This window comes from Cervus elaphus, chromosome 8 (genome assembly GCF_910594005.1).
Source record: "Cervus elaphus chromosome 8, mCerEla1.1, whole genome shotgun sequence".
Lineage (NCBI taxonomy): Eukaryota > Metazoa > Chordata > Mammalia > Artiodactyla > Cervidae > Cervus > Cervus elaphus.
The window spans coordinates 43,356,460-43,644,817 of NC_057822.1; the positions used below are offsets into that span (position 1 = coordinate 43,356,460).

The window sequence follows — 288,358 nt, forward strand, 5'->3', positions numbered from 1 at the left end:
ACTTACTTTTCAGCAAAGACACCAAAGCAAAAACAAAAAAAAGAAAAAAAAAGGCATCTGAGGCTTACAGGCAGTGAGGATTTTCAGGGAAAAACTGTCAGAGAAGTGAGAAGTCCAGAGAAGTGAGGACCTACTTTGGTGCCATTTCTTACTTTGTAGAATTTGTTAACCCAAAGGTGATGACTATAGGAATGAGAAAGTGAACATAAAGCAGTGGCTGAGAGATGGGGAAGCTAAACAGAGCTTTGGGGTTGAGGGGTCAAAAACTAGAGTTCAATTGAAGAAAATGTTTTTTTCCAAGGATATGTGTGGTGGTGGTGGTTTAGTTGCTAAGTTGTGTCCAACTCTTGTGACCCCATGGACTGCAGCCTTCCAGGCTCCTCTGTCCATGGGATTCTCCAGGCAAGAATACTGGAATGGGTGGCCATTTCCTTCTCTAGGGTATCACTTATCAAAACTAACCATATGCTAGGCCTTAAAGCAAGTCTTAACAAATTGCAAAGCACAGAAGTTGTGTACAGAATATTCTCTGAGATTAATAAAGATATTCCTTGAGATAGCTATTAATAACAAAAATGTAAGTAGAAAATTACCATACATTTTAAAATTAAGGAATAAACTTCTAAATAATCCATGAGTTAAAGAAGAAATCCCAGTGAACATTGTAAAATATTTTTAGTTAAATAATAATGAAAATATGAAAGTTATATGTCAAGTTTTGTGAGAGGAAGATGAAGCTACATATGGAATGAAACCTTTTATAGATGATAAAGAATAAAAAGTTAAAAATCAGTGATCTCAGTATTAACTTCAAGAAGCTAGAAAAAGAAGAACAGATTAAACCCAAAGAAAGCAGAAGAAAGGAAATAGGATAAAAGCAGAAATAAAATAGCAAAAAACATACAACATAGAGAATCAAGAAATTAAAAAGTTGGTTTTTGAAATGATTGATAAAATCAATACAACTCTGATGAGACTGTTCAAGAAAAATAGAGAAAGTATAAACAAACAATATTAGGAATAAAAAGGCTGGCATCTAACTGATTTTACAGACATTAAACAGATAACAAAATAGTTATATACTTTATATCTGATACATAATAGTTTCAGAATAAGGCTTCCCTGGTAGCTCAGCTGGTAAAGAATCCACGGGCAATGCAGGAGACCCTGGTTTGATTCCTGGGTTGGGAAGTTCCCCTAGAGAAGGGAGAGGCTACCCACTCCAGTATTCTTGGGCTTCCCATGGTGGCTCAGATGGTAAAAAAATCCGCCTGCAATGCAGGAGACCTGGGTTGATTCCTGGGTTGGAGAGATTCCCTGGAGGAGGACATGGCAATCCACTCCAGTATTCTTCCCTGGAGAATCCCCATTGACAGAGGAGCTTGGCAGTCCATGAGGTTGCAAAGAGTTGGACATGACCGAGTGACTAAGCACAACACTGTTTCAGAATAACATTGCTAGCACTGTTGTTAGTACTAAATTCATTTAAGATTTGTGTTTTTTGTCTCTAGAATAGGTCCCATTTGCCGGGTACAATCAAATTATTGTCCTTTAAATAATTCTTTACTAATTGTTAGGTCATTAATTTCACACAGTTTAGGTTGAACTGATTTTTTTTTTTTTTGAACTGATTTTTTAAAGAGGAAAATATATGTTACTGACACTATGTCCCAACTTTGTAATTTTTACGAGATATAGTGACTTAAGTAAAATATTTTGTTTAGAAATGCTTCCCCTTGTTAAGTACATCTGTTTTTATCTGAGGAGGCTATTTTCCTTTTGATTTCCAAAAAAGAATTTACTCTGACATTAGTCAATATTTAACAGTTTTTTAAAAATAGTTTTGTTGCAATAAATACAATATACTTAAAATTTTGAAATCAGAAACAGAAAATAGGCTAGGTCCAAAAATCATTCCAAAGAGCATCTAAGTCATATTTTGACTCTAAAAAGCAAGTGGAAAAGAAGTCAAATTTTTCATTCTGTATTTTTTCCCCTTTGACTCAATTTTTCTTTTTCTTTCTTCCTTTTCTTAAAAAAAAACAAAAATTCTCTATCTTCTGACTTGTTTCTCCAGTGAGAAAATAAAAAGTGTGGCAATTACAGATTTCACCAGTTTCTAATTTTAGGCACTGTTTCTATTCATATCAAACATATAGTTTTATTGAAAAAGCCTCATATTCAGAGATAATAGGGAAATTATTAGAAAAACAGGAATAGTTGAAGTTATAAGCCTGTTGATCTGGCAATGGATGGGAAATCCTTCCACTTTGTGTTACTTTGTGTTACCTGAGGCAAAAGGTACCACCTTTTAACAAAGGCCATTTTCCCACGATTTCTTACTTTTACTTTTTATGCCTTTTCCAGCCCTTAAAAATGTTCCAACTACCAATGGCTTCCACAGATAGGGCTTGATTCCCTCAAATGGCAAAGAAGTTGTTTATCTCTCACCTCAGGAATTTATTCTTGGCTGGTTTGTCCATCAATTAACATAGCTGTGGAATTCTGCTTCACCCAGAGTATCCTGCTAGTGTAGGAAAACACTGTTGTGATTCTTTTTTGGAGAAGGGCAGGAGAGCTGGTGACAAAAAAGAATGGCCCAGGGCATGGGTGCAGAATAGGTTTGCAGGTAATGCTTCATTTTAATTTCTTCAAGAATTTTGTTTGAGAAACACTAAAAGATTGGTCAAAGTTCTTCCTGTTTCCTAGTCTTTCCTACAGTACTTTCAGACCAGCATTCTTTAGTTTAGTTTAAAAACTTGTTCTTCCTCCTTACACTAAACTTGGTCACTGGTTCTCTGGCTTCCCCAAGCCCTGCTGTCTTCTAGTGCTAAGTTGCTTCAGTCATGTCTGACTCTTTGCGACCTTATGGACAGCAGACTTCTAGGTTTCTCTGTCCAAGGGTTTCTCCAGGCAAGAATACTAGAGTTGGATGCCATTTCCTACTCCAGGAGATCTTCCCGACTCAGGTATCGAACCCTCGTCACTTTCCTCTCGTGCACTGTCAGGCATGTTCTTTACCCCTAGCGCCACCTAGGAAGCCCACTGTCCTCTAGAGTGGCTTTAATTTTTATAACACCCTAATCTTATATTCCTCTATCCCTTCATTTCTCAGAACACTTTAACCACTCACTTCAAAAACCACACCCTACTCCTTGTTATAACCAAGAATGTCTCACCTCTGAAATCTTAAGACACTCTATTATGGCCATAATACACCTGAGGAAGGCAAGGCCTCCTGGCAATAACTGTGGATTACTTTGTCTGTGATTCTCAAGCTGAGGAGTGAAGAAGAAAGGAACTAACTCCCAAGGCCATTCATCTGAATCCAGGAGGTTTGCTTAATTTGAAAACCTCCACAGGTGACTTCGGTGGGCGTCCTACAGGCAGCATTTCTCCTGCCCTCTCTACCTGATATAAATCACTGAAGGAACTGGAGTACAGGTCTCCTGTGTTCAAATACTGACACATCACTTATTTGTGTGAATTCAATCTCTCTTGCCTCTGTTTTTGCATCTATTAATATAAGATGAGGACAGTATTATCACTTACCTTATAGGATTAAGTGAAATAACAAACATATAGTACTTGGAAGAGGGTCTGCAGGTAAATAAATGTTAAGGATGATCATCATCATCAACATTTATATGCCAGTGATTTCCACATCTCTTATCTTCAGCCTGGGTTTCTCTCAGTGCTTCAAATTGTATCAGTTGCCTGCTAGACATGTTTTCCTGAGTGACTCTGTGCACTTCACACTTACATTTAAATCTTATCATTTTTTTTCTTTTTAAATCTGTTCCTCTTCTCAAAGGTTTTCTACAAATCTCAAAATGCATCATCACATCAAGTTACCCAAGTCAGAATCTATTGAAAAATAGTATAGATGAACCCATTTGTAAAGCAGAAACAGAGACACAGATGTAGAGATCAAACGTTTGGATACCAGGGAAAAAGGGGTGGTGGTGGAATGGATTGGGAGTCCGGGATTGACACATATACACTACTATGTATAAAATAGATAACTAATGAAAACCAACTTTATAGCACAGAGAACTCTACTCAATGCTCTGTGGTGACCTAAATGGGAAGGAACTCCAAAAAAGGGGGGATACATGTGTATGTAGAGCTGATTTACTTTGCTGTACGGCAGAAACTATCACAACATTGGAAAGCAACTACACTCCAAATACCCTGGAGGAGGGCATGGCAGCCCACTCCAGCATTCCTGCCTGGAAAATCCCATGGACAGAGGAGCCTGGCAGCCTATAGTCCACGGGGTCACAAAGAATTGGAGATGATTAAAGTGACTTAGCACGCATACTCCAATTAAAAAAAAAAAGGATCTAATCAATTTCCAAAACCTGTTGATTGTATCATATCCATTTCCATCTCTACTACCATTGATCTGATTTCCTGTCATTCTCTTTTTTTCTTCTCGACTACTGCTGCAGTTTCCTTATTTTCCTCTTATTTTGTCTATTTTTCATACTGTAAGCCGGTATTATTGCTTCCACTGATTAGAAACACTTTATGCCTCCCACACCCCTTCACTGCCAACCTTATGCCTTTCAGGATTAAGTCCAAATTTCTTAAAATGGTTTACTAGGCTTATTTTACTAGACTTATCGGCCCTTGCTTTCCTTTTTTGGTGTTTTCTTCTAGCTCCTTCTTTCCAAACCATGCTCCTACTATACAGAACTTGTAATGTTTGCTTCTTTATGTCCTGTCATTTGTCTAGGTTAGGGAAAACCTTTTACTTCCCTTCTTCCAGATCAAAATATGGTCTTTGGACTCCTGGAGGACCTGGGACTTTTATAGGAGGTCTGCAAGGTCAAGATGATTTTCATAATAATATTAAGACATTGCTTCCTTTTTCCACTGTGTGGAAATAGGCACTAAGTGCAAATGCAATGGTGTGTGAAACTGCTGGCATTTTAGCGTGAATCAAGACCGTGACACCAACTGTACGACCATTCATTGTATTCCTCTCTGTGATGCACTTAAAGTTTCACTTGAGAATGTCATTGATGAAACAGTAAATTACTTATGGTAGGCTAATTAATGGTGTCCCAAAGAAGTCTACTTCCTAATCCCTGAAACCTGTGAATATGTTAGTTCACTTGGAAAAAAAATATTTTGCTGATGTGATTTAAATTAAGGATCTTGAGATAGGGTGGGGATTATCTGGGTAGTTCAATGTAACCATAAGAGTTGTTAAAAGAGGGAAACAAAAGGGTCAGAGTTAGAGGAGATGTGATCACAGAAGCTAAGGAGACAGAGAGAGGGAGAGGGAGAAGGGGAGAGAGGAAGTGAGTTGTGAAAGACCCAGCTAGGCCCTGAAGATGGAGGAAGGGGCCATGAACTGAAGAAAGCAGGCAGTCTCTAAAAGTTAGAGAAGAAAATAAATTCTCCCCGGGACTTCCCTGGTGGTTCAGGGCTAGGATTCCATATTTCCACCGTATGAGGCATGGGTTCAGCCCTAGTAGGGGAATTAAGATCCCTCATCATGCCCAAAACAAACACCCCACAATTCTCCTCGAGAGCCTCCAGAAGATATTGACTCAGCAAAACCTTGAGTTTAGGATTTCTGACTTTCAGAACTATAAGATAAATAAACCTGTGTTGTAAGCCATGAAGTTTGTGGGAATTTCTTACAGCAGCAATAGGAAACTGAAACATTAATTTTGCTAAGTTTTAATACTTGAGATGGTGACTGCAGCCACGAAATAAAAAGACGCTTACTCCTTGGAAGAAAAGTTATGACCAACCTAGACAGCCTATTAAAAAGCAGAGACATTACTTTGTCAACAAAGCTCCATCTAGTCAAGGCTATGGTTTTTCCAGTAGTCATGTATGGATGTGAGAGTTGGACTATAAAGAAAGCTGAGCGCCGAAGAATTGATGCTTTTGAACTGTGGTGTTGGAGAAGACTCTTGAGAGTCCCTTGGACTGCAAGGAGATTCAGCCAGTCCATCCTAAAGGAAATCAGTCCTGAATATTCATTGGAAGGACTGATGCTGAAGCTGAAACTACAATACTTTGGCCACCTGTTGTGAAGAGCTGACTCATTGGAAAAGACCCTGATGCTGGGAAAGATTGAAGGCAGGAGAAGGGGACGACAGAGGATGAGATGGTTGGATGGCATCACCGACTCAATGGACATGAGTTTGGGTAAACTCCGGGAGTTGGTGATGGACAGGGAGGCCTGGCGTGTTGCAGTCCATGGGATTGCAATGAGTTGGACACAACTGAGAGACTGAACTGAACTGAACTGAATGCTTGAGTAATGTTTGAAAAATATTTTATGCAAAGAAAAGCAGTCTTTTCTGGTCCATAAGGTGACTATCTATAGGAAAAGCTCACAAGAGATTGAGTTATAAGTTTATTCAGCTGTTTAAAAAAAAGAACAGTATTTTTAGGTCAGAATGAATGACAGGTCAATAATGGTTATTCATTATTGGAATAACCAATGGAAATATAGCAGACATTTTCTCAAAAAATGAACAGATGAGCCTAACACTTAAAGAAAACAACTGACAATGACAAAATTTGACCTTTCACACAAAAATTAGCATTTTAGAAAAATTGTATTCATCACTGTGAATTTGACAGTCTCTCAGTATTTAAAGACTTTTTCTGATGTCTGTGAAAATAATATGATCTTTATATATTGTATAATGAAGTGTGTCAATATTTAAGAGACCTGTATAACTCAGTGAATCAATGTTTCTAAATTACCAATCCATCATGTTACAAAATTATGCATGGAAAAAAGACCTTCCTGAAGTGTAAGATAAACCAATGGATTTTTACTGCAACAGAGTATAAAAAGTTCATTGATACAGTTTCAAATTCTACATTTCTTTTTTTTTTTCTTTAAATTCTACATTTCAATTAAGAAACTATACCTGTCAAGTCTGGGTGTGCTATTAAAGGAAATATTACATTAAGCTACTAATATAGTCTTCTCCCTTCCCCCAATTACATGTCTGTATGAGCTTCGATTTATTTTTTACATATTTTAACCAACAGCAACCAGTATGGTAACAATTGAATGAAGTAGTATATGTAACTATCCTGCTGTCTTCTACCAATCAGGCATTAAGGAAGTTAAAGACACTTGCAAAAAAGAAATACATTGTGACTCTACTCACTAGTTATTTTTTGTTTTGGGGGAAATATGGCCATTTTCCATACAAATATGTTATTTATGCTAATATAAAAAGGATTTATTATTTTTCAATGAGTTAATACATAGTTTAAAATTTTCTATTTTAATTTTTAATATGGTAACTATCAATAGATACAACACACAAAGGAAAACTCTTTAGAGTCTTCAATCAATTTCAAAGTTTAAAGGAGTCCTGTGATCAAAACGTTTTAAGACCGCTGCTCTATGGAGATGGAAATGGCAACCCACTCCAGTATTCTTGCCTGGAAAATCCCATGGACTGAGGATCCTGGTAGGCTACAGTCCATGGGGTTGTCGAACACGACTGAGTGGCTTCACTTCAATGGCAGATCATGTGTCTTGTTACTTTAGGGCTATTTTAAGGATAGATTTTAAAATAGATAGCAGCAGTATTTTTGTTAGTCTTACTAATAGATATAGAAAAATATTGCTTTTAGGGGATCAAACCAAGACAGCATCATTCTGTGTGACATAACTAAAGGACTAAACAGTTTTAAATAACAACAACAAAAAAAAGACCGCTGCTCTAGCGTTTTCAACTTCCCCTCTGGATTTTAATTTAGATTTTAAAGTTTTATTAAAAAAATTTTTTTTTCAAATAAAAATCTGGTTTTTTTTTTTGAAGCTTTTTACGACGATCCTCATTGGATGTGAAAATCCTATGCACTCCCTTAATAATACACTATACTTCACTTATTAGCATTGTATTTTTTGCTTTATATAATAGTTTGAGAGATATAATTAACATATCATACAGCTCACCTATAGTTTTTCAGTATATTTATAGAGCTATACAATCATCACTCAATTTTAAAGCACTTTGATCACCCCCTGCAAAGAAACTTTGCCCTTTAATAGTCACTCCTCATTTCCCCCCAATTCTCCAGCCCTAGTAGAATTCACTGAAGCAGTAGCCTACTAATCTATTTTCTGTATCTATAGACTTACCTATTCTGGATATGTCATTTAAACAGCATCATACTTTGCAACTGGCTTCTTTCACTTAGCATAATGTTTTCAAGTTTCATCCATCTTGTATGAGCACTTCCTTCCTTCCCTTTTGTGCCTAATAACTTTTCTTTGTATTGCTATACCACTTTTGGTTATCCATTAGTCAGCTGATGCACATTTGAGTTGTTTTTCTTTTGCTACTATGACTGCTGTGCACATTTGTGTACATATTTTTGTGTGAACATATGTTTTCAATTCCTTGGGTGTATATCTATTAGAATTACTGGGTCATGGTAATTTTATACATAACAGTTTGAGGAAGGCAGGAATTTTTTCAAAGAAGTGTTTTCCAAAGCATTTTATGCTCCCATTAAGTACAGTAAAACAGTTCCATTTTCTTCAGAACTTATTTTTCTTTTTAATTATAGACATATATCCTAAAGGCTCTGAAACGTTATCTCATTGTGGTTTTAATTTGCATTTCCAAGATGGCTAATGATGTTGAGCATCTTTTCATGTCCATTCGTGTATCTTCTTTACAGAAATTTTTTTTTTTTTTTACAGAAATTTCTATTCAGATAGTTTGTCCATTGTTAAATTGGATTGTCTTTTAATTGTTGAATTATAATAGTTCTTTATGTATTCTAAATATTAGACCTTTATGAGATATATTATTTGCAAATATTTTCTCCTATTCCTTAGATTGTCTTTTGATGAGGTCCATATTATTTATTTTTCTTTGGTTGCTTGTGCCTGATTCAAAGTCAAGAAGATTTATACCTGTTTTCTCCAAAGTATTTTAAAGTTTAAGCTCTTATATTTAGGCCTTTGATTCATTTTAACTTTTCAAATGTTATGAGTTAGTAATCCAAATTCATTCTTTTACATGTGGATATCCAGTTGTCCAAGTAACTTCTTTTTTATTCTGTTCATTTATTCTGGAATCTCAATTCAATTCCGCTTATTCATATCCTTATGCTCTATGCTTTTGCTAGTAGGGCCACTAGTTTTGTTTTTTAAAACGAACTCATGGAAAGACCATTCATTAACTCAAAACAACCAAGTCAAGGGTGGGAATCAGCTTCTTCGCACTACCAGTTTAGGAGCTAAAGATGCTCCTAAAGTTTCAGGAGCATCTTTTTCATCAGCAGCCATCAAAATCCCGCCCAATGCGATTATGTTTTTGTTTTAAATTAAGGTCATTGTGTTTGGCCAGGGTTGGTTAACCGAAAATGTTGCCTCCAAGCTAAGAAACACTGGTATTCAGTCCAGTTTTTCTAGGGAGGTAGGTGAGCAAGGCCAAAAGTAGACAATAGAAGTACTTTGGCTCAGCCTTCAGAAACGCGCAAGGTGTCGGCGGGAGGAGGCTGGCTGTCAGTACGGTTCCAAACAGACTGGGCACCGGGAACTTTTCCTCAAGGGATGGGCTCGGGCCCGAGGCACAAGGCCTATCTCGGTGCTGCGGTCATTAATTCATCTGTGCGACCACAACTAAAGCTCGCGCTCACTCCTTCAGCCTCCCGGGAGCACCTCCGCCGCTCCCGCCACCCCCCGCCGCCCCCCGCCGCCTCCCGCTAGTTTTCCCGCGTCGCCTTTCCTCTTTTCTCTCTCCGTCCTCACTGCGCGTAGCGGAAGTGACGCAAGGCGTAGCGGAAGTCCCTCCAGCCGCGGTGTTGTGCTGTCGGGTAGAGAGACGGATTTGTAAACCCCGGAGCGAGGTTCTACCTACCCGAGGCCGCTGGTGTGCGGAGACCCCGGGGGAAGCCACCGTCACCATGTCTGACCAGGTACCGGGCTGGGAGCCATCCAGTGGCGGTGGCTGAGGCCTTACTCTGCAGGTCCGCCTGCTGCTTGGCTGGGGCCGGGGATGGAGGCGCGGGGGAGGGGAGCGCGGACTGGGGGAGGGGGCGGCCAGTGGGGACTGGGCTGGAGAGGGAGGGGAGTAGACTAGGGCAGGAGGCGCCCGGGCCTGCCGCGGGCCTCTGGGAGCCACCTACCCCTCTCCGGGCTGGCTCATCACCCCCTGTGCCCCAGCGCCTCTGGTCGCGGCCTCTCTCCAGTCGTCCCCGTTCTTTTCTCTGGGGCGGACCAGGTGCAGAGCCCAGCTTCCACTTTCCCAAGAGGGTCCCTGAGGATCTCGCCCGCCTGCCTCTCTGGAGGACTCACTGCAGAAGCAGGGCCCTAGGCCCCAGTTATGTAACGGGAGAGAATCCCTGCCCCGGAGGCTCTGTGGCCCTGAAAAGCGGGTGGACTCCACTCCTTGGTTCTTGGTCTTTAGATAGTCGCGGAGTGGGACGTGGGGGCGGAGGGAGGGAGACGTCTCGTGTTGCTAAGAACCTCGAAAGCTCCGCTTTCCATTCGGATTGCAGCTAGGCCGCCGCTGCTTTGCTCTGAGTGTTTCTCCGTGTGGGGGTGCAGAGCTGTCGCCTCTTTCCTTTTACTTTCCCATTTCTCACTCGGGATTGGTTCAGTAGCTCTCCAGTTGGAAGAGAGCACTCAGAATAACCAAGAAACAAAGTAGAACGAAACTGCTAGAGCTACAGAAAGCATTTCATCTGGGAGTTAACCTGAAGATGACTGATAACCTTTGAGGAAAAGGATAGGAAAACTTCGTGTGCTTGAAGCAGTTGCAGAACATTTGCAGAAAGCTTCGTGTTATAGCAGAGTGCTCCATCTCAGTGTTAATAGAAGGAATTTACTTGGGATTTGCATTCAATCAGGAGTGTTCGATTTTCCGTGGTGAGTTTTTTTCCTCATTCATTTCTAGTTAACCTTGTTTATGGCTGATGGGCTTCGCTGGTGGCTCAGCGGTAAAGAATCAGCCTGCCAGTGCAGGAGACGCGGGTTCGAGTCCTGGGTCGGGAAGATCCCCTGAAGGAGGAAATGGCAACCCACTGCAGTATTCTTGCCGGAGAAATCCCATGGATAGAGGAGCCTGGAGGGCTACAGTCCATGGGGTTGTAAAGTCCTACACGACTAAGCGACTAAACAACAACAAAATGTTTATGGCTAGTTCTTACTTTATAGGGTTTTTGTCTGGCCTTCGTTTTGTTTGCTTAGATGACTTGGACTTTTTAAAGTATTTTTGAACCGTTTTGCTTGTTTAGTGGTAGTTATCTAGAAAACTATTTCTCATTCAACTCCGCAGTGTACTTGAACTTTTAAATTTAACACACTATTCCCTTGGCTTTTAACCCAGTTCAGTTTTGTGCTGCTTGGTGAGAGCAAGAGAGGCTTTTGTGGGTTTGTATTGTTGCACAAAATGTACATTTATAAGGTTAAACCATAATCTAGATTAGTTTTGAGTGAATCTTCTTACTAACATTCTAGATTAACTCCCAAGTAGTTATGGGAATGGAGTTACAACTATCTCCCTAGGTAGTTGTTTACTTGATTTCCAGGGAGGAAAGAAAGGTGTAAATACTTTATTTCATCAGCCTTTTATTTTGATGCTCAGAAGTGGCTAGGAAGTATGTTGAAATTTACTATGTGGTCTGAGGAAAGAGCAGTGTACAGAAGGAAATATAAAGTAAATTGTAGAATTTATTGTTCCAGTTTAAATTCCAGCTATTTAAGAGAAACTTGAATAAAGGACCTAGGACACTAACAGGTGGCCAAAATTATTTTCACAATAATCCTGGGACATTGTCTTTTTCACTCTCATTCTTTCATGAGTGTTTGGTGGGGTTTTCTGAAGATTGACATGACCTGGGATATCACAACAGATTGAAACATAGAGGCAGATGTGGAAATCCAGCTGCTTTCCTATTAAGCCAGACATTGAAGAGATTTGCAAAAAATGCAAAACAGTGCCACTTTTCTTACTAATTTTGTTTAAAAAAATTTTTTTTAAGATTGATACTTTATTGCTGCTTTCAAGAAATTGTATTTTATATACACAGTACCATTTAATGAGGGTATCATCATATCTTTACAGGTGTTTCATATTGTTACTATTAAAATACTTTTCATAAGTAGCAGTGTGATTTCTTATCCTAAAATGAATTATATGTTTATAAAACATATTTCAGATAAACCTCAGTAGTTACAACCAACCTAACAAAAGCTTTATGGAGTTCTAAATGATTTTTAAGAGGAATCCTGAGACTGTAAAGTTTAAGAACTGTTGCTCTATGCTGATCAACCAATATCATTATTAATAATCAGGAGCCAGTACAATTTTAGTGTTGTAGTGCTAAGGATTTAAAGAGATAAGAAGCTGCATTCTTACCCTGATGAGGCTTATGAGTGAGAATCCCAAGTTACTCCTGCGCCATACCAGCAGTGTGAGACTGGACCACAGTCCCCAGAAGACAGTCTTAATATCAACCAAGTTGTTTTAGAATGATGTATATTCTGAGGCACCTCTCAGAGGGTTTTTTGTCTGTGCTGAAGATACTAGAATTGAGCAATAATTTCAGGTTAGAATAGGTGGATGTTAGAGTCATGCAAGACTTGAATTGCTGGGTTCTGCATTGATTAATGGAAAATGATTATTTTTGGAATTTGAGTGAAATAATTTCTCATAATTCTAACAATGCTGGTCCATTGTCCAGTGGACCAGTTTTGAATAATCCTGTAATACAGATTCTGAACCTGAGGATCATGAATCCTAAGGGCTGAAAATCCTCTGAAATTTTATGGCAATCTGTGAAGGTTTTTTTGCATGTGTGTTTGTTTAGGGAGAAAGGATCCATAGCTTTCATTAGGGGTACATGATCTCTCAAAAAGGTTAAGGACTAGCCTTTAACCAATAATAGAGATCCGATGGTGTGCTTACTTTTAGCCTGATTTCACCTACCAGCAAAACTGAGCACATAATTATATAGACCCAGATGCCAATGTCCGGAGAAGGCAATGGCACCCCACTCCAGTACTCTTGCCTGGAAAATCCCATGGACGAAGCAGCCTGGTAGGCTGCAGTCCATGGGGTCGCTAAGAGTCGGACACAACTGAGCAACTTCCCTTTCACTTCACTTTAATGCATTGGAGAAGGAAATGGCAACCCACTCCAGTGTTCTTGCCTGGAGAATCCCAGGGACGGAGGAGCCTGGTGGACTTCTCTCTCTGGGGTCGCACAGAGTCAGACATGACTGAAGCGACTTAGCAGCAGCAGCAGATGCCATTGTCAAACTGGTAAGGATAATTTGTACAAATATTTTTCCTTCTTTCTTCCCTGTATTCACATTTATAGTGTTTCTTTTCCACACTGAAATCATGAAAGACAGCATGGACTTCAGCTCTTCAGTTCAGGTCTGTTAATTTGTAGTAATTGGATGACTGGTTTGGTTCAAATGCTAACTGAATCTGTTGTATAGCAGGTTTACTCTCTCCATCCCAACCTCAGAGAGAGGAGGGGTGGAGAGGGAGACAGATACTGATTGATTGAGCTCCTTTTATCTTTAGTCAAGGATTTGGAAGCCTTATGTAATTCCTGCTATCTGTTGGTACCTAACAAACTACTTCAAAACTTAATGGCTTAAAACAATAGTCTTGTTTTGCTCATAAATCTCAATTTTGACAGGGCTCTGTGGTTTGGACTCATCACTGCTTCTTGATGCGTGGGGCCTCTGCTGGGATTACTCACGTGACTGTGGGCTGTAATGGATGGTTTCTTCATATAGTCTCAAGGCCTCTCTGAGTGGTCTTGTCATGTATTCTCTTCAGCACAGGGACCCCAGGATATTCAGACTTACAGCACCTCAGAACTCACAAGACAGTGTTGCAGAGAACCTTGGGTGGAAACCCCAAGCCTCCTAGAACCTAACTTTGGAAGTCACTTTTGCATTCTGTTTGTCAGGCAAATCACTAAGTTCAATCCAAATTCAAGGGAAAGGCATTTATTTATTTCAGTGGAGATATACATGACATGTTAGTTTCAGGTTATACAATGTAACGATTTGTGTATATTGTGAAATGATCCCTAGGATAGGTCTAGTTAACATCCATCAACACACAGAGTTACAAATTTTTCTTGTGTTAAGAGCTACTCTCAGCAACTTTCAAATACACAATACAGTATTATTAACTATGGTCACCAAGGAAAAGACACCTAGATTCCATTTCTTAATGGGAAGAGTAACAAAGAATTTGCAGTTATCTTTAATCTACCACATTAGTTGTATTTCTTTTGTTAGGATAGCATTATTCCCTGCAGCATTATTTATATCTCCCTGATTTAGTGTTTGCTGATCTTCCTGTTAGCCTGAGATGGCAGAAGAATGTGATAAACTAGGTGTATATTGAAGTTCATAATTATGTATATACTACTTAACCTCTTAGAATAAATATGTTACACTGATGCTCTGACTTGAGCATTTAGTTAATGATACATATCTTAAGTATTCCGTGCCCCAGGAGAGGAATGATATATTCTGTCTTCTCTGACAGATAGGTACATGAAGTGCTGCTAGTAGATGTTGCAAACATATTGATTATAATAAAACATTTCAATAAAATGTGAACATTATTTAATAGTATTTTTAAAACTGAGTATGATTATTACGGTTAGAGTACTTATGAGTGTTAGTGGGGTAGTTCAGATTTCAAAACTAAAGCAGCTGTCAAATATCTCTTGCTACTCATTAGCCTCCCCCCATACCAATTAGAATAATATTATATGTTATAGCTTTTATATATAGTGTTACAATTATTTAAGTGCCTTTCTCCATTACACTCTTTGCTTTCCAGGGTCAGGAATCAGGCTTTACTCACCCCTTTTTCCTGAAGTGCCAGCAGTGACTGAATACTTAGTAAAAGTTTTTAAAGAAATGAGTGGTAAGAGTCATTCATTTAACAAGTATTTATTGAATGTCAGTATGTTCCAGGCACCATTCTAAGCCCCAGAACTGGAAGGTTGTCTCAAAAATGTGAAACAGCAGGTATTTTCCTCCTCCTCTTTCAATTCCCTTTGTTTTGTTATTGACAAAGGATTGATTGTCATGCAGTAGTTTTCCTTTTATAATATTTGCATACCATCTTGGTCTTTACTTCTATTAGCAATAGAACTAGTAACTTTATCTCCAGAGTTGAATCATTTGCTTCTTCCAGGACATTGGGATTTTTATGGATAATAATAATCCCACCTGGTTTGCAGGATCTTAGTTCCCTGAATAAGGCAGTAGGGGATTGAGCCTGGGCCCGGGATAGTGGAAATGTCAAGTCCTAACCACTGGACCGCCAGGGAATTCCCACGGATAATTTTCTCAAGAGTCATGTTTGGTATCTCATTTTGGAATCTACTGAAATTGTGTGAGTGTTGTGTTTTTTTCTTTTTGGTAATTAATTCTCTGATACTCTACTTTAGAAAAGTCACGTGGGTAAGGTCACACAGATCCTATTACTGAGTACTTAGTCTTACAGTGTAAATTATTTTGAAATTCCTACAACATGATTTAAGTTTATTTAAAGGTGTGTTGTATTTGTTATACTTTTATACTTTGACCATTCTGTTTGTATTTGATTGCCTTTACTGAGCTAGTGAGAATCTGAAGGAAAAGACCTGAAGGAAGCTAGGGTGGAGTTCTGTTTGCTAGACCCACTGTTCTCAATAGCTAAGGTCAGATATTTTTAAAGGTTTTACTGATGATTAATACATACATGAAAAAATGTACATAAATGTACAGTTTGCTAAATTTTCACAAACTGATCACATCCATGCAGCCAGCACCCAGATTAAGAATGACTGTCCTGACTGTGTGTGTGTCTGAGGGTGTGTGTGTTATTTTCTGTCGTGTCCGACTGTTTGTGACCCTGTGGACTGTGGCCCACCAGGCTTCTCTATCCGTGGGATTTCACAGGCAAGAATAACGGAGTGGGTTGCCGTTTCCTCCCCTATACAGTACGTGCTTCTGTGTATGGCTTCTTCTGCTCAGCATTGTTTGGAAATTTGTCTGTATTATTGTGTGTAGTTTGTTAAATCTCATTACTATGTAGCATTCCATTGTGTGACTATACCACAATTTACTTAATCTCTTCTGCTTTTGATACATACTGAGGTGGTTTTCTAGGAAAAATAAGCCAAATGCTTCCTATTTAGACCACCTCCTATGTCAATTTGGATTGCTTCTGGACTAAATAACAGAAAATCTGATATATAGTAGGTTAAACAAGTATGTAGTTTGTTTTTCTAATGAAAGAAGTCCAGACATAAGTAGTTCAGGGATGGTAAGACAGTTCTACTATGTCCTCTTACTCCTTTCTCCTTAGCAGATGTCTTCACTGAAAAGATAGTCTCCTTTTGGGCAAGGTTACTTTGTTTCTTTGTTCCAGGCAGGAGAAAGGAATGGAGAAAAGGGAAAAAGTAGGCCATAAAGTATATACTAGGAAAAAATATGTCACTTTATATCTCCATGGCCAGCACCACATCACCTGGCCATGAGAGAAACTTAGAATTCCACCCCGCTCTGCCACCCACCGCCGGCAAATTTAGGAAGAAGGGGGACTTGGATATTGGATAGGTAATTAGCAATGTCTGCCATACCTCTACATTTGCATGCTATACTTCTGGATACAGTGGAGCCAGTTTGTTCTAGGCTTTGCATAGGTCCATGGTATGGCTGCAGAGAGTAAGGCTTATACAACCAGTGGGATTTTCAGTTACAATTTTTAGTTATTGAGAAGTTGCCTGTGTTTGTTGGGTGTTTAACTGCAATTGTAGGGTTGAATGTAAATTTACAGAAGTCCCAGTGTCTTGACAGGTTGACATAACCCTCCAAGTTGTGGAGCTAAGTCTGGACATTATTCCAAATGTCTAGTAATCTCTCCTTAAGTTTGCACATAGGTAGCATGAGCTGAAACTATATGAGTGTGTGCTTTTAGAGTTGTGGTAAATCTACTTAAGTATGAGGGAGATGACTTTATTGTAATTTGGGTTTTTATATCTTTTAATAATGGATATAATTATTAGAATCATCCAGTTTAATCCTTTGTTAAGCTTTCTTTATTAGGAAATAAAATGAAATAAACGGACATATAGTAAGAACTATAGTTAGAGAATTTTTGGAAACTTTGAAGGCATTTTAAGTGATTTATTATGGAAAAATTTAGTGTATATATAATTATACCCATATACCCATCTCTTGACCTATCTTGTTTCATCTACATGACCCCACACCATTTCATAACATCATTTTGAAACTAGTCCCAGACATTGTATTATTTCATCCACAGATATTTCAATATATATCTCTAACAGAGATTTACTTTATTTCTTTTGGCCATGCCATGTGAGATCTTAGTTTCTGGACCAGTGATCAAACCTGTGCCCCCTGCACTGGGAGCTTGGATTTTTAACCGCTGGACTGCCAGGGAAGTCACTCAGCATGTGACATTTTTTTCTTTTAACATAACCAGAATACTGTTGTTGCACCTTTAAAATTGAACAGATTTGCTAATGTCATCACTTAAGAGTAAATGCAGTCTTTATTTTTGGTTTTCCCCAGAGTTCCCCCCTCTTTCAGAAGAGTGAACGATCCTTGTGCAACTGGAAGGGTCAGTTTCAGGCTGGGAGTAGTTAAATGTGGTGCTCTTTCCCTGTGATTGAATTGTCAACATACGGATTATCATGGAGATTTTTAGCAAAATTTTTGTTCTTTTGACTTTGAAATGGCACAATAAAATTCTTTTCTTGAGTTTTGTGCGTTTGGAAACGAGGATTGTTGTGTTTTGCGTCCTTCCTGTCTTGTTCATCTTTTCAGATCCAGCATCTTCTATTTCTAGGTTGTTACATTTATATCTTAGTAAGAAGAGTTGATAGTGCCTGGTGTCTGATAAATTCTTTCCTACCATTCTAGTTACCATGATTCAATCTCTAGATGACACAGACGTGAAAATGTAGAGGTCTCCAGTTCTTGCCTTTGATCTCGTACGTTCCTTTCCTTTTCTTTACATTGCCAGTTTCTTCTGCTCTGGGGCTGTGTAACCTTCCCAGCCGAATCAGCCGGCCCTCTCTGGGATTCTCTTTTCTCTGATGACCTACTGTTCCAGGCCCAGTGCTGAATGCTTTCAGTGTTTTGTAACTGATGTGCCATACCATTCTGTATTGGCAGCTCCTTTTTTTTTAAGCAGGGGAGAGAAGGAAAGAAGGCATACAAAAGACACTGAGATCACTAGAGACAAACTTTGGCCTTTTTCTGTACAAGATTTCATTTTCCAGACTAGTTTGTTGAAGGAGAAAAGGCACATGAAAAGTTAGATGACTGCATTGGGCAAGCGTGAGGCTATTAAACAAGTGGGTGCAGATGGCATTGCTCTGGTGCTTCAGAGTTAGGAAGAGATTGCTAAAATGGAGTGACTAAGGAAAGTGGCAGTATTCTGGGAAATTTCAAATTCTAGTATTCACATATTCTTGTGAAATTGAAGTGAATTACCTCTTCTTCCCAACTGTGAATATAAAATGCTAAAAGGATTTTGTCTGTATTGACTGCTGTGTACGGTAGAAGTATGAAACATTAGTAAGATTTTGTGGTATGATACAGATGATAGTGCTGTTAACTTAATTCAGCCAGCGTTAAATAATTGCCTGGTGTCTGTCAGTATAGAGACCATAAAGGTGAAAAACGTGGACCTCCTCCTTGTAAACTTGTAGGAAAGCCAAGACATAGAAAACTGTCACAGAATATGTTAATTTAACAAGCACATTGAATATCTTTAAAATACTAGACACTGTACTTGACCAGAAATACAAAGAATAAGTCATGTTAGTAAGGAACTCAATCTTGTGGGAAACACAGATATGCAGACATGTGGTTATAATAAAGTAAGCAGTATGAGAACATTTAAGAGGGTGATCAGGGAAATGATTTTCTAGGAAGTGATGCTTGAGTGGTCTTAAAAGGGGAATGGGGAAAGAAAGGGCACGCCAGGCAGAGGTGAGTAGCATGCACAGGGTTAGTGGAGGTAAGGTGGAGGGTGCCACGTGTAAGAAATTGGAGGTAGTTCAGTGTGGCTGGAGCAGAGAATATCGTTAGCGAGAGAGGGAGGAGAACAAGGCTTGACTGCTGGGCAGGGAGCAGCGCGAGGAGGGAGAGTATGTGTCAGCTCAGGGGTTTGAACTTACTCCTGACGATTCTGGGCAGATCAGATCGCGTTTTAGAGAAATGGCTCTGGTTGTAGTTGGGAAGAATTAATTGGAGGGAGCTAGACTTGGGGCATCTGTTATGCCATTGTGGTATTGCTAATGAGCAACAGTGACTGCCTGAAATAAGGCAGTGGAATAGAGAAGGAGAGTCCCTAAGAGATACAGTTGTCAGAGTGGTGAATTATTAAGTGTGAGATTTAAGAGAGGAAGATAGCCAATGATGACTACTAAATTTCTGTTGTGTGCAGTTGAGTGTGTGTTAAACATTTATTGTAATTGGGAATCCGGGAGGAGTTGTAGTCTTTTTTGGGTTTTGGTTTTCAGGAAGAGGAGCTAGAAGTAATGCACTCAGTTTTGGACACTTAAAGTTGAACTACCCATGGAGACATCCAGAGTGGAGATAAATGTTCAAGCTCTTGGGTAAATTGAGTGAAACTCAGAAAAGTGGTCAGGTTATTGAGAATGGTTGTGAGTCGTTAGTATCTGAGAGAGAGCTGGAATTGTAGGTCACCCAGGAAGATGAAAAAAAAGAAGCCTAAAGACTTAGGACCCAGAAGAGCACCAGCATTTAAGGAAGTGGTCAAGATGAGGGGACAGTAGAATCTTAGAGGCCAAAGGTACAGAGTTTGAAGGAGTCATCAGTGTCTATTGTTTAAAGATAAGACTTTAGATTGTCCTTTGGGTTTAGCAGTAAGGAGTTGAACTGGTAACCTTGGTGAGAGAAGTATCAAGTGGAATGGTGGGGTATTATATAAACCTGATGGCAGTGAGTTGACAGTAAAAGTGGAAATAGCAAATGCTGAGTACTCTTACAAGAGATCTGAAGAAAAATGTGAGGACAACTTGAGATGATAGTAAAGGGAGATTGTTTTTAAATTGAGAATAAATGCCTTTTAAAGGATATGAATGCACTGCCAATAGGAGCATTAAAGGAAAATGTTAATCCCAGTTAGAGAGTTGAGGGGAGGTGTGGTTCCCAGAAGAGTTCTGTGCATACTGGACTTCAGATGATGTGTGGGGTGGATTTCTGTGAGACGCTCTCAAGAGAGGTTACGGTGAAGGGAGGATGTGTGTTACAGGTGAAGGAGACAAGGACGGCAAAGGGCTGAAGATGGAAGGAAGTTTATAGACACGTTCGGGGAACCGCACAGGGTCCAATTTAACCACATCCTTGGGTTGTAAAGAAAGTGGTGCGAGAAAAATGGGAGTCAAGGTTGTACTGGAGGAACTGAACGCTGTGTTGTGGACTTTGTTTCTGGGCCTTAAAGTACTGGGAGCTATTAATGCTTTCTGATAGGGGTAGTTATACAGTCAGAGTGGGGCTTCCCAGGTGGCGCTAGTGGTAAAGAACCTGCCTGGCGATATAGGAGACACAGGAGACGCAGGTTCGATGCTTGGGTCGGGAAGATTCCCTGGAGAAGGGAATGGCAGGCTGCTCCGGGATTCCTGCTTGGAGAATCCCATGGACAGAGGAGCCTGGCGGTCTACATACAATCCAAGGGGTCGTAAAGAGTCGGACATGACTGAGTGCAGGCAAACAAACATACAGTCAGAGGAGCTGTGCTTTGGAAAGTTCTGAAGCAGTGTGGAGGATGGACTGGAGGAGAGGGAAGAACTCTTTTGTTCCGAGTATCCTCTGTCTAGGAAACACTGGTGCACAGGCAGTCCCATCGTGCTGATGTAGCGCTGATCCTCCTGGAGGGGGATGTTTTCCTCCTTGTGGAAGCTCAGATAAAGCTTCGTAACACACCTTCTCTCAGTTAAAGAGGACGCAGGGCTTCTTTGCTCTTCATTCCTTTCACTGCGTGGAATGAATTGTCCTTGTCCTCTCTCAGTACTCAACGGAAGAAGGAATTGTTTGCTTTGAATATAAATTCAGAGAAATGTGGTTGTGAGACTGTTTGAAGACCGTCTTCTAGTTTTCAGGTGAAACACTGTCTCAATAAAGAAGGTTAATTTTGTCAGCTGCCATAATATGCAGTAGTCAGCAAATGTTGGAAGTACTGCAGAGTGATAAACAGGCGAGAATTCCCACTAATGAAGTCAGTTCTGTTATCTAAGCATTTCCCTGGACTCTAGCCTGTATCTTAAATTTAAAAACTACTTCTAGTTTAATGTATCTTATTAAAATATGAATGTTAAAGAATTTGTTAGTTTTCAGTTATTGGCATGAAATAAACAGGTAATGGCCCTGTTACTTCTGAAGTACAGAAGTATACAATATTTTGATTGTATGTTCTTAAGTATACAAAATTCTTATTGTATATTCTTAAGTAAGTTGGTTATATTCTTATCAAAGGGCTTCCCTGGGGCTTAGTGGTAAAGAATCCACCTGCCAACGCAGGAGACTCGGGTGTGATCCCTGGATGAGGAAGATCTGGAGAAGGAAATGGCAACCCACTGCAGTATTCTTGTGTGGAAAATCCCATGGGAAGAGGAACCTGGAGGGCCACAGTCCATGGGTTTGCAAAGAGTCAGACATGACTTAGCAGCTAAACGACAACAGTTCTTACCAAGAGTAGATTAACAGCTTGAAATTACTATGAAGAATAAAGAAGTATATATTTAAATAAGTGAATAATATGGTTGCCAAACTAAGGTAAAGTGCAAGTGCGTGGGAAAGCTACTTTTATCACACCATTGAGTGAAATTTACCAAGCTACCCTTTTACTAAAATGGCCTGCCTTTCTGACTGCTTCACGGCGAAGTTGTTTCCACTAGTTTATTCCAACTTCATTCTCTTACGGTATAATTTGTAAGAGGGTTATACTCTTTCCTTCTGTCTTCCAATTTTGTTTGCTCTTTCCTACTAATCCTTACCCTGAGTGGGCTTTTTTCTTGTTCCAGTTTAATTCTCCTAAGTTTTTTTTCACCCAAGCCCAATCTTTTGAAATTGGATACACTGTTTCAGATAGTCTAAAATAATAACTGATATAAAATGATTTGTTTTGACTCGAGTACATTAAGCCAGTACTTTGCTGTTTGATTTTCCTTCCTAAAAAGACTTTGCTTATGTTAATATGATTATATTTCTTAGTACAGTTTTGTAATTGGAGTAGTTAATTTCTCCCAATAGGTTGTAAGAAAATAATCTTGGATTCAAAATGTTTGGTCAAGGATTCCTGGAGGATGAGCTTTCTCTGACTGATAGTAGTCGACTGTAAGATAATGGTTTCCAGGTTGTTCCTTTGCCCATAAGCCTTAGTACCACCTGGTAATTAGTCAGAAGTGCATATTACAGCCCTGCCGGAGACCTGCTGAATAAAAAGCTGGGTATGAGACCCAGCCGCCTTTTAACAAGTCCTTCCGGTGATTCTGATGCATGGTGAAGTTTTAGAACCCTTACTGTAGGATTATAATAAAAGAGACTTCTTTCTTGATTTTTAGTGAACTGTTGTTTGAGAGAATAATTGACTTAGAACCTTTTTTGCTTGGTTGGCAGAGAAAATAAATGCTTGCTGTATTTTTAGGTGCAAATTTTGTACCCTAAGTCGAAGTAATGGATACATAATTAAAATAGCACATAGAAACTTTTATGTTTATGTGTACTTTCAGGAAGCAAAACCTTCAACCGAGGACTTGGGGGATAAGAAGGAAGGAGAATATATTAAACTCAAAGTCATTGGACAGGTGAGTTTCATTATTTTTCTCCTTTGACTCTGGAATGTGTGAATGATTTCTGAAAACAGAAAAAATGATTCAACTAAGGCAAGGTATTGAAAAGTGGAGCTTCATTTACTGTATGTGCATTTGTTAGAGGTAGGAGAGGGTGATACTGTATTTTTAAATTGCTCCACTAGGCAACTTATTACTTTAATTTCTTCTAACAGGACTTTTTCTTGTGTAGCATGCTTCAGTGGCAAACACAGTGACCACTATTAAGTGATGACGCTAGAGGCCTTACACAAAAGGGCCTCTCAGGCCTTTTCCTGACCCCTTTCTCTCTCTTGGCACCTTATTTCTCCAGACTCTGATCTTTACCTTATTGACCCTTTTTGAGATGCTAATAGATAATAAAGGTTAGCTGGAAATTAGTGGAGGAATGAAGCTTCATAGTTGTTTTTTTAAGGGACAGAAGAACTATACTCTCACCATGGAAGTGTGAGAGTGCCATCTTCCCACATTCCCTGAAACATGGGATACTATTATACCAACCTTTCAGTTTTAGGCCAGTGTGATAATATTGCTTTGAATATTCATTATAATTTTTGTGTGGCTGTGTTTTCAATTCTCTATATATGTAGGAGTGGAGTTGTTGGGTGTAATATAGTAGTAACTTTGTTTTAACTTTTTGAGGAGCCTTCAAACAGCTTTTAGCAGTGGCTGCACTATTTTATACATTATTCTTAACAACAATAAATGAAGGTTTGTTATTTTACATTTTACCCAGTCTTTGTTGTTCTTTTTTTTTCTTTTTTAAATGTATATAGTCATCCTAGTGAGTGTGAAGTGGTATCTCATTGTGTTTTTGATTTGTCTTTTCCTGATGGTTAATGATGGATATCTTTTCCTGTTCTTATTGACCATTTGCACATCTTTGGAGAAATGTGTCTATTCAGATCTTTTGTCCGTTTTTAGGTTGGATTATTTGTCTTTATTTTTGAGTTGTAATAACTTTTCACATGTATTTTGGATATTAGATCCTTATCAGGTAGATGGTTTGCAGATGTTTTCTCCCATCTTTGGGTTGTCTTTTCACTTTCTGGGTTGTGTCCTTTGCACAAACAGTTTTTTATTTCAGTGAATTGAATTTATCTTTTGAAAAAGTTTTTGGCTGTGCTGGGTCTTTGTTGTTTTGCACAGGCTGTCTCTAGTTGCCGTGAAGGGGGGCTTCTCTGTGTGGTGCGTGGGCTTCTCATTGCAGGGGCTTCTCTTGTTGTGGAGCATGGGCTCTGGGCACTCGGGCTCCGTAGTTCCTGGGCTCTAGAGCACAGACTCAATAGTTGTGGCACACAGGCTTGGTTGCTCCTTGGCATGTGGAATCTCCCCAGACCAGAGGTTGAACCCGTGTCTCCTGCATTGGCAGGCAGATTGTTAACCACTGGATCACCAAGGAAATCCCTATTTTTTTCTTTTTTTGCTGTGATTTTAGTGTCATGTATAAGGAACTATTACCTAAGTCAGGGTTACAAAAATTCACACCTATAGATTCTTTTTAAGTTTTTATGGTTTTAGCTCTTACATTAAGTTTTTGATCATTTTGAGTACTTCTTGCATGCTTTTAGTATGGGTTTGAAGGAGAGTCTAACTTCTTTTGAATATGGCTATCTGTTTTTCCCAGAACACTGGTTGAAAGTTCTGTTCTTTTCCCATTGAATTGCTTGGCATCTTTGTCAAAATCAGTTGACTGTAGATATATATGGATTTATTTCTGGACTCTCAATTTTATTCCATTGATTTATAGGCTTACTTCAGAAATATTGAGGATTTGGTTCCAGACCACTGCAATAAAGTGAATCACATGGATCTTTTGTTTCCCAGTGCATATGAAAGTTATGTTTACACTGTAATGTAGTTTAAGTGTATAATAGCGTTAAAATGTACACACCTTAATTAAAAAGTACTTTATTGCTGAAAAGTACTAACCATCATATGAGCCTCCAGTGAGCTTTTTTTGCTGGGGTAGGACTTGAAGTCTGAGAGAATTACCAAATTACCAATTACCAAAACGTGACACAGAGACCTGAAATGAGCAGACACCATTGGAAAAATGGTGCGGGCAGACTTGCTGAATGCAAGCTTGTTACAGACTTTCAATTTGTACAAAACGCAATACCTGCAAAATTCAATGAAGAGAGCACACAGACTTCCTTGGTGGTCCAATGGCTAAGACTCTGCTCCCAGTGCAAGGGCACAGGTTCGTTTCTGGTCAGGGAACTGGGGGTCCCGTATGCCGCAACTGAAGATCCTGTGTACCACAACAGACCTGGCATAGCCAAATTTAAAAAAAAAAAATAGAGTGTAGTAAAGTAGGTATGCTTGTGTATGTTTCTCCTATGCCATGGATTACCTTTTTAACAATTACTAATTTGTAGGAGTTCTTTATATTTACTTAATTTTTCTTGTCTGCTATATATGTTGTGAATATTTTCTTCAGAGTCTCTTAACTTATAGGTGATTTATGTTTTTATTAAGTTGGATTTATCAGTCTCCTTTTTTTTTTAATGGTTTCTAAGTTAAAATCTTGCTTTAAAGTAAGGATTTACTAATGTCAAGATTAGGAGAAAAGTCTTTCCCAAAGAAGAAGAGAAGATACTAAAAAATTTTTTTAATGTTAGCTCTTTATTTCATCTGGAAATGATTTTAGCTGATGGAGTGAGGTATTGCTCTAGAAATTTTGTCTGTTCCTGAAATTATCCACACGATGAGAATTTATTTTTATTTATTATTTTTTAAGAAAATTTGGCTATACCACACAGCATGCAGGGTCTTAGTTCCCCAACCAGGGATCAGACCCAGTCCTGGCAGTGAAAGTACCAAGTCCTAACCATTGGAGTGACTGTCAGGGAATTGCTTTTTTTTTTTTTAATAATTATAAACAAAACATGCAACTTCTGCTAATATGTATCTGTGAATGTGTTATGTAATCATTATAATTGGCTTTGACGTTTTTACAGTGTGCAAGTACCAATATTTTTTTCTGATGGTTGCCTGATAGTTTACTTGACAGTCTCGGTAGAAGAAAATTACCTGTGGTCCCATATTTCAATTTGAGTGACTCAGGTTATTCGTTTTACTCATGCAAGAGAAACCAGACTCTGTATGGTGACTTTTTATGGCAGAAGAATTGTCTCAGTCTGCTGTTTTACGGTATACATCACTCTTATAGCTTTGACCATCTTTAATGACACTTCAGTTATAGGGGGTACTATTTATTCTGAGTTGCCTTTGGGAGTTTGTGATAGTTTAGATTTTTATTTTGAAAATAGAATAGGTATGCAATTCTGAAGGAATGCATTTTTGACATACATACTTTTACTTACACTGCTAATTTTAATACCTAAAATAGATTATGTTTTGACGCTTACTCTTTGGAAGGAAAGTTATGACCAACCTAGACTGCATATTAAAAAGCAGAGACATTACTTTGTCAACAAAGGTCTGTCTAGTCAAGGCTATGGTTTTTCCAGTAGTCATGTATGGATGTGAGAGTTTGACTAGAAAGAAAGCTGAGCACCGGAGAATTGATGCTTTTGCCCTGTGGTATTGGAGAAGACTCTTGAGAGTCCCTTGGACTGCAAGGAGATCCAACTAGTCCATCCTAAAGGAAATCAATCCTGAGTGTTCATTGGAAGGACTGATGCTGAAGCTGAAACTCCAATACTTTGGCCACCTGATGCGAAGAGCTGACTCATTTGAAAAGACCCTGATTCTGGGAAAGATTGAGGGCAGGAGGAGAAGGGGACAACAGAGGATGAGATGGTTGGATGGCATCACAGACTCAATGGACATGGGTTTGGGTAGACTCTGGGAGTTGGTGATGGACAGGGAGGCTTGGCGTGCTGTGGTTCATGGGGTTGCAATGAGTCGGACACGACTGAGCAACTGAACTGGACTGAAACTTGCTTTGAAGTGGGTATAAAGCAACTTTGAGGATGATTATTTTATTATTTTTTTGGTATATGAAAATTTATTACTATCATGCTTTCATCATCAAAATTTATGATCTTGGTCTTTCCTTCCTGCCTTTGCATAAAGCCAAAAGAGAGGCATTGGCTACTTTGACAACCTTAAAGCGGACTCCATGAATGTCACCAACAGCATGACCTTTGCGACCAAATCCAGCAACCAGAACTTCATCATTTTCCTCAATAAAATTCAAGCAACCATCATTGGGTACAAAAGCAGTGATTTTTTTTTGCCATTCTTGATTAGCTGAACCCTGACACACTTCCTGATGGCAGAATTGGCTTCAGCTCCTACTTTTTCCAGCACAATTCCCTTGGCGTGAGAGGCGCCGCCAGAAGGGTTGGCTTTCGGGGCTGTGCCCAAATGGGCTTTCTTGTACTGTTTATCATGACACTTCTGGGCTCGTCGGTGGCTACGGAGCACCGTACGGAGTACCTGGCAGCACGAAGATGCGACACTTGCCCACCCGGCCGGTACCACTGGCCTGAGCGGAAGAGAGCAAGGATGATTATTTTAATAAAACCTGTTAGGAATGCTAAAAAGAATATTTTGGAGGGAAAATATAGGTGACAAGTTGTATGTTTTTGTGTGTAGTATACGTATAATTAAATAATTTGTTTCAGGCAAAGCAAGTAACTTACTCAAAGAGTGATAATTCTTTTCCTCTTATCTCCTTAGGATAGCAGTGAGATTCACTTCAAAGTGAAAATGACGACACATCTCAAGAAACTCAAAGAATCATACTGTCAAAGACAGGTCTGTATGTTGTGTTAAATTCAGTGCTTTATATATCATTAATTTTTCTTTTAAGAAAGCTTGTCGAAAGAAAAGTAATCTTTTGGGAATTCTCTGGTGGTCTAGTATTTAGGACTTTGCAAGGAGAAAAAGAGATCATTTAGGTGTTGGGATACGGAAAACAGGGGGCTACCCTGTTGGCTCAGACAGTAGAGTGTCCTGCAACGCAGGACACCTAGATTCTATCCCTGCAGGGTCAGGAAAACCCCTGGAGAAGGGACTGGCTACCCACTCCAGTGTTAGGATAAGTGAGCCGATAAACATTTGTTTTTTTGTTTTTTTTTGGGCTGTGCTGCATGGCCTGTGGGATCCTAATTCCTGGACCAAGGATCTAACCTATGCCCTTGGCAGTAAAAGTTCAGTGCTCACCACTGGACTGCCAGGGAATTCCCTGTTTGTTTTTGATGTTAGTTGTTAAGCTCAGTAATGTCTTATTAATTGAGGCTCAACTAGCTCACATTTGTAATAATATTGATGGGAACTAAAACTGGAAATGAACATGTATTAACTGCACTGTGCTAATAGGTACTTAGATACATTGTCATTTACTCTTGACAATAACTCCAAGGAAAATACGCAGTCTTTTACCTCATCTGTAGACGATGGAGTTGATTATTGAGGAGGAACAGTGCAGAAGTGAAAACTAAACTGATTCAGGATTGAAGTTGCTGTGCTGCGCTTGGTCACTCAGTCGTGTCTGACATGTGTGACCCCAGGGACATTAGCCCACCAGGCTCCTCTGTCCATGGAATTCTCCAGGCAAGAATACTGGAGTGGGTTGCCATGCCTTCCTCCAGGGGATCTTCCCAACCCAGGGATCAAACCCAGGTTTCCTGCATTGCAGGTGGATTCTTTACCAGCTGAGCTACCAGGGAAGCCCTAACGTGCTAGGGGAGATAATATAACATCCAGTTGGAATAATTTTTAACTTTCTCTTTTATGCTTCGGAGTTTACAGTCTTTAGAAAAAGTTTTTATACTCAGTTCACAAAAGCTTGATAATTTTTTTTCTTATATTTGCTGATATACATGCAGTGGGACACTTAATTTTATCTAAAGTATGGAATTCTTAACCAACAAGAGAGATTGAGTCATTTTTCCGTTTTAGTATTATAGACTTGCTTCTGTAGAAACTTTTTTGACTCCAATATAAGATACTTTCTGAAAGATCTTGTATTTAAAATCAAAGAATATTTTGTCCTTGTCAGTTATGTTTATTAGTTAATATAACCCTGGAAATAATTTAAAAGTAGAGAATTTCCTGGTGGTTCAGTGCTTAGGACTTTGCAGTTTGACTGCTGGGGCCCGGGTTCAATCCCTGGTCAGGGAACTAAGAAAAAGTTTAAAACAACCTACAGGGTAAGTTTGCATGGTCTTGTATATATAAGTTTAGTACATATTGGGAAGATAGTTTGAGTTTTTTATGATGTTTTTGGGATAGTATTTAAACATGGCAGAAATCTTAACACATTAGTTATTGAGCAGAACTTTCTGATACTTGTGGACTAAATAAATGATTCTTGATTTATACTTGTTAGTGAAGTTACGTCTCTTTAAATGAGCCATCTATTCTCTTTTAGCTATTTTTGTGGAATAAGTGATTAGAAAAATATATTTTAACACCTTTTGTGATACTTAGAGAGCTATAAATGCCATCACAGGTTTATTATAGTTTATCTGGCTTGCTGCTGTGCTTTATCAAATTTCTATTATTTAGTCTGTTTAAAACTAATTTTGCTTGTACAGTTGGTAGCTGGTACTCATCCCGTATCTGATTTTATTTTTATGTTAGCTCATAGGTTTGAGAGGAAACTATATAGAATAGTGGTTAAGAATGCACAGGGTTAGGAACAGATTTGGCCTTCAATTCTTGACTAGCTTGTGGATCCTCTCTATACCTTAGATTCTCTAGCTGTAAATGAAGATAAGGTGATAATACTTACCTTTTAGGGCTGTTGTGATGAAAAATTCATGATTATGTATATAAAATATTTGGTATCAGGAGTACCTAGCAAATAGTTTTTACTCAGTTAATGATAATGATGATAGAATTAGCTGTCTAGTTTTATGTTCTACACATTGTGTTGAAGCTTTCATATTTGCTTTTTGTGCATCAGAGTTTCTGTTATCTCTTCTAAAGTTTGTACTTGGACATTTTCTGTCTTTTTAGGGAGTTCCTATGAATTCACTCAGGTTTCTCTTTGAAGGTCAGAGAATTGCTGATAATCACACTCCAAAAGAAGTGAGTATAATTTCTCCTCTGAATTCAAGACATATTTTGAATTTTGCATTGAATAATGTGGTTCGCTGGTACCATTAAGCTGCCCTTTTCTTGAATATTCCCTGAGTTAAGTGATATATTATTTGTCAGAGAGAAAAACAGTCTTTTGGGTTGAATTTCCCTTTTAGTGCCTTCAAACTTGCCAGTAAAAAGAGTTGAAAAGTAGGGATTGAGTATTTAAATTGTTATAAGGCACATACTATGCATTTTTAAGGATGGACAGATGGTTCTCAAATTTGGCAGATTTTGGGTACATTTTCATGGTGATAGTGACCTTTAGAGTTCGATTTTGACTCTTGGCCCATTTTGAGCACTTAATAGAGAAGCTTAGTATATATTTTTGGCTCTGTCATTGTGGGTTATGTTTTTTAATGCCTCTGTGCCTTCATTTGTTTTATTGAATATATTGTTTTATTTCTCTTTATATATTCCACCCTCTCTACCCTCATTCTCACTCCCACCTCCAGATATCTGAAAGTAATAAAATGTGAGAAAAGGAGCGTGTGTGTATTTACATTTATGCAGATTCCCCTCCTCCAAATAAAAAATAATATTTCTGATAGTGGGAATGATATATGGTTATTATTAACTTTTTTATTTGAAAACATTTCAAACTTATTGAATCATGAGACTAGTATAATCTCCTGTATAACCTTTTTCATAGATTCTTCATTTATTAACATTGTTGCTGTGTTTGATTTATCATTCTCCCTGTATGTACAGATTATCACTACTGGTGGACCATTTGATGTTAATTTGCAGATTACATGGCTCTTTACCCCTCAATATTTCAGTGTTATTGTTCTCCTAAGAGTCACAGTTAAGTTATCTAATTTAGGTGATTTAACCTTGATACAATACTGTAATTGAATATACAATCAAAATAATCTGATTTTGCAGTTTGTCTCAGTAAGGTCCTTTATAGCTCACCTGCCTTTTATTTTTTAACTTAACCTGGGATCTCATCCAGGATATGCATTCTAACTGGTTATCATGCCTCTTAGCTTCCTTTTCATATGAAACAGTTAATCAGTCTTCGTTTTTCATTACACTGTTGTCGTTCAGTCGCTGAGTTGTGTCCAACTCTTTGTGGCCCCTGCACATAACAGCCTTGCAGCACACCAGTCTTCCCGGTCTTTCACCATCTCCTGGAGTTAGCTCAGACTCATGTCTATTGGGTTGGTGATGCCATCCAACTGCCTTGTCCTCTGAGGTCCCCTTTTCCTCCTGCCTTCAGTCTTTCCTGGAACCAGGGTCTTTTCCAGGGAACAGCTCTTCGCATCAGGTGGCCAAAGTGTCGGAGCTTCAGCTTCAACATCAGTCCTTCCAATGAATATTCAGGGTTGATTTCGTTAGGACTGACTGATTCAGTCCTAAATTTAATCCAAAATTTAAAAATTTTGACATTTTTAAAAAGAATTCAGGCCAACTGTATTTTAGATTGTCCTTCATGTAAAGTAATTAGCCTCCAATTAAAATAAATTAATTAAAAAAAAAGAATGTCCTTCAGTTGGGGTTTATCTGTTGTTTCCTCATGATTAGATTCAGGTTTGAACATTTGGTAGGAGCAACACTGAGTGAAGCTGTGAAATTCCAAGTGCATCATGTCAGGAATTATATGATGTCCATGTCTTACTATGGGTAATACTAATTTTGGTCACTTAGTTAAGATGGTAACCGCCAGATATTTTATCCATTGTATCATTTTATCCACTGTATCATTGTATCAATTTATCCAAGTTATTTTGTAATTAATAAGTAATTTGTGGGGAGATACTTTGTATGAGTGATGTTCTTTAGATATTAGCCAGTGGGAACGCCTTCAAGTTGGCATTTGTTCTTTTTGACATCCCTCCATCTTTTTAAAAAGTTTTTATTTTATGATGATTTTCAAATTACAGAAAAGTTGCAAGAATAGTGCAAAAAACTGTACTCTCTTCTACCTAGATTTATCAGTTTTTAACATTTTGCTACCTGTACTTCATTATTCGCCTCCCCCCATATGTGTGTGTATACATATCATCCGAACCATTTGGGAGTGGGTTGCATACACCATGGCCACTTACTAAATAGTGTGTATTTCTTAAGAACAAGTATTTTCTTTTACATAACCAAAGTACTGTTATTAAAATTCAGGACACTTAATACTGTTAGAATACTATTTTGTCATTTGTCCCAATTTTCCCTTATTATAATAAGTTTTCTCCCTCATCACAGGATCCAGTTCAGTATGAACACATGGTGACTCAAGTGGTAAAGAATCCGCCTGCAGTGTGGGAGACCTGGGTTCAATCTCTGGGTTGGGAAGATCCTCTGGAGAAGGGAACGACTACCCACTCCAGTATTCTTGCCTGGAGAATCCCACGGACAGGAAGGAGCCTGGTTGGCTATTGTCCATGGGGTTGCAGAGAGTCGGACACGACTGGGCGACTTTCATTTTCACTTTAATTATCTTTAACTTGGAACAGTTCTTCAGCCTGTCTTTGTCTTCATGACATTTACATTTTTGAAGAATACAAACCAGTTATTTTCCGGAAAGTCTGTCAATTTGGGCTCTTCTGTTAACTCATGACTAGATTTGGATCATGTGTGTTTGGCTGTATTACTATGTAAATGGTGATGTGTCTTTCTCAGGCTGTAATATCTGGAGTATCTGAAGTCCTTTATCACTGGGTTTAACAGTTACCATTTTTTTTTCCTGTGTAGTTAACCATTTTTCCTGTTGTAATTGAGTAATATGTGGGCACATACTTTGAAACTATGTGACTATCCTTTTGCTCATCAAACTTTCCCCTGTAGGTTTAGTATCTACCTACTTTCTTGAGTCCTTCCTTACTGTCTGGCACAAGATATTCCAAACTCATTTTATATTTTCCCTGTCTTAACTGGGCTAAGGCACAGGGATAGGGAGGCCTGGCATGTTGCAGTCCACAGGGTTGCAGAGTCAGACTCAGTGACTAAACAACAAAAGCTTGGCATAATCTCAGCAACACAGAAGGTTATTTAATACATCTTAGTGACACTTCCCTTACTGTCATTAAGAGATTTATCTTTTTAGAAGAATAATGGGGCAGTGGGAGAGAGTGGTATTTAGGGAGTGACCTCTTTGTACTGTTGTTTATTTACTGTTATCTGCTAATGTACTTCTTAAAGCTGATGGCTTCATATTCACCATAGTTTAAGGACATAGGCTGCCTTCCCAATTCAAAAGGTTCCTTGTAATGTTTGGAATTCTAGTCCTTGTAGTGTTTACCAGGCTGTGTGTGAGTTAAATTTTAATAGCATCTTTAATTAATAATTATTTTAACGTTCATATGTTTTATCACAGTCAAGATATCCATGACACCAGAACCAATTAATCACTTAAAAAAATTATAAATCCACTTATTTTTAGATTTCTTAGCATATTTTAATTTTCACATTTTGTAATTCTGCACAGAATTATTCTGTATAAAATACAGAACTTGTCTCATTAGAGATTACTTGAACTTTCCTTTGAACTGATATTTTTCATTTGCTTTTGTGAGTCACTGTAGTTCATTGGAAACAATGCTGATTTTTGTTTTCAGTCTGCCTGTTTCAGTGTTCTTTAACCCTGGCTGCACACCAGAATCAACAGATTTGCAGTTCTTTACAAGCCTCATTGAGGCTTCTGTGGGTTTCTATGCAACACCAGCCCCCTTCTGTACACTTTTATTTTTTAAATGAAGAATACTTGTAGTTAAAAATAAAAGTATTAAAAAACCAAACTACCACAGTATATAAAATGGAAAATACACTCTAGATATCTCTGCATTCCCATTTCTCAGAGGCAACCATTATTAATAATGTCTTTAAGAAAAACATTCCAGAATACTTCACGCATTTGAAAAAAAAATTGCGTATATTTTGCTTAATGTTCTGTAAAAGGCATTCTAAAGGGTCTCTCTTTTTTTTTTCTTTTTTGTAAGAATTGAGAATTGGCCTGAAAAATCAAGCCTATAGAATTGGAAGTGTCAAAAGTAGATGTATAATAACTCTTCATTGAGAGTGGTCACTATCAAAGAAAATAATAGTTAAATTCTAGAAGGAATTGTAGATAACAAAGCAAACTACTTAGAAATGAACCCTTAGACAGTATTTTTCTAGCCAAAACCTACATATATTTCAAGTGAAGTCAGGTTTTTTGAAAGAGAAGAAAGAGATTCTATCAAGTAATTACATCTGGAAGTAAAATGATTTTTAGAAAATATGGCATCGAACTATTACTTAAACTATTCTATACATGTTTCATTAGATTTAAAACTCCTTTAAGGTACTTTTCAGAAACACTTAAATTTTATCTGGTGAATAAACTGGGACGTGAAGTTGGCTCAGCAAAGAAACATGAATGACTTCATATTGACATAGTATCAGAAGAAAAGAATATACCTCTCTGTTCTTTGGATTAAAGGAAACAGGATTGTTAGTTTCAGAACAGGATAACTATGGATTATTTTTGTATCTTTTTTGCACAGTTGCCACATAATTGCAGCCAGTTAAAAAAAACAGTACTTTTATATTCTACTACTAACACTTTTCTTTCCTCTTACAGCTGGGAATGGAGGAAGAAGATGTGATTGAAGTTTATCAGGAACAAACAGGGGGTCATTCAACGGTTTAGATATTCTTTTTATTTTTTTTTCTTTCCCCTTAATCCTTTTTTATTTTTAAAAATAGTTCTTTTGTAATGTGGTGTTCAAAACAGAATTGAAAACTGGCACCCCATCTCTTTAAAACATCTGGTAATTTGAATTCTAGTGCCCATTATTCATTATTGTTTCTTTTCATTGTGCTGATTTGGTGAGCAAACCTCAGCCCCCTTCATATCACTCTCTCCTTTTTAAAAATTACATGTGTGCATAGAGAGCCCGCCTTTTCCAGGACTGTGCATTTGCAGGCTTGTGATAAATAAGATCAACTAATACAAGTGTTCCTAATGACTTTCCAATTGGCCCTGAAGTTCTAGCATGTGATTGCTTCACTCCTGGACTATGACTTTCAGTGGGAGATGGAAGTTTTTTGGAAAACAGAACTGTGGAAAAATGACCTTTCCTTAACTTGAAGCTACTTTTAAAATCTGAGGGTCTGGACCAAAAGAAGAGGAATATCCAGTTGGAGTCAAAATGACAGAGAATAATGACTAACTCCAAAGATGGCTTCACTGAAGAGAAAGCATTTTAAGATGAAAGAAAAATCTTGTCAGAAGATCCCAGAAAAGATCTAATTTTCATTAGCAGTTAAAGTTATTCATGCAGAAGTGTATACAACAGAACACTGCTCTTTTTGACTTTATTTGTACTTTTTGGCCTGGGATATGGGTTTTAAATGGACAGTGTCTGTACCAGCTTCATTAAAATAAACAAAATATTTGTAAAAACTGTACCCATGTTTATTTTATTTTTAGTTGTACAGAAAGAAAAAAGAAAATGCTTAAAACATAAGGTTTTTTTTTGCATCATACTGGAAATTATTGTTCATACATGGTACAGATTCTTTTTCTGGATTGTGCAGTGATGATCATGACTTTGAAGCACTGAAAGTTACTGAAGTGCCTTCAGAATTAAGGATTTAATTAAGGTCACAATACCTTCTTAAATACTCATTGTTTTTTTTTTTTAAAACTTGATATTCCTGTATGGTGCATTTATATGATACGGTTACCCAATATATTGAATAAATGGGCACACCAAAAATTCTTAATTGATGTTGATAATTTCAGTTTTTCCCTTAAAAATTTTCAAACTGTTCTCTGTAGTTAAGGTTGTTTATATTTTATTTCTTTATATCCTCTTTTCAACTGTAAAATTAAAATACTAAATTAGTTCCTTAATAGAGGGCTGAACTTTTTCTTTTAACTCCTTAATGAGTAGAATTCAGAATATATATGCACATATGTAATCCAATTTGGTATTATTCCAAATAGAATGTCATCTAGCTACTTTAGAAGAGCAAATAAAACCTATCTCTAATGCAAACTGTTACAGTTTGAATACCTTCTCAAATTTCCTGTTGAAAAGTAATTGGCTTGTCTTATAAATTCTTATTTTGACCCTACCTGAAAAATTATTTGTAATGTATATATATATAGTCTAGGTAAATTAGAACTTTTAGACGATTGTTTTAAATAGTAAATAGAAATAAGGCCCATTTCCAGAAAGTCCTCATTGAGTTGCATATTTCTGTCAGGCCTGAGAAACCTGAAAGGCTATTTGAGCTATCCAGAATGCGCATATGTGTAGTTTGGTATCTTAGGTTTGTTTGCATCTCTGAAACTTGGCATTTAGGTGGTGGAGCTTAGCTATGGGGGATACTTGATTTTAGTTTATTAGATTCTTCTAAATGCTGTGCATTCTGCTGTGGTTAACTGAAAAATGTGCTTATCTGGTTAGTAGTGTTGATAAACTAGGCCTTTAACAGCAGCAGTTTAATAGAATATTAGATTTGGAAGGCACCTCGAATAACATTTTGGTGTAGCCACTCTACCTGGTGCTTGACTGCAACTTCTGAAGTTTGTAAAAGGAGAGAAAATAAAATCAGGAGTGGTAATCTCCCCCGCAAGGATGTTCTCCTTGACTGTTCTTCCTTCTCTTGGTTGAATTGTCTGAGATGCTCCTTTCTCATCTAAGTATCATTGAATCAACTGAAGAATGAATGAATGTGCAAGTAGGGTCGACAAGTTTGAGAAAGACTGTGACATATTCACTACGATAGCCAGTGTGTTGGCCGTTTTATTTCTATGTTGCGTAAAGGAAGGAGTTGAAGCATCAAATTTAGGCGAATCCAATAGCACAGCAGTACAAACGCAGAGCTTGACTTCTGGTCTGTGGAAGTGCAGCTCCTGTAGAAAGCACCTTATAAGCATCAGTGTGAAATTTCCAGGGAATCGTCTGCAAGTATTCCGTTTTTAAATGCAGACTGAAGTATAGAGTAGGGCCAAAGGAAATTTGTGGGAAAATTTTGCTTCAGATAATTGCTTGTTTTAACATCATTTTATGTATCTTATTTATTAAAGTTCTTCATCTCCTTTAATGATTGTTCTGTAGTAGATACTTACTGTTATTAAAGATGTTAAAGATAAATTATCTAATCAGGACACTTGATAGAGCCAGTGTGATTTTTTTTTTCTTCTTCTTTTTTTTTTCATTTATTTTTATTAGTTGGAGGCTAATTACTTTACAATATTATAGTGGTTTTTGTCATACATTGACATGAATCAGCCATGGATTTACATGTATTCCCCATCCCGATCCGCACCCCCCCCCCCCCCCCCCCGCCCCCCGTGTGATTTTTAAAATGGGGAAATTATGTGAGTGGCTGGTTTTTCAAGGCACAGTTAGGAGCAAAACCTCAAGGCTGGTTAATTTTCAGGGCTCAAGAATACAGTGTTGTCCAATATAACTTTTTGTGATGAAAATGTTCTGTATCTGCTGTCCAATATTGTAGCCAGTAGCCACATTCAGTTATTGATCACTTGAAATGTGACTAGTGTGACTGGAGAACTGAATGTTTTATGTTTATATAGCTACATGTGGCTACTTGACAGTGGTGTGGATGGAGGTCCTAGAGTGAACTTAGCTGTACAGTGAGGTGAACCAGATGAAATGGAACTAATTGAGCTCAGTATGGCACTTCATTATAGAAGGAAGTTTCTCTTTTTCCATTACCATCTTCCAACTCTTTATTTTTCTTCTAGTCTTAAGGTCTTGGTATTTGTAGGAATTGAAAGTAAGAGTAGACCCATGGTCTGGAAATGTTGTGTGTCCACTGTAGGCCACTTGCTTCCTTATGGAGTTCTTTGTGGAAATGAAGATGTTTCTTCAAAGCATCTTTTTGCCTAAGAAACAATTCATATCCATGATCACAACACTGATAAAGCATCCTAGAATTTGTCTTTATAAGCTCGTTGAATAATTTTCACTAAGAATGTCAGTAATCATCATTAGACTTGGGGCTACTGACTTGCGTTTTAGTGGAAGGTCATGTTGTCTTCATTCGATAACTTTACATGTGAGGTTTCAAGGATCATGATCCTACTAGAAATGTTAAAAGGAAGGGTGTAACAGTTCTTACATTTGTATTCATGAAGGGACTCTATTGTCTTAGGGATGAAGAAACAGGCCAGAAAAGTTAAAGTATGCCTGGGTCAGTGTCACACAAGTGAAGATGAAATCAAGCCAGCTGGCATTAAGTTCTAACATTTGCTGGAATGAGGCTCTTTCACACCCTTCACATACCCCTTTAATTACTTATTCTTGGTGGAGAGAAGATGTTTCTTCAAAGCAACTTGGATTAGTGTTGCACAAGAGCTCAACTTCCCCTTGTATTTCTGGCCGGGTTTCTTTGTGGAAAATTGCAACTCTAATAGCTTTGCTTTTGGTTTCAATACTTATGAACCCAGTCCTACTGTTGTGATACGTGGAATGCATAATTTTGAAGCTGAATCAAGACTTCCCTTAATCTATTTTGTAATTCCCATAACAGCTGAGGAACATCCAGGAGAACAACTCAAGGTAAGGTGGAAAACCCTGAAATAGAGTTTTTCTGGCTTCCTTTTTTTTTCTTGTCCCCTGAAGAGTATTTATAAGCTTAGATTCAGCTTAAGTTGTAGAAAATAAATTTCAAGGGACTTGTTTACAGTTAAGATTGGAATCACATGGTTTTCTTTGCTGGACTTCTTTACCCTTCAGTTGTGATAGTTCTAAACGAGGATGACTTTGTTGCTTTCACTAAGGAGGGGAAATTTATGATAATAGCCATTATGGAGGACCTGGTTTTTAAGGAGTCAATAGAAGGCACATTACTAAAGAGATTCTATTGTCAGAAAGGTATAATAATCATTATTGTAAGAGAATAAAGGGGGGAAATGCTGCTGGCCTCGATGGTTGATTCTGAGCTATTTCTACTAAAAAGGCCTAACTCTCTGACCTCACCTACAAGTATTCCTTGTGCCTTGTTCACTTCAGCCATGCTAACTTTTCTTTTATTCTTTCGCCATGCTAGCCTCATTCTTTTCTTTGAACTTCTGTACTTGCTGTTTACCTCCTGGAATATTTTTCTTCCACATGTTTATGTGACTAACTCATTGTCATTCAGGTCTCACCCTTATATATCACCTCTGCTAAGGTTTTGCCCTGGCCAACCTGTCTAAACTAAACCTCCTGCAATCCTTCTAAAAATTTTTGAATAACATTTATTGACAACTTAAAAAACCTTTGTTTAGAGTCTGTCTCCCCACCCCCCCTCCCTAGAATGTAAATGCCATGGGAGAAGAGAGGTCTGTCTTTCTTAATCCTGAGTTCCCAGTGTCTAGAACAGTGTTTGGCACATAACAGGTACCCAGTAAATACATACTGAGAAAGACAGTGGTTCAGAATCAGGGGTGGGGGTGGAGTCTTTGGTCTAGTCTTGGTACTGCTCCTAGTTCACTGATAGCCCTGATCAGGGTCCTTCTCTCTGGGACTTGCTTTTCTCATCTGTGAAGCAGAGGGCTGAGCTAGATGATCTCTAAACCCTGTCTAGCTTCAATGACAGTTCTTTAAGCCATCAAAAAATTCTATCACCTTTTTAGCAGGAGAATCCCTATTTTTCAGTTTTTCCAAACCATGCTATGGGAAGTGGGAGAACTTCACGTGTCCAAAGGCAGCTCAAAGCTAGTACTAGAAGCAGGCAGTCAAACCCTTGAACAATCCCACTCTTGAAACTGTTGTCCAAATGTCAAATACCTGGCTTGCTCTTGGGCTTGTTTCATGGCTTCCTCCTGAGCCAACCTTGCCGCTTCCTCTTCCTTCTGCCATCTGGCCTCTGCTTCCCGCCGAGTCTTCTCTTCTGCTTCCTGTTTCTGCCGCTGGTACTCCAGCCGTTCTTCTTCAGCCATTTCCATCAGGCGCTTTTGCTCTTCTGCTAACTGCATTTCCAACTCCTTCAGCCTTTGCTTTTCTGCCTCTGCAGAACAGAAGAGCAGGTAGGCTTAGCAGGGGTCTCGTTATTTGAGAAAACAACTCTCTGATCTGACTGTCAAGTCTGATTCCCAGGGACTCCCAATGAGATGTTCTATGGCTTACCTGACAGCTGGTTGCCAGATCTTCTGTGGGTATTACCCTGCGTTCATTTACTAACTTAAGAGTCCTTTATCAAGTACCTACTGTGTGCAGTGCACTGTGCAGTTAACACAAGACTTTGGGGAAGAATCTTCCAGAACCTGGTATGCAGATGGGTTGGAGACAGGCGTCAGGGCAGGGGCTGGAGAACCTTGGTGCTTACTCAGCTGGTCTGACCACTCTACAGGGGCATCATCTGCTGAAGCACTTTCCTATTCCTCAAATATGAGGCTACAGAAAATCCATACATCACCTGAAAGGCTGCCGAGCAGCCATCCAGGTGTTTGTTTCCTGCTAGGGAAGGAGGCAAGGAGCACAGCTGTGTCTCCAATTTAGGCAGCTTCTGAGCAGTGCTGGAAGGGCAATGCAAGGGGCTGGGTCCCGCTCCAGGAGATCACTGATTGGGACCACAAGAGTCACTGCTACAAACAAGTCTTTCTAATTTTGATCTTCTATCTCAGCTCACTAGAGTCACACCTACTAATCACTTTGAAAAAAAAAAAAATCATCAGCCTACCCATTTAGAGTGCTTCACACTGAGACCTAGGATAGGAATAACTGGGGAGAATCAAATGAACACCCACAGGGGGATAAAAATATTTCTGTCCCAGATACAGGGAGTTGCAGAGAGCAGAGCACCTCTCACCAGCCCTCTCAGCTTCCTCCTGCTGCTTCTTCCTCTGCAGCTCCTGACATTTCCTCCGGAACTCCTCCTGTTGCTGCCGAGCTCGCTCCTGGGCCATCTGCAACTGGAGCCACTGCCTTCTCTCCTCCTCCTCCTGCCGCTGTCGTTCTTCCTCAAGTCTCTGTTTCCTGAGGCTGAGAAGACCCATGAACAGGTAAGGGAGACGGCAGGAACACTGCAGGGTCCTTACGGGACACGCCGTGCCTCTGGCGGGGGCTTTGCAGGCTATAGTCATGCAGCGACTCCTTTTCCAGTGGAAGCCTGACTGAACAGCAGAAGCCAGTGCACAACAGGACTGGAACTAGAAGCCTGAAACTTTCGACAGCCCTGTGCTCTGGGGCCGGGCCTTCCGTTCCCAGATCCTTATTTTCCATTCTTTTTTTTTTTTCTTTTGCCTTCATCTAGATTTATTTTATGTCTTTGGTTAAATATTGAAAACCAACTGATAGGCTATTCTTTTAACAGTGGCATTCTTTAAATTCCAGAAAAATATTTAATGTCAATTGTTAATATTAGTTCTAGTCATTAACTATATTAAATTTTGTTGAAAATAAAATACAATCTTTATACCACTAGACGCAATGGTTATTTTAGGTAAACTAATGAAGTTACTATTTACAGAGACTTTGCCCAGAAAACCTCCATTGCCCATTAGGTGAGACCTACTGATGGAGACCTCTGTCTCTGTCTCTCCATCATTTGAAAAAGCCAATTTAAAACACTTTCCAATTAAATCTTTGTAGTGTTGTCACTTTGATGGACACTTTTAGTTCCAAAAAACAAATTGGTGGTGCTGGTTTAGTCGCTGTGTCTGACTCTTGTGACACTATGGACTGTAGACCACCAGGCTCCTCCGTCCATGGGATTTTCCAGGCAAGAATGGCACTGGAGTGGGTTGCCATTTCCTTCTCCATCATTTTCCATTCTTATCAAATGGATTTTCAAGTTCCTGTTTCACTGGGTTGTTGGGAAGTTTAAATGAGCCCAGAAGCTTATCGAAGGGCCTTGTGCAATGCAGACAGTGTGGCAAGAGGCATAACAAATGTTTGCTGGAACAGATCTCAAAGCGTCCCGGGGAAGGTCCCATGAACATCTGCCTGGAGTAACCCTAACGGTTTAAGACACCTTATCTTATCTTTGGTCCAGACTGTCCGTGGGATAACTGAGGATAAAATGAGACATGCTGTTTTACCTTCAGGGCGTGAGCCTCTGGAGAAGACTCTTAAAAAGTCCCTTGGACAGCAAGGAAATGAAACTAGTCAATCCTAAAGGAAATCAACCCTGAATATTCTTTGGAAAGACTGATGCTGAAGTTGAAGCCCCAATACTTGGGCCATGTGATGCAAAGAGTGGACTCGTTGGAAAAGACCTTGATGCTGGGAAAGATTGAAGGCAGAAGGAGAAGGGGACCTCAGAGGACGAGATGGTTGGATGGTACCACCAACTCAGTGGACATGAGTTTGAGCAAGCTCTGGGAGATGGTGAAGGACAGGGAAGCCTGGCGTGTTGCAGTCCATGAGGTCGCAAAGAGTCGGACATGACTAAACAACTGAACAGCAACGATGAGCCTCAGAGCCAGCGTACACCCAGAGGAGGTCAGCCCCACTTGTCTCCTGCTTCCTATCACAGCCGTGACCACGGTCTCTCCACCCACCGGATCTCCTCCGCGCGGCGCTGCTGCTCCAGCTCCAGTTCCTCCTTCATCCTCTCTGCCCTCTCCAGCTGCTCCTGCTGGAGCCGCCGCTGCTCCTCCTGCTCCCTTCTCTTCCTCTCCACCTCCAGCCGTCTCATCTCAGCCCGTTCTGCTCGCAGCCTGTCCCGGGAAGCCTTCTCTTGTTCCCTCTTGATGAGGAAGGCCTGAGGAGCCAGCGTGTTGTCAGTGATCAGTGATTGCGGGTGACCTCCTCTTGGCAGCACACCCCCCTCCACTCCCACCACATGGCCTCTCATCAGAGATAAGGTGGCTTCCACACTCCGACCACAGTCGTACAAACTCCGCTACCTCTGGCCCGGGCTCTGGGCTCTGACTGACCAGGATCCACGTCTCTCTCTTACTTGCTTCAGAATTCAAGGGTAACAGCTTAATCTGTCTGATACTGTCTTCCTCTTGGCTGGCTGTTACCAGAATTAACTCAAACAGTGCAAGTGCCAACATAAGGCCTGCTGTGCTGTGCTGAGTCGCTTAGTCGTCAGCCTCTTGGCGACCCCATGGCCTGTAGTCAGCCAGGCTCCTCTGGCCATGGATTTCTCCAGGCAAGAACAGTGGAGTGGGTTGCCATGCCCTCCTCCAGGGGATCTTCCCAACCCAGGGATCAAACCCAGGTCTCCCACATTGTAGGCGGATTCTTTACCATCTGAGCCTCCAGGGAAGCCCAAGAGAACTGGAGTGGGTAGCCTATCCCTTCTCCAGGGGATCTTCCTGACCCAGGAGATTCTTTACCAGCTGAGCTACCATGTCTGCTACATGTGTCTAATAATTACCCAAGGAGCTTTTAAAGATTACTTGAGGCCAAAGCCCCACCCGGACCAATGAAATAAGAATACTTAGGTGGGAGGCCTTGGCAGGTTTTCAAAATTTTATTAAAAATTTTTTTTTTTTTTTTTTTGCTATGCAGCAGTATATGCAGCTATGGCTGGCAGTAGAAGCACAGAGTCCTAACCACTGGACTGCCAGGAAACTTCTCCTCCACCCCAACCACCTACTTAAAAATATATTATTTTTCTTGTTGGTTTTAAAAAACATCTTCCAGTGATGCTAATGTGAAGCCAGGGATCAGAACCACAGGTTCTAGCTAAAGGCTCCTTTAGGAGCAGTCTTAGGTGTAGATGTGTCAGACGCCTATTTAATCCTATGCAAATCTACTTTTCCAATGAAAGGTTCTCTCAGTTTCTGTGAAGAGTGTCTTAGATTTCTTGTTCTTCCTGATGCCTCCTCCTCAGTCAGAAGTGTGCCTCTGAGGGGAAGGCTGGATGGCTGCTCTCCCATGGGAGCTCTGTGTATCCACTATGGGGTGGGTACTTCCTTATCTTATTTAGCCTTTGCAGAGGCAGTGCAGTACTGTGTACTGGCAATAAATTTAGAAATTCTGAGTCTATAGCAGGCTCAGAAAAGTTATGCCCACAGCTTAAAATTTTCATCTGCTCTATGGAGTAGAATGCTGTAGCCTTGGCAGCTGGGAAGACAGAACTTAGAAAGGAAAAAGCTTCCTGAAATCCTTTTTGGAAGACCAGGGGCTACAAAATAAATACATAATAATTTAAAATAGTGCAAGAGCTCTGGAGCTCTTTTGGAGTCAAAAGATTTAAGTCTTGACTCTGCCACTTGATGGTTGCTCAACTTATGGCAGCAAACATCTCACCCTTTTAATCTTAGCTTGTAGGTGTATGAGATGGGGTGCATCATACCTGGGTCACAAGTGTGGCTGTAGAGATTAAATGAAATTCAGCAGAATTGTTCATATTTGCATGTAACTTCTGTGAGTTTAAACCATAGTGGTTTAGCTGTGGGTACATTTGCAGTGTTCAAAGAAAAGGCAGATAGATGTGTATGTAAGTTGTCTGTGGCCCAGCTTTGTGCCACAGTAAAGCAGATTAGGAATGGAGGAATTTTTACAGTGTTGGGGAGGCAAGCCATGCATAAACTCTGGGCCAAGTCAAGGATATGTGCTTGGCTCTGAGACCTGAATTCACCTTTCCTTTTAGCTGTGAGGCGTGTGCTTCTCACAGATGAGAGCTATGCCACCTTTCTGCTCATGAGGGGTGGCTACATGCCCTGGCAGTTCAGGAGCCTCACAGAATGCCTCATTTCAGAGGGACTCTGCCACCCTAGTGTCTTTTATCAGATCTGGCATCTTAAAGGGTAAGAAAAAAAAACAAAGTAAAATAAATAAAATCATTAGGCAGTTTAATATAATCCGGGGCAGTTTTCCCCACCTCTGCAGTTGTACCAGTGAGGACAGAGATCCCTCTGGCCAGAATATTGAAGCCTACCTTAGAAGGGTCCTTGTGGCTTCCCTCTCCTTCAGGTTCCGTGTTTGCGGGGACAGTTGCAGTCTGGGTGGGCGATGACCTTCCATCTATAGAAACTTGACTCTCAGGAGCCTCAACTTTGGAAGAGAGCCAAGGGTCCTCTACACCAGAACCTGAGCTGAAGACGCCTCCACCTGAGCGGTCTTTGGTTTCCTTAGAGTTAATGACATCAGGCCCACTCAGCTCCGCAGCTGTTTCCAGATTCCCTTCCTTCCACGTCCTTTTCCCTTTGGCTCTTGGTTTTTTCCCTTTGGCAATTAGCTCTGATTTCTTTTCAACTTTTGATTCCTTTGACTTTCCTAGGAGAGAACAATTGGGGATAGAGGCATAGCTAATAAACATGAACTCTGTATCCTTTCCAGTGACTTTAAAACTCCCATGTGCAATGGAATCATCTGTGTGCAGATACCTGAGCCCCGCCCTGATTTTGTAGGAATCTGCATTTTAGCTATCACTCCAAAGATTTTGAGAAGGGTAGTCCATAGACCCAGGTGGTGCTAGTGGTAAAGAACCCGCCTGCCAATGCAGGAGACATAAGAGACGTGGGTTGAATCACTGGGTCAGGAAGATCCCTTGGAGGAGGGCATGGCAACCCAAATCCCACGGACAGTAGGGTCTGGCCGGCTACAGTCCATAGGGTCACAAAAAGTCAGACATGGCTAAAGCGACTTAGCACAGCACAGCCCATAGACCACCCTTTGAGAACCTGCCTCAACTGTAATCAGCAGTCTTGCTACTACAAGAGTTCTGATTCGCCCTGACCTATGGTGGGGACAAGACTCTCTGGAGGGAAGAAGACCTATAGGCACAGCTGGAAAATCATGCCTCAAGAGTCTAGCTTGAGGTTGCAACTTTGTAACCTGGCACAGTTTAAAAGCCTTCCATATTCTATGGCTTCTTTCTAAATTCACCACTGGGGGCCACAAGTATTTCCTTTTCCAGTCCTGCCAATGCTACCCAAGTTACAGGCTACAGCAATGTAAACTCAGCAATACTTTAAAAAGCAGACCTCAAAAATAGATCTGGATAAGCAACAGAGTCCTACCGTATGGCACAGGGGGCTATATTCAATATCCTGTGATAAACCACAATGGAAAAGAATATTAAAAGTGTCTATATTGTATAAATGGGTCATTTTGCTGTAGACCAGAGATTGGCACAGCTACACTTCAGTTAAAAAAAAAATCTGGCCCAGGAGGCTGGCTATCCGGTGTCATTTGCTGCTATAACCTTTGATTTGTTCTGAGGGTCTTCATATGGCCAGGAAAGAATGGGTGTAGGTTTCAGGTTAAAGAAAGTCCTCAGGACACAACATTGTAAATCAAATTGTAAATCCAATAAAAATTAATTTAAAAAGAAAGAGGGTCCTCAGAAGCATAGGCACCTGAATTCCCTGTGAGGTGCAACACGGCGAACCAAGAGGAAACAGCGGTAGCTGGAGTAACCCTGCAGAGCATACTGCAAACTTCCCCTTCCCGAATGCTCCCATGGCCCAATTCTCAGCTTATGACTTATTTATTATTCATAGAGGCAGAGTTTGAGAGGCATGGGTTTGGAATCGAATGGCAGGTTCAGACCCTGGGTCCGCCACTTTTTACTGTTCGATGTTACTCAAATCAGCCAGCCTCGCCACATGATATAATAATGGTGCTTGCTTTAAGGATATGTGGGGATTTCATGACATCAAAAATGCAGAGCTGCTAATGAGAGAGTCAGTTCCTAGGCAGGTTGATAAGAAGTCTGGGGTCCCTGAGGAGGAGAAAGGGATCTGGGGCTCTCAAGGAGGAGACAGGGGCCTGGAATTCTCAAGGAGGAGGAAAGGACATGTTTTTTCCTACATTCCTTAGTAAGGACTATATAAAAATAATGTATCCTGCTTGAGGACATGTTTCTCCTTCCTGAAAACCTTCTGACTAATCCTGTTATCTTAAAATATATATTATGGGAGTGGGTCTAGTAAGATCTTTACAACCTTGAGACATTCTTTTGATTTATTATAATAACTAATTTAAAAAGTATAGAATTCCCTTCCTAAGACTAGCGAGTGGGGCACTCTCCATCCCCCTTCTGATGTCTATGTCAGCTTTCTTTGTCCCTTTTCATACTTCGATAAAATTCTGCTATACAAAAGCTCTTGAGTGGTCAAGCCTGGTCCCTGGTCCCGAAGCTAAATCTTTGGAGATCAAGAATCCGACACCATTCACTGTAAGCTATCACTAATACAGTTCGTGTTCATTTAGTAGGTGTTGGTATTATTATTATAATTTCCTTTCTTGTTAATTACAGGCCTCCAGGTTCCCCCAGTTTCCTCTATCCCTGTCTCCCAAGATACTGACATGAAGTAAGGCCGCAACACTGTCTTAGCTGTGGTCGTCAAGGAGACTCAGCACAGACAGTTTGTCCCGTAGGATCCATGCTGATTCTCCATAACACCTTCCGGCTCCCATTAGGTGTCTTCTCCTGGATGGTCCCTTACCAACAGCAGCCTCTGCTTCCTCACGGAATTTTCCTTCTTTCTCCCTCTTGGGTGCCTTGGACTTATCTGTCTTGGCCCTTTTCTTGCTCTTGGCTTTTTCAATCAACTCCATCTCCTAAAGGGGAAAAATTGAGGAAAGGGAACATGTTAAAGTAGAAAGCAAGAGGGAAAAAAAATCAAAAGGAGATTATTTGGGGCATTCCCTGGTAGTCCAGTGATTAGGACTCAGCACTTTTAATACCTGGTCAGGGAACTAAGATCCCAATGGCCAACAAACAAAAATAAAAAACAGAAGACAAGGGAGATTATGTTGAACAAGACAGAATGGCTTAGAATGGAATTTACATGGGTTCCAGATGAAGCAAATGAATGAGACAGAGAGTGTGGAGCCGGAGGAGAGCTCCTAAGATTTAGCCTTTGATATAATTTCAGGTATAATTTCATAGAAGGAAAGAGAAATAGAACGTACTTGATGATCTGCCCTTCTTTTAAAATAATTATAAAAAAATAATTTTGTTTAGTTATATCTTTTTGGCTGTGCTGGGTCTTTGTTACCACAAAGGCTTTTCTCTAGTTGCAGAGGGTGGGCTTCTCATGGGTGGCTTCTCTGGTTGCAGAGCTATGCTTCAGAGTGCAGGCTTCAGTAGTTGCAGTGCTCGGGCTTAGTTGCCCTGTGACATGTGGGATCTTCCTGGACTGGGATCCAACCCATATCCCCTGCATTGGCGGGAGGATTCTTAACCACTGGATCACCAGGGAAGTCCTGCCCCCTTTTTTGATGCTAAACCATCATCTACAGAGCTGGATCAAAGTGAAGCAGTTTTGACCTTTGGTGATTGCTGTTGCCACAATTAATGATTAAATAGTTTAAATCAAAGCCAGCTTTATTCACTGTTGCATCATTTGCTAGCTTTTGGGAAACTTCAAGCATATGACCATGGCTATGTCAGTTTTCACCTTTCCCCAAGGACTGGGACAGCATAGCGTTTCTTCCTAACAGGGGATGGCACAATCAGGCCATGACTACCCCCTCAGTACCTGTAATATTGTGACAAAATAAGAAATATATGTTTGGTCTTTGAACCTAGCCTCTGACACAGAGCTCTGAAAACCCTTGCACAAACATATCTCAGAGATAGTGTGGGTTTGGTTGTAGACCACTCCAACAGTGTGAATACTGGAAATAAAGCACGTCACATGGATATTTTGTTTCCCAGGGCATATAAAACTTATGTTTACTTATATAGTCTATTAAGTGTGCAGTAGCATTATGTCTAAAAAAACAGTGTGCATACCTGAATTTGAAAATGCTATATTGCAAAATAACTGTTAGCTATCATCTGAGGCTTCAACAAATTGTAATCTCTTTTTTCTTTCTTTTTTTAAAAAAATTAATTAATTTATTTTACTTTACAACAGTGTATTAGTTTTGCCATGGGGTACATGTGTTCCCCATCCTGAACCCCCCTCCTACCTCCCTCCCCATCCCATCTCATCCCTCTGGGTCATCCCAGTGCACCAGCCCCGAGCATCCTGTATCATGCATTGAACCTGGACTGGTGATTCGTTTCACATATGATAATTTACATGTTATCTTGTAAATGCCATTCTTCCATATCATTCCACCCTCACCCTCTCCCACAGGGTCCAAAAGACTGTTCAATACATCTGTGTCTCTTTTGCTGTCTTGCATACAAGGTTATTGTTACCATCTTTCTAAATTCCATATATATGCGTTAGTATACTGTATTGGTGTTTTTCTTTCTGGCTTACTTCACTCTATATAATAGGCTCCAGTTTCATCCACCTCATTAGAACTGATTCAAATGCATTCTTTTTAATGGCTGAGTAATATTCCATTGTGTATATGTACCACAGCTTCCTTATCCATTCGTCTGCTGATGGACATCTAGGTTGCCTCCATGTCCTGGCTATTATAAACAGTGCTGCGATGAACATTAGGGTACATGTGTCTCTTTCAATTCTGGTTTCCTCGGTGTGTATGCCTAGCAACAGGATTGCTGGGTCATATGGCAGTTGTATTTCCAGTTTTTTAAGGAATCTCCACACTGTTCTCCATAGTGGCTATACTAGTTTGCATTCCCACCAACAGTATAAGAGGGTTCCCTTTTCTCCACACCCTCTCCAGCATTTATTGTTTGTGGACTTTTGGATAGCAGCCATTCTGACTGGCGTGAAATAGTACCTCATTGTGGTTTTGATTTGCATTTCTCTGATAATGAGTGATGTTGAGCATCTTTTCATGTGTTTGTTAGCCATCTGTATGTCTTCTTTGGAGAAATGTCTGTTTAGTTCTTTGGCCCACTTTTTGATTGGGTGTTATTTTTTGGGAATTGAGCTGCAGGAATTGCTTGCATATTTTTGAGATAAATTCTTTGTCCGTTGCTTCGTTTGCTATTATTTTCTCCCATTCTGAAGGCTGTCTTTTCACCTTGCTTATGGTTTCCTTTGTTGTGCAGAAGCTTTTAATTTTAATTAGGTCCCATTTGTTTATTTTTGCTTTTATTTCCAATATTTTGGGAGGTGGGTCATAGAGGATCCTACTGTGGTTTATGTCGGAGAGTGTTTTGCCCATGTTTTCCTCTCGGAATTTTATGGTTTCTGGTCTTACATTTAGATCTTTAATCCATTTTGAGTTTATTTTTGTGTATGGTGTTAGAAAGTGTTCTAGTTTCATTCTTTTACAAGTGGTTGACCAGTGTTCCCAGCACCACTTGTTAAAGAGGTGGTCTTTTCTCCACTGTGTATTCTTGCCTCCTTTGTCAAAGATAATATGTCCATATGTGCGTGGATTTATTTCTGGGCTTTCTATTTTGTTCCATTGATCTATATTTCTGTCTTTGTGCCAGTACCACACTGTTTTGATGACTGTGGCTTTGTAGTAGAGACTGAAGTCAGGCAGGTTGATTCCTCCAGTTCCATTTTTCTTTCTCATGATTGTTTTGGCTATTCGAGGTTTTTTGTATTTCCATACAAATTGTGAAATTATTTGTTCTAGTTCTCTGAAAAATACCGTTGGTAGCTTGATAGGGATTGCACTGAATGTATAGATTGCTTTGGATAGTATACTCATTTTCACTATATTGATTCTTCCAATCCATGAACACAGTATCTTTCTCCATCTATTTGTGTCCTCTTTGATTTCTTTCACCAGTGTTTTATAGTTTTCTATATGTAGATCTTTTGTTTCTTTAGGTAGATATATTCCTAAGTATTTTATTCTTTTCATTGCAATGGTGAATGGAATTGTTTCCTTAATTTCTCTTTCTGTTTTCTCATTGTTGGTGTATAGGAATGAAAGGGATTTCTGTGTGTTAATTTTATATCCTGCAACTTTACTGTATTCATTGATTAGTTCTAGTAATTTTTTGGTGGAGTATTTAGGGTTTTCTGTGTAGAATATCATGTCATCTGCAAACAGTGAGTGTTTTACTTCTTCTTTTCCAATCTGGATTCCTTTTATTTCTTTTTCTGCTCTGATTGCTGTGGTCAAAACTTCCAAAACTATATTGAATAGTAGTGGTGAGAGTGGGCCGCTTGTCTTGTTCCTGACTTTAGGGGAAATGCTTTCAGTTTTTCACCATTGAGGATAATGTTTGCTGTGGGTTTGTCATATATAGCTTTTATTATGTTGAAGTATGTTCCTTCTATTCCTGCTTTCTGGAGGGTTTTTATCATAAATGGATGTTGAATTTTTTCAAAGGCTTTCTCTCCATCTATTGAGATAATCATATGGTTTTTATTTTTCAATCTGTTAATGTGGTGTATTACATTGATTGATTTGTGGATATTGAAGAATCCTTGCATCCCTGGGATAAAGCCCACTTGGTCATGATGTATGATCTTTTTAATATGTTGTCTTTTTCTTTTTTTGCCATGTCACAAGGCATGTGGGATCTTAGGTCCCCTACCAGGGATTAAACCTGGGCCGTAGCAGTAAAAGCGCTGAGTCCTAGCCACTGGACAACCAGGGAATTCTCCACAAATGTTCTTAATGGCCTTTAGGATGGTGAATACTTTTCAGAAGGTTCTCAATTGACTTTACCCAGATCCACCCAAGGAATCACTAAGTATGACAGCTATAGTCTTAAGAAGTGTATTTGTTAAAAAATAAGAATTGAAAGTCAAAATGACTCCTCGATATGTGGGCTGCAGAATGTTGTGTTAGCAGGCATGTAAACAACCCTAATCTTGTCCATCTCCATTAGAACTCTTGGCTGGCTAGTTGACTGTCAACGAGCAGGAATATTTTGAAAGGGATCTTTTTTTTTCTGAGCAGTAGGTCTCAACAGTGGGCTTAAAATACTCAGTAAAACACGTTGCTAACAGATAAGCTGTCATCCAGACTTTGTTGTTCTACATACAGAACACAGGCAGAATAGATTTAGCATAAATCTTAAGGGCCCTAGGATTTTTGGAATGGTAAGTGAGCATGGGCTTCAACTTCAAGTCACCAGCTGCATTAGCCCCTAACATGATGTCAGCCTGTCCTTTGAAGCTTTGATGCCAGGCATTGATGTCTCTCCAGCCTGAAAGTCCAAGATGGCATCTTCTTTCAACATAAGGCTGTTCATCGACATTGAAGATCTGTTGTTTAGAGTAGCCACCTTCGTTAATTATCTTAGCTAGAGCCTCTGCATAACTTGCTGCTTCACCTTGCACTTGAATATTATGGACATGGCTTCATGCCTTACACCTTATGAACCAACATTTGCTCACTTCAAATTCTTCTGCGGCTTCTTCACCTCTCTGAGCCTTCATAGAATTGAAGAAAGTTAAGACCTTGCTCTGGATTAGGGTTTGGCTTATGGGAATGTTGTGGGTGGTTTGATCTTCCATCCAGACCACTTAAACCTTCTCCATAGCAGCAATATGCCCATTTTGTTTTCTTACCATTCGTGTGTTCACTGGAGTAGCACTTTTAATTTCCTTCAAGAACTTTTCCTTTGCAATCACAACTTGGCTAACTGCTTGGTGCAAGAGGCTAAGCTTTTTTTGGCCCCTGTCAGCTTTCCATGTGGCTTCCTCATTAACCATTTGTAGCTTTTGATTTAAATTGGGAAACATGAGTTGTTGTTCGCTATTGTGAGACGCATGAGACGTTTCCTTTTACTTGAACACTTAGAGGCCCCTGCAGGGTTATCAACTGGCCTGATTTCATTGTTGTCGTGTCTCAGGGAATGAGGGCGGGGAAGAGGCTTCAGGAAAGGAACAGAGGGAATGGCTGGTTGGTGGACCAGTCAGAACACACATATTTTTTGATTAAATTCAACATCTCATATGGGTATGGTTCATGACACCCCAAAACAATTACAGTGGTAACATCAAATATCATTCACTGATCACACTTCAGTATCAATACAAATAACCTCAGATACACAGATGATACCACCCTTATGGCAGAAAGCGAAGAACTAAAGAGCCTCTTGATGAAAGTGAAAGAGGAGAGTGAAAAATTTGGCTTAAAACTCAACATTCAGAAAACTGAGATCATGGCATCCAGTCCCATCACTTCATGGTAAACAGATGGGGAAACAATGGAAACAGTGAGAGACTTTATTGTTTTGGGCTCCAGAATCACTGCAGATGGTGACTGCAGCCATGAAATTAAAAGACACTTGCTCCTTGGAAGAAGAGCTATGACCAACCTAGACAGCATATTAAAAAGCAGAGATATTGCTTTGCCAACAAAGGTCTGTCTAGTCAAAGCTATGGTTTTTCCAGGAGTCATATATGGATGTGAGAGTTGGACCATAAAAAAAGCTGAGTGCCAAAGGATTGATGGTTTTGAACTATGGTATTAGAGAAGACTCTTGAGAGTCCCTTGGACTGCAAGGAGATCCAACCAGTCCATCCTAAAGGCGATCAGTCCTTGGTGTTCATTGGAAGGACTGATGCTGAAGTTGAAGCTCCAATACTTTGGCCACCTGATGCGAAGAACTGACTCATTTGAAAAGATGCTGATGCTGGGAAAGATTCAGGGCAGGAGGAGAAGGGGATGACAGAGGCTGAGATAGTTGGATGGCATCACCGACTCAATGGACATGAGTATGAGCAAGCTTCGAGAGTTGGTGATGGACAGGGAGGCCTGGCATGCTGCTTCCAGTCCTTTGGGTCGCAAAGAGTTGGACACGACTGAGCAACTGAACTGAACTGATTACATATCACCAAAACAAACACAATAATAAGGAAAAAGCTTGAAATGTTTTGAGAATTGTCAAAATGTGACAGAGAGACATGAAATGAACCACTGCTGTTGGAAAAAATGGTGCTGATAGACTTGCTTGAACTTTCAATCTGTAAAATCACATCATCTGTGAAGTCAATAAAATGAAGCACAATAAAATGATAGACATGCCTGTAACTCCTGGAGCATAAACATGAAAGGACTGCCTTTTGTTATTCATGAACAAGCCTCTTCCAACAACACCTGAGATTATGTTAATACCATTATTTTGGAAAGCCCCTAAAAAGGGGCACTGGTTACCAGGAGAACCAATCACGTGATCAGAACATTGGACCTTTCAGTCCCTTGCCTCCCACTACCTTAGAGGAGGGGAGAAGGGTTAGAATTTGCATTAATCACCTTTTGCCAGTGACTTAATCAATCGTGCTTGTGTAATGAAGCCCCCATAAAAGCTCTAACCAAACGTGTTTGGACTGCTCCAGGGCTGGTGAACACATCTGTGTGGTAGGAGGGTGGCCCATCCCAAACTCCAAGGGGACAGGAGCACCTGTGCTTGGGACCCGTCAGGGCCTTGCCCTGTGTGTCTCTTCCTCACTGTTCACTTGGACCGCAAGTCCCCTACATATGACCTTCAAGTTGTGAGCCTCCAAAGACGTGGACATGCCTCTGCATGTCCAGTCACATGTTAGTTCACGTGTCTGGCGTACATTGTCACATGCGTGCATGCTCTGCAAATGGTGCTGTTTTGCGTACTTTACAAGTTGCCTAGAGCAGTACAGTATCTTTACTTCAAGACCAGAACGTTCACCCAGTGCCAGCCCTTGCATGCCAGCACTGTACTATTCTACTTTCCAAGTGTTAGTCACTCAGTCGTGTCTGACTCTTCAGGACCCCATGGACTGTAGCCTACCTGTCTCCTCTCTGTCCTTGGGGTTCTCCGGGGAAGTATACTGGAGTGGGTTGTCATTCCCTTCTCCAGGGGATCTTCCTGACCCAGGGATCGAACCCAGGTCTCCAGCACTGCAGGCCAATTTTAGGGAAGATTAAAAATGTTTTGTTTCTGTGTTTGTTATGTATTATTTGTGTGAAAAGTATTACAAACCTATTACAGTACAGTGCTATATAGCTGATTGTGTTAGCTGGGTACCTAGGCTAACTTTGTTGGACTTAATGAACAAATTGAACTGATGAACATGCTCTTGAACTCATTTGTATGTAGGGGACTTACTGTATCCTTTGAAGTATCTTTTGTAATAAATCAGTAGTAGTCATTAAATGTTTCCTGAGCTGTTCTAGCAAATTACTGAACCTGAGGATGGGTTGTAGGAACCCCCTATTTATAGCTTTTTGATCAGAAGTACAGGTGATAACCTGGGACTTGGTGGCTGAAGTGGAACAGGCGTGTGGGACTGAGCCCTTAACTTGTGGGGACTGTGCTAATTCCTAGTAGTTAGCATCAGAATAGAATTGTAGGACACCTTATTGGTGTCCAGAGAGCTGAAGAATTGGTTGATGTGGGAAAAGCCGTCACACATTTGATGTCAGAAGTGATATGAAAGTGTAGGAAAACTAAGCTTCCTTCCAGTACCTTTGTAGAAATTAGAAAAGTGTACCCCATGCTTCAGAAAGATGCACCCCATCACTGGGATGCAGGGCATGGTGAGTGAACCACAGAGTGGATTTGAGCTCTCACTGCCCCCCTTTGCAGGTGCCCTTGTCTAGTAAGCAGTCTGTACAACTGGACATGGCGACCCTGATGGGAGCACCTTCCAGGTGGGGTTTTGGGCCAAGCGCCTGCCGAGGTGTTTACACTCACGTTACTGATGTTGTTTGATGTCTGCTGGTTGAACAGCCTTGGCTCAGTCTTCCCTTCTTTTCCTCTTGGAAGAAAAGATGTGTCTGTAGGATCCAGCCCTTCTGGTGAGTCAGGCCCACATCCTGGAAGTCCTCTCTGCCGATGGTGCGCATTATAATCTTTGCCCCTTTGAAAAAGAGTAAAACGGCAGGACCAAACTATAAGAAAAACTCTGGTGTACACACCACTATATGTAAAATAAACAAGAGAATTTGCTGTATGTCACAGGAAACTATAGACGATACCTTGTTATAGCCTACAATGGAAAAGAACCAGAAAAATAAAGTTATGTATAATTGAATCATTTTGCTGTTCACGTGAAATTACATCACAGCCTTGTCGTGGCGAAGGGGCTTGCATGACTCAATGAAGCTATGAGCCATGCCATACAGGGCCACCCAAGACAGAGGGGTCATAGTGAAGGTTCTGATAAAATGTGGTCCGCAGGAGGAGGAAGTGGCAAGCCACTCCAGTATACTTGCCTAGAGAACCTCATGAACAGTTTGAAAAGGCAAGAATGACACCCAAGATTAGACCTCCAGATTGGAAGGGGTCCAATATGCTATGGGGGATAGCAGAGGGCAATTACTAATAGCTCCAGAAAGAATGAAGCGGCCGGGCCAAAGTGGAAACAATCCTCAGTTGTGGATGTGTCTAGTGTTGTAAAGAACAATATTGCATAGGAACCTGGAATGTTAGGTCTGTGAATCAAGGTAAACTGGAAGTGGTCAAGCAGCAGATGGTAAGATTGAACATCGACATCTTAGGACTCAGTGAACTATGATGGATGGGAATGGGTGAATGTAATTCAGATGACCATTATATCTACTACTGTGGGCAAGAATCCCTTAGAAGAAATAGCCTTCAGAGACAACAGTTCAGTTCATTTCAGTCGCTCAGTTGTGTCCGACTCTTTGCAACCCTATGAATCGCAGCATGCCAGGCCTTCCTGTCCATCACCAACTCCCGGAGTTTACTCAAACTCATGCCCATCGAGTTGGTGATGCCATCCAGCCATCTCATCCTCTGTCGTCTCCTTCTCCTCCTGCCCCCAATCTCTCCCAGCATCAGGGTCTTTTCCAATGAGTCAACTCTTCGCATGAGGTGGCCAAAGTATTGGAGTTTCAGCTTCAGTATCAGTCCTTCCAATGAACACCCAGGACTGATCTCCTTTAGGATGGACTGGTTGGATCTCCTTGCAGTCCAAGGGACTCTCAAGAGTCTTCTCCAACACCACAGTTCAAAAGCATCAATTTTTCGGTGCTCAGCTTTCTTCACAGTCCAACTCTCACATCCATACATGACCACTGGAAAAACCATAGCCTTGACCAGACGGAACTTTGTTGGCAAAGCAATATCTTTGCTTTTTAATATGCTATCTAGGTTGGTCATAACTTTCCTTCCAAGGAGTTAGCACCTTTTAATTTCATGGCTGCAATCACTGTCTCTAGTGATTTTGGAGCCCCCCAAAATAAAGTCTGACACTGTTTCCACTGTCTCCCCATCTATTTCCCATGAGGTGATGGGACCAGATGCCATGATCTTAGTCTTCTGAATGTTGAGCTTTCAGCCAACTTTTTCACTCTCCTCTTTCACTTTCATCAAGAGGCTTTTCAGTACCTCTTCACTCTCTGCCATAAGGGTGGTGTCATCTGCATATCTGACATTATTGATATTTCTCCCAGTAATCTTGATTCCAGCTTGTGCTTCTTCCAGCCCAGCGTTTCTCATGATGCACTCTGCATATACGTTAAATAAGCAGGGTGACAATATACAGCCTTGACGTACTTCTTTTCCTATTTGGAACCAGTCTGTTGTTCCATGTCCAGTTCTAACTGTTCCTTCCTGACCTGCACACAGAAGAGTTCAAAATGCAGTACTTGGAAAGAAAAAAAAAATGCAGTACTTGGGTATAACCTCACAAGTGACGGAACGAGCTTGGGTCGTTTCCAAGCAAACCATTCAACATCATTGTAAATCAACTATACTTCAATTGAAAAGAAAAAGAAAAAGAAAAACTAGCAAACAAGGAAGAGGGAAAATGAACAAACACTAATTGAACAACTGTATTCTGCCAGGCACTGCACTGTGGTGGGCATTGTACACACTTAGCCCTCTTTTTCTCAACACATCCCTGAATAAAGGCGATTAGAAAGCTTAGCCTTCACTTTTGGGGTTCTCTCAGGCTGAAGTTTCTTTTATCAGTGGCTTAGTTGAAGAAAAAGTGACCTTTAAGGAAGATTGTCATCAGAACATGAACCTGTGTATCCATGTTTTACACCCTCTGAATTCTATTCTTGATCAGATTCAGCCACCAAAGGTCACTGGTGTATGAGTGTGATCCTGTGTAGGACCACTGTCACGGGCCACGTGCCTGGAGGGCAGCTGACTTAATGTTCTCCAGGTAAAAATGTCACTATGGCAGAGCCGCATGGATTCAGCAATGGCTGAAGCAGCAGCTACTGTTGTCCCAGGCCTGGTCCTGAATATTTTATTTTTTAGCTAAATCAGTATTATATTTACTGTGCTGGGATAGCACAGAGCCTTACTATAGAAACTTGAGAAATACTTGTCGAATGAGGTAAATGGAATTTCCTATAAATATACGAGTCTTTAAATCATTCAATGTCACTCTATAAAAACCCATAGAAGTATCCTTTAGAATTTAGTGGTAGGAAAAGCTTTATTTCCCCTGAGGAATAAGCATGTTGCAAATGAGAACCACAAAACCTGATTGTGTTGCTCCTTTTTTGCTTTTTTTGCTTTCACATTCAGTCTGAAAGTCTGAAGTTTTCTATTTTTCAGTTTTCTCTCTTTTTTGAAAGTCTGAACTTTAGTCACTTATTGGAGATTGTTGATATTTTTTCTTTTCCTTCAGATTAAAAAAAAAGTTGTTTTTTTTTTTTTTTGTATTTAGTCTTTTTTAGTGTGTGTGGATAGGCAAGGTGGGGGGGGGCAGGTGTTGTTATTATAAGCAGTTTAAATCCATTTTGGAGAAGATGAAATACAAAAGTTAAAAACTGGAATTCTTCAGATAGCTGTCTCACCACCCAAGTGCTCGTCCTTCTTTATTCCTAGGGAACAGCCAGCCTTTTTTTTGACCCAGGAGGGAATCCTTATACCACGAGGCAGGTGAGGGAAGATTCACAAATCACTGAGGCTCATGGGAGGTCACAAGAGGCTGTCCTTCCAGCCGCTACTGCCAAACAAGGCTGAGGTCAAGTGACTAAGCCTGACTGGCTGAGCTGCTGGCTGATGAGCTCATAGCACATAGTCAGCATGTAGGAAGCGCTTAATACATCTTAGCAATTTATTAATGGTATTATTGATTTTACCCAGGGCTGAGTGAATGCTGAGAGGAGAAACCAAGGTTGAGTTGACAGACCTCTGCTTTCTGGGCATGGCCGCAGAGCTCAGACATGTGGAAAAATGGAGACAGTGGCTTCCACACGGTTTTGAGTTCAACTTTGCTTCTCACTCACCCAGCCAAAGAACAGGTTTAAGTAGAAAACACATCACAATATAATCCTTCCCCCAAATCTTTGTTTCTTAGCCAGTAATTTAATTCTGGCTGCCAGAGCCTGTGGTTGGTTACCTGAGAATCTTTATGTCGCTTAGAAAAAAACAGAAATGAAGTTCATTAAAAGCAAAGAAAAACAAAAAAAGTTGAGAAGGTCATGTTAGGATGGCTTTGAATACTTACGCCTTTTGGACAGTGTCTGCCTCAGGGGTCTGCATGTGCTCAGCCAGGGAAGCACAAAGAGGGTCAAGGGTCATATCCCTCGGCACTGAGTCTGCGAAGACAAAGAGCATCCTGAATCAGCAAAGGACGGCAGGCGGCGATCCCAGACACGAGAAAACGTCTACCTGCTGAGCGGTCAACAGCATGCCAGTTAGAGCAATACGGTATGTTATACCTAGGGAGTTCGTAAATGCCGCAGAAACTAGAGCTGACACGTGGCAAGTGACATCAAAATCAGTAAGCCCCATTGGGAGAGCGATGTGACAGTGCATATCAAGATCTAGAAAAATGTTCTTGTCTTTGATCAGGAATCTTACTCCTGGGTATTATCATAAGGAAATAATTTAAAAGAAGAAACAAGCTTTTTGTACAAAGTTGTTCATTACGACATCATCAATAATAAAAAATTAGAAACAGCCAAACAACGGGAAATTTTCAATGCATTATTTTGACATTTAAAATTATGGTTGAAAAGATAAATCAGCAGTATGGAAAATACGATATAACGACAAGTAACATAGTAAACTATAGAATTGTGTGTTAAAGCTCTGTAAAACATGTGTAGATGAATAAGAGCTGGAAGAGAAAACAGAAAGAGGAAATAATATGTTAAAGAGGTTTATGTGTGTTTAAATTTTTTCTTAAAACCCCAGCGTGGTTATAACCTTGAAAAGAAAATTGATTAAAAAATTGTTATATTTTGAGGAAGGCTTATGCAAGCTATACAGCTATTGCTGGGTTCTCTGAAGACCATATTGGGTAGTTTTTAGAATGAGAAGAGTCTCCAGACTGACTTCATATTAAACTAGGATACTTTTTATTTTAGTTACTTTAAACAGTTTTTAATTATGAAAGATATATTTCATTGAAGAAAATAGGAAAACACAAGTATAAATAAGAACCCTCCCCTCAACACATAATTATTAAAATGACTAAAAAGACTGACTGGACTGAGAATTAACAAAGATCCAGAGGAACTGGAATGCTCATTCTCTGTTGGTTAGAATGTAAAATGGTACAATCACTTAGGAAAACAGTTTGACCATTAAATGTTAAATATACCATATCATCATAATGGTCAAAACAGTTTGACCATTAAATGTTAAATATACCATATCATCCAACCATTATAATTCTAGGTATTTCACTCAAAAAGGATGAAAGCATATGTCCACATAAGTACTTACACACAAATGGTCATAACAACTTTATTTGCAATAGTCAAAAACTTGCAACAACCGACATACCCATCAATAGGTGAATGGATAAAATGCTAGTATATACATACAATGCAATGCTACTCAGTAGCAAATAGAAGGGAAGTACTGATACACTCAACAATATGGATGAATCTCAAAAGAATTATGTGGAGTAAAAACAACCAGACAAAGAATAGTATATATGGTATGCTTCCATTTATATAAATTCTAGAAAGTGAAAACCAGTCTATAGGGACAGAAAGCAGATTGGTTTGGAAATGAGAGAGACTGATGTTAGAGGCCGGAGGCAGAAGAATCGTTTGGGAAAGATGAAATGTTTGTCTTGATTGTGGTGTTTCATGAGTATAGACAGGTGTCAGAACTTACCTAGTAGATCTTGAGTTCTCATCACAAGAAAAAAAAAGTAACTATGTGTGCTAACTGATGTTAACTGTGGTAACCATTTTGCAATATGTATCACGTTGTTATATGGTACCTTTTAAACTAATTACAATGTTATATGTCAATTTTATCTCCAGAAAACTAGAAACTGCCCCTTCAAATCATAGCAATATTTAATGTTTCTATAGAAGAAAATTGATGGTTGAATAATTTTATATTCTATCAAATAATTATCATAATTAAAATCTAAGGAAAAGTGAAGTTTTAAGTTTAAGCTTAAAACTTAAAATCTTTATAGAAAAATAGCAATATTTAACATTTAAAGATAATTTATCTAATTGTACAATTTAAATAGGTGTAATTTATTATAAGGCTGTTTAAAAAGCTTAACAAAGTTAAGTTATATTAACAAAGTTAAGATATATTAATACAAATAAAGTGTTTAAAACAGTGCTGGCACTTGCTAAAAACGGGAACCAAGAAAAAAAAAGAATCCACCACCACCACCACAGCAAAACCCCCAAAACCTAAAAAACCCTGACTCATGATCCCTCTACCTACATACAACTACAGCAAATATTTTGGTGTATATACTTTCATGCATATATAGTAAATATACACTCATATTTTAATAAGTTAATGAAATAATACATGTAATTCAAATCTACTTTTATATTAGAATCTCCCATATCATTAAATATTCTAAAAATGATTTTAATACCACCATGGCATTGCATCATATGGATACCATAATTGACTTAACCAAATGTATAACTTTTAAAATTCAAGTTGTTTTGAATTTTTATAACTAAAATGTACTTTATATAGCATATGCTTATAAGGAATGTTTCTGTTTACCAAAGGACTTAATTCTCTGTCCACATCTATTACTATTGAAGAATGTACAGTCTTAAGGGTAAAATGTCTATTGCTGAATTGTTTCCCAGAAAATTTGTACCAATTTACATGCCAAAGAAATGGTCATTCATTCCTTCATTTATCCCATGTTAATTAAATACCTGCTACATGATGGTCATTATATTAGGTGCTGGGAATATAGTGGTGAGTAGGATGGATACACACCCTGGTCTCAGGAAGCTTAAATTTTAGTGGGGAAGATGGATACTAGCACAAAGTAAAACAAAGAAAAATGAAATAATTTAAAAAGTTAAAAAAAACTTTTTGAAAGGAAGACTCTAATATTCAATCCCCTCTCTCTTTGAGCAGTAGATTCTTGCATGAATTAATTGATTTTTCCTCAGTTTTGTTTATTTAAAGATATCATAACTTCAAAGAGCCTCTTGATGAAAGTGAAAGAGGAGAGTGAAAAAGTTGGCTTAAAACTCAACATTTAGAAAACTAAGATCATGGCATCCAGTCCCATCACTTCATGGCAAATAGATGGGGAAACAGTGGAAACAGTGAGAGACTTTATTGTTTTGGGCTCCAAAATCACTGCAAATGGTGACTGCATCCATTAAATTAGAAGTTACTTGCTCCTTGGAAGAAAAGCTATGATCAAAATAGCATATTAAAAAGCAAAGTTATTACTTTGCCAACAAAGGTCCGTGTAGTCAAAGCTATGGTTTTTTCAGTAGTCATGTATGCATGTGAGAGTTGGACCATAAAGAGAGCTGAGCGCTAAATAATTGATACTTTTGAACTGTGGTGTTGGAGAAGATTCTTGAGAGTCCCTTGGACTTCAAGGAGATCCAACCATTCCATCCTAAAGGAGATCAGCCCTGGGTGTTCATTGGAAGGACTGATGCTGAAGCTGAAACTCCTGTAGTTTGGCTACCTGATATGAAGAACTGACTCTTGGAAAAGACCCTGATGCTGGGAAAGATTGAAGGCAGGAGGAAAAGGGGATGGCAGAGGATGAGATGGTTGGATGGCATCACTGACTCAATGGACATGAGTTTGAGTAAGCTCTAAGAGCTGGTGATGGACAGGGAAGCTTGGTGTGCTGCAGTCCATGGGGTTGCAAAGAGTTGGACACAACTGAGCAACTGAACTGGTAACTTCAAAAAAAGATTTGAAAAGAAAAAATTTGCCTGTTATCCCACCTGCATTCTTCCCTTAATACTAGTAATAGTTCACTCATTTTTCAGTGTTCAGTGGTGTCCACACTGCCATGCAGAAGAACTTGGGTTCCTTTCTGCTATTCCCAAATATTAAGGATGGCATCTACTGTCTCATCAACCTCCAGACTTTGCAGTGGGGACAAAATTGTCAATGTATGAGGTTGCTGAAGAAACTGGAAAGGTTGATTGGGCTGGTAGCTGGAATTTATTTTGTCTTGGATAACATGTAAATATTAATAGAGAATGGGAACTGATTTAAGAATTTTTGTGATTAAGAAGAATTCTGTGAGGGTTTCTTTCCCTAACTTCGAGGGTTCAGTAAAATCTGTCTCATGGAACGGATTTCACTGCTCTTCACCAGTTTTGAAATTTGGGACAGAGCACTATATGACCAGCAGAGGGCGCGTTTGTATTGACCAAAAGCTGAGGTTTTTACAACTGGTGTGATTTCCTGGTTTTGATTAGACGCAGAAGGGCAGCCGAGAAGAGCTATCCCACGTCCAAGGTCAGGGGCGGCGGCTGGAGGAGCTACCCCACGTCCAAGGTCAGGGGCGGCGGCTGGAGGAGCTACCCCACGTCCAAGGTCAGGGGCGGCGGCTGCGCTTTGCTGGAGCAGCCGTGAAGAGATACCCCAGGTCCAAGGTAAGAGAAACCCAAGTAAGACGGTAGGCACTGAGAGGGTGTCAGAAGGCAGATAGACGGAAACCACAATCACAGACAACTAGCCAATCTGATCACATGGACCACAGCCTGTTTAACTCAATGAAACTAAGCCATGCCGTGTGGGGCCACCCAAAACGGACGGGTCATGGTGGAGAGGTCTGACAGAACGTGGTCCACTGGAGAAGGAAATGGCAAACCACTTCAGTATTCTTGCCTTGAGAACCCCATGACCAGCATGAAAAGGCAAAAAGATAGGACACTGAAAGATGAACTCCCCAGGTAGGTAGGTGCCCAATATGCTACTGGAGATCAGTGGAGAAATAACTCCAGAAAGAATGAAGGGATGCAGCCAAAGCAAAAGCAACACCCAGTTGTGGATGTGACTGGTGATAGAAGCAAGGTTTGATGCTGTAGAGCAATATTGCATAGGAACCTGGAATGTTAGGTCCATGAATCAAGGCAATTTGGAAGTGGTCAGACGAGATGGCAAGAGTGAACATCAACATTCTAGGAATCAGCGAAATAAGATGCACTGGAATGGGTGAATTTAACTCAGATGACCATTATATCTACTACTGTGGGCAGGAATCCTTTAGAAGAAATGGAGTAGCCATCATTGTCAACAAAAGAGTCCGAAATGCAGTACTTGGATGCAATCTCAAAAATGACAGAATGATCTCTGTTCATTTCCAAGGCAAACCATTCAATATCATGGTAATCCAAGTCTATGCCCCGACCAGTAACGCTGAAGAAGTTGAAATTGAACAGTTCTATGAAGACCTACAAGACCTTCTAGAACTAACATCCAAAAAAGATGTCCTTTTCATTATAGGGGACTGGAATGCAAAAGTAGGAAGTCAAGAAACACCTGGAGTAACAGGCAAATTTGACCTTGGAGTACAGAATGAAGCAGGGCAAAGGCTACTAGAGTTCTGCCAAGAGAACGCACTGGTCATAGCAAACACCCTCTTCCAACAACACAAGAGAAGACTCTACACATGGACATCACCAGATGGTCGACACCGAAATCAGATTGATTATATTCTTTGCAGCCAAAGATGGAGAAGCTCTATACAGTCAGCAAAAACATGACCAGGAGTTGACTGTGGCTCAGATCATGACCTCCTTATTGCCAAATTCAGACTGAAATTGAAGAAAGTGGAGAAAACCACTAGACCATTCAGGTATGACCTAAATCAAATCCCTTATGACTATACAGTGGAAGTGAGAAATAGATTTAAGGGACTAGATCTGACAGACAGAGTGCCTGTTGAACTATGGATGGAGGTTCATGACATTGTACAGGAGACAGGAATCAAGACCATCCCCAAGAAAAAGGAATGCAAAAAAGCAAAATGGCTGCCTGAGGAGGCCTTACAAATAGATGTGAAAACAAGGGAAGTGAAAAGCAAAGGAGAAAAGGAAAGATATACCCATTTGAATGCAGAGTTCCAAAGGATAGCAGGGAGAGATAACAAAGCCTTCCTCAGTGAACAATGCAAAGAAATAGAGGAAAACAATAGGATGGGAAAGACTAGAGATCTCTTCAAGATAATTAGAGATAGCAAGGGAACATTTCATGCTAAGATGGGCTCAATAAAGGACAAAAATGGTAGGGACCTAACAGAAGCAGAAGATATTAAGAAGAGGTGGCAAGAATACACAGAAGAACTGTACAAAAAAGATCTTCACTACCCAGATAAACATGATGGTGTGATCACTCACCTAGAGCCTGGAATGTGAAATCAAGTGGGCCTTAGGAAGCATCACTATGAACAAAGCTAGTGGAGGTGATGGAATTCCAGTTGAGCTATTTCAAATCCTGAAAGATGATGCTGTGAAAGTGCTGCACTCAATATACCAGCAAATTTGGAAGACTCGGTAGTGGCCATAGGACCGGAAAAGGTCAGTTTTCATTCCAATCCCAAAGAAAGGCAGTGCCAAAAAATACTCAAACTACTGCACAATTGCACTCATTTCACACGCTAGTGAAGTAATGCTCAAAATTCTCCAAGCCAGGCTTCAGCAACATGTGAACCGTGAACTTCCAGATGTTCAAGCTGGTTTTAGAAAAGGCAGAGGAACCAGAGATCAAATTGCCAACATCCACTGGATCATCGAAAAAGCAAGAGAGTTCCAGAAAAACATCTGTTTCTGTTTTATTGACTATGCCAAAACCTTTGACTGTGTTGATCACAATAAACTGTGGAAAACTCTGAAAGAGATGGGAATACCAGACCACCTGACCTGTCTCTTGAGAAAACTGTATGCAGGTCAGGAAGCAACAGTTAGAACTGGACATGGAACAACAGACTGGTTCCAAATAGGAAAAGGAGTGTGTCAAGGATATATATTGTCACCCTGCTTATTTAACCTATATGCAGAGTACATCATGAGAAACGCTGGGCTGGAGGAAGCACAAGCTGGAATTAAGATTGCCAGGAGAAATATCAACAACCTCAGATATGAAGATGACACCACCCTTATAAACAAAGCAAAGAAGAAGTAAAGAGCCTCTTGAAAGTGAAAGAGGAGAGTGAAAAAGTTGGCTGAAAGCTCAACATTCAGAAAACTAAGATCATGGCATCCAGTCCCATCACTTCATGGCAAATAGATAGGGAAACAGTGGAAACAGTGGCTGACTTTATTTTTCTGGGCTCTAAAATCACCGCAGATGGTGATTGCAGCCATGAAATTAAAAGATGCTTACTCCTTGGAAGGGAAGTTATGACCAACCTAAACAGCATATTAAAAGGCAGAGACATTACTTTGTCAGCAAAGGTCCATCTAGTCAAGGCTATGGTTTTTCCGGTGGTCATGTATGGATGTGAGAGTTGGACTGTGAAGAAAGCTGAGTGCCGAAGAATTGATGCTTTTGAACTGTGGTGTTGGAGAAGACTCTTGAGAGTCCCTTGGACTGCAAGGAGATCCAACCAGTCCATCCTAAAGGAGATTAGTTCATTGGAGGGACTGATGTTGAAGCTGAAACTCCAATACTTTGGCCACCTGATGCGAAGAGCTGACTCAGAAAAGATCCTGATGCTGGGAAAGTTTGAGGGCAGGAGGAGAAGGGGACGACAGAGGATGAGATGGTTGGATGGCATCACCGACTCAATGGACATGGGTTTGGGTGGACTCCAGGAGTTGGTGATGGACAGGGAGGCCTGGCTGCGGTTCATGGGGTCGCAAAGAGTCAAGACACGACTAAGTGACTGAACTGAACTGAACTGAAATCCTTTCGCTGGGATGTGGAGGGTGTTTTGTTTTGTTTCTCTAGTAAAACAACCTTACATTTAGGAAGTATTGGAATAAACCAAGTCATTACTTTGACTAAAAACCTACAATTTTAACTGTTTTTAAAAAAATCTAAAATAACAGAGCATAGAAAACTACTCTATAATGATTACCCATGTACTTACCACCTACCTTTGTGAAATCTTAACATTTTGCCATATTTGATGCACATTTTTTCTGAAGAGATAAAACAATTCAGATATCGTCTAAGACTGTATTGTATCACATAAAATCCTGTTTCCCTCACTTTTTCCCCAGAGGGGAGTCACTAAGTCATGTCCAACTCTTTGTGACCCCAAAGACTATAGCCTGCCAGGCTCCTCTGTCCGTGGGATTATCCTGGCAGGAATACTGGAGTCAGTTGCCATTTCCTTCTCCAGGGGGTCTTCCGGACCCAGTGATTGAACCCCCATCTCCTGCATTATAGGTGGATTCTTTACCACTGAACCACCATGGAAGCCCTTAAATTTGGTATTTATCAACTGACTGGGTTCAGAATATGCTACCCCCAAAACACTGCACCTTGGCATATTGACTACTTTAAGCTGAAGGAATCTGAGAAAGGGGAGTGCAAGTTATCAGGCCTGCTACTCGTGTTAAGAGGTAGGTTCTATGGGGTTGGCCAAAACGTTTGTTTGGGTTTTTTTGTAAGATGTTATGGAAAAACTCAAATGAACCTTTTGGCCAACTCAATACCTGGAGGAAGGGAGCACCCGTGTCTCTGAAGACAGAGGGACTCTGAGAGGAACACAAACAAGCCTTGGTCTCTTTCCCCCGCTTGATTACCCGGTGCACCTACCCCTTTGTCCTATCACATTTTCCCACAGCTTTCCACTCTTTATCAAACCTACTTAAAAAAATGCTCAGGCTTAACTATTTCTTCGGGTCCTTATTTCTTTATAAAACCTCCCGTGTGACATAAGTGAAGTGAGGTCGCTCAGTCGTGTCTGACTCTTTGTGACCCCATGGACTGTAGCCCACCAGGCTCCTTGGTCCATGGGATTTTCCAGGTGTGAATACTGGAGTGGATTGCCGTTTCCTTCTCCAGGGGATCTTCCCGACCCAGGGATCAAAGCCAGGTCTCCCGCATTTTAGGCAGACAACTTTACCGTCTGAGTTACCGGGGAAGCCCAAATAAAACCTCCCATGTGACATAAAGCTTAGATCAAATAAATATGTGTGCTTTTTTCTTATTAGTCTGTCTTTATCATTTTAGTTTGCAGGCCCAGCCAGGGCCTCAAAGAGAGTAGAAGAAAAGTTTTTCCTCTCCTACACAGGTCTCTCCCAGGTAGCTCAGTGGTAAAGAGTCTGCCTGCCACTGTAGGAGTCACAGGAGATGTGGGTTCAATCCCTGGGTTGAGAAGATTCCCTGGAGGAGGAAATGGCAACCCACTCCAGTATTCCTGCCTAGAGAATCCCATGGACAGAGGAACCTGGCGGGCGCCAGTCCATGGGGTGGCAAAGAGTTGGACATGCTGATTGCACACACTAATAGACCTAGATTTTAACAACCAGTAGAGCTACACTGGATAGTACTGGTGTATTGACTACAAGTGAGACCTAGGGACTGATTGACACACTCCTTATGTTTATTTTTATATCTTTACCACATATAAATGCACTTATAAACAACAGATGATGTTATTTTACATATTAAAACTTTGTATCAATAGTATTATATCACTTATGCAACCTGCTTTATTTTGCTTATCATTTTCTCTTTGATATTGTTATTGCTGTTTAGTCACTAAGTCATGTTCTACTGTTTTATGACCCCGTGGATTGTAGCCCACCAGGCTCCTCTGTCCATGGGATTTCCCAGGAAAGAATACTGGAATGTATTGCCATTTCCTTCTCCAGGGGATCTTCCCAAACCAGGGATTGAAGCTGGTTCTTCTGCTTGGCAGGTGGATTCTTTACTTCTGAGCTACCTGAGAAGTCCATGTTTTTGAGATTAGTCCCTGTTAATACACATAGTAAAGAAAGCTGAGCGCCAAAGAATATATGCTTTTGAACTGTGGTGTTGGAGAAGACTCTTGAGAGTCCCTTGGACATCAAGGAGATCCAACCAGTCCATCCTAGAGGAGATCAGTCCTGGGTGTTCATTGGAAAGACTGATGTTGAATCAGAAACTCCAATACTTTGGCCACCTGATGCGAAGAGCTGACTCATTTGAAAAGACCTTGATGCTGGGAAAGATTGATGGCAGGAGGAAAAGGGGACGACAGAGGATGAGATGGCTGGATGGCATCACCGACTCAATGGACGTGAGTTTGAGTGGACTCTAGGAGCTGGTGATGGACAGGGAGGCCTGGCGTGCTGCGATTCATGGGGTTGCAAAGAGTCAGACACGACTGAGTGACTGAACTGAACTGAACTGAATACACATAGTTTCCATACATTTATTTTAAGCTGCTGTACCTTATTCCATTGTATATGTGCGTGCTATGTCACTTCAGTTGTGTCTGATTCTGTGTGACCTTATGGACTCTAGCCTACCAGGCTCCTCTGTCCATGGGATTCTCCAGGCAAGATTACTGGAGTGGTTGCCATGCTCTTCTCCAGGGGATTTTCCCAGCCCAGGGGTTGAACCCGGATCTCTTATGTCTCCTGCATAGATAGGTGGGTTCTTTATTATTCATGTCTCCTTGGAAGCCCTATTCCATTGTATGATGTTACTTGCTCAGTTGTGTCCAACTCTTTGTGACCCCAGGCTCCTCTGTCCATGGAATTTTCCAGGCAAGAATACTGGTGTGGGTTGCCATTCCCTTCTTTAGGGGATCTTCCTGACCCAGGGATAGAAGCTCGGTCTCCTGCATTGCAGGCAGATTCTTTACTGTCTGAGCCACAAAGAAGCCCATTCCATTGTATAGACCTACTGCAATTTATTTATCCATTTTGCTGTTGATGGCTGTTTTATTTACAGTTTTTTTTTTTTTTTTTTTTGGTGATTACAAACAATGCTGCAATGAACCTTCTTGAGTGAGTAACTGTTATATATGAGTTTCTCTAAGGTATATCTAGGAATGGACTTGGATTGCAGAGTATACGCATCTTCATTTTATTCAGTTCAGTTCAGTCACTCAGTTGTGTCTGACTCTTTGTGACCCCATGGACTGAAGCATGCCAGGCTTCCCTGTCCATCACCAACTCCTGGAGCTTGCTCAAACTCATGTCCATCGAGTTGGTGATGCCATCCAACCATCTCATCCTCTGTCCATCCATTCAATTTATTGGGTATTATTGGGTATTTCCAAATTGCTCTGAGTTTCTAAAACTCCATACCTTTATCAATAGTGAGTATTTAGAGACTTAAAATCTTTTTGCTAATCTGATTTATATGAGATGATATCTCATTTTGTTTTAATTTGAATTTTCTTGATTAGCAAGTTTGACTAATAAATAAATGGTTACCTATTTAGGTTCCCCCCTAAAAAAAACAATAAACAAAAAAACCACAGCAACCCATTTTTCATTTGAGTTCATTGTCTTTTTCATTCTCTATTAGTAGCAGTTTTTGGTGCATTTGGGGTACTAATACTTTGTTGGTTAAATGCATTACAGATATTGTCTTCTGTATTTGTTTTTTAAACTGTAACTTGTCAAAAACTTTAATTCTAATATAATTGGGTTTGTCAATAATTTTCTTTTTGGTTTGTATTTTGAATCATGTGTAAGAAAATTTTCCCTTTCTTGAATTCATAAAGCTATTTTTGTATGTTTTCTTCTAAAGGCTTAAGAATTTTGCTTTTCACATTTAGATCCTGAACACATCTGATACTTTGTGAAGTAAGGGTTAAAAACTGGATAACCAGTTACCTCAAAATTATATAGTGAATAATAGTTTGTGCTTTCCCCACTGTTTTATAATACTTTTCCACATATTATTTCTATATATGGGTGCATTTATTTCTAGATTCTTTATTCTGTCTGTCCCTAAGTCAACATCATACAACCTTAAAGTAATTTTTGATATTTGACTGGGCAAACTCTTCCTCTTTGCTTTTCTTCAAAATTGTATTGGCTATTTTTGGCCCTTCTTTATGAATTTTGGGATCAACTTCCACCAGAAGTTGGGGATTTTTTAAAATGGAGTTTCATTGAATTAATAGATACATTTAGGGAGAACTGTCACCTTCAAATCTATGAATATTATATATAGCATTATGCAGAATGTTATATTTATTCAGGCCTGCTGCTGCTAAGTCGCTTCAGTCGTGTCCGACTCTGTGTGACCCCATAGACGGCAGCCCACCAGGCTCCCCTGTCCCTGGGATTCTCCAGGCAAGAACACTGGAGTGGGTTGCCATTTCTTTCTTCAATGCATGAAAGTGAAAAGTGAAAGTGAAATCACTCAGTCGTGTCTGACTCTTAGCGACCCCATGGACTGAAGCCTATCAGGCTCCTCCGTCCATGGGGTTTTCCAGGCAAAAGAGTACTGGAGTGGGGTGCCATTGCCTTCTCCCTATTCAGGCCTACTTTTAGCTAAGTTAATAAAATGTATAATTTCTTCATGGAAGTCTAATACTTTTTTTAGAATTATTGATTTATTGCTAGGATATATACATGCATGTATTCTATATACATAGGATATATACAATATTTTATAATAATTATATATGTATATTAATATAAAATACATACATACTCTATATGTCTTAAAATTACATTTATCCTGCCTTCATATATAATCAGTACCACTAGACAACTAAACAGTAGAAGGAACAAAAATTCTGGTAGGAGTTTCCCAAGTAATACATGAAGAAAGTATGGTAGGATTTCAGTATTACTGTTTCATAACCTCTAATGAATTACTGGGTCTGCAGCTGCTAGCATCGTGAAGAGACCAGCAAACATCATGCCTCCCAAGGGAAGAACAAGGACACAATACCCTCCTCCGTAAAGTCATCTTATCAAATGGAAGAACCAAACCTGAGTCTGATCCAGTCTCTAGAGCTAAGTACTCATTTACAGAAAATACAGAAGACAGAGAAACATGGAAAACTATACCATGAGAATACAACCAGCAAAATCTAGATTGTGGGAAACTCTGCAGGGAAAGTGACCCAATTTCCTAAAAGTGAACTAAACGAGGGAGCGGAAAAAATAAATGAGGAAAACCTATAAAGCCATATGTCAACCAAAAAAGTCATATTAACCACCCACAAACAAAATCAAAAACAATTATAATAATTTTGGGACAATTAGGATGTTGAAAAAATTGATTGGATATCCAATTATATTAAAGAATAGTTCTAATTTTCAGATACAACAGTGGTATTATGGTTATGTCAAAAGTCTTTTCTTGTCTTTCAGAGATATGCACTCACATGTATATATATAAAAATGGTATGAGCCTGGAACTGGTCTCAAATACTATGGAGGGGAAGAAGGGATTGGGAATATGGGCGAACAGTATTGGCCTGGAGATGGGTACATGAGACTCACTGTCCTGTCCATCTTTGTGTATGTTTGAGGTTTTCTGTAATAAGAATTATTTTTAAATTGCATTATAAACTGTACTTTATTTTGCAAACACTAATTTTTCCCACAATCGATTTTTGTATATTAATATATAGTTAGGGAAAGATTGAGGGCGGGAAGAGAAGAGGGTGACAGAAGATAAGATGGTGGGATGGCATCATCGACTCAGTGGACATAAGTTTGAGCAAACTCAGAGAGATATTGAAGGGCAGGGAGGCTTGATGTGCTGCAGGCCATGGGCCGCAAGGAGTCAGACACAACTGAAGACTGAACAACTATATTTAGTAATCTTGCTGAATTTTGTTTGTGTTTTAATAGCTTGTCTATAGAGGCCTTCAGATTTTTTACCTAAGTAGTACTATTGTCTGAGAATAATGGCAGTGTCATTTCCTCCTTTCCATCCTCTTCTGTTTCCTTTATTTTGCTTTCTCTACTGGTACAATGGTGAAAGAGAAGCAGTGATAGAGGGCGTCCTTATCCTGGTCTTGCCTCTAATGAGGCTGCTTCAGAAGTTCTACCATTCAAGTGTGGTGTAAACTACTCTTTAACAAAACCAGGTATTCCTCTTTCATTCCTACTTTGATCATTTAAAGTCATGAATGGGTGAATTTTATAAATTGATTTTTCCTTTTGCATCTATTGAGATGATCCTAAGTACAGACACAGATTTTTGAGTGTTAGACCATTTTTAGTTCCTGGGGTAAACTGAATTCAGTTGTGGTAGGTTTGGATACACATTTACGAGTGAGACTGGTCTATAAATTTTCTTTCTTATGCGGTTCTTGTCTCTAGTTTCAACTTCTTTTTGGTTTTGATGAATTTGGGTGTCAAGTTAGAAGTAAGCTTTACTTCCTGGGAGGTGAAGAGAATTTTCAGGATCAAGGGGCAACAGCTGTATTCTGGGATTCTGGGGGGTTTCCAACCTGGGCTGAGTGGAGTGAGCCAGAAACGGTCTTAAGGAGGCATCACTTCCCACTATAGAGGAGAACTCTGAAATCCTTTGCAGAAGGAAAAATAAAGTCCTTTGCAGAAAGAAAAATAGAGTGTGTAGGTCATCTAGGCTGCTGAGAGCTAGCAGACTATGCTGAACCCAGTGCCAGGCAGACTGCAGACCAAGGCAGAGCAATGCTGGAAGTGAGGAGCCGAGACCCGCGTTGCGAGGCGGCCCTTTTGCCGTGGGTACCACCTTCCAGGCCATGGATGCTGGCACAGGAGCAGTGCCTCACCTCCTGGGCACGTCCTTCTGGTCTCCCTATTTTGTCCCCAGCTTTAAGAGAAACTTTGCGTCACTGGCTGCTTCACTTCTTGGCACAGGTTGGGTAGTCATTATTCTTGTTCCTTTTGGAGCTGTTTATTCCTGGAGTTGGGAACTGCTCCTGAGGAAACGCCTTCAAAACCAAACTGAGTTGATCTAAACTAAACGAAGCACCTAGGGACGCTGAGTTGAGACAGACTCGGGTTACCTCAGTTTTCATTATTAGCCATGGTTTTACATGATTCTCTTGGCTTTTAGACCTCAAGTTCCTTTTACCTACAATAGAGATTCTAAATAATCTCCAAGTTTCATGCTGGCTTTAAAAAAAAAATGCTGCCGTAATTTTGTGGTGTTTCTCCAACCTTGTAATTATTCGCTAATCAGAAACACAAGGATGGCTTTTGCTGCTTTTAAAGAGCCAGGGGCTTGGAGTATAGAAACCTGGGTTCACGGCTCAGCTCCTTCATTTACCGGCTGTGTGACCGTGGGCTAGGTACCTAACCTCTCAACCTCATTTGCCTCCTCTGTGAAACAGGAATAAAGCACCTTATCTCATACAGGTTATGGTGAGGATAGAATGAGATAAAAGTACCAAAAGAAAAAAAAAGCACCTTGGAAAGGGATCTGCTTCAGAGTAAGTGTCAAACACTCCTTCCCTTCTCTCTACCCAAGTGACGATGTTCCGAAAGCTAGCCAAAAGATAAACTTTATAAATGGCAACGTTTATACTGTTTGGCTGGCATTTCCGGGTGTTGCCCATTTGCCTGCCTCCCACCTTCTCGAGTCTGAGTCAGCCTGTTGGGCAGATTTTGAGACCGTCTGGCTCTGAGGGTGTTCACCCAGGCCTGGGATCCGCAGGCGGTCCCGGCAGGGAGAGACATCACACGCCACCGCTGGGAGAAGACAAAACCGACACAGGAGGCCTGGAGCACGGACACTCAGGGGCGAGGCGAGCCTGCAGTCCCGGCCGGCAGGTGGGGACGCCGGTGGGCGGCGCTGCAGGGTCCGGGAGCCGCCGGTGGGCGGCAGGGCGGGGACCAGAGAAGCCGCCACCCACTGGGAGGCAGAGACAGCCGCTGCTGGGCCCTTCGGTCCTCTCCTCCCTCTCCCCGATTTGCCACACTTTTTTTTTTTCTCTTGAAAAACCTGCCTGAAGATTCTCTTCATTCCGATTTCTCCTGGGTGTGTGTGTGTGAAGCATTTCTTCTCCGTTTCCCCTTGACCTTTCTGCTTTCTCCCCGTCCACCTGCCGGCACTCCAGGGTCTGCAAACCTTCCTTTTGGTAGCTGTTGATCTCTACAGATGGAGTCTGCAGTCTTGCCTCTGCCCAGCTCTGTGAACAAGGACATGTTCCTTAACCTCGCTGTGCCTCAGTTTTCCCATCTGGCAAAATGAGAATAATAAGCACTCCTTCTTTACAGGATTGTTATGACAGTTAAATGAAGCAGTTTGCAGAAAATGCTTAGTCTGATGCCTGGCACACAGTGAGAGTGAACTGCTGCCCCTTTCTCACTGGCTTCATCACAAATGGATGAATGCATTCTGGGTTCAGTAAACTCCGTCCAGCATGTCTGGCATCACCTCCTCCAGGCAGCCCTCCCTGACCTGTCCCCGTCTATCCCATGCTGGTCTGCACCAGTTGTCCCCTCCTGTGCTCTCTTGGAGTGTTAATACATTGAAGACACAGATGGTCTGAACCATGTCTGGCTCCTCTATCAGAGTGGGTGTTCCATAAAGAGTGTGTCTTATCCAGTTACGGAGGGCCTGGCAATTAGCAGGGCATCAGCAAATGGTTGCTAAGTAAATGAAGGAAATTCCCATTTGTGTAGTGAGTGCCTGAAGATTCAAGAAGGCCCAAATCTGGGGTCTGAGCCTTAGAGCTTCTCAGTGGTAACAATGAGACTTCCGCTCTTCGCCTTAACAGAAACAATCCCAAGATCACCGAGTCACAGGAGATGAGCAGTGGAGATTGAAAGGTCAGCCTTGTTATTTCCTGATGAGGGAGGAAGTCAAAGCCTAGAAGCCAGCAGTTTCCTGGCTGCCTCACGCCAGTGCAGGAGGACCGTGGTGAAGCCAGTATTCCCATTCTTGACCTGCTGGGCTCTCCACTCACCGGCCGCTGTGGCTGAGCCTGGGCTCCTTGTGCGGCGCGGGAGCTGCTGGTCTCCTTCCAGACTCTCTCGGTCAGGGCCCACCTGAGGCTGACTGGGCGGCAGAGCTTTCTGTGTTGAATGGCGGTTGGCTTTCCCTGGGAGCGGGTGTGGTGGAAAGAGCTTGGGAAGGAGGTCCAGCCCCTGTCCTGGCTCTGCTGCTTATCACTTATCACCAGCCCCGGTGACTCACAGATGCAGAGAGGGTGAGGGTGGGACATGGAGCCTGAGAGATTATCCAGCCCCCCACCTTGGTTTAAGGGAAAGGAATCTACCGCCCAGAGAACTAATGTTCTCTAGGCTCTGGGGCCTAATCAAAGGCAGAACTGGTAACTGAACACATATCTTTCGAATCTGAAATTCATTCCTCAGTGAGGCTATTCCAGGGTTTCTGAAATAATAATGGGCACACGAAGCACTTGAAGACCCTGTTAAGGCACAGGTAGGCCTGGGAGGAGACCCCAGATTCTGCCCAGATTTCCAACAAGTCCCAGGTGGACTTTAATCCTAAAGGAAGTCAACCCTGAATATTCACTGGAAGGACTGATGCTGAAACTGAAGTTCCAATAATTTGGCCACCTGATTCGAAGATCCGACTCATTAGAAATGACCCTGATGCTGGGAAAGATTGAAGGTAGGAGGAGAAGGGGATGACAGAGGATGAGATGGTTGGATGGCTCAATGGACTCAATGGATGGATCACGGACTTGATGGACACGAGTTTGAGCAAGCTCCAGGAGATGGTGAAGGACAGGGAAGCCTGTTGTGCTGCAGTCCATTGGGTCGCAAAGACTCGGATAGGACTGAGTGACTGAACCACAGCAAGGTCTGGGAGGAGACTCCAAATTCTGCCCAGATTTCAAACAAGCCCCAGGTTCTAGCTAGAAAGGGTCTAGGCCAGTGATTCTCACAAAAACCAGGGCTAGACAGGCCAGCTCTACTATGATGTACTGCTTAGTGCACTAGCCATTAGTTAGGCCAGACTGCTGGGTCAATGAAGGCATGCCAGCTATAGGGCCCTTCACACGGGAGCCAGTGGGGCCAGGTCCCCCTCACCGGCTCGTCCTCATTGGTCACCCCTATTGGCTGCTTCTGGGTGCTCAGCGTGGATGCAGGTCCTGACTGGTGGCCGTGGGTAAGTGCAGCCCTTCTGGAGGACTTGGACCTTACTAACCCCTGCAGGCACTGTTTCTTCACAGCAAGTATGCCAAGCCCAAAGTTGAGTCTTCCCTGTAAGCTCTTAAGGGCAGGAACCTTGGTTTGTCATCTTTGAATCTCTCGAATGCTCAGGCACCCGTTCCTCCAGTCACTGGGCTGATGCGTCTATGGAACATCTGCTAGGCCTGGCTAAATCATGCACATCCTTGCCTTCAAGAAACACACCTAACACGTGGGCTATAACGTGATACTTAGCGGTTGCCCAATAAGTATGTTGGAGAAGGCAATGGCAACCCACTCCAGTGTTTTTGCCTGGAGAATCCCAGGGACAGAGGAGCCTGGTGGGCTGCCGTCTATGGGGTCGCGCAGAGTTGGACATGACTGAAGCGACTTAGCAGCAGCAGCAATAAGTATGTGTGAAATTGGATTAGACTTCAGTGCTCTGGGGGAAGTGGCAGCATCATCAAATGATAGAGAGGGCGATGGAGAGCGGCTGGTGTTGGCTGCTCCCTAATAAGGGGCTCATTTTCAAAGAAGGGAGTCTGGTTCCTTCGGCAGTTCCTACCGGGGCTGGTGGAAGCGAGAGCACTGAAGTCTCACTGAAGTCTCTGCACTTTTGAAAGTAATCAGGCAAATTCTCAAAAGCATCATAATTTTCAGCGTTCCCTTTGATGCTGTAAAGACCAATGGGAAACAGGGATACACAAGCTCCTCTTCTTAGGCCAGTCACAGAGCGGGTGGTTAAAACATGTATGGTGTCTGCAGCAGAGAGAGAAATGGAACTTCCCTGGTGGTCCAGGGACTGGGACCCTGAGATTCTAAAGCAGGGGCATGGGTTCGATCCCTGGTCGGGAAACTAGGATTCCACATGACGTGTGGCATGGCCAAAAAAAAAAAAGGAAGAGAGAAATGGCCCACCATGGTGACTCTGAGTCCATGAGGTAGGGAAGTGGTAGCATCTGCCAGACAGAGCCATCTACCCACCTTGGCAGAGATGCTAAGTCCCACCTAATGTCCATTCTGCCCTGTGTTTGGGTGGCAGACCCCCTCACATTTTAGCTTGACGCATGAACACACAGCAAGATATTTCATTTCCCAACCTCACTTGTAGCCAGGTGAGCCGGCGGGATAGGAGCAGAGGTGGAACAGGTGCAATTCCTGAATTAGGCTCTTACAAGGCAGCTGGGCCTTTCCCTCCCTTGCCCTGCAGGGTGAGGGGGAAGCTGAGCCAGCTCTGACCAGGCAGACAGGGGTGACAGCGAATGGAGTGCTAGAGAGATGAGAAGAGAGAGCCTGGGTCCTGGATCGCACTGTGGAGTGGAGATGTCCCACCCCCTGCCTGCCAGCTCGGACCCTGCCCTGAGAGAGAAATAAACCTCCCCTCTTGTTTGAAGTCACTTTATCTTCGTCTTTGTTAGAACCAACATCCTAACTACTGCACGTCTGTCTCTTCTGTGACAGAGCAATGATGCTCTGAGCCTTTTTTCCTGGTAGAATAGAAATGGTTGGTCTCTAAGGCTTTCTGCCAGATCTGCCTTTTGTCTCCCACCCTGTATTGTTTCAGGCTAGTCACTGGGGACCCCTGCACGGGTTCCCAGATCTGTCAAAGCTCCTGAGACTATTTTAAGGTCTGCCACATTCCGAGGGGTTCTGTCACTACTGCAACATGACCTCATTCAGACTGGGTCTGCTACCTGGCCCTGGACCTCAGCAGAAGAAGGACTCTCACAGAGGACTCAGTCAGTCCCTGAGAGTCAGCAACCCCAGCCTGCCTCCCTGCAAATGAGACAGATTTGGAAAGTAAATCATTATGTTACATCATGTTAAACCGAGAACAAGTCTTTCCTGATAGGGCTACTAAAATAAGGTATTTAAGAAGTAGACTAGTATCTAACCTTCAGTGAGTACTACTCTCTGTGTGCGGGCATTCTTGCAAGCACACTATGTGTATTAACTCCTGTATGTTACAACCACCCCTCAAAAGAAGTACTATTAGTACCCCCATTTTACAAATGAAGAGAAAAGATACCCAGAGAAGTTCAGTAACTTACTCAAGGCTGCACAGTTAGTAAGTGGTGGAACCAGGATTTGAACCCAGGGACTCAGATTTGATAATTGGTGCTCTTTTTTCTTTTGGCTGTACTGTGAGACTTGCAGGATCCTAGTTCCCTGACCAGGCCCATGGCCCACAGCCCACGGTTCCAACCGCTGGACCACCAGGGAATTCCCAACAGATGCTCTTGACCACTGTGATGCTGCCTAAACAGAGCCCTCCAATGTTCATACTCCCATTATGTCCAAAAGAACAGATTAAACTGAGTCATTGTCAATTTCAGAGAGAGAAATCCTTGAAGCAAGGCCCAAGATTGTAGTTCTCAAAGTGTGGGCCCTGGACCACTAGGCTCGAACTCACTGAGGAACTTAATAAAATTGTAAATGCTATGACCTCAGCCCAGATCTAGTGAGTCAGAAACTCTGGAGGTCCAGACATCTTTATTTTTACAAGTCTTCCAGGTGGTTCTGAGGCACACTGAAATTTGAGAGCAGTTGGCCTAGGAAATAAACAAGAATTGAGAGAAGAATGGAAATTTTGGACTTCCCTGGTGGTCCAGTGGATCAGATACTTCCTGCCTATGCAGGGGACACAGGTTCAATCCCTGGTCTGGGAAGATTCCACATGCAGAGGAGCGACTAAGCCCATGCACCACAACCTCTGAGCCCACGTTCTGCAATTCCTGAAGCCTGTATGCTCTAGGGCCCCAAAGTCACAACTGTTGCGTCCCTGTGCTACAACTACTGAAGGTCTTGCTTTGCTACAAGAGCAGCCACCGCAATGAGAAGCCTGTGCACCGTAACTAGAGAAAGTCCACGCACAGGGGTGAAGACTCAGTGCAGCCAAAAAGAAAAAAAAAAGAATGGAAGTTTTATTCCTTCCTTGGACTTTGGGGGTGAGAAAGAGAGGTAGAAAGAAACATTCCCTATTTAAAATAAGAGCTGTTTCCCAAGCCATCTCTGATTTGGGGGTTGCTGATTTGACCTGTCTTGTGAAAACTTGCATGCTGTGTTCTCAGCAAGTCCAAGACTCAGGGTATTCTCACTGGATGTGGCCCTGGCTCATTGCTTATAGTTAATCTTGCAGCTCACTACTTAATTTAGAGGAGAAAAAAATCCTGACAATTGTTGTAAGACCTATGAGGGGAAAACTGATCCTTAAATAGTTAAAAAAAAAATCCCTTGGCACTCCCTCCTTTTTTTCCCTTCAAAGATTTGAAATCCTTTTTGAACATTAGCATTTATCATTCGGGACAGGCAAATGCTTTCTTTAATTTTCTGTGGTGATATTTCACTGGGTTAAAGACTGTCTGGGTAACCTTTATAGAACTCAACCGGGGCCTGTCCCTCCCAGGAAATCTGTTTTGACTGACTTGGTCATTGCTTAGATTTGGCCATGTTCTGCGCTGCATAAAACCTTCACTGCACTTGGCCAAGACTTTGGAGCCTCATCAGTGTTCACAATCTGGATATTCAATTTACGATATGGAAGATCTGAAGACCGGAACACATTTCCCTGGCTATTGTTACTCAGCTTTTAAAACGGAGGTGGCAGGAGACATAGGTCAGCAGAAACCTTGCTTAAAAGTTTGAACACAGGGATCCGGCTACTGTAATATTTTATTGTCTGATATTCAGAAGCAATGAAAATTTTAAAAATGAGTATGAAAATTATAATGAATAGTAAATTTAATTTTGGGAGGGGAGTGTCATTTGAAAAAAAATAGTAAAAGATATAAACTAGAAAAAGATCAAGTTAGGGTGCAACCCTCAAATCCACGACTCGCACTTTTATCTCCAGTGAGCTCTATGGTCTCTCTCACCCTGTGGGGGTCCAGACAGGATAGAAAGAATCCTGCTGTCATTTCACAGACTGGTAAATGTGGCTGTGAGAGGGTACATGCTTATTCATTGAGATATCCAAGTTGAGAGTCATATTCATTAAAGGGCTATGGTACATGAATTACTTCATTTATCCCTCATGCAAACTTACGACGGCAGGGCAGTACGGTTGTTTTTTTTTTTTCCCCTGACGATTTTCCGGTCAAGCCATGCAGCATGTGGGATCTTAGATCCCAGACCAGAGATCAAACCCGCGCCCCCTGCAGTGGGAGCTGGGAGTCTTAACCACTGGACCTCCAGGGAAGTCCAAGCGCAGTCCTGTTTTCAGATGAAAACAGGATACTGAGGATACTGAGGTGGGGAGGTCAGGGCAGAAGTAGCCCATCTCCAGAGCCCAGGCTCTCCACTCATCTGCTCAGATCTGCTGCTGACCGGCTATCCAGAGAACCTTATGCGACTTACAGAAAGGTGTCTCGGGAGAAGGACCACGTAGGGGAAGGAGCCTCCTCTGGGTAGATGCACCCAGGGGTGGAGCGCCTGGGACCAGGGCACAGGCGGGATTTCAGCCCCCTCTGGCTCCCTCTAGGGATTCCTTGGAATCCCTAGGAATCTAGGGATTCCTCTAGGCTCAGACGGTAAAGCGTCTGCCCGCAATGAGGGAGACCCGGGTTTGATCCCTGAGTTGGGAAGATCCCCTGGAGAAGGAAATGGCAACCCACTCCAGTATTCTTGCCTAGAAAATTCCATGGATGGGGGAGCCTGGTGGGCTACAGTCTGTGGGGTCGCAAAGAGTCGGACACGACTGAGCGACTTCCCTTTCACCTTCTGGCTCCCTCTGCTGGACGCTTTTATACAGCAATCCACAAAAAGCAATTCTGTCTGGCGGACCCTGCATCCACTCTTCGAGAATGCAAGTGTTTCTCACACATCTGTTTACACTCCTGAGAGAAGCAATGAGGATAAAGACCACCTCTGTGGACCTGGGCCTAGCTAACTGAAGCATCCTGTAGCAAGCCCAGGTGCTCCCCCCTAGGGAAGAGCTTCGAGTTCAGGGTATCAGAATATGAGCTATGCCCCAAATCCTAGCTCTGGGCCCAATCTTTCCCAGAGTCATCATCATTATCAAATGCAGCATCGTTCTTGGAGGAAGTCACATTCAAACAGCTCTGGTCACCCAAAGTTCTGGGTGTCAGGGGCTGGGTCTCCAAAGATGCTGGTCTCCCTTTGTTGTAAGGTCGTCCCTCCAGACGGGGAATCTCAGGTCCCTCACCTGCACACCCAAGTGCTGGGGAAAGCAGGAGAAGCAGAGACAGATGTGCATGTGGGGTCTTTTTGTAATGCCCCAAAGTCTCCACTGCCTTCCATCAATCTGTAGGCACTGGCAGGAAATAAGTCTCTCAAGTCCATGGACATAAAAGCATGTTATTATCAGTTGGCTTTTGATGCATTAAGAGTGCATCAGAGTCTATACCCTGACTTCCAACCCATGACCTGACAGGAAATGGAATGGTCTTTCCTCATTAACATCTTTGAACAATGCACAGTTCATCCCACAATTCTCGTAATCAGATATGATAAAACCCAACCCAACTGTCTCTACCTTGAGCGTCTGGATGATTTTCTCTGAGGAGTTCTCCAGCCTCTTCATGATCATCCATCTCTTCTCCACTTGCCTGTTAGTTAACAACAACGAAAGATACATAAGACACAATAAATGCAAGCACTCCTAGGGTCCATGCCCTTTGCTACAAGGGAATCCAGTTTTCTTGGTGGTCTCTTCTCCTCCTTTGTCAGTTTATTTTAACTTAAGTGTCCAAGAAGTCTGCTGCCAGGGTGAATGGCCCTGAAGAGCCAGGTGGGCTTAGCAGTGACCTTGACCACTGTCTTCATCTGTCATTCTTTGGGGAAGGCTTGTCTACCTGTCCAAGCTGTGCGCCATGCCTGGCACACTTGGGGAAAAGAATGTCGCTGGTAAAGATCGACTTACAGAAGGCAGCGAGGTACCTGCAGGGACTCGAGGGAGTTCCAGTGTGACGCTGCAGAGATGGGGCAAAGCGGAAAGGTTGGGGAGAAGTCAGACCCTCAGTACCTTGGTCTTTATCTTAAAAACAGACGGAAGGACTGAGGGATTGAAGTGGGGGAGCAAAAGGGTCAGGCTTGCAGGGTTTCCAGGACTGGATTTCTTATCACATGAAACCCTTTCTTCTTTCTCTGAGTGATACAAGCTGCTTGCAATCCCACTACCCAGAAATCTCTATAATGATGGTGCTCCACACTGGCTGCATCTTAGAATTATCTGTGGAACTTACAAAAAAAAATATTCCTAGGTGGTGGTTGTTCAGTCTCCAAGTCGTGTCTGACTCTGCAACCCCATGGACTGCAACACGCCAGGCTTCCCTGTCCCTCACCATCTCCGGGAGTTTGCCCAAGTTCATGTCTATTGAGTTGGTGATGCCATCCAACCATCTCATCCTCTGTCGTCCCCTTCTCCTCCTGCCTTTAAACTGTCCCAGCATCAGGGTCTTTTCTAATGAGTTGGCTCTCCCCAGCAGGTGGCCAAAGTATTGGAGTTTCAGCTTCGGCATCAGTCCTTCCAATGAATATTCAGGACTCATTTCCTTTAGGATTGAAGATTCCTAGGCCCTAACCTCAAACGTTAAAATCAGACTTTCTGGAGCTGGGGCATCTTTAAGGCTTCTTGGGTGATTCCAATATGCAGCCAGGATTGAGAACCATTCTCTAGAGGGCAGGAAGAGCAGTTCTTGAGTTGCCAAGCAAATGTGGCAGATAGAGTCAGTGACTCAAATAAAGCCCCCAGTGTTCTGTAAGGCCAGCTCTTGGCCTCTGTCACCTGAATCTGCTTAATACACAGCTTCACTTCAGCCATAGGGAAGGAATCTGAAGGCCCTAGAAGCCTCCCCCCGGGGTTCAAGTTCCTCACCCTTTAGCTGACAGTCAGTTTTCCACTTTATCCTCAAATACCCAAGCTGCTTTGAGAAGAGACGATTATCTGCTAATTTGTTTTGACATCCTCTGCTTGCTTGGTGGCTTTTTACCCTGTGTTTGTGGCTGCTAAGATATTCTGACTAAGAAAACCTACAGCAGGTAAGTAACTTTCCTTCTTTTGCATGTGTCCTTTTGGAGACAAAGCAGATTTGGCCTGATGCAGTTAAAAAAGAAAAAAAATGCATCCCTGAATAAATGGAAAGGTTTTTTTTTTTAAAAAAAAAAAAACGATTACAGGAACCTGCCTCAGTCTTGTAAACTGATAAGTTAGAAGACTAGAAAAGAGATAAATTTTAAAAAATCCTGTTTATAAATCCTTTTAGTCTAACAGGAAATTGGATTAAGAGGGAAAAACAAGCTTCCTCTTTTGGAAGAATTTCAAAGCCCAGAAGAGTAAACCTTCAGTCTTAACAGCAAGCAGCTATGAGCTTTCAGGGGCAAGAAATACTCTTCTCCTTTCACATATGGAGAGGTGGAGACAGAATTGGGGATTTGAAAAGAATTTTCTGATGAGTCCCTGTTAGAAAAATAAATAGTTTTAATTCGAAATTCTTGGGGATTCCCTGGTGGTCCAGTGGTTAGGACTTCCTGTTTCTACTCTCAAGAGTGTGGGCTCAATCCTTGGTCTGGGAAGTAAGACCCCTCAAGTCATGTGGTGTGGCCTTAAGAAAAAAATTCTGCCTGTTGCTTAGAAAGGTGTCAAAAACCTATCATTTTTTATATATATGTACACACATGTGAAAAGACACATCTGAGGTCATTCATTACAGCATATTGGAAACAACTTACATGTCTCATCAATTGGGGATATATTAAGTAAATCATGGTCATTTACACAATGGAATACAATGCAACCAATAAAAAGCATCTCTTAATGAATTGAAGTAGAACTCCAAGATATATTAAGTAAAAAAAAAAAAGTAAGACTGTAAGCAATGTGTATAATACATAATCTGCTAAGTCACTTCAGTAGTGACCGACTCTTTGTGATCCTATGGATCAGGCTCCTCTGTCCATGGGATTCTCCTGACAAGAATACTGGAGTGGGTTGCCATTTCCTCCTCCAGTATAATATGTGAAAACATATATAAAATATGTCTCTACCCCAGGAAGGGTACACAGAAAACTAGCCAATAGTGGTGTCCGATGGGGAGGAAGCCCAGCTGGGAGACATACCCTTTTATAATTAAATATTTTAAACCTCCTGAATATATTTTGAATTCAAGATTTGAACTGAAAAAACTAAAACTAAATAAAATGCTGTCGCTTTTAATGAGTTAACAAAGGCAATGATCGAAACACAGGCAATAATGCTCGGTAAGTGAGCCAAACAAATCAGAGGACAGAAAATTCAGATCCCAGCTCGGTTATTCTGGCCAAGTCGTTCGCTCTTCATCTGTTCATCCAGCTTACGACTATATATTGAGTGTCTGTTGTGTGCAAGGGGCTGTGCTGGGCATTGGGGGCACGGAGCTGAAAAATCTGTGAGAAGCTCAGTAACTTGTTTCTCAGTAGAGAAACAAGAAATCTCACCGTTGCCAGGCAGTGTGATAAATGTAGTGATATGACAGGTTTCTGCAGGACCTCAGGGGAGGTGAAGCTAAATTAGGCTGGGGAGGTTTGTTTACCAGTGGACGTGGTGCTAAGTCCTGCGGGGAAGGGGAGGCGGGCAGTTCCTGCAGAGCAAGGAGGCTGTGCTGGCGCCGGCCGGGACTGTCGGCGTGGTTTCAGGGCCCAGACAGTGGGGACCAGACTCTGGCCAGCCAGATCTTGCATATTGCAGTCTGGAGTTTTTTTTTTTTTAAATTTCGTTTGCTCTATTTTTCTATTTATAAAAGAAATACATTTTTTGATGCCAGGATTTAACCGGAAGGCCAATGGGGACGTGGTAGGAAATTTCAAGCAAACCAGTGGCATGACTGAGCTGTATTTAGAAAGAGAGCTGGCAACAGCGTGGTATTCTAGGGCTGGGGAGGGGTGCGGGTGAGTGGGGATGGCAACAAACACTTGGTAAACACAAACTGCAGCGCTAAAACCAGACAAGAGAGACAGTTGCCCGAGGGGTTGGGGTGCAGGCCCTGGACTCAGACCTTGTGCACTGAAGCTCGGATCCTACATCTCAGGCCTTACAGACCATGTGGGGTGCTTACTTTCTGAGCCTCAGTTTCTGCAACAGGCAGGGGCTGGGCCAGGTGTCCTGAAGGTCCCAGCTGTTCTTGGAGAACCTTCCACTGGCCCCGCCCTCTCCCCTCACACCCAGCCCCCTATCTGAGCATGGTACTTCTAGGCCCATGGCAGGCTTCAGGAGAGAAATGCAGGGTGGATGGGGGAGCGGGAGCCAGAGGTGGGGCTCCAGTTGGCTTCGTGCTGTATGACCGATCACAGCCTCTCCATCTGTGAAATGGGAGTGATGATACATTTTGTAGAGAGTTCTTGAAAAGTTAAATTAGGAAAATATATTTGGAAATTCTTTGTAACATATCATTTAACACATGCATCTACATGACCAATTTCAATGCCTCATTGATGCTGGAAGGAAATCAAGGTCTCATTTGTGAGTTTCAACTGCAAGGTCGTACAACTTTTCTCATGCATTAAAAAGATCTCACATTCATTCTTCAATAAAGCAAATGGATTTATGAAAATCATAAGGTATCTTGCATTATTAAGATGAAAGTATTAAATCTCTGTTCCTCTTCCAGGTACTGAAAGCCTGAACAAAGATATACAATTAAATTCTTCTCAGGAACAGCACAGATAAACCTCATCAATAACAGGAATTGTGGGTTTAGTGGCTTTGAAAACTAGCTTCCTCTCCCGCCAGTTACATCACCCTTTGGTTCGCTCATCTCAGCAGTCCTCAGTTTCCTCATCTGCACAATGGTGAACTACACACTTCCCAGGAAGTGGGTGGGGGAAATTAAATAAAGTTTAATATGTGGGAGGCCTGCTCTTAGCAGGGATCAGTGAATATTTCTTTCTTTTTCCTTTGTGAATCAAAACCTTTATAGATGTGAACACTCTTTGAAAATTATTATTTCATCTAATTCTCGCCTGACCATTGAGAGGTAGGTAGGGAGGTTCCAGTATTATTATTTCCATGTTACTGAAGAGGCAGCTGAAGAGGAGTCTCACAAGCGTGACAAGGTTGCTCAGAGTCCGAGAACACCCAGGGCTTCCCAACCCCTGGTCAGATGCTTTAATATTGATGAGTCCACTTCTTTTTTTGGGGGAACTGTCACAGACTCAGTGCCCTGAATATTCTTGCTGGCAAAATTATTTTCAAGTGTCCTGCGGTCACTGCATCTGGAAAGCAGCTCGGGATTCCCCTGCAATTTGCAGGTTTCAGTGACTCTGGGCACCAGAATTTCCCTCCTCAGGGGCCCACTCCACCTCTGGACAACGTCTCGAGCCCAGCATTGTTTTGCTGTCACTTCTGCTTACTGAAATCCATGTTGTCTCTTCCCCACATGACCACAGGGTTCAGGGTGGTGACAGCCAGACTCTTCTTGGCGGGATGTACCCACACCTGCCTGCATAAGTAACACCCAAGTAACACCTGACTCCCAACTGGGGACAGGGGACAACTCAGGGTACCCCATTTCAGGCAGGTCCCTCTGTCGGGATTCAAGGGCGCCAAGCAATGACTGCCTGTATGATGGCTCTGAGGCGGAGGCTTATTTCTCATTCTTCATATCTTCTGGGCATGACATACATACCCTTTGACGTCAGTGTCGAATATAAGCATATTCAATCCTGTGTCTAGCATTAATTGGCATTATTGCTATTTTCTTCCCCACTGCCATGACCTAACCCTGATAATTTATTAAAATTCCCAGAAAAAAAAACTCTATCTTAATTTATTCATCAATTACCATTTCTTTTACAAAAATAGACTTAAAAAGAAAAAACATGGGCCAATTTTTATGTGAACCCAGATGTACTCTGGATTGATCATGTTTCCCCAAATCTAAGCCTGATACAGATTATCCTATAAAATGGGCTGGCAGCATTGCCTTCAGTGTTATAAAGAGGTTCTTGAATCTGAGGAGGATTCCATGTGTAATAGATGAAGGAGTCTCTCCTGTAGCAACCTGGGCCGACCTCTGCACAAAACTGCGCTGATACTATCCACGTCTTTGTTTATCTTCCTCTTAGACTGTAGACTCCTTGGAAGGCCGGGGATGGCGATGATTCATCTCGGCACTCTCAGTGCATAACGGTGTCTGATACACAGCGGATGCTCAATGTATCTTGTCTGAAGGGAAATGAGAGCTCATGTGGAGAGAAAGCTTTATGCTGACTCCACAGAACGCAGGAGAAACCGAGGGGAATGGCAGAGTCCCACAGAATCAGAAAATCTTCCTGCAAAAGACTGGATGAGTGCTTAGGGATGGAATTTTCTAGAAGGTGCTGTGTGGTATGCTTATCTAATTTGGTAGGCGCTGATTTTGATTGGATAGGACTCAGCTGAGGTCTGCAGGGAAGTTTTATAGCAAAGTGGTCAAAAACATGGGTCCCAGCATTTCCCTGGTGGTCCAGTAGTGAAGACCACACTTCCACTGCAGGGGGGACTAGCTTCTTCGTGACATGTGGTGTGCCCAAGAAAAAAACAAACAAAACATGGACTCCAGAGCAGGGCTGCCTGACCAACTGTATGACATCTGAGAAGTCACTTCACCTCTCAAGACCTTACTTTTCTCATCTGTAAAATGGGATAATGCTACCTAGTTCTTAGATTCGCTTTGTGAGTTAAATGAGTTCTTGCGTGTAAAACTTCTAACAGAGCCTAGCACAGAACAATTGTTCATTCATGTTAGCAATTGTGATTATTTATATCCCTTTCCATTTCCCTTTTCTGCTCCAATACTTTTATTTCTTACCCTCATTCCCCTGAAATGTGCACTGTTCCCTACATGCACCAGCCAAAAATGAATGAAATGCCCTGAGACTAGGCAGGAAGTGCAGAAATGAAAAGTATAGACTGAGTTGAACAGCCTGTGTGCCTTTCTTGATTTGAGCTCTCCATCCTTTGATGTACAATCCTGAGATTTGAGTCTTTCTACAAGGCAGCCCCTAAGAGTCTGGCAGCTGCCACATCAACAAGCAGAAGGTCTATCTAGGGAGAGCTGTTAACACTGAACATTTGCAAGAAAAGATGTAGTATTAGGGGCAAGGACTGGTTTGGGAGTCAGAAAGTCTGGAGTGTGCCCATCAGTCTCATGCAGAAGCAGACTGAGTTATAATTTCTATGAGTCTTGAAAAGGATAGACTAGAAAGTGGGCCTTGGGGATGACAGTGCCTTTCCTTCTATAATATGGTGCCAAAATTGCTGAATGAAAAAGTGTAACAGGAAAGCACTGTGGACACTAAATACACAGAAAAAAAACGGTAAAATCCCTCACTTGCAGCTTCTAGAGGCTCCGTAAATATGTTCTTGTCTTATTTACATAGAAGTTATTAATTTACCACATACGTTGCCTGGACAAGGATTTATCTGCTTTGTTGATGTATCTCAAAGGCCCAGAAAGTGCCAGACACACAGTAGGTAGTGGATGCTCATTATGAGTTGAATGAATGAATAGGGCTAATGGCGATATCTCATCCCAGGAAGCATCAACCGTAATTCTTCAAGCCCAAAGGGAAGAACTAAAGTGTTGCTAAGGAAAAGAAAAGCATAGTTTCATTAATATAAGTGTTTGGGGATGAATTGTGTTTCTCTGAAATTTGCATGTTGAAGTCCACCCTCAGTACTCTAGAATGTGACTGTGTTTGGAGATAGGATATTTAAAGAAGTAAAATGAAGTTGTTTGGGTGGGCCATAAGCCAATATGATTGGTGTCTTTAAACAAGAGGAGATTAGGACACTGACATGTATAGAGGAAAGATCACGTAAAGACACATAGAGAAGATGGCTATCTACCTATGAGCAATGAGAAGACCTCAGAATAAATCAACTCTGCTGACACCTTGAGCTTGGACTTTTGGCCTCCAGGATTGTGAGAAAATAAATTTCTGTTGTTTAAACCACTCAGACTGTGGTACATTGTTTTGGTGGCATACAATGAGTAATGAATCAAAGTAATTATTTTGAATACTTCTAGGAAAATCTTTAGTTTTGCTTCCCAGAACCATTCTCTTCTTCTACTTTTAAGTTTTCCTTTTGGAAACACTCCTCTCCTCCCCACTCTGAGTTCCTGTGGCTCTGGGCTGGGGAAATCAGTGTCTTCCGTTCCTCTGGCCGTGGTGGTTCATTGTACATGGCCACGTGACTCAAGCTGGGCCAGTGGTTTAGAAAACAGAAGTTTGTGGCTGTCCTGAAACCATGGGGAAAGAATCTATCTAAGAGGAAACAGGAAAGAAGAGCCCAGCCATGGAGAGACACAGATCTGGGGCAAATGCGTGACTCTGAATCAAAGCCCCACCTGGCAGAGCTGGGACTGGGACCACTCAGAGCAGCTGGAACCTAAGAACTCTGGACCAGTGAGGTTAGGAGGGTGACCCACATGAATTTGGAAGTCCCTGCCAGTCTACAGCACTGGAAAGCGCTCCCATCATGAGCCCCATGAGTGTTTGACGTCGTCACCTTTGTTTCTATCCTTCTTAGTCACCACTTCTTATCAAGGACCTGGGATCTTGTGTTTCAGGGTAGTATGAAGGATCTGAGATCCTTCCATGCCAAGACTTGCTTTGTTCCTGATCAATTTCTTTCACTCCAAGGTCATTTGTTTCTTGTTCATTCGCCTCTGAGGGGGGCAAATCATGGGGAGAAAGAGGCTCTTAAGCCAGAGGATTGTGGGATGAAAAGGGGACCCACTTTTGGGGCATTTAGGAAGCATCTTCCATGAGCCAGTTGCCTCCATGCCCAGATGCCAGGGCAGGGGGGCAGATTGCAGAGATGGACAAGTGCCATCCCCACCACAGGAACTCTCAGTACCCTTAGCTGAATTGAAGCTGAACTTGGGAAAGTAATGAACTCCTAGCGAGTGGAAAACAGGGTCAGACATCCAGAAGAGGATTGGCAGTTGCCTTCTAAATAGTTAACTCAAGAGTTAGCCTTCTCTGTGGTAGGATTATCAGCTCTACCCACTTAGCGGGGTAAAACAGTAACAATTACTTTAATGACTGTCAAGATAAAATGAGTTATATTTACCTGTTTTATGAGTGGTTCAAGGTTATCCTTTCTCCTCTCTTCCCTGTCCTCCACCAAGCAAACCAGACACCCAACTGATTTGTCCCCGATGGCTGCCTGTGATTACTGTCCTAATTTGTTCTATCTTTCTCTGCTACAAACTGCCTATTTTCTGTCCCTTATGATAAAGCAGGAACTCTGAGGGACTTCTGAAGCTGTTTTTTTGTACCATGCAGAAGCGTATTAACTGGAATTCCTGTGTGTGTGTCTATAAAACCCCTCGTCTTCTCAGTGTGAGATCACCTTCAGGAACGGCGTCATGTCGAGGTGCAGCTTGCGCGTGTAAAATTCTTTTCTGTTTGAACATATCAGCCCTTTATTTATACAACTTTGAGGCTCTCCTGTCTTCTGAGCTGCTGCCTCCAAGGACTGCTGGGCTCCCTGTGAAGAGAAGCAGAAAGCCCAGTGTTCATAGGAATGATATACAGTACGACAAGAACTAGTCCGAATCCCCAAATATTTATAGAAAGCAATTCTTCATCGTTGGAACACTAACAGTAACACCTATTTTTACCAGGGAAGACACAGGGGAGGCATATGTGTGGAGGATACCTTGAGACTGGTTATGAATTCACACCTGGGGTCGGCATGATGGGGAAGTGGGAAAAGGCACTTCACTGTATTGCCGGGTAGCAGTCACTTTATATAATCCTCCCAACGGCTCTGTGAGGCAGGTATTGCTATCCCCATTTTGCAGATGAGGAACTAGAGGCTCTTGGAGGTTAAGTAACTTGCCCAAAGTCACACAGCAGGTAAAGGCAGAGCTGAAATCATGCACTGCCCCGAACTTTTTTTTTTTTCTGAACTCCTTTTTTTGATGAGATCTTTTTGCTACTTCTACAGTCCATGAACATTTATGAAATCTGCCTTGCAGCAAACACAGCTATATCAAGACTCCAGTTTATCTCCAAATTTAAAATATATTTGATGTGTTAGAAAGAGTGATTTGAACAAATCTAGCAGAGAGGGAAGGACGAATGGGCTGATGGAGGCGTCCAGGGGGCTTTTCTGATCTCCTGTGGCCACAACATGCAAATGTTGTCACCCCACAGAGTATATCCTGAACTTGCTTGCCAGTCCATGCTTTGTACTGCAACCTAGGTGCTTTTTCTGGATGCAAACTGGACCACATCATTCTTCTGCTTAAGACCTTCACAGGCCCTTCCCTTCAGGATGAAGGCCAACCCGCTGAAAAGGTTTACATGCCTCTTCTTGCCTGGCCCTGGACTATCTTTCCTGTCTCATTCAGTCATTCAGCAAATACTTATTGTGTGCTTGTTCTATGCCCAGGAGAGCAAGAAGCAGACAGAAGCTTCACTCTCAGGAAAACTGCACATGCATTCCACTGAGAGGGATGAAATAACAAGCAAATAGGTGGAACATCAGTTACATCTGAAGGTTACTCGTGATATGGAGAAAAATAAAGCAGAGAGGGGAGGGAGGAGCAGCTGGGGAAGGTGATGGAGGTTGCAATTTTAAGTAGTCAAGGACTGCCCCCTCCCCCAACCCCCACAACACCTACAAGAAAGCAGTGTTTGAGCAAAACTCTGAAGGAGGCGAGGGAAGTTTTGGTGGGGCTCTCCATGGGAAGCATTGACCTCACCGTGGGAAGAGCAAGTTCGGAGGCCTGCCATCAGCTCTGAGCTTTCAGTTCCGGGAGCAAGGCTGCCCTTGTGCACCCCCTCTCTGGGGACCACACCCCTCCCTCTTAACTCCTCCCTGTCCTTTGGGTCTGGCTCATCTATGCCTCCCGTGACATCTTGAAGGACACAGCTCTCCCCACCACTGCCAGGGAGATGCTCATGCACTTGCAGCCACCTTTTCCTCCCCACCAGACTGGAAGCCCCCCGAGGGCAGGAAACGACGGCTGTCCTGTTCCGAGGCAGCTGCCGTGCCCTGCACAGGGTCAGGAAATGAATACACATTTGCGCCATACTGGCCAAACCAAACAAATATCGTCTATTAGCACATACATGTGGAATCTAGAAAAATAGTACAGGAGAACATTTTTTGCAAAGCAGAAATAGAGACACAGACATAGAGAACAACCGTATAGACACCAAGGGAGGAGGGGGTGGTGGTGAGATAAATTGGGATATTAAGATTTATATATATATATATACATACATAAATACACTATATATAAAATACATACATAGGGTTTCCCTTGTGGCTCAGATGGTAAAGAATCCGCCTGCAATGTGGGAGACCTGGGTTCGATCCCTGGGTTGGGAAGATCCCCTGGAGAAGGGAAAGGCTACCCACTCCAGTATTCTGGCCTGGAGAATGCCATGGACTGTGTACGTGGGGTCGCAGAGAGTCGGACTCGACTGAGCGACTTTCATTTCACTTCATGTATAAAATAGGTAACTAATGAGAACCTACCACAGGGGGAGAAAAAGAAGGTACAATCTGTAGGACATAAATTAACCTTAAAATGCATCCCAATATACATTAGGTGCAAACAAATATGGTTTGATTCCACTCATACAAGGTACCTAGAATAGACAAATTCATTGAGTCAGAAAGTACATTGGTAGATGCCAGGGGCTGGGCGTAGGGGCGTGGGGTGGAGGATAGGGAGTTAGGGTTTAATGGGTCAGAGTTTCAGTTTAGGAGAGGTGAAAATTTTGGGAGATGGATGATGGTGAGACCTCCACAACAATGTGAAAGTTCTTAGTGCCACTGAACTGTACAGTTAAATACAGTTAAAATAAGTATATTTTATATTATGTGACTTTTACCACCATAAAAAGCATGGAAAAAAAAAGTAATGATAACATTGTGCACAAGCTACATGTTATGGCCCAACTTGGTTGGGGAGGGCAGGAGAGACATCCAGGAAGCACGTGCTGACCTCGAGGACTATCCACTGGCTTCCTCATTCCCAGAGGAATGTGACGTGTTATTTTTCAGGGCTGATTTCCTGGGGTCACATACATTAGTGTGCCATGAGATCACCCTGGGTGTGGATTTGATCATTTCCATATTTTCTAGGAGACTAACTCTCGGATGGCTGTCTCTCTGGGCATAGTTCTCCCTCCCATCACATTTGTATTACTTTTAAGTATTAATGATGAATTAACAGTCAGCGAATCCTCATAAGCAGCCATAATTCCGATGAACATCCACACCCTGTTCCTTTGTTTTGAAAGGAGGCTAGAGATAAAGATTTTTCTGGACAAATACATACCCATTTTTTTTTTGGTCATCTCAGTTACATATCTGATTAGCTTCTCCAAGTGAGACTTCCCCTCCCTGTTTCTAGATCAAATGAAAGCATTTGGTCCAAACGAGAATCAAACAAAGGATTTGAAGCTTTCTAAGACCCTGATGCTGGGAGGGGTTGGGGGCAGGAGGAGAAGGGGACGACAGAGAATGAGATGGCTGGATGGCATCACCGACTCGATGGACATGAGTTTGACTAAACTCTGGGAGTTGGTGATGGACAGGGAGGCCTGGCATGCTGCGATTCATGGGGTCGCAAAGAGTCAGACACGACTGAGCAACTGAACTGAACTGAACTGAACTTCCAAAACCACGCATGAGTCACTGGGTGGAATAATAGAAATCAGACAATACTGGTTTTGAGGGAAGTTTCTCCATGATATTCAAGAGAAGATTTTGTGTTAGGTTGGAGGACAAAAGACACAGCCAAGACTCGATCCAATGGCTGGAATTATTTTAACTCCTTATGTGGTGCTCAGATTAAAGAGCAGGGAGCTGAGAGACTTTGAGATGTCTCTCCAGATCACTTAGCCTATAAATCACTTGATAAAACAATTTTCTTGACTGTATGGCGCATCTCCCTAAGGTTCAGGGGCCATCAATTCTAGCTTGATGGAATGTTTCCAGTGAGACTCTACAGTCGCTGGAATGTGCAGTACTGTTTTTTAAAATTTATTTATTGTTTGGCTGCACTGGGCCTTAGCTGCTGCATGCAGGCTGTCTCTGGTTTTGGAGAGCGGGGGCTCCTCTCCGGTTGGGGTGTAGGGGCTTCTCCTGTTGTGGAGCCCGGGCCCTAGGTGCGGGGGCTTCAGGAGTTGTGGTGCATGGGCTTAGCTGCTTCACAACACGTGGAATCTTCCTGGACCAGAGATCAACCCTGTGTTCCTTATATTGGAAGGCAGATTCTTATTCACTGTGCCATGAGGGAAGTCCACGCAGTACTGTTCTTGCTGATTACGTTCAAGTATTCTAACAAACACATGATAGAGAAAGGGGGTTTGGGAGATGAGAGGAAAGAAGATTAAATACATAAATAGGATTCTGGAAAGTAGTGGTAAGAGGAAAAGGAAAGAAAGCTATGCATTGGGGTGGTTTTTCATTTCACTTTATTCATTTGCTGTTTTTCAGTTGCTAAATCACGTCTGACTCTTTGTGACCCCATGGACTGCAGCACAACAGGCTTTGCTTCCCTGTCCTTCGCGGTCGCCCAGAGCTTGCTCAAACTCATGTTGATTGAGTCAGTGATGCCATCCAACCATTTCATCCTCTGTTGCCACATTCTCCTCCTGCCCTCAGTCTTTCCCAGCATCAGGGTCTTTTCCAATGGGTTGGCTCTTTGCATTAGATGGCCAAAGTATTGGAGCTTTAGCTTCAGTATCAGTCCTTCCAATAAATATTCAGGGTTGATTTCCTTTAGGATTGATTGGTTTGGTCTCCTTGCTGTCTAAGGGACTCTAGAGAGTCTTCTCTAGTACCACGGTTTGAAAGCTTTATTCACTTAACTGTTATTTATTGAGTGATACTGTGTGTGCCAGAAAAACACATAAACAAGCAGAGTGATTTTAGATGGTGATAAGTCTATGAAGACAATGAAATGGTGATAGGATGGAGGTTGGTGGGGGAGGAGTGGGGTTTTCCTTTGGGTGATCAGGGATGACCTCTCTGGGGAAGTGACATTTGAGCAGAGAACTGGGTGACAGGAAGAAGCCAGTCCTGGAAGGATCTATCTTTGGCAGTCAGCATAGCCTGTATCCGATTATTCAGAGGGGTTCTTTGGAAAGGAGAGTTCCTGATATCCAGGCCTGTTCGGCTCCAGCCTTCTGACTCCATCCGGACCCTGTGAGGCACCCCTCTGCTTTCTGGGTGGTAGAGTCACACGCTAGGCTCTTAGAGACGGCAGAATAAATAGCCAGAAGGAGTCAAGGTCTCAGGGAGCAGAGGGGAGGGGAAAACACAGATTGGGGGAAGGAAAACAGGGCAAGCAGAAGGAAGCAGAGATGCCTGAAGATTTTTTTTTTTTTTTTTAATGTGTCTGCTTCAGTGAGAATGATTACAAAACTGAGGCAAGGGTGAAATGTTTAACAGAAAATCAAAACCCATTCCTTCACCTGTATTGTACTGTAAATACTTTAATATTATTATGTTCTGCTAAAAACACCAGGAAGCCTTTCTCTTCAGGAAATGAAATAATAAAGATTAATGAGCTAATTCGGTAAAGCTGATTTGAATTGCACAGAAGCCATTGTGTTAAGTGCTTGGCATTTAAGAATTTATCTGACATTTAGAAGGAGATGACTGTTAATGAATTCAAGAGCTAATCTTATGCTCTGACAGACTGAGCCATGGAAAATCCAGGATTATTATCATGCTGTAAACATAATGGGAGTCACTTGAAAGCCAGAACAAAAGACAGCTATTGGCTGTGTACAAATATCCAGTTGCACACATATGCAAAGTAGGAAAACCAACGAAGGACGTCCAACAAATAAAATAAATATCATTTTCTTTCTTACTCTGGGATTATAATATCCGAACTACAAACTCAAGGTGAAACCCTCTCTTGGATAATTTTCTTTCCCCCTTTCAGGTTGTTTTTCGAGGGCTCACTACCATGGGCTGCAGCCACTGGAACGTCTTATGTTAAGCAGGGAAGGAGATTCTAACACAACCAGCTAGACTGTCCCGCCCCCCATAGGTCCCACAGAGCCACACAGATTCGGATCTGTTGCGGGCGTCTCTTCACTTCTCGCACTCCTTCCTAACTGGGGTCCCCCATCTCTGGAGCTGTAGCTTCATGGCTCCAAGAAGAGCTATTGTCCCTCATTAAGGAGGCTGCAACACTCTGGCTGTCTCACCGCCTCCCACGCAGCTCACAACTTCAGTTCTGCCTGAGAGTAAGCTGCCAAGAGTCTCTGGGAACCTGTGGGCCAGCTGGGCTGGAGAAGGAAAACAGAAGGAAGGAGGGCCTTTGTAGGCAAGATCTGAAATATGCTACACACCCCAGCATTATCTTAGTGCATGGAGAGCGGGGTCGGGAGGCCTTTGCTGAAACCCTTATGTGGTCTATCAAGTTGTCACATCAAACCTCTCTGCACACTGGGTATTTGTCCCCTCCTGTGAGCAAATGAAAGGAAAAGAGTCAGAGGCTCCTTTGGACCACCAGGCCCCCTCCTTGGCCGGGAATCTGTCCCCCACCCCCCCACCCCGCTTCCCTGGAAGGTGGGGGCGGGGGTGGCTCTGAATCCCAGTGGGGATGGGTAAGTCACTGGGATCGGGACTGAATCCTGGAAAAGGTCACTCCTGCCTGGAGTTACGAGCTGAAGGGCCTGGTGAGTTCCCCTGCACTTGGCCTTCTCAGGCTCTTTCTTGCGCTTGGCAGCCTGTGGAGCTGTTATAAAAGCAGGCAGCAGGAATGGGGACACAGGTGGGGCTGAGCAGGGCATGGAGCTCTGCTGGGCTCCCCATGGCTGAACTGCCTGGGGAGGGATCTGAGTCCTGTTTACACTGTCCACTCAGGCTGACGCGGAGGGACCCCGGCGTGTAAGGCCAGCCGCTCGGCCTTCCCAAGTCCCACTCTGAGACCTTGTCTGTTTAGGTTTCCCTGGCCTGGAAGATGGGGAGACCTTCAGTCTTCAGGAAGCCAGAGGAAACACCAGGATCTCAATTCAACAACCCGCTCTGCGAGACATCCCTGGTGGTGATCCAATGGTTAAGACTCTGCACTTCCACTGCAGGGGGTGAGGGTTCGATTCCTGGTTGGGGAACAAAGATCCCACATGGTGTGTGGCCAGACCCCTGCCCCCAAAGCCCCTAAACAACCCTGTCTGCCTGCACAGCCTCTTTCTGAGGAGCACATGGGACCCCAGGTAACAGCGTGGTTCCACCCACCACACGTCTGCTCAGTGGTCCACGTGCCTGTCACCTGTGTTCATCCTGCCCATCTTGGCCCCTTGACATCCTGGCCCTCTTTTTACATTCTCAAGGCAATTTGTGCTGGGGAAACGGGCTGAGTGGACAGTGTTTTAGGAGTTCTCCACAAGGAGGCGTGGTGGAGGTACAGTTTTGTTGGAGGCTAGAGAAGAGCTTTCTTGTTCCCTGCCTGTCTTCATTCACTTTATCCTCACTTCTATGGAAGGAGATTTTACATCTTCCTAAGCATTTACAGGGCTTCCCCTGTAAGTGGTACAGTGGTTAAAAAAAAAAAAAAATCCACCTGCCCATGCAGGAAACACAAGAGACTCAGGTTCGATCCCTGGGTTGGGAAGATCCCCTGGAGTAGGAAATGGCAACCTGCTCCAGTATTTTTGCCTGGAAAATTTCATGGACAGAGGAGCCTGGCAAGCTGGGGTCTTGAAGAGTTGGACACAGCCGAGCGCACAGCATTTACAAATGAGCCTGATAGCTGGTAAACACTAGACCAGGAAGAGAAACACAGCAATCTCTAGATTTAGTTTCTGGGAGAGACTCGCGGTGACTTTTGTCAACTCGGTAAAGCTTTTTGTGCCTCAGATTCCCTACCTCAGTGTTCTCAAGGAGTTTTGGAATAATGAAATGCAGTACACTTGAATTCCAAGGCTTCAACTATCTGGAAGAAAATCTTATCCGGGAGTTCTCATTGATACTGTCCTCAGTTTAATTAAGTGTTTTGTTGACACAACACAATCATTGTTTATCTGGCTTAGCAGGGGTTGGAGGAGAAAAAATTTAAGCCAAACTAGTGATCTCTTCTGCCCCAAGGGAGATGGAAACTAGCTTTTTCTGTGAGGGGATGTCTGGCCACATGCAGGCTGGAACTCTGCCTGTATTTGAGACATGACACTTTCTGTTTTAGACTTAGATGGGGAGATGGGAGGTGGTGGGTTGTGGGGCAGGTAATCTGAACAAATCCCTAGCTCCTTCTAACCCTAAACTTTAACCCCCAACTGTGTGCCTTCTGTGATATGTTGACTGTGGTGTATATTTTCCACCCTGGCAGCTGGGAGACAGGGGATCTCAACTTGCAAACTGATTTCATTGTAAAAAATGAAACTTTCACTAAAAAAGAAATGTTTCCTGTGGTGCTTTGATTCCCACGTGGATCTATTAAAAACTTATTTAGCCCGTAATTTAGCTGGGCTGAGGAGCTGAACTAGTCTGGTAATGTTGTACAGCACGGGGCTGGGAGAAGAGAAAGACAGCCTTCCTTTTCTTTCCTGCCCCCTTCCCCTCCACTGCCCTCCTGACCTCTGACCTCTCAATGTTTCTGGGCAGCCACCTTCTGGGGGAGTTGGGGCACTGCTGGATACAGGATCCCTCACCCCCCTACAAAATCTCTGCTTCCCCTTCCCCCTGGCATTCTGCTGTGCTCCCTTAGGTGCAGGGGGGAGAACAAATAAATAGCAATCCACAACGGGATAGGAGAAACCCAAAGGGAAGTGCAACAGGTAGGATTACATAGGGGAATGAAACAAAACATTCCAGATGGTATGGAGGATATCTGCAGGGTGGGGGGTGTCTGGCCTTGGGGGTTGAAGGTGGGTGGAGTGGGTAAGCCATAGGTAGACTGACTCACAGTCCTTTAAGTTATTCCTGCCATTCAAACTTCTCCTTTTTCCATGTGAACACAGATTGCTTACAAGCTCCAAATTCAGCTTGATAGCAGTTTTCAAGCAGAGAACAAGGGCCTAGAGTAATAATTACTACTGTAATTTATCAGGATTGCCTAGTGACAACATTGTGCTAATCCTTTTCCATATGTTGTTTCATCTAATCTTTGTCAGGACCCCATGAGGGAACTACCACTGTCCTTCATTTTTTTTTTTTTTTTTGCCGCGCTGTGCAGAATATGGAATCTTAGTCCCCTATCAGGGATCAAACCTGCGCCCCCTGCATTGGAAGCACAGAGTCTTAACCACCTGGCCATCAGGAAGATCTGTCATTTTCCTTTACAGATGAGGAAATCAAGCCTCAGAGAGGTTAAATAACCCCCCAGTCAGTACAGAAGAAGCTGGGATCTAAAATCAGCTTTGTTGTTGTTGAGTCAATAAGTTGTGTCCAACTCTTTGTGACCCCATGGACTGCAGCACGCCAGGCTTTCCTGTCCTTCACCATCTCCTAGAGTTTGCTCAAACTCATGTCCATTGAGACGGTGATGCCATCCAACCATCTCATCCTCTGTCGTCCCCTTCTCCTCCCACCTTCAATCCTTCCCAGCATCAGGGTCTTTTCCAATGAGTCAGCTCTTCGAATCAGATGGCCAAAGTACTGGAGCTTCAGCTTCAGCATCAGTCCCTCCAATGAGTATTCAGGGTTGATTTTCTTTAGGATTGATGGTTTGATCTCCTTGCTGTCCAAGCATCAAAAGCAGCTTTGAGGGATTCCCAAAGCAGTAGGCCTTTTGGCAACTGCAGGTTGCATGTTAAATGGGGCCCTGTGTGTCGTGACATCTGTTTCCTCATCTGTAAAATGGGGACAATAACTGCACCTATCTCATAGGGCTGTTGTAAGGATTAAGGGAGATAATCCTAAACCCTGCCCATAGTAAACCTCAAAAACAATGGCTGCTATGACCATTTAAGAAGACCCTCTTGGTAATGTAGAGATAATTGTTGAAGGTTATGATAGGTACACTGCAGTAAGAAATGGCAACCCACTCTAGTATTCTTGCCTGGAAAACTCCATGCACAGCGGAGCTGGGTGGGCTACAGTCCATGGGCTTGCAAAGAGTTGGATATGACTAAGCACAAATGCATGCAGGCATGATAGGTACATGGGGGTTTGTTATACTGTTCTCTCTACTTCTGCCTGCATTTGAAATTTTCCATAATAAAAATAAAAAAGAAAATCAGACACATATTGTGTCTGGTCAGACTAGTAGCCAACATATCAATAAATACAGAATTACTGGAATAAATAATAGCTGCAGTGAAAATTCAACAAACAAAAGCCTCAGTTTGGTAATTAAAAACAAATCCCTCTCAGTAAATTATCCTTACATTGTCAACAGAGTTTTTGGGCTGACAAAGTAATCCTGTGAAGACTGAACTAGAAGATGAAGTTTGCTTAGATTTTAAAAAACAAAAAAACACAAAACCCTTTGAATCAAGTTTCCTAAACAAAGCTATTTACAAAACCAGGGAGAAAGAAAGCAGGAGGGAGAAGAGAGAGGCTGGCTGGGGAGGGGAGGAAGGGCATGGAGCTCCGGAAATGCTATGCCATGCTGTCAGAAATGAGAAACAGAAGGTGAGCAGTAAAGGGTACTTTCCTGGAAGGGGAGATGCAGATGGTTAATTCTCCCTGGCATTCCTGCTAGGTCCAATCTCACCTGTCAGCCTCAAAAAGACTCTAAGAAGTATGCCTAGTGACATCTCCAATGTGCACAAGACCAAAAGTTTTCAGAGCATGAAATGCCAAATCATGGCAACCAACAGCAGGAAGTATTCTGAGATGGTGTGAGTGATTAGAGAAATGGGAGCTGAACTTCCATATCATTTCATTGGAAATAAAACAAGTGCGACCTGGGACGTCCCTGGTGGTCCAGTGGCTAAGACTCAGTGCCTCCAATGGTAGCGGCCTGGGTTTGATCCCTGGTTGGGGAACTAGATCCAACACACTGCAACTAAAAGAATTTGCATGCTGTCACTAAAGATCCTGCATGGCATAATGAAAGATGGAAGATCCTGAATGCTGCAACTAAGACCTGGTACAGCCAAAGCCAACTAAAATACATAAATAAGTATTAAAAAAACCTGCAATCTCTGAATCCTATTTGGAGGTTTTTCCCATCTAGGACATGGACCTTAATGTCAGTAAGAGATTTATCTGTCAATTTTTCTTTTTTTGAGGAGGTAGCATATGCCAAGAATTGTCCCAAACATGTGAGATGCTAGGATGAGTAGAGCAGAATACAAAAAAAAAAAAAAAAGTCTGTCTTTAAAGAGTAGTAGCTTGTTCTCTAAGATGACAGCTAAAAAGTTCAACAAAAGGCAGGCTATGGATCAGAAGGACACTGAAACAAAAGCTTACCTTTGTACCCTTGCACAAAAACTTAGTGTGTCTACAGGTGTTCTTTTTTTCTCCTGAAAGAGGAAGGCTGAAAGGGGATATGAACACCATCTGTGAAACCACCAAGGAAGCAGATGGGGTAAACATAGGTTTATTCAACCTAAATCCTTAGTGCGCTAGAATTACAGGCTGCTCTTGGAAATCTGAAAGAGGTAAATTTAGGACACACAAGATCAAATATGAATTTATACTGATGTACATTCATGAAATCTGAACTCAAGAAGACAGTATAGGTCGAAATAGAAGTGGCTTTGTGAAATGGGAAAAAGAGACTTAATTCTTGTTTAACAGGATTTTTAGGATACTACCAAAGTTCTAATCCCCACAAAGCAACACAACAAAACCCAAGATAAAGCAAGTGAGAAAGGATGTTTGCTCTCCCTAACAAAGGGAGAGAACAGACAATGTCAAAACTGGTGAGATGGTTTCTGTCTTATTTTAAACAGAGACACAGTGATTCTTGGAGAATCTAATAAAGTTTGAGCTTGTACTCTGATACTCTTTTACTGACAACCTTTCTGCCCTGACAACTCGATAAATCAGTGGGCTCAGGGCCTGTCTAGACCCCAGCTTAAAAAGATGGATCTGGATGATTAGAGTTTGATACTCTGAGATCCAGACTTTTCAGAAAAATAGGAGAATTCGTTGCCTCCCCAAAGTCTAGGATCAGAGGGATAAAATGCTGACAAGGGCTTGAGATCCTTAAGAGGAGAATTCTGATGGTCCTATCTAATAATCTAATGAAAACCTAGTTAAGGTTAAATAACTTCAACCAACAGCAGTTAATAATGGCACTACGGTGTTGAGCCTTGTTTCACTTGCTGTATATTTGCTGTTTACTGTGACTCCTGATCATTTTAAGCTAGGCTTGAATAAAACCAGCTCTGCTCATAGTCCTACTTTTCCTCCTTACAGCAAGAATTTTGAAAAAATAGAAAAGAAAGAAAAACAATAAAAAACCAGGAAGATAAAACAAAAAAACTCAACCCAACATATTCATAATTTCAAACAAGTATGACTGTGCTCTTTTGGGTGTATTATTTGCAAGTCTTTATAGATACAGTAATTTTTTTTAATATAGTTGCAGTCATAGTTGACATCACTTTGATTTCCACTTTTAAAATGAAATTGTTGAGAACAATGTTAACGTTCTCAACATGGAGCTGGGGCTGGGGTGTGTGTAATTTTCACCTTCCATGGGGCCATTTGGCAAAGACTGGAGACGCTGTCACCGAAGAGCGGATTGTGTTACTGGTACCCAGTGGGTGGAGGCTAGGGGTGCTGCTCAACATCCTACGATGCCCAGGAAAGCTCTGGCTCAGAGTGTTGAAGTTGAGAAACCCTGTGTTAAACCTTTTGTACTAAATCACATTTCTAGGATGAACAGGCATCATTTTTTTTTTTTAATGCCGGAATTAAACCCCTCACAATTAATTGAATTGTTTCTCTGATTGTTTCCAGTTTTTCTCTAGGACATCCTCACTCGATTTTTTTTCTTCCCCTGCTGAATTATCTCCTTAGGATAAATCCCCAAAAGTCAGAAATACTGAATCAGTGGGTATGAATATTTTTTCATGTTATACAAATTATATTGTCATTTTTCCTTACAAGTGGTTTGAATCAAATTACAACCCTCCAGAAGTCTATAAGTGTACCAGTTGTGCCAAAAACTCAACAGTACTGGGTGTTATCATTAAAAAAAGGTGAGAGGTGGCACATATCTCAGATATAAAATTGTACCTCCAGTTTGCCTTAATTTGAATTTATTTATTTATTTATTTTTCAATTTGAATTTAAATTGCTACTCAGAAATGAATATTGTTTCCATATTTGTTTTCTATTACTATCATTTTTCATATGAATTATTTATGTCTTTTGTTTATTTTTCTAATTGGTTTTGTTTTCTTCTTATTTTTAAAAAAGATATACTTATGTTTTTTGGCTGCTCTGGGTCTTTGTTGCTGCACACAGACTTTCCGGAGCTACTCTCTAGTTGCGGTTCTCGGCTTCTCTCACTGTGGCAGCTTCTCTTGTTGTGGAGCGCAGGCTCTAGGGCATTCAGGGGGCTCACAGGCTTATATGCTCTGTGGCATGTGGGATCTTCTGGGACCAGGGATCGAAACTGTGTCCCCTGCATTGGCAGGCAGATTCTTAACCAATAGACCGTCAGAGAAGCCCAATATTTTTCTTTTAAAATTGAATGTGATCTTTACCAAGCATAGATAGCAATTGTAGTTACTGCAATTATAATTATTTTTCTTATTTTTTAAAGAAAGTTTTACTTTCTCCCCTCTGAAGAAAGATATGTTAACCCTTCCTTATAGAATTTTAATTTACACTTTTAATAATCTTTTTAGGTTCCGCTCACCTCACCCAACCTTTGGCCTCTTACATAGAGAGGCCCTGGGGAAGAGGAAAATCTTCTCTAGTGATTGAGGTCAGCCACCGAGGTAAGAGCAGGGCTTCGTTTCTAACGGTATCCCAGGAACTAATTTCCCTTAATCAAAAGAAATGCCTTAGGAGGAGCCACAAGGCAGAAAGGAAAATACATGTGAAGAAGAATACCAAATTCTGTGAGGAGTTTGAAGGACCTGCATTTAAAAAAGGGCACCATACCTTTAGGACTTCAGAACTGGAAATGTTCCACATGCAGCTATTAATATGCAAAAAATGCCTTCATAAATACTTGATTCTGTTCACAGTGGGGAAGCAGCTCATTTGAAAGAGGAAATGGGAGCTTGGAGTTGAAACATGTCTGCTTGTCTCCTTTTTCTTTTTTTCTTTTCTCATCTCCGAATTTCCTCTTGTAGGTTTCTTCCCCACTCTTTCCTCAACTAAACCTCCTCCTTCAACTCCTAGGAAGTTGTTGATGTCCGCTGCTACTCATCTCTATTTATGGATTTACCGCCTAGGCCCTGATTCTCGGCCAGGCGCGGAAGAGGCGCCTCAGGGGCGAGCCCACGGCCCGCCATCCTGTGTGCCGGAGGCAAGAGCTCTCTGCCTCCTCCTCATCCTTACGGCGAACGCCGCCTCTTCGGAAACGCACAGCGGAGGTTTTAAAATCCAACCACTAGGGGGCACCAGAGGCAGCCTCCGGAACCGGGTAAATCCAGGCGCCCAGGCACGTCCTGCAAAGCGCTGTCCGGCTGTCTCTCTCACCCACCCGTCAGAGATTGTTTTCCAAATCGAGGTGAGTGACTTCTCATTTAAAGCACGGTGATGCCAAAAGACTCCACCTTTGGGTTTTTCCCCCCTCCTCTCAGCACACTGGTAAAAAATGTAAAAGTATCTTATGTGACTGAACTCCTGCTACGGTCAGATCCCAGGGGTAGGAGGGGGCGGGGTCGGGGGGTCGGGGGTGGGAGTGGGGATTCTTGGAAAGGAAAGAAGAGCAGAAACTGCTGGCGCTGATAAAGATCAATTTTGTGTGATATCCTAGCCTGCTTCAGAGAGGGAAGGCGACAGTGGAAGGAATCTACTGTGTTTGTCAGTGGCCCATCAAGGTACATAACTGAAATCCGCTGGGCAGAAATTTGTTTCTAAATCCTTTCCAGATGCTTTATAGTAAACATGAAATTAGCCATTTACATGGAGTAGGTTGAGGAAGTAGTTAAAGTTGAAGTCAGTGATTAATCTAATAAAGAGCCATTAGCCTCAAGAAGTAAGGGGGTGAGGAAGGCGTGGAAGGCACCTCCCCCTCCCAGACCCTACCCCCATTTTCTCTGGGTTTGGAGGCTGGTGAGACTTCCTAGACGTTTCCTTGATGGCTTTCCTTTCTGGGGCTACTTCTCAAGGAAGTAACACTACTGCGACTTGAACAAACCAACAGGTTCTGGTGGGAACAACTCCCGTCCTGTCACAAAGCCGGGGTGCGGGCAAGTCTCAGAGTGAGTGGGTTTACCAGAGCCTCACAGGGGAAACCCAGGATTAGAGTTGAAGACCCTGGGTCTGGTGTTCCTCTTTCTGGCAGCAAGGTTAATAATTCAGTCTAGGATTTAATTTGACATGGCCGAGCCACTCATTGCAGGTGATATGAGGTCTCCTGGAATATAACGACGGGGCTGTGCGAATTTGGAGTACATGAGGCATTTGCAAGGCCTCTGGAGTTGTGGAATTATTGAAATACAGCATATTTTCCTCAGTCACAGCTTCTCTTGAAAAAGAAAAGCTTCCACATTCCCTATAAAGGGTTTCTTCAAAGCAGGCACATTAAAAAAAATGCAAATGTTGGTTGTGTGGGTCCTCAGTAGCAGGAAGGGTCGACTCAGTTGTGTTTTAGCTCAGGGGAGGCCTGACCCAGGCCTGGGGTCCTAACAGCGAGAGTTCAGGTCCTTCCTCAGAACCAACTAGGCACACACAGGGAAACAAAGCTACTTTTATTATTACTGTTTTTTAACGAGTGTGAGGGAAGAGGAGAAAGCCAGGAAGTTGGAGATAAGGGAGAAGTAGAGGCCATGTTGGTTCATCTCTCAACCACCGGCACCCCGCCAAACCCCCCCTGCCCTGGCTGTCACTCAGCAGGGAGAGCCCTGGGCTGTGCCGTGGCTGCTGAGACCCACGAAGCTCTAGGAAATACCCTGAGTTACCTCTCTAGAGTGAATCTCAAGGCAGAGCTGGCTTCAAATCTTTAATTGAAGGAACTAATTTATAAATATTTGTGAACATATGTCCTCAAATCACTAATAAGTATTCTTAATCCACCCAGATAAAGCATTTTTCTCCTTTTTTCACAGTCTCCTTGCATTTTTTCCCTAGTTGCTATTATTTTCTCTCCCCATTAGGAATGAGAATTAGAGTAGGAAAAAACAGGCCCGTTGGCACAAAGTCTTCATCCTCACTGCCTCCATGGAGAATGCCTTTTTGTGTTTCCCCGTTCCCTTTTGACTTTGCAGAAGTCAGGGAAAGGCCTATTCAGCTTATTCGCGCTTATGAAGAGCCAGACAAAACAGTTCAAGTTGAGTTAAGACATTCCAAGTCTATGAGTTAAGGAACCTCTGTGATTTTATAGTCTACTTGTCTCATTTAATTGATGAAGCAAATGAGGCCCAGAGAGGTGAAGAATCTCACCCACGGTCACACAGCAAGCAGGGGCAAGAACCTCAAAGTCCCGACTCCCAGTCACTTGCTCATGCAGAATCAATACTGTACCTGATTCTCTGGCTTTTGAGTCAAAGGTGAGATCTCATTAAGGTTCATGTGAAGATCTGTTCTGGATTCAGTGTTTACTATGATGAAAATCAGAGAGAAAAGGGTCAAGGTTGTCAGATATAGGTCTCATGAATTTTTATATATACCATACACATACACACCTAGTTCATATGTGTAAGACTATAAACACACACATACTTATGGCATTCATATTTACTTACCAAATAACACATGTAACCTCTATAGGCACAGTCTAAATGCTCCATTTAATAAAGTGTTATAGACCTTATATTCAAATTTCTATTTTTCTTGGTTTGGTTGCTCTTTAAAAGGACAAAAGTAAATTCTTTGTGCTACTAAAATTCAGATAAAGCTGAAATTAAAAAGGAAATATTGATGGAAAAAAATCTGCTGATACTGTTGAATATAAATTTTGTATGATCTTACTTCACTGAAGTAGGAAAATGCTTCTGCAACCTTCCAGAGAGAGAGATCAGAGCCTTCCCTTTTCCTCATTATGTGGAGGGGCAACAGGAGAGGTGGAAACGCAAGCAAACAAAGGCAAAGGTCAAAACGGGGCTGGTGGGAGGGGACGAACGGAAATCTTGCCGCTCACCCAGAAGCAGGCACAAACGGACAACCACATGGGGCTGGGGTGTAACCTTCACGACTCTCCACCATGGTCGTACTGTCATACTCTCTATAGGTGTGGAAGCTGAGGTTCAAAAGATAAAGTTATCCACCCAAGGATGTGCAACTAGTGAGGTTTTGAGTAAGGATGTGAGTCCAAGACTGCCTGACTCAAACTTCATGCTGCTAGAGGCAGGATTTATTTTGTTTTTCTTTTTTTCCCCAAAGAAAGTAAATTTCATGTCTGTAAAGGAATGTTTATTTGAGGAACAGATTCAGCTAAGTGCGTGGCTCCTCTGAAAAGGATTTTAGTCTCTTGTACTGGACCAGTGTCCAACACAAAGTTCTTTACATACTTGCTACTCCTAAGTGGTTCTGTGAAGAGTCCGGCCATATGCAATTCTGTATCTTTGCCTCTTTGACCTGAAGCCTCTGCTTTTTCTTTGTGAGCTGACTTTCCCTTTCCCTTTCCTGTTGTTTCTCAGCTGTTCTATCCTGCTGGAAAATGGCTTCTGCACAGATTGAAAACATTTGTTATTTGAGATAACTGGGGAAACTGAGGCCCAGAGAGTGATTTCATGTGATTGGCTCAAGGCCATTTCTTGAGAGAGCGTGAGACCAGAACTTGAACCCAGACCTCCTGACTTAGTATCTCCTACTTTTCCCCTCCACCTCACGCCTCCTCCTGTTAGCCTCACTTGATCTTGCCATATCACAGCTGCTTGGCCCTGATCCATCCTCTGGACAAATCCAGCCCAACAAAATTGCGTTGTGATGAGGTTCACTTGACGGTGGCTTGGAAGGAACCATGAGTCTCTTAGAAAAGAAACTTATAAATTCTAATGCATAAGGAAAGTTCTTGCAACACCAGGAGAATGAATCAGTCAGCCAGAGTTCAAGAAATGTAAACACGTTTTTAGATAGGAGACTGAAAAATTGCTTAAGACTTCTCCATCTCTTGGGTCAAGACCCTGGTAATTTACTGAGGTCCAAACTGTCAAGGAGGAGACACAACTCAAATTGCATTCCTGGGAGATAGAGCAATGGGGGTGGTAACACTTCCTCTCTGAACCATGTGGCAAGATCTGCCCCTCTTATCAAGCTGAAGAAACTGACTAACCCATCAACCATTGCAGGCAACTGGCTGTGAATACAGGCACAGTTCTTTCCCATTATTCCTGAGCTGGTGTGTACATTCACAGACCACAGACTACACAACTTCCAGGCCTGCCTGAAACTGGGAGCTCAGAGTCTTTTTGTGATGACCATTTCTGCCACCAAAGAGATAAACAAAAAATACATTCCTTCCCCTGCTGCCCATCATCGGGCCCAAGTAGATTTTCAAATGCTAGCATTAATCTAGCGGCAGGCTTTTAGCAAGGAGATAGCATTCCTGCCAGATAATCAGGCAATTTCAGAGATGACCCTTACTAGGTGGGGTCTCATCCCAAACCTCTTCTGCCTTCTTCAAATCATGGGATCCTTCAGCAAACACTCAAAACTTGAAAAACAGCAAAGAGCATCTGATACTAGCGTGCAATATAGGTGCCTTAAAATTTCCCTCAATTTCGAGAGTAGAATGGAAATATATACTATACACTACCATAGGTAAAGCAGATGAAAGTGAGTGAAAGTGTTAGTTGCTCAGTCATGTCCGACTCTCTGCAACCTTATGGACCATAGCCTGCCAGGCTTCTCTGTCCATGGGGATGCTCTATGCAAGCATACTGGAGTGGGTTGCCATGCCCTCCTCCAGGGGATCTTCCCGACCCAGGGATTGAACTCACATCTCTTATGTCTACTGTACTGGCAGGCGGGTTCTTTACTGGGAAGCCTTGGACATATGTATACCTATGCCTGATTCACGTTGATGTATGGCAGAAACCAACACCATATTCTAAAGCAATTATCCTTCAATTACAAATAAAAATATATTAAAAATTTCCTTCAATTTCAACCTATGTTGTTGTTGTTGCTATTCAACCTATGTTGGCCACGTTTAATTCCCAAGTTGTTTATTGTTTTAAATAAAAATGAAACATGGCTATATTTATTCTGATTGTTTCAGAATACTTATTTCTCTTGGTATAGGATGCTCATTTGATATCAAAATAGAGACTGAAAGTCACCTTATCAGGCAGAGTGGGCCACCTGATTCCTTCCCAGTTGTGTGTCAGCACTTGTGAGAGAATGTTAGACCTGCAGGCTCCAAAGGGGTCAAACGCTTGGTGGGTATAAGGGCAGGAGCTATCAAAAGTGCTGGCGGGAGCCTCTTAAATTATGCACAGCATCTTTTCCCACCATGCTGTTTCTGAGGCGTGAGTACCCTTTGACCACTAATGTTCACTCATGGAACTGCCCCCATAACTTGCAGCGGTTCATCATTGAGGGGATGTATCCAGTGCCAAACAGATCTCAGAAAGTACTTCTGCCTTCCCACAGCTTTGCATGTGGACTTGCAGTAGAAACCAGTGTGAGGAGGCTTAAAAGTCAGCCTTCGTACCTTCGTGGTTTTGTGTTTTTGGTCAAAAATGGAAAATGCAAAGGCAAATTCCGGATTGTTAAAAAAAAGTGTTTCCAGTAGAAATGAAACCATAAAAGGAAGGATAATACTGGCCCCTTTACATAGCCCTGCTGACCTCTCCTTAAGAATAGTATCTAAAAATACTTTATTTTATATGATATGACTCAAGATGCCTATGACCTGCAGAGTTTTTGTTGTGTTATAATAAATCTTGAACCTGTTTGTTTAATGCAGGAGATCAAGACCCAAGATGGCCTTTTGGTATTGTCATTATCAAGTTCTTGGAACAAGATTTAAGGTCTTGTTTATGCTACACATTTTCACTTTAAATCTTCCTGGATGAGGAGGAGGATGAGATAGGAATATCAAACAGTTGCTTAAGACCTGTGAAAGTCTCCAGCCTAAAGACATACCCCAGGGAGCTCTATTAAAAGAGCCAAGTAGACAGATCTAGAAGATATGAGTCAGTCTGGATTTAAATATGGAAATGTCTAGTTAAATGCAAGGACATTATTTTTCTTCCAATTTGAAATAACTTTTTTAACTTACTTATATCTTCTTAGACCAAGGCTAACTCAGTCTTAAGAGTCTAGCTTTGGGAATACCAACTTCTCTCAAAAGTTCATAAATTACTTTTTGTGGAAAGGTCCAAAGGTGCATGGCAGTTTACCAAGCCCCAGATGGAAGGCAAATTGAAATTCAAGTTGTGTAGCAATAAAATATCAACTACACTATAAATCCTCCAGTTGACATACATCATATGACTAATAAGGATACTTGTGGTAGAAGATGGCATGGAAGAAGGGAATTCAAAGAAGAGGCTAAAGGTGGAGCTACATACAGAGTGGCCAATCAATTCGGTTCGATATTCTGTGGAAAATACTGTCCTTGGACACTTGCTTTCAAGCAAGTGTAGATCTCTGGTCTTACCCTGCTCAATCTATTGTCTACATAGTTGGGAGAGTCATTTCTCTAAAATAAAAACCTGGTTATGTCAGTTTGTGTGTAAACAGGATCTCACAGCCTTTAGGATAAATTCCTTAGTTGCTACCTATGAGCCTTCATGATCTGCTCCTGTCTACCCCACCAGCAGCATTTCTCGCCACTTCCTCTCTTAAATGTACCCTGAGGTCCAGGCACTACAAGCTACTTACATTTCTCCCATGCCACCATGCTTTCTAACCTTCTTATGGTCCCTTTTCCTGGAGCATTCTTTCATCTTTGATATGGCTAGTTCCTATCTATATCCTTAGAAACTCAGTCTTCTTAACCTCCAGACTGAGTTAGCCTGTTCTCTCCCATGTCTGTCAGCACACTCCACTAGTCTGGATGACTCTAAGGCATGGACTTTATCTCTCAACTCTTTTCTTATGCCCAGCACATTTTTTGGCATTAGTAGATGGTCTATTAGTGTTTGTTGGATGAATGAATGAGCAATCTTTATGTGTCCTATAAAACAGATGCTTTTTCTAGGATTCTTTCCAGTGGACGTGTTCTGATGCTGGTGTCTTCATTAATTTTCAAATGAGGAATTTCTAGGAATGAAGATGGCCACAAATGTAAATCCTCTGGCCATAGGGAGATGTGTGAAAGAAGCAAGAAGAGAAACCAGGAGAAAAAAAATCCTTAAGAAAACCTCATGCTTCTTTATGGTCTTTTTTATGAGAAGGTAACACAAATGTGTGGAGAGTGATGAAACAGAAAACAGTACTTATGGATTACTAGTTAGTAAAAGATCACTTTTTATCACTCTGACAGGACAAAACTTAATATTCTTAACTTTATTATAGCTGGTACACACACACAGACATCTTGAAATCCATACCAGCCTTAAAGTGCATTGCGCTAAGCATGACTTCACTGCTTGAGCAAGGCCCTGATCCCTCATGCATGTCATACACTTAATGGACAGTGGATCCTGCTACTATAGGAAGGACACTTCCTGAGCATTCCAAGAATCCTTAGATTTGTGTGTATCACATCCCCAGTAAAACTAAACTAAAAATGAAAAAAGAGGGGGAGCTCTTCAGACTCTTACTGAGTTAATAGATATATAGGATTTGAATGATTTATAAAACTATTTTTGGCAGAGAATCATCAAATTGTTAGACCACTTCACTTTCTTTTAATTCCATTACCAGTCACAGCAGTTGGTATATTTTTTAGGGCCGTTAAAAAAAATCAAGAACTTCCCCTGGTGGTGTAGTGGATAAGAATTCACCTGCCAGTGTAAGGGACACAGGTTCGATTCCTGGTCTTGGAAGATTTCATATGCCCCGGAGCAACTAAGCCCATGTGCCACAATTATTGAGCCTGTGCTCTAGAGCCTGAGAACCCCAACTAAAGCCTACGTGCTACAACTACTGAAGCCTAGAAGATGTGCTTGGCAACAAAAGAAGCCACTCAATGAGAAGCCTGTGTATCACAATGAAGAGTAACCCCAGCTCATGGCAACTGGAGAAAGCCCGTGGGCAGCAACGAAGACCCAATACAGCCCCAAACAAGCAAACAATGTTCTTCTTTAAAAAAAAAAATTAACTTCACAAGAGCTCCTGCAGATGTTACAGTGAATATAGACCACAAGGCTGAGATTGCTTTAGTGTACTGGCTAGCTTCTATCTCTTAGCCTGGCCACATCTATAATTTGACTTCTTACCTCTGTAAAATGATAGATTGTATGTGTCCCTGACTTCTGAAGTCACTTGCAAATAGTCAAAACTGTCCTTCAAGTACATAAATACCTAAAGTCTGTCATCTATATAATTTTTAAAAATCCTATCATTTTTATCTGAAAATATTCCTTGGGGCGGAGATCTAGATGGCAGAAAGGAAGGATGTGGAGCTTACCTCCTCCCACAAACACATCAAAACTACATCTACATGTGGAACAATTGTCACAAAAACTATTCCTTAAAATCAAACGGCCAAGAAAACAAAAAGTTGTTAAAGCTCTACAGATTCCAATGAATAGGTGTTTTAAATTGTTCTTTAAACTCAATCCCAGCGGGTATCTGGTATTTTCAGAGTAGTATTACATCTATTTTCTTAAAAACAAATGGGGAGTGTTAGGTTTAAAGAGATGTAAGAATTTTTTGTTAGGGTCTTTGAGCAAATCAAGGGAACAAATAAGTTTCCTCTATTCTAAGCCCTGAAGCAGGTACTCTATGCTTCTATGGGTAGTCCCATCGGAATGGGAGTTGTCATTTAATGGGAATAGACTTTCAGTTTTGCAAGATAAAAAGAGTTCTGGAGACTGGTTATACAACAATGTGAATCTACTGAACACTACTGAACTGTACACTTAAAAATTGTTAAGATGGAAAATTTTATTTCATGTGTATTTTGCCACAATTAAAGAAATGTCAAGGGACAGAAGGAGATGAGGAATTATGCTCCAGGCAAAGGGAACAGTGTGTTCAAAAGCTTGGAAATGAGAAAGAGATTTGCATTAGCCTAAGGTCTTTCAGTTACTAGGAATAGAGAAGAGAAGGAATTAGAAGTTTTCTTTCCTTCCCCTGGATACAAAGCTTGCCATGGGGCGGTTCTGAAATAGCTCAGGTTTGTCTTTGGCACTTTACCACTTCCCTTCCTATACTTTTCTTCTCTAGTCTCTTTTTCCACTTAGCTAATATTTTCCTGTTCATCCAAGCCCTCCAATATACCACAACTACCAGGAATGTTTCAACTCTTAAAGCTCCACTTATTCCCAAATTCTCCAACCTTGTTTCCATCCCATCAGAATTTTTAGTCACTCAGGGCAGCTGTTCTCACCAGGTTGTGAGAGGACAGTTACCTGATTAAACGCATTTTTACTAAAGTGTGAATGACCGTTAGCTTCTCAGAAGTATCACCCTTTTAAGAGACTACTTCAGAATTCAAAGTGAATCTATTATTAGAGAGATTTTAACAGTAGAATGAAGTGAAACGGTACCATTTTCAGCCATATTAGGAAGAATATTTTTGATCTGGACAGCTACCCTGTAAACAGGCTTATCTGGCTTGATAATCTGTCTTGGAAGTTTGGTTCTCCCAAACTGTTCTGACTTCATTTCAACTTCTTTCCATATCTCTAAAAGTTGTAAATCATTTTTGGTGTTATCCACAAAAAAGTGTCTGATGCTGAGTAAGGGTCATTGAAAGATGAAAAGGATGTGCAACAGAAATCATTTATTAGTGTGAGTCATTATTAAGTCAGGAACTTCCTAAACTCCTGTATGTTAGGCGTAAACATACCTGTTTATTCTATTTTACGTTTTATTTAAGGATAGTTGATTTACAATGTTGTGTTAATTTCTACTTTACAATAAAGTGATTATATACCTTACAATCAAGTGATATTCTTTTCTATTATGGTTTATCACAGAATATTGAATATAATACTCTATGCTATGCAGTAGGACCTTGTTGTTTATCCATTCTCTATACAATAGTTTCCCTCTGCTAATCCCAAACTCCCAGTCCTTCCCTTCCTCACCCCTCCTCCCCCTTGGAAAACACAGGTCTGTTCTCTGATTCTGTAAGTCTGGGAAACATGCCTGTTTAGATTGACGTTACCACTGACCATGCATAGTGTTAAAAATACATGTTCCTGTGGTTCAGATCCCAGCTTCACCAGTTAGGTGTATGACCTTGGGCTAGTCACTTCACCTCTCTGAGCCACCTTGTCTTAGATGAAAAGTGAGGACAATGATAGAATTTACCTCTTATCATTGCTGTGAGGATGAAGTGATCTAACGAATGTGAAACATTCATAACAGTGTTTGGCATGTGGAAGATAGACAGCGATGGGAGTTATCATCTTCATCGTCATCACCCTTCCCTGGAGGGCTCCTAAGAAGAGCTGCTCTGGCCCAGTTCTAACCCAACAAGTGAGGATGAACAGAACTGACCCTGGCACTCTTCCGACCGTGATCAGGATGTCCACCCAAGGAGCATGGCGAGAGGACTAATGCCGGGCTCTCTGCTGCTCCTCTGCTTACAGGTTTTGACATTGGCAAGCATGTGACAGTGTTTTCTCCTTCTAGTTTTGCGGTCTCTCGCAACACCAGTGCCCTCCACCCATCTGGCTCCAGCCCTCTCTCTGTGGCCTCACTTCCTGTTGCTATAGCAGGTCTCTCAAGCAGGATTCATCACTGCCTATCCCAAAATAAGCAGTGAGGAAGACCACACACACTTCTCTATTAATCAAAGACTATTTTTAGGAGTGAGAGAAAAATCTTTACATGATCATCCTTCCCCCTGGTTTGAGGCAGAAGCAGCAGCCGCAGCAGCTGGAAGATGATCTTCAAAGTCAAACCTACACTCCCAGTTTTTGCTTATTTCTCCACGGGGGAAACGAAATGGAAAAGGAAGCATGGAAGAGGCAGACCTGACCTCACTCCTGCATTTAGAACACAAGCCCGAGAAGCTTTTCCAGATAGTTTTTTAGTTTGTGGATGTGAAATTCGAACCGTGCCCAACCCTGGGAGGCAATCCTCGCCTCGTTAAAACGTGAACTGTGCAGCGCTTGCAAACCCCACAGGGCATGTGTGCAGATTCTCCTCTGGGAGCCAGCTCAGCACAGGCATTTGGTCTGACTCTTCTCCCCTAATATTTACACTCAGACCACAGCACCAAGGCTGCCCATGAGTAACTCTAGAGAATGCTGTATTTCTCAGACTTTCTATGAAAGGAATCTTATTTCCTACTTACTGCTATATTTGGGGAGAAACTGTGTGCTTCTGGAGGTCTGGGGATGAAATAAAATGTATATGAGTTCAATAACACAGGAGAAGTAGAAGTGACTCTTTAGGGGAAAAATCTTACCTTTTAGTAGATGTTGAATACTAGATTCCTCCTCTCCGTGGCCGGCATTTGAATGGACAGATTCATAGGCTGAAAAACAATATGGGTTTTACCTGAGTCTATGAAAAAAGTCTTGCAAAAAAGCTATTTTCCTTACCCCAAGACGGGGGAAAACACAGTGGGATGGCTTGATGCCTAGGTCTCCTAATGAATTAGTTTTGAAAACCCTTAGATGCCATCATTGAGGGAAGGCTGATCTAGGATTTGAAAAGCATGTAAGAAATAATAATATTTTTATTTGAGGCGTTAAGGGTGAAAGCCTGTAGGTACTGTGACGTGTAAATTCGGAGAGGCGAACCTGCGACAGAACAAGAACATGAAACAGTTAACTCCTGACACCCGCTGTGAGGAGATGCCCAGATCTGAACAGCAGATGTGCCGTGGGGGCCCCAGTGCGGGCAGCGATGGGGGGATGACAGACAAGCGTGAGGAGCCCCTGCCTCCAGCTGTAGCCAAATTCAAGGGTTGGACCAGGGAGACAGGAGGGCTTCTAGCCCATCTGATTCCAGCCAGAAAGACAGGCAGGCTTTTGTACAGGCCTGATGAATTTTTTTTGCAATCTCTTCAGAGTCACTCTGGATGAGAAATATTCTCCTAGCTGCCCTTGTCAGTCAAAATGAAAACTAGTTAAAATAATGGCTGAAGAGGATTAGGATAACAGGTCAGAGAGAGGCAGTTAGGGGAGAGGTAACAGATAGCAAGGAGATCAGCTGAGTGGATCTGAAACGGGTCTTTTAATGAGAAGTGTGTGTGTGTCTGTCTATCTGTCAGAGAGACAAAGGTATGAGATATCAGAAAGATAGAAATAGGGAGGAAAAAGGTCATAGAGAATCAAACACATCTGAAAAAGATTTTGAGGCCTATCTAACTCCTCCGCCCCGACTCATTTCCCTATACATGTTTGTATTTATATGCTTCATCGTCTCATTACTGATAATACATATACCAGAGACATTGCCAGAAAAGAATGTTTGGTTTTGCTGATTTGCTAAACCATGGTGGGGCTTGGAAAAGCCTGCTCCTTGGCGCTTTCCCACCCCAGCGTTGCACGCACACAGCCACAGCACACACATATCCTAGGCTGAGCAGGGCAACTTGGGATTCTGAGAGGCAACACTGGAGAGAGAAAAAGCCATAATTAGTGTTAATTGTTGACCCTACAGTTCAAGAATAGATGCTCTGGAGAATGGGAAATGAGAACAAACATTAATTATTGAATAGGGACCTTGGAGACAGGCACGCCGGATTAAAAGGAGAGAGATAAATTGCATAATGAATGTTAATTTTCCCTCAAAGAATTGAGTGGTCGGTGGTTGGAAGGGAAAAAGAGGCTAAAACAATCATGAAAGAGAAAGCTCAATGTGTGTCAGGGTGAGAGGGTGCAGGAGGGTTATACAAACACTCTCCATCACGGCTTGCCCCTTCCTCACTCACAGCTCCAGGGAATCTGCGATCAGGGCTTTCCTTAGAACTCTTGTTATTTACCAGTCTTCTGTAGGGATGCTCAACCAGTTCCCCAAGAGCACATACGCCTGAAAACAGCCACGGTGCATGACAAGCAGAGAGGCAGTTTATTTTTACCGTGGAATTTATTTTTTGTGCATGTTGGTGGGAGTTTGACTTTAAATCAAGGGAGCTGTGGGAACCGAGGGCCACACGGGAAAAGACTGTGGTCCTGTGGGTTCCCCCATGGGGGGACTTGGGCTCCGAGGTCTGTATTTTTGTTTTACCTTAATTATAGCACCCAAGATGCATGTGCATCCCCCCCCACCCAAAGTAATCCTCTTAACTGAAAGCGAAAACAGAAAATGGTAGTTTGAGTAGAAAATTGGAGATGAGGATGTGCTAAGTCAGTTCAGTCGTGTCTGACTCTTTGCGGCCCCATGGTCTTGTTTCTCACTAGGCTTCTCTGTCCAAGGGGATTCTCCAGGCAAGAGTACTGGAGTGGGTTGCCATGCCCTCCTGCAGGGGCTCTTCCCAACCCGGGGATCAAATCCAAGTCTTTGAAGTCTCCTGAATTAGCAGGCAGGTAGGTATTTTACCACTAGTGCCACCTGGGAGATGAGAACTGTGGCCAATTTTGTGAAGAGACTACACACAGGCTTGTCACTGGCTGCTCAGATTCAATGTGCCAATGAGCCTCCCCACGTGCGGCTGGTGGCCCTGGGGGCCGTCCCCTGGCCACGTCTGCTATGTCTGCCCACTGCCTGCCACCCAGGCCCCTGGCAGCTGCTGTCTGGATGCTTCTGTAGTCGTCTGAGCACTTGGCCTTTTCTCCTGCCTGCTGCTGGCACCCCTGTTCCTGACACCCCTCCTCAGGCATCTGTGGTTTCTTGTTGCCTAAAAAGCAGCATTTCAGCTCTTTGCTGGTGCACAAGGCCTTCCCTGGCCTGGTCTTGGCGCGCCTTTCAGTCCCATCTCCCTGCCTAAACCCCCTATGCCTGCCCCACAGGGCCTTCTTACAGGCCACTCATCATTTCCCCCATGGACTCTGCTTTCCTATCTCTTTGGTTCATGCTGATCCCAAGCTGGGTCATGTCTTTCTTCTTTGTTTATCTACTTCTACCAGTTTCTTAAACGTCAGTGCAAATGGGAATTCCTCTGCAAAAATCCTTTCTCAACCCAAAGGTTAGAATGCATCACACCTTCGCCAAGGCCCCTGCATCCTGTTCTTTAGGCCACTGTTTCAACGCTCACCTCATTCTGCCTTGTGGGAGAGTCAGTTGCTGGTGAATCTGTTTTCATGTGGGCTGTGAAGTCTTTGAAGGCAGCAGCCACAGGGCCTTGCGCTGAGCCCTGGGCAGTGGAAAGAGAAGAGCACTGTTTCTGGAACAGATGGGCCTGGGAACAATTATGCTGAGCTGCTCCCCAGATGTGATCACTGTGCGCAAGGGGGTTAACCTTGTGTTTCAGTTTCCTCACCTGTGATGTGAATGAAAATACTCCCTTCATCGGATTATTGGGATGATGGAATGAGATGACATAGATGCCTGAGGATGTCTGCTCTTGGTATTAACATCCTTTTCCGTCCCTTGAACATGGTAGGCATCCTGTCCATTGATAGAGGAGTCAGACACAATGTCATGTGTCTTTTCTGTTTTAGGTCCAATGACATTTTATATTGGAATTTTACTTAATGCTTTACAAGATGTACTGCATGTATGATCTGGTTTGGTTATCACAAAGCAAAGCAAACTAGGATGGCAGGTATTGTCATAGTTGCATCATATTAAGGAACGTGGTGAACTGCTGTAGGCTCCCCAGGTGGCACAGTGGTAAAGAATCTGCCTGCCAGTGCAGGAGATGCAAGAGACGTTGGTTCGATCCCTGGTTGGGAAGATCCCCGGGAGGAGCAAATGGCAACCCACTCCAGTATGCTTGCCTGGGAAATTCCATGGATGGATGAGCCTGGCGGGCTACAGTCCATGGGGTTGCAAAGATTAGGACATGACTGAGCACACACACAAGCTGCTGTAACAAAGAGGTTCAACAAGATAAACTTTTTTTTTTCCAGGTAAGAGTCCTGAGGGAGGTGGCTAGACCGGGGTGGCTCAGCTCCATGAAGTTATCCGGGCATTGTGGTTCCTTATAACTTTTGGCTTCATCATCCCCTAGAGCACTGCCTTTTTCCATGTGTTTGAAGTTACTTCACCACTACCACCAAGTCCAAGGGGAAAGAAGAGGAAGCAGAGGAGGAAGAGAAGGAGGAGGGCAGTGGTTTCTTTTTAAGAAGATGACCCAGAAGTTGTACACATAACTTCTGTTCACATTTCATCAGCCACACCTGTCATACCTGGCTACAACGGAGGCTGGGAAATTTAATTTCTAACCAGGCAGCCATGTGTTCAATTAAACTTCATGGTGAAAGTGAAGTGAATTCACTCAGTCATGTCCAACTCTTCCAGGCTCCTCTGTCCATGGAATTTTCCAGGCAAGGGCCTGAGTGGGTTGCCATTTCCTTCTGCAGGGGATCTTCCCAACCCAGGGATCAAACCTGGGTCTCCCACATTACAGGCAGATGTTTTGCTATCTGAGCCACTGGGGAAGCCAACTTCATGGTTCAGTTCAGTGCAGTTCAGCAGCTCAGTCGTGTCCGACTCTTTGCGACCCCATGAACCATACCACGCCCAGCCTCCCTGTCCATCACCAACTCCCAGAGTCCACCCAAACCCATGTACATCGAGTTGGTGATGCCATCCAACCATCACATCCTGTTGTCCCCTTCTCCTCCTGCCCTCAATCTTTCCCAGTATCAGGGTCTTTTCAAATAAGTCAGCTCTTTGCATCAGGTGGCCAAAGTATTGGAGTTTCAGCCTCAACATCAGTCCTTCCAATGAATACCCAGGACTGATCTCCTTTAGGATGGACTGGTTGGATCTCCTTTCAGTCCAGGGGACTCTCAAGAGTCTTCTCCAACACCACAGTTCAAAAGCAACATATTAGGAGATTCTAAAAATAATAGGAATAATGGAAAAATATATATTGGGGAACAGATAAAATCTCTGCTACTCACAGTTTCAATCAATATTTATGGATAGTGTTCTGGGAATACCTATGGTGTTCTCTGGTGTATTCAGAAGTAAATGTGGGGGATATATCTACAGGAATTTTAAATCTCAGAGGAGAATGAAGAAAAAGAGTAAAAAAGATAAAAAAAAATGAGGGAGTGCCTGGTGAGAGACCCAGGTAGTAAGAATTAGTAGAACCTAAGATAGTAGCAGTCAGTGTGGGCTTCGGTGGTCAGGTGAGGTGGTGTAATGAAGATGAGACTTCAGCTAGTCCTTAAAGCCTAGAAACTAGAGGCAATAAGATTTAAGGAGAAGATCTGTGGCCTAAGTTGTTGCAGGAAGATCTGGGCTTGAGCCTTAGATTTGTAGCATAAAATCTGTGTGACTTTGAGCAAATCGCCATACCTCTCTGGGCCTCGGTTTCCCTTCCACAAAATGAGTTTTCAACTGTGGTCTCATAGTTCTAGTGACTCCGCACAGACCCCACAGCCAAAAATCATTTTAGGAGGGAAAGAATTAGCTGGGCTCTGAAGAAGTTGTGGGGGTGGGCGCACAGTCAGGCCATCCTCACTTTAACCTGGCAGCTCTGCTTCTACCTGTTTTATCTATAGGTATCCCCAGAAAAATCTGCTTGATAAAATGCATCCCCTACTTACACGCTGATGAACGTGATGCCTACATTCCCTCTCAACGCTAAGGTTCTCTGAAAAATTGTGAGGGGAGTAGAATTTACAGCCTCGCAGGCTCTGAAAGAAAAATATAAGTATATATGCAAAAAATAAAGAGGAATTAAGTATTCTTCAACACTTCATATTGAATTTCTTCTTAAAAAAAAAAGAATTTCCAGCAGATTCAGAAAGAACTATTATTTCTAATATTTTTCTTCTCTGGAAGGCATAAAGTGGTGATAATATCACATTTTCAGCCAAATACGAGGGAGGGGAGCCTTTGTACTTAGAGAAAGCATGAGAGGTTTGTGTCAAAGGAGAGGAGACCGCCCAGTGGTTTTCAGTGGCTCTCTGCAGGTGGCCAGCAGAACACCGTCCAGCGTGGGCTGCTGAGGCTGTGCTGGGTTCACTGTGGTGAGGGAAGGAACCCCGCTTCTCTCTGAAGTCCTAACAAACCCAGTGATCACTGCCCTGTGGTCCATGGGACAGACCCAAATTAGCCCCACACCGGGCCTCCTGGGAACTGCCCATAATTTCTGCAAGGGGAGGAGAGTATATGGGTCAGGACTCAGTAGAGAACAGAAACCACCAAGGTATTTTAAGAGGAAATGAAGCTGCTACAGAAAACTTGGTGTTTCCAAAGTAGCTGCAGCAGCTGCCTCTTGATACCAAGTCTTCACGAGCTGGCTTGCCGGCATTAAGTAGCCAAAGCGCCTCTGCCTCATGTCTGCCCTTCAAGGCTCATGCAAGTGAATCTATTTGGCAGAACCTAAGTTGCTTTCAGGGCTTCCCTGGTGGCTCAGATGGTAAAGAATCAGTCTGAAATGTGGGAGACCTGGGTTTGATCCCTGGGTCAGGAAGATTCCCTGGAGAAGGGAATGGCAACCCACTCCAGTATTCTTGCCTGGAGAGTTCCATGGACAGAAGAGCCTGGTGGGCTACATTCCATGGAGTTGCAAAGAGTCAGACATGACTGAATGACTAACACACAGACACAATTTGCATTCAGCCTCCCTCATTGCAAAGGGTATCTGGGAAATGTGGTTTTCCGTCTACCAGCCTCTGGAGTACAGGAAGGTGGCCTGGGAGGAACTGTTGGGTGAAAATGACCATATCCAACCCTGGTTTCCTTTATTTCCACATCTGAGATCTGCTAAACCCACCAACATGATTGCTTATTAACAAACACTGACTGGGCAAAAGGGCCTTATCGCCACCCACCTTCCTTTTTACATGGAGATGGAAGGATTGTGGATTCAGAACTGAGGTTTGGAAAATGAAAACAAGAACGGTCATGAATTATTGAATAGCTGATATCCTGCTTCAGGATTTAGACAACAGAACTTCTTTATGGAGAGAGTCTCCTCGGGAAATGGGGTTATTTACTAACATACAGCATTATTGCTGGAAAGAATCTTGGAAATCATCAGTTTAGCATTTTCCAAAGTGTGTTCCAAAAACTAGTTAGATGCGCTTGACGCTTTACTCAAACAAGAAAGAATTCAGTGGTCAAATAAGTTTGGGAAACACTGCATATTCTCATCTTGAGGAGCCATAACCCATATTAACATAGTAGAGGCTCCTGCAGGGAGGAATCTGCTTCACTTTGGCCCACTGGTTTCCAACTTATTTAGTCTCAGAATTTTTTTTTAAAAAACAGAATGCCTGCTAACCCTCTGAGGACTTGAATTTCTATGGGACATACACTGGAAGAACTGGATTGAATTCCAGTTCCTCTTTTTCCATACGGAGAAGCTGAGTGCCAAAGCAGTGAATTCATTTGCAATGATCACAGAAATCAGGGTGGTAGAGCTGCGGACAAAACCCAAAACTTTGGACATTTAGTCCAGAGTTCTTTCTTCCTCATGCTGTCTCATCTAATGGACTTTTCCACTTTCAAATCTCCAGGCATCTTTGCTAAAGCAACAGCTGCTAAGAGATAGGCTACTCAAGGAAAAGCACATTTTGTCAAATATCCCACCAATGTGGAAGGATCCTTTTATCCATGAGTCCCTACAACCAACCTTATCACAAAGGACAAATAGGGAGAACACAGAGAAAGTCAACCACTTTGCATATGTTTGCCTTCAGATAATCAGTGTTTTGAGAGTAACGGGGATATTCTTGGACCCTTCTTTCTGTTTACCAAATTGCAGACCATCAGGAAATAGCACCAGTATATAGTCTATTATGAAAACAGATTATCCCCAAATCTAGTGACTCACTATATCTAGTGATATAGTAAGCCTTTATTATATCTCACACAGTTGCTATGAGAATCTGGGGAAGTCTTAGGCTGTGATTCTGGTACAGTCTCTTGTGAGGCTTCAGCACAGTGTCAACCAGGGATGCAGTCATCTGGAGGTTTCATTGGGGCATGACCATCTCCTCTCATGGTAGCTCATGTCTCAGAAGTCACACACCATCACTTCAGTTTATCAGAAATGAGCCTCTATGTCTAGCCCACACTCAAAGGGAGGAAAACTGGGCTCCCCCTTTTGAAGAAACAAGTGTCAAAGAATTTGTAGACATATTTTAAAACCACCACACCAAGAAAGAGCTGCAAGAGAGAAAGATGCTAATTAAATGACCAAAAATCAAGACATGATTTGGGGGTGAAAATCCATTCAGGAAAGAAAAAGTGTTAACTGAAAACTCTGAAAGAGATGAAGAATTTAAATTTGCATGGGGCTTGGAGTCCCATGCTGAATCATGGGCACAGAGATCCTTGAACTTCTTGTAATAAAGAACTCAATTAAAGATCTTCTGAGGGAAAAAAAAAAGATCTTCTGAAAGAAAACTTCTATTGCTGCCATTGTGACTAGGAGAATAAATGAAGGATTTGAATCAAGGATAAGCAACTTGAAGTGAATATCCAATGTTTTGACTTGTATCCTTCCAAGTTAAAATTTCCTTTCTTAAGCCTTTGAATTTTCTAAGTGTTGCAATATCTCAACATGACCAAGAGGGTCAAATTCCAGCTCAAGTCTTCACATCTTTTTTTTCTTCTTCTGAAGGTTTATACTCATTTCCCTATGCTATCTGAAAGCAAGATATCATGATCTAATTGCTTAAGAATTTATTTTCAAATAGATGTTGACAGAGTCTGAAAGTTTCAGAAAGATCAGACAGATCGTATTCCTGCTTCTACCCAATTTTTTTTTTTTAATTAAAAAACAACAACTATGATCTCCAAAAACTTTCCTTTGTGGCATCCGGGGTATTGCATCAATCAACATGCATTTCTTGGACATATGATAAAGATAAGAGGTTCTCTAGGACTCTTCTAATATATTTGGGAGCTCAAAGGAAAAACAGATGTAGATAAATGCAGCAATCACAAAAGTGGGGTTGAGAGAGAGAGAAATGGGCTGAGGCTACACTGGGGCAGTTCAGTGAGTTGAGGAGGATTTATTTAGGACAATATCCCAGAAATGATGAGCCTTCCCCTGGAACTTAAAATGATTCTAAATATTTGAGGGCAATTTAGGCAAGGCTGGGAGATAAGAGAAGGGAGACTGAATGTTTGAGTCATTGAACAGATGAGAAAAGGGTGGGCCTGAATATAGTGGGAGGTGAGATTGGAAGAGTAGGATGGGGATGGTGATCAAGATGAATTTGAACAAACAGCTGTAAAGAATTTGGTGTGGTTGGAGCAAATCCTTTGCAGGAATTGAAATGTTTTTTCAGTATACTGCTTTTCAAAACAAAACAACAAGGCTTTCCCATTAGCAGAGAGCTGAACCTGTTCTATAGGCGCTTGTGGGAGATGTGGGTTTAAGGGTTTTGTCTACCACCCTGGGCCGCATCCAGTCACCATCAAGACTGCAGGTCCACCAGCCTGAAGTATATGGAGGATGGGATAGAGAGAGGACAGTGCCTGACAGACTGAAGGACTGATGATTCATTTGTTCATTATCTAGCTAGCTCACAGTGGATGCCTTTAGGTTTGAGAGGCAAATAGGATTAAATACATTGTTCAGGGGAGTAGGACAAGATAGTAGATTTTCTTTTTTTCTTATGCAAGATGGTTATTGCTTAGAGCAAGTCTTGATTTATTCAGCATAGATTTCATTTCTCTCTCTCTCTCTTTCTTTCTTTTGTGTGGCAACCATTGAAAGATTTTTTCAGTGAACATTTGCTGTGTCCTGTGACGTTGGTGTCAGGGTCTGCGCTAATGCCAGGGACACCAAAATGACGGAAACTTGATATTGACAATGTGACAACACACTTAAATATGTAACTTGAAGATGTCTCCTTTTGCTTCTGGCTTTTGCTTTGCCCGAAGGAGGGCTATTTCTCTTGGAAGAAAGTGGACAAGTGTGCTGCAGATGAACAGAACCGTGTTTGCATTCCAGCTGTTGTACCAGCTGGGAGGCTCTGACACTGGCCTCCACCTGTCTGACTCCTGCTTCCTTTAGTTCAGAACCAAGTTATTTTTACGCTTATATCATGGGACAAAGTGTGATGGAAGTTCTTAAATGCTGAATTTGGAACGCATGCATTCTTGTTTCTAGAAATCCATGTATTAATGCTAAGTGGCTACTTCCACAGCAACAGACACAACACATAAAATGAAGTAATAGTCTATAGTTGCAGGTGGCAGAGTCCATCCCCTTATTTCAATGGCATGAGGGGCCTTGGACACAAGGAAGGACTGGACCCAAAGTCATTTGAAAATACAGAGGTCCAGCCAGGGTTACTCAAATCTCCTGGCTCTGAGTCCATGCTCTTTTTATTGAGGCAGCCATGACATCACCCGTGAAACAAGTGCAGATTTTAATCTCCCTCATCAAGAGGCCTGATGGCTATACAACTCATGCATACACATCATCAGGGTTCCTGGGTGGTTGACACTCATCACCCTCTGACTTCATTTTTTTTTCCCCCCTTTGCAAGATGGTTATTTCTCAGAGCCAACATCCCTTTTCCAAAAAGTGAACATTGCCAGAAGGGTTTTTGGAAACTGCCTTGCTATCTGTCAGGAGCCAGATGATTTGCAGCAGTGAACCAATGCTCATAACAAGGAGACCTGATTGGATTACCAATTAGCCACCTCCACCTCTGGAGGGTGGTTGGAAAGAAGAGAAAAGATGGTGTTTAGTTTGGGCAAATACCAAGAGGGCTTTATCATCCTCATAGAGGCATCAGCACAGCATATTAGGCCTCCTCCGAGCCATTCCACAGGAACGTCTCTCTCCTGATGCAAGAGCGAACTTGTTATGCAAACATTGGGTTATTGTGTCTGAACTACAGAAGCACCTCTGTGTCAGCGAGAGGAGAGAAACTGGCTGACTTGCGTCTGTTTTTAATGATGTCTCTGCTGCTGGGAAGTTTTGGAAACTGCAGGTAGAATCTTCCCCCAAGGAAACAGGGCTGGCCTGGGCTGTCTCATCTTACCTCCCCTGACGGAAGCCCCTGGGTGCGGGTTGGCCCTGGGAAGGACAGACAGATGGTTTCTCCACCTGGACCTTGCAAGAAGTGTCCCGGTGCAGGGTCTCCGGGTTTTTCTTGAAAATAAGCTCAGGTACCGGCAGTGTTAGCACTAGAGCAGGGGAGGGAGGCCGAAGGTGGCCTGCTCTCCCCAGCAGGGAGCCGCTGGTGGGTGTGCTCAGGAGCTGGCTGGGGTGAAGAGCCGCCCTCTCCCTCCAGGGGTTCTCCAGAGCTGCGCCATGTTTGGGCCCCATTGTCTAAAGTCAGTGTGGGATGAATGGGGTGGGGCTGCCACTTGCCTATGCTACGGCTTCCGTGAGGGTCTAGAAAAGAGGGGGTCCTCTGGTTTCAGGCATCCCTGCAGGGACAAGGTGAGGCTGGTGGGGACATCTTGTGTGAAGGACAGGGAGCCCCATCCTTCAAGCACGTGTGCAGCCCAGACCCTCGGCGCAGGTCTGGGAGATTCCGGCCTCTGCTTCCTGCTCTGTCAGCGCCCTTGAGCCCCACTCAGCAGCACAGCTGTGCCCTGAGGGTCAATGCTGCCACTCTTAGGGACTCCAGGGGCTGGGCCAAGGGGGAGAAGAAAACTGGATCTCTCCCAGTTGCTTAGAAAGATTGAAGATGTTTCTATGACTTGACTTACCCCATTTCTAAGGCAAAGGGGCCAGGAGAAGAGCTGGCAATCAATCACAGTGGATGCTTACAAGCGTGTGTTTATACATATACGCTGAGGCATGACGTGGGAACGCACACACATACTTACACCAAGGTGTGCACGCGCGTGTCCACATACACATAGCACACGTGTACACGCATGCAGGTGTGCACACATGGACAGGGATACACAGCAACACAAGCGCAGGCAAACACGCATGCTGCTTAATCACACATACACACATGAGCACACAATACATACACGCACTCACATAGCTATAAAAGCACACACATGCCCTCAGACACACACGTGCCCTTGTGTGCACATTCATTTACACACACTCAACCTATGCACTTGAGGCTTCAGGCTACACTCCTCTCATAGTCACGGCCCTGTTGTTTATCCTAATCAGAGTCTCCTTTTGTAAGGGTATCCAATTAGAGGTGTGTGTGTGTCTGTCTGTCTGTCTGTGTGTTTGGTGTGATTTGCCCCAGGCAATGAAACCTCCTAGGAATACCTTTGGTGGTGACATTACGGTACTTAAAGTTTAGGTAATTGGCTCCACATTAAGAGAGCATCATTGCCCTGCAAATATAAAAGGGAGGGAATTGCAAGAAAAAGGTTCCATCTTGAAACAGTTTGGAAGCTTCTTTGGTGAGAGCAAAGAGGTGGGGGAGGGGGAGACAGGATTTGATTTTGACCATTTGAGCCTTAAACAGAGAAGATGCAAGCACATAACGGGGTTATTGATCCATGCATCGGATTTATGCTTACAAGGCTTCAGCTATACATGCTGGGTTTGAGGCGGGGGAGCGAGAGCGAGCAGGGTTTGAACAGTGAGGCGTCTGTCCCCGAGTGTGGGATGGGACGAACGTGGTGGTGCCTGTTGTCTCTTGGTGGCTCTCAGCTGCCATGTTCCTCTCTGAGTGTGAGCTTCTAGAAGCCCCGAGTGAGGCTCTACTGTTAACAGAGGCACTTTCCTCACCAAACACACCCCATCTCCTTCCTCTGCTGCTCAACCGGAGAAAGTCGCCCACCCTCTGATGAGGGAGGGACAGCTGCCTGGGCTGCACTTTGGAGAAGCTTGTCGGTTCTAGGTCTCCAGCCCGGACCCTGAGGGATTTTCAGGGCTGATTTGGACTCTGGGCAATTTTCGCTTTGTGTGCTGCCCCCACAGAAGCTGCCACTGCCCTGTCTCCGTCTCCTGAGCTGTCGGCTCTGAAGGATGAGAGCTCTGAGTGGGGCTAAGCCACAGAGGGTGTGGCCCTGCCTGCCTCACCCTTCAGAAGAGATCTGGAGCCCTCTGTTCACAAGCCTCAGGCCCTGGCCTGGCCTGGGAGGGTGATTCCTTCCTGGGGCCTCTTCCTCTTAGCCTGGTCCCCTGGCAGGCAGGGCTCTGGCTCAGTGTGGACAATGCCCCGTAAGCCCAGTAGTGAGTCTCTGTGTTGAGTGCAGGGGACTGCGTCATCAGGGGTGCTGCCAGGAGGGAGGAAAGCCCAGAACAGTGTGGCAGCATGAGCTGGTGCAGAAAATCCTTTTTTAAAACATGTCCTAACTCTTGCGGAATGAACATGGTGAGCGTTAATCCCACTGACATGGTCAGAAACACAGCTGATTCCCTTCTTCAGTGGGGTGGCTTTCAGACAGCTTAAGTGTGGCCCTGGAAGATGCTTAAAATGAGCCCAGGGTCACAGACAGGCCAAAGGGGTGCATCCATATACCCCAGGAGTGATTACCTCGTCCTGCTGCTGGAAGTTCCCCCCCAGCTGGTCTGTCACGTGCGGGGCCTGTGGGGCTGCTGCGGCCTGATGTCCTGGGGCTGTCTGGGCCTCTCTGGCTCTCTGGACTTCTCTTTCCTTTCCTCAGGGACAGTGATGAGGTCCCCTTCTGGGGCGGAGCAACATCCTCTTCAAAAGCAAAAGGAGAAAAAGCATGAGTGAGAATCAGGATCAGCGAGAAGCAGAGGGAACCTCTCTGCTAACTCTCTGAGTGATGGTTCCTGGTGTCTAGAATGTGGTGTTTATTCCCCACATTCTCACATTGGTCTCTCTTTTTTCCAGCCCTGCTAAGGAGCAGAGGCCAGGTATCTCCCATAGTCAAGGCCGGATTACTTTTGGCCCTTCCTTGGGGGAACCTCTAAGAACCGGGAGGAACTGAACAGTGGTTGTTCTTATTCTTGTCCTGCTGATGGACTCCTGAGATAGAAGAAAGGTGAGGGAAGCTGCAAGGTCCTTCCCTAACTGGGGAGACCCAGCCTCCAAACTCATGGGACTATTGGCTGCAGAGTTCAAACCACAAAGCAATTTTTCTAAGCAGACCAGTGATCACATGGCTTCTCTGAGTCATAAAGCACACACAGCCCCTTCCAGACGGTGGAGGGTAACAGCATGGATGATAACACTCCACAGTGCACGTCCCGGCCTCCATCTCTCTCTCTTTCATTCTTTCTTCAAGTCAGCAGGGACTACTCTAGGGAGGGTGAAACCCAGTAATCTAAAAGTGATTGAGACCTTGTCTTAATCTCAGAGACAGTGGTCTTTATTTCGTGTTCAACACACTCTTGCTGTTTGTATTGAAAAGTTGGCTTCACACACAGTCTCAAAATACCATAAGCCACTTTTTTTTTTTTTTGGGTTTTGTCATACATTGATATGAATCAGCCATAGATTTACACTTATTCCCCATCCCGATCCCCCCTCCCACCTCCCTCTCCACCCGATTCCTCTGGGTCTTCCCAGTGCACCAGGCCGGAGCACTTGTCTCATGCATCCCACCTGGGCTGGTGATCTGTTTCACCATAGATAGTATACATGCTGTTCTTTTGAAACATCCCACCCTCACCTTCTCCCACAGAGTTCAAAAGTCTGTTCCATAAGCCACTTTTTTTTACAAAGGGAAAAGGTGTCTTTACAATGGAGAAATCTAGCAGACACATCTTTAACCAAATAAAGAAGTTTAACATCACCTATAATGGAGCAAATTATAACAAATGGGATAAATATAAAGGGATATTTATGTCCTTGATGTGATGCACTGGGAAGAACACATAACCAACACAGTATACTTGTCCAAAAGGTTTGATCTGAATCTAATTATGAGGAAACAGACAAACCTAAATTGAGGATAATTCTGTAAAGCAGCTTTTCAAAAATGTCAGTGTCATGAGAAATGAGACTGGGGAAGTGTTCTAGAGAAAAAGATGCTCAAGAGATGTGACAGTTAAATACAATGCATGATTCTGAGTTGAATCCTGGATTGATTGGGAAGAAAACAGCTGTAGGAAATGTTACTGGTATAATTAGAGAAATTGGAATGTGGACTATACGCTAGAAAATAATATGACATCAATGTTAATTTTCTTGAATGTGATAATTGCACTGTGGTTATGAAGGAGAACATTCTTGCTCTTGGGAGACATATGCTGATAAGGGATGAAACGTACAAAGTCTGTAGTTAAGTCTCAGATGATTCAGCAATAAAATAAAATATGTATGTGTGTATGTGCATTTATAAAATCTGGCTTCATTTTTATGATATGAGAAGTGAAACAACCCAGGACTAAGCAAGTAAACGGGTCTGTGCAACCTCTGGACAGTGGGATAGTCTCACTTACTAGCTTTAAACACCTTTGCCCCAAGGACCCTTGGATGAGAAAGATTCCCATGGAAATCGTGCCTGCTTGAACCCCCGCATCCCTTTTTTTTTTTTTTAATGCATCTGCTACCCGGTTGAGTTACACACTGAACTAACTGATTAGTTAGAGAACTAACTAACACACTGATTAACTAATCAAGAGACCAGGGACTTCTTAGCCCATTTCCTTTGGGCAGGGTAGTAGATCCTTGTAGATCTAGGGGATGGACAAGTTCGAGATCCTCAGCCCCCAGTGGACACAATAGCTCAAAACAGGTGGAGGGCTGGTGAGGTGAGCAGCACTGAAGACAAAATTCCCTGGTGTTGCCGTCTTCCTGGGGGCCAGGCTGTGCCGCCAACACCGTGGTTCACAGGGGGAAGCTGCTTTCCTACCTGTCTGCTCACAGGGTGATCCTTGCCAGGTTCGGATTTTTCACAAAAAACCTCAAATTCTTTAGGACGATTAACTCTCAGGTGAGAGAGATGGTAAACAAGCCCCTGCCTCAAAAATCAAAGGATTTGCATTTCCCTAATCATTAGTGATGTTGAGCATCTTTTCATGTGCTCCTTAATCATCTGTATATCTTCTTTGAAGAGATGTCTAATAAGTCTTCCGTCCAGTTTTTGATTGGGTTGTTTTTTTTTTTTTTTGATTTTGAGCTCCATGAACTGAAATAGCTAGTGGGAACCTGCTAAAGTACAGGAAGCTCAGCTCTGTGCCTCGTGATGACCTAGAGGGGCAGGATGGAGGGTGGGGAGGAGGTCCAAGAGGGACAGGATGTGTGTATACACACAGTTGATTTACTTCATTTGTACAGCAGAAATGAACACAACATTGTAAAGCAATTATACCCCATTAAAAAAATGAAGTTGAAAATTAAAAATAAACTACATAAATACTATTACTGTCTTATGCCTAAAATGACAAAATAAAATTATATCATAATACACAGTTAAAAAAATCGAAAGACCATTCTCAAAACTGAAATGTGTCGAGAATGTCATGACCTGGGTTCATTGCTTTGTTTGTTCTGAGAGGCAGTGCAGTGTGAAAGTGTACAGATTCTGAGATTGGAAGGCAGCTCCAAGCCCAGTGAGGCCACTTGTAATTGCGTGACCTCAGACAAGTTCCTCATCTCCCAGGGCTTCAGATATCTGATCTGTGAAACGAGGGTAGGACTGTTGTGAGGAGCAAATGAGATGAGATGTGTTAAAAATTGAGCAGCGTGCCTGGTACTGAGGAGGAACTTAAATATTAATGTGCCTCCTTCTATTTCTGATTACCACCAGTCAGAGATCACCTAGCATCTGTGATCCTGTCATCTTGCCCTTGGGGAAGGAGGTTGTTTTCTAAAAGTGAAGAGCTTTCTAAATATGGCCCATTATTTCCAACCTATCCACACCTAAAAGTATACACTTTGATATATACATAATTTCAGATGTTCATATGATGTTTTGAAAAAATGAAGACTTTTATTGATATTATGAACTTTTAATGAATAAACACATATTCCTAAGTAGATTAGGTTAAAAAGATAGGAGAAACTATAGAGCGTGCAGCAAATGTTTAGTAATTTGGTGCTGTTTTACATCTGCAATCAGAATATATTCCTGTGTGCTAAGTCTCTTCAGTCGTGTCTGACCCTTTGCAGCCCCGTGGACTGTAGCCTACCAGGTTCCTCTGTCCATGGGATTCTCCAGGCAAGAATACTGGAGTGGGTTACCATTTCCTTCTCCAGGGGATCTTCCTGACAGAAGGATCAAATTCACGTCTCTTATGTCTCCTGCATTGGCAGGCAGGTTCTTTACCACTAGTGACACCTGGGAAGCCCATAGAATATATTCTTAGGGGGTTTGATTAGTAAGTAGTGAGCTAGATACAAAGTTGTTTTCACTATGGCACTTTGGTTACGGCAGCAGCTGTCTGAGCAGAAGCACCTTCAAGTAGCTGGGGAGGAGCTTTGTCCCTTCTAGACTCGTTTTTCATGGCTGGGGACCCTGACATGTCTTGCCTTGCTCCCCTCTGGAGCAGGATCCTGTGGGATGCTGGAGGGAAAGAGTAGCTACCTTGAGGCGAGAGTGTGTCCCTGTCTGTGTCCATTGGGAGATGCACTCTTAACGCCCTTGACCTTCTTAGGGACACCTGCTTCAGGGGAGGTCTCCATGACGGCCCATGCTCTTCTTCTGTTTCTGGTGCTGACTCAGGGCGTGGAGCACCTAGGAGATAGACAGAAAGCCAAGTTGTGGTAGACATCTGTGGGTTTTGCTAGCTGTCTCTTCTTTTTTTTAAACTACTTATTTTTTAATGCTTTTTATTTTATTTATTTTTCTTAGTCCCCTGAGAAGGGATTGAACCCATGCTCCCAGCAGTGGAAGCACAGAGTCCTAACCACTGGTCCATCAGGAATTTTCCAGACATTCAGCCTTTAAAAAAATTTTTTTTTTGGCCACAGCATGGGGGATCTTAGTTCCCTGACCAGGAATCAAGCCTGCACCTCCTACATTGGAAGCATGGAGTCTTAACCACTGGACTGCCAGGGAAGTCCCTGTCTCTTCTTTTTGGGGACCCATCTCTGTCACTCACCCCATGTGGTTTTGGGAGATCTATTCTCTGACTCCAGGGATGGGCATGTGACTGAAGCCTGGCTATGAGGGCATCTCACTGTCTTAGCCACAGTGATTGAGTCCAGGGAGGAGGCAGAGCCCAAGCCTGGCCAATCAGAGGCAGTTTTGGTACTTTTTTCAAGAGCTTTTAAGAGGTATATCCATTCTACTGGGATTAACAAGCTATCATGGATTTGCAAGAGGCCATCTTTACATGGAGACAACCTACCTGAGAGGAAAGACTAACAGAGACGAGAGACTCAGACAAATAGTGTCCAGAGGACATTTTCTGAAATGTGGGTCCAGTTCGGCCTGGAGCTGGCAGATCCTTGACCTATCCAATTACATGAGCAAATACATTTCTTTTTTTTTGCTTAAGAGAGTTTGAGTTAGGCTTCTAACACTTGTTACTGAAAGAGTCCTCATAGACATACACAAGAAGGAGGAACTCAATGTGTTCACTTTCTCTGTATGTTATTCCTGGTTTTCATTTGGCAGTGTGCTAGCAAGCTCAATGGATCTAATAGGCTTAAGAATCTGGTGCATGATGTCCTGGTGACCTTCCTTCCAGGGTCATCATGGGAGATACTCAGGGTTCACCTGAGTCCTGCTGATAGTCCTGTCTTTACGTGCATTAAGCATGTTCTTTTAAAAGCTGGAGCACAGTCGGTTTACAGTGCTGTGTTAGTTTCAGGCGTTCAGCAGAGTGAATCAGTGAGCATGTCTTTTTATTCCAGTGTTTTGACTTCTGGGACTTTACTGACCCTGGGAAGACTGTCTCTCCCTGGGCTAGCCAGGCCCTGAGACAGTGAAGGACCACCTGCAAGTGTATATTTCATATGGAAACTAACCGGTCTCGAGCCCCTCCCCGCTCTCCCCAGGCATGACCTCCTTTAAACAGCTCTTATACTTCCAGGCCACTATGCTGTTGTTGTTTAGTTGCCAAGTCATGTCCGACTCTTTGCAGCCCCATGGACTGTAGCACGCCAGGCCTCCCTGTCTCTGCCAGGCCACTATAACCCTGCCTTTATGACCCCAGGGCCAGGTACCCAACAACCAGGGACAGCCCTGATGCAGAGTCTGCTCAAATTATTCCAACTAGCCAATGACAAACCTGCTTAGCCTGCTTGCCCTGCCTCGCCCATTTCTTCCTGCCAAAAATGGAATAAAGACTCTTGCCCATTCCCTGTCCCCACCCCGCAACCCCCCCCCGCCACCCCTGTGCCCCCTGCCAGCACTTCTGCCTCCTAACTGACCCTGGCTTTTTCCATGTGGCCCTGTGGGACGTGGCATGCCCTCTGCTCTTGGGAACTGTGAGTAACAGACTATCTTTTTCACTAGCAAGTGTCTCCCAATCTATTGGCCTTATTAGAACTGAATAATAATTTTAAAAACCCTGCATTTAAAAATACTGTAATACTGTGTGTGTATATGTGTGTATGTTTTAAGGAGCTGTGTAATTTTTTTGAAAGGTAAAATCTACATACAGTGAAAGCAAGCAGATCCTAAGTAAACAGTTCAATGAGTTTTGATAAGTGTATATATCCATGCAACCGACTAAGATTTAGAACATTTTCATCATCTCAGAAAGTTCCTTTATGCATCCTTCCATTGACCAGTCTTTTAAGCTTAACAGTTATGACATTCTTCATAGTGAGAATTCCAAACAGCTGGAGAGCGAAAACTGAGAAATCAGTGGCAGTTTTTGCTGAAGTTTCTAGAAAGCTCAGAAGGAGTCAGCTGTTTAGAGAGTTGCCTTTTGCCTCAGGCTGCCCAGAAAATTCCCAGGGGGCAATAATGTGTCTTTGGCCAGGGTGTTGTGGAATGGCTTGGGAAGATCAGAAAGTTTCTGCTTGTGTGCAGGGTGAACTGAGTGGTCACTCAGAAGCCTCTTTCTGAGTCTTAGGTTGGAATTGATCTCTCCTTACCCACACTCTCTTAGCGCTTTGCTTAGAAGCGCAAAATCTCTTTCCTGACAAGGATTGTAGAAATCATCTAATGTTACACAATAACGTTACCTAATTCACAATCAGGAAAATGGAACAGACTCAGAGACACAGAGAACAGACAAGGTTGCCAAGGAGGAGAAGGGGGTGGGTAGGGATGGGGTGGGAGTCTGGAGTTAGCAGATGCAAACTGGAATATATAGAATGAATACACAACAAGATCCTACTGTAAGGCACAGGGAACTGTGGTCCATATCCTGTGATAAACCATAATGGAGAAGAATATGAAAAAGAATGTCTCTCTCTATATATATAACTGAATCACTTTGCTGTACAGTAAAAATGAACACAACATTGTAAATCAACTATACTTCAATAGAATAAACTATGAAAAATCAGGAAAGTGGCTCTTCAGACAAACTTTGATCTTTCATAAAACCAAAATCCAAAGATCCAAATATCCTTTTTATCCTGGCTGCCAGGTAGCTCATTTAAATCCAGTGCTTAACAAAGGCAATGAATTCATTGCAGATGTCTGATAAAATTTATTTCTCTACTCTTTTTAACCAGGTTTTTATTTTTTCAATTTCAATTGTATATGGCATTTACTTGTTGTAAGCTGCCTGAAAATTCTTGCACCTTTATAACATCTATGGTGCCCTAGACTTATGTGTATGGCTGACTGCCATTTTCTTCCACAGTTTAGCAAAATGCTCTGCTTAATGAAGGACTCAATGCATATTTTAAAAACTGAGTTGAATATGACCAGCAGAGACCTACTTGCAGATTTATCCTTTTGTTTCTTTTTTAAAAAGTTCTCTTAAGGGGGCGACCCTGGAGAGGGTTAGCCGTGATTTAGGATAGGACTGCATGAGCGGGTCCCACACCCCAGTCCTTCCTGGCCTGCCTCTTTCCCTCAGGAGACACGTTCACAGGGACCCACCTCTTCTTCGTGCCTTGCCTTTTGGCGGGTGTTGGCTATGATAATGAATCTCCACAGGGAAGATGAAGAGCTCTGCTGGGGGCTCACTGGCTTTAAGTTGACTCCTCAGGGGGTCCAGGACTCTGGGTGGTTCTTCTGAGATAAGAGGTAATTTCAAAGCTTTAGGTACCTGGAGAAAATGTAAAAACAAACAGACTCCAATATGGCAGATATCTAAATCCTGCTGGCTGCAAGGGATAAATGATATGGTATCTTATTGACTCTCCAGCATCAGAAGCTCCTGGGTGTGATGTTGCTTCTGAATCCAGGGCTGAGAAGGAAAACTGACCAACCTGGAAGCCGGTCAACTCACTAGAGTGGGGCTGCTTTGGTTGGTGGGGACTCGGTTATGTCCCCGTTAACCCAGTCTGCAGCTGCTCTGAGAAGTAAAAACATGGTAAATTCAAGAGCCTTTGTGAGGAAATACAGTCTTTCTTTCTCTTGTAGTCTGGAAACTGAGCCAGATTGACATGTTGGAGCTGAGATTTCCATGTCTGGAGAGGGAAAAATCTTGACTTGTGTCATTATGGGGAAAAAGGCAAGGCTCAGACTGTGGACTTTGCAACCTTTCAGGTAAGAAAGGGCAGAAATAGGAATACACATTTGTATGTTTGCTTGCCTTGTGTAATCTCTCTAAGCCTCAATTTCTCTTTCTGTAAAATGGGGGTAATCATACTGCCCACCTCATAAATTGCCATGAGGATTAAATGAGTTAATTATACATAGTTACAATAGTGTTTGGAACTAGGCTTATTTCTATAATATTTCTTTGAGAGAAGACTCTTCTGTCATTAGAGTTTAATACTGAATACCTAGGTGTCTCCACACATCTGAAATATGAAGATAGCTAGAAAAAAAATCACTGTGTATCAGGATCAACTACAGCTTTAACCCAGTTTCCTTTATGTCCAAAAAGCTCCAAAACATCGGTGTGTGTCTGCACGGTGGGGTGGGGGAGAGAGAGGCACGAGGGGTGGTACTTAGAGCTTCCTGTTTCCAATTATTCAGAAGTTGCTAAAAATTATTCCTTTTAGTTTGCAGCTTTTAACATATGAACTCGTCTCTATGAAATGTATATGTGTGCTGGGTTTCAGGGAGTTCAGTTTCACAGGAGGAAAAATAAAAATGTTTCTCACTTTTTAGTGTTCAAAAAGAAAAAAAGATCAGACACACACACAAGCATCCTACGTGTTTAGAGTTGAATGAGGAGGAAATTCACCCAGCGACATTCAGGGTAATATGTATAGCTTTGAGACGTTAAGAAAGTGATTAACCCAATGCATGCACATAGGATCTTTCTGTTCCTAGAGATCTCCACTCTCCAGGTGCCAGCTGCCCACCAACTGCCCTTTTCTGAATACCGACCTTTGTATTTTGTTTGACAAGGTTTGCATTGGGAAATCTATGTGGAAACTCAAATGGTTCGTGTGAGATATGGCTGACAAGCCAAGCCTTAAATTTCTCCATTGTAATTAAAAATTTACAGAGTTTTAATATAGTGGAAAATATTGCTTTCCTCTGCTAAATCGTATACATGGAATGATGGGGGAGATTCCTATCCTCTGAGCCTGGCTCAGTTCTGGGATGATCTGTGTGTGAGATTGAGGACTTTCCTTGGGCCTGGGTGACCCTGGCAGGTCAGGCCTGCTGTTTACTCCTGGTCCAAAGGAACCTGAAAAGCCAGAGGTCCTTCTGGTGTGAATGGAAAGATTGAGATCACCTTAGACATAGGGAGCCTGAGAAAATCCTGGACAGAAAACAACCTCCTCACTGGCATTGGGACCAGCTGGCGTGCCCACAGCTCCTCAGGGCCACTTCAGATGGCATGAATCTCCACTGACGTCGCTGTTGGTCCCTATTGGACACAAGGTACTTTCACACAAGCGCTTCATTTCCTTTCATCTTCCATCAGCCCTGTGAGGCTGGCATCATCTCTGTGCGCAGAGGAGGAGCCGCTCAGCGGTGAACCACTCGCCCAAGTCACCCAGCTGCCACGATGGCTGAACATTCCAGAGCTCCTGCTCAGTCCCACTCGGCACAAGTTCAGGAAGATGTACCTGAAACTTCTGAAGGGGGAAGCCCCTTCACTCTCACCTGAGACTTCCAAAAGGGTTGATAAACCTGCAAAATTTATCCTACATTTTCAAAGGTGACAGACCCTCAGTGAAGCAAAACCCTTGCCAGGTTCCAAGCATTTTGAGTTTGAAGTGGGTCAGCTGCTGACAAACTCAAATTCGGTCCTTACATGCTTACAGATAACCCTCAGCCCCTTAACAGAGTAAAGGGTTCTGTTGCCATCAGTGTGGTAACACCATCTGCTTTAATGGGGGGCAGCTGAAATTCCTCTTATTCACTGTTTTCAACATTTAGTGAATTACTACCCCTTTAGTCCAACTCCACACAGTGAGCTCGGAAGCAAGTAAGGCCAGTTCTTGGAGACATCTCTCTGAGTCACCTCGTTCCTAGACTGAGGTCAATCTTTTAAGCATGCACGTGTGTGCGTGCACACGTGCACACACACACACACACACACACACACCTTTTTCTTCTTCACGTCCCCAGGCATGTTTTTTTCTGAGCCAGCAGCAGGTGCTACAGGAGGGAAAAGACATCGTTCTGCAGGAGGATCCTTGAACAAGTGGCTGCTTCTGCCCTGGTGCAGCGTCATAGTCCCTTGTTTGTCTGTAGAGATAGGATGGCAACAAGAGCTTATTAGTTGCAGGCATGGGGATGGACAGTTGACTTCCAACTGTAATCACCTTTGGGTTAATGGGAAGAGAGGCAAGGAGATGCTGAGACACCTGGAGAGCCACGGTGGCTGAGGCAGCTTCAGGGAGCCCTAATCTCATGATCTGGGTTGGGTACTTGATGGCTGAGTCAGGTGATGGAGAGACTAATAATGATCTTAATAGTTACTATGTGTTAAGTGCTGACTGTGGGACGAGAATTGTGCAAAGTATTTTACATGCATTAACTGAATCCCCATAATAGCCTTAGTGTTAATAATAATACGTTAGTCACTCAGTCATGGACTCTCTGCAACCTCATGGTCTGCAGCCTCCCAGGCTCCTCTGTCCATGGAATTCTCCAGGCAAGAACACTGGAGTGGTTGCCATTCCCTTCTCCAGGGGATTTTCCTGGAAAACTCAGGTTTCCTGCATTGCAGGCAGATCCTTGACCGTTTGAGCAAACAGGGAAGTCCATAATAGCCTTATGGAGGTATTATTATTATTTCCACTCCACATATGAGAAAATGGAGCCTCAGTGAGATTAAATAACTTGCCCAAGGTCACAGTAAGTAAGTGGGGGTCATTTGAGTGCAGGCAGTCTGATTGTGGAATGTGTGCGATTGAGGACTAGTCTCATTCCCACCTCTGGCTGGACTTGGCTGGTTATTTTCTAAGGCGAGTGGCATGAGGAAGTGACACTCAGCATGCCCAGTCTTCTCTGCAGGATTGGGTTCACCCAGATCAACAAGCGAGGCATTCGGCTTCTTACCACTGAGGTCTGCCTTCCTGTTGGGGAAGGTGCCTCCGTAGTAGAATGTCGTGTGGGATTTGTCATGCAGGAGCCAAGAGTGATCGAAGAGGGCATGCCCGAGGGTCCTCCTGGAGGTTTGCTGTGCTTTTTCATGGTGGCTTTCTTTTGAAGCATGGATACAACAATGATTGTCTTTTGACGTGTCCTAGGGAATGACAGATATGCATTCCTGAAAACAGGTTTTGCAAAGGAACAGAGCCAGTTCTTCTAACAGTCAGACCTTGTGGCTAGACTGTGATTCCAGGGATGAAATCTTCTTAGCAGTCTGGGAAGAAAAACATGGTCATCGTGGCCAGATCTCTAAAGCTGTTTATTGCATTCATAAAATGTTTTATTGTGGGTGATAGAAAGAAATGACATTTAGCCATGCCTGACGTATAGTGCTTTCTTGAAAAAAATTAAAAATCAAAAGGAAGCTCTAGTATCATTGTCTTTTCTTTTTGGCAGACTTCTTTATCACAGTAAAATATACATAACATAAATGTATCATTTTAACCATTTTAAAGTGTATAGTTCTGTGGCATCAAGAATATTCATGCTAGTTTTTGTCCATCATAAAATGTCTCTTCCCTCCCACTAGGTGGTACTTCTCTTCTCCCCCTTTCCTGTCTCATTGGCACATGACCTTCTTGTAAGTCATGTGTGTTTATTCAAGATAGGAGCAAGCATTATCTATGCTTCTCTGTTGCACAGACATACACACACAGGCCTTAGAGTTTCAAAAGTTTATTTTTTCCCCTTTGGCTGCACTGAGTTTTAGCTGTGCCCTGTGAACTCTTAATTGCAGCATGTGAGATTTAGTTCCCTGACCAGTGGTTGAACCTGGGCCCCCTGCATTGGGAGCACAGGTTTTTTAGCCACTGGAGCATTAGGGAAGTCCCTAAAAAGCATTTTTACTGATTTAATCCTCATAGCAACCTTGAGAGGTGTGTGTGATAAGAGGTGTATATATATATATATATATATATATAAAAGAGGTAATTCAGGCTCAAAGTTAAGTTTCTTGGATGTGCTCATCACAGCTAGCAAGATACAAGACTCAAAACAAGGCTTTTCCACCTCTAAGACCAACGGCTCTTTTTTCTAGAGATGACTAGAGATACCTAGATGGAGTGAAGAGTGTAGGGAGGATCTGTGGTTAAGTGAGGTTGGAAAACCACAAGTTAAAGTTAAACTACAGAACTTCTCAAATGGTCCGTGGTCACATGTGCACTGTGCCTCTCTGGGAGGAGAATGTGGTGCACAGCATTTCCCAATTTTTTTTTTCCCCATGGAGCATCTGGCGGCCCTAGGGTTCTACCAGTTGCACTTTGAAAAACAGGGATCAATAGGCTCAAAGTATTAACACTTTTCTCTTCTCTGGAGGACCCCAAGAAATGGTGACAGGAGAGAGTATCATCTCCAAAGTCAAGAAGAACAATGACAGAAAGTGAAAGTGAAGTTGCTCAGTCATGTCCGGCTCTCTGTGACCCCATGGACTGTAGCCTGCCAGGCTCCTCTGTCCATGGGGATTCTCCAGGCAAGAGTAGTGCAGTGGGTTGCCATTTCTTCCTCTAGGGCACCTTCCCGACCCAGGGATTGAACCTGGGTCTCCCGCATTACAGGCAGACTCTTTACCCTCTGAGCCACCAGGGAAAGGGGACCCCCATTAGAAATGGTACCTCTGTCTGGGTTTCGTCTTCCTGCCAGGGCTGCTTCCTGAGTGGTGGCAAGCGAGTCCCCTGGCTGCCACGGTCCTTGGCTACAGAGCCCTGGTCCACTTGTCCACCAGCCCCAGCTTTCCCTTCATGCAGGTCCTGCTGACCTGCAAAGGTGAACAGTGGGTCAACTGTGCAAGCCCAAATACGAGAATGACACTGTTAGCTGCTTCCAAACTACCTCGCTTCTTGCTTCTCTGAGCAACAGTGTTGATCAAGGCCCTTGTTCCTCCGCCCTCCTGATTTCTGTTTTTCTGCTAGTGTCTCTATGGAAGTGGCAGCCAGCTCAGTGGGACAGACTGTCCTGGGAGTCAGGAGCTCAAGGTTGAGTCATTTCTTGGACTCAGTTTCCTCATCGGTAAAATGTGGATACGGATTTCTTGCCCTTGCTTCCCTGCAGAGTTGTCTGGAGCTCAAACAAGATCATGCATGTGACAGCCCTTTGTCAACTGTGAGGGGCTAGGGGGTGACTGAGGTGTGATGATGGCGGGATGCCCTGCAGCTCTGCTCTGTTGTCACTGAGAGGCTCAGTCTGAAGCACTTGATTTCTGGGACTGTCTACTGGTAGTTTCCTTGGGGAAAAACTCAGATGATCCTCTGCGGTGGGACGGCTGCTTAGCAAGCTGCACTTACCCTGTCTGTGCAACCCCCAGGAAGGATCTGAGTCAACAGACGACTCCAGCATAGTGAACAAGTCTTTCGTCGATGGTTTAAAGGGTCCTGCAGCTATTTTCATCACTTACTCAAGGTAGATTTATTGCTGAAATAGTCTGGCAAACCTTCCTTGTTTGGAGCTGCTGTAGCAACACCTCGAATCTCTGCTTGTGGCTCTGAGGCATGATGTGGAGTTGTCTTTCATCCAGGGGCCCTGGAAGCCCGCAGGGGCTCTGTGTGTGTTGAAGCACTGGACTTCTGGAGGCTCGCGGCCAACCGCACCGTCCCCCGTGTCCCCCAACCTTCATCATTCCCTACATTATCCTCATCCTCGGGGTCACTGGGTCAACAGCCAAGTGCCCGCCTATGGAGTACTCCCTCCTTGCAGCTCCCCTTCCTCTGCCCATTGGCTCCTGAGGGCGACCTTGGCTCAGAGCTGATGCTGAGAGTGTTGGTGGAGCAGATGCAGACTCATGCTGAGGTCCAGGGGCTCTGCTCAGTTTAGTGACCCAGGGAGCCCCTTGATCTGCCTGTCCCCAGGAAGACCACAGCTGCATATAGGATGCAGCTCTAAAGACCTTTTTATGTGTTTAGAATGATCCTTTGAGGTCAAGCCAGGCTTCAGGGCCATCCTTCCTGGTCAGATGCACTTGGTAGCCTCTACCAGCATTTCTAAGGCTATAGGAAGTGAAACTCTGGCCAAATGGCTGCTGACCTGCTGAATGGTCTTACATGGCAGACGGCCTAATTTGGGGCAGGGTGTTTTGCGTAGGAGGATACAGAGAGGGATTCTTCCTTGTGGCTGTATACCAGGTGATGTTGAATATATGACTCAATCTGTGTGAGGGAAACCAAGATTTTTCTCAGCAAATGTCAGCTCTGGCTCACTTGTCTATGCTTAAGAGAAACAGGTTAGCAAGCAAGGTATGGGAAGTTTCAGTTTTGAAAGGAGACCACACCATGTGCTCTATTTCAAGTATGGGTTCAGATTACTCAAACAGTGTGAATGGCGGTAATAATTTAGAGCTCTTAGAGAGCTTTGTACCTACGTCTTCTCCTATGATTTTTTACAACAATCCAGAGAAGGTGGAATGCAGATAACATTCCTCCCATTTTACAGATAAGCAAACTAAGGATGCATGAAGCGTAAATAACTTAGCCAACATCACACTGTTGGGGGATCTGAGATTTGTGGCCAGAGCTTTTGCTACTTTCTCCAGTACAGTGTCTGGCAAGGAGAAGGAGGCCAAGAGGAGATAAAATTAAAACCTATAAAACCATCAGTCAGGGTTTGAGATACAGTCTGAGCTATTTTTCCTTCTTTTCAAGTTGATTTTTTGTCCTTGTGATCATAGGCAATTGGGTGTTACAATTATGTTTAAAAAACACAAGTTATGGATGTCTATAACTAGCATTTATTGAGCACTTGCTGTGTGCCAGATACTGCATATCCCATTTGAGTCCCAAGGTGGGTATGGTCATCTTCATTTTATAAATGAAGAAACTGAGGCCCATACTGTTTACGGGGTTCTCAAGGCAAGAGTACATAGCTTTTCTTCCAAGAAGCAAGAGTCTTTTAATTTCATGGCTGCAGTCACCATCTGCACTGATTTTGGAACCCAAGAAAATAAAGTCTGTCACTGATTCCATTGTTTCCCCATCTATTTGCCATGAAGTGGTGGGACCAGATGCTATGATCTTAGTTTTAATGTTGAATTTTAAGCCTGCTTTTTCACTCTCCCCTTTCACTTTCATCAAGAGGCTCTTTAGTTCCTCTTTGCTTTCTGCCATAAGGGTGGTGTAATCTGCATATCTGAGGTTATTGATATTTCTTTTGAGAGGGAAAAAGGTGTAAGAAATAATCTAAAATCTAAACTCTAGACATGCACTGTCCAATACACTAGCCACATGTAACTATTTAGATGTAAATTAATTAAAAGTAAATAAAAATTTAAAACTCATTTTCACAGTCACACTATCTACTTTTTAAGTGCTCAATAGCCACATGTGGCAGGCGGCTACTATATTGGAACTGGACATTATATATATATACACACATATGTATACACATGTGTATATATATACACACACGTGTATATATACAAATGCAAAACATTCCATCATTGCAGAAAGTACTATTGGATGGCACTGGTCTAGACTAACTCCCTCATTTTATAGATGAGGACAAGGAAACCAAGACTCTCTAGACCTTATTTTGAAAAACTTCATTTTATGCTGTTAAAATTCCCAATATTTGAGATCTGATTTGATAAAATCCACATGTACCTTGTCCAAAAGATTTTCCTTGTTGAATCCAAAATGGAGGGAAGACAGGCAGGAGATGGTATTTGGGAGGTACACTTGAAAGGTCCGGCCGTGGCCTGAGATTCTTTGGTACATTAAGTTGACTGTCCTGAAGCAGCACAGAATCCTTGATGTATCCTGAAGAGTAGGTCAGGAGTTACTGGTAGAAACAATGGTTGTCAGTCTAGAGGTCTTGAATGGTAACTACAAGTTTCCCCACTTGCATTAGTCTTAGCTTCGGACATTGCCCATTAAGAAAGACAATTAGAAGATGGAAGAGATTAAAAAATCAGATAGAACCCATAAAGGATTCTCTAGCCAATATCTTGGGGTGCCTCTGGTTCTGTACCACATATATGCTTCTTCCACTCCACCATTCCCAGGAATTGGGAACATGGTGGAAGGAACATGGCTGTTTCTTTGGGGTTGGGTAAAAGGCTCCTCCTGCCTTAGATGAAGTCTCAAGTTTCCTCCTGGATGTACCTGGCTTGCTTCTGTAACCCCTGTGATTCTCAATCCATTCTACAAGTATTTATTGAGGGCTTACCAATGGCCCCACCTCTCTGCTAGGTAGGAACTATGGCAAGAGGCCCAAGAATGCACAGACCCATGGACCTTTCCTTAAACCACACCTTGTAGCCACATGACTTTCACAGAAGGGTCTGAGACATCTTTTGATATTAAGAAGGGCTTTCCTCCTTGAAGATTTTGGGCCTGGGCTATGGGGCAGCGGTCTGCCCTGCCCTCTGCTATACCTAACAATAAACATATCTCTGGTTAAGAGGCTCTTTCTCACAAGCGTTAGATGAATGGAACTGCCTGGAACCGTGGGCCGGCCATGAAGGGTAAACCAATTACTGGGCAAGCCCACAACTCTCATTTTCCTTCAAGTCATCACTTAACTGGGGAGAGAGTTGTTTTCTCTTTTCTCCCAAAGTAAACCTATAAAGCAAGAGAGAGTCAGTCTTCCCCTGGTCCCGTCTGTTTGTTGATGCTGAAGAGATGGCAACCAGCCAGGCAGGCTTTGGCAGATCCTTCTGCTCACCCTTGTCTTCCCCAATAGGTTTGCCAAATACAATATGGGATGTCCAGTTTAAGTTGAATTTCAGATAAACAACGAATACCATTTTTTAAAAGTAGGAATATGTACAAGTATTGTAAGTTTAACTTTTTTTCTTTTTTTGGTTAGTGCCTCTATGTGTGTTTGTATGTGCACATGTGTAGGTGCTAAACTGGCAATTCTAATTCCCAGCCACTGCCTGCTTTTATTTTCAAGCCTTCACAGAGTGCGTTTGGGGTGTCTGTTCAGCAGCAGGGTGTCTGGTCTGGTGGGTAGTGCTGGAGAGCCACCATCTTCGAGGAGAAAGCCTACCATTTCTACCTCCTAGGGGATCTGAGGTCCCCTCTGAAGGGGAAGCAGTGGTGTTGGGAAGATTGTGGTGTCGGAGGCGTGGGCAGGACCTGGCTTCCGGTCTCAGCACTGCTTTTGGCTGAATGACCATGGACATATTATTACTTAACCCCATGGGGCTCTTTTTCCTTCTCTTGTAAAAGATCGAGATTGAACTGGAGGACATGAAGTCTCTGAGTGGGTAGGCCTGGGAAGCGTATTTTGCTTCGGATGAGGGGCCTGAGGCTGCTGAGGGGCGCTAGAGGGAAGGCAAGACTTCAGGCTGCCATCCCTCCGCAAATGTAGGAGAGGCGAAAGGTGTGATGGTTGCTTGCAGGCTAACAAGATCGAGCACCTTTAACACAGAATTGGGCCTGAAATTCTGTTTCAGACACTCATGGAAAACACACGCTCGCACCAGAACGCGGGGCAGGGCAGCTCAGGGCACACCTCTTCCCACGTCCCCACTGACCTGCACATTGGAGCTTGTATATGGTGCCAGGGGGCCACGTCCGCAAGAGGCCGCGGAGGTATCTCTTGGCTGAGTACCCAGGTTGGATCTGCCGCAGGCCCTGGCTCTCTGGTTGGCTTCGGAAGTGAAGGTACGGCTGCCAGGCTCTGTCCTGCTCTCTCTGTGGGGACACCAGTCAGGAAACAGCAGGGCTGCTGAGCCCGGAGCCCCCCAGTGATACGGGCTGGCTAGCACAACCATCCTCATCAGTAATCCGGGAGACTCCTGATAGATGCTGGAAGACACCAGAAATGGATGCCACGGCCAACAGACATAAACCAAGAGCCCAAGGAGCAAAGCTCTGGAAGTCTTCTGTGGATTTGCAGTTGGAAGGAGAAGGAGAAATGAGAACTACCAGACCCCATCTTGAGACGGAGCATCAGAAAAGGATAAAGAGCCTCAAAGGAAAACAGACTATTTAGTTTAGCCTGTGGAAATCAGTACCTTAAAAGTAGCTCTGTATGGCTGTGGGAAAGACAGCTTGATAAGTCAGTGTTAGCATTCAATGTTTGCCATATGAGTAATGGGACAGACAAGCTCTGTCCGTGTTCAAGGGGAGCCCTGCAGTTTGAAAATATCTGGCTCGGCAGCATTTCATTTCAGCCAGGGAGAAGTTTCTGGGTACCCACCTGCCAAAGCCACTGTGAGTCATCATGGCAGATAAATGTGAATAATATCTTACATTTGGCTAGGTAGCGCTTTATATAAATATAAATAACTTTTACCTCGTTATAATCCTTTAAGGTAGATGAGTTAATATCATAACCACTAAGATGAGGCAGAAACTCCCTCAAACACAAGAACAGCAAACATGTGGTACTTGTGTTGATATCTCTTTTCATCGCTGTGGTGCCTGGCAGACATCACCAATCAATCACAGCACTCTTGACTGATGAACTGATTGTGATCTCAGCATCCTTCTCTTTTAAAAACTGAGGCATAATTTATATTTATTTATTTATTTTTTTGTATGATTTTTTTTCCATTTATTTTTATTAGTTGGGGGCTAATTACTTTACAATATTTTAGTGGTTTTTGCCATACATTGACATGAATCAGCCATGGATTTACATGTGTTCCCCATCCCCATCCCATCCCTCTGGGTCTTCCCAGTGCACCAGCCCTGAGCACTTGTCTCATGCATCCAACCTGGGCTGCTGATCTGTTTCACCCTTGATAGTATACTTGTTTCAATGCTGTTCTCTCAGAACATTCCACCCTCGCCTTCTCCCACAGAGTCCAAAAGTCTGTTCTGTACATCTGTGTCTCTTTTTCTGTTTTGCATATAGGGTTATCGTTACCATCTTTTAAAATTCCATATATATGCATTAGTATACTGTAATAATTTATATTTAATAATATGCACAGAGCTTAAATATTCAATTTAATACAACCTGACAACTCAAGTATACACCTTTGTAGCCACCACACAAAATAAAATATAGAACACTTTAATCAGCCCAGAAAATTCCCTCATGCCACTCTCTAGTCAATCTTTCCATACGCACCAGGTAATCCCCAGTCTTAGATGCAGTTAGTAAGATACTGGCCTGAGTTTCTTTGTCATATCCTGGCAAATTTACCAATGAAGGTTTATAGTTTAACAAAAAAGAGAAAGGAAACAAGAAGAATATGGTCATCTAAAACCTGATTGATGGGTGAGAGGAAGGCTTTAGCGTTTGGGTGCTGGCCCTGCTACACAAAGGTGCGGTTTGCTCACATTCTGATTGATTCAGGAGGTGGAAATGCCACAGAGTGGACGCCCACAGCCATCGCTGAGGCTTCAGGACCACCAGGGACTTCTCTTTAGCTTAAGAGAGGGCTGGAATGCCAAAGTCCATGAAATGAAGGAATTCCTCTGCTGGGAAAAGATAAACAGGTAACTAAGGCCTTCATTCATTCATTCACTTATCAAGCAATTCTAATGCCAGGCACTGGAGAAAAAGCAACAAAAAAAGCAGATTGATAACTAATAAGTAAATTCAGTAAAAGATGAAAGAAAGCATGGCTTATTATTCAATTGACTCTATTTTCTTGGAACTTGTTAATTAAATGAATGCATGGAATCCAAGCACAGAACATTAACTGGTCCTTGATGTCTAGAAAGTTTATATGGCAAAAAATGAGTTTACTTCAAGTGCAAACAGAGCCTGAAAAATTCAGCCCCACATGGATCTTGAGGCTTTTTCCAAAGAACATGAGAGGGTGAGTTGTAGGGAGGGCAGTGAACACAAAATGACTTAAGTTCTTTCACTCACTCCATTTTCACTCCATTTTTTTTTCATTCGTCATGTAGCAAGAATTTGTTGAGCACCTTCTATGTGCCAGGCACTTTGTTAAGCCCTGTAATATGGAGCCATCATAATAAGGCCTTTTCTGGGTGAACTGGAACTTAATTTCCTCCCATAAATCTTTGCTTTCAATGATTCTCCTCTAAATGTGATAAGACCAAGACTCCTCTGAGATGCTGTGGCCCTGGGCAAATGGCATGATGCACTTTCTGAAGTGGACAAGAGCTCCTTGTTTTTCAGCAGTGTGCATTTCTGAAGCTCCTGCTTGGTTCTGGAGCTTTGCTGGGCTGCTTGCTCAATGGGGCAGAGATTTAGGAAATTCCTTACCCTGGAATTTGGCACATCTTGGTACATTTTTGCTTCAAGTTTGAAGGCTAATCTTGGCCTCTGTGTTCATTTCCTATTGCTGCTGTAACAGATTACCACACATTCAGCGGTTTTCTTTTTAAATTATTATTTTTTGGCCATGCCACTTGGCTTGCAGGATCTTAGTTCCCTGACCAGGGGTTGAACCTAGAGTAGTGGAGTGAAAGCACTGAGTCCCACCCACTGGACCACCAAGGAATTCTCCTTGTAGCGCCTTTAAGCAATACAAATTTGTTATTTTACAGTTCTGGAGATCAGAAGTTTGAAATGGGTCCCACTGGGATAAAATCAAGTGTTACAGGGCTTTCCGGAGGCCCTGGAGAGGGATCTGTTCCTTTGCTTTTCCCAGTTTCTAGAGGCCGCCTGCATTCGTTGGCCTGTGACCCTTTCCTGCATCTTCCAAGCCAGCAACAATGGGCTGAGTCCTTCTCACGCTGCCATCTCTCTGGTTCTCTCTGTTGATTCCTTCTTCCATGTTTAAGGATCCCTGTGAATACACTATCTGTCCAGATAATCCAGGATAACCTCACTGTTTCAAGCTCATCTGGTTAGTGACCTTAACTTCTCTTTGCCATCAAACCTAATTTATTCATAAATTCCAGGGATTAGGATGTAGACATCTTTGGGGGGCCATTATTCTGCCTACCACAGCTTCTTTAAGTTTTTTTTTTTCTAGTTTTCTGGTTCCGGTTGGTAATTTCTCAAATTATGCCTGTGAAGTTGGTTGATAAAGTTCACATCTCATTGCATAAATTGAAGCACTGCCAGAGGTCTAAGACCTGCTTAGGTTACTGAAAAACTCACTCAAGGTTAAACCTGTTCATTCATTTCCAATGTGTGGAAAAAGTGGCAAAAAGCAGAGTGAATGTATATTATATTGGCAATCTCATAAAAGTTTATCTTATAAATGTATAATCATGGTGGAAACATTGGAAAAAAATACATTAGAATTTTAATAACAATGATATTAGAGTGTTGGGCATAAGATTCCAGAGAGTTTTTTCTTCTCTCTTTTTTATAGAATCAAAATTTCCATAAAATAGATTATATTTATAAATGGAAAACATGTTAAAAATTGATGTATTGATATTTTATTGCACCCACCGCCCTTACATAGTTCCTGCATACTTCTCTCTTCCTTCTCCAACATGATCTTGGACCTCTAACTACCAAAGATGACTCTAAAACATGAAAGGAGGCAGAAGGGATCCAGGAAGGGAGTTTCTGGAACGGGGAAATTCACGACAGCAGGAGGGTGGCTGCCGACGGCTCCAGGATTTTCAGGCTTGCCTTGGCTTTGCTAATCAACTCCAGCTTTCGGTTTCTTCTGAAATGAGTGATTAATGTGTACATCTCTCTCTCTTAAAATTCATTCATTCATTCATTTCTGACTGTGCTGGGTCTTCCTTGCTGTAGGGCTTTTCTCTAGTTGTGGCAAGTGGGGGCTCCTCTTTGTCACAGTGCTCAGGCTTCTTACTGTGATGGCTTCTCTTGTCCTGGAGCAGGGGTCTAGACCACAGACTCAGTAGTTGAGGCGCAGGGGCTCAGATGCTCTGTGGCATGTGGGATCTTCCCAGACCAGGGATGGAACCCACGTCTGCTGCATTGGCAGGTGGGTTCTTTACCACTGAGCCAGCAGGGAAGCCTAGAGGGCTCTCTTATCCACCTTCCACTCGTTGTGCATCCTCTAATGAGGAACTTACTCTGGCCCGCCCTTTCCTCAGTGTCCTCCGGCCCCCATGTGCAGAGGGGTGAGGGCGCTGCCCTTGCGTCTGGCCCTCGTTCCCCACTGGCTGTCATGGTCATGTCAGTCCACTCCTGGCAGGCGAGGGTTTTCAGAAGATGGAAGGAGCCCATATGTGCAATGCTCCCGCCTCGCAGATATGGGGTGGCAGGGTGCCAGTGTCCCCAGGAAGACAAGAAACACCCGGATCGCCAGCTGCCATCGTACCATAGAGGGTGGCCAGCCTTTGTACGCAGGAGTCCACAGAGAGACGAAGAGGGAGGTTCAGATATCCCAGGGCTGGCAGGCGAAGCCATCTGTAACTTGACCCTACCCACGTCTCCAGGTAAGAGCCACACCTGTCTAGTTACTCTGACTTTCCTCTGCCTCTCTCCTCTCTGGGCCTTCACTGACCTATGCCCAGAGAGTCTCTCTCCAATGATTTTTACCATAAGACTCAGCTCAAATTCTACCTCCTCCAAGATGTCACTCTAGATTTTCCCAGCTAGAAGCAATCAGTCTCTACTGTCTTTATACTTTGACTGCATATTAATAAATTGTAGTCTAGATCCTCTCCCAGGCTGCCTCATATCAAGTGTCACAGGGGCACAAATCTGCCTCCCTGATCACATTGTACCCCCCACCCCTGCTGGGTAGAGGTTATGGCCTCCCCCCACCACACCCTGGCAACTACTGTGTTCATTTAACAGCTATTTGTTGAGAATTTGCCATGTGTCAGGCAATGTTCAAGGCATTGTTTAATAACTATGCAAGATGTTAACTCAGAGGAATGGAGATCCCCCAAATAGTCCTGTACTTTTCTGCTGACCACTTGTCTCCTCAAGCTGCCCACTCCAGTCAGAAGTCCTTCTCTCCAGAGGAGCGAAGCCGGTTGTCTCCTGCTCTGAGACGTAGAGTCCGTGTGTTCCGGCGAAGACCTAGCCTTAGGACAGAGAGTGACCATCATTGTCGTTATGCCTGTGCAGTAGCCAGACCTGGGGCTTCCAGGTGAGTGCAACCAGAGTCAAGGTGAGGGTGAGGTGGGGAGGGGAGAGGCGTGTGTCCACTTGAAGCTGTGCCTGAAAAGACTTCTCAACCCCAGCCTGACTTTCATCAGTCTTGTGTAAATAGTGCCACTTTCAGCCAGCTCTTTCTCTGCAGGTTTAATTTCTGAGAGTCTGTGTAAATGATACTATCTCTCCCAAATATCTTTGGTGGTCATGTGTTACTGGATATCAGGCCATTAAGAAGAGAATCATAAAGTGGTTTGAATTTTCCCAAAGCTGCAATGTTCTAACAGGGTTTGATTCCTGACCAAACCATTTAGTATCAAAGATTTGACAAGTCATAAGCCACAAAAACAAAGATAAAACAACTAGAATTGAAATCAGAAAATATGAAGCTTCAGTTCCTGGAAGAACTCAGCGTGCTTCAGTTTGAATCTTGGCTCCATCTTTTACTAGCTGTCTGGCTTTGGGGAATTTTACTTGACCCATCTGTGCCTCAGTCTTTCTGTCAAATAAGGATGATGAAAGTACATACCTTGCATGCAAAAAAAAAAAAAAAAAAAAAAATGAAGTTGAATCCTTACCGTGCACCATATATAAAAATTAACTCAAAGTAGAGTTAATATAAGAGCTAATACTATAAAACTCTTAGGATAAAACTTAGGGGAAAAGCTTCATGACATTGGATTTGGTGATGATTTCTTGGATATGACACCAAAAGAACAGGCAACAGAAGAAAAAGCAGATAAGTTGGACTTTATGAAAATGTAAAATCTGGAACTTCCCTGGTGGTTCAGTGGTTGAGTCTCCATGGTTCTGTTGTAGGGGGCATGAGTTCAATCCCTGGACAGGGAACTAAGATCCCACATGCCACGTGGCAAAAAAAAGAAAAGAAAATGTAAAATTCTTCTGCATCAAAGAACACTATCGGGAGTGAAAAGGCCAACCCACAGAATGGGAGAAATTATTTTCAAGTCATATATCTGATTAGGGATTAATATGCAGAATGTATAAAGAACACTTACAACTCAAAAACAAAAATCAATCCGATTTTAAAGTGGGCAAAAGACTTGAACAGACATTTTTCCAAAGAAGATATATAAATGGCCAATAAGCATATGAAAAGATGTTCAATATTACTTGTTATTAAGAAATGCAAATCAAAACCACAATGAGATACCACTTCACAGTCATTAAGAGCTATCATTTAAAAACAAAGAAACAAAATAACAAGGGTTGTTGAAGGTTTGGAGAAATTGAAACCCTTGGGCAAGACTAATAGGAATGTCAAACGATGTAGTGACTGCTATGGAAACCAGTATGGTGGTTCCTCAAAAAACAAAAAAATAGAATTATATATGACCCAGCAATTCTACTTCTGGGTTTTTACTCAAAAGCATTAAAAACAGGGACATTGACAGATATTTGTACACCCATGTTTATAGAAGCATTATTCGTAATAGCCAAAATGTGAAATCAAGCTAAGTGTCCATCAACTGATGAATGAATAAACAAATTGTGGTATATACACATAGTGAAGTGCTATTCAGCTTTCAAAAGAAAGAAAATTCTGATACCTGCTACAATATGAACGAACCTTGAAGACATTATGTTAAGTGAAATAAACCAATCACAGAATACTAAAAGGATAACTACCATATGATTTTACTCTTATGAGGTACATACAATGGTCAAATTCATAGACATAAAGATTAGAACGATGGGAAATAGGGGATTGCTATTTAATGTGTACAGAGTTTCGGTTTTGCAAGATAAAAAAAGTTTTGGAAATGGATAGTGGTAATGGTTGTATAGCAAGGTGAATGTACTTACTGCCACTCAGCTGTACACTTATATTGATTAAAATGGTAAATGTTATGTTTATGTATATTTTACAACAATAAAAAGTACATATAAAGTTGTTGTGAGGATTAAATGAGATAATTAGTATAACGTGCTTAGAATGCTGATGGGTGCAATACTATTACTTAAGTGTTTGCCTATTACTTAAGTATTAGCTGTTATTATATCACTGCAGATGGTGATTGCAGCCATGAAATTAAAAGATGCTTACTCCTTGGAAGGAAAGTTATGACCAACTTAGATAGCATATTAAAAAGTAGAGACATTGCTTTGCCAACAAAGGTCCGTCTAGTCAAGGCTATGGTTTTTCCAGTGGTCATGTATGGATGTGAGAGTTGGACTGTGAAGAAAGCTGAGTGCCAAAAAATTGATGCCCTTGAACTGTGGTGTTGGAGAAGACTCTTGAGGGTCCCTTGGACTGCAAGGAGATCCAACCAGTCCATCCTAAAGGAGATCAGTCCTGGGTGTTCATTGGAAGGACTGATGTTGAAGCTGAAACTCCAATCCTTTGGCCACCTGATGTGAAGAGCTGACTCCTTGGAAAAGACCCTGATGCTGGGAGGGATTGGGGGCAGGAGGAGAAGGGGACGACAGAGGATGAGATGGCTGGATGGCATCACCGACTCGATGGACATGAGTTTGGGTAAACTCCAGGAGTTGGTGATGGACAAGGAGGCCTGGTGAGCTGCGATTCATGGGGTTGCAAAGAGCCAGACATGACTGAGCGACTGAACTGAACTGATACATACTCTCCATCAAATGGTTATACCAGGGAACCAGTGGATGAAATACATACAGCCAAGCCTACTGGGTCAGATGTATGGCTTACTCGAACATGTTACCTACAAGCCAGGTTGGTTTTAATGAAAACCTGATTTGTGTTCCTAGAAGTATAGTCAAGGGTTTTAAAGGATGTGTTGGGAAGAACCAGAGTCCTTTAAAAAAATGCTGTTAAAGATGGGGAGATGTTTCTTTTCCTTGGAGTGTATGGAATCTTCAAAATCAGGCCCTCTAGGTATTAAGAGTGGGGATTTGGGTTCAGTTGTCCAAGCTCTAATTCTTGCTCCACCACTTAGATATATAACTTTGGGAGAGTTGGTTAACCTCAAGCCCCATTTTTCCTGCTACACTGTGGAGGTAATGGTGGCACACCACTCATAAACTTGTGCAGATTGAGTGTAGTTATAGAGATTAAATGCCTGACCTATGCCAAGCATTCAATAAATGTTAGCTATCATTGATAAAACCTTTGATTCATCATCACGGATGACCCATGTGTCTCTCCTGATGTTTCCTACTTCTAGTTTGCTAAAAGCTCTAAGTATAGCTGCTCAGGAGCTGCCTACATGGAGCACACTTAGCAGAAGGAGTGAAGTCCGGTCACTCTCCCCTCACTGCTTTGGTGCCCCTCTTGACACCTTCCCCAGTGGCTCAGACGGTAAAGAATCTGCCTGCAATGTGGGAGACCCAGGTTCGATCCCTGGGTCCAGAAGATTCCCTGGAGAAGAAAACAGCAACCCACTCCAGCATTCTTGCCTGGAGAATTCCACAGCAAGCTACAGTCTATGGGTTGCAAAGAGTTGGACACGACTTAAGTGACTAACTCTCTGACACCTTGTTAATGGCTGTCAGAGCACTTCTTAGGGACACCATCAAACGAGTACCAGGTAATTATTCAGGACTTGCAAACGAACTTTGTCTTCCTGATCACTGGCTGAAAGGATAATGTATTCTTCCTCCTACTTTTCTGTATCTTTCTATTTTATATAACGAGCTGACATTATAATTAGGATGGGAAAATAAACTTTATTCAAAAAACATTATCACAATATTACTTGATAAAATAGAAGCCTGAAGGTACCTTTGTGGGCTGCATAATGACTGTAAACACCCATTGGATAGTTAAGCGCCTTGAATACAGAGATTAGGCAGTATGGAATCAGTGGAGCAAGGTTGACAATGCTTTTAAGTGTGTGTATGTGCTAAGTCATTTCGATTGTGTCCAGCTCTTTGCGACCCTATGGACTATAGCCTGCTAGGCTCCTCTGTCCATTGGATTCTCCAGGCAAAAATACTGGAGTGGGTTGCCGTGCCCTCCTCCAGGGGGTGTAACCACATTTATAAGGGAGATGGCAGACACAATACAACCTTGGTTGAAATCAGTTATAGTAAACTGAATCCTGTTCATTCTTCAATGGGATAAAGAAATGAGGTGGTCTGTGAAATGAATTTTTAAACATATTATTTTTAATACATTATTTAGTCAAGTACCATATTAGACATTTAAAAATATTACTGGACTTATAAATTTCTAAAAATATAAGAATAAGAAATGCTAAAGCAATGAAAATTAGTTACATTTTCTACTGATTTGAGAGGTACTTGAGGTTTCTGCTAGGCTTCAAAAGCATCATGTTGATTGTTATCTAGATACTACCCCAAATTATGGTTATTTAGATTTCATAGTTATTTGATTTTCAAATACATGATGGGAAGATGGATGAATTAGAGGCCTCATGGTTTTAACTTTGAGAATGTTTGAACAGTATTCTTTCTGTTTTGTTTTGTTTTTTTAAACCAAAGCAACATATCTGTGTGTATCTAGAAGAGTAAGAACTCTGACATCTAATGTCTTGACTTAGCATTTATCTTTGCTCATTAGGAAGTTGGGCCATCAAGAAAGTTAAAGAGTAGGTGTGTGTTGGGCTATAAAACTCAGACGGATTGCTGCATGCTTGTCATTAGATCCATATATAGAAGTGGAGATGGTGTGAAATGCTTTAAAAATTTGATTTCACCTTCCTGCAACGGCCTTGCTTCTCACAGGTCTGAGTGGAGCCTGCGTTGTGTAGGTTTCCTGATTCACAGCTCAGCCGGGAGAGATCTTTCTGTGAGCAGCACTGCTCTGTGGATTACCCATCCTCTCTTTTACCCCCTCCCCATCTTGGCTCTTTTGCTTTGAATGTGATGTTTTTAACTCTTATACTATATTATTTGGATGATGAAATACTGACCCCAAGGAACAGATGCTGTGATGATTGCAGGGCTCAATTTATAGCACTGTTTCTATTCCGCTTCCCTGCCCAATCCTACCTGGCTCTCTACGGTCAACCTGGAGACTACTTTTCACTACTCTTTCAAGGCCATAGGTTCTTATTTTTCAAATCCCATGACTTAAAAAAATGTTTTTATGAAAGGATATGTAAAAATAAAAATATGACATAATCTCACCACCATGGTTGAATTTTGATGTGTATCTTCCTGCTTGTATAACTAATTTTTAAAAATTGGGATTATATTCAAGAAGTGATATTTTCTATACTGTCTAGTCTTGAATTTTGGTGTAATTATCTACATGGCTGTATAACTTTGAGTGAATTACATGAATTCTCTATGGTTTAATTTCCTTACTTTTAAAATGAGATAATAATAGTACCCACCCCTACAATTGACAGAAAGTATATTGAGTTATATAATAAAAAGTACTTAGAACAGTGGCTGGAACATAATAAGTACTAAAAAATGTTAATGAATATTGGTATTTTTATTAAATGAGTACTATTTTTTAACCTGCTTTTAAAAAATACACTGTATTTTCTCATGTTATTCATAAGTAATACATGACTTTATTGCCTGACACCAAATTCATTGTATGGCTGTATTTAATCGATGTCCCATTGTTGGACATGTATTATTTTCAGTGTTTTGCATGGTAAATAACCCTGTAGTAAACATTCTTGTGCGTGAATCTTTGGCCACATCTCTGATTATTTCCTAAGGCAACTTCATAAAAATAGAATGCTAAATCAAAGAATATTAGACCTTTTTAGGTTTTTGCCAAAATGCCCTCTAGAAATGTCACGTGAATTTGTACTTCTACTGTATGAGAAAGCTCATTTCCCCATAGCCTTCTCAGCACTGGATATTATGATTTTAAAAGTTTCTTGCCAGGCTATAGCTCTTGTAATCAGATGGTGCTCTGTAGTTTCCAAAGCTCTTCTCTTCTGACTGTGTTCATTGTTTTTAATACCAACTCATTCTTGAATTATTTTTCCTTATATTTTAATCTACCATGTCCTCTAATCTTAAATTCCTGCCTTATTACTATTCCAAACATTTTCTTTCCTTTCTCATTTACTCACACCATTTTCCTTCTGTTCACTGGAGTTAGACTACAGTGTTCTGTTTGTACATTTGTAGGTAGGGGAAAATCCACTAGACCATTCATGTATGACCTAAATCAAATCCCTTATAATTATACAGTGGAAGTGAGAAAGAGATTTAAAGGACTATATCTGATAGACAGAGTGCCTGATGAGCTATGGATGGAGGTTCATGACATTGTATAGGAGACAGTGATCAAGACCATCCCCAAGAAAAAGAAAGAAAAAGAGCAAAATGGTTGTCTGAGGAGGCCTTACAAATAGCTGTGAAAAGAAGGGAAGTGAAAAGCAAAGGAGAAAAGTAAAGATATACTCATTTGAATGAAGAGTTCCAAAGAATAGCAAGGAGAGATAAGAAAGCCTTCCTCAGTGATCAGTGCAAAGAAAAATAGAGGAAAACAATAGAATGGGAAAGACTAGAGATCTCTTGAAGAAAATTAGAGATACCAAGGGAACATTTCATGTGAAGATGGGCTCAATATAGGACAGAAATGGCATGAACCTAACAGAAGCAGAAGATATTAAGAAGAGGTGGCAAGAATACACAGAAGAACTGTACAAAAAAGATCTTCATGACCCAGATAATCACAATGGTGTGATCACTCACCTAGAGTCAGACATTCTAGAATGCAAAGTCAAATGGGCCTTAGGAGCATCACTATGAACAAAGCTAGTGGAGGTGATGGAATTCCAACTGAGCTTTTTCAAATCCTGAAAGATGATGCTGTGAAAGTGCTGCACTCAATATGCCAGCAAATTTGGAAAACTCAGCAGTGGCCACAGGACTGGAAGAGGTCAATTTCATTCCAATCCCAAAGAAAAGCAGTGCCAAAAAATACTCAAACTGCTGCACAATTGCACTCATCTCACATGCTAGCAAAGTAATGCTCAAAATTCTCCAAGCCAGTCTTCAGCAGTCGTGAACCGTGAACTTTCAGATGTTCAAGCTGGTTTTAGAAGAGGCAGAGGAACCAGAGATCAAATTGCCAACATCTGCTGGATCACCGAAAAAGCAAGAGAGTTTCAGAAAAACATCTATTTCTGCTTTATTGACTATGCCCAAACCTTTGACTGTGTGGCTCACAATAAACTCTGGAAAATTCTGAAAGAGATGGGAATATCAGACCACCTGACCTGCCTCTTGAGAAATATGAATGCAGGTCAGGAAGCAACAGTTAGAACTGGACATGGAACAACAGACTGGTTCCAAATAGGAAAAGGAGTATGTCAAGGCTGTATATTGTCACCCTGTTTATTTAACTTATGTGCAGAGTACACCATGAGAAATGCTGGGCCGGAGGAAGCACAAGCTGGAATTAAGATTGCCAGGAGAAATATCAATAGCCTCAGATATGAAGATGACACCACCCTTATAAACAAAGCAAAGAAGAAGTAAAGAGCCTCTTGAAAGTGAAAGAGGAGAGTGAAAAAGTTGGCTTAAAGCTCAGCATTCAGAAAACTAAGATCATGGCATCCGGTCCCATCACTTCATGGCAAATAGATGGGGAAACAGTGGAAACAATGGCTGACTTTATTTCTTGGGCTCCAAAATCACTGCAGCTGGTGACTGCAGTCATGAAATTAAAAGACGTTTACTCCTTGGAAGAAAAGCTATGACTAACCTAGACAGCAGAGACATTTGAAAAGCAGTCATTAAAAAGCAGAGACATTACTTTGCCAACAAAGTCCGTCTCATCAAGGCTATGGTTTTTCCAGTGGTCATGTATGGATGTGAGAGTTGGACTATAAAGAGAGCTGAACACTGAAGAATTGATGCTTTTGAATTGTGGTGTTGGAGAAGACTCTTGAGAGTCCCTTGGACTGCAAGGAGATCCAACCAGTCCATCCTAAAGGAGATCAGTCCTGGGTGTTCATTGGAAGGACTGATGCTGAAGCTGAAACTCCAATCCTTTGGCCACCTGATGCGAAGAGCTGACTCCTTGGAAAAGACCCTGATTCTGGGAAAGATTGAAGGGAGGAGGAGAAGGGGACAACAGAGGATGAGATGGTTGGATGGCATCACCGACTCAATGGACATGAGTTTGAGTAAACTCCAAGAGTTTGTGATAGACAGGGAGGCCTGGCGTGCTGCAGTCCATGGGGTCATAAAGAGTCAGATACGACTGAGGGACTGAACTGAACTGAATGTGGTCAATATGATCGATGGATACCTCAGAAAGATGGGAACTTCTTTTTCCCATTGAGCCCAGGTCTAACTAAAAATGAAGCCATCCCCCAAAAGACTCATCTACTTTTTTTTTTTTTTTTTTTTAAGACTCATCTACTTTATAAAGAAATGAGATTCCTGTTGTACGGAATATTTCAGCCATGTGGACAAGCATCTGAAAACTGTAGAAGGTATTCTTGCTCTGGGCAGTAAGTCAGCCTACATATGAGTGTCTACCCAGTAAAACAGAAACCACTCTAAATATTTAAACATAGAAGGAATTTAATTCAGGGAATTGATTACACCAGTGACTAGAAAGCTCAGAAGCCAAAAGGATGTTGAGGCAACACTGAGATTACTAACATTGGGAAGCCAGTTTGACCCCTAGGGCCGAGGGAGTAGCTGGCAAGGTCCCCTGGAGGAACCTGCAGCCACGATGGGCCTTCCTGGAGCTGGACCACAGAGGTGATGGAGGTACTTCTGACCACCACGGGTGGACTGGAGGAGAGAAACACCCAGGTGTTTCTGTTCTCTCTCTCCAACCTCCTTCCAATGTCACCCAGTGGCAAATTCAATTAGAAGCCAGTTGACACAGATGTCTGTGGAATTACATGCAGCCTGTGGCCAATCCCACTGTGATACAGAATGGAGTCAGGTAAGGGGGAGGAGAGGATGTGAGGGCGAACAGGCCAAGGGCTGACACAGATTCCCGGAGGCCCTCCCAGGCCACAGACAACAGGGTGAAGTGCAAGGCCTGGAGAGGTAGGCAGTCTCGGTGTGATCCGGGCTCTGTCGTTCACTAGCTCTGAGAATTTGGACAAGTCACTTAACTCCTCCAAGCCTCAGTTTCCTCATCTACAAACGGGGGCAAGAGAAACCACATCTCACAGGTCATTGTGAAGATTTAATGCAATAATAGTTGTAATATAATTATAAGTATTCAGCAACAATTGGTTTCCTGTCATCAAAGAATTTATGATTTTTAATATCAAGGGCAGCTGGGCATTTGGTCAAAGTTATTAAGCTTCTTTGAAACATTTTGAAAGAAGGAAAGGGGGCAGAGAAATTTTCCTTTTGGAAACTCTTCATCGGAGGGATATGATAAATTGCACTATAATGATACTGGGGGATGATTTAAAACACATTGAGGGTATTGTGCATGACTGATTCATCCATTTCACAGACATTTATGGGTACTCACTATTTTTTTTCTGGAAACTAAGATTTAGATGTGGTTTCTGCCCTCAAGGAGATGGCAGCTGATGGACCAGAGATGACTTGCGTTGTCTGATGGTATGGGAATGCTCACAGAGGAAGGAGCAATGGGATAGCTCTGTCGAGGGAAGTGGGAGAAGCTTCAATGGGTGATAATAGTGGAGTTGTGTTTTGAAGGATGAAGAGGAGTTTTCCAGATGTAGAGGCATGTGCAAAATTGTAGAGTTACAAAAGGGCACAAGATATTAGTGGAATGGTGCGCTCTTCACATGGATGGGGCCTTGAGGGGTCCATAGTCATGGTGGTGGTTAGAACAAGTGGCAGATATGGCTAGAAATGAAAGAGAAAGCCAGCGCATGAAGGGCCTGGAATGGAAGTTAATCCTATGGAGAAAGAAAAGCCAGCAGAAACTTTTAAACTAGGGAGTCTCCCACCATCTATGACCTAGAATTTCATGAAGTGATACATCATCCCAGTCTCTCTCATGGCCTCAACCAAAGGGCTGATGCAATGCTGATATATAAATCAGGGGACATATCTACATCTCATAGGAGATTAGAAATCATGAATCAGAAAAATGAGCACAAGGGTTTCCCCTTAATATTAAATTCAGGGTGGAAAAAGTCATTAACTTATCCTGCAGATGCTGAAGGGCTCAAAGTAAATATTTAAAATATTCTCCTTTCCACAAAGCCAAGAATGTCAGAGGTGTGAAGATGATGCTTGTGGCTATGAGACAGGATTTCAAGGATGCTGATGAAATGTCTGCTGGCAGGACCTGCCTGAATTCTGAAAAGGACCTTGTGTAATATAATGGAAAGGAAAACACAAAACGATAATGATATAGTCCAGGTGGGTCAAACAGTAAAGAATCTGCCTGCAATGCAGCATACCAGGGTTCCATCCCTGGGTAGGGAAAATCCCCTGGAGGAGAAAGTGGCAACCCCCTCCAGTATTCTTGCCTGGTCAGTTCCATGGCCAGAGGAGCCTGATAGGCTACCATCCATGGGATCGCAAAGAGTCAGACATGACTGAGCGACTTTCACTTCAATTCACATGCTTTCCAGAGCCCTTTCATGTAGATTATTTCATTTAAGCCTCATGACAGTGGCGTGCCGTGAGTACAGTCCCATTCTGGAGATGAAGAAATGGAAATCTGAGGGTTTCAGAGCTTCCTAGTATATGTGAAGTTATACCCAAGGCTGTAGCTGGACTTCTAGACACATAGGACAGCGCCTTCTCTGAGCCCTGGACACTGCTCTGCTTACCTGTCTCCTTCCGTACGCCAGGATGGCTTCTTTGAGGTCCTGAAGTGTGCGCAATTCAAGATCTGGCCTCTTCCTGCAGCCTTTGGGGCAGTAGGGGCCTTTTCTCCTCTCTTCGGGGGTCCATGCTGAAATAGCCAAACCTTCCGAGTAGAGGATCAGGGCGCCTTTTCTAGTGCTGAATGTTTTAGGAAGAAAGAGGCTCCACGTGTGCTGGTCAGCGTTGCCCTCATCCTGTGGTTTGCTGACCAGGATGTAATCTTCCGGGGACTTCCAGTTCAAGTAATCCTGCATTGAAAACAAAGCACCTTAAATTGGCCCACAGTGGAAGGCCCTTTCACAGCAAATACTGCCTGGACAAGTGTTTAACATGTTGTCTGTGACTGGTTTTCCCTGAATTGCTCACATGGTGTCACGAACACTTTTTTTTTTTCCATTTATTTATTTATTTTTTAACACCAAAAACATTTTGTATTGGGGTATAACCAGTTAACAATATTATGATAGTTTCAGATGAACATTGAAGGGACTCAGCCACATATATACATGTATCCATTCTTTTCCAAACCCCTATACTCCTTTTAGCAACTGATTTTGTTCTCCACCTCTCAGAGTTAGTAGAACACAGGGCATGGTTCCCTTTTACCCCATATAACTTTCAAGAGAGACTTTTTATGCCTGGAGGCTTGAATAGGGTAGAATGTGGCTTCTAGGCCAGTTAAAATTTCCTGGTATACAAGAAAGTAGTCAGAATTACCAAGGGCAGCAGATAACTTTGAAATTAGACCTGGAGTAGCTGGCAGTTTAAATGGGAGAAAACCATTCCAACCCATCGCTTCAGCCGTATGCAGGGAGAATTCCTATACATTCCAGATGCTATGTAATGTTACCTAATTTGGCTGTTTAGGAGCCTATAAAGTAGTTACATATCTTGTAAGTAAGTGAATGCCATTGGCCACAGAGGTCCTTTGAAACTTTATATGTCTTTTAATACAGTGAAGGTCAAATATCATGACAAACTACCATGACAATGGAACTCTCTGTGTGATTCAAAAATTTTCAAAGCACCCCCAGTGGATTTCTTATTCCTGGCAGGATTCAATGAAATAAAATTCCAGTACAACAAAGGAATTTTGCCACCTCTTTAAAAATCTTCTAAAATGAAAAAAAAATTTTTTTTTTTACTTATATTAAATATGAGTCCTTGTGGGTTGAATTCCAGAAGGTTCAAGGAAGCCATTGAATTGGCACGAACATACTCAGCATTTTAACCACAGAACACGATGTCTAAAAACCCAAACATCCATCAGCTTGCCTAGAGCCCAGGTGGAAATTCTGGTCTTGTACCAAACCGCACCAATTCTAGACCACGTGGAATCTCCTCTGGTCTAAAGCAAATGAGGCCATAAATCAGTGAGGGAGGGGGAGGACAAGGGCCCAGGTGGCAACTTCCTTAGGTCAAGCAAACTACCTTATTTTTTTGAGTTTCACCAAGGAGGAGGGATGATCTCTCGGCGACCCCCACCACCTCAGAAACAAAACCAACACACAGAGGGCTCAGCCCCAAGTGAAAAAACAGAACGTTCCCCTCCCATCCCCCAAATATGCTTTTATTCATCGGTAAGACTCACCTCCGGTTCAAAATAGACTTCGAACTTCTGTTTGTTCTGGACCAGCTTGCCATGTCCCCGGCTCAGGAGGGAGAGGGTGAACATGGTTTTCCTCTGAGCACCCTTCTCAAGGGCAGTTCATCTTGGTTTTGAAGGCTGAAAGCTGGTCACACCTCAGGGTTTCCTGAGCTCAGCAGTGAGCCCAAGAAGACCACAAACACTGGGCCTTTGATGAAATACATTTTTTTCACTCGTCCAGCAGCTTCTTAATAACAACTAGCCACACAGTTTAGACAGTGTGTGTCTTTGTCGGGAGAAAAAATAAACCACACACCCAGACTCCTCAAGCCCTGGACTGTCTGCTCTCTGGGCAGCCCTCTCCCTCCCCTTCGCCGGCACCCTTGTTGTGCCCTGGTCCCGTTGCTCGGGTACCGGCCGTGTGCATCGGCAGATTTGGGCCACAAGCACCCTCCTTCTCACTGGGACCGGAGGTTGTTTCCTGGTTGCCATGGCAGCACAGGGACGGGAAGTCCCTCAAGCCGGACTAGGCAAGGCAGTTCACACCCTGTGGGGAGGGAGGGTCACGTGGACATCGAAGGGACCAGGCTCAGATTTCAAGTCCTCATTTCGGGGATGAGGGGCATGTTGGGATATTTTTTGCTGTTACAGGACTTGTCCTGCTGGTAGACAGTGTCTCCCCCTTCTTCGGCTATGAGAGCCTTTCACTGTCAAGCAAGCATTAACAGACTCAGAGGAGTCGTCTAGGTCACCTAAAGCGACCTGTGACGTTTTCCTTGGCTGAGCTCCAGGGTCTTCTCAGCTGGACATGAGGCCCCTTTTTCTGGTGGTTGCTGCTTTGCAGGAATGAGTGCAGGACACCTGGCCTCTCGAGATTCCTCAGCATACCTGGGTCTCACTTGGGCAACTTCCGTCTCTAGAGGGTCTTCTGTGGTGGCTCAGATGCTAAAGAATCTGCCTGCAATGCAAGAGTACTGGGTTTGATCCCTGGGCCAGGAAGATCCCCTGCAGGAGGAAATGGCAACCCACTCCAGTATTCTTGCCTTGAAAATCCCATGGACAGAGGAGAGGAGCCTGGCGGGCTACGGTCCACGGGGTCACAAAGATTTGGATACGACTGAGCGACTAACACTTTCACTTTCAACTCTAGAGGGAGGGGGTACTTGGGAGATGTGGGTAGTGGGCATTTGGGATGTCACAATGACTGTCTGCTGTCCTGCCTAATGAGGAAATGTCTCACTCTGAGTGCCGAAGTCATCCCCTTGGAGAAACACTGTTGTGGCCTGGGCTGCTTGTTCTTGATGCTGACGCCATGAGGAGGACAGGACTGAGGGGAGGTGGCCAGGGAAAAAAGAGACCATTTTGCAGGTGATCTGGGACTCTACTTCTGTCTGGAAAAGCGACCTGTCCTGTCATCTGTTATTGGAGTCGTCAAGGCAGTCCTGCGGGAGTGTTCCCTGCTGACCTGGAGGAAGAAGTGCAGCTGGACCCAGGCCCACGTACTGTCCCATCTCCCTCTGTGGCTGTCCCTTTTCTGGGAGGCAGGCTCAAGTCTCATAAGGAAGAAATAGAGGTCATGGTGTATAGTGAGATTGGATTTATCACGGGGAATCAAGGCAGTGAATGCAGAGGCTCAAAACGGAATTTAGTCAAAACCACCATGGATACCACTTCGACAGCCCTTGCATGCTATGTGCTAAGTCGCATCAGTCATGTCTGACTCTTTGCAACTCCATGGACTATAGCCCACCAGGCTCCTCTGTCCATGGGATTCTCCAGGCAAGAATACTGGAATGGGTTGCCATTTCCTCTTCCAGGGGATCTTCCTGACCCAGGGATCGAAACTGGGTCTGTTACATCTTCTGCATTGGCATTGTCAGGCAGGTTCTTTACCACTAGCACCATCTTAGAATGACTATTAAAAGAAAATAAAAACAAACAGAAAAAGTCCAGAAAATAACAAGTGTTCTGAAGATGTGGAGAAATTAGGATCCTTGTGTACTATTAGTGGGAATATCAAATGATGCAACAGGTGTGGAAAACAGTATGTCAGGAATTCTCTGGTGGCCCAGTAGTTGAGACTCTGGGCTTTCACTGCCAAAGATCGGATTCAGTCTCTGGTATGGGAGCTAACATCTACAAGCCATTTGGCGTAATACATAAACAAAAAACTGTATGACAGTTACTGAGAAAATTAAACATAAATTACCATATGATCCAGCAATTCTACTTTTGGGTATATGACCCAAAAGAAGTGAAAGCAAGGACTCATATATTTGAACATCCATGTTTATAGCAGTGTTATTCACAATAGTTGAAATGTGAGAAAAATTCAAGTTTTCACTTGACAGATGATAGATTAATGGAAAAACAAAGTGTGACAAATATATACAACAGAATATTATTCAGCCTTGAAAAGGAAATAAATTTGGATACATGCTACAATATGGATGAACTTTGAAGACATTGTTGTTCAGTTGCTAAGCTGTGTCTGACTCTTTGTGACCCCATAGACTTCAGCACACCAGGCTTCCCTGTCCATCACTATCTCCCAGAGTTTGCTCAAATTCATGTCTATTGAGTCAATGATGCTATCTAACCATTTCATCTGCTGCTACCCCTTTCGCCTTTGTCTTCTATCTTACCCAGCACAGGATCTTTTCCAAAGAGCCAGCTCTTTGCATCAGGCGGTCAAAGTATTGGAACTTCGGCATTAGTCCTTCCAATGAATAGTCAGGGTTAATTTCCTTTAGGATTGACTAGTTTGATTTCCTTGAAGACATTATGCTGAATGAAATGAGACAGTCACAAAGGAACAAATATTGACATTGTATGACTCCAATTGTATGAGGTAAATACTTTGAATAGTTGAATTCATAGGGACAGAAACTAGAATGATATTTCCCAAGAGAAGTGGGAAAAGGAATGGAAAGTTAGTGTTTAATGGGTACAGAGTTTCAGTTTTGGAAGATGAAAAAGTTCTGGCAATGGGTGGTGGTGATAACTGTACAATAATGTGAAAGTACTTAATGTCAATGAATGGTACATTTAAAAAGTATTAAAATGATAAATTTTATGTTATGCATACTTTAGACTTTGAGCTAAAATCTAAAAAAATGTAGAGCAAAGAAAATAAAAAACTGAATATAGCACTTCGTAATCTGAAAGCCATTGGTCAGCATTATTATAGAGTGAACTCCTTACAGCAGATGAGACAAAATTCTACAAAATGAGAGTTCCAAATAGTTTCCAGGGCTTTTAAGCTACTGATGTTCTCTCCCATGGGCTTCCCAGTTGGTGCTAGTAGTAAAGAGCCCGTCTGCCAATGCAGGAGACATAACAGACATGAGTTGGATCCCTGGGTTGGGAAGATCCCTTGAAGGAAGGCATGGTAACCCACTCCAGAATTCTTGCCTGGAGAATCCCAAGGACAGAGGAGCCAGGCGGGCTACAGTCCACGGGGTCACAAAGAGTCAGACACAAGTGAAGTGCATGCACGTTCTCTCCCATCATCTTCTCCATCCCTGAAAGGGTCAAAAGGGCCTTTCAACAAAACTCTCCTAGAAGATTACTACATGTGAGATGTGGTCTCTGCCCTCAAGAAGCTCCCATCAGGGTGAGAAGACAGGTGTGTGGGGGCCAGCATCTGAAAGATGATGTGACAGCAGTGATTTGGAGGTGGAAATGAGCAGGTGCTCTAGGAAAAGAAGCAAGGGTGGTGGTGTGATGCATGGTGATGGTGGGGTGATGCATGGTGATGGTGGGGTGATGCATGGTGGTGGGCCTTGTAGAAGGCCACAAGGATGAGGGATATTAGAGGTGGGCTTTAATGGACATTCATGGATGGTGAGGAGGGAGGATGAGAGAGGCAGGAGCCATGGACAGGAAAGTCTGAGATCTCTGGGGGAGGACCACCTTCTTTGGTGTAGCCAGCTTCTTTGGTGTAGCCACAGCTTTGGCTCCCATGGACAGAGATGAAGCTGGGAAGATGGGCCAGCTAGCCAAGACCATGAAGGCAACATGTCCCTGTGAGGGCATCTTGGACTTCATTCTTCAAGTAGGATTTTGAAAACAGGGGGTTGTTGAGATTCTACCTGGATTTTAGAAAGATAACTCTGTGAACAGTATAAAGCATGGATAGAATGAGGGGTGTTAGCTTATCATAAACTTCTGGGTGAACTTTTAGGACCTTGCATCCCACGCCAAACTTCCCCTGGATTTGAATGAATTTGTCAATTAGGCCAGGAATAGTCACTTGCTAAATAGCCTTTGAGTGAGACATAGAAGGGAAAATTCCATACCAAGTGTAATGAAATATAATGTTGCCATTTCACATGCTAGCAAGGTTATGCTCAAAATCCTTCAAGCTAGCCTTCAGCAATATGTAAAACAAGAACTTTCAGATGTACAAGCTGGATTTAGAAAAGGCAGAGGAACCAGAGATCAAATTGCTGACATTCATTGGATCATGGAGAAAGCAAGGGAATTCTGGAAAAACATCTACTTTTTCTCCATTGACTACACTAAAGCCTTTGACTGTGTGGGTCACAACAAACTGGAAAATTCTTAATGAGATGGGAATACCAGACCACCTAACCTGCCTCCTGAGAAACCTGTATGCGAGTCAAGAAGCAACAGTTAGAACTGGACATGAAACAATGGATTGGTTCAAAATTTGGAAAGGACTACATCAAGGCTGTATATTGTCACCCTGCTTATTTAACTTGCATGCAGAATATATCATGTGAAATGCCAGGCTGGATGAATCACAAGCTGGAATCAAGATCGCCAGGAGAAATATCAACAACCTCAGATATGCAGATGATACCACTCTAATGGCAGAAAGTGAAGAGGAACTAAAAAGGCTCTTGATCAGGGTGAAAGAGGAGAGTGAAAACGCTGGCTTAAAACTCAGCATTCAGAAAACTAAGATCATGCACCTGGTCCTATCACTTCATGGTAAATAGATGGGGAAAAAATGGAAATGGTGGCAGATTTTATTTTCTTGGGCTTCAAAATCAATGTGGACAGTGTCTGCAGCCATGAAATCAAAAGATACTTGCTCCTTGGAAGGAAAGCTTTGACAAACTTAGACAACATAGCAAAAAGCAGAGACATCATTTTGCTGACAAAAGTCCATGTAGTCAAAGTTGTGGTTTTTCCAGTAGTCATGTATGTATGTGAGAGTTGGACCATAAAGAAAGCTGAGCATCCATTATTAGAGAAATGGAAATCAAACTACAATGAAATATCACCTCACAATTGTCAGAATGGCCATCATCAAAAAGTCTACAAACAATAGATACTGGAAAGGGTGTGGAGAAAGGGAACTCACTTGCACTGTTGGTGGAATGTAAATTGATACAGTCACTGTGGAAGAGACAATATAGAGATTCCTTTAAAAACTAGAAATAAAACCACCATATGACCCAGCAATCCCACTGCTAGGAATATACTCCGAGGAAACCAAAACTGAAAAAGACATGTGCCCCAGTGTTCACTGCAGAACTATCTACGGTAGCTAGAACATGGAAACTAGAGGTCCATCAACAGATGAATGAATAGTGAAGCTGTGGTACATATATACAATAGAATATTACTCAGCCATAAAAAGGAATGCTGAGGTGGATGAACCTAGAGCCTATTATACGGAGTGAAGTAAGTCAGAAAGAGAAAGTAAAATACTGTATACTAACACACACATATGGAATCCAGAAAGATGGTACTGATGAAACTATTTGCAGGGCAGCAATGGAGACACAGACGTAGAGAACAGACTTATGGACGTGGTGTGGGGGTGGGGAGGAAGGAGAGGATGAGATGTGTGGAGAGTAGCGTGGAAACTTACATGACCACATGTAAAATAGGTGGTCAATGGAAGTTTGTTGTATGACTCAGGGAACTCAAACAGGGGCTCTGTAACAACCTAGAGGAGTGGGATGGGGAGGGAGATGGGAGGGAGGTTCAAGAGAGAGGGGACATATGTGTAGCTATGGCTGATTCATGATGATGTTTGGCAGAAAGTAACATAATTCTGTAAAGCAATTATCCTTCAATTTAAAAATTAATTAATTTTAAAAAAAGGAAAGCTGAGTGTCAAAGAATTGATGCTTTCAAATTGTGGTGCTGGAGTAGATTCTTGAGAGTCCCTCAGATAGCAAGGAGATCAAACCAATCAATCCTAAAGGAAATCAACCCTGAATATTTATTGGAAGGACAGATGCTGAAGCTGAAGCTCCAATACTTTGGCCATCTGATGGAAAGAGCCAAGCCATTGGAAAAGACCCTGATGTTGGGAAAGATTGAGGGCAAAAGGAGAAGAGGAAAGCAGAGGATGAGATGGTTAGATAGCATGACTGACTCAGTGCACATGAATTTGAGCAAGCTCTGGGAGAGAGCGATGGACAGGGAAGCCTGGTGTGCTGCAGTGCAGGGGGTCACAAAGAGCCGGACTTGACTTAGTGACTGAAGAAGAACAACATTTTGAAAATGCCGCTGCTCAAGGGAGAGAGTAAGGAGCATAAGAGGAAAGTGCTGGAGTGGCTGGAACTTGAATGAGAGCCATAGTTGTTGGCTATGGAATAACTCCAAGTTTTCCATCAGCAATTCTTTCTCTGAGCTCACCTGACTTGGAAATGTTAACTCATGTATAGGTGGTGAAGCCGGTCCCCAGGAAGTGGTCTTTCTGAGCCTAGGTTGGGTGAGCATCTCCCTGGGAAAATAGCCGGGTGCCCATCTGGCTCCCCCAATGCTGTGCAGCAAGGCTGGGATGGTAGTCTGGGAGCAGCCAAACCGTAGCCCAAAGAGGGCCTCTCTTGAACTGTCGTGTTTACATCCATGCTGTTTAATACAGACAATGAACAGATGTACAGATCAATTAATAGACATTTAAAAGCATTTACTCAGTCCCCACAGCGGTTTATGGAAAGTGCATTTAGAAAGCAATCGAGGTTATTGCTATTCTAAAGTGCTAGGGGATCCCAGATGAAAGGCCCTTGTAACTGGAAAGTATTTATAACTCAAGAAGAAACCCTCCACACCCATGCTATATAACACCAACACCATCTCCCGGCATGCCTGACCTGTCAGCCCATGCAGCATGTCTGTTTAAATTACACTGTAAATTCTATAGGGTGGAGACCTCGTTTTTATGGTTTGTGAAGCACCGCGAATAACCATGACGCTCTGTAAATAAATAGAAACTGCATGACACAAAGAAAAGAGATGTTATTCAGTGGCCGTGTCCCCAGCGCGTCCAGGAATTTGTCCCTTGCTCCAGAGCGTTTTGCAGTAAATGGATGCCACATTGGCGAAGTAGCCTATGGGATGGTGAGGTCCTCACCCTCCTTTAAAGGTCAGTGTGAGAATGTGGTCTAGGAATTCTAGTCACCTGCTCAGACAGCCTACAAGACGAATCATTGCTGCTGTCTTAGTTACTTCATGAGGCAAGACCAGGACACAGAGAAATGAAATGATTTGCACAAGACTTCCCTGGTGGCACTGGAAGAAGAATCCACCTGCCAGTGCCAGGGACAAGGGTTCGATCCCCGGTCAGGGAAGATCCCACATTCAGTGGAGCAATTGAGCCCGTATGCCACATCTACTGAAGCCTGCACACTCTAGGGCCCATGAGCCATAACCGATGAGCCCTTCAGCAACTACTGAAGCCCATGTGCCTAGAGTCTGTGCTCCACACCAAGAGAAACCACTGCAGTGAGAAGCCTGAGCGCCCCAGGCATGCCACACTGTGGCCAAGTAGCCCTCGCTTGCCACAACTCGAGAAAAGCCTGCAGAGCAAGGAAGACCCAGGGCAGCCAAAAATAAAAAAATAAAGCAGTGTGTACATGTAAAAATAATTTAAAAAATAAATGATTTGCACAAAGCCACAGACAAACCAGAGGTGACAAAAGACCTGGTCCAAATTTGGTCCTGCCTGCATGAGTGCTAAGTTGGTCAGCCGTGTCCAGTTCTTTGAGACCTCATGGAGCCTCCAGGCTCCTCTGTCCGTAGGATTCTCCAAACAAGAATACTGGAGTGGGTTGCCATGCCCTCCTCCCGGGGATCTTCCCGACCCAGGGATAGAACTGTGTCTTTTCTGTCTCCTGCATTGGCAGGCAGGTTCTTTACCACTAGCACCACCTGGGAAGCCCTAATCCCAGCCTATTGGTCATCCCGCTTCTGCAACAGAGTAGCAGCAATGATTCATAAGAAGCTACATTACATCCTGCCTAATATCCACCAGTGGGGAAGCTGCTAACTGAGGCCATCACATGGACCCCTTCTACCATCAAACTGGTGACTGGACACTGGATTTGTGTCCAGCAGCTGTGATAACCTCAAAACAGTCATATCTCTTCAACCTTTTTTCTCTTCACTTGACCTTTCAAATCTAGTTGCAGTGGAGTCGAGGCAATCACATTTTTAGCTTTCCAGCATCATGCACTGAAGGGACATGGAATGAAGGTTGGTAAAGCCATCTGTGGTCATCTGCCACAAGCACCAAAGATAAGTTGTCCAAGAAAGTCCAAACAAAAGATATTAAAAAAATGTGGGCTGTGTATGTCACAATCAGCATGGCTTTGCATTATGAAAGCTCTATTTGCTTGTGTTTTATACTCCCGACTAGACTGGAGATCCTTGGAAGGTAGAGACCACATCTTACAGTTCTTGAAAGTGAAAGTCGTTCAGTCATGTCTGACTCTTTGTGACCCCATGGACTGTAGACTGTCAGGCTCCTCAGTCCTTGGAATTCTCCAGGCAAGAACACTAGAGTAGGTTGCCATTCCCTTCTCCAAGAGGTCATCCTAACCCAGGGAATGAACCCAGGTCTCCTGCATTGCAGGCAGATTCTTTACTGTCTGGGCCACCAGTACTTCCCTTAGCACCCCTTATATATAGTAACAGTTGAATAAACATTTGTGACTTTCTTTTTAACATGTACAGAGAGATATGTGATGATCTTTGAACCAATAGGACTGCTATATGGAAGGAATTAGGTTAAAACCTGTTTCAGTAGTTAGTAATTTGCCTGTACTATAAAGCTTAGGTGCTGGGAAACATTGATGGCAAAAGGAGAAGAGAGAGGCAGAGGATGAGATGGTTCAATGGCATCACTGGTTCAGTGGACATGAACTTGGGCAAACTCCTGGAGATTGTGAGGGACAGGGAGGCTTGGTGTGCTGCAGTCCGCGGAGTTGCAAAGAATCAGACATGATTTAATGACTGAACAACAACAAAAACAAAACTTAGGGTCATAGGTGAAAGTCACTGACCAACAAAAACCTTGATATTTAGAGGCTGACAGGGCACCGAGGGAATCAATGTGGAAGATACAGAGCTCTCAATTTGTTGGAAGAAGCACAGACTTGCTGAAGATGTCTTCCTTGGCTTGTTCAGAGGCTAGGGTTAATTTCTCATGTGGCCCAGATCAGGTTTGAAAGAAGAAAATGCAAAAGGCAATAAGGAGTACTCTAGAATCACAGCAAGGGAGAAAGTGTCAGCCGCGACTCCCTGCTCCCTTCTTCTTCTTATGGATAAATTATGACCACATGGTCCATCTAGTTGAGGAGCGAGGGAGCTGGGGATCTGTTTACTTCAGATCTTTCTGAACAGTTTGCTTTGAGAGTCTAAAATATTTAGTTTTGCTTTTGCTCAGGGCTTCATTTTATTAGTAAGAGTGCTCACAGTAATTTCAAGCTTTTAAATTTACAGTGGAGAGATAGTAAGGTTGGAGAAGAAACAAAAATCACACATTCTTGATTCTTTCATAACATGTGTAAAATCAATCATTCTGGCAAGCGGCTCAGTCACCAGGGGCGAACATAAGGGTCAACTTGTGAAGGGTCATGAGAACAGTGATTTTAATTCTAAGTGGAGAATCTCAGAGCAAATGTCGTTCATCAAAAGTACATGGATTCTGATAATTTAGAACCATTGAATATTAGAGTAAGAAGGTAAAATGCTTTATTTATGTCATTACAAGGTGGTGGGTAAATTTTTTTCTTTTGATTTTCATTAATTATTGGTACAGTGATGTTTCTTTAATGAACAAATAAGATGACTTATATAAGACACTAGGTGTAGTGCCTGGCACACAGTACCTGCTCAGTAAATAGAAAAATTTTTTTTCGATAGATAATGAACATGGAACAACAGACTGGTTCCAAACAGGAAAAGGAGTACATCAAGGCTGTATATTGTCACCCTGCTTATTTAACTTATATGCAGAGTACACCATGAGAAACGCTGGGCTGGAAGAAGCACAAGCTGGAATCAAGATTGCCGGGAGAAATCAATAACCTCAGGTATGCAGATGACACCACCCTTATGGCAGAAAGTGAAGAAGAACTAAAAAGGCTCTTGATGAAAGTGAAAGAGGAGAGTGAAAATGTTGGCTTAAAGCTCAACATTCAGAAAACTAAGATCATGGCATCCAGTCCCAACACTTCATGGCAAGTAGATGGGGAAACAGTGGAGACAGTGGCTGACTTTATTTTTCTGGGCTCCAACATCACTGCAGATGGTGATTGCAGCCATGAAATTAAAAGACACTTTCTCCTTGGAAGGAAAGTTATGACCAACCTAGACAGCATATTAAAAAACAGAGACATAAAAAAAAAAAACAAAAACAGAGACATTACTTTGCCAACAAAGGTCCATCTAGTCAAGGCTATGGTTTTTCCAGTAGTCATGTATGGATGTGAGAGTTGGACTATAAAGAAGGCTGAGTGCTGAAGAATTGATGCTTTTGAACTGTGGTGTTGGAGAAGACTCTTGAGAGTCCCTTGGACTGCAAGGAGATTCAACCAGTCCATCCCAGAGGAGATCAGTCCTGGGTGTTCATTGGAAGGACTGATGTTGAAGCTGAAACTCCAATCCTTTGGCCACCTGATGTGAAGAGCTGACTCATTTGAAAAGACCCTGATGCTGGGAAAGATTGAGGGCAGGAGGAGAAGGGGATGACAGAGGATGAGATGGTTGGATGGCATCACCAACTCAATGGACATGGGTTTGGGTGAACTCCAGGAATTGGTGATGGACAGGGAGGCCTGGCCTGCTGTGGTTCACAGGGTCACAAAGAGTCGGACACGACTGAGTGACTGAACTGAACTGATCTGAATGGCATCACATAATTGAGAATACACAGAAATTCTCTCCCCACCGTTAGCACACAGTGGTGAAGCTTTGCTGTACAAAATGATGCCCTGAAAGCCATTTTCTCACACTAGGGAATCTCATGTGTTGTTCACAGTAAGTCGCTGGGCTGCATAACTAGATACTTCTCCATCACCTGGCTCCCAGTTCACTCTTTAAACTCTGTGATGGGAATGGTTTTTACAATTTCTAACTACTGTGGAGTGAAAATTGTGAGCAGTCTGCTAGTCATTTTAGCAAAATGTTAATTTGATGTACAAAGCATTTGTATCTTTCCAGGGGCATATGTATTGTATAACCCAAGGTACACAAATACCTCCCCTCTATTTGCCCACACTAGTGAGGTTTTGATGTACCGATCAGTGTCCTCACTCTTAGCCCAGGAGGGGAGCTGCCAGGGAGCTGGAGCTGATGGTCTGAGGAAGAGGAAGGGGCCTCAGGGAGCCTGGGTTCTGGGAGAACTTCCCCTCAAGGCCCTTGCTGCTAGAGTTCACTCTGTAAACCCAGGAGCCCCTGGCCCACAGGTAAGCCCACTGCCTGTGACTCAACCTTTATAGTTTCCCTTGGAAAAACATTCATGTCTTCCAGACAGCCGAGTTCAGATGCAAGTCCTTCTGCAGAGATGGAATTAACCATACTGTGTAGGAATGGGACCCAGAGCAGATGCCTGGGTTTGGGACTGATCAGGGAGAAATGAGGGAGAGGAAGAGTTGGGGCAAGACGGTGGGTAAGTCTCCCTTGGGAAGTGGGTCATGAGGCCCATCCTCAGTGCTTTGCCTGTTTCTCCATTTCCCCAGAAAGACAGCCTGTGCCTACACTCCTCCAGGCAACAATCTTAAAGTGGGGCAGAGGTTGCCAACCTCTGGCTGGCCCCAGGAAGCTCTGTAAATAGGTGTTTAAGGAGGGAAGAAGCATTTCCTTCTGATCTTGCAGAGCAGACCCACCTAGAGCAGTAAGCCCCTTCTCAGAGGCCAAAGACCAGATGCAGGCCTACTGTGAGTTGAGAGGACCCACTGTGTCACAAAAAGTGTGGTCAGATGTGAGCATGTCCTCTGCAGAACCTTGGGTCTTAACCAGTCCTTGTGCAAGCCCACCTCTGATGCCAACCCCTTCTAAAGCAGGTTTTGCAGGGCAGTTGTTAGGCAGGGAGAACATCTTTGAAAGAGTACATTCCAACGGGATTGCCTGAGAGGAGGGGCAGCTTTTCAGATTTTACCAAAATCCTCGTCTTGATTCACTGTCTAGACATGGTTAGGTGCACAAAGGGTTAACAGGCCTTGTAGGACTCGGCTGCCAAGTACACTTAATGCTCAGTCCAGCACTCCCGGCTTGTATTCTTACACTGCTGGAGTGGCCTGTTCATGGCATCTGGTTCCCTGGCAACAGCTTTCATTGGCTCAATCAAAGCCCTTTCTTCTTAAGAAAGCTCCTACTGAGACGCCCACCACCACCACTAATCACCATCTTAACTCAGGGTTTAGGATGCAGCTGGTATGAAAAATAGTATTTGTGTATGTGAGAAGATAAAGCAATGGACTGGGTTGAATACACCTGCCTTGCATGATCTTTGCACTGGTTTTCTACAGGACCAGTTGGAAATTACCTGCTTTTCCACTGGGACAGAGGGAAAGCCAGGGCCAGAAAGTTTCCCAGAGCTGGCTTTCTTTGTTCGGCAGAAATCCATGTGCCTCTGTGATTCATGACTCGCTGTTTCCTGGGCTGATCTGTGATATAACTGCGGGCTCTATGCTCTGACAAGGGGCGTTGCTGAATTGAGGGAGTTCAGACAACGAAATCCATATTGTAGAAGGCTTGTCCCCAGTCTGCCACAAGCTGGGGAAAGAAGTCTGCCTCCAATAGATCCCAGGGAGCCTGGCATCTCCTCCACCCACCCCAAAATGTCTTAGCAGCTTCAGATTTGCTAAGAAGAATAGGGTAAAGTAACTCTTCATGCAGAATTTGGGGGGAGAAACTTGACGAGATTCTCTAACTAATAAAGATGGGCATTTTTAGGGGAATCCTTTAATCTTACAGAGAATCACTTTGAGTTTTCTTGTTTTGTCTAGCGAATGGATAGATGAAATTAATAGAGATGAGAAGAAGGCAAGCTGTCCTCACTTTTGGCTCACCTATACCAATCCATTTAATTCATTTTCATCTTTCTTTTTTTTTAATCAAATGTCATCCCATGTCCTTATTATACTCACTGAAATCTAAACACATAGCATCATTCAGGAATTAAAGTGTTCAAAATGCACAGTAATCTTTAGAAAAGATGTTGACTTTTGGCTTGGCCATCCATCCTAATATTTGTGCTGCCCTAACCTTCTGGTTCTCAAGAGAAAACCGTCATCCTGGTCATGGTGCCAAGATGTAATGGGACAGTTGACAATTCAGAGACAGTTAGGGTTTGTGGCTGCTCTGCTTGGCAAGCCAAGGTCCTCCTCTGCAGCTGTGTGTGCAGATGAATGGGCCTCTGTGTTTGATACCAGCCTGCCTGCAGCTTAGCCGAGTGAGGGCTCTCGGTGGTGCTACCTCACAAGTCGTTAAAAGATGCTATTGAGGACACGAAACAAAAACAACATATATTTGAGAGTCATTTGGGGGCTAGGCTTGTTCCAACTCTTGTTAGATGTGTGATGGAAAAATTCTTCCAATCTCTGATCCTCAGTTTCCTCATCTGGAAAACAGGGATGATAGCATCTGTCTTGTGGGGTTATGCAAGGACTAGGAGAAATGATGTGCCACCCCCGCTGATCCTGATTAAATTATTCTGAAGTAGGGCCCTGACACTGATCATTTTTATTCACAGGCGCTCCTCAGGTGATTCTAATGTTCAGCCAGCGTTGAGAACCACATGCAGCAGGTAGGAGACTCTATGGTTATTTATTTTTTAGACTGAGGGATTCCTTGAATATCAGGAATTCTTGGGGATGGAGATGAAGAGGATGTAATAAGAGAAACAAAATTCCTTAGCTCTTTCTTCAGACCCAGGACTTAACAACAGATTGGAATGGAGGTGTAGTCTGGTGCAGTGGAAGTGTTCTCTGTCTTTGAGCCTTTTCCAAATAGTTTTTACATTCAAAAAAAAGGAAAAAAAATATGGAGTATCTATATGAAGGCTTTGATAAAAGATAGTGGGATATGGGTAAATAGATAAACATGTAGTTCCTGGGCTCAGGAAGCTTACATCCTAGCAGTGGAAAAGAAGACATGCTACAGTGAGCCTACACATTACTGGGCTTGGCACGATGAAGTATTAAGACTCCACGCTGCTCTTCCCTAGGGGAATCTTAATGGTGTGACACAGAAGTTTCACGACACTCTGAAGTGGGGACACATTTTCAGCTTGGATTCTAAGCAGGAAGTGATTCTTATCCTTTCTAACAAAGGATAGCGCACACTGGTTAAAGAGCAAGAGAATAAAGACACAGAACCCTTGGTTAGTGCATTCAGCTTTATGACATACCACACCGCTATTTTCATTAGTTAGCAGAATAGGTAGTAAACAAGCATTAGTATGGCATATTTTAAGAAAGAAAATCTTTCATGTGCATCAAGTGAAAGATTCGTTGTTTAGTCGCTCAGTCATGTCTGACTCTTCTGTCAGGCTCCTCTGTCCATGGGATTTCTCAGTTGAGAATACTGGAGTGGGTTGCCATTTCCCACTCCACAATTGAAAGGTGCTTGGTACTTAAAAGCTGTATAACAGTAAATATGTAAACAAATTTTTTGTGGTTACTAACAAGGTGGGGTAGCCACAGCAACATGAGGGCACAAGGTCTAGAGATTCTAGAACTTGCAAGAAGATTCCAAGCTGATCCCCAAGTCCTTTTGGCCACTCTGTTGTGAGTTTTCACTAATCCTTAGGATGGAGAAAGAGGAGACTGGGGTTAAAACTCCTTGCATATTCTTTGGAGTTAAGTCTACAAAAGAATATATCACAGGCATGGCATATAGGACCAAGTAGAAGCAGTTGGTAGTGGTTCCCTAAAACACTTGATTGAACATAATTCCACAGGATCCCAGCCTAGCAAAAAAGAGTTCCATAGCTGATTTTACTTATGTCTTCCATAGGCGAGGGAGAAAGAGTAAATTGTGATACATATACTGAGCTTTGCCAATTCAATATTGTAAACTGTACAGATTCTCATTACAGATTCTCTCTACAGTAATGTAGATTTCATTACTCTTAACAAATTCTCTGGGTGTTAACATAGAATCAAAAGTTAACCATTCCATTTATTAGTATGTTAAACCTAATTCCTCAATTCCAAGATGTCATATATTTTAAGATATATTTCTGATTTAATAACAGGTTTTAAGGATAAAAAAAACTACTGTAAATCTGAACACTAAAAATAACATTTATCTTGACTTTTTTTTTCGGTACTCCATTCAACTTATGAGGATAAACATTTTTTAAATTCAGCCTGATGATTCTTCCTGAATCATTTTTGACCACTGGCAGCTGTATGTAGCATTATGGGATTCTCTGCTTTTTATCACTTTGCCTAGAGGTCTTGACCTCCTTAGCAAGTGCAGGCCAGGCATTTTAATTGTTAGTCATCTTGCAGACTACTAGAGGCCTGGCAGGTTACAGTCCCTGGGGGTCCCCAAAGAGTCAGAAATGTCTTAGAGACTAAGCAACAACGACAACGACAACGACAACAACAACAAAAACAGACTTCTAGGGATTCATTCGTATTTCTTGTTCAGTTAAACTCATAGTTTTGTCCTACTCTTAATTAAATTATCCTTTCTGGAAGGTAAACAGCTTGTCTTGAAAGTCATCCAGAAGGTTCAGAAAGATATTTGGCACCTGCGGGTAACTTTGCAATGAGTGAGTTGATCGTTCCAACCTCCTTTAACTTTAAAAATTCTGTTTCTCCTGAGAGATGTGTCAGTTTTTATCGTATATAATTACAGTGCCCATTGTGTAGACTGGCAAATCCCCTTTCCGTGTCCTCTGAAATGTTTGGCTGTTGTTTTGCTAGAAAACATGAAAGTGTAGTCATGCCTTCAGCAATAAATATTTGCTTCACTTATTGTAAATATGCCTCGCTAAGCTCTCCCATGGGTAGACAATGACAACTCTGTCTCAACTCACTCTCCTGCCAGCAGGTGGCAAATTTCTTTGACGTGATATGAGCGGCATCCCAATTTTAGAAAGGTGAACAAATAGAGCCTGAGAATAAAGGGAATAAGGCAGATATCTAAGGGAAGCAAACTCGCAATATTCATTTTAGGATTCTGGTGCTCAGGGTTAGCAAAGAGACAAGTAGCCTCCTCCCCCTTACAGAATCATGTTTTCCAGGAATTAGTTGTATCTGGGTGTGCTGCATATAACACACACAACACAAAATAGAAAGTATTACAAGAAAGTAAGACAACATAGAAAGTGTTCAGTTGTGTAAGAGAGGAGTGGAGAGATGCTACGGGAATTCAGAGGGACAGAGTACCTCGGCTTGTATGGATCAGGGCAGAGGAGCAGAGGATATTCAAGAGGACGTTGGAGAAATAGGTCCTGGGCGGGGTCTTGTGAAGAGAACAGGCCGATTGTGGTGGCCATGAAGAAGCACCTCTCGGATCTCCGACTGTGCGGAGCATAACTGACTGAGGACCCCACCTGTGCACTCTGAGCTCCATCATCACGTTGGCACCGAGGCCAAGCTTCCCACAGACCGTTCCTCGTGGAGGACTGAGGATGACAGAGTTGGTGCGGCAGGCAGGCTAGCTCTTGGGAGGCGCTGCTGGTGGGGGTGACTTTGGCTCCAGGACTTCTGGCAGCCTTTCTTCTTCAGAACTGCGAGTCTAAGATGCTTCCAATGCAAACTTTCTTCTCCGCTCTTCATGTGGTCAGACCTGTCCCTGGTAGTTCTCCTGGCTCCCTCCCCATTTTCCCTCACAGACGTTTTTCATAATAAATCCCTTGCACATCTAATCCCCTCATGGTGTCTGCTCCTTGGAGGACCTGGACAGATACCCAGTCTTTGTGGAGGTGCCAGGTGCATGTCTTCAATGCATCCCAAATCTGTCGCTGCATTTGCTTCGATATTTCTCACCACTTTTCCACTTACCACTGTGTTTTAGAAGTTGGAGCTGTTGGGTATTCTCCAGGGTGAGAGATATTTTGGGTAGTAAGAAGTGCATATAGAAAAGTCTTCCTGAGAAAAGGAAGCAGACCTAGAGGATGATTAGAAATGCATAATAATTTTTCTTATTGTGCTAATTATTTATTTAAATAAATATTTATTATTTAAAAATATTATTTAAATTGATTTTTTTTAAAGGGACTCTTTTTGTTACAAATGACAGAAACCTAAGGCAAACTAGATTAAGCAAAAAAGGGTGAACTATGATGTTGATGGGGCTTCCCTGGTGGCTTAGCTGGTAAAGAATCCTCCTGCAATGTAAGAGACCCAGATTTGATCCCTGGGTTGGGAAGATCCCCTGGAGAAGGGAATTACCCACTCCAGTATTCTTGCCTGGGAAATCCCCATGGACAGAGGAGCCTGGTGTGCTGACACTATAGGTCACGAAGAGTTGGACACGACTGAGAGGCTAAGCACACATGATGCTGATGATATTGAGTTCCTGCATCTCAGGAACAAGCAGAATCTGAGATGGAAATGGCAACCGGATGCTATTGCTGCCTCTAATTTCTGAGGACCGTCAGATGGCCGATAACGACTTCTGGCCTTTTACATCCTGTAACCCAGAGACCTCAAAAGAGACTGATTTCCCTTTTCAGTTCCCATTCTGAGTCCCAAGGGAAAGCTCAACTTGGCCCAGATTAGGTCAGATGGGTACCCTCACCATGAACAGCCATATTCATGGAGACCAGGTCAGGGAAGAGACCATGATGGTCCACATTATACCAGCATGGGGGGTTCATGGCCACTCTGTGCGTGTTGGAAGTTCTCAGAAGGAAGGAGGGTTGCTGAGAGGACAAAATCATTTTTATACTGTGCAGAATATGTTTGCAATATGTGTTTCTGCACCAGTGCTCAGCCATGTATAAACACCCAGACCTCACTCTTCTCTGGAGAGCTTGATAACCTCTCAGGAGGAGACTGGCTTTTACTGCCTTCCTGTCAAGAATAATAAAACAGTTTTTGGAGCTAGCACATTTGTTCATTTAACAAATATTTTTTGAATATCTAATATGTGCCAGGCACTGTGTTAGGAGCCCAGATGGGGTGACAGACCATAAGTACACAACGAAACAAAAAATACATAATTACAAGTTATAATAAGTTTCAAAAAGGAATTAAACAGGGAATGTGGATGGAGAATGATGGGGTGGGGAGGCACCTGATTAGATAGTAGAGTTGGTGAGATTCTCTTGAAGGGAACATTTCAACTGAGACCCTTAGAGGAAAGGAGCCTGCTGGGCTAAGCGGAATTAGGGCTTAGTAGGGGCACGGCATTCCCTCACTGAAAGCCTTGCGCTAAGAGTGTTTGGTGGGTCCGACCAAGGAGAGGAGGCCAATGTGGTGCAGGGCGTGGTGGGGGGAGCAGTTGGTGAAGGGGAGGATAGTAAAGGGTGAGGGTGGGGAAGGTAAAAACCAGGTCAAGTGGGGTCTTGTGAGTTAGTTTTAAGGGGTTTGGGATGGGAAGTCATTGAAAGCTTTGAGGCAGCAGCATGACTTGCAATTTGTGCTTTAAAAGACGATTCTGACTATTAGGAGTGTTCCGTCTTCTGTCTGATGGAAGTGGGTAGGAATGTTTTCTGAAAGTTGTTTGGCAGGTGCTGAGAGAAATAGAGGAGGAAAGAGAAGTTGCTCTGCTCCTATCCTGGTTCAGCACATCCTTCAAGCGAGCCATGTGGGCCAGATGGAGAAACGGGGGAAGCTTTCTTTTCTCCTTTGGCTGATGACTCTCCATTTAATGGAAAGGTAAAAGCAAATAGAAAAAAAAAAAAAAGAGGAAACTGGGATATTAGACTCAAATACTGGCCAGAAGATCCAGGACCAGTTACTTAACCTCCTTCAACCTCTTTTTCTGTATCTACTGAACTGGAATAATACTGTGAACCTTGCAAGGTCATTGTGAGGATGAACTGAGGCAGAACTCGCCACAGGCGTGCCGAGCACATAGCAGCTGTTAGAACTGTGTCCAGAGCCGGTCACCTTCTGGGCCTTAAGGATCAAACCAGGCTTTGAACCCCCCACTTCCTCTTTCAGACCCCCAGTGGCTGGTTACCTTCCTTCTTACCTGAAACTCCCATAAAGAAAACGTCAGTTTACTGGAGCTTAGAGCAGTGAGGGACTTCAAAACACGCCTCTGCTTTCAAGTAGGTTATGGATTAGTTTTATTTTGCACCTTATTAAATTCCTCTGGAATGTACTCATTTTTAGCAGGCACCTGGCAGCACTGCTTTTGGGCATTTGAGAGCCCTGGGAGGAGAAAGATTTTGCACTCTCCTCCCCCACTTCATTGTAGCTCCTCTGGACTGACGCAGTGTCAAATTGTTAATGCGGTCTCCAAATGCTCACTGTTGGCGCCTGAAGTCACAGCCTCTGGCGTCCTCCGTGCTTTGGACACGGGGAAGGTGAGGTTTCAGAGATGCCCTCCATTGCCCTGATGGCCCCGCTTAACGCTGGGCTTCTTGTCCAACCCCTGACTGCCACCTGGTGAGGCTGCCTTTGAAAGCCGGTGTTTCCTTGGGAAGAACTTAAGCCCCAGTGGCCGACTTGGGTTGCAATGGAAAGTAGATTCCAAAGCTGTCCCTGGAATGTGAACTTTTCCTGGAAACTTTCCACGCTGCCTCTTAGAGAACAGCAGGCATCAACGTATTCACACCAGGAGTCAATTAAAGAAACCCAAATTATTGCCATTCCAATAAACAATGATCTCTCTTCCTTTTCAAATAAACTTGTTAGAATGGCCTAAAAGCTGGGTGTAATTACATGATCAGATAGCATAAATCTGATTAGAAGCTTTTCATCTACTTTATTTTCTGCAATCGGAGCCATTTTTAGTAGATGTTAAAAATGTATTTGAACAACTTCAATGCATACCTCTTCTAAAACCTTTTTGGGGTCCTTTTCATTCATCCTTTTTCCTTTTTGATGAGGCATGAATGTTCCTACGACACTATTCAGAGAGGAAAAGAGAGCACCATACCTTCATAATTTAGCCTGTGATATCAACACATGTGTCCTGGGTACAAACATACATATCATAGGTTTTTGAGGGGAGTCATTTAAGTTCTGAGTTAAATGTTTGATCCACTGGAGGGAGAGTAGAAGAAGTAACATGGTGGGAATATTAGCAGTAGATCATGACTATGTCTTTCAAAATTGTCTTAAAATAGGACCTTGAAATAGGACCTCCCAAGGGCAATCATTCTTAGCAATTATCCTTCTTCTGCTCCTCCAACTTCCTGCCCACCCCCCACACACATCAAAGACAATTTCCTCATCCCAAAGTGCATCTTCGTCTATCCAAATTTGAGATAACTGCCAAAACCTCCTGATCTTACAGGTGTAGGGTATATGTCATTCCCCTTTGCTTAGCACAATGCCTGATACATAATGGGAAGTAGGGAAAGATGGAGGAAAGGAGGGAGGGAGAGAGGAAGAAGGGAGAGAAGATGCTCAAACTCAGAGTTGTTAGGGTTCAATAATCTCTTTGAAAGACCATTCTTCTGGTTGAAATGCTTGACTGGTGAATTTTGGTAATATGTATTTTGACCAAATGCAGAGCACTGACTAATATCATATGTCAGATACCCTTAGTATGTGGCATGAGGAGTGGGTAATTGTGGGTGAACACTTTTCCCTTTGTAGTGGGATTTCTTAAGGGTCTGAGTTAAAATTCCATGTCATCTTCATGTTGATGAAAATTACTGCTGTCATTTTAGGTTTCTTTTAGTTCACCATGTCCTTGTCAATTCTGATGATGAGAAAAGCTCCCTTGAGGTTTTTTTTTTTTAAACAAATTCCCATAGAACTCAAGCGATTGCCCTTTTTTTCTTTTGCCTTTTTTTGGAGTGTAAAAAAATGTTAGCTTGAAACATTTGAGTATAACGACAATTTACTAATTGTAGAAATGCCTCTTCTTTTTTGTTATGCTTATTAGTTCTAAAACCAATGTCCCCGAAACCAACGGTCATCACGTTTCTCTGTTTTTTTTCAAATTGCACAAGAACACCAGAAATAAAGGGGGGGGAAATTCTATGTAATCATTCCTTATAGGTGATAAAAAAAAAAATTGCAACCACCAAACATGAAATAACATTTATTTTCCTGTTGATGTATTTGAATAATTTGCATCGAAGTTAACACACATAGCAAAGGAAGAACTCCCTAAAGATTATTGCTCTAATTTGTATGCACAAAGAGATTTAGGGCTAACTGTTAGTGAAGAATGGAGCCTTTAATCAAATGTAGCCAAATAAGCTGTTTGCACTGCTCAAGGGGAGGTGATAGGGTCCACTTATCAGAATCCCCAACACTAGCTGCAGGAGACCTCCCATACAGTCTGCCTTAGAGAAAGAACCCAATTTGGCCAAACAGTAGAGAAGAGAAAGGACTCAGCACTGGCGAGGTCGATGCTGGCAAGGCTGAAGTTTGATAATGTCTAATAATATCTCATGTTTACATAGGAACCTTTCCCTGGGGCAAAGTACTTTACCAGCATTATCTCATTAACCTGTCCTCTGACCCCCCAAGCATCCACATTTTACTGGAGCTGGGTGTGAATAGAAGAGAGAAAGAACAAAAGAATTAAATGGCAACGCTTTAGAATCCAGGTCTCTATATTTCCAGACTGGGTTGCTCACCCAGAGCCTGTCTTTACTTTTTGATGAGGCCCTGAAGCCCAAGCAAATGATGGAGGCCCTCAGATCTGGCAAGGCCTTTGAAAAAGGAAAACAACTCTTGGTTTCTCTGTGTTCAGTGTGTCCAAGGAATTGGTGAAAAAGCCTGAATAGTCTACCTGTATCTTATCATTCAGGGGTTCTTAATCTTGATTCAATGGGCTTTGGGTAGGAGGAAATTATCTGCAATCTTGGGCATATATGACCATATTATGTTTCTTTCTGGAGACTGAGCCCACAGTTACATCAGATTTTCAAAATGATCTATGCTTCCTTGCAAAGGACCTCTAAGTTCTTAGTTTTGTCTCTCACTAGAGTGAGGTATTGTAGCCAGTCTACAGCAAAACTAGCAGAGTTCCAACTACGTGTTCAACTCTGATCTAGTTACGGGTCATGGGGCAGGAGAAATTGATTTTGCCTGATAATCTGTAAGTCATATTTCTAAGGGTGCTAATACTGTATTTGGCTCCAAATAATTTTCCACATGTGATTCATTCATTGTTTTATTGAAACAGACATTCAATGAGTATACTAATTTCCTAGGTTTGCCGTAACAACTTACCATAAATTAGGTGGGTTAAGACAACAGAAATTTATTCTCTAATAGCTCTGGAGGTTAGAAGTCTGAAATAAGATGTCAACAAGACCATACTCTCTCTTTAAGCTCCAGAGGAACAACTGTTCTTGCCTCTTCTGATGGTGGTCGCCAGCAATCCTTGGCATTCCTTGTCTAGTAGATACATCACTCCAGTCTCGGCTTTCGTTATCACATGATGTTCTCTTCTTCTTCTTACAAGGACAATATTCAAACCAGATTAAGCTTTCACCCTACTCCAGTATGATCTCATCTTAACTCAATTAACTGCATCTGCAGTGACCCTATTTCCAAATAAGGTCACATTCCGATGTTCTGGAAAGGACATGGGTTTGGGGGGGGAACACTATCCAACCCAGTACACTGAACGTCTCTCTGTATTGGATATTATGCTGGGCACCAGAAACTAAATATAAGACAAATCACTGCCTAGGTACTAATAATATTTAATGACCTTGCTTAAAGTCCACCAGTATTCCTTCTTCGTGGAATTCCCTTAGTTGTCCTAGAGTGATGTAGGAGTGTCCCAGGGTGATGGTGGAGGTATTTTGGTCTCCACTCTGAGTTTCTTCTGGATCTATATTCCTGTCTATTTTTGAAGAGAGCTGGAGTGCATCCAATAAGGGGCATGAAACTTTCAGCAGTCAAAATAGCTACAAATTCTCCCTTTCATCAACAAATAATTTTGTAATAGAAAACCAACATGGATTTACTTGTTAGGATTCCCTAACAAGTTTACTTGTGTAGGATTCCCTATAGCACAGGGAATGGGTGGCACAATGGTAAAGAATCTGCCTGCAACGCAGGAGACACAAGAGATGAGGGTTTGATCCCTGGGTTGGGAAGATCTTTTGGAATAGGAAGTGGTAACGCACTCCAGTATTCTTGCCTGGAAAATCCCGTGGACACAGGAGCCTGGCAACCTATGGTCCATGGGTTGCAAAGGTGTCAGACATGACTGAGGGACTGAGTGCGCACACACACACACGCACACACACAGAATTATATTCAATATCTTATAATAACCCATAATAGAATATAACCTGAAAAATATAACTGAATCACTTTGTTGTACACCTGAAACTAACACAATATTGCATATCAACCATACTTTAATAATAATGGTAAAAAAAGAATTTGTGTGAATCATGAGTGTGTAGGACAGGTGTAAGTAGATCAGCACTACCAGCATACTCTTGGCAGAGCTGAGGCTGGAGAATTAGACAGAAGCCACGGAGGACCTTGTCTGCTGAGTTTAGGGTTTTCAATAAGGAAGAGACATGGCTGCGTTTACCATGTTTCCCTCTGGCAGGGAGTGGGATGACTTGGAGGAGGGATCACAGTGAAGGCAGGGAGCCCAGTTAGGGGGACATTACAGTGATCTAAGAAAGAGATGGTGGTCATAGGGGAACTGGAATCCAGGTTGGTTGGCTGACTCGAGGTTAGGGGAGAGGATGGAGCCAAAGATAAATTGCAGCTGCTGGCAGAGTGAAATACCGACTGTGTCGTGGCAGCTGCAGAGCTTCTTAAACGTTAAGAACCTGCAGGACTGCAGGGGAAGACAGCAGAGCAAGCCAGCCCTGACAACAACAGGGGAGCACAATTTCCCTTATAACCACCTCTTCTCCCCTGAGGCGAGTCCCATAGAGGAGTTACGATTGCTAGTTCTCCGGGAGCCTGCTCGACTTTATTCTTCCAACAGTGCTCTCTTACTCAGGATGCTTCCTAGAGAAAAGGGACGTATCAGGCTAGGAGATGGCAGAGCCTAGTTGGCTTGGAGACATCCTTTTGTCCTTTGACCATCTCAGCATTATGTGCTAAACAACTGAACCCAAGTTACTCCCCCAGACTGGAATAATAGCACTGACTTTTTTTTTTTTAATGTTGGGAGGGAGCCATTAACTCACTTTCCCAAACAACCCCCAGACTCCTTAGGGAACCTGTCATTATTTCTCAGGTCACTCATTGTCATGGGGGGTTTGGAGACTGGACTCAGAGTGAACACTTGAGGGGCACACACAGTTGTCGTGAGGACTTGGATGTTGATCTTCTGGAGTCACTGTGCCCAAGGGGGGCTCTTATTGGGCTCCCCTGCAACCCCTTTAAAGTAAAAACACAATGAGACGAACTCAGTCCAAATCCACTTTGGCTCCGCCAGTCATCAGCCCCCCCCCTGGTGGCCATGATTCTCCTGTGATACCCTGCCATGGGGTGAAGTCATTGAACATAGATCATGGAAAAAACAGGGTCTAATACCCTGCTAACCAGGAACACATGACTTGGAATAAATATATTTCACAATCCCGAGAAAAGCTAATCACAGTTTTAGAGATATTTCAAAGAAACAGAGTCCATTCTATGTACACCAATAATTCAGTAGTCAGGGTAGGGAAAAAAAAAAGCAGGAAGAGGAATGCAGTACTGCATAGGAATTAAGGGTCTTGAGCAAGTAACTTAACCTCTTGGTGACTCAGCTTTCCCTATCTTTAAACTGGGATAATAGTATCCATCCCAGAGAGTTGTTGAGAGAATCAAATGAGATAAGACGTGCTTAGTATATTCTGAGTTTGTGCTTGGTACATCAAAACCCTCAATGTTACCGCTTATCATAATTCTGGGGGCACAGGGAATGAGACTAAAGATGGGAAGTCAACTAGTAGTTGTCAAAGGAATGATTGAATCTAGGTGTCAGTGGCTCAGAAGCAGGGCTGTGTTCAGAATTTTCTCTTGCTATCTTGCTCTCTCTCCTTCCTGGGTTTCCCCTTTGATCTTTTTTTTTTTTTTTTAAACTCATTCCATCTTTGTGTTTCCTTTTTCTTGGTTCACAGTGACAGGTAAGAAGGATCTCTAGGTTAAAAGAAGTGTCCCTGAGGGAAATGAGGCTAACTCCATTCTGCTTTTTCTAAAAGGCTGGTCCTATGCAGAAGGCTAACCCTGGGTTAAGTTCTTTCATTTTTAAAAATCAAATAGCCAGGATTAAGAGACACTGTAATGTTTATCCTACCCATGCTGTATCTGTCTTGGAGGTGGAACCCATTGAGTATTTCTATTTGTGAGCAGATTCCCAAGCTGGTGGTCTGACTAGCAAAAAATTGTGTTTTATGGTTTCAAAATAAGAAAGGCATTTCAGGTAGATTCTGATTGGACAGCAGAGATCGAGTTTAGATTTTTTTCAGCCACCACTGCAACAGATCAGACAGATTTGGGCGATGCTGAGAGACTAGCACAGAGCAGTTATAAATGCATAATAGTGGTGGTGTGCCCTGAAACGGGACTTGGTTATATGGAGTAAACATTTGTACAATCCGTGGACCAAAAACCACTTGGTGAATGGAGGAACTGTGTGTCGCCTTCCTCTCATCAGAGATGAATTAACTGAATTTCCTTGCTGTTTCACTTACCTCTTAGAGTGAAACAGAGTCTCACCTTAGATGAAATATGAATCTGCTTTTGTAGAGGGAAGTCCCCCAAGTGAACCCCAAACCCCGGACGGAGAACTTGAAAGCTTAATTTTTAGCCTTCCTTTTTGTCCGCCACTGGTTCTAGCAGTAAAATGAAACATCTTTGTGACTTGAGAAGATGATTTGGTTTGAACATTTGTTCTCATTTTCTGGGGCTCTTCTGACTTTATCAAGCCTTTTGGCTTTTTCAAGAAAGCTGCTAGAAGTACCGGCAAATGTGTGTTCTGCTGGAAGCCGGAAGTACTGGTGGCAAATTAATATGGCATTGACTTTTTCCTAAAGAAAATACGTTAGTTAGTAGTTTCATTCCGTGGAAATGCTAAGTGCAGATGGTGATGAAAATGGCAACAAATCCTTTCTGCTAAAAACTAGTTTCCTTCTAGGCTGGTATGTGTCTTTGTGCATGGATGTCAAATGGACGCCCTTTGACATCCATGTCAACCCTCACTGAATGAGACCCAGAAGTTAACAATGAGAAATGCAGCTATTACCACAGTATTCAGTGTTAATCATGAAGGACTGAGAAAGGAAAAAAGAGGAGGTGGGGGGTAGAATACGTGTAAGATACATTTTAAATAACACATTAAATTTAAAAAGATCTTACCTTAACATTTAGATTTTCCCGTCTGCCTCCCATTAGAGCATCAAATTTCAGTTTGAACTATCTCTCACCTGCAAGCTTCCTTTTATTTACAATAGTCTGCATACACACACACACACACACATAACCACCACCACCACCATCTACCTTTCATTTCTTTTATGCATGACTCGATTTTCTGTGAGGCTCTATAATTTCCAAGCAATCTAAAGCTCACCTAGTCCCATAAACTAAGGAAGGAGGTCTGGATTCTCCTTATATCTAACTATCAGGGTTTGATGAGAAGATTGGCAGATAATTGTACTGGGCAAAACCTTTTGCGTTTCTTATTTACCAGTTTCTGCTATGAAGTCCCCTACGACTAGACCCTTCTCCCAGTCGGAAATCCAGTTATCTCACAGGCACATGTCGTAAGCCTGCAGAAATGTGGCGGGGAGGTGCAGTGGGCTCAGGGTGCCTGGTGTTCACCATCAGGGCAGAGGCACTGCTCTCTCACTTCTTTCTCTGCAAATGCACTGGATTTATTGTTGCTGTTTTATTTTTTTATTAAAGAACAGCTGCAACAGAGTGTTCCCTGAGAATTCACACTTTCCAGAGCCAGGGGTGGGAGGAAGAAGAATTGAACTACAGGCCCTGGAACTGTTTTCATCCTTTCCCCTCAATCTCTTTTTGTTAAAGAGCACTCCAAGGGGGAATGGACCTGAAATATGCCTCATTCTACATCTTAAGGGCTTCCCAGGTGGCACTAGTGGTAAAGAACCTGCCTGCCAATGCAGGAGACATAAGAGACGCAGGTTTGAGTCCCTGTTTGGGAAGATCCTCTGGAGGAAGGCATGGCAACCCACAACAGTATTCTTGCCTGGAGAATTCCATGGACAGAGGAGCCTGAAGGGCTACAGTCCATGGGGTCTCAAAGAGTTGGACATGACTAAAGCGACTTAACACGCACACATGCACTACATCCTTAAGGCTCAGATCAATTCACTGTGCCTCAGTTGCCCCTTCTGTAACCTGGAGGCAATACGAGGGTCTTTAGGGTAGGATGCTTCCACACGTGCTCTCTTACTCAACTCTGATGCTCAGTGAGATTCCAGAATCCCATGTTGAGAGGCTATAAAATGAGAAAAAGAATAGTTTCCAACTCATAATGTTGTTGTATAGATCGAGTTAATGCAGGTGCTTCACACAGAACCTGTACAGAGTAAGCTACCATATTATCATTTTGATATGATAACATTGATATAATATCCATGATAACAGTACTGTAGAGGCTCCTGTGATTCTTGCAACAGGGCTTTAGGAAGGGGGTCTCTGCCACACGAGGGCTGTTGTCCTTATGCCCCCCCCTCACTGACTCCTGGTTAGCAAGGAGCAGGAGTCTTCCCTCTAAGCCCCTGTCCCAACTCTCAGGCTGGAACTGGTGCGGAAGGTTGAAGAAGCCTCTGGAGGGACTCAAACCAGCCGTCTGAGGGGCTGCATCTGGTGGGGGGGGCGGTTCTGGGAAGCACTTCCATAGGCTCCTTCTTGCTGCCAGGTTCTTGAACCCCAAATTAGAAACTCAGGCAAGAACAAGGGAACATCCAGCCCTCAGAATTTAAATAGCACTTATGAGCCTTCTGCTTCTCACTAAAAAACCAAAAGAAACAAACAAACACTTTCTGGGACTAGCACTCAAAAATCCTGCTTGATTCCATTCTGTCCTGATGTAACTTATTCTTGTTGCTTACCCTCACTTCAATCCTGGTTTAAATGAAAAAGAATGATGCTTAGAAGATTTTGAGAGCTCAGTAAATATCTGTAGCTGGGTGACTGGGGGCATAGGCTATAGTCAATTTGCTGCTCTGAGGCTCACGTTTCAGAGCCTGTAAACTGGGGGGTGGGGAGATGATACCTACCTCCCAGAGTTATTGTGAAGAATAAATAAAATAATTATATATTAATAATAGTAATGCTGACATTTATCCATCATTTATTAGGTATCAGGTCCTGTGGTTCTGGGCTATGTGTGGATTATCTTAACTGCTATACTGTGCTGTGTTGTACAAAGAGCTTAGCACATGGCCAATATTTAATACATGTTAGCAATGATAAAGACAATGATGATATCATCAAAGTACGAAGAGCCAGTCTTCACTGCCCTTGGCAATGTGTTTGTGTAATCACGCTCCCTTTCCCAAAGGTGGGAAACCATTCATCACTCCCCTGTCCCTCTTTGGTCCCTTTTCTTCTGGCCACATCATATCTTGAAGCCCACTGCTCTGGTGGAAAAGATGGGCACATTCAGGGTCTTTGGGAATCCTGAGTGTGTCCTTCACTATGGCATGGCTTTTGTTTACTTGTAACATTCAATCTGCTTTTAGCCTCATCAGTTTCTCCATCTTCAGAGTGTGATCAAGATACCGTTAACCACTTATTGTACTTTAGTACAGTGGGGAGAAAGAGTTTGTAAACACTAAGAATGGTTTTTCTGGCCTATTCCCTCTTCTAGAGGCTGGAGTGGGAAATATGTGAGGTGAGAAGTGTATGCTTAGCTCTGGCTAAGACTCAGAATAACAATTTCCAGAAGTCAGTCTGGTATATCCAGGGCCTGGCACAGCATCTGGCTTGTCCTAGGTCCTCAAGAAATGATTTGTTGGCATTGAAGATAATTCATGATTTTAGCTCGAGGGCTTGTTTTGTAAGTCTGCTGCAAAAAGCAACTCAGGGACCAGCTGCCACTCACCTCTCCTTCCAGTTATCCCAGATTTGGAATCTGGAACTAAATGCTACATGCCATTTGTTTTCCTTTGGAAATGAAAATATATAACTGGTGCTAGGTTATGCCACACATGTTTCATTATTGGTTACTACACTTCCTATTTGCTATCCCACCATACCCTCCCCAAGATGCTTTTCTCTTTGAATGAATTGTCCTCCAGAATCTGCAAGAGCACGCTGAAGTTGAAGGGTCACATTTTCTAAGAGTGGGTATTATTAGGTGGTTGTCTTACTGAAACCAGTTGAGCAGTTTGTTTCCATTCATGGAGTACAGGGCACTTTATCTCCTTACTCTTCCTCCCTTTGTTTCTGCCTCCCAAATGCCCTCTCTGGCTTCTGATATGTCTATCTCTTGGAGACCCACTTCTTGAACTCAAAGCTGAACTGATGCCAGGGCTACACCACATAAATAGATTTGTAGGTGGGAAGTAGTTTCAAGGAAGGTCAATAGCAAAAGAGGTGGACTTGAGCTCCCCAAAAGGACCATTCCAAAGTGAGGTAGACCCCCAGCCAAGACATGATGGAATCCCTCACAGTAGCTTCAGTTTTATTTTGTTAGTGTGAAGTCTTCTGAAAGAGGCTTTAGGGACAATGACCTAGAGAAGCATTTAAGGTTTTGGCTGGTATAACTGTTTAGAATAAAAAACCTTTGTCCTATTATTTCAGCCATATAGAATGTTGACTTGGCTGTGAAATATCCAGCAATGGGAATTCCAAGATAGAAGATTGCAGCCAACCAGGAAATACGGCTGTGGTCTTTGAGAGAAACCAGGAAGATATGATGCAACATAGCCGTTTGGTATTGAGGAAGGCATGTTTCCAGTGGCAGAAAGCAATTGCTACAAAGAGGCAGGAGGAGAGGCACGGTAGCTAGCTCAAGAGAGTAGATAGCCCCCCAAACTTGTGTTTTGGCTTCAGTGTACAGTAATACAGTGATGATCTTACTTTTTGAATTGAGCTTAAAAAGGCCAATGGGAAGTTCATCTTCCTTCACTGAGCACACACTGGCTTGGCTGGCTGAGAGGTGGGACACACTGGTCTACAGGAACATAAAATAACCATTCTGGGATTTCAAAATAGCTGTGGACGGCCCACAAATGGACGAGCCAGTTCAGCCTTCATACCGGCCGCATGGAATCACAGGCCCCTGGAGGAAGGTCTCAGATGTCATCTTCATCAGCTGATGAAAGCAAGGCCCCCGGAGATGAAGGAACTGATCTAAGAGGATGAAAATTATGGAGAATCACATAATCTGAGTTCTTGGGAAAGGCATTCTTGCTGGATACCCACCCTCTGCCATTAGAAGGGTCCTTCCCACGACCCATCCTCCCAGTACCTTTAGAGAGGGGCTATGTGACATGTTATAGAAAGCGGGCTGAGCTCAAAATCTGAGGATGGGATATGATCCCTTCCTCTTCCCATGTCACTTCAACTCACTAAGCTCCTCAGCTTCTTCATTTTTATAATAGGATTTATTCCATGTCATAAGACTGTTACAATAATTTTGAGGATAAAGTCAGATAATGAGTGTGAAAGCAGCTTTTAAAACAGTAAATGCCACCAAATGTCAAGTAATATTATTCCAAATAACATTTGGGCCTCTGTGATGACTTACCACGTTCTGTCTAGAAAGATAATTAGTTGCTTATTCCTCCACTGGGGAGGCTGTGCTCATTCATCCTGAATTAGGCTCCAGGTTACTTCAGGTGGAGTGTGTCTTTTTTTTTTTTAATCTGGAATCCCTCCAGGCCCTGGTATAGCACCTTTTCTGTAGTGGCTGCTTGATTAGTACTTCTTGGACTGGATCACTTTATAATAAACAATTGTCTTGGTCAAAATTCCTTTTTTCCACCACTGTGGCACTAATTGAGAAAATTCCAATTAGAACTTATTTTTTTTTTCAACCAGAGAGTAAGAGGCACAATGTGTGTTTACCAAAGACTTGACATTTTAATGGTACCCTTTTAACTAGTTTACTCTTGTATGAAACGTGAGGAATATAGATTCAGAGGTAAGAAATGTTACAAGTTGAAAAGTAAGAGTTGAAGAACCAAGTTTTATCAAATTACATTAATGTCACTGAGAGTGAAATAAGAGAAAAATAGAGCAGACCCACACGTAGTATTTGCTGAAGCCCTGAGACTGTTATTCACCATCCACATATGCATATATAAAAATATACCATCTATAAATAGCCACCTGCCTTTTCAGTGAAATTAAAGATGGGAGAGTTAGAAGAGAATTTCCCAGTATAATTACAGGGTTCAAACCTACAGCTGTTAGACTCCTGTAGTTCTGTCCGGAGGATTGCTAATATCACTATTTTCCGTCAAGCACATTAAAAAAAAAAAAACAAACCTATCTTTAATGGATAAGATGTTGTCAATAGGACTTTTATTTATTTCTCACCAAGATTTCTCACAAACCTACTTTAAAAGATTAGGTGTTGCATATTGAATAGACTAATTTTGTTTGATAAACCGAAGACGATTTTCACAAGTCTTTCTGCTCCTGGCCTAGGGATTAACACCAAACTCCCACCAGCGTTTTTTCCTCAACTCCACACATGCCCTTCCATACACACTCTCTTTAACCTATTTTCTGCAAAGATGCACCTCCTGAAAGATCCTTGAGTCTCTAAAATTCTTAGGTAAGAATCTACTACCTTAGGACGCACCACAGCGTGAAAGGAAAGAAGCAGAACCCTTTCATCGTTGCTTACAAAAAAGCAGGTAGTAATTTATTCTTACGCAGCCTTTGTTCCCTCACTAAAGACCAGTGATCTTCAGTCTGCGAGCGCTCCGAAGGACGAGGCCGTGCTGACTAGGCAGAGGGGACACATTTATAGGAACAACCACCTCGCTCTCCCCACAGAAGCGTCTAAGTGCCTCTAGCAGTTAATTTGAGAGCGAAAAACCCCATTGGGAGCCTTCCATCGACTCTAAAAGCAAACATTCTTAACAGGCAGTATTAGTGTGGTGTTAAAAGAGCCATGCTTTAACCTAAAAGGTGTCATTTTATGAGCAAAAACTGGCTAAACCTTAAGAGACTTGAAATCTTTTTTTTTTTTTTTCTTTCCTAGACGCCAAAATCTTCACAGTTTTAAGATGACCTCAAACCCATTGTGATGTTCAAAACCCAGGAGGATCTTACAGCCGCTTCGCACACACTGTGGAGCCGCACGCCTTCCTCCTCCTTGTGAGGACTGTCTGTCACTGGTTTTCATTCCTTGTGTTTGTAAAACACACCAGCCATGTGTGTGGGAGCCTGTTAATTAAAACAAAAACAGAACTGTTTCTGTTGAGCTTTAGAAGTGCAGAAATTCAGAGCTGAGGGAGGGAAGGAGAAACAGCAGCGTCCTGTCCGTTGCTGTGATGGCTGCGGAGAATGAGTGGGCTCTAAACAGACACCTGAATTAAAGTTGGGGGGGAAAAATCTGGCGAGGCTTGAAAATGGAAGTCTTCAGAATGCCTTTATCATTTCCCTGAGGGACTGTTGAATATCAAAGCGCCTGGATAGTGAAGGCTTCTTGGTCTAATCTGATTCCAAAGTTAGCCTCCCCGGCAAGAGGAAAGAATAGTTCCAGTGGCTTCTGAGGCCACGCTGGGGTCAGGCGTGGAGTCTATTACTGCTGGAGCTGCTGAGTCACTGCCACCTCGGGGAATCACTTGACCTCCAGCTCAGTTGACCTAGAAGGGAGAGTGAAGTCTATAGCCGGGGAGGCTCCCAGAGCAATGCTCTCATTATAATCTCTGGAATCAGCTACAGACCTTTCCAGTCACCTGAAACGCAAAGGATTTAAGCCCTAACAATTCAAAAAGGGGCCTTAGAACATAAAGACACCAGTCAGTGAAAAAAACATTCACAGAATTCTCCCCAAGGAAAATATCTCCAGAAAAGTGGACCAAAAATATCTAGTCCTCTTTCAAATATGGACTCCATGCCTGAAGGGTAGTAAAAACATGGATCAGATAGCACCTCTCTAAAAGAGATGCTTATTCAGTACCTTCAGTAAATGATTCAGGGCAGGATGTGAAAATGCTTAGGGGTGTGTGTGCGCTGGGGTGGTGGGAAGAGAGGCAGGAAGCAACAACAACAGAAAAAAAAAAAAAATTAAAGGACAGTTAAGGCATTCATTAAACTCTGTATTTTAAAAGGCAGGGAAAAAAGACCTTCATATATATAACATCTTCTTTTATGAGGGACATATTCAATGGGTGTCCCTCCTTACCATCTTTCCATAATACAAACTTCTGTTCTTTGGCTTATATAGGAACTATAAATAAACGTTCACTTTGTATTTTAAAAAAAAATTTATTTGTGATCTGTACATGTGATAAAGTGGGGCTTCCTTGTAGAATTTAAAAGGCAAAACAAAACAAAAATTCAAAGTAAAAATGTATAAATACAATATATATTTTCTTACAAAAATGGGAGATTTACAAAATATACATAATGCACTCGTCTCTATTTTACAAATTTCACATGCAATAGATATAACACAAAAGATGCCAAAAACTGTGTAGTGGGTGTTTTAAAAATCTGACAAATGAGACAGTTTTGGAGGTTTAAGAAACATAAGGTCAATGTTAAACTTTAATATAAAAAGCAGCTTCACTCAACTGAATGTTACATGTATAAAGCAACTTGTATTCTCGTAGTACCCTCTATGACTTAAAAACTGTTTCAAACAGCATTTAAAGACTGTTTTGAGAAACAGGATAGTGTTGCTGGGTTGGAGGGTGATGTCAAAGGTGGAGTAAAGGTTAGTTCCCATGATTCTCTGTTCAGCTTTAGACCATTATGCAAAGGAACTGGAGTTCTATTATAGAGGGAAAAAAAAGTACATGATTTAAGATTAATAAATTTAAGTCATCCAGCACATTTCAAAGAACTCCAGACTTACTTTGAAGTTTACCTTCTTTTAATGACTTTCCTTAAAAATGGGGCTCATGGTTTGAACTGTCCTCTTCACTCACTGTCATTTCTGCAGGTCACCTCCCCACCCAGCCACACAAAGACAGGGTTAGCATACACATGATATTTTATAAACGGATTTATGGAACAAAGAAAACAAAATGCTCCTTTGACTTTTTAAAAAATTTAACGTTCCTTTATTATGAGGCTAAAGGCATTATGCTTCTCCTTTTACCTTGAACGATTCGAATTGGAGGGTAAAAAAAGAAATTAAAACAAAACCTAAATGCAGGTTCAAGGGAAGAAAAAGAAAATGAAGGGAGAGATTTCCCTGAATGTTTTAACAGAGCCTGTTGGATCATGTGTTCTGAATTAAATTTACTTAAACACAGCAAAACCCCTTGCATTTCCTTTAGCCAAGTCAGTACCTCTGACAGAAAGGGGTATGGAAGCACACCGCCCTCCACTTTTCCTTAAAAAGGAATGTTTATTACAACCAAATTAACATCCAAAGGGAAACCTCAGATTTGCGCTGCTTTGCCTATAAAAGTTGCTGTCTTCACAGTTGTGCCTTTCCACAGGGAGACACTTGTTTCCTCTTTTGTCTCTTACAACAAAGACAAGGGGAAAAAATGCATTCCTGTTTTGAAAAGCAACAAGTCATCACTTCTTTTCAGGATATTAAACCAAATAAAACAGCCTTCTTTCTTCCTCCTGCTTCCCCAGATAATAAAAAAGTAGTAGAAATACCTACTACTCGCCCCTTTTCCCTTGTTGCAAAATGTTGTCATTTCTTTTGCATCCTCACATCAGGATTCGAGGAGGCAGGCCTCCCAAGACTTCAAAATGCTTATTTTACAAGACTTGAAAGGAGTAGAGGAAGAAAAACAGGCGGGGAGGAGGCAGAGGTGGAGACTGTAATGTCTGACCCTGGAAATTAACCCATCTGGGCTCCAGTTTGGCCCCAGTGAAAAGAGATTATGGTTTGACCACCGCTTGACAAGGACACGGCAGGGAGTCCTCCCTTTTCCCAACAAAGCGGCGGCCGCAGACAGCTGTACCTTTCACCCGGGCCTCACAGGAGTGAGGACAGGCCACTTGTCTTGCAGCAGGGGAATCGCTCACAGTCCCAGTTCGGCCCAGAGCCGGGAAGAACTCACAGCAACCTTCTGATCTCAATCTTTTTCGATAGACCCAGGGCGGCCCGTACCGCACGTGATTAACATCTGTTACCACCACCAGCACCATCCTGCAAGTCTTTGCCAGAAGTCTTTTCATCCAAACCGTCTTTCCACCCAGGCCTCTTTTCCCAACCCACATATATCTACAGATATCTTCTCATTTCCAGGTCACTTCTCACTGGAGCGAAAGGAGGTTCCAGAAACAAGCCCCCCGCCCCGCCCCGCAGTTCTTTCCCTACCGCCCCCTCCCCACCCCGGCGGCGGGAAGGCAGGGTGGGGGGAGGGGCCGGGGCTCATACCGCAGTCTCCCCCTTGCTGCTGTGGCTGAGTCTGTGATAGAAGCGGCGCCACGACTGCAGGGTCTTGCCCGACCAGATCCAGAAGCCGGTGGTGATGCCGACGATCATGGTCATCAGGTACTTGATCATGAAGACGGTGAAGTCGGGGCTCATGGGCGGGAAGTGGCCGGGCGGGCAGGGCACCGCGTAGCTCTTGCACGTCTGCAGGAGCCAGGTGCGCTCCCAGTGTTCGCGGAAGGCCTGCTCGTAGAAGTAGCAGGCCAGGACGATGGTGGCCGGCACGGTGTAGAGCACGCTGAAGACGCCGATGCGCACCATCAGCTTCTCCAGCTTTTCCGTCTTGGTGCCGTCGTGCTTCATGATGGTGCGGATGCGGAAGAGCGACACGAAGCCGGCCAGCAGGAAGGACGTGCCGATGAAGAGGTAGACGAACAAGGGCGCCAGCACGAAGCCCCGCAGCGCGTCCACGCTGGACAGGCCCACGTAGCACACCCCGCTGAGCAGGTCCCCGTCCACCTGGCCCATGGCCAGGATGGTGATGGTCTTGACAGCCGGCACCGCCCAGGCAGCCAGGTGGAAGTACTGCGAGTTGGCCTCGATGGCCTCGTGGCCCCACTTCATGCCGGCCGCCAGGAACCAAGTCAGCGACAGGATGACCCACCAGATGGAACTGGCCATGCCGAAGAAGTAGAGCACCATGAAGAGGATGGTGCAGCCCTCCTTCTTGGTGCCCTGCGCCACCGTGCGGTAGCCGTCGTCCGAGAAGCGCTCCACGCACACGGCGCGGTCCTCCAGCAGGAAGCCGGCCACGTGCGCCACGGCCACCATGAAGTAGCAGCCCGACAGGAAGATGATGGGCCGCTCCGGGTAGCTGAACCGCCGCATGTCCACTAGGTAGGTGAGCACGGTGAAGAGAGTCGAGGCGCAGCAGAGCACAGACCACACGCCCACCCAGAGGCGGGCGAAGCGCCTCTCCTCCTCCTTAAAGTACATAAGGCCGTTGGCGCGGCCCGGCTCGCAAGGGGCGCCGCAGTCGCGCTCGCCCAGGAAGCGGTAGCCCAGGTAGGGGGGCACCTTGAGCTGGCGGGGGCACGAGAAGGGGAAAGCGGAGCGGCCCCGGCCGTCAGCGGCCCCCGGAGGCAGCGCGGTGAAGGGCAGGTCGGGCAGGTAGGGTGCGGTAGGGTAGGCGGTGGGGCCGCCGCCCGCGCCCCCGGAGCCGTCCGACGTGTTTTGGCCCACGCAGATCTCGCCAGCGCCGTGCACGGGGAAGTTCTCGCAACGCAGCCGCTCAGGCCATTGGAAGCCGAACTTGTTCATGAGTGCCTCACAGCCCTGGCGGGCACGCTCGCACAGAGAGCGGCACGGAGGGATGGCCTTGTCGAGCACCGTACACACGGGTGCGTACATGGAGCAGAGGAAGAAGCGCAGCTCGGGAGAACACTGCACCTTCACCAGCGGGTAGAACTGGTGCACCTCGAGGCCCGCGTCCTCTTGGTTCGTGTGACCCAGCAGGTTGGGCAGGATGGTCTGGTTGTAGGCGATGTCCGTGCACAGCGGGATGGAGATGGGCTGGCAGAAGCCGTGGTCTGGCACTGAGATGCCCTTCTCTCCGTGGTACGGCTGCGCCCCGGCGCCCGCGGGCAGTGCGCCCAGCAGCGCCAGCACCAGGGTGCAAAGGTCCAGAGGCAAGCGCGACGCCGCCGCGCGGGAGCCCCGCATCGCCGGCCGCGGGTGCAGCGGCACTCTCAGCCCGAGAAACGCGACCAGGCAGCCGGGAGAGGCTGGGATCCGGGGAGGCGCCGCTGCGCCGGGCGCATGAGAGTCCTCCCGGCGCCGGGGCTGGGCCGTGGGCGGCGCGGAACAGAGGGCGCTGCAGCTGGGGTGCTCGCGCCACGGGGGCGCCTCCGCCCAGCACTGGCGCAGCCGCCGGGGGTCCAAACTCCTCTCCCTGGGCTGGGGGCGCAGACTGGGGGCCGCCTTCTCCTCTCGATGCGACGTAACGGTGCGGCTTTTTCTGCGGCGAGGAGCAACAAGCGTCTCCGGTTACCCTTCAAAGTTTGCCCAAGTCTCTTGACTCACTGAGCTCAATAAGGCGCGCGCCCCCCCGCCCCACACCAAGTCTGGCCCCCGGCAGGCGAGAGCCCGGCGCCGCCGCTTGCTAGCCAAAGCCGCCGCCTCAACGGTGCTGCTCCGCCTCCTCTCCTCGAGGCTCCGCTCGCCGCCGCCGCCGCCTCCTCCTCCTTCTCCGCTCCTCGGTCCTTCTTCAGCCCCCAAAGCTTGGCTCCAACTTTCAGTCAAACGGCTGATTCTCGCTCTGAGTCCGATCGGCGTCTTGGAGCCAAGAGCTCGGCCAGTTCTTTTAAGAAACCCAGTCACACTGCGTCCGAAGCTGCGAGAACCCGGTGCCCGCGGCCTGGGCCTGGCCTCTCCAGCCCCGCGCAACTCTGGGCGGTGAGGGAGCTCTGCCCGCCGGGAGGGAGCGCAGAGTAACGCCTCGGAGCCGCGCAACTCTACAGAAGAAGCGTCGGGCTCGCAGGATTCCGCCCCGCCCCGCCCCCTCCCCTCCCCCCATTCACAAACCACTCCGGGGGCGGGCCCTCGAGCTCCAGGGAGGCCCAATAGCAGCCTTTGTTTTCTGTGTGACTGCCTTCGGATTGGGTGGAAGTCGGAAGGGGCGGGCGAGGGAACGGGAGAGGCTAGGTCTGCGGAGCTCTGGGCGGATTCCTGAGGGGAGGGGCAGGGGGCTGGGAGGGAAAAGTTAAGAAAAACTTTTACCCTGAATTCACAGGGGGGAGGGGGTAGAGAAGCGCAGCAGAAAGGGAATTTGCTTGAAAGATTTATTCCTCTTCCGGGTACACTAAAATACACTTTCCTGAACAGAAGGGCACCCCGGGCAGGCTTTTGCATGGAGACGCTGAGAATAAGGGTAGCGCCTCCGCGGAGAGAGACGTGACCCGGAGTCGTGTGTAGCCCTCCTTGGGCTGAAGATACTGGGTTTGGCGGGGGGCTTTTAGGTAGCAGGATCCTACATGTGGGGTTCGGAATGGGGTAAGAAAGGGGTGCGCGTCGCGAATTGCTTTTCTCTCCGCAGACTCAGACCACGTGAGGCCACAATCCCCGCTCACCCCCTCTCCGGGTTGTAAAAAGGAGGAGGGGCCGAGGCCGAAGAGAAATAGGAGTTGGGCGGAGGGGGCCGGCTTAAGGCCGGAGGAAGTGTCGACGCCTCCGAGGGGACTGGGCCGACGAGCGGCGGGCGCCGGGGACCCAGGCTCCAGGCCACTCTGCCCGCACACACGGCCCAGAGTCTAGGGATTTGGTATATAGCTTTAGTGAAGTCGTAAGAAAACTAGTGCGGGAAATTATTGTAAAAAAACCTGCGGCCGAGTGCCCAGGAACACTGTACAGGTTTACAGCGAGTATTTAATTGCCCTGTTTTCTTTAGTTCTGCGGCGTGTGGCCCTTGGGAGTCCCACCTTCGTCGCGGAAGCAATGATTTGATTCTTGGAATCTGCGTAGAAAAGTTTTAATGCTTATTAGGAACCAAAGGCATTTGCTAATTAAAGAGTTTTCAAAACACAAAGAGAAGTTATCCTTGTTCTCGGGTAGCGTTTTCTGATTGGTAAGGGTTCTTTTGTTCTCGATCAAATCTTCGCCCCGCTGAAGGCACTGGGCCCTGGCGCGCGCTCTCTGGTTACTCCCGGCGAAATCAGAAGTTACAGCGGCTGGAGGTGGGGGACGTTCCTACCCTCTCACCGGACCGCGAAGAATAGCATGAATTCCCATGCAGGAAAGTGACATGCTAAGCAAGGAAAAATCTGCTTCTCTCTGACATTCCCTCCCCACCCCCACCCCCACCCCCCAATCCTCTGCCTTAAAAAACGTTACTCCTGGCCTAGCTCTTCCTCCTGCCAGCTCAGTTCCAGGCGCTAGAGCCCTGAGGGATTCTGATCAGGATGCATGTTTGCAGAAGTTAGAAGCTGCTGCCTCTGCTGCTCCGCGTGAGCCTCTTCTCCAGCAAGAAAAGACTGATCCTGAAACCGAAGACAATTAATTGGGTTCCCTTCCATAGGAGACTTTGGCTTCCTCTGTTTTTCTTTTATTTATTTTCTGTTACTGGTTTATGGGGAATCTGTTCTTCCACTTCACAGTTCTTTGTCCTCCACTCTTGTTAATGGGTCAGGAAGGCTGAATCATTTAGGCCAAGGTAGGGTGTCAGACTGCTCACATTCTCCATCCGGTCCTCAACAGGAATCCATCTTTTTTTCTTCCAAAGGATCAGTTTTCCCTTCACACTCAGTACTTTTTTTTTTTTTTTCTTTTGGGCAATCTGCCTCAAGGTAATATGAAGGATTAATAATATTTTCTTTAAAAATATTTCCTTCTCTCCTTGAATTTTTTCAAGGGCTCCTCTTTTTCTTTCTAAATTATTATTCTTATCACCTAACATTGGGGAGCCTTGATATTGATTGCACTGAAAGATGCTGTTTAAAGACAATGCAGCTTCTTTGCTTTGTCATTTAAAATGTGTGTGTGGTGGGGGGTTGGAAATCCTTTTTTCTTTCTGTGAGCTCCAGGATATTCTCCTTTTCTAAATCAAATTTTCATGCTTATTCATCAGGCCACTGATCTAAGTCATCTTTGCTTATTGAGGGAGAAATTGCAAGCACTGTCAACTAATAAAATGAAAACCGACAGGATAAAATACTGCCTTAAAAACAACTAAAACCAATTTAGTATGAGCTTCTTCTCCTCATAGCCTCAGACAGCTGCCTGATGAGGTAATAGGGATAATTTTTTTTAAAGAGGGGGAAAAAATAGCCTTTAAAAAATTCAAGGGTTAAATGAAATATTTTTTAAAACAATCTGTGTATAAGATGTAGAAAACCCATCCCCATTTATCTCAATGAACTGTATCACAGATGGGAGTCTTGCTCTGACTCAGTTTGACAACCGCAAAAAACAGAGAAGCAAAGGCCAATTTTGGGGGGAGTGTTTTGTGTTTTTTAGGATTTAAAAAAAAAACCACTCCAAAATTATTCTGGAAAATAAAAATTCACTGTTTATGAGAGAGGTGTGGTAGCTTTCTGTGCCTTACCTGACATAGCATGCTGATTTCAAGGAGCTAAGTAATAATAGGGAGTAGTTATATATATATAGTTATATATATAATAAGAGGGAGTAGAAAAGCAAGGTCACCATGTAGGGGGCTAAATAGTCTGTTTTAGGCTCTGTGCTAGATGTAGTAACGTTGGTTCACATCTGTTCAGAATCAATTTAATTGTCTTTTCCAAGTAACACCTTCCACACCCAACTCCCAAAGCCACTAACTGGTATCTTCCTTGGAAAGCTAAGGGTGGAAAATTTTGTAACCGTCTGCTGCAAAACTTCCAATTGTCTCTGCCCTTTAAAACAACAAAGGCTTTTATTTCCTCACATCATAGTCATATGGTTCCATAGAAAAGTGATGCTATTCATTGGCTCCAGTTATTTAAATCTGACTTATCTTGGCTCAGTCTCAGGTTTATCTAGTTGAATTTCATTCTGATGTCAGGCCAGATTTGAAAATGGCCACCTTCGTAGTGCCACAATCCTGTGGTTGGAGGGAAACTCCAGCTGCAGGAATTATTCACGCAAGACCAGAAGGGGCAGCTTTTAGCATATACTTTCTGGCCTCTCTTTTACCAGACAACTTGTGACTTTATAACATCGAGGATTTGGGATTACTAATGGCCAGGTTGCCTTTGGCTTCTTTTCACTTTAGTTGGGAGTGTTGGATCATTCAAAAAATGGGAACATTTTGAGCCCTAAGGCAGACTTCCAAGTATTAATGAAAGTTAGAGATGTCTAGATTGAATTAGGGGAATTAGCGGGGGGCTATGCTGAAATTCTGTCAGGTATGTAGACCCTACATGTGGAGGTGGTTTGTGTGGCAGATTCAATGATTGTGTCTATTCCACCATTTTCCTTGTTGGTTGAGGACTGTATTAGTTATCTGTAGTTGTATAACACATCACTCCCTAACACAGTAGGTTAAAACAACAAATATCAATATCTCACAGTTTCTCTGTGTTAGGAATCTGGATATGCTTAGCTTGATTCTCTAGCTTGGGGTCTCTCACAAGACTGCAATTAGGGTGTTGGTCAGGGCTGCAGTTATTTCAAGGCTCGATTGGAGGAAGATCCATTTCCAAGCTCCTAACAAGGCTTTTGGCAGGCCTCAGCTTCTTTAAAAAAAAAACAAAAAAAAACCACTTTTTATTTTGTATGGGTATAGGTGATTAACAAACACTGTTGTGATAGTTTCAGATGAACAGCAAAGGGACTCAGCCATACCTATGCATGTATCCATCCATTCTCCTCCAAACTCCCCTCCAATCCAGGCTGCCACATAACACTGAGTAGAGTTCCATATGCTATACAGTAAGTCCTTGCTGGTTACCGACTTTAAATATAGTAGTGTGGACAGGTCCATCTCAGACTCCCTAACTATCTCTTCCCTCCGGCAACCACAATTTTGTTCTCTAGGCCTGTGAGTCTCTTTTTGTTTTGTATGTTCATTTGTATCATTTCTTTTTAGATTCCACATATAAGGGATGTCATATGGTGCTTCTTCTTTTCTGATTTACTTAACTCAGTATGATAGTCTCTAGGTCCGTCCATGTTGCTGCAAATAGCATTATTTCATTCTTTTTAATGGTTGAGTAATATTCCATTGTGCATGTGTACCACATCTTCTTTCTAGTTGTTGGCCAGAGACATGGGTCCTTTACAGTGCTCACCTCTCATATGGCCCACTTTGACTCCTGACTCCCCTCCCCTGCCCTGAGACGGAAGTCATGGTCTTTTTTGTAATCTAATCTTAGAAGTGACATCCTCTCAATTTTGCCTTACTCTATGCATTAGAAGCAAGAAACTAGGTCTATCCACAATCAAAGGGTAGTGGGGATTACTCTAGAATGTGAAAACCCATCAGAGGGTGAGCCATTGTAGAGATGGTTCACCACTAGGGTTATTTATTCCTTCCCCAAGTATTATGGAGATAATGCCTCAGAGAAAAACAACTCTTGGGTCTCTGCCCTTGGAATGTTCAATGAAAGGGTCACAGATAACATGAGTTGGTTGATTATAATGCCACTTGCATCTGCTGAAGTCAGAACAGAATCCTAATTCTGGCCAACTGTTTTTTCAAACACATGTCTTTGGACTAGAAGGAGAAAGAATGTGGGACGGTTGATTAATACAAGGCTATCAGCAGCCCTGCGGAAAACTTCCAAGTGCAGAAGGTAGCCATTCTGGGGAGTCAGATTGGTACTCAAGGACCAAGGGCTTTCCTGGTGGTCCAGATGGTAAAGAATCTGCCTGCAATGTGGGAGACCTGGCTTTGAGCCCTGGGTTGGGAAGATCCCCTGGATGAGGGCATGGCAACCCACTCCAGTATTCTTGCGGGAGAATCCCAAGGACAGAGGAGCTTGGCGGGCTACAGTCCACGGGGTCGCAAAGAGTTGCATACCATTAAGCGACTAAACACAGCACAATACACAGACCAAGGACTTGGACCAAGTCTGTTGAGAGACTTTGGCTATTTGGGTTGTGAGGTTAAAGCTCCACTGGTAATTGTTTTGTTGTTATTTAGTCCCTAAATCGTGTCTGACTCTTTGCAACCCCATGGACTATATAGCTCTCCAGGTTCCTCTCTTCATGGGATTTTTCAGGCAAGAATTTACCCATGTCTTTATGCCAGTTTGGACAATAATGATGTGTGGAAAGGGTGGCAGAGGTGGTTAGTACAGACTAGGTTAGTTCTGCTTTTCACCATTGATTTCCTGTGCTGCCTCAGGCGTCACTTAACATCCCTAGCTCTCCAGGGTGTTGTGAGAAATAATGAGATAATATTTACAAAATGCTTGTAATCTATGGGCAAAAAATCATGAGGGCAGAATCCTGGTTTAGTTATATGGATGAAAATCATAGATATAAAATAAAAGAGCAAGTTAGGTAGATATTTTCTGGTGCTGGCTCTTTCTTGAGGTTGTGATTTTTTACAGTAGTATACTGGAAAGTGTCTACCAACTAGCCCTCTGGGGAAAAAAGCCCTGACCTTTGTACATTTGCCAATTTCCATGGTGTAAATACTGATACCATGGTTGATTTCATGTCACATAATATCACTGAACTTGGAGTTTGGAAAAGATACACATAATCAGCTCTCACAAGTCCCTGAGTGCTGATCCTGTCACACCACTGGATTTGTAGGACTTATTCTGTTCAGATGATTTTGAGCATCAAAAATAGTTGTATTTTTAATAGAATGACAACCATTTATAAGGTACCAGTTGCTTTAGGTACACTAACTCAAATTTTATAACAATCCTTCACAGTTCCAGGTATAAGCTCCTTTTTATAGAATCAAAGCTTGGACTAAAACCTGGTCTATATAACATTTTTCACTTCACATTGCACTGCTACTTGATGTCTTCATGGCAAATTTCACTAATATTGGTCCCTTTGTATATCTGATCAAAAGCCATCCTAAAATTTAGAGATGTCCCAGAATTTCTGAGCTTGGGTTATCAAGCCCAGATTGGTGATGACCCCCTGAATATTATACCTATACAGGTTTCAAACCCACTTGGTAATGACCACTAATTTTTTCTAATTTTCCAAGGAGCAATTTAACTCCAATTACTGAAACTGCACCAGTAGGTTTCTAGATTAGGAAATGTCGGTGCTCTGCCCCAGCCCACTAGGGCAGATGGAAAATTTGACAGGGTACCAGGCCTTGCCATTTTGGCAGACCAGGACAGTCAGCAGAGAGCTAGGAAAAGCTGCAAGAACAATTGCTCACGGTAGTAATAAAAGCCTCCAGTACCTTCTAGAACAGTGAAGGTGAGAGCTAGAGCAGTGGATCTCAAACCAGGCTGGTCATCAGCACCACCTAAGGAGTTTTTTCAAAAGTTTGGGCCCCACCTCAGACATGTTGAGTCAGAATCTCTGGCGTTGGACTTGGGATTTAATTTTTAAAAGCTCATCAGGTGATTCTTTTGAATTAGTCAGATGTGAGAACCTCTGACCCAGACTCATATTGCAAAGTAATGTATTGTGTTGCTGATGGCTCACAGAAGGTCTTTGGCCTTGCATAGAGTCCTCCTCACTCTACATGATGATGTTTTGAATTGAAGGATGAAATAATGAGGATGAGATATGTGGGGTGTGTGTGTGTGTGTGTGTACAGAGAGAGAAAATGCGGTGTCGGGGGTGTTGTTGGTTGACTGGTTGCAGGGTGTGATGTTGGGTCTGAGACCTTATTTATGAAGCTCAATGAGTTCCCAGTGGCTATTCTAAAAGGTAACAGCTTCTACTCCCAACAGTTAATTCACAGCATTTCCTCAGATGATGTTGCCATCCTTGTACGTTATACCACATGAACCCTCAGCTCAGATGACTGAGCCAGGAATAGGCAAGAATCTGAACCAGCCATGAGGTTGTCTGGCATGAGACCTCTGTCCAACAAATATGCCCACTGGCCACCCAATCAGATCTGAGTGTAAAACATATTGGCAAAAAGCTAAGAAACATTCAGTGAGAAAGGAATGAGCAGAGACCAGGAAACAGAGCTGTCTCCTAGCTCCTTGCCTTGGAATTCCACAATCTCCATTAATGAAGTCACCTGCCTGTCTGCTCTAGCAACTGGAGAGACCCTTTCTAACCATAGTGCTGGGGTCTGCAAAAGGGTGAAAACACAGGTCTCTTCTGGCTTTCTCCTGGGGCATGCGCCCATAGCTTTGGAAGGCTGACCTCTGAGTATCAGCGCCAACCCAGGAGAGGGATCCATTCAGGGCTGACTAACAAGGCTCAGTCTTACAGTCACCTTCGTCTAGCTCAATGGCCTGAATAAAGCGTTTGAGAAGATACTTCCTAGGACTGCAGTTTTCATTGAGTTGACTCAATGATTGCAAAAGTGTTTCAAGATAGGAATTATCTGTAAAGACACAGGAAACCTCTTTCTTCTGAGTTATTATAAGAAAGAGAAATAAATGCTCTAAAATCAGATCAAATTGCCGACATTTGCTGGATCATAGAAAAAGCAAGAGCGTTCCAGAAAAACATCTACTTCTGCTTTATTGACTATGCCAAAGCCTTTGACTGTGTGGATCACAATAAACTATGGAAAATTCCGAAAGAGATAGGAATACAGACCACCTGACCTGCCTCTTAAGAAACCTATACACAGGTCAGGAAGCAACAGTTAGAATTGGACATGGAACAACAGACTGGTTCCAAATAGGAAAAGGAGCACGTCAAGGCTGTATATTGTCACCCTGCTTATTTAACTTATATGCAGAGTACATCATGAGAAACGCTGGGCTGGAAGAAGCACAAGCTGGAATCAAGATTGCTGGGACAAATATCAATAACCTCAGATATGCAGATGACACCACCCTTATGGCAGAAAGTGAAGAAGAACTAAAGAGCCTCTTGATGAAAGTGAAAGAGGAGAGTGAAAAAGTTGGCTTAAAACTCAACATTCAAAAAGATTGTGGCATCTGGTCCCATCACTTCATAGCAAATAGATGGGAAACAATGGAAACAGTGAGAGACTTTATTTTCTTGGGCTCCAAAATCACTGCACATGGTGATTGCAACCATGAAATTAAAAGATGCTTGTTCCTTGGAAGAAAAGCTATGACCAACCTAGACAGCATATTAAGAAGCAGAGACATTAGTTTGTCAACAGAAGTCTGGCTAGTCAAAACTATGGTTTTTCCAGTAGTCATGTATGGATGTGAGAGTTGGACCATAAAGAAAGGTTGCTGCTAAGTTGCTTCTGTCGTGTCCGACTCTGTGCAACCCCATAGATGGCAGCCTACCAGGCTCCCCCATCCCAGGGATTCTCCAGGCAAGAATACTGGAGTGGGTTGCCATTTCCTTCTCCAATGCATGAAAGTGAAAAGTGAAAGTGAAGTCTCTCAGTCGTGTCCGACTCCTAGCGACCCCATGGACTGCAGCCTACCTCCGTCCATGGGATTTTCCAGGCAAGAGTACTGGAGTGGGTTGCCATTGCCTTCTCCAAAAGAAAGGTTACCACTGAAGAATTGGTGCTTTTGAACTGTGGTGTTGGAGAAGACTCTTGAGAGTCCCTTGGACTGCAAGGAGATCAAACCAGTCAATCCTAAAGGAGATCAGTCCTGAGTATTCATTGGAAGGACTGATGATGAAGCTGAAGCTCCAGTCCTTTGGCCACCTAATGCGAAGAACTAACTTATTTGAAAAGACCCTGATGCTGGGAAAGATTGAAGGCAGAAGGAGAAGGGGATGACAGAGGATGAGATGGTTGTATGGCATCACTGACTTGATAGACATGAGTTTGAGCAAGCTCTGGGAGCTGGTGATGGTCAGGGAGGCCTGGTGTGCTGCAGTCCATGGGGTCGCAAAGAGTCGGACATGACGGAGTGACTGAACTGAACTGAATTGAAAATATATAAAGTCCTTAGCATGGTGCAGAGGCTGCTATTTGCTCCTCAATAAATGTTTTTCCTTTCTTTCACAGTAGTGGAGGCCCCAGTCTTTAGCCAGACATAGGACCACTTGGAATAAAGACTCCATATAAAAACCTCCCTTGGGTCCTTCCATTAAGTTCTGGCCAGTGGAATATCAGCTGTGTGTGTGCAACAACACAGCTGGAACTGTGTCCCCTCCCCTCAAAGGCTGGAACTCTGGAGGCTGTTGTAGACCATGAAGTGAACCTGAAAAGGAGAAAAAGAAAGAAGGAGCCCGAGTCCTAGCACAGTGGTGCACTATACCAACCTATGATGCACTCCCTCTGGATTCTCCAATATGAGATCAAAATAAACTTATGTCTTGTTTAAGCCAGCGTTATTTTAGGATTTCTTGTGCCTCTCAGCCAAGCTTAATTCTAATATATCTCATGGGGCCTGGCACATAGTAGGTACTCATCAAATGTCAGTTTCCTTCACTGTCTTTCTCTGAAGGTTCTATAGCTCTTTTGATGTTACTTCTATTCTGCTCTTTTAGGGCCTATCTTATCCCACGTATTCATCTCAAAGGTCCTTCAGAAGAGAAATGATGTCTTATTTTTCTCCTTTGCCTTTCATAAGGTTCCATTTATTGGGCCAAATTGGGTGGGATTGAGTCAGATGAAGTTAAGTGAAAAAAAATTTTAAAACCTCTAAGTTGCAGAAATATCGGATTGTGAAAGACTAGCTAAGGACACAAGATCTGGGGATCATGACAGACCACAAGCTAAACATGGGTTGACAGTGAAATGTTTTAAATTGAACGTGCTTTGGGATACATGAACCAAATTAAATGACATGAAGGCAGCTGCAGAAACAGCAGTAACCCGGACAAGTTGAAAGGGAGATCCTCAAAGGGGAGGTGGCGGGGGTGGGGGGTGGGGGGGTGGTTAGCGGTGGAGAAATTTAATAATTAAAAAAAACTACTAAAAAAAAAACCCCCCCAAAACAAAAAACTAGTTCCTGAGTCCTACCCCGGAGAATCTGCTTAAAATCTCCCCATATGCCCTGGAATGTACAGCTGGGATCCCAAATAGTTGATGAGAATGTTTGGTTGTTTCACTTGGAAAAATATAGGAAGTCATTTAACTGTCTTCCCGAGTCTAGGGACATTCATTTTAGGGTTTCTCTTTCCAGAGGATCAAACAGAGGAGAAAGGCTTCAGTCACAGCTAAGGAAATGAGAGGAATCCCCCGGGTCTTGATCCATCCACTAACCCCCTTGGCCTTGAGTGAATGGGTTAACCTCTGTGGGCCTGTGTCTTCACTGATAAGGCCAGGAAGCTGGGCTCTGTGATCTGGCCCAAGGAGGGCCTTTGGCTTCTTTGGGGGTTCCTCCCCTGGGCCACGACTTCTCACAATGAGGGCTTTGTCGTGCGTTCTGTGAAGTGACCCTCGGGCCGAGCCAGTCTTTTCTCAGCTCCTGACGAAGAGTGGCACAGAGCAGCCCCTTCGCTGTGCCCGACGTGTGCCCTGAAGACGAGCGCGCGCCTGAGAGCGCCCTTGAGGGCCACTTACCCACCGCTTTTCTCCTCGTTCACATTTCCACTCACTCCCTTCCTCCTCTCCCTGCCCCTCCTTCCTATTGTAAAATAGTACTTTAAGCTCTCCAGCCAGGCTCTTCAATTAAGGTGTAGACAAAGTGGTTTGACTCCACTTGATTAAAAACGCTGTGAATGGAACAGAACACAAACCTCAAAACATTTGCCTTTCAAAGCCGGGGGGCTGGAGGCGGGGGAGCGGCGCGGGGGAGAAACTGTGACGGGATCTCGAATTTGCCAGATGTCAGTTTAAAGGCACCTAAAGAATTCCTGAGCCTTTGTTTACCAAATCCTCTCTCTACTCGGTCAGAAACTCACTGCAGCCGGGGCCTGTGGCCCCTTGCAGGAGGAGCCACCGAAACCGGTTGGTCAGGGGCCGGCGGCGGGGGGGGGGGGTTGGGGGGGGGTGGGGGTTGGCGGGGGGGGGGGGGGGGGGGGAAGGTATTGGAATTGGAATTTTGTTTCTTCCCGCGTCTTAATTATCTGGGGTTGCCCTTCGAGAAATGGTCCTCTTTGCGTTGAGAAATTAACTCTTAATCGCCACAAATGAGGGCAATCAACCCATTTACTAAATAAACACAGATCATTGCAGACTGGCTGCCCCTCTTTGTGATTTAATTTGATAACAGCTTCACCTGAGGGAGGAGCCAGGCGTGGCTGGGTCCGAGCAACCTAGCAGGGTCCCTGAGGGAGGGTGGCAGGTTGAAGAGGTGTTTAGGAGAGGTTGGAGGGAGCTTGAGAAGGCTTTGAGGTTTCCTTTCCCTGTGTTAATCCGAGTCCCTCCCCGGCTTGGGTCTTACCTTCTGAGTTTATTTGGGGCCTTCCCTTAAATGGTGTTAATGTTGGCTTTGAAAGTGTGAAGCTGGTAAAAGCAACTTTTATTAGAATGCTGGCTATCAGAAATCTTGGGGGAGGGGAACAGAGAAGCCCTTTATTTCTTAGCTAACGCTCTCATTCACGTGTTGAGGAATCTCTGCTTGCTTTTAATTCCCCTCCTCAGTCAGCAGTTCCTTTGGTTTTAAGTGGTCACAGACGTTTATTCAAGCCCTGGGTAGTTACACTGCAGTCTGATGCTCAGTACCTGATTGAATGAATGAAAAAAAGTGAAAGTTGCTCAGTCTTGTCTGGCTCTTTGCAAGCTCATGGACTATATAGTCCATGGAATTCTCCAGGCTAGAATACTGGAGTGGGTAGCCTTTCCCTTCTCCAGGGGATCTTCCCAACCCAGGGATTGAACCCAGGTCTCCTGCATTGCAGGTGGATTCTTTACCAGCTGAGCCACCAGCGAAGTAAGGCACCTCTTAAAGGATGAAATGAAATCCCATGGCCTTCATTTATTTAAAAAAATATGTGTTTATGTATATTTACAGATTACAGTGTGCTAGGCACTGCTAGACAGGTAATGTATCCCTGCCATCATGGAATTAATAATCTTTTTAAAAACTGAAGTATAGTTGATTTACAATGTTGTGTTAATTTCTGCTCTATAGCAAGCTGACTCAGTTATATTTATATATACATGCTTATACATATATATGTGACTCAGTTTTATATATATATATGTCTTTATGTATATACATATGTATATATAACTTCCCCCACCCTCCCTTGCTATACAGTCTGTATATATCTGTTCTGTATGTACTCCAAGCTCCCACTTCATCCCTTCCCTACAGAAACAAGTCTGTTCTCTATGTCTGAGTCCATTTCTTTTTTGCAGATAAGTTCATTTTTCTTGTATTTTAGATTCCAAATATTATAATGTATTTATCTTTGTCATTCTGACTTACTTCACTTAGTATGATAATCTCTAGTTCCACCCATATTGCTGCATTCTTTTTTGTGGATGAATAGTATTCCATTGTATATACATACCACATCTTTATCCATTCATTTGTTGATGACCCTTTAGGTTGTTTCCATGTCTGGGCTATTGTGAATAGTGCTACAATGAACATAGGGGTGGCATGTATCCTTTTGAACTATAGTTTTGTCTGGATATATGCCCAGGAGTGAGATTGCTGGATCATATGGTAGCTCTATTTTTAATTTTTTAAGGAACTGCTATACTGTTCTTCCTAGGAGCTGCACCAATATATGTTCCTACCGATAGTGTAGGAGGGTTCCCTTTTCTCCACACCTTCTTTAGCATTTCTTGTTTGTAGAATTCTTTGATGATGGTTGTTCTGACTGGTGTGAGGTGGCACCTCATTCTAGTTTTGACTTGCATTTCTCTAATAATTAGCATTATTGAGCATCTTTTCATGTGCCTGTTGGCCATCTCTATGTCTTCTTTAGATAAATGCCTGTTTAGTTCTTTGGAATTAATAATCTTGATTAACAAATGAATTGGTTTTTTGTGATGACATTGAGTTTGTATCAAAATTATAAGGGGAGTCTGGCACTGAGCTAGGAGCCAGCCTATCCTGTGATTAAAAAGGAGAGACTGAACTGGAGAATGGTTTGAGGGATTTATTTTTCAGAAAGGACATCAGAGTTCAGTAATTTTTCTCTTTCATTTTACAGGTGAGAAAACTGAAGTCCAAGATGGTGGATTGAATTGTCCAAGGGTTCAGAGAACGACAGAACTAGAATTCACATTTTTGGGCTCTTGGGGCCCTGTGATTTAATCTAAGAACTTTGCATATGATGACCTGACTTTACCTATCTATTTATCAACTATCTATTTATTTATCTGTGCTTCATGCTCACCTCACATTGGAAATGACTTGCGGGCGCTCCAGAGGGAAAGGTCACAGGTGACTGGCGAAGCGAGGGGCCTCAGGCTGGCTTGTGCCGAGAGATGCATGGGATGCTGGTGACGCGCCTGCTCTGCTCACGGGCCACAGTCTGAGCTGAGCCCCCGCAGCTGTCTGTGTCAGGAAGGTGCTGAAAGAGGGTGCAGAGACCACTGTGGAGCCAGCTGGACCCCAGGGGCAGGGCAGGGGCTTGGGGCAGCTCCCGCTGGCTCTTTGAGCTGGGGAGAGGGCTGTTGGCCCGTTCCTGTGGCCTCCAGCAGACTTGTGAAGAGCTGCTACCAAAATGGAGGAGTTTTGAAAACAGCCCAGGAGGCGGGAGAGGAAACATTTAGAGAAGAAATAAACAAAAGAGGCGACAGACTTCTCACTCTAGCAAAAGGGGCTTTGGCTTACCTGTGAAACTTCACTCCTCCTCTTCCCCTGGCCTAAAATTTATCAAGCTAGTCCACCGCTCCCAGAGATGACTCAGTTTTAAAGCCCTAGTTCTGAGGACCATATTGGTCCTGCTGTGTCTTAGCACCCAGTGTTGATGATACGCCGGCTTAAATTCCAGCCGAAAGGTTAAGACAAAGCCAACTGACAGACTCGAGTGTCTGGCGTTAGTCATATCGTTACTATGTTTGTTAACAGCTAACGTTTATCAAGGGCTTACCATGCCAGGCATCACGCTAAACCCTTAACTGGCACCGTCTCCTTGAATCTTTGTCCTCACCACAGCTCTTTGAGATGGCGACTATTTAATGGGCCCATTTTATAGATGGGGCAACCAACATAAAGAGAAGTCCAAAATCACACAGTTGGTGGATAAAAGAACAGGACTTTGAACCTAGTTCTCACTTGGAAGGAAAAAAAAAAAAAACTAGTGGGAAGGAAAGTAGTAAAGGAAAGAAATTGAGTCTGCTTCTAAGACTGTGAGCTGCCTGAGCACCTGAGTATGTCTGGCCTGGAGAAAGCCCCAGAAAGCAAACAGACAGGGTGAGCACATGTTTTTTATGGAAGCTTCCTTGAAGATGTGTTTCTGTCTAAATACCTGCTTTGCAGCCAGCTGTCCAAGAGGACATCACAAGAACAGGACATTCTTGGGATACTGGGACACTGTAAGGTCTATTAGGATGCTGGGCCTCCCCCAGGAGCCATATCACATTTTTCACTCTGCCAGGGGGAGGGATGAAGTAGTTTTCCCATTAATTATGCTGGAAGTTCTTATATTTGTTGTAGTGGGGACTTCTCTTTCTTTGGAGATGCAGTTTGAGAGTTAACGGTTGAGAGCAGAGGTTTTGTAGATTTAAATCCTTGTTCAGGGACTTTCCTAGTGGTCCATTGGCTAAGACTCTGCGCTTCCGATGGAGGGGGCCCAGGTTCGATCCCTGGTCAGGGAATTGGGTCCCACATGCTGCAACTAAGGATTCTGCATGCAGCAACAAAGATCAAAGATCCCAGGTGCTGCAGCAAATACCCGGCACAGCCAAATAAGTAAATAAAATAAATATTTAAAAAAATGCATGTTCAGCAGTTTGTTATTTTGTGACTTTGGACAATCTGCTTACTGCTGTGGGTTTAAGTTTCCTCATCTGTAAAATGGTGATAGTACTAACACCTGCTTCACAGGATTATGAAGAAAATATGAGATAATGCAGTGACCTTGATGTCTGGCATGTTGTAAATGTTCAATAAAGGGTAATTATTATGGTTATTTAATGGTTTTAAGGAGATGGTTTGGTCTAGGCAGATGGGGGTTAAAGTTTCTGGTTTCTCAGAAGGCCACCAGCATCCTCTATGCTCAACTGAGAATGAGAATATTGTCGAAATGGCAGGGTCAAGGAAAAGTCATGTTTCCCATTGAGTATTTTGAGTATTTCCAGTGAATTAATAAGCTGCCGAGAAGGATATTTGAAAGTTGTGCTGCAGACCACAGCAGCTACCGAAGAGAAGGTTTTCTTTTCCAAATCTGGATGTCTACAACCCATAGAAAAAAGATATTTTGGGCATCCCATGTTTATTTCTACCCATGTCCTTTTTAGGCAGAGGGCTTCCAGAACCAAGAACTGTGCTAAGTACAAGTGAAAGGGGAAAAAAAGTTATTTTTCATTTCTAGGCAATATGTACATAGTTTATCAACATGATCACAATCTTTAGAGAGCTAAACTTAAATGGAAAATGCGGAAACAATTTAAGTGGTACGTTTTTTGCCATACTTTATATTCTTGTCCCGCCCATTTCTTTTAGAGTGTAAACCAATCTAAAATGCCCTACAGAACATTTAAATTTTACAGAGCCGGTGGAACACTGCCCATTTTTGCAAATGGAAGGGTCAGAGGCAGTTATTTGCTAATACAGCAAGCCCCAGGCAGGCAGATTTGCGTCCCAGCCATATTTGTGTTTCCCAAGAGGCTTTGCATGAAGTGAGTGCTTAATAAATACTGGTTGAATAAATAAGTTTTGTTTTCTAGCTTTCTTTCCCCTCTGCAGTTCAAATTGTTGGTTTAAAAATTTTTCCTCATCACAATTTCCGAAAGTTTAAACACTAAGGTTTGTGTTACATATGTAGGTATGTAAAATAACAATTAATTACAAAACTCTGTTTTATGCTGTAGCTAGTGAAAAATGGTGGCCTCTCTTTTACGACTTCTATAAACCAGTAAGAGCCTTGAGAACCCAAAGGCTTAGAACACTATCTTACTGTTTAAAGACTCTTTTGATAAGCCTTAAAAAAAACCCACAAAAAACCCTCACAATTGCCAGAAAGTCTAATGTGTTTTATCTGCATTTTTTAGAGAGGCTAAATAACTTGCCCAAGATCATAGGGCTAGTGAGTTTTAGGGCAGGATTTGCATCCGGGCAGTCTGGCTCTAGAAATGGAGGCATTGCTTAAACACACTGACAAATGGGAGGTGTGTGTGTTGCTGGCCATCAGGCAGTTCTGGCTGGAGAGATCTGACTCCTCCCTGAACTCCAGGGAGAGAGGGGTCTCTTAAAGGGTTCCCTTCCATTTTTCTGACAGCTTTAATTGTTAAAAAGTCCTTCATTATATTGAACTGAAATCTGCCTCTCCAAGGCTTCCATTGATCTTCACAGTATAAATTTAATCCCTCTCCCACACAGCCGCCCCTCGGATATGTGCATGCCGCCCTTCCCCCACACCTCCTTCTCTGGCCTGTTGGTGGGAACAGTGGAAATAGACCCTCTCAAGATTCCAGGCCCCCAGAGTGGCTGAGGCCAAGGGGAGGCTGGACAGGGCTTATGCAGGAGGCGGAATATGAAATCAGGTATTGTAAATAGCTCTTAGGCAATGTTTAGAATAGTGGGCAGGGAATTCCCTAGGAACCAGCTAAGGATGGCTCATCATCCCTGAATTATACACTTCCCTGTAACACAGACATTGCCATAAGATGTAATTGGGACCGAAAGTGGTGAGTGCAGTGGAATAGCAATGACTTGAGCCCTCTGATTTGTAGCTGAGTCATTATTTCAGCCTAGATGGGGTTCAGTGGGAAAGGGAACCAGACGCACAAAATTAGTGAGGACGAGACCAAAAAAGACAGCGTACTGGGGAGAGGCCTGAACCAGGATACAGAGTAGGTTGCTCAGGAGGGATGATTACGTGATTCCTGGTAGGTTGGAAATGGCAGAAAACCCTTGCTAAGTACAAAGGATATATGAATACCCTGGCCAGAGAGCCAGAAATGCTGATTAAAAAATATTCTGTCCCCTCCATTAATTACATTGTAGAAATAAAAATGCATGTGTATACTAGGGGTGGGTGTAGTATATAGTATGCAGCAGTGGGGACCAGCTCCCCTGGGCAAGCTCAGTCCAGAGGAATGAAGGAGAGGCACCTCTGGGCAGCTGTTTCTAGCTGTCTCCAATCTGCGCCCCCACCCGCCTTTGGCTAGCCTATGGTGCCTGATGAATGGATGGTTTTTTCTTGTGTAATCACACGGCTGAATATCTCTAAATGGTCAGCAAAGTTGTGATAGTCCCAGAGCGCTGTGGAACCCCAGTCTTGATCAGAACTGAGATCCTCTGAAGAGGCAGCGAAGATAGCCAACCAAAAAGACATCTTCATGGCCTCCAGATGCGTGTGTTCGATTCTTCCATCACCAACTGTGTGTCCTAGGTGCTATGCTAAGTGCTTGTGTTTGTATACATACATACACTGTATGTGTCTACACATAGAGTGATAAACAGGACCAGCGCAGACCCTGAGTCATGCCATTCAAGCTTCTTGGGTACCTGCTGTGTGAGCAAGGCCCTGGGCTAGCCTGAGTTGCTTTGCAGGCTGTGAAGGTTCCATCCTCTTTTTAGAGCTTTTGGGAAAAATACATGGAGGGTGGAATTCCGTGTTGTTGGAATAATGATGTTTCTGGGAGCAGGAAGGTTGGACATGGAGACTGCCCAGGCTGGCTGTCTTCTTGGAGGTGTGAGGTCTGCTGGGCTCCTTGGAGGAGGAGTACTTACAGGACCTCCTGGCCCCTTCCCCCGTCAGCTTTTATGTCTGTCTTACTCTTGGAGACAAATTCCCCTTTGTCTAAATTTTGGATATTGTCCTCTTTAATGGAGTGGAGTAAGGCTAGCAATGCCAGCATTCCTTGGAATCTGAAGCCAAGCCTCTGAGCAGATAGGCATTCCTCATCCTCAGTCTCTCAGCATCACCCAGCGATTAACATAACATGACACCAGGCCCATCGAGATAAAGGTCGTAATGGCCACAATGGCTTCCCTTTCTTCCCTCAGCCCTTCTTTATTGCTCTGCACGGTACGCTCACTTCCAGCAGGGAAGTTTATAAGCGTGGGGCTAGGCGAGCCCGTTCCGCAGGCAGCTCCCCGCAAGGCTTGTGCGAGGGCTCCAGGGACAGAGATGCGTTTCCCTTTAATAAGCTTCTCACACTACATTAAAGATAAAAGGGGAAGGGAAATATTTATATTCTGACAAAGCAGCTCTTCCCTTCAGGCTCTTGTTTTATTTATTAACTTGCTCTGTCCCTCTCCCAGTTTTTCTGTGGCAGGGCGAGGCGTTTCCTCTCCTTCTCCCCTTTAGTCGTTAGTTTTGCAGGTGAGTGACAGTGATGGGGGACTTTAGCATCGTTGTCAAAGAGATGAGGTTTGTATGTGGGCGCCCTTCCCAGGTGACACAAACAGCTGTTCCTCCACCCTTCTAGGAGCACCGCCCCCACCCTTATCATATATTGCTTGAACGGCATCGCACTGGTTAAGTTATGTCATTTGAAACAGTTCTGTGTCAGTCCAGCAAATGGTTTAGAAATATAGCAACCTGGACCCGTGACTGCCTACACCTGGGACTTCTTCAACCTTTTGTTGACTACACATTTTCTTTTCTCACTGAGGCAATCTCTTAAGGATGCATATTTCCTCCAGCTAATCTGCCCAAAGCCAATAAAACACAGGTATGCTGCTTTGAATTTCGATTCAACACTTGTGCAGTGGTTATTTTTAAAGTCTCAGACCACCTATTGTTCAAAGCCTGTGTTAGTTTGTGAAGGAGTTAATCCCCTGAACACTGCTCCCCACCAACCCCCCAGAAGTCGCCTAGATGAGTAGTCAGGAGGAGGATGTGTGGGGGACTATTTTAGGCTCCGCTCAGTGGGCCTATATGATACCTGGAGTATTCATCCTGTCTTCCAAGTATGAGCTCTTTCATAGTTAGGTAATGACATTTTAAAAAAATGACACATAATCATCAATTAAAAATTTAAAGTACAAGGACAACAAAGAATGACCTACCTACCTACTTGTGGACAAGCAATATAGGGTGATGGCTAAGAGCGTGAACTTTTGAGCCTGAAGCCTTGAGTTTGACTCTTAGCTCCTCCAGTTACTACTTGTGCCATGATAGGAAGCATCTCTATGCTTGTTTCCTCATCTGGGGGTGATGATAGTATCTACCCTTTAGAAGTCTTGTAAGTATCAAGTACGTAGATGCATATAAAGCACTTAACACAGTGCTTGACACAGCATAGTAAAGGTAATATGCTCTTTCCGCTATCTTTCCATGCAGCCATAAAGGTGTGCATGAATGTCCTGGCTGATGCTCTCAGGAGTATCATCAATGCTGAAAAGAGAAGCAGATGCCAGGTGATTATTAGGCCATGCTCTAAAGTCTTTGTCAGGTTTCTAACTGAGATGAGGAAGCATGGTTACATTGGAGATTTTGAAATCATCAATGATCACAGGGCTGGGAAAATTGCTGTGAACCTCACAGGCAGGCTAAGTAACTGTGGAGTGATCAGCCCCAGATTTGATGTGTAACTCAAAGATCTAGAATAATGGCAGAATAACCTGTACCCCTCCCATCAGTTTGGTGTCACTGTACTGACAACCTCAGCTGGCATCACGGACTGTGAAAACACCCAGGAGGGAAAATCCTTGGATTCTTTTTCTAGGGATGTAATACATACATGCAAATAAAAAGCCTCAGAGGAAGCAGTGACAGATATTCTTCTCTTGGGCTTCAAAATCACTGCGGATGGTGACTGAAACCATGAAATTAAAAGACACTTGCTCCCTGGAAGAAAAGCTATCACAAACCTAGATAGCATATTAAAAAGCAGAGATATCACTTTGCCAACAAAGGTACATATAGTCAAAGCTATGGGGCTTCCCTGGTGGCTCAGAGGTTAAAGCACCTGCCGGCAATGCGGGAGACCTGGGTTCGATCCCTGGGTTGGGAAGATTCCCTGGAGAAGGAAATGACAACCCACTCCAGTATTCTTGCCTGGAGAATCCCATGGACGGAGGAGCCTGGTGGGCTACAGTCCATGGGGTCACAAAGAGTCGGACACGACTGAACAACTTCACTATGGTTTTGCCAGTGGTCATATATGGATGTGAGAGGTGGACCAAAAAGAAGGCTGAGTGCCAAAGAATTGATGCTTTCGAATTGTGGTGCCAGAGAAGACTCTTGAGAGTCCCTTGGACTGCAAGGAGGTCAAATCAGTCCATCCTAAAGGAAATCAACCTTAAATATTCACTGGAAGGACTGATGCTGAAGCTGAAGCTTCAATACTTTGGCCACCTGATGTGAGGAGACCACTCATTGTAAAACACCGTGATAGTGGGAAAGACTGAAGGTAAAAGGAGAAGGGGTGACAGAGGATGAGATCGTTGGATGACTCAATGGACATGAATCTGAGCGAACTCCAGGAGATAGTGGAGGACAGAGGAGCCTGGCATGCTGCAGTGCATGGGGTTGCCAAGAGTTGGACACAACTTAGTGACTGAACAACAATAACAACACAACAACGAGGGAAAAAAATAAAGAAAACAGATAATAAGAATTACCTATTGCTACTATTACCATCTGAAAATAATGAAGATATAACATATAGTAAGTATATTCTAAAGAGAGAGAAAGAATAAGGGGAGGGGACAGCAATAGTTTTGTAGTAATAGGATCATATTATGCATGCTTTTAAAAGTAATTTAAAACATTAGGTTTGGTTTTATGAACTTAACAGAAGAAAAGCACTTAGTTGAAATGGATGAACAGCAAGTATTTGTTCCTGAATGATAAGACATGTTAATTCCTAAAAGATCACTCTCAGGTTAAGAAATGACATGAGGGACATGAATTTGGGCGAACTTCAGGAGGTAGTGAAGGACAGGGAAGCCTGGCCTGCTGCTGTCCGTGGGGTCCAGAGAGTCAGACATGACTTAACGACGGAACAACAACAAGGTTAAGAAAAAATAAAGTGATGATGAAAATAAAGTTTGGGTGGGTAGTTTTGATTGACTTCCTGTAAGGTGACTAGAAGTTTTGGTGCTGTCATATTTCTTCCTGTCTCCCAATTTTTGATACTTCTATTATTTTAAATTTGTTTGGATTTATAGTACCTACATTCTGATTTGCATTTATTTATTTCTTCAGAGGTTTAGTTCTCTGGATTCAGTATTTATTGCTAGTCTTTTTAGTCAAAGTTTCATATTACTAATCCTCTAATTTGATGAGTTTCTTGATGGCTACATTTCATTGTTAAGTAGTTTTTTTAAAAAATTATTTAGTTTTGGCTGCTCTGGGTTCTTTGTTGCTCCATGCAGGCTTTCTCTAGTTATAGCGAGTAGGGGCTACTCTCTAGTTGCAATGCATGGACTTCTCATTGCAGTGGCTTCTCTTGTTGCAGAGCATGGGCTGTAGGCTTCACTGTTACCAACTGATGTTAGGATTTTGGTCAAGTCACTTAACTCCTCTGGGTCTGATCGTCTGCAAAACAAAAGTATTGGACTAGATTTTGAAAACTTCCTTAACTCTGAAATTTCCTTCTCTTTTTATACTTTGGAATCTTAGTGTAATAATCTGAAGGTATGTGTGGTGGATAGATTATTTCAATTGCAAGCAAAAGAAATCAACTCCAATTCATTTAAGCACAAAAGATATTTATTGAGGATATGAAGGTAGGTCACAGAGCTAAAGGGAAAGCAGAAAACACAGGTTTGGAGAGGACAGAAGTCAGAGCAGGTCCTGGGGTCCTGGCAGCAGGAGCTAAGGAATAATCTCTTTGGGACACTGTAGTCTCAGTTGACATACACAATTGCACTCATTTCACATGCTAGCAAAGTAATGCTCAAAATTCTCCAAGCTAGGCTTCAACAGTAAGGGAACCAAGAAATCCCAGATGTTCAAGCTGGGTTTAGAAAAGGCCGAGGAACCAGAGATCAAATTGCCAACATCCGTTGGATCATAGAAAAAGCATGAGAATTCCAGAAAAACATCTACTTCTGCTTCATTGACTATGCCTTTGCCTGTGTGGATCACAATAAACTGTGGAAAATTCTTTTTTTTTAAACCTTTTTATTTTTTAATTTATTTTAATTGGAAGCTAATTACTTTACATTATTGTGGTGGTTTTTGCCATACATTCACATGAATCAGCTGTGGGTGTACCTGTGTTTCCCATCCTGACCCTCCCTCCCACCTCCCTCCCTAAACTGTAGAAAATTCTGAAAGAGACGGGAATACCAGACTACCTTACCTGCCTCCTGAGAAACCTGTATGCAAGTCAAGAAGCATGAGTTAGAACGGGACATGGAACAATGGACTGGTTCAAAATTGAGAAAGGTGTATGTTAAGGCTGTATATTGCCACCCTGATTGTTTAACTTATATGCAGAGTACATCATGTGAAATGCTGGGCTGGATGAAGCACAAGCTGGAATCAAGATTGCCGGGTAAAATATCAATAACTTCAGATATCCAGAAGACACCATCCTTATGCAGAAAGTGAAGAGGAACTAAAGAGTCTGTTGATGAAGGTGAAAGACGAGAGTGAAAAAGCTGGCTTAAAACTCAACATTCAAAAAACTAAGATCATGGCATCCGGTCCCACCACTTTATGGCAAATAGATGGGAAACAATGGAAACAGTGAGAGACTTTATTTTCTTGGGCTCCAAAATCATTGCAGATGGTGACTGCAGTCATGAAATTAAGATACTTGCTCCTTGGAAGAAAAGCTGTGACCAACCTAGACAGCATATTAAAAAGCCGAGACATTACTTTTCTAACAAAGGGCCGGCTAGTCAAAGCTGGTTTTAGTCAAAGCTGGTTTTTCCAGCAGTCATGTATGAATGTGAGAGTTGGACCAAAAAGAAGGCTGAGCCCCCAAGAATTAGTGCTTTTGAACTGTGGTGTTGGAGAAGACTCTTGAGAGTACTTTGGACAGCAAGGAGATTAAACCAGTCCATCCTAAAGGGAATCAGTCCTGAATATTCATTGGAAGGGCTGATGCTGAAGCTGAAGCTCCAATACTTTGGCCACCTGATGCAGAAAGCCAACTCACTGGAAAAGACCTTGATGCTGGGAAAGATTGAAAGCAGGAGAAGGGGATGACAGAGGATGAGATGGTTAGATAGCATCACTGATTCAATGGACATGAGTTTGAGCAAGCTCCAGGAGATGGTGAAGGGCAGGGGAGCCTGGCGGTCCATGGGGTTGCAGAGTTGGACATGACTGAGTGACTGAACAACATCTCAGTTGAACTTTGATCATTTGCAAGAACATTCCAGGCTGAAATTCTGATGTTATGTTTCTAGCCTAGCTTAGACCTGTGTGTGTGTGTGGGGTGTGTGTGTGTGTGGGCGTGCTCAGTTGTGTCTGACTCTTTGTGACCCCACGGACTGTAACCAGCCAGGCTCCTCTGTCCATGAGATTTCCCAGGCAAGAATACTGGAGTGGGTTGCCATTTCCTCCTCCAGAGTATCTTCTCGACTCAGGGACTGAACCTGAATCTCTTGCATCTCCTTCATTGGCAGGCAGATTCTTTACCACCGGGAAGCCCCCAGTTGTATAAAAGAACCGTGATGATTGTATCCACTAGGAGGGGTTGTTCCTAAAGCCAATGAGGGGGTATTATTAGAAAAGGGGGGACTGGATACCAAGCAGGGGTCCATGATGAGTGAAGGGCAGAGTTGTCTAAATGCTAAACATTGTAGCAAGAGGAGCCAACAGATGATTCCAAGAAACCAAAATGGTGGCATGAGTCCTTTGTTCATTCTCTCAGTAAATACTTACTGAATTCCTGAATGGCATTTTGGAGGAGACTAGGGAAACATAATAATGACCTGTGAAGCTGGTGGGAAAAGGTGCTTGGATCTTACTCAAGATGATCTGGGAACAAAATGATGTTCCCTTTTAATCTGAATCATTAAAATATATCCGGGCATATGCAACTGCAACTCATTACAGGAGAGATGTTAAGTAATTCTCTAATTATATGTATTACACTGTAGGCAGAGGCTCCCAAGACAAGTGACTTATCTCACATGTCAAGGGGCAGAGCTAAAAGCAGGACTTGACTTCCTGACTCAAATAACTGTTCTGAACCAGCTGCCTAGCAACCGTGGCCCCCGTTCAGGAGCTGCTGTCATGTGAGTCGCCTTGGCATCTGGCTCCCCCACTAAATCCTGAATTTGTCAAGGGCAGGAACTTCTGGGTTCGGTTCCTCTGTGCTCCCTCAGGGCCTCTCGTGGTGATGGACATGCAGAAGGGGGATATTCAGTGAGCATCTGCCCGATAGCCTCCCTGGAGGATGCCGAGTCTATCCTTGCTTTAGATGCAGCCTTGAGCTGCAGAGTATTGAAAACGGCTCTGGCTACTGTCACAAAGGCTTGGTCGGGGGCATAGGAAGAAGGACTTATTTCAGAGCTGAAGGATTTCAGAGACTTTTTCCGGCAGGAGGTGGAGCCATAAGCTGGGTGGTATCCATGTTAGGTGGCTCATTCATCTCAACATGGACATATTATAATACTTGTGGTAAGTAATGAAAAATTAGGACTTCATCAAGAAAACCTGAGGGTGCAGGCATCTCTGTTAGCTCCCGCCTTTTCCACGGGAGAAAGCTGGCCTGTGCCTTGAACTCCGCTCAGAAGGAAATGTTTATTGAAATTTGTCCTCCATCAAGGACGTGTGTGCCTGTGAGCTCTTTGCTTAAGGAAACTTACCAACCAGCATGATTCACCTTCAGAGGCTCCTGGCCAAGTCTCTACCCAGTTGTTCCGGGTTCCACAGTGCCCTTGGCCCAGGCAGGCTCCCCTCTCTAAGACTGGAGCTTGGCAATACCAACCCCACAGCTGGATCCCAGAAGGATGGAACTCTGAGGCCATGAAATCATGTATTAAATACTGTTGCTTCTTCTTTTTATGATTAGTTACCTGCAAAGCGGGGGGGGGGTTTCGGTTACTCCTGTTTGTTTCCTTCTTTTTCCCCTGAGGCGGTCAGTCTATTCCTCTAAACCCAGTTTTGTGGGATGGCAGGAACTTCTAGCTTCAGCTTCACAACAACCAGGCTGTCTCCAATTATCGGAAGCCTGTTGAGAAATCCTCAAAGCTAAATTACCCTTGTTCATTTATGCTTCATAAACTGACGTCACTCTGCCCTGAGAGGAGCAGAAGGCAGCGTGTTGGGAAATCAGAGACTTTATAGATGGTTGTATCTCCAAAAAGGTGGGTGCCCTTGGTGAACATTTGGGGTTGCTTCATCCTCACTTTTCATACTTCCATGGCACAAATATTGTATGGATTTGTTTAAAACAAGATTTTTTCCCCCTGAATCTCAGCATCAACCAGTCCTTTACACGTGCTCAACAGCCCTCGTCTCATTGTATCCATGTAACTCTGGTTGTTTCACCCCCCTCTTTGCCTTCACCCCATCTTCCATTCCCAGTGCCATGTCACGTCCACCCCTCGCCTTGTGTGCGACAGTGAATCTGAGCTATTTATTAATAAGGCCTATTTGAGCTGACTTCTCCATGCCAGTTTCCCTGGCAACTCCAGTGAATTTACGTCAGAGAGACTTCTGCTGGGCCCTTGGCTGCGTGCATGCGTGCTTAGTTGCTCAGTTGTATCTGACTCTGCAACCCCATGGCCCGCCAGGCTTCTCTGTCCGTGAGATTTCTCAGGCAAGAATACTGGAGTGGGTTGCCATTTCCTCCTCCAGGGGATCTTCCCGACCCAGGGATCGAACCTGTGTCTCTTGCATCTCCTGCATTGGCAGGTGATTCTTTACCATTGAGCTACACTGGGAAGCCCACCCTTAGCTACACCTCCCTTACAATCCAAGAGATTTTCCAGAGAACTCAGCTCACCTCCTCAACTTGTTTTCTTATGCTCACTTAAAAGCAAACTACAAGAAAATAATTTTACCTCTACTTCAGTTAGACTTCAGTTTTCTTCATGTAGCCACAGAGATTTAGAATCACATAGATCTAGAGTGATGCTGAAGGGTGTTACAAGAAAAGCCCAGACAGAGGGTGGCAGCAACATCAGTAGTTGTCATGGTGATGGGCTGTCCAGATGTCACTCATGCCACACTTGCCCTCCAGAGCCTGCCCTCTGGCTTTCCGTGTGGATCCATCCTGAGATAACACAGGATCACCTGCTTTTTTTTTTTTAAAGACAGTTCCTGCATTTTCCTTCACTGTTCCCCCTTTCTCGTTCCAAAAATTTCCAAACTTTTTAATGTCAAACCCATTTTATATAGTGATTCAAACACCAGGAACATCCAAAGAAGGTTTTAAGTTTCCATTCATCAAGTGGCTTTGAGTGAAGAGCAGGAATTCAGGCAGGACACACCCAGGGCTGTGGGTGGACTCTATCAAGGCTGCAGCTGAGCACTTGGGGAGTGGGGTTGGGGGAGAAATCTGGGAGTAAGTGTTCTCCAGGGTGAAAGATGCACAAAGGAGAAAGGAATTGCAATAGAAAGGATGTGTGTGCAGCTGATTCCAGCCTGGGCTAATTTCCCTTTCTCTAGGCTGGGTATTTCTGTCTCCTGAAGTTGACCCCACCAACACTCCAGCATTGGATAATTAGTATTCTGTGCAAACAGAGCTTTTGTTTAGGGCTTTTTCCTCTAGGGAAGTTGTGAGGAGGGTTGGAGAAAAGGGAAAATTTTCAGCAGGGATGAACCCACAAAAGAAGGAGTTATGGAAAGCAGAGACATGCAGGATTTTTTTTTTTTTCTTAAATTTAAGTATAGTTGATTTACAAGGTGTTGGTTTTTGGTGTATGGCAAAGTGATTCAGATTATATATGTATATATTCTTTTCCATTATAGGTTTTTCCAAGATAATTGAATATAGTTCCTTGTGTTTATACAGTAGGATCTTGTTGTTTATCTATTTTATACATAGTAGTTTATGGCTGCTAATCCTCAACTCCTAATTTATTCTTCCCCTGCTTTCTCCTTTAGTACCCATGAATTTGTTTTCTTTGTCTGTGAGCAGGACTATTCTTTATGCTGTGTTTTGTTGATCAAATAAAAACCTATGCCAGAGCCTGATTTCAATTTATCTTTGTTACATCAGGAGAAAATCAGCTCATATGTTATGAGAAGGGGGGAAAAAAAAAATTCACACCAAATCTTGTTCCAAAGTTTGTCAATGACTATGTTCCTTTAATTCCACCCAAATTGATAGCCACCAAATATCTCTGTGCAAACTCTTAAATTTTTTTAAAACTGAAATATAGTTGATGTACAACATCTTGTTAGTTCCAAGTGTACAATACAGTGATTTGATATTTGCATACATTATGAAATGATCACCCTGATAAGTCTAGTAACCGTATTTGTTGTTTAGTCGCTAAGCCAAGTCCGACTCTCTTGCAAACCCATGCACTGTAGCTTGAGAGCCTCCTCTGTCCAATAGATTCTCCAGGCAAGAATACTGGAGTATGTTGCCATTTCCTCCTCCAGGGGATCTTCCTGATCCAGGGATCAAACCCGTGTCTCCTGCATTGGCAGGCAGGTTTGTTACCGCTGAGTCACCAGGGAAGGCCCCTAGTAACCATACGTCTCCATACAAAGTCGTTACAGTATTACTGGCCATATTCTTTACGTTGTAATCTGTGTGAAAACTCTTAACTGTAGTGTCCAGAGCCCTGCTCGCAGCCAAGCCAGTGAGATTATTAAAACTCACCCAAGGGCTGCAGACAATTAAAATAATGATGTGCAGCTCCACAAATTGGCATGAGTAACTCGGGTGATACCAAAGAGGAAAGGAGGATTTTGAGCCTCTCCAGTAAATCAGCTTTAATGAGGACGTCCTTTGCTTTTCCTGCCATCCTTTCTAGTTATAAAATAAAGCTACCAAGATTTGTTGATATAATCCCAAAGACGATGCTGTCCCCACACAGGATGGCTCTCTAAAAGTCACATTCCCCATCTGATCACCTCTGTTCCTCTTGAACGGAAAAGGTCAGCTTGAATGAGATACTACATGTAACCCTCACAATTCCATTTAATCCTATAAGGAAAGGGGGTGATTAGTTTTGAGTTGTGAGAAAACTCAGTGCTTGCTTCACTGCTCTCTCTTCCTGTTTATGGGGTGGTATGTTTTCCAACCCAAGTGATTAAACAAGACTCATCCTGAGTTTGAATCAAATATGAGTTGAGGGCTTGGGAGGCCCCAGCTGTTTGAAGGACCACCTGTGTGCAAATAAACCTTAAAAAAAAAAAAGAGTAAAAAGATTTTTCTGGGGATAGAGTTAGCTCTGGCAAGGTAACATCTTAAGGGAATAAGCAGTAACAGAATTAGATACAGGTGGATTAGCTTTTCTAAAAAATATCCTTTGTTAAAACAATTAGGGGAAAACCCTGGGCATGATGCATTTCAGATTTGGTGCAGGTAAGGTTGGAGACAGGGAGGTAATTCACTGAACCCATGGACATGTCAGTTAACTTTGATGTTATGGTATCAGTATACAATGTATACTTACTGTACATGTTACCAATAAAGCCTTTCACTGGCTAATGTGTCTCTGATCTGCAAATAAGCTGTGTGCTTACACTTCTGTTTTAAAATCATTAGCTTGTGCTAAAGCACTACCACCATGGGCAACCAAATCTCCAACTCTATCAATAATTAATCCTAAAAACAGAAGTTTAAACAAATATCTGTCTTATTATCTTGTCTTTTAACTGTATGTCATTTGACACACTCATAGCTCCTAATAAGGAAAGTAAAGATTAGTTTATTAGGTTAGAAAAGGGCATGTCACGATTGGCCCACTCTACAAAAAAAATGTGACTCATTCTCAAGTTCTATGTGTATGTGCATGCGTACATGTGTATGAATAATCTTGATCTCATCCCTCTAAAATGTCCACTAAGTAATCCAGGAATTTTCCCCTGTAATTTCAGAACAGAGTCTAGTATACAGCAGGTGAATCTTACTTAACTGCATTGTACTGAGTGTCTACCGCGTGGTGTAGGGCAAATAAGCCTATGTAATCTTGGAGTCAAGGTTGTCCTCACTGGCTCATGAAATACAATACAGGGAGAGTCCTCGCTGTGTTTTTCTCCAACAATGGATCAGATTGCTGTTTTATTTGCTTTCGCTTGGGAACCAAATGAATCAGTTGGCTCTTATTTAGAGACCCTTGTGTACCCCCAAACACTTACCTTTTAAAGGCGAGCCTTACATTTAGCCTCACCTTTAAGAGGTACTGGGAAAGTAAAACCAAGCCAAGCAAACAGCAGTCTGCTCCCCATGTTGCTGAATCTGGGACCCGTCATTGAGTGACTAGGTGCTTGGAAGGTCCACACTACTGAAAGTACCGTTTTTCTTTCTTTTTGGTGGGGAAGAGACAGGCCAAGTGTACATAGTTGAATTTGTACCATATGATATGTTATGACTGTCTAGTAAATATTTATTGAATTAATAAATATTTGAGATGTAGTAGATATTTGGTTTGGTTGCTTCACTAACTCTTCTTTGAATATATGCTGTTTTTCCTCACTGGGAAAAAAAATCAATGGTTTAAGTGGCTTTTAGAAAGAGCTCCCGCTGCTGCTCCTAAGTCGCTTCAGTCGTGTCCGACTCTGTGCGACCCCATAGACGGCGGCCCACCAGGCTCCTCCATCCATGGGGTTTTCCAGGCAAGAGTACTGGAGTGGGGTGCCATTGCCTTCTCTGTTAGAAAGAGCAGATCATGTGAAAGAGACTGAGAAGAAATTACCAATCACTTTAAAAAGGAAAAAGGAAAAATCCCAGCCAGACTACTTAGATGAAGGCCTCGCCATAAATATGCTTAATTTCCTAGGGGTACAATATATAGCAATACTGGCAATTTTAATACCGTCACTAATCATTTGAAATACTCTGACATCCTTTCACTGTAATATTTGTGCATTTGGTGGAAACTTTTTGAAAAGTCATTCCACTAGCCAACAAAAGTCACTTCATAGTTATGATGTAATTGTGAGGTAGTATTTCAGGGCTGTCAAGATCAAAGCCTTGAAATATGACTTACAAAAAAAAAATAGTAAGTTCAGGAGAGACCCCTCCAAATAACCCTTTAAAGTAACTAACCAATAGTATCTCATCTCTTTTCCTTTGGTTTTTAAAGGTAGAATCATACAAAAGATATATTCTCTAGAGGCACATGTATTAAAATTAAAGAGGGAAAATAAATAATCCTAGATGAAACTTCTCCCTTTCATTTAAACAGTGAGAAATATATATATTCAATGTATTGGCAATAAAAATAGGAAAACTGTATTCAAATTGTGAACTGGGCTCAAAATGAAAACCTGAAAATGAACGTCATGAAAATCATTTTATGGTTATCGTGTTGATTGAAAGACTTTTTTTTAATGCTTGGGGGGTATATGTTTAGCTTATCTTCTTGGGCCTTATAAAAACTAGAGATTATCTTTAAGAATGAAAGTCCTTTCTGTACAGTAAAACCCAAGTCAACATGTAAGTTTTTCTATATTTTTCCTTGCTTACCTCTGTAAGCTCAGCTATAAACTAATGATCAGGTCTGAATGGACTGATTCCTGGGTGAATTCAGAAAGTTGTTTATTTTCTCTGGCTTGTATAAGGTGATAAAGGAAACTTCAAATTATAATTCTCTCTTGTAACACTCTCTGACTGCCCCAAGCTAAAAAGAGGAAAGCCAAAACAAAACAACATAACAGATGTTCCCATATTAAACAATTTAAATGATGATAATTTAAAAAATCTTGATCCACTGGGATTCATGTTGCAGTGGTTAAGAATCCACCTGCCAATATAGGGGTTCGATCTCTGGTCCGGGGAGGTCCCACATTCTGCAGAGAGACTAAGCCCATGTACCATAATGACCTAGTCGAAGTTTTACAGCCTGTGATCTGCAAGAGAAGCCACTGCAGTAAGAAACCCACGCACCTCAGTGAGGAGTAGCCCCCACTTGCTACACCCAGCGCAGCCAAAAATAAATAGATAAATAAATAAAATAAGTAAATCATGATCTGCCAACTCTTTAAAAGAAAATTAAGGGAAAATAAGTGTTTCTGGTGCCTCCCTTCCTCCCTCTGGTACCTCAGAGTAGGACTCCAACCCAGCATCTTTTGTTTGTCCTTCCTCATAGACTTGGCAGAGAGGATCTTAATCTTTTTTGAAGACAAGTCCCCGGGGTGGATGAATCATTGAACGATCACATGTAAGTAAAACAGTCAATTAGATTTTTCCTCCAAAAAGATGGAACATTTGCTTTTGTTACTGAAAAATGCTACTTCCAGTGAAAAATCTAAATTGGTACACTGTGGTATGTCCCTGTTCGAGTCTTAGGTATGCTGCTCCCTAGAAGGGGTTTTCTCCCAAGGTTTCCCTATATTCAGTTCAGTTCAGTCGTTCAGTCATGTCCAACTCTTTGTGACCCCATGAGTCACAGCACGCCAGGCCTCCCTGTCCATCACCAACTCCCGGAGTTTACTCAAACTCATGTCCATCGAGTTGGTGATGCCATCCAGCCATCTCATCGTCTGTCATCCCCTTCTCCTCCTGCCCCCAATCCCTCCCAGCATCAGGGTCTTTTCCAATGAGTCAACTCTCTGCATCACATGGCCAAAGTATTGGAGTTTCAGCTTCAGCATCAGTCCTTCCAATGAGCACCCAGGACTGATCTCCTTTAGGATGGACTGGTTGGATCCCCTTGCAGTCCAAGGGACTCTCAAGAGTCTTCTCCAACACCACAGTTCAAAAGCATCAATTTTTCAGTGCTCAGCTTTCTTCACAGTCCAACTCGCACATCCATACATGACCACTGGAAAAACCATAGCCTTGACTAGACAGACCTTTGCTGGCAAAGTAATGTCTCTGCTTTTTAATATGCTATCTAGGTTGGTCATAACTTTCCTTCCAAGGAGTAAGCATCTTTTAATTTCATGGCTGCAATCACCATCTGGAGTGATTTTGGAGCCCCAAAAAATAAAGTCAGCCACTGTTTCCACTGTTTCCCCATCTATTTGCCATGAAGGGATGGGACCGGATGCCATGATCTTAGTTTTCTGAATGTTGAGCTTTAAGCCAACTTTTTCACTCTCCTCTTTCACTTTCATCAAGAGGCTCTTTAGTTCTTCACTTTCTGTCATAAGGGTGGTGTTGTCTGCATATCTAAGGTTATTGATATTTCTCCCAGCAATCTTGATTCCAACTTGTGCTTCCTCCAACCCAGCATTTCTCATGATGTACTCTGCATATAAGTTAAATAAACAGGGTGACAATATACAGCCTTGACATATTCCTTTTTCTATTTGGAACCAGTCTGTTGTTTCATGTCCATTTCTAACTGTTGCTTCCTGACCTGCATACAGGTTTCTCAAAAGGCAGGTCAGGTGGTCTAGTATTCCCATCTCTTTCAGAATTTTCCACAGTTTATTGTGATCCATACAGTCAAAGGCTTTGGCATAGTCAATAAAGCAGAAATAGATGTTTTTCTGGAACTCTCTTGCTTTTTTGATGATCCAGTGGATGTTGGCAATTTAATCTCTGGTTCCTCTGCCTTTTCTAAAACCAGCTTGAACATCTGGAAGTTCATAGTTCACTTATTGCTGAGAAGGAAGAATTAGGTTGGCTAAAATGTTCATTTGAGTTTTCTACTAACATCTTATGGAAAAACCCAAATGAACTCTATGGCCAACCCGATAGTAGAACTGCAATTTGAACTCGTCTGACTTTAAACTCACTCTTTTGTGCTCTTGTTTTCTGATACTCTATCCAACTGTGATGGCTATTTCTCAGGGTAGAGGTGAAGGAGGAGCAAAATACATGGGGAGAGAGCATCTGGGCATTTTTCAGGAAGACTGGAGAATAAACAGCTACCACTGTCCTGGATGTTCCTCCAATGAACTGTGATGGCCAGGTTCCATCCCTGTTGTATTCTCACCGGCAGTCACCTACTGGCTTCCCCAGTGGCTCAGGTGGTAAAGAATCTGCCTATAATGCAGGAGACCCGGGTTTGATCCCTGGGTCAGGAAGATTCGCTGGAGAAGGGAATGGCAAGCCACTCCAGTATTCTTGCCTGGAGAATCCCTGGGCAGAGGAGCCTGGCAGGCTATATTCTATGGGGTCACAAAAAGTCTGACATGACTGAGTGACTAATACTTTTCACTTTCAGGAGATGAATACACGTGAAATGGAGATAATAGGTGCTCATTAAATCTGATTCTGATTAAATGTTAAAACCACTGCCATACCAACAGTCAAGGCTTCACAGTTTCTCTGCGGGAGGGAATTAAGGAAGGGCATCTGGATGACAGTGGGTCTAGGCAACTGTCTTGGAGCATATCTGAGGTGGGTGGTTTTGGTAACAGTGGGAGTAAATGGTAATGGTGGTAACTCGGGGCAAGGCCAAGTCCTCACAAGTCTATTCAGGGTGGCGACTGAGTGCCCTCCCTGGCCCAGGGATGGGTCAGTGGTCTCATGACCGGTGAAGCACCCACCACCTACTGCAGACATGGGAGGGAGGCTTTGAAGGACCGAGGGCTTGGCTGGGTGACCTGCCCCGGGACAGCTCTGTTTTGCCGGCAGTGCTGCAGCTGGGCCGCTTCGGGTGTTTTCTGCAGCGCGATGACAGTGTGATGGAAGGGCCGTTGTCTCCCAGCCGTGCAGTCCTGCCAAGCCCCGGGAACGCTCGTTTGCCTCAGCTGCTCTCCTGAGAACCCACCCAGCCCAGTGGGGCCCAGAGATGGAGGGGAGTGGAGGGCGCCTTTCCTAATGCAACATCTTAGCGCATTTATCAAAAGCAAAATAAAAGCGAATTTCATCCCAAACATAAGCTTGTGTTGACGGCACACCTCTCTTCAGAACAGGGCCGTGGCTGGGTCCAGCTGTGCGTGGACTCGCCGGCTTCATGACCGTGGAAGTAACCCAGAAGAACGCAGAGGATACAGGAGATAAAGTTTCTCTGTTGGGGAAGAGATTGGAAACCGACTTCAAAGGAAACAGAGAGGTGTTATTGTTGAGGTTTGGGTCTCAGAGGAAGCCTTTCCAGCTAAAACACTTAACAAACCAAACCCACAGAATTGGAAATTCTAGACTGTTTGGTCAAGAGCACCTGGGGGCCCGGGTCTTACTGATCTCTCTTCTCTGGCCTGCAGCACTTTGGATGCATCTCTCACAAGTCTGGCCTGGATTAAGCGAGGCCTTGTGCCTTTCCCTGGAGGTTTCCTCTCTGCAATCTGAACTGCCTCGTCAGGCTCTAAGCATTTTCAATCCAGAAGCCATTTTCCCCTCTCCCTTGGCATCCATCTGAGTTACAGCAGGTGAAAGCGTCTTATAAATGGGAATGTATTTTACAAGCATGAGTTCCCTCGAATACTCCTTTATCTCTCTCAGAGCCCAGAAGATGGCAACCTGAAGCAGAAACGCAAAGACGACCCATCGAATCAACGAAACAATGGACTGGAACAACACTCTTGTTGGCCAGTTTGGAAACTGAGATCCCTATGGGCAGCTTCCTGTCTTGCTCCATTGGCCTCATTTCGGGAAGTGAGGAAAGGTGAGGAGAAAGGCTTGACAAGAAATATCTGTGAAGGCAGGATGTTGAATGTAACCTTCCCCTGAGAAAGAGAGGCTGCAGGACAGAGAAAGTTTCTGCCTTTTCCTTTCCTCCTGGGCGGCCCGGTTATCCTGTTTTGGGGAGAAACAGAGATACTTTCCAGAGCAGCCAAGAGAAGAGAATTCAGGAAGACCCAGACCTCTAGGGGCTTTCAACCAAAGTGTCTACTGGACTTTTGACCTTTCAAATACGACACACACACAAAGAAATTTTTTTTGTACCTCCTCATTTATGAAGTACATCAAAGTGAGACAAACATAAAATAAAATTAAGCCTGTAAATTTAACAATCGCACTCACTTTTGCTCTTAGAAGCCTCTAAGAATTTATGCCCAAGTTTCTATTTTATCTGTGACTATAACTCTGTTTTCCCTGGAAGGAGAAGTTCCTCCAGCAGAGGGTAATTTAATTTTGTCAGTAACCAGACACATTCTGTTTAGATTTGGAATCTTTTTAAAATGGGAGCTTTCTATCAATCACCCGCCCTGAGCATGTTTGGATTATATCCACTTCAAGAAAAAGGGCTCTCTGCCTATTGATGATGCTCAGTGACCAAAGGGGACGGACCACCTAAATATCATCGGTGTCCATGGGTTCATGGGCAGGATCTGGCCTGGCGGCAGCTCTACTAGCCACATGGTCCCTCCCTGCCCCAAGGCTGTCCTCTTGGTGAATGGCCACAGTCCCACACTGCTGAAGAGTTGCAGCACCAGTGAAAGCATAACTTTCTACTCCATCGCAAGAAGCCAAACACAGAAACCATATTCAAAGGGTTCTTTGTCCACAAGATAACGTTTGAATCGGAAACTCGTTTAGCCAGATTCTCTTGTTACAATTTACTGCTTCATCAGGTGGGGGCAGGGACCGGCACAATCCATCCTTTAACTAATAGAGGATGATTCCCACAGGAAGGTCTGCAACTCCAAGTGTGTGTTTAAAAAAAATCCCTCGTCCGCCCACATCTCAGCCTCTAGCGCAGAGAACGCACCTTGGACAGCTGGAGGGTGGGGGAGAGGCCTGGGCACAAACCACGCGCAAGAGCGTGGGACTTTCAAGTTGGAGTGGAAAAAGTAGCCAAGAGCAATCATATTAGAATCCCTTCCCTCCCAGGGATTACAAGGCAGGGGCAGAGACTGGAGGGATGGGGAGGGAGGACAAGGATGGACAGACAGTCCTGCAAGAACAATCGCCTTTGTTCTGAGCAGGCTCAGAGCGCTGCTTGGGAAGCTCCGGATCTGGAATCGGGGCAGGTTAGGGCTTGTGTGTGCGCGTGAGGTCTCCTGGTGACCAAGGGCCCAGGTGGGTGGGCCTGGAATGCTGAAACTAGCGCTGGACTGAGGGGGTGTTTTTGGCCCATTGTCTGCCCACCTCCATCCAGAGTTCCTACGGCTTCCTTCTTGAAGCCCCCGGGGGCATTCTCAGTGGGGGATGGAGGCTAAGCAAGGATTTCTTGTCTCCCCAGGGAGGGCCAGATTAGCTGTGGGGACCAGACTGGGATTCTGACTGCCTGATGCTCAGTTCTGGATGGGCCACAGTCCCCTGAGGAGTGAAAACAAAACACACCACATTCTTGGCCCCCCTAAGATCTTTTGAATCCAAATCTCCATAAGGATTAGGCTTGAGAATTTGTGTTTCCAAAGCTCCCCAGATATTTCTCAAGCTACTGGTGAGGAAACCTGTGACTTGTAAGCCTGAATACAGTCTTTGTTTGATTTAAATCTGCTAATATGAACTAAATCTGAATTCCGAATTTGAAAATTGGCCAAACTTCTAAGCAGAATCCCTAGCTGATATAGTTCCTAAAATGGGTTTGGAGAGAGACACTCACCTGGCCTCCTTCAAACTTCTGGTCTCCCTGGACGAGCACTTACACAGTCATCAGACTTTTGTTTTTAAGATCCGATATCTTGGAAAAGTCAGGTCCAGGCCAGCCATTGGAAGGTAGGAGAGGATGGAGCTAGGAAACCAGAGACATGCTTCTTAGTGCAGGACATTCTGTGCAGCACGGCCCCTAAGCCTCCATTTCACCCCTTTACAGCCCTCTTGGCCAAGCTCTTGTTTTCACACTGTTCTCATTTGCTTCAAATGGACCTTTGGGTTTGTTTTGTTGTTGTTGTTCAGTCACTAAGTTGTGTCTGACTCTTTCCGACCCCATGGACTGCAGCATGCCAAGCTTCACTGTCCTTCACTATCTCCTGGAGTGTGCTCAAACTCATGTCCATCGAGTGGGTGATGTTATCTAACCATCTCATTCTGTGCTGCCCCCTTCTCCTTTTGCCTTCAGTATTTCCCAACATCAGGGTCTTTCCCAATGAGTGGGTTTTTCACATCAAGTGGACAGAATATTGGAACTTCAGCTTCACCATCAGTCTTTCCAATGAATATTCAGGGTTGACTTCCTTTAGGATTGATTGGTTTGATCTCCTTGCAGTCCAAGAGACTCTCGAGTCTTCTCTAGCACCACAGTTCAGAAGCATCAATTCTTTGGTTCTCAGACTTCTTTGGGCTTCCTTTAGTGGCTCAAAGGGTAAAGAATCTGCCTGCAGTGCAGGAAACCTGGATTTGATCCTTGGGTTGGGACGAATCCCCTGGAAAAGGGAATGGCTACCCACTCTAGTATTCTGGTCTGGAGAACTCCATGGACAGAGGAGCCTGGCAAGCTACAGTCAGTGGGGTCGAAAAGAGTCAGACATGACTGAGTGACTTTCACTTTCACTTTCAGCCTTCTTCATGGTCCAACTTTCACATTCATTCATACATGACTACTGGAAAATCCATAGCTTTGACTAGACAGACCCTTTGTTGGCAAAGAGATATCTCTGCTTTTTAATATGCTGACTAGGTTTGTCATAGCTTTCCTTCCAAGGAGCAAGCGTCTTTTAAGGTTTGTTTATGTTCTTGCAAGATATATGATGTCTTATTCATTGATTCACTCAACAGTGTTTGTTGAGTACCTACTATGTGCTAGGCATTTGGGGATGGTTTAGTGAAGAAAGCCATCATATTCCCAGCCCTTATGGAGTATATATGCTAACAGGGGATGAAAGATAATAATCTATAAGCACAAAAACAAGAAAATTATCAGTCTGTTAGATGGTGGTTAAGTGCTATGGAAAAAATAATCCAGAAAAGGGGTATCAGGAATGCTGACTAGAAGGATCTGGGCAAATTACAGTGTTAAATTTTCTCAGCATCTATTTTTGGTTTATATAAATAGTATTAACATATCTCATTTTGCCTTTTATTTATTTTTTTGCATCACATCAAGTTGTAAATTGCTGCATAATATTCTGTGAGAGTCCCTCGAACTGCAAGGAGATCCAACTAGTCCCTCCTAAAGGAGATCAGTCCTGGGTGTTCATTGGAAGGACCGATGTTGAAGCTGAAACTCCAATACTTTGGTCACCTGATGTGAAGAGCTGACTCATTGGAAAAGACCCTGATGCTGGGAAAGATTGAGGGCAGGAGGAGAAGGGGATGACAGAGGATGAGATGGCTAGATGGCATCACTGACTCAATGGACATGGGTTTTGGGTGGACTCCGGGAGTTGGTGATGGACAGGGAGGCCTGGTGTGCTGTGGTTCATGGGGTTGCAAAGAGTTGGACACTACTGAGTGACTGAACTGATTCTATGATATGTGTTTACCATTCTTACCTACTCTACCAGTATGGACACTCAGATTACTTCCAATTTCCCATCGCCATGAATAATGCTGCAATTACCATTATATAATAGAAAATGTGTTTGAGGTTTATATCCAGGAGGGGATTTTCTGGGTTATATGTTCTTTGTTGTTTAGTTGCTAAGTCATGTCTGATTCTTTGCAACCCCATGGACTGCAGCTCTTCAATATGACCCATCCATCTTGGGTGGCCCTGAATGGCAAGGGTCATAGCTTCATTGAGTCACACAAGCCACTCTGCCATGACAAGGCTGTGATTCATGAAGCGGGTTATAAGATCAATTCCCTGGTGGCTCAGAGGTTAAAGCATCTGCCCGCAATGCGGGAGACATGAGTTTGATCCCTGGGTCGGGAAGATCCCCTGGAGAAGGAAATGGCAACCCACTCCAGTATTCTTGGCTGGAGAATCCCATGGATGGAGGAGCCTGGTGGGCTACAGTCCATGGGGTAGCAAAGAGTTGGACACGACTGAACGACTTCACTTTCACTTATGCTTAATATCATCAAATTGCCAGATTGTTCCCCAGAGTTGCTGCAACAGTCCACAATCCCATCAGCATGTACAAGGATCCCTAAGTCTCCACACCTCTGCCAGCACTTAGAATTCTCCAGCTTCCTGGATTTTTTGGCAGAGAATTCTGGCTTCTGTTATCAGCACTCTTGCTGAAATAAGGTTCTGCCATTGTTATCCATGCCCTGTCCTTCTCTGGCTCCCTTCAGCTCTCATCTTTATATCACCCACCTTCTATTTCCTTCTGACAAAGAACACGTTTTGTCTGCATTGCTGGGCTGTCTGTTTTTCTAAGCTCAAGGCTCATGCCATTTAGACTTCCTATCCTAAGGTCAGAAGTCCCACCTCCTAGTTGGCTAGATAGAAACCGCCTCTTCCTGGTCTAACAGTTTTACTTCCATACTGTTTTCAGGGCTTATTTAGGGCCCACAGTGGCTTCATATGGCCTGCCTCTTCTAATCTAAACTCTCCCTTCTGGCTTCAAGAGCGTCCACCACCTTGACCTGCTCTTCCATCCCTCTTGGATCTTTGCACTTCTTCCTCCCTCAGCCAGAACCTCTCTCTCTCCCACTCACCTGAGGCTCCTGTCTCCTTCCCCCAGGTCTCCGGGAGGTGTCCCTGACACATGCCCACGCTCTGTGCTTCCTTTCCTTTTTGTGACACTTCTGCAGCCTCTTTGTCATGGACACCGTGAGGTGTCACGCTCTTGTTCACCGTCACAGACCCAGCATCTGCTGCTCTCTGTGCGGCACACAGTAGGTGTTCAATCCATACGCACTGACTCACTGAAGGAATAAGCCAGGGAGTGAGGGCTTTCCATCTCTCACACACACGATGTTGGCAGCCTTGGGTTTTTGTACCCACTTGAAATACTTCTCTCTTCTATCCTTTCATCTGCTTCCTCCATTTGATTCAGACCCCAGCAATTCTACAGATCTTACCATATCCCCAAACTGATCGCTGTTCCTCTTTTTTATTTTGGGGACTCCTTTCTTCTTTGTAACATACTGGAGCTAGTTTTTCCACTGGATTTAGGGGTTGTGAGTGCCATAGGTCACATTATAGAGGAAGCAGGCTCTGGTGGGGTCCTCCTACTCTTTCCTGTCCTCTGCCAAATTCTGTCCCAGAGGATGTCCCTTCAGCCCCCCACCCCCCAACATATCACAAGTCTTGTAAGAATAACTGATCATTACACCTTCCCGGATGTCAAGCTCCTCTTGTGGAGTGAGGGAGCTGGGTAAGATCAGGGCTGATACTGAACCCAGATGCACCAGCCCAAGCTGCCAGAAGCCTTCTGGCCTGACATTCCTGTTGTCAAATATCTTAAATCTGGACCAGATAATTTCAGTGTTCTTGTATATCTGTCATTCTGTGATTCTAGGCAGGGAAAATCAGATCTTTTTATAATCCCTGATATTCTGATCCAAGCACACCTTGTACAAAGTGCAAGATGAAGCATGTTACAATAAACGGCATATCTGTGCTTCCCTTGAGTTATGTTTATCCTCACCAAGTTTCCTTTAGATCCCTCTTGCTGGGGAGTGTCCAATTTAGGAATAAAGGGAAAAAGGAGGTCTGGGTCTCAGCCTGGAGTGTGACCTCAGGCATCTAATTTGTCACATTGCTGTGGGTGGAAATGGCGCAGGGGACAATTCACAGTGAGGCTTTTTTTGCTTTTGTTTTATTTTTGCTTGTTTTGCCTATATTCTAAAATGTTGTGCGTTTCCCCTTTTATATGTCTGGAGTTTTGAAATAGTTTCTTCTTAAAAACAAGTGTTTTCTCATAGTTTTCATTGCTGGAAAAAAAATCACATGGGCTCTGCTCCACAGTTCCCATCTATACTTTTCATTGCTCTTTTCAATGTTAGCAATACGCTGTTCTAGATGAGTTGGCTCTTTCTAGGCCTATGTATCTCCAGGTAGCATACAGTATAAGCAAATCAGAAGTGGAATTTCTAAAGAATGACTTGGTGCGGTCTTAACTCCTGGGCCTGGTACCTGAAAAACATGCCAAGGGAAGTCTTATTTGGGTGTATCACTAAACTCTGCTTATCGTCATAGTAAATCTAATAGCCCATCAGGGACAAACTGAGTAAAATTAAGAAAAGTGAAGAGGCATGTGGTGGGTGCCAGGGAGGGTGAGGTAGAAGAAATGGGTGAACTGTTTTTAATCTGTTTATCTATTAATTTAAATAAATAGAAATTTTTGAAAAAGAAAGAAAAGTGAATATAAAAATAAAAAGCCCCCCCCCCCCCCCGACCCTGGTAGAAATTTCTCTCAGCTTCAAGAGGCCTAGTTGACTTCTATGTTGCAAGATCTTTCTAACTTAAAAAAAAAAAATTTTTTTTAAATTTATTTGACTGTGCTTAGTTGTAGCATGTGGGATCTAGTTCTTTGACCAGGGATCAAACCCAGGTCCCCTGCTTTGGGAGCACAGAATCTTAGCCACTGGACCACCAGGGAAGTTCCAGGAGATCTTTTTCTGAAAAGTAGTTTTGACTCATTCATTCTGATCTGTTGACAAATCAGATCAGATTGCTGGGCTCTACCTTAAGAGTACGTCCAGTGTCTAAGCACTTCTGACTTCCACTGTTTCTGCCTTGGCCAGAGGCACCAATATCTTTCACCTGGTCTCTGCCATTTTCCATCTTCCATTCTGACTCTTCTGCATTTATCCTTCATAGTGTAGAATCACATCCCTGCTCAAAGCCCTTCCTTCGTTTCCTCTTGCACTCAGTATAAACCCCACGGCCGTACCATGGCCTTCAGAACCCAGCCTGTTCTGATCCAGGCAGCCATTCCAAGGTCATCTCCTCTTCTTCTTCACTCCCTCTCCCTCTTCAGCTCAGCCACTGGCCTCCTTGCCTCTGTGCAGATGTGCCGAGCGTATTCTTGCCTCGGGGCCTCTGCCCTTGCTGGTCCTTCTTCATGGAAGGTTCTTTCTCAACACATATTCAGCTTCCACACTCCCATCAAACCTTCACTCAGATGGTTTCAGAGGTTCCCTTGTGACTCTAAGAGAGGAGCCACCATTTCACTCTACCTTATCTAATTTATCTTCATAGCCTACATTCGTAGGTGACACTATGTGTTTATTTCTTTATTGCCCTCTTACGTGAGGAACTTTTATCTGTGTCATTCACAATAGTTACATTCACAATAGTAACGCCTGGTACATAGTAGGTGCTCAGTAAGTAGCTGTTGCATGAATGAATGGATGAATGTATTTATAAAATAAATACTTGTTGCTTACTTATTAATAGGCTGGGCATTGGTCTTGGGTTTTTAATGTAATCAAATATATTATTTTTTAGATTATAAAAGAAAAAAACTCTGAAAACACATTTCTCGAAAGATGCCGATATCTGTTAAAATTTATTTTATTTTATTTTTATTTTCATTAGTTGGAGGCTAGTTACTTTACAATATTGTAGCGGTTTTTGCCATACATTGACATGAATCAGCCATGGATTTACATGTGTTCCCCATCCTGATCCCCCCTCCCACCTCCCTCCCCATCCCATCCCTCTGGGTCTTCCCAGTGCACCAGCCCTGAGCACTTGTCTCATGCATCCAGCCTGGACTGGCGATCTGTTTCACACAAATTTTTTTATTAAGAGCTGTAGTTCCAGGTCTGGGCAGGCAAGTGGCCTTATCTAATAGCTTAAGTGGTGGTTAAGTATGTTTTGGGATTTGTTAGCCTTAACCCTGGGGAATGGCGGCTCAGCCAAGTTGATTATAGCCCAGCTGGGCCTGAGGTCACTGGTTCCTGCCCTGGGTGAGTCTGTCAGCTTTGTTCTTGCCACAGCGCTAGATCTGTGGCTCTTGCCCTGACTAGCCTCCCCTCGCCAAAGTTGACTGTGGCCTCCAAGGAGATCACTTGGGAAGAGATGGGTGGGTTTGCACAGAACTATCCCTGGGTCTAGAAGTTCAGCTCAAAATCATTTCAAAACTAGCTGCTTTATCTGAAGACCACACAGTTTTGGAGGGAGCAGTAAGTGTGGTGCGAGAGAGATGGGCAATGCCCTCATGGGGATTCCATAGGGATTTTCATTTTTTGCATGAATTTCATTTACCAGCTGATAAAGGGAACAGATTGTTCTGTTGAGGTTTAAAAAAAAAAGAAAAGGATTAGGCCCAGTAAAATACTAAGGCCACTCTCTACTCTGAATCTCAGGGACTCAGGCCAGGAGTGTGGAGGTCATGAGATCAGTATCACACATGAGTTGATAAATAGAAAATTTTTTATCTTATAAGAATTTAGGCTTAGGGGAATTCCCTGGTGGTTCAGTGGTTAGGACTCAGTGCTTTCGCTGCTGAGGGTGCAGTTTCAATCCCTGGATGAGGAACTAAGATCACATAAGCCGTTCGGTGTGGCCAAAAAAAAATTCAGGTTTAGAATGAAAGCCTACCATTGACAACACCTTGGATGGACCTTGAGGGCATTAGACTAAGTGAGATAAGTCAGATAGAGAAAGATATACTGTATGATCTCACATATGTGGAATCTAAACTGAGAGGACGAGTAGAGTCGTGGTTACTAGCAGTTGAGGGATGTGGGAAATGGGGAGGTATTGGTCAAAGGGTATAAGCTTGTGGGTATAAGATGAACAAGTTGGGGGATCTAATGTACAACACAGTGGTTAAAGCTAATAACACTGTTTCATGTCCTTCAGTGTACATGATCTAAGGGTAGATCTTAAATTTTCTCGCCACAAAGAGGAGATGGTAACTGTGTGACAGGATGGAGATGGGAGCTGATAACAACGGCCATCATTTCGTAATTTATAAATGGATCGAGCCAATGTGTTGTAAGCCTTAAACTTACGCAGTGTTTTGTGTCAATTGTATCTCAGTACAACCCAAAAAAACCCATTCAGGTCCAAATGACCTGGTTGTACTTGGTTGTGTGTATTGAAGTCTCAGAGATACTCCAACAGGCAAGCCGGCCTCAGATTGCACGGGGCCTCACTTTTCTCCTGGGGGAAACTGAGGTAGGGAGTTCCAGAGCCCTCTGCGGGAGGAGACTGTGCCAGGGGAGTCAGCTGGTGGCCAAGTCTCTTCCTCTAAACCACACTGACTCTGCCTCCTGGTATGTTTATGACGGCTCGGAAGGTAATCTCACATGTCAGTGAGAGCTTTCCGGAATACACGCATCTCATATTCTGGGAAGAGTAGGCAGCGGGGGTGAAGGTGAGACAGGAAATCTTTCTGAAGGCTCTGAAGCCATCCGGTTTTGGAGCGTCCCCAGCAACTCCCACAGAGTTGAGCCTTTGAAATTGCCTTGTGGGGAGACTGGACGGAGAGCAGGGCTGCCTCAGCCTGCTCTGGCCCTGCTGCTTTCCTGCAGGACCCTCTGAGGGGAACTGAGCAGCGCCCTGGGGAGGATGCTAGGAGAATGGTCCAACGGAGGGAGATGGCCCCGGGCTGGTGGGCTGCCTGTCAGGCGGCGGCAGGGTGGCCTTTTGTCTGGGTTTGCTTACAGAGCCAGGGAGGCCGGGTGCCAGGGAGAGTGCTTCCTCTGTTTGGGAAAAGCCGTGTGCATCTGGCTTGCTCTGTAGCCTGTGGCCTCTCACCCCTGCGGTGTCCCTGTCACTGGGCACAGACCCCATGGGCCAGGTTTCTGCTGTGGCCAACGGGAGATGCTGGGCCGGAAGAGGCTAGCAGGGAGCGAGTGTGAGTGTGAGTGTGCACGCACGTGTGGGTGGACTGACAAGCCGCCAGTGTGTCTACTCCTCAGACCTTTGCTAAGGGTCTCCCCACCTAGGGAATGTGGACTTGGCCTGTCGATGTGGTCTCAGGGGGAACAGTTGGGAGTGGCAGTTCAGTGTTCTTAGGCCTGAAAGGGTTTTGCAGGTCATCCTGTGCAGCCCATTTTATTTCTTACAAATGAGGAAACTAAGGCTCAAGGATCTGACCTGGTTCATCCAAGGTCATATAGGAAACCCAGGTTTGAGGCCTGGCTGCATCACCACCTTGTCGTGGGACCTCAAGCGAGTTATTATACTTGACCTTGTTGAGCCTGTTTTCTCATCTGAAAAGGGGGATAAGAAAAGTACCCAACCTACAAGGCTAATGTGGGTGTTAAATGAGATAATCCCAGAGAAAGGCTCATCACGGGCCTCTGGTCACGTCTGTCTCAGAATCTGCATGTCCTTATTTTGCTGTTGCCATGCAGTTAGCAACAAGCAGAAGCCAGGGCTCTGCAGCCACATGTACATTCAGCTGTTCACCAAAGGGTTAGTCCCTCAGTTGTGTCTGACTCTTTGCAACCCCATGGACTGTGGCCCGCCAGGCTCCTCTGTCCATGGGATTCTCCAGGCCAGAATGCTGGAGTGGATTGCCAAGCCCTCCTCCAGGGGATCTTCCCAATCCAGGCATCGAACCCAGTCTCCCACAGTGCAGGCAGATTCTTTACAGTCTGAGCCAGCAGGGAAGTCCAACTGCTTCCAAAATCACCATCACCTTGTGTCTTCCCCATTTTCCTATGAGGTAGAGAAAGCCAATCTCCTTTCTTCCATTTTCCTGATGAGACAACTTCAGTGCAAAGATGGGCCTCAAAACTGAGTCTTCTGTTTCCCAGAGCCCCCTGTCCTTTTTGTTTTTTGCCTTCACCTGCTGCTAATTAGAATATTCCTACTGATAGAATATTCCAGCTATATTGGGACTAACTATGGGAAAAGAGGAAGACACTTCCCAGCCCTGCCACCCCCAGGCTTTCCCAAATGAATGGAAGTTACCTCAGCCTCTTGCCCTTTACCGTTTGTTCTTGAGTTCATCCTGAAGGCCCAGGGCTTCCTCCTCTGACTGGTAGACCTGTGTCTGAGGGAAGGACAGAATGTTCTTCCCAGCTTTAGGACTGGCAACTTGAACAGCAAACAAAGAATCTCCATTAGTTGTGTAGTGGTGGCTGAAAGGATTTATGGACGTTTTTGGAAAATCTATGGACACAGACCCAAATTGAACAGAGCCCTGAGGAAACGCGGTAGCCCTTGTTGCATAGGAAGAATGGATTTAATGTATACGGGGTGAGGGTAGGGGATGGTGAGGAGGAAACAGAAGGAAGGGCGGCCTGCCCTACTCAATATTTACAATTTGGGCCCTGAGCCCTGAATTTCCAAAGGTGGTGGCAGGAGGATCATTTCTGTAGCATATTCCTCCCTCTAAACCCTGTAAACTTGCACAAGAAACTGCAGCAGGCGCAAATCACTGTTCGTGAATATTAACCAGCAAACTCCCCCAGCTACATGGAAACTGGGGCTAGTGAGAACACACTCCACCCCCACCCCCCAAAAGCACCAAGCCCACCTTCCCCCCACCCCCCTGCCCCGAGGAAAACCCTGAAACCAGACCCTGAGGCTGAGAGAGAAGGGGTCATCCAGGCAGATGGGTCAGAGGGCACGGCCAGGGGAGGGGTCAGCTTTGTTTCCGCTCCGTGTTGGTGAAAGCCAAATCTTTATGGAACTTTTCTAGCTGCATTTTGGGCTATTTAGCTTCAAAAACAAAAGACTTATTTTTCTCTCCTCTCCTTTTGGGTTTTGTCCTCTGCTGACAGCAGTGACATATGCAAGTCTAGAGGTTGTTAAGACTAGGCCAGGTTCCCCCACCCCCAATCCCGCTCCTTCTTCCCCAGTCCTGAGGAAAAGAACAGATAGAATCTTAAGTAAAAGAGAGCCCAACCTGCAGGGAGGCGGCACAAACATTCCCAATGTCCGCCGCTGCTTCTCTGGTCTTTTCAATAGAGAAAAGAACAGGAGTGGCGTGGTGGGGCGTGCCTTTCATCATACACTGTTGACATAACCTGTTAAATTTTATAGAGCACTGGCACATGCTGCAGTATCCCATGGAATCCTTGCATCCTTTCCTTGAGATGGGGCTTATGGTCCCCTTCTGCAGATGTGAAAATTGAGGCTTATAAGTAACTCCGCCAATGTCAGTGAGATATCAAAGGGGTAGAACTAGCACTCCCACCCAAGTTTCTGTCTCCAAACACAGGGACCTTCCTGATAGATACACTGAGTGATGTGATTTCACTTCTTTGGGTCTCATTTTCCAAATCTAAAAGGTTATTCCCTAGGTTCTATTGAGACCTTCTAAACTGTTTTCTCACTTCGGTCTTTCACAAGAAAAAGTCAATGAAAGGGGTGTCAGGAGCTTGACGGTATGAGGGGAAGATATCAAGTTGTGTCTCTTGGTAGCTTCTGGGGTTTTACCTCAAGTCCCCTGCATGGTGACGAAGATGGGCTGTTGTTCCCATGATGTTCTCAAGTATCGATCAGAGTGGTTATCAAATCAATCTGGAACATCTCCAGAGGGGCCCTCTGACACTGTGGATGTGGAAGCTGTTCTTAGCATTGCCAGGTGTTCAAAAGTGAGGGTTTTGGTAAAAAAAAACTACAGTCCTGTTTCAACGATATGATAGTATTGGTAGAAATGTGACTGAGAAGTATACTACTGGGCTTCTGTACACAGCCTGTATTTTAGAACTTGTGCTCATATGGCAGGGATTTGGGGCAAGAAATTGTAATTAGGTCCTTTGTGAATGACTTAGGACATAGTACTGCCTGGGCTCAATGCCTTTCTTTTTTGGATCTTGAGTTGAAAGCTGTATCTCACTTTACATAACTCAGATGCAAGTGTTCTGGTGACATTTGGATGGCCACAAGGACATGTATTTAGCGTCTTGGTCTAGTTACTACTCTTCTGGTTATTGTGGATGCACTAAGACGATTAGCCAGCAGCATTAACAGCGTGCTTGCTTAAGGAGTGGGTCTGGGTGGAGAAATACAGGGACCAGGTCTGGTCTGAGTGCGCAAAGCCTGGATGGCTTAGTCTGATAGAGAAGCAAGCCCTTTGGTATTGAGTTCAACCCCGGTAGCTCTCTTGCGCTTTTTGTTTCTGGGCATCTGAAATTCACGGGCAGGAGGGACTAGAGGGCATCAGGGGGCCCAACTGTTACCTCGTTTCTCTAGATTCAAATCTGGCGGTGTGTGATGGCATTGGAGAGCCTGCCAGAGGTGAGCACTATGGGAAAGTTGATTTCTTCTCCTGCCCTCTCCTCGTCGCTTCCACGATAACAATGCTGAGCCAAGAACAGCAAAGGTGGTATGGCAGAGATTAGCAGTTTGGGCTCAGGACTTAGGATTCCCTGAGGCCAGGTCCCCGCTCTTCCATGCTGGGGTCTTGGCAAGTTCTTTCACCCCAGTGTTCCTGTTTCCTTCTCTATAAAATGAGGATAATACTAGTTCCCACCACATAGGTTGTTGAGAGGGTTCAGCTAAATGGTTACGACAGCTCATAGCTCAGAATGGACACCTGGTTAGTTAGTTATTCCTGCCAGACCCCATGTTGGCTGCAGCAGACGTGAGGGCTTCTGTTCTCTACGATACCTGGTCATAACCACATACTCCTCTCTGATGGTAGAATATTGGGGAATTGGCCCAGGCTTTTTTCTTTTTTCTAAGTTTTCTTCGGCTTCCATGATGGCTCAAGTGGTAAAGAATTCGTCTGCAATGCAGGAGACACAGGAGATGCCGATTCGATACCTGGGTCCAGAAGATCCCGTGGAGAAGGGAATGGCAACCCACTCCAGTATTCTTACCTGGAGAATCCCAAGGACAGAGGAACCTGGTGGGCTACAGTCCATGGGGTCACAAAGAGTTGAACACGACCGAGTATGCACGCACTACTCAGGACCATGGGACATTTTAGCAAATATGACAACTGCACAGACACACAAGGTCCTGCAACCCCCTCCCCACCCCCCCCACCCCCACCCCCCCAGCTGCTGGAGGAACAGAGCGAGTGTGTGCGCTCTGCCTGGCCCTCTTTGGGTTTATCGCCAAAATCTGAGGCTCTGAGCAGAGCTGTGTCGTGCATCCTGGGCGGCTCACTTTAACAAGCTGGCTCTGAGCAGGCCGCCAGGTGGAAGGACTCTCTGATCCTCAGAGAAGCCAAGCTCCAGTCAGCTCTGCTGGGAACAGCCAAGATGGGAAACAGGCGCTGGAAGTTCCCGCATCTTCTGGAACTGGGGGCTTAAAGGGCCCAGAAGTTGATCAGAACAGAAGTGCAAGGAAGACTTTGTCCCTTTCACCAGATTCTTAAAGGGATCTGCAATCTTAAAAAAGAAGAAAGAGTCCTTGTGGAAGAGGAAGATGGGATGGCCGTGGCTGGAAGTGGGAACTGGATGAACGTCCCCACACCGGATGGTCCTCAGGAGTGAACTGGGGTCCTGCCCAGGGCTTGCTCAGTAGTGGAGGATGGTCAAGTGTGAGAACGCGATGGAGGTTAGCGTCCTCTCCGATCGCAGAAAACACAACCATGTTCTCGCCTGCTGAGAGGCAGTTGGGACAGTAAAGTTAGGATTCTTCTGGTCAAAGAACTGGTCTGGGTTGATAACATGATGCTAATTAATACGTTTACTAATGACTGTCCCCTTGGAGGACCTAAGGTGGAGATCATGAAAGATATGAGTTCCTAGGGCTGCTGTGGAAACTTACTTTCAAAGGCAAAGGTGCTGATTTCTTTCTGGGGTGGGGAGACTTCCTTCTTTCCATGTTTCACTTGAGCTTCTTCCCCATGTCTTTCCTCTGCCTTGGTCGGCCCCATCTCAGCAACAGGGGTATCACAATCAGTGGCAACCACACCATTTCCGCTTACAGGGCATGGGGATGGGCTGCGTGCCAGGCACCTGTGCCGAGTGTGTTCTGCTTATGATCTGGGTTAATCCCAACAACATTCTCCTAATGTAGGCATGATGAGTATTTTGCAGACAAGGCAAGAGAGGCTCAGAGAGATGACTTCCCCTGCCAGGTTCTACGGGTAGTACATAGACGAGCCCGATTCACTCCGGACCTCTCACTGCGGTGTCTGCATGCTGTCCCGCCCCCTTCCTTCACCTTCACTCTTTTTTTAAAAAAAAAAACATTATTTATTTGGCTGTGCTCGATTTTAGCTGCGGCATGCAGGATCCTTAGTGGAGACTAGTGGGATCTAGTTCTCTGACTGGAGATCGAACCTGGGCCTCCTGCGTTGGGAACATGGAGTCTTAGCCACTGGGCCACCAGGAAGTCCCCCTCTCCCCACCTTCTGCTCTTGTTCCCTGTGAGGGTCTGTCCTAGAGAAAAGGCAAAGGGGCAGGGGCTGGAGACCAGGACAGCTTTGTCAGCGTCTATGTGTGTTGGGGTGTTGTGTAGCTGCGTGCGTGTTGGGTTATTGTGTAGGGTGAGGGGCATGGTGTGTGCTGGGTGGCATGTTTGTAGAGGGTGTTGCTGGTGTTGTGGAGGTGTGTGTGTGTTGGTGTGTAGCGCTGGGGGGTGTTGTGGTGTGGTCTTGGGGAACTGTGTAGTGTTGGGGGTCTTGTGTGTGTGTTGGGGTGTTGTGAGGTTGTGTGCTGGGGTGGGGTGTGACAGGAGGAGAGTGTGTCTCTGTGTCATGCTTGGTTGGTCACTCCTTGTCCGGGGACTTCACTTCTGCCAAGGTCCCTGCCGCCGCTCTCCCCCAGGCTGAAGGAGATCGAGCAGCTGGCTCTCTGTTGCTTTCCTTTCTGACCTTGATGTGCGGTTGGGACTGGCCGCCAGCTCAGTGGCAGGAAGCTAGAGGACAGGCTCACAGCAAAGGCTTAGGGTGAAAGCATCTCAGCGTGGGCTGGTGCATTTATAAAGGCTCTGCACTTGGGCCCACACTCGGTGCATATAAATATCTGAAGAATGAAGGATTTGCCAAAACCTGGCTTTGTGCAGCCCACAGGAGAGGTATGTGCTTTTTATCTATTATCACGTATTACAGCAATGATAGTAATGAAAAACAGTAATGAAAACTAATGCTTATATAATGCTTACAATGCAACAGGCACTATTTTAATTGCTGTATATGTATTATTTAATTTAACCCTTGTGATAACTCTGAGAGGTAGCTACTTTTTTTTTTTTTTTATGCCCACTTTGTAAATGAGGAGCCTGAGTCACAGAGCTGTTAAATAACTTATCCAAGGTAGCACAGGTAGAAAGGGGTTGAGGCAGGCTTCGGAAACTAGGCACGTGCTTTAGAAACCCTGCTCCCATGCCCTTAACCACTAGATCTCGTGGCCTTATGATATCAGGCAAAACGACTGGCAAGTCTGACTCCTGTGCTCAGGAATGCAGCAGCACCTCCACTTCTCAGACAAGGTCCTGAGATTCTTGTGGCTGGTGAGGCTTCATGGTTCAGGTAATAAAAATTTTGGCTGGGTTTTACTTAGACCAGAGTTTCCATCTCAGGGTTGAACGATCCTATTCTCAGCCTGCTGGTCTCTGGCATTTGCAACAGGAGCCTTCTCTGTTGAAGGACTGACTGGTCCAGTTGAGCCCCAGATAGAAGACAAAGGAAGTATAAGACAATCTCTTTCCCTGCTGGCTCGGAAACAATCATCTTTCTCCCCAGGAATCAATGTCTTTGCATGCTGGAAGCTGAAAGAAAAGACTTCATGTCATTAAAGATAAAGTTTTTAAAAGAAAAAAAAAGCACTGTCCTTGTCTCTTTGTGCATCTCTAGTCCATAGAGTCCTGTCCAGGCAGGATCCAGGCCTTGCAGGATTGGACACTCATGTCAGTAACGAAGGACCATCTCCAGTGTCTGGGAAACAAGTCTTGTCCATTCTTGGCCTTGTGAAGACTAAGGTCAGCTGAGTCAGGACGTTCTTCCCACACATTTTCTCCAAGCTGTTGCAAAAAGAAACAGAAGATGAAACAAATAGGAATAGATCAGTATGTGTGGACCTTGAGTACCTTAAATTCATTTCCTTGTCTTTTCCTGGTCTCTGCTTGTCATTTAAGGTGAAGATGTTCAGAGTGACCTTTGTACATATATAGCTGCATTTTGCTTTTTGTTCCTAATCTGTGATGTCAGACTTGCTACTCAGGATCAAATAGAAAATCTGGGTTTAGAATTTTCCTTGTTCTTTTGCTCCTGTAAGGGAGAAGGCAATGGCAACCCACTCCAGTACTCTTGCCTGGAAAATCCCATGAACGGAGGAGCCTGGTGGGCTGCAGTCCATGGGGTCGCTAAGAGTCGGACACGACTTCACTTTCACTTTCGCTTTTCACTTTCATGCATTGGAGACGGAAATGGCAACCCACTCCAGTGTTCTTGCCTGGAGAATCCCAGGGACTGGGGAGCTTGGTGGGCTGCCGTCTATGGGGTCGCACAGAGTCGGACATGACTGAAGCGACTTAGCAGCAGCAGCAGCAGCATACCCTCTCAGACGTGCCTGCAGAAAACCTTACTTAAATGAGCACATTCCTAGAGTGCTAAGGGATAAACAACAGGAAGTGGACTGACTACTTGGTTATTTGTTAATTCTCCGCAGGGGAATAATTTAGGACAATGCCTGGTGAAGACCTCAGGGACGCTAAAAAGAAGATGTCAAAAGGTAAAGGGATTCTTAGCTGGGAGTAGCAAGGGAGGAATGAAGGAAATGTATCTAATGAAATTATACCAGCCTATAAAGATCTGGAGAAAACAAACCAACATTTTTAACTGCTGAGGAATTCACACTGAGCTCAGACAAGACAATGGATTTATTTACAGGTGCCCTATGGTGCATGTTGGGGCGAGTGGCAGAGCATGCTTTTTGCTCCAAGAATTTTCCTTGACTAGAAAGTGGATTTCTTGGCAGAACTGGAACCTGGCTACTTTCAGATTCCTTAAGGACAGAAGAAATTCCCTGGGATGCACACAAAAGAGTCTGTTTCTGTTGGATAGTCAAGAGGAGCTTGACTACAGTCAAGACACCATACTTGTCTCAAGACCAGGGACATCTCACCTTTATGCTGGCAGATGCTCTGGGACCATCTGCTACTTCCTCAAGGTGATGGGGGGCTTTCTCTGATAGCTCAGTTGGTAAAGAATCTGCCTGTAATGCAGGAGATTTGATTCCTGGGTCAGGAAGATCTGCTGGAGAAGGGATAGGCTACCCATTCCAGTATTCCTGGGCTTCCCTTGTGGCTCAGTTGGTAAAGAATCCACCTGCAATGTGGGAGACCTGGGTTCAATCCCTGGGTTTGAAAGAATCCCCTGGAGAAGGGAAAGGCTACCCACTCCAGTATTCTGACCTTGAGAATGCCATGGACTGTATAACCCATGGGATCGCAAAGAGTCAGATACAACTGAGCAACTTTCACTTCACTTTCAGGGTGATGGGATACAGGAGGGGCTGGAGGGAGGCCATTAGGAATCCCCAAGGTCTAAGTCACAACGCATACCTGGTTTGAGCCATCACTGATGCATTTAAGGCAAAGGAACTAAACTCAGAAACAGATGTAGAAGAAAATAAAAACAAATCCACCAAAAAACAAAAACAAAAAACAGGAAGCCTGGACACATAGTAAACTAGATTCATGAGACTTCCCTGGCAGTCCAGCAGTTATCAGACTCCGCACTTCCACTGCAGGGGACATGGGTTTGATTCTTGGTCAGAGAACAAAGATCTCATACGCTAAGCGGCCAAAACAAAGCAACCAGATTCATAACAGAAGTGGGGAATGAGTGTCAAGTGCATCCCAGAGTGCTTTGGAAGCTTCCCTCCTGCTCTTCTCTAATCCTCACCCCCAACCCTCCCCAACCATGAGTGAGGTGGGGGCTGGTGGAGAGAGAGATCTTCAGGGTCTTTGCTGAGCAGCCTGGCGCCTAGCCTGCCTCTCAGTGTATTCCTATCATCCTAAGGTTGGGCTAGAGCCGGCTGCGTCTTGCAGAATACCAAGGATTTGAAAGGAAAAATAAAACCTCTGAAACCTTCCTGCATGATTCCCAAACCCAACCTGTCCCTTGTAACGTAGCCCACTCTCTAAGGGCTGGGAAGTTAGGGAGCTCTGTGTAACCTAGGCCATCTCATACTGAAGAGAACTGAAGAGAACTAATTAATCCTCTCCAGCTGGGTATCTGAAGGAAAGTCCCTCCTGGTCTTTGTTCAATGCCAGCACCTCTCCTACTGTGACTGCCTAGTGCAGAGAGAAGTCTGGCTGACAATCACAGTGGGCGGTGATGGGTACAGATTCTTTGTCACAGAGACACGAAATCATAGCCCTGGGGGACCCTAGACGACATCTAGATGCTTGAGGCTTGAACCACAAACTTAGAGTAAAACCACAGTGAGCTTTCTTAACCCCTCCTCAGCTTTTCCACTTTACCTTTCAGACATCACACCTTACCACTTTTCACATCCCTTATTCTGCTCCAACCACATTGACCTCCTAGCTGTCCTTTGAACATACCATCATGCTTTCAGCCTCAGGGCCTTTGCACTGGCTGTTTCCTTTGCTTGGAACTCTTCCAAATGCTCGTATAGCAAAGTCCCTCATCTCCTTTGAGTCATTTCAAAAATCATATCCTTAGTGAGGTTTACCCTGACCACTCAATCTGAACATTCCAAACCCTGTAACTGCCCTCTGAGGGTGTAGGGATCTTTGTTTTGTTCACTGCCCCAAGAGCTTTTTGTTCATTGTCCCAATCAAGCACCTAGAAGAGTCCTGGCATGTAGTAGGCCCTCAGGACATCTTTTTTTTTTTTTTTTTCTCCTTTTTGGCTGCATGGCTTGCAGGATCTTAGTTCCCCGACCAGGGATTGAACCCTGGGCCCTGGCAGTGACGGTGCCTAACCCTAACCAGTGGACCATCAGGGAATTCCCTCAATACAGATTTTTTGAGTGTACAGGCTTTACAAACGTACTTCCTGATAGAAGAAAGAAGGGAGCTGGCAACTGGTGTATGGGGACTCTGAAATGAGGTCACTAGCCAAGGTTACGTGGTTAATAAAGGCTAGAGGCAGGGTTTGTATGCAGAGCAGTTGAAATCTTGGTTCTCTGCCATCATTCAGCTCTGTGACCTTGGGCAACTTGCTTAACCTTGCTGAGTCTCCATTTTCTCACTTGTAAAATGAACATCAGTTAATCCCTCCTCTCAGTTAATTGTAAGAATTGAGGGTTATAGCACCTCAAAAACCTGGTCTTGTAGTTCAGATCTCAGCTCAGATGCTGTCTCCTTGGAAAACCTTTCCTGACTACACAGTCTACAGTAGCCCTCTGGATGGTGCCTGGTATTCAGTAGGCATGTAATAAATATTTCATTAACAAGTGACTCCCCCTCTGAATACCCATCTCTGACTCAAGAGTAAATCCAAGTTTCTTTTTAGGGCCAACAGGGTCCCATCTGGGCTCACCTTCTTCTTTGCCACTTCCAGGCCATCCCTCAGCCTAGAAAACCCTGAACCCCACCTCTACCTTTGCACCAACACCCTCCATCTACATCTGGGGACCAAATCCTCCTGTGAATTAAGAATGGCTTCTTAGCCAAAAGGCTGAGAAGAGATTGGTTTTTATGTTTTTTAACAGTAAACAACAACAACAACAAAAATCAAAGCAAGAATATTGTATAACTCTGACCATTATATCAAAGTCCAATTTTAGCATTCATAAATAAAGTTGTACTGAGACATTGGCATACTCATTGGCTTCGGTATTGCCAGTGGCTGCTTTTGAACTGCTGTGGAAGAGCAAGAGTTACAATGGATACCATAGAGCCCCAAAAGCTTAAAATACTTGCAAACGACTGTCATACTATCACAGGACTGTAGGGAACTTGATGGGAGAAGTGTGCAGAGCTCTGATCTAGATATTTCCTTCTCACCCTGTAGGTCACATCCGACCTATTGCTTTCCGGAAAGATTTAGATGCACTAACATGGGTAGGGAGCCCTCCTGGATGTGCCCCCAATTTCCTGTTTGCTCAGCTGTCTCCCCAAGGGCAGGGATAGGTCCATGCTGTCTTTCGATGTACCCCCATCGAAGAACCAGGCCTGGAATGTGGTAGGTGATCAGTAAACATTTGTTGAATAAATGAATGGCACTTGAGGCTCCTCCTTCCCAGTTGAAGAGATATGATGTCCAGAGGGCAGCTCAGAGCCAGGGCTCAAGGAGCTTTGAGCAGGGAGACTTTGCGGAGGTCTGGGGTCCTTGAGAAAAGCCCAGTGGATGTGAGATGCTTTCCTTATACAACCACAGGGTGTGGGAGCTGCAGGGGCCTTTGGGATTTGGGTCGGGGATGTGAAGAATCTGTGAGAATGAAGGGGTGCAGAGTTGGGAATAAGGTGAAATAGACGCCTTGCAAAGAGATAGCAGTTGTAACAACTTCACTGAATATTCACTTGATGGTGTTTGGAGGTTTTGGCACAAGCTTGGGCTTTATTCACATTCCTAATTACTTCATACTGGGGCATAAAACAGCAGCCCCAGGAGGCTGTCACTGTCCTCACTGTCTTATTCACAAGGCATTTCACCGTGAAAAGTACCTCCAAGCCACCCACGGAGGAGTCTCTCTCTTGCCCGTCTGTTTCTCATATGAAGAGATTGTGATTGTTTTGATAAAAATCAGCTGGGCCACTGAGTGTCACTCTGAGACACACTCTGAGAAGGTCCATTTGAAGTCTGGGCTATAGGCAATGCTCTCAAGGCTGAGCGGGGAAAGGCTTTGTTGTTATTCCAAATTCAAAGGCAATAACTGATAAAGGCAGCCAGATAAACCTTTCCTTACAAAAACTTTGTCTCTGACACCTACAGGTTGATCTGTAGAAGATCCTCTATAGATTCCGATAGAGGAAACTGAAACTTAAAAAAAAAAATTCAGTTTATTCTAATACACCAAAAAATTTGCAATAATCTTGCAGAAAGCATGGTTCAATCTCTGGGCTAATGTGACTGTGCAATGATCTGGATAGCAAGATATGCCCAGAAACACAGCACCGAGAAAGGCAGTCCATGCTGTAAAGAAGAACACCGTTCACTCAGCCTCTATGAGAGATTGGCCTTCATTTTTCTTTTTTTTTTTTTCTTTTTATTTTATTTTATTTTTTTATTATTTTTTTTTCCAGTGGGTTTTGTCATAAGGCCTTCATTTTTCTGATGACATTTTTAGATGTTCTTGGAAGCTCCCTGCTTCTCCCACTAGGCAGTGGTGTGCAGGTAAATGTTTAACAACTGGCAGGGGAGAGGTGGAGCTGATTCGTAGCATTTGTCAATTACACGGTCTCAATACTTCCACCAGGACTGATTTCAAGCCACCTATATTTAACTTATATGCAGAGTACATCATGAGAAACACTGGGCTGGATGAAGCACAAGCTGGAATCAAGATTGACAGGAGAAATATCGATAACCTCAGATAAACAAATGACACCACCTTTATGGCAGAAAGTGAAGAAGAACTAAAGAGCCTTTTGATGAGTGAAAAAGTTGGCTTAAAGCTGAACATTCAGAAAACTAAGATCATGGCATCCGGTCCCATCACTTCATGGCAAAGAGATGGGGAAACAGTGGAAACAGTGGCTATTTTTCTGGGCTCCAAAATCACTGCAGATGGTGATCTCAGCCATGAAATTAAAAGACACTCCTTGGAAGGAAAGTTATGACCAACCTAGATAGCATATTAAAAAGCAGACATTACTTTGTCAACAAAGGTCCGTCTAGTCAAGGCTATGGTTTTTCCAGTGGTCATGTATGGATGTGCGAGTTGGACTGTGAAGAAAGCTGAGTGCCGAAGAATTGACGCTTTTGAACTGTGATGTTGGAGAAGACTCTTGAGAGTCCCTTGGACTGCAAGGAGATCCAACCAGTCCATCCTAAAGGAGATCAGTCCTGGGTGTTCATTGGAGGAACTGATGCTGCAGCTGAAACTCCAATACTTTGGCCACCTGATGTGAAGAGCTGACTCATTTGAAAAGACCCTGATGCTGGGAAAGATTGAGGGCAGGAGGAGAAGGGGATGACAGAGGATGAGCTGGTTGGATGGCATTACCGACTCGATGGACATGAGTTTGGGTAAACTCCGGGAATTGGTGATGGACAGGGAGGCCTGGCGTGCTGCGATTCAGGGGGTTGCAAAGAGTCAGAACTGACTGACTGATATGACATCAAGCGTCTCACAAAATTCCTGAAACTGACACTCAGCTCCGTTGAGTGAGTATGAGCTGGCTTCAGAGCCACCTCTGGGATACTCCATGGGGGTCAGGACTTGGAGCTCTAAAAGCTCCTGGTTGTCTAGTCTCATTGTAGTTGATGTTCAGTCGCTAAGTCATGTCTGACTCTTTGTGACTGCATGGATTGCAGCACTCTAGGCTTCCTTGTCTTTCACCATTTCCCAGAGTTTGCTCAAACTCATGGCCATTGAGTCGGTGATGCCATCCAACCATCTCATCTGCTGTCGCCCCCTTCTCCTGCTCTCAATCTTTCCCAGCATTAGGGTCTTTTCAATGAGTCAGCTCTTCCCATCAAGTGGCCAAATTACCCCCAGCCTTAAATCCGAAGATTCCAAATTGTTATGGGCTGAACCTCTGTCAGTTTTTTGAGGCCCTGGTGTGAGTGAGCTAGCCTGAGGCATTTCCAGCCTCAGGCTTCCTGACTGGGTCTCCCTGGAATTTGCAGAGAACCCTAAGTGCCTCAAGGCGGGTAAGCACAGAGGGTCCACTCCCAGGTCTGGTGGAAAACCCCAGATTGTCCTGCTTTGTGCTTGATCTTTCGCTCAATGTGCATGAGAATGGGTCCTTGGCAGGTGGCCTCCGGCTGGGTATGAATAGTGGTAATTGTCCTCCCGTCAAAAGGATGAGCCAGGAAACAGGCATAGGACTGGAGGAGGGTGGGGGTGGGGTGCAGCTCTCCGAGAATCAGGGCTTTTCTATTGATTCCATAAGGCTACAGAACGAGTTGCTTTTGCAGCCTCCTGCTTGCCCAGCCACAACTCTGATCTTCCCCAGGGATGAGGGGAGGGTTTCACCCTCTCCCCTGAATAACGTACCCCACCTTTGTTTACCTATTACTGCTCTGGGAAGGGGACCTGATTCAGGAACAGGCTGTTAGATGTCTGCTGAAGAGGAGAGTTAAGTGTGTGGGGCTGTATTGCCTCTGATACCTAGTGAGGAGCTCGCTCTCCCCATCTGTAAAATGGGACCATAGTAATCCCAGCTTTACCAGACTGTTGCAGGACAGAGGGAAACCATGTCCATGGCTGCGTGGTGTCTTCTCACTAAAGCATTCAACCAAGGGCCGCCATTATTACTATTTCTCTGACTTCTGGTCAGGGCCCCAGCACAGACTATGCTTAAACCACATGACTAAGTGTGTGACCCCGGGCGAGCTCCTGCTCCCTCCCTTCCCCCTCAGTGAAATGCTGGTGATCACACCAGGGCCCTCCCTGCCTCCCAGGGACAGGAGGATTAATGAGATAATGGGAGAAGCCGGCTGCTCTGGGGAAGAGAGGTGTTATGTACATGGAAGCTGTAATTATTATCCTGTAACTACATGAATGTTTATATTGTGCCTACCCCGGCAATTCCAAGGGGCTTTGACAAGCGCCTGGTCTCTAGCTGGAGACAGGTTCCAGGGGTGGGGAGCTTCCCTCTGGCTTCCGACTCCAGGCTCCCTGGAGCCTCCCAGAGGAGGCAGCATCCGCGCTCCGGGCGTCAGCTCTGTGTGAAGCGGAGGGCCTCAGCCACCTTCTGGCTCCATCCTCAGGGTAGTGGGAGGCCCCCAGATGGCTGCTCAGGGCGTCTGGGTTGGAATGGAAGTCCAGTCATGAGGACAGCAATTCTGTGGCACAGATTTTGGTGTAGGCTTTTAGCAAATGATAGTCTCCTTCAGTTTGTCCTGCCCTGTCCCTAACGTTTCAGCCTCCTGCTCCCATCCAACTGTCATCACCACCAACACCATCTTCATTTTCACTTAGGAAGTCCCTAAGAACACCGTGCTGGGTGCTGGCTCCGGCTGCTTTAGAGTTTAGGATTGAAAAACAGCCGCTCTTATGCTCCTCCCTAGATTCTTCCCTCTAGAAATAGCACTTCAGGCCTGGCGGTGGGGGTGGGTGTGGGGAGGGCATTGGGCAAGGCAATGGATGTGAGTCACCCCGCTGGCAGCTCTGTGAGGAGGGCAGATCTGGGGTGAGAGAGAACAAGGAGAAGGGGTGGGAAAATGGGGTCCCAGAATGTTCTGCACCCAGCCAATGGGGATGAGGGATCGGACCTGGGATTCACATCCTGGATCTGCCACTTGGCATCCTCTTGACCTTGGAAAGGTCAAGGTTACTTATCCTTTGGGTACCTCACGTTCCTTATCTGCAAAACCGGGGTGGATGTGAAGGGTTGGTGTGATGATCAAATGAAGTAGTTGCATATAAAGTGCCAGGATCTGGAATTGTGGAATTCAGTCAGGGGTCCATACATGTAAATGATTTGTTCAAGTCGCCCCACAGACTTTCACTCCTGCAGCTTTCTCCACATTGGCTGACTTTTCAGCCTTTCAGAGTAGGGGAGTTAGGGGCCAGTGCATGCCCATAGCAGCTCCACTCAAGAGTAAGTGCTCTGGTAACTCATATGTGTGTGTGTGTGTGTGTGTGTGTGTGTGTGTGTGTGTGCGTGTGTGTGTGTATGCGTGTGCTCCGTCTTGTCTGACTCTTTGTGGCCCCATGGACTGTAGTCCACCAGGCCTTTCTGTCCATGGGATTTCCCAGGCAAAGAATACTGGAGTAGGCCTCCCTTTTCTTCTCCAGGGGATCTTCCTAATCCAGGGATCTGACCAAAAGTCTTCTGCATTGCAAGGGGATTCTTTAACTACTGTGCCACCTGGGAAGCTCCTAAAAGTGAGCCTGTTTTCCTTCTGCCTTTAAAAGCCAGAGGAGGTGAGAAAACCCAGTTCCCTAGAAAAGACCCTGAATAAAGACCCTGGATAAAGCGCCTAGTGGAATCCAGGCTCTCTCATGGTGGTGATGGTGATGGTGAGGAAATTGACAACAGCAATAATCACTTACAAGCTTTAGCTTTTCAAACTGTTCTTATCATTTCCTATATTTTTAAAAAGAGGGGGTTGAATTAGGTGAGCTTTGAGATTCCGCTTTCTTCTTCCAACTTTCCTCTATAGTTCTACCTCATAGCACACCAGAAACATTCTCAACTAGGGACAAGGTGAATCCCATCCCTCCACCCCATTCTCCTACCTCCTTGTCCATCTGCACCAAAGGCTGGTAGCTCATTCAGACACCTGTGGATAGATAAAGCTGCAGCATAAGAGGATGTGGCCCTTGGGTGCCTGTTCTGAGGCGTTTTGATAGGATGTGCTCAGTTATATCCGATTCTTTGCAACCGCATGGACTGTGGCCTTCCACTCTCCTCTGTCCATGGATTTTCCTGGCAAGAATACTGGAGTGGGTTGCCATTTCCTCCTCCAGGGGATCTTCCTGACCCAGGAATTGAACCTGAGTCTCCTGCATTGACAAGCAGATTCTTTACCACAAGTGCCACCTAAGAAGCCCCTTTTATAGGCTAGGAAGGAAGAAATCACACTGTGGGGTTATCTTGGAGTTGTGAGGGTAGAGGAGGTTGTGTATTTGATGCACTCATTTAAAACACTCAGTGAGAAACTCTCAGGCCACTTAACAAGAGTACTTGGATGCTGGGAAAATGTGAGTCATCAAGCTTCCATGATCTGATGGAAACATACCCTCCAGACAATTGAAGCGCTTTTTCCTACGGTTCTGTGCTAACCAGTCTTCTAGCTCCAAGATGGGGAAGGAATTTTATGTGCCGTCTGCCCTGCCTCTGGGATTGGAAACCTGACATTTTGGTGGATTTAAGTCTTTCAGAAATTAATTGCTTTTTGATGATTGGACTGTTATGGTCACAAAAGTTGAGAAATGGGATCCCTAATCCAGTGGGACATTCTGTCTGTGAGGTGTAAGACCTGGAGGCCCAGGAGAACTAGCCGGACCTCCTTAGCCATTGGTAGCAGCCATCTGTTCCTACGGCCAATCCTGAATTTGGACAACACACACCACATGGACAGGCATCCTAAAGGAAGTGCCCAGTGGATCCAGAGGGACACCCAGAGCCTGGACATGCTGTTTCCATGCTGGGGTGGGCTAAGCTATAGAGTTTATTTTGAAGAGAAAGTGAGGTGGGAGATGGCAGAGAAGGGGAGGGAGGTGGAATACATTTATTATAGTACCTTGGCCTCCGTGGGGATTGAGTAAATTCAGGGGTATAATAGACAGATTGATGGCCTCCCAATGATGTCCAAGTCCTAATTCCCAGAACCCAGGAGTATGTTCCCAGGCACTGGGAAATTAAGGTTGCTAATCAGCTGACTTAAAGAGATAATCCTGAATTATCTGAGGGAGCCCAGTGTAATCACAGGGTCCTTGTAAGTAATAGAGGGAGGCAGCGGGGTGGAGTTAGAGTGATACAATGTGAGAAAGTCCAGCCACCAGTGACTTTGAAGATGGAGCAAGCCAAGGACTGTGGGAAGCTAGAAATGGATCCTGCCTTGCAGCCTTCTGAAAGGAACGCAGCCCCACCCTTACTTCGGTTTTAGGCCAGTGAGACCCATGTGATACTTCTGACTAAAGTAGAGGAAGATTATAAAAGTGTGTTGTCTTAAGCTACTAGATGTGTGCTGATTTGTTGCAGCAGCAATGGGAAACTGTATAAGGGGCCTGGGACTGGGTCTCAGGAGTGAGAGGAGAGGAAATGATCATACAAGTTGCCGTGAACCAGAGGGGCATTACAACGCTGGCTCTTGACCCGGCTGGGTTGGGTTAAATGTCAGTGAGCCCCAGGGCCTTGGGATAATGTCTGGAAGTGGGGAGGGGGAGAGAGAAAGCCAAGGTGGCGGACAGGCTGAAATGGGGCCACAGAGGCAGCTCTGAAGCCTGTCCCGATTCAGAGCCTCCTATACCAGCCCAGGGAGCCTTTCTTGTCTCTGCCCTTCTAGAGGCTTCCCCAGTGCCTGTAGCAGCTCTCTGAAATGATCTCTCTCCTTCACATTCCGTTCCAGGACTTCACACCATCTGCTTGTGCTGAGACTTGTTTAGCTCAGTACAGATCCCCCTGCAATGTTTGTTCCCAAGTGACCATATGCATCCATGGTCCTGTTGGCTGGGAGACAGGGAGTCCTCTCGCATCAGGGGGAGTCAGGGGGCTCAGGGAGACCCCACCACTGAGCAGGGACTCACGTTGCCCCCGGGACACTTGGGTGGAAAAGGGCTCAGGACAGGAGGAGTGGGCCCAGGGCTGGAGCCCGGGGTGGCTTCCTTCCTCCTCCTCCTTTCCTTCCCCAGATTTCTCCGTTCCTCCTCTGAATGCTGGTTGGTCTGTGGGGCCACCTAGAGCAGTGACCATGGTTCAGGCCATTCTTGAAATGTAGGAAGCAGTTGTATTGGTTTGCTAGGGCTAGCGTAACAAAATACCACAGGCTGGGTGGCTTAAACAATGGAAGTCTTGGAAACTGGAAGTCCAAGTTCAAGGTGTCTGCAGGTCTGGTTTCTTCTGAGGCCTCTCTGGCTTGCGTCCTCACATGGTCTTTCCTCTGTGTAAGCATATCCCTAGTGTCTCTCCCACTTCTCATAAAGACACTGGTCAGGTTGGACTAGGGCCTACCCCAATGGCCTTATTCTAACTTAATTACGTCTTGGAAGCCCTATCTTCAAATATAGTTACTTTCTGAGGTACTGGGGTACTGAGGATTAGAGCTTCAACCTAAGAGTTTTGGGGGGATAAATTTATCTCGCAACAGCAGTATAACCTGGTAACTGAAAGAAGTTGTTCTAAAGTTAAATCTTGGCTCCTCCGTTCCCTTCCTGTGTGATCTTGGACAAGTTGCTTAGCCTCTCTGAGCTTCTCAGTTTTCTCCTAGATACAGTGAGATTAATAATGCCTACCTCAAAGAAATTTTATGAGGATTAAATGAGATGAGGATGTAATTGCTTGGCACAGTGCCTGGCATACAGTAAGGACCTGATGCCTGGGAACTTGACTATTATTCCTGGACAGCCAGGAACTGTGTGTCAGGCCCAAACCTTCAGTGAAGGAGGGAATTGGCCAGGCAGAAGCTCCCTGGACCCAGTGATGAAGAAAGCAACAGTTGAGATTCACCCCTACATACCTCCCAACTCCCCAAGACTGTGGTTGTTTGCATCATTTACAACAAACATGTATTACTTTGCAGTGAGAAACAGTTCTGTGGAGTAGGTTGTGAGGATATTGATTTCTATACCCTTTTGCATATGTAAAAACATAGGCTCAGCACAGAGGCTGAGCCCAAAGTCACATGGAGAGTGAGCATCAGAGTCAGGAGGACTGGTCCTAGGAATCCAAGTGCATGAGCATCCCGCATCCCAACATCCTTGAGTTCACATGTGAATCACCAGCAGCGGCATTGCTTCTGAATGAACGCAAAGGTTGAGGTCAAGGGTAAAGCATGGCCTTATGGGCCAAGTGTGTGTGTGTAGGGGGAATGATGGGTAGCAAATTGAAGGAGAGGGACTTGGAGGCTGGGCCTGGGGTCAGACTCAGTGTGGCAATAGCTAGGGGAGCAGGCTGATGACTGGTGTTTGACCCCTTAGTAGGGGTTTGGGTGGCTATCATTTGGGGTAGAAAAGGGCAGGTAGAGTGGATAGTCAAGGGTGGCCTGGGGCGGCTCTGCCATCAGGCAATCAACCTCTTTTCACTTGTTCAGAAGCTCCCTTCTGTTTAGATTAAGGCCAAGACTCCCTCAGAAAACCCACACCCAGAGAGAGCTTCCTGCTTTCCAGAGCAGCTGTGGTAGGCTGCCTTGCAAAGGACCATTCCTGGGCCGTCAGGCCTTCTAGGCGCTGGGCATGTGTAAACTAGGTCCTGGCACTTGTCTTTGGAAACCAGAGGCGGGATGGTCAGATATGTGAAGGCCACATCAGGCAGTGGGAAAACTTTAAAAGTAGCCAGGCGCCTGCAGGACAAGCAGGAAGGAGGATAATGGCAGAGCGGGCTGTTTTCATTTCCCTGGAGGCCAACCTGGGGATGTGGGCACAGCCGGTGCTCGCGGGCTCTGTGTGGGCACAGCCTGGGTTTTGCAGTACAGTTGCTGGCAGTCCGGCCGAAACAAATGATTGTGATTAGGAGGGAAAAGGAGAGGAGCCGGAGTGAGCTCCCACCCACCACCCACGGCAAATGGGAGAGAAATAGAAACAGATGCTTGGGGCTGGCACTGGCATTAATGGGCAGACTGTTGTCATGCTCGACTGGTTTGGTTAGTCAGCCAGAGGGAAAGGAGTGAAGTAAGGGGCCTCTCCTCACACTGGTTTGTGGGCCAGCCTTTAAGGCTCTGGATCCCCCCTGCCCTTGGAGAGCTGGCTTTTTGGGTGGGCGTGGGGTTGATGGCCGAGGAGCAAGGGCCTGGAGAGAGGCTGGGCCGAAAGTGTCCTTCCTAGCTCCGTGGGAGTGCCCAGGACAAGGGCCCCAAGACCTCCCCGAGGCCTCTGCAGCCAGTCTCCTCCTGTTTCCTCTTTCCCAGGCCTGGATTCCCGCCTCCGTCTCTGGGTTGGCCAGGAGGAGCCCCGGGCCCACACAGTGCTCCCTCACTCATGCCAGGAGGGACTAACACAGATGAAGGTATTTCACAGGACGAACACAAGTCAACCATGAGCAAGACAGAGCTGCCCCTCCATTCAACCACCCGAGCCAGCGTCACAAGCAAACTGTTGAGTCAAAGAAGCCAGACGAAAAAGAGTGTGGCCTGAGTCCACTTCTGTGGGGTGGATTGGCAGCGCCACCTACGGAGACAGAAGGCAGACATGGAGTTCCCCTGCTTGTTCAGCTGCTCCGTCCTGTCCGACTCTTGGCGACGCCATGGGCGGCAGCGCACCAGGCCTCCCTGTCCTTCACCATCTCCCAGAGTTTGCTCAGACTCAGGTCCATTGAGTCGATGATGCCCTCCAACCATCTCATCCTCTGTCGTCCCCTTTCTCCTCCTGCTCTCAGTCTTCACCAGCATCAGGGTCTTTTTCAAGGAGTCAGCTCTTCGTATCAGGTGGCCAAAGGATTGGAGCTTGAGGTTAACTGGGAAGGGCCTGAGGGAGTCTCTTGGGGAAGTTCTATAGCTTAATGTGGGTGGGGGCACACGTTTGTGTATATCTGTACAAAGTCCATCCCTATCTAGTTAATATTTGTGCACTTTAATGTGTATGTATGCTCAGTCCCTTCAGGCATGTCCAACTCTCTGCCTCCCTGTGGACTGTAGCTTGCAGGCTCCTCCCTCCATGGGATTTTCCTGGCAAGAATACTGGAGTGGTCTGCCATGCACTCCTCCCGGGGATCTTCCAGGGATCGAACCTGTGTCTCCTGCATGGCAGACAGATTCTTTACCACTGAACCACTGAGGAAGCTCCTTAATGTATATATTCTACCTCAAAAAAAAAAAAAAAAGCATAAAGAAAACAAACAAGAAGTCATAAAACAGGGTGAGCATTGTCCTCTACCACCATCTTGAATAGCTTGTCTTTTTGTTTTGTTTGTTTTTTAATTTCAAGGTCCTTGGCAGGTGGGACCTTAGTTCTCCAGGGATTGAAACTGAATCCCCTGCTGTGGAAGGCAGAATCTCAACCACTGGACTGCTGGGGAAGCCCGTGAACTGCTTGTCCCGATGCTCCTTGTGTGATAACACTTTTTCACTTCAGGATGCGTAAGAGAGTATTTCAGAGATCACCCTGATTGGTCATCTCTTTAAACTCATTCTTCTTAGGAGTTCTGACTTTCAACACCAATACAGTATATTAACACATATACATGGAATTTAGAAAGATGGTAACGACAACCTTACATATGAGAGAGCAAAAGAGACACAGATATAAAGAACAGACTTTTGGCCTCTGTGGGAGAAGGCGAGGGTGGGATGATTTGACAGAATAGCATTGAAACATGTATATTACCAGATGTGAAATAGATGACTGGTCCAAGTTCGATGCGTGAAACAGAGCACTGGGACAACCCAGAGGGATGGGATGGGGCGGGAGGTGGCGGGGGGTTCGGGATGGGGGACACATGTACACCCATGGCTGATTCATGTCAATATGTGGCAAAAACCACCACAATATTGTAAAGTAATTAGCCTCCAATTAAAATAAATAAATAAAATTTAAAAAAAAGTTCTGACAGCATTCAGAAAAAGTTCAAGGCAGCATTCTGGAGAGTGTGGGGCATCATACCCTCTAAAGACACCCTCTTGTACGGCTGTATTTATGAGCTGGGCCTCCAGGAGTGAATCCAACTCTGGCACACAAATCCTGTCCTCCACACAGACACTCTCCTCCCTAGTCTGAGCAGGAAATTGTGCAAGGAGAAGATTCATGGGAACTCTTGTGAGGGGAGCAGCTGTGGGTCCTTGGTTACAGGAACACTTCCCTTTGGGGGGATGCTTGGGCATCCTCAGGAACCTGATCCACTGATAATTCTCAGATCGTCTCACTGAGTTTTCCCGTGGGTAGCTGCCACACACGTGTAAGCCCTACTGATGAAAGGGCTCCTTTCTCAGCCTTTGGTGTGACCCACAAGAGGGAAACAGTCAGGAAGCTGCTGGAGTGGAGGATGGTCATGGAGAAGGTGCCGGAGAGACCCGACTCACTTGTTCCTGGGCAGTCCTTCCTTTTGAGTAACTGGAAGCTTCGTGATGAGCAGGGCGAGAGTGAAGGCTGTCATTACCTTCTGTATCTCAATAACTGGCCCTCTCAGTTTGCCCAGAGGTAGGCGGAGGGCAGCTGAGTTTCCGGCAAATTCCTGCCAACTGTTTCCTTGGCTGATACTGTGGGACAGAAGAGAGTAACAACCTCTTCTTCAAAGCTAGGCTCCCAACTAACTCTGCCTCTGAAAAGTGCTGACACACAGCCCGGATGCGATCAGACACATTTCTCCCATTTTCTGCTGCTCTCGGTGAAAGCTACTGGTGTTTGATGAGCGGAAACAAGCCGCCCTGCTGAGATTTCCTGCCAGCGCTGGGTGTTTCTGCCAAGAGTGCTGAGTCTCCGCCATGTTGCAGAGGCAACTTTGTGCTGGCTGCCTTCCCGAGACGGCCTCCCCCCACATCAGCAAGGCTGGTGGCATCTCCTGACCACTGTGGAGACCTGGGACCTGAACCGAGGTGTGTGTACATGTGTGTTTACACGTGTGTGTGCACTTACACACACACACATCATGAGCCCCAAGCCTTAGGTGGAGGGCAGCATGTCTGACCCTTTCTCTGCTACCCAAGAGCTTGGCTTAGAAATGCTTTCCTTATCTGCAACTTATTTCGCCTGGAAAACCAGAGGCTTGGGTAAAGAATAATTCCCCATTGGGCTATATCTTTCTTATATTCCTTTTTTTTCTTTTATTCCTGAAGAACCAACCTTTAAGACTCTATGGCCACTTCTTCAGCATCCTTTCCTCTATCAGTAATTCTGTGAGACTTTCTGTTGGGGATAAGAGGTGCTATTAGTGATCTTAACAGTTCTGTGGATCACGGAGAGGCCTCCTGCTCTGCGGGGTAATGGAAACCTGAAGCAAAAGAGCCCATGGATGGGGCTGGACACGCCCTCCACTCCCACAGTCAGTGGAGTATTAATAACTGGGATAATTGCACCCATAATCATCCCAGCAACAGTCATTTCTCTGGGGCACCCAGGGCAAAACCTGCTAGTGCCCTGACAAAACGCTGCACAATGAGGGCTGTCTCTGGGATCTCTGGGCCGGGGTCTGTGCAACACCTCTCCTTAGCCTCTGCCTCTCCTTTGTATAAACTGGGTCCAAACCGCCCTGAACCCCACTGACTTTTTCTCTTTGTCCTCTGATCCACTTCTCTTGAACAGACACGGAGGGTTGTCTGTCCAAAGGGCAGCAGAGAGAAGACCTCATACCCTCTCCCCTTCATTCTCAATATGGAATAATTTTCCGATGCCTTTACCATGCTGTGGGATGGCAGCGAGGAACAGACAAGAGCTCTGCCCATTGTCCTGGCATCACAGGACTCTCCCCAGATTTCCCTGTGGAACTTGGTCTACACCAAAGCCCAGATGAAGACAAGAAGACAAAGGCTGAGCCACTCAGCGGCAGCACCGAACTGCCCAGAAGTTACCATGGATAGAAGCTGGAATCTCCATCGGGTTTTCTTCTTAAAACACGACTTTTACTAAATGCCGTGAGTCGGTCACTGTTAAGACAATGGACCTGTCCAAGCATCTTGTCTAGGAATCAAGGGGAGAAAGACCTTGTGGGGCCCAGGAACAGATGAATTGCTCCCAAGAATGGAAAACAAATGAGCCGAGGTACAAATGGATGGAAAAACAAAAGGACGAGATTCCCCCAACAATGCCGACTATTGAAGGGAAGGGGGCCGTGGACAGAGGCCCGGGTCGTGGGACCAGCTGAGGAATGGTGGGACAGGGTAGTTTAGCTGTCAGCACACAACGGAGAGCCGTGTCTTCTCCCCCTTGCCCTGTGATCCATGAAAACATTGCGCTTATCTTTTCTCGGCCCTGCTGCTACAAGTTTTGTGGCTCTGAGAGAGAGGGTACTAGCAAGGTTTGCCCCTGCCCCTCCTGCTCCAAGCCCTGCTGGCATCAGGTGTTCACAGAGGATACAGGCTGTTAACTTTCTGAGACCGGCCTGCAGCGAGGTCTGTGTGAATTTCAGTGGAGCATGAGGACCCCCTCGCCACTTGATCCCCGTGTTTATAAGGGAACGGGCAGGAGCACAGTGGGCCTGGCCTCCCGCGACCCCTGGGAGGCGTGGTTGAGCGAGTTCTTTTCTCTCTAAAACACATGATCACCTAGCTCTCCGGACACAGTCACAAATAAGGAGGAAATAGGGGTGCAGGGCAGAGGCCCTGGAAGCAACCCAGACTCGGTCATCTCATGGAGAAGTGGAGGAGCCTGGATGTGGCAAGGTTGGTCTGTAATGGAAGAAACTGCAGACTGCTTCTCTTTCAATGCTTCATTTCACGTGAACACTCAAGGCCCTAAGCGGAGGGTCAGTGCCCTGTCTGCGGTCACACAAGCAGCGCAGCATCTGGGTTGAGACACCAGTCTCCCTTCCGGGTCACCATGGAAATCCTCAGGGAACCTCAGGCCACAATGTGGGGGAGGCTAAGCTGGGCCCCTTCTGCTATGTGAATGGATGGAGACAAACTGTTTTCTCTTGCTTAAGCGCATACCAAATGACAAATGCCTTCTTAAAAAAAGAAATAACTGTCCATCCAGGGAGAAATGCAGACCTAGACTCAGAGGGTTAGGCTGGAGCCTGACAAAAATAGAACAAACTTGTCAAAGGGCAGAGTGATTCACCAGCCAGTTCCTAAGGTAGAGCTGCAATTAATACCTACTGTGGAAGGCTGGCTTTGTGTTCCCTTTAACGGGGCTAATTGTCTCCTTGAGGGCAGAATAAGCTGCCCCTAGTCTTTGACAAACCCTTTTTCTGAGGCCCGAGCAGCCGAGCCTGTAACTCCTGGAGCAGGGGTCTCCATATGAATTTTTTTTTTTTCATTTTCATTCCCCCTTCACAGAGAAGCCTCTGGGGCTCAGAGAGGTGACTTTCCCAAGGCCATAATAAGGGGCACTGTTAAAATTCAAGCCCAGGTCTGTCTGACTCCACCACCTAGGTATTCTCTGTGACATTTCCTTGGGGGTCATCGGCCTCAGACTCTGGAGAGACGGTGAAGCCAGGCAGGAGAAGCGGGGCTGAGGGCAGGAGTCCTAGATCCTGCATCCCAACAGCCAAGTGGCAACATGTCCCACTTCTCTTTAACCTTGGCCACCTCCAGTGTTTCTCCCAGGTCTGCTGGGATCCCGTCACCTCTGCTTGTTCCCCCATCTGTTGTTCCTCTGTCCAGGCCTCAAAGCTACTCTTGGGAGAAAACAACTTTTTGTTATAACCAAATAGATCAAGTTTGGTTCTGCAAGTTCATTATACCAGCTTATCCTCAAGTGATGCAGCCCCGGGTCTTAAAAATACATTCATGTGTATGCACACACATATACACACACACACACACCACACCAGAATGACATCTCTGTTTGGAGAAAAGAAAATGCAACAGCAGCTTTGGGGGCACATTTTGCTAATTCCTAGCTCATTGGAGAAGAAGCCATCAGTTTTGTACGAACAGAGAATGGAAAACTGCATTTCAGAAAAACCAAGTGTTCAGAGTCAACTAAGGAGCATGGGACAGTGGAAGCAAGAGAGTTAATGTCAAGAAAAGGAAAAATCACAGGGGTATGAGGGGAAACGGACAGTGAGGGGATAAATGGAGCAAGGCCAGCAAGTGTTTATATCTCCTCAAATTACATCAGCAGCTGTGGTCGTAAGTGCAGAGATGGTGACTGGGATCTGAAAGCAAATCTTAAATGTTCCCCTCTGGAAAGGTGATAGATATGGATGGAATATCTTCATAATGAAAACTCTTGGAAGGCAGAGAAATCCCTTCCGAAGCGAGAGCAGCTGTTCCTACAGCCATTAGCATTTTTTATTTAGAATGTAAAGTGCTGGTTTACTGGATTCTAATGAGGAAGGGGCCCAGTGGTCCATAGGCTTAGTCAGGATCTGGTGGGCTGCATCTGGGGTTGAGGAGCAAGTGTGACTGTGGGCCTGTTTAACATATATACACAGGAGCTGGCATTTCCAAAATCTATAATCATTTAAGTTGGCAGAAATCTTAGAAGACACACAGCTCATGGGGCTTGGAAGTGGTGGGACAAGAGTGGAGCCATAGATCTCAAATCTCTTTCACTTCGGACTATTATGGGTTTTCCCTGGGGCTGGGCCTGCAGGTCCCCTTTCCTGGAGAATGAATACCTAAAGGAAATTGAATTTCTGTTAGCGAGGAAGAAGGGGACAGATGGTGATGAGCTGGCAGCCAACAGAGGCCCATCACACATCCAGTCCGTCCTATACCGAGAGACGGGTTGTTTCCAGTTGGTCGGCCGCGCACACAGCACTCACTCAGTAGCCTTGTACACATGATATTACCATCGGGTGCTTTCATTGCCGAAGGCCCGATCTCCCAGAGTGGGAATGCTGGTACCAAGGGCTTGTGCCTTTGAAGCTTTAATAGGTACTGCCTGATTCTTGCCAAACATGTCGTGGTGCCCACCTTCCCCAGCAATGGACGGGAAGGCCCGTCTTCCCACATCCTCCGTAGTTTCTAGCTTGTTTTTTTTCCGCTGTACTCTGCCATCACCCTTTTGGAAAGCATTTGCTGCTTGCCAAGCAGACATGCTTCGAGTGGCCCACTGAGTTAGGATTAGTTAATTGTCTTCAGACACTTGACTCCTAAGAGACATCTGTTCTTAAAAGGGAAACTGCTCTGGGCGTAACAGGTTTCGCCAGAGCTGCAACTGCCATGATCTCTGGAACTTGGGTTTGACTCTCCATCTGCTGTGAAGGTGGTTCTTTCTCTTCATTTACTGGTGCACACACTCTAATGAGCCTTATTCTGACTCTCTGCAGTCACTGGTCCTCAGCCACTTCTGAAAAGATTCCCCTATTTCTTGTGTTTACCCTTGAACTGTCTTTTTGTTAGTTGTCTTTTGGTTTTGTGTTTGGTTTTACCTTTGACCAATTCGGAGAGCTGGGTCACACTGGTTACCTGTCTGGCAGGGAGCAGCTGCTGTATGCTAGTAATTGCCTTGATGTTGGAGAAATTACTAGAGAGAGAGGAGACAGAAGGCAGAATTCTAGACACGTATCCAACTCAAACTTTCTCTTACAGTGGTCGAGGGTCTTTTTCAGTGTGATGATAGAGCTTCTGCATGTCATTATGCTATTGTTCCCCAGGACAGGGAGAATGACGACTGCCTGGTAAACCACAAGCCAATCAAGATCCCAACAGTTCTCAGATATCCTTTGCCTCAGCACCAAAGCCTGCATTTGTATGCTTATGTTAACTGAGGCTTTTCTTTTTTCTTTTTTTTAAAAAAATCTCTGGCTATCTTGTTCCAGGGGTCAGTTTTTAAATACAGAAAATGTCACATTTCCTGGGATCACATAAAGAATCGAGTTTCAGAAATTTTTTATAATATTTGCAAAGCTGATTATTCCAAGCATTGATTTTGTTTTTAAATGAATCTACGTGCATCAGTGCTTGGAAATTTGTGTCTGAATGAACATTAAAATGTCATCAACATTTTACAGTCTGATAATCCCACTATAATAAAAACACTTTTCCCTAATATGCCTGTTTATGCCTTTCATCCAAACATCCCTCTTTTTAGCTGTCCCACTTTTGGAAGTCATTTCATGAACTTGAGTGATCTAAAGTTTTATGAACAAATCAGATTTTTGTAATTTAAATACTTCCAACATATCCTTAGGGGCTTCCCTGGTTGGCTCAGTGGTAAAGAATCCGCCTGTTAAAGCAGGAGACCTGGATTTGATTCCTGGGTCAGGAAGATCCCCTGGAGAAGGAAATGGCAACCCACTCCAGTATTCTTGCCTAAAAAATCCCATGGACAGAGGAGCCTGGCAGGCTGCAGTCCATGGGTTCACAAAGAGTCGGACACGGCTGAATGACTTAATAACAACAATAGCAACATATCCTTATTGATTCCTTCACTGTGTGAAGCACACAACAGATTTGAATGAGTCACAAGAAATCTCTAGGTACAAGACTACTGCCATTTTACTAAGGTAAAACAACACCATGGTGGCTAGAGGTGGCTGATGGTAGTAAATAAAGCCTCCAACTGCATGACCTTGGGCAAATTCATTTCCTTTTCTGTGCTTGGCAGTTTCTTCTTTGTAAAAATGGGAGTATTAGGTGTATAACCCTCATGGGTTATTGTGAGGATTAAGTGAAACAATCCACAAGAAGATCTTGGAACAAAATAGTATCTAGGCAGTAGTCAGGGCACAATACATATTAGTATCCTTTTGGAAGAGAAGATAGTTTTGCATAGAGTATTTCTTCCTCGGGTTCAGCAGTGTTTATCGGTGGGGAGGAAGGAGACTAGGAGAGAAGGCATGGTAGAGCCCAGAGAGGTGTGTGCAGACATGCGTGCGTGCTGAGATGTAGACAAGAGAGGGATGCTAGGCTGTGAGTTATAAAGGGTCAAGGAATGAGAGGACCCAGTGAGGATAAGACCTGGTCCAGGAGGGGCGAGGCAGTGGGGATTGTCAGCAGGTGAGGAGGCTGTGGTTGAAAAGGCAGCACCATTTTCCAGGTCTTGAGGGGAGGCAGACCGTGAAATGTGGTCCGGCTGTGGCCACCATCCCATGGGACAAGGTCACCAGGGTGGAGGAGGGCACAGAAGAGAGCGGTCAGGGTACTGAACAGGTCACTGACCTGAAGGTTGAGGTCACTGAGGATGCTTAAGGGGAAAACATAAACCAGGAAGTGGCGGGGACCTGGAGAAGGCGGTGTGACCAGATGATACGGACCTAATGACTGTGACCACTCTGCAAGGTTTGACTTGCTCTTCCTTCCCCTTTTGTTTTGGGGACCTGGGAGGAGGCAAGGCAGTGAGTGGCAGGATGGTGACCAGTGTCAGCAGGTTTGGGTTAAAGTGAGGGGAAAATTCAGAATAAAGGGACTACAGAGTGGGTTTCCACAGGGTGTTGTGGAAAGGTGGGGGCTCAAGAGACCCCCTAGATAAGAGCAGGTCAAGATTCAGCAGAGCTGGCTAGGAATGAAGATTCCTGGGGGTCAGGGTGGGGGTTTCACATACATGCAGGGAGTGTGGACAGAGCTGAGCCGCAGGAAAGGAAGAGGTGATTTAAGAGTATCTCTCCTCGGAGAGTCTGCGGCTGTGCCATAGCAAGCGAGAAGATTAAAAAAAGAAAGAGGAAATGAATCTCCTGGATTATTTTCCTCCAAAGAGGAGTGGAACATTTTGTTCCCTGGTAGCATGAACAGCCAACCTGGCTGCCCTCTCCCTCCCAGTGGCCACGACCCCCACCCCTGCCCTGCCCTCGTTGCTTGGCCAGCAGAGCCAATGGGTAGGTTGTTGGTTCCTGGAAGGCAGAGACTGTGTGTGTGTGTGTGTGTGTGTGTGTGTGTGTGTGTGAGTAGTGGTGTCACCTGGCTGTCCTCAGACACACAGCTGGGACCTACCTGCTGCAGGACACTCATGCTCCGTGGTTTTGCTGCAGTGAGCTGAATGGCTAATTCATTCCTGGCACCTCTGGGGACCATGAGCTCATTGTATCATTAAAGGAAAAAGAATAAACAGGAATGCTCAGGAGCTGAGCAAACCTCTGGCCCTCGCTGCCTCCCACACATCTTTGGAGAGACAAAGGGGCCAGGGTGGCCCCCAGCGCCTGCTGCCACCCTTCATACATCCACAGCCAGCTTGTTAGAAGCAGTCCTCTGGCCAGGCTTTCTTACACATCTCAAACCTGCGATGCATCCAAGGACTTTTCTCCAAAGAGAAAATTGTTCTTCCTGATCTTGGATTTTCATACTTTTCATTCCCTTGGCTTAGCTTAACCCCTGCTTCAAGACCTGGTCCAGAACGCATATCCTCCGAAAACACATTGCTTTCTCTCACTTCTAAACCATCTCCGGTCTTGTTTCACCTACCTGGAGTGTCGCTTTCCTTCTGTCTCTCAAAAAAGTATTAGTCATTCAGTCGTGTTTGACTCTTTGTGACCCCATGGACAGTTGCCCACCTCTGTCCGTGGAATTCTCCAGTAAGAATACGGGAGTGGGTTGCCATTCCCTTCTCCAGGGGATCTTCTCGACCTAGGGATCGAACCCAGGTCTCCTGCACTGCAGGCAGAGTCTTTACCAAGTGATCCACCAGGGAAGCCCCTGACTCTGAAAGGATGCCAGAAAGGACAGCATCAATGGCTGGAGGATCAGTTTCAGGTCCCTTAGAGACTGAAATCCTAACTCTCTTTGCTGCAGGTTTTTCAGAGACCCTCCCTTTCCTCTTCCAACACCTCAGGGTTTCTGGGTTTCTCTGTATTTGTCACTGGGGAGGTAGCTCCCATCCTCTGGTTATGTTCTTAGTGAGGCATTCTACTTACTGTGCAAATTAATCTATTTAAAATGTTAACCTCCCCAGACATTTTATATCCTTCTGCCTTGCTTTATTATTTTTTCCCTCAGTATTTTCACTTCATGCTATTTAATATTCAGTCAGGCCTTTTACTCACACTCCCATCTTGCTCTAACCTGACCTGGACAGAGCATGAAGGGATTGGTTCCTGTCTTCCATAGCAGGTTTGTCTCTGCTTCATTAATTCCACAATAACCCACATTTTATGCAGTGCATTTTTTGGACCCTTTTATTCGGGTCTTATTCAGTTACCCATTTACTGTGTGTATCCTCCATTGGAATGTAACCTCTATGTGGACAGATTTTGTCTGTTTGGTTCACTGTAGTGTTCTAGAACACTACCTGGTCTTCATCGGCCCTCAGTGAATATTTGGATGGTGGATGGATGGATGGATAAATGCACCCGCTTATCCCCTTTCTTAGGGTGGGGCCTTCATGCCTACCCTGTCTATCTTTGCCGGGCCTCCTCTGGAGGTTGATAGGTTAATGAATTTGGTTCACTCACCAGCTGGTCAGCTGGGGATTCAGTGTAGAAAGGGATCCAAGACCCAAGAGCAACTCCTTTGAAAGAAATGGGGAACTAGGCCTAACTTTAGTTTAGGGCAGCAACTGCTCTGAGGAACAAACACAGTGCTTCAAGGGTGAGGCCAGGTCTTGGGGCAAAAATCCTGATCTAGGGACTTCTCTGATGGTCCAGTGGCTAAAACTCCATGCTCCCAATGCAAGGGGCCTGGGTTTGATCCCCAGTCAGGGAACCAGATCCTGCAACTAAAGATCCAGCATGCTGCAATGGAGATGGAAGATTCTGCATGCCACAACTAAGACCTGGCACAGCCAAATTAGTAGATAGATAAAAATAAATATTAAAAAAATTTCTTGATCTAAAGAGAACCATCCCACCTGCCTTGGAAATGTCTACCCTGTGAAACCAAGGCAAAGACTCTGGATTGAGGCTTGGAGAATCCACGTGTGCCTGGTGGTTCTTCTCCCACAAACAGCAGGCCTGGGGGTTGAGGGGCATGCTTTTCCTCAGCCCCAATTCTGATCTGAGGTCTCATTTCTTCTAGTCACAAGGCGAGACTTAGTATTAGAGAATACCAAATAATTACTGTTTATTTGGGGGGTCATGATACTAGTGTTGTGGTTGTGTCAGAAACAGCTTTATTTTCTTTTAGAGATGCATATTGAAGCACAGAAGGATAAAAGGACTTGTTCTCTTGGATTTGCTTTAAATAAAACATTTTAGCACAGAGGGAAACAAAATAAAGGGACAGAGCAAATGTGGCAAAATCCTGATAATTGTTGAATCTGGGTGAGGAGTATATGGGGGTTGATTGTATTATTCTCTCTACTTTTTTGAATGTTTGATATTTTTCGCTTCTTAAAAAAAAGTTAGCCTGAGGCTGTATTGTAAAACCTGGTGACTGGAGTTGAGAACACTATTGTATAATTGAAATTTGCTAAGATAGTAGGGTTCACTGGTGGCTCAGACAGTAAAGAATCTGCCTGCAGTGAGGGAGACCTGGATTTGATCCCTGGATTGGGACGATCCCCTGGAGGAGGGCATGGCAACCCACTCCAATATTCTTGCCTGGAGAAACCCTAAGGACAGAGGAGCCTGGTGGGCTACAGTCCTTGGATCGCAGACAGACATGACTGAGCAACTACAAACAAGATGACTATGTGAGGGTGAGGTGATGGATGTGTTCACTAACTAGATCGGGACAATCCTTTCACCATTTATATGCCTATCAAACCCCCCACAATGTACACTTTAAATATCTTCCTATTTTATTTTTCAATTATATCTCCATACAGCTAAAATTGGGGGGAAAATGTTATCACAAAACAAGCTGAGAAGCAAACAACTATCCACTGCTCAGCTAAAATCAGACTCATGGTTCCTTCAGGTGAGTTAAAGAGGGGGCTGTCCCCCAGGATGCGGCGCCTTAGGGACGCCTCAGCCTCGGCTGCCCACCCGGTCTTCTGACTCAGAGAGGCACCTGCTCTTGTTCTGAATCCCACTTGAGGCATTCCCAGTGGCCAGAGTGGCTCAACCTGCACACACCTGTGGCAGCAGAAGTGGTCCCTCTGGAGCTGAATTTTAGGGACCGGAAAGTTCTGCATCATTAAATAACACAGGCCCCACTGGTAGTCATTCATGTCCGACTCTTTGTGACCCCATGGACTATAGCCCGCCAGGCCCCTCTGTCTATGGAATTCTCCATGCAAGAACAGTGGAGTAGGCAGCTATTCCCTTCTCCAGGGGATCTTCCCAACCCAGGGACAGAACCCGGGTCTCTTCTATTGCAGGTAGATTCTTTACCGTCTGTGCCTCCAGGGAAGCCTATAGGCCCCAGGGAGGGGATCAAGCGTTGCGGAAGGAAAGGAAGGGGGACCATCAGGCTCCCACCCAGCTGCTGGCACCTCGGGCCGCCTCCTCCCCAGGAAGTCTGGTCTGGCTCAGACTGGTTTTTGTGCCTTTTCTAGGGGTTGCTTGGTTTTTCACTTTGAGCACGTTGAGTACTGTATGTTTTTAAAGTCCTCTTGGTATTTTTATTGGCCTCATATTACAGAGGGAATTTGAAGAATTTACATTTTTGATGTTTAGTCTTCCTGTCCTGCATACTATGCCTTTCCATTTACTGATGCCTTCTTTTGCCCTTCAGGAGTGCTTCTTCTTGTTGTTCCCATAGAGTTTCCATGCTTCTTGCTTTCCCATTTACTTCTCTTGCATATCTCAGGTGTACAATCATATAATCTATAATGTCAAATTTATATTCCTTTTTCCAAATTTATTTATTTATTTTATCTTTTGGTGGCACCACAGGGCATGTGGGATCTTAGTTCCCTGACCAGGGATCTAACCCATGTCCCCTGTGCTGGCAGCTTGGAGCCTTAACCACTGGTCCACCAGGGAAGTCTTGAATAATGTACCTTTAAAATGTAGGGCTTTGTTGCTATTTATCCATGCAAAGTGGCCTTCCTCTGTCAGTCTGTCATTTTGCTCCTGTGATTTCTCCCTAGGGATGTTTTGGTGGGTCAGTCGGAGGCCTGGAAGGGGCTCCAGAAATTGAACTTAGTCTGAGATCTTCCCATAAGAATTTCTAACGTTGACTGGAAGAGTCCATTTTGTCAGTGTTGGCTGGGAGAGTTCATTTTCGTCTATTCACTGCCTACCGTACCAGATGTGTGGTTGTTTATTCTTTTTTTTTTCTTTAAATGTTAAGTGTGACGTCTTGTTTTGGGGAAGAGAGGCTGAGGGTAAGGTCTACCCCAATTCTCTAAGTCTCACCTGGGCACAAGAATGACCCTCACAGCACATTGTCTTTGTAGACTGACCTCCAGGCCTAAAGTTGACTCTCAGACTTCATCTCCCAGGCCACATCAGCCTTTGCTCATGGGGTAGAACCTCCATGCTTCCTTGAAGGAGAAGGCTCTTTATTTTCCTGTTTTAAAAAAAATTAAGGATGTTCTTTCATGACAGAGGTCGAGGAACTGACCACAATTAGTTACCCTGGCTGTGTTTTTGCATTCTCTGAGCATTTTAGAGTTCCCATTGCTAATTGTCATGACGTTTTGGTAAAATAGGTCACAGAGTCTGCTGTCCTAGAAGTGAGGCCAGAAGCGTGAGATGAGTCAACAGAACAAGGACACAAGGAGTCCTTAGGCAGAGATGCCCGGGATTCACATCCCTTTGTTTATTCAACATGTTTGTTATTGAATAGCCACATGAGGCAGGCTCTGTGCTAGCCCCTCAAGGTGAAATGAGACTACATAGACTCTACTTTTAAATTGCTTCCAGTCTGGAGGGAAGAGAGACACCAACAGATGCTGCTGTGAGGGAGCTGTGTGGAGAGGGAGGACTCTCACCACACCTCTCCGGGAGAAAGGAAAATGTGGAGACCACCTGGGCTCAGAGCTCTGCTGTTTCTAGTTTTATAACCTCCATTTCTCCATCTGTAAATTGGGGATAAAATAATGGCCATTGGATAGGCTTGATATGAGGCTAAAATGACATCACGCAGGTGAAATGAATGCATAATTATTAGATATTTACTATATTCACTGCTTTATGTCTTGTTATGTATGTGTGATTTAGATCTTACTAGTTTTTTTTTTTTTTAATCTTTATTTATTTGCCTTCACCAGGTCTGAGTTGCAGCATGCGGGATTTTTTAACAGTTCCCTACCAGAGATAAGAAAGCCTTCCTCAGTGATCAGTGCAAAGAAATAGAGGAAAACAATAGAATGGTAAAGACTAGAGATCTCTTCAAGAAAATAAGAGATACCAAGGGAAATTTTCATGCAAAGATGGGCACAATAAAGGACAGAAATGGTATGGACCTAACAGAAGCAGAAGATATTAAGAAGAGGTAGTAAGAATACACAGAAGAACTATACGAAAAAGATCTTCATAACCCAGATAATCACGACTGTGTGATCTCTCAACTAGGGCCAGATATCCTGGAATGTGAAGTCAGGTGGGCCTTAGAAAGCATCACTACAAACAAAGTGGAGGTGATAGAATTCCAGTTGAGCTATTTCAAATCCTAAAAAATGATGCTGTGAAAGTGCTGCACTCAATGTATCAGCAAATTTGGAAAACTCAGCAGTGGCCACAGGACTGGAAAAGGTCAGTTTTCATTCCAATCCCAAAGAAAGGCAGTGCCAAAGAATGCTCAAACTATTGCACAATTGCACTCAACTCACAGGTTAGCAAAGTAATGCTCAAAATTCTCCAAGCCAGGCTTCAGCAATACATGAACCGTGAACTTCCAGGTATCCAAACTGGATTTAGAAAAGGCAGAGGAACCAGAGATCAAGTTGCCAACATCTGTTGGATCATTGGAAAAGCAAGAGAGTTCCAGGGAAACATCTATTTTCGCTTTATTGACTATGTCAAAACCTTTGACCGTGTTTATCACAACAAACTGTGGAAAATTCTTAAAGATATGGGAGTACCAGACCACCTGACCTGCCTCCTGAGAAATCTGTATGCAGGTCAAGAAGCAGCAGTTAGAATTGGACATGGAACAATAGACTGGTTCCAAATTGGGAAACGAGTATGTCAAGGCTGTACATTGTCACCCTGCTTATTTAACTTACATGCAGAGTACATTATGAAAAATGCTGGACTGGATGAAGCATAAGCTGGAATCAAGATTGCCGGGAGAAATATCAATAACCTCAGATATGCAGATGACACCACACTTATAGTAGAAAGTAAAGAAGAACTAAAGAGCCTCGTGATGAAAGTGAAAGAGGAGAGTGAAAAAGTTGGCTTAAAGCTCAACATTCTGAAAACTAAGATCATGGCATCTGGTCCCATCACTTCATGGCAAATAAATGGGGCAAGTTTATTTTTTTGGACTCCAAAATCACTGCAGATGGTGACTGCAGCCATGAAATTAAAAGACGCTTGCTCCTTGGAAGAAAAGTTATGACCAACCTGGAAGTATATTAAAAAGCAGAGACATTACTTGGCCAAAAAAGGTCCGGCTAGTCAAAGCTATGGTTTTTCCAGTAGTCATGTATGGATGTGAGAGTTGGACTATAAAGAAAGCTGAGCACCAAAGAATTGATGCTTTCAAACTGTGATGTTGGAGAAGACTCTTGAGAGTCCCTTGGACAGCAAAGAGATCCAACCAGTCAATCCTAAAGGAAATCAGTCCTAAATATTCATTGGAAGGACTGATGCTGAAGCTGAAACTCTAATACTTTGGCACCTGATGCAAAGAACTGACTCATTTGAAAATACCCTGATGCTGGGAAAGATTGAAGGCGGGAGGAGAAGGGGACAAAAGAGGATGAGATGGTTGGATGGCGTCACCAACTTGATGGACATGAGTTTGAGTAAACTCCGGGAGTTGGTGAAGGACAGGGAGGCCTGGCATGCTGCAGTCCATGGGGTCGCAGAGTTGAACACGACTGAGCGACTGAACTGAACCAGAGATCAAACCCAGGACTCCTGCATTGAGAGCACAGAGTCTTAGCCACCAGGGAAATCCCAAGACCTTACTAGTTTTTAAGCTCCTTAAGGACCACCTACTTGATCCAACCGTAGCATTCTCCTGAAAAACCCTGAAGGCTCCCCACTGACTTCCACATTAGGTACAAATGTCTTTCATAGATCTTCTTCAATAGAATCGCAATGCCTGTGTGTTCAGTTGCTAAGTCTTGTCTGACTTTTTGCAATCGCATGGACTGTAGCCCGTCAGGCTTGTCTGTCCATGGGATTTCCCAGGCAAGAATACTGGAGCGAGTTTCCATTTCCTTCCCTAGGGGATCGTCCCAACCCAGGGACTGAAGCCACATCTTCTGCTTTGGCAGTTGGATTATTTGCCACTTAGCCACCTGGGAAGCCCTTATAGTAACAGTAACATTTATCGAGCACTTACTGAGTGTTAGGTGATTTTCTAAGCCCTTTTTACATGCTTTCTCCTTTTCTGTATGAAAATCTTAAATCCCCAAAATGTACCAAACCTCCTACAGAAGAGAAATTAGGGGAAAAGCAATACTAAACAGGGAAGTTAGAGAATCACCTTGAGGCCCCCTATCGTTAAAGGAAAAGCTCAACTATTCTCCTGTATCCTTTTGAATGGCAGTTAATGCTGAAAAGAATTCAGCTCCAGTGGGCCCCTTGCCTCCAGGCAGATTCAGATAAGCGATTATAATTGTTATGGAGCCAGTCCATTCCCTAACATTGAAACAGAGATAATTCTTTGCTCTTTAACACGAAGTTGGAGTCCTTTGCAGACAAATTGGAAAAAGAAGAGGGAGGCTGCAGGGGAGAAGGGAGACTTGTTTAATCTCTTTATTTTCAGGAAAACAATTATTTCAATGATTCGCCCTTTAATTTATAAAACAAACACAGCTGTGGCTTGATGTTCTTTATCTGATTTCAAAGGTGCTAACTTTTCAGCACTGGGCTCCAAGGGGGCTGCCCAATGCAGAGACCCATGGGGGTCACATTTTGGCTCAGAAATGCTGCCTGGAGTTGGGGGGTAGGACCTGGGGGAACCCCAGTGCTGTCAGCACCAGGGGCCTTCTAGGTGAAGACCCATGGGTGTGTACCAGAGCTGGCACACCTATTTGCAGATGGTTTCGGATCCACACATATAGTCTTTGATAGTTAAGTTTCCTCAGGTCTGTGTAACACAGAACCGCGAGGGTCTGCTTTCCCCATGATGAGTGTCCTTTATATGCTATAAACCCAGGCCTGTTGGTTTCACTGGTTCCCAAGACGCAGGGTGGTGCCGGGCACTTGTGTGTGTGTGTTAGTTGCTCAGTTGTGTCCAGCTCTTTGCAACCGCATGGACTGTGGCCCGCCAAGCTCCTCTGTCCATGGGATTCTCCAGGGAAGAACACTGGCGTGGGCTGCCATTTCCTTCTCCAGGGGATCTTCCAGACCCGGGGATCAAACCCGGGTCTCCTGCATCGCAGGCACATTCTTCACCATCTGAGCCGCTGGGGAAGCCCACTGGCACCTAGTAGGCTGCATGAAAGATTCTTTCAGTCAATCAAAAGGCATTTACGTGAAGTGCAACGTGGAATTAGATACGAGAACAGTGACATTAGTGGAAAAACTGGTAGAATTTAAATCAAGTCTGTAGTTTACCTAAGTAATGGCCAATGTTAATTGTATTAGTTTTAACCAGTGTATTGGGTTGGCTGAAAAGTTCATTTGGGTTTTACACAAGCCGAGATGGAAAAACCCGAATGGACCTTTTGGCCAACCTAATCCCATGGTTATGTAAAATGGTAACATTAGCAGAAATGGAGGTAAAGAGTATACAGGAGTTCTCTGTACTATTCTTGCAACATTTCTGTAACATTCCAGAATAAAACATCATTAAAAAATAATGAGGTTAGGAAAAAAGTTATAGAGGCAGATGAAGAAATAAAACATTACATAAAAGATAACATGATCACCCGCACAAAGCACTGATAAAAAAAATACATGTATGACCAAAGAGCTGTTGTTGATAATTTAGTCAGAGAATAAACAACCAGTGCTTCTCAAACTTTTTCATAGAGGTACACCAATGGCTGAGAGAGAGAGAAAGGGCCCTACTTTCAGGATAAAATCTCTTCAAGATTTAAACTTTAAAATTGTAAGTATTTTCATTCTTTTTTAAGGTGTTTGTTTTATATAAAATATTGATACTGCCCCCACAATTTTAAGTAAAAATAGATACTTTAGGAAGATTTTCCATGTTTATTTTGTGGTTTTAGGTACAATGGGGTTATACATTTGTGCATCACAGAAGTATGTGTCCCCTGTGACAATATATAAGCTCTATGTTTCTGGAAAACAGCAACAACTAAGGAAAGCCTCACCCTGTTTGTTCTGGAAATGGGTAACTACAGAAGACCAGTCTGTCTGCCATGGAATATTCCAAGGTAATTCTTTCATCGGACTCCCAAAAGACTTGGTGATGACTCCCTTGTCTTCCTGCCTCCATAAAACCTCAGGATCCTTCCTTTTCTTTCGTACCTTCCTCATTAATGAATGTTCTTCCTATTGCAATAGCTGAGTAGAATCATCTTCACTGTTTGCTGCATTTTGTCTTTCATGCCTGTTTGAAAAATAAGAGATGTCTGGACAGAGCCTGTTCAATGGCTGGTACAGAAGATGTAAATGTTTTATAGCATTAACAGCTTCCACCGCTAGAATCAAACTTCAGAGCTAGAAGCACTCTTCAGATAGTATCCTGAACCACCTCTTCACTTTGCAGTCATGGAAACCGAGGTCCAGAGGGCTAACATGAGGCTACACAGCAGGTTAAAGGCAGGATGGTCTCCCCACCTCAGGCCTTCCCTCACCTGGTGATGCATCCTTCCATCTCTCCCCCGTTGTATCATATCTGGGACTGACAGGGGCCATTTTTCTCACAGCGTAGGGACCACAGAGGCTGAGTCATCATCTCTCTAGAACCCAGCAAAGTGCATTGCATGTGGTGACCATGGATGGGTGAGTGAGCTAAATTCTTGCTTTCTTCTAGAAGTTGAAGAGTTATATTTCTGAAATTCTTCAGAAGAGATATAGACTCTAAGTTGGCACACTTTATATTATCTCTGGCTCGTGGATGAAAAATAAGTTGACACAGTCCAACTGAACAAATCTTCTCTGGACTTTTCAGGGCCTTGAGACCAATATTATAGCCTACTTGGGCCCAGGGGGTCTGCTCCCTATGGCTTATATGGGGCCACTAGATGAGTAGAGTAGACGGTAGGAAATATAAACTCAGAAGCCAGACTTCTGGAGTACAAGAGCCCCCTCTGCCCTCTTACTAGATGCATGACCTTGAGCAAGTGGTGTCCCTCTCTGAGCCTCAGTTTCCTCCTTTGTAAAGTGGGGATAATGATAATATATCTATTTCATGGATGACAATGTAGATGATTATGATGATGTGTGTGTGTGTGCTCACAAGTGCTTGGAACAGTGTCTGGCTCTTGGATAGTTTGTACAAGTGTCGGTTATTTTACTATTGAGAAAAACCCAAATTAACTTTTTGGCTAACCCAATATTTTTCTATGGTGGAGAAAAGGCAAAATGACTTCACCTATGTATTTATTCTATAGCCTTTCTGGTTCCTCCTAGAAATATGTGTTTAATAGGAAGCCAGTGTAGACTTGGCTCTAGAATCAACTGTGAGAAAAAGCATCTTCTGTGCTTTGGGATATTTCCCGTGTCACAGGGAGAAGTGCCTTGAAAATTCCTCACAGACCCGCCCGTCCCTTGCTTCTTGGTCCCACTCTTTAGGCCTGAGTGGATAATCAAGTCCGCATTGTTTCCGAGGTCGCCTGTGAGGAAGCTCTGTCCTCCGACCCTCCCCACTTCCTCTGCCATGGCTGGGGGAGCAGGGAGCACAGGTCTCCCCAGGGCAAGGCGTTCTCTCCTGC

The 288,358-nt window shown here is 43.7% G+C and overlaps 4 protein-coding genes and 1 pseudogene across 9 annotated transcripts; 2 read left to right on the forward strand and 3 right to left on the reverse strand.

Moving 5' to 3' along the window:
- The first annotated feature begins 9,776 nt into the window (after positions 1–9,776).
- SUMO1 (small ubiquitin like modifier 1) lies at positions 9,777–35,333 on the forward strand. Its single transcript, XM_043910379.1, has 5 exons — positions 9,777–9,933; positions 22,782–22,856; positions 27,534–27,611; positions 29,820–29,891; positions 34,504–35,333. The coding sequence occupies exons 1-5, from the start codon at positions 9,922–9,924 to the stop codon at positions 34,570–34,572; spliced, it is 306 nt and encodes a 101-aa protein (XP_043766314.1). The 5' UTR covers positions 9,777–9,921; the 3' UTR covers positions 34,573–35,333.
- Positions 26,887–27,314, reverse strand: LOC122698875 (annotated as a pseudogene).
- Positions 35,334–37,238: 1,905 nt separating the features above from the next.
- On the reverse strand, positions 37,239–164,900 carry KIAA2012 (KIAA2012 ortholog). 3 transcript variants are annotated; one of them, XM_043910381.1, is made up of 22 exons: positions 164,458–164,900; positions 162,830–163,114; positions 146,728–146,887; positions 144,848–145,003; positions 141,872–142,014; positions 140,169–140,355; positions 139,210–139,352; positions 136,632–136,800; positions 133,206–133,355; positions 129,242–129,412; positions 116,203–116,271; positions 107,244–107,320; positions 91,068–91,205; positions 82,227–82,299; positions 59,005–59,095; positions 55,263–55,428; positions 47,239–47,353; positions 44,724–45,061; positions 42,388–42,590; positions 40,695–40,867; positions 39,674–39,893; positions 37,239–37,785 (listed from the first exon to the last, which is right to left on the reverse strand). In XM_043910381.1, exons 1-22 carry the CDS (start codon positions 164,539–164,541, stop codon positions 37,647–37,649), a joined length of 3,450 nt encoding a protein of 1,149 aa, XP_043766316.1. In that variant the 5' UTR covers positions 164,542–164,900; the 3' UTR covers positions 37,239–37,646. The 3 variants fall into 3 exon arrangements, with proteins under 3 accessions (XP_043766316.1, XP_043766315.1, XP_043766319.1); XM_043910380.1 differs by having other exon boundaries at positions 140,043–140,355; XM_043910384.1 differs by lacking the exons at positions 141,872–142,014; positions 144,848–145,003; positions 146,728–146,887 and having other exon boundaries at positions 140,043–140,355.
- Positions 135,002–218,712, forward strand: LOC122698796. 4 transcript variants are annotated; one of them, XR_006342420.1, is made up of 5 exons: positions 135,002–135,055; positions 137,118–137,243; positions 151,305–151,492; positions 151,992–152,154; positions 155,321–155,921. XR_006342420.1 is itself a non-coding variant. In XM_043910386.1 (4 exons), exons 1-4 carry the CDS (start codon positions 151,114–151,116, stop codon positions 196,976–196,978), a joined length of 642 nt encoding a protein of 213 aa, XP_043766321.1. In that variant the 5' UTR covers positions 150,698–151,113; the 3' UTR covers positions 196,979–197,033. The 4 variants fall into 4 exon arrangements, 1 of the variants encoding a protein (XP_043766321.1); XR_006342421.1 differs by lacking the exons at positions 151,305–151,492; positions 151,992–152,154; positions 155,321–155,921 and adding exons at positions 178,421–178,474; positions 215,848–218,712; XR_006342419.1 differs by lacking the exon at positions 151,305–151,492.
- Positions 196,562–203,180, reverse strand: FZD7 (frizzled class receptor 7). Its single transcript, XM_043910385.1, has 2 exons — positions 200,248–203,180; positions 196,562–197,117 (listed from the first exon to the last, which is right to left on the reverse strand). Exons 1-2 carry the CDS (start codon positions 201,964–201,966, stop codon positions 197,073–197,075), a joined length of 1,764 nt encoding a protein of 587 aa, XP_043766320.1. The 5' UTR covers positions 201,967–203,180; the 3' UTR covers positions 196,562–197,072.
- Positions 218,713–288,358: the final 69,646 nt, after the last annotated feature.

What these genes read in the sequence shown, in the direction of transcription:
- SUMO1 (XM_043910379.1), top strand. An exon ending in AACTCAAAGTCATTGGACAG is followed by an intron (nt 22,857 to 27,533) that starts GTGAGTTTCATT and finishes TTATCTCCTTAG; the next exon opens with GATAGCAGTGAGATTCACTT. An exon ending in AATCATACTGTCAAAGACAG is followed by an intron (nt 27,612 to 29,819) that starts GTCTGTATGTTG and finishes CTGTCTTTTTAG; the next exon opens with GGAGTTCCTATGAATTCACT.
- LOC122698796 (XM_043910386.1), top strand. Translation starts at nt 151,114, where the DNA reads ATGAGGAACTTACTCTGGCCCGCCCTTTCCTCAGTGTCCTCCGGCCCC. An exon ending in GACCCTACCCACGTCTCCAG is followed by an intron (nt 151,493 to 151,991) that starts GTAAGAGCCACA and finishes TGTCTCCTCAAG; the next exon opens with CTGCCCACTCCAGTCAGAAG. An exon ending in TTGAGAACCACATGCAGCAG is followed by an intron (nt 178,475 to 196,932) that starts GTAGGAGACTCT and finishes TTTCTTTCCTAG; the next exon opens with ACGCCAAAATCTTCACAGTT.
- KIAA2012 (XM_043910380.1), bottom strand. Translation starts at nt 164,541, where the DNA reads ATGTTCACCCTCTCCCTCCTGAGCCGGGGACATGGCAAGCTGGTCCAG. An exon ending in AAGTCTATTTTGAACCGGAG is followed by an intron (nt 163,115 to 164,457) that starts GTGAGTCTTACC and finishes TTTTCAATGCAG; the next exon opens with GATTACTTGAACTGGAAGTC. An exon ending in GGAGGAAGCTGAGAGGGCTG is followed by an intron (nt 39,894 to 40,694) that starts GTGAGAGGTGCT and finishes TCTGTTCTGCAG; the next exon opens with AGGCAGAAAAGCAAAGGCTG.
- FZD7 (XM_043910385.1), bottom strand. Translation starts at nt 201,966, where the DNA reads ATGCGGGGCTCCCGCGCGGCGGCGTCGCGCTTGCCTCTGGACCTTTGC. An exon ending in GCAGCAAGGGGGAGACTGCG is followed by an intron (nt 197,118 to 200,247) that starts GTATGAGCCCCG and finishes TTTAATTAACAG; the next exon opens with GCTCCCACACACATGGCTGG.